The 288,358-nt window shown below is 41.9% G+C and overlaps 1 protein-coding gene across 1 annotated transcript; it reads left to right on the top strand.

Annotated features, from left to right (window-relative positions):
* Nucleotides 1–91,538: 91,538 nt before the first annotated feature.
* HS6ST1 (heparan sulfate 6-O-sulfotransferase 1) lies at nucleotides 91,539–281,588 on the top strand. Its single transcript, XM_054282752.1, has 2 exons — nucleotides 91,539–92,198; nucleotides 280,780–281,588. The coding sequence occupies exons 1-2, from the start codon at nucleotides 91,681–91,683 to the stop codon at nucleotides 281,486–281,488; spliced, it is 1,227 nt and encodes a 408-aa protein (XP_054138727.1). The 5' UTR covers nucleotides 91,539–91,680; the 3' UTR covers nucleotides 281,489–281,588.
* The last annotated feature ends 6,770 nt before the right edge of the window (nucleotides 281,589–288,358 follow it).

Here is a 288,358-nt window from a genome sequence, read left to right as displayed (position 1 = left end):
TAACACTCCCCACCCTGTCACCTATGCCAAACAATGACATAACACTATAAACCTTTATGTAGTCATTCTGCATTATGTCAGATATCTTGGCTAAAACAACTGTGAAAAAAAAGGCATAACTCTGCCAAAGGAAGAAAACAAACTTTATTGGGATTTTTTAGGGAGTAGGACAGCTGTGGACAGGGGTGAAAGGAAACTCAACTTTTCAAAGAGCTTTGTCAAGATATCTTAAAGAAGTATAGCTGTTAGAAATAAAAGGCAGCAGCCTTCAAGCATTATTAACCCACTAAAAGTAAACAACAAAGTAGGAAGGAAAGCATCTTTTCATGATAAAAGAAGTTCACTGGTGTAGTCCCAGATGGACCTGTGTTGGAGCATGCATTATTCAAAGTATTCCGAAGTGATCTGAGAAATGCTGTGAGGAATAAAGAACTACTAAGAATAGTGTGTTATATTTTCTGTATAAATTCATGGAGCAAATCTTATCTTGAGCCTCTCCAGTTCTCCTTGTTACAAAATGAGTGTAATGGAACTAAGCCAGCACAGGAAAGGCAACAAGAATGAAAGATATGTATCAATTCCTGTATGAGGCTAGATTATAGACTAGAAACATATCATCCAGAGAGAAAAGGATATGAGAATTTTACACCATCAACAGCTTTGACACGGCACAACTAGTTTTTTCTGATTTTACTCTGTGCATTTTATCTATTACCACAGAAGGCTTAGAAATTCAGAAAGTGCTTTTTGATACTATTTATAACTTCACCAAAATGTGTTGTCATAAAAGGTTGTGAATATCAAAGACTTACACTTTTTTCCCTCTTCCATGACTGCCTAAGTTCCATCTCTGCATATTCAGTCCTGACAAGCAGATTAAAGAAATCAGTCTTTTACCATGGTCCTATGCAGCTTGTTCTAAATCACCAAAATCACCAGAGTTAACATCCATGAATTGATATTGCTGGAAGGTTTCTGCATTAAATCAAGCAGGGAAAACTGAGGTTCACAAAGAACCTCCCTAAGATGACAAATACACCAGAGCCTTCCCTTTGTGTGTTTCTGCAGGAGGTGGATGGGGGTGGCTGCTTGCAAAGTCACCTGGGCTCTGACTTGGACACTACACACAATTTTCAAAGGACACTGAACAATAGAGAGGCCTACCTCTAACAGTTATTTCTCATTTTTTCTCCCTAATCTTTAGCAAGTACTTCAGCATCTAGCTGCAATTAGATGAGAGATTATTTGAGGAGGAAATGTGGGTGATTACTTTGGAAAAGAAGGTACTTAACCTCACAACAACTTCACCTAAAATCCTGCAGGAACTCTACACAGTTCCAAGATGCACTTGCTTCTGCTGCTGTAAATATTAATAAACTAGGAATCAAATGTATTGTCTCTCCTTCATTCATGGAGAATGGTAGAGGTGTGATAAATGGAACAGGAAGAAGAGTGCTTTTGTCTTTTTCAGCTGAGCAGGATACAGTATTTCTATTCAGCCTAATAGAAAACCCATGGGATTGATGCAGATGAGGCTCTTATCTCAAGAGCTTTTCTCCAGAAGTGAGATAGCCCAAGCAGAAAAGACTCCTCTATTCTGTGCTCAAAGACAGAAGGAAAGAGGTAAAAAAGTCACAGTGTCTAGGTCAACAACAAGATACTTGAATATCACCACTTACCTCCCAAATGAGAAACATTAAACATGATTTTTTAACTTCTTTCACTGCCCAAGTGGTTTGACACAAACATCTAGAAATATTTCAGTCCACCTGGGGACCACCTCTGCCCTTGACTCCTTATTGTTCAGATTATGTGAATATTTCCTCTTTCTTCAGCAATAAATCCACTGGCCTTGGTGCAATGTAGAGCTTGGTAAAACATTGCATAGTCCCATATCCTTTTCAGCAGAAAGTGTGTTGAGAAAGCTTCACAAATTTGACCTGCTACCTTCAGAACACTGCCAGCCAGCCTTTGAGGGTTGGTATATCTAGTTCCTTATCAGACTTGCCACACAGATCATATCTTTATATTTTTGGCATAATGCACCATTTCCCTGGAGATTCCAAAAGTTTACTCTGTCCTTGTCTGCTTAGAGTTGGATAAGTCTTGTTTTCTGGTCAGATTCTTACTGATGTTTATCCTGATTTCCACACCACCTTCAGATCCTGAGTCTGATCATTCTTCCCTAAGAGCCAGCCACTAACACAACTAAATAGCAAATGTAATTTCTATAGTGGGTAAGAAGTCACTTGTCTAGAATTTGTCATTCTTCTCACTGCCATTTTTCAAGCTGCTTTTCTCCAAGTTTTATTTTTTTTATATGTACACACACTCAGTCTTTCACCCAATTTCAAACAAGCTCCATGGGTTATTTGTGCAGAATTCCAAGAGGGATGTTTTGCCTCATTTCCAAGGTCCTTCCTGTTACTAGTCCTGTACAGTCAGAGAAAGCTTGTTCACAGATTTGTTACTAAATTATAGTAGGATTAATTTGTTGGATTAAGTTTTTTTTTGACTTAGAGATGAGGTAACTGAGAAGTGTTTTAAAAACTTTTATTTTATTCTTAGTTTTATGTGAAGGGTGAGACAATACAGATGCTATAATTCATGCTATCACAATCAGAAGCCAACTATTTCCTAATTACAATACATTATATTTGCTTTTTAGCCTATCAGTTTTTTGTCACACCATGCTGTAAATGCCTTAAAGCTAATCATCTAAAATTAGCCCTGTTGGGTCCCACTACAATGCATCTTTCACAGTTCTATTTCTCCAAATTATCCAGTCTTATTTGCAAGGCCATCCTTCGAAACTTGTTCCTGTTCCAATTCTCTCCCAGCAATGTCTGTCCTATTCCATTGCATTGCTAAATCAGCATTTCCTATCTCAAGGTTTGAATACAGATGCAAAATATTTGAATCTTCTTTCAAGTTCTGAGAGTTTTCTACAAGTTAACTTCCCACACAAATTAACTTATGGAACACACGTACATATAACCCTCCCTCACGCAAAACCCCTCCCATGAAATCTAAAGCAGCACAACGCAGAAGATATGGGTTGCAAGCTGGTTGGTCTGGTCATGGCTTGGTATGACCACACCAAACCTGACACAAGGCACACCAAACCACACTGACAGAGGAACATTTCTCCTCCCAGCTGGCACAAAGCAAGTGCAGCTGTGCCCTCTTTTACCCAAATGTGTCCTGACCAAAGGAGCTCAGCTCGCGTTGGGCACAGGGAGTGACTGCTGGAAACAGTGATCTTCCAGGTTTGGCTAGATCTAGACAAGACTTTACCATTGTCACCACTTTTAATGAAGGGATGGGACCACTGTCAGGCTAAAAATGATTTATTGCTCAGGTGAAACATCAGTCTCAGAGGCTGTGAGGTTTATGAGAGCAAGCACTCAGCCCCAGCTCAAAGTGGCTACAAGTTTCTTCATTGCAATGCAATATAGAACTTTACAATCTAATAGACAGTTGTTACAAGGTTTATTTTGCTTTTCTGACCTATTAGTTTTACTTAATTTTGCTGCACTGTGGATACTTTTATTCAATGGGCTTCTAACTCACACGCACACATTTTTTTTTATTATAACTTCTAAAATCAGCTTCCTCCATACTATTACATTACCACACTATAAACCCTTCACCATCTTATCAATACAGTTTCTCACTTAAGGCATATTCTTTCTTGCAACTGTAGAAACGTAAGTTTATTATTTTTCTGCCTAATGCCTTTTATTTTTACATCAATCCAAGCTTCTTCTAAGACTGTAAATCAAACTCTTCAGTGTTGTGGAAGTTTCTGTTTTTCCAATCCCCACAAAGACTGTCTCCTGTTGAGTTATGGGCTACATGACCACTCTGAACAGTCTTTTATCTACTATGATGGAAAAGGTACATCACACCTTCCCTCCTTGAGCTGAAAGCATCAATATCTACACCTAAGGCAGTGTTGGCATTCTCTACAGCACTCGCACAGTTGTAAATACCACAAAATATAACTTCAGGAAAAGACCATTAATTTTAAAGCCTTTTTTTTCAACTGAATAAAGGTGTTTTCCCTTTAAATAGATAAAGAAAATCAGGAATGATGCTAGAGAAATGTTATACTACATTCTGTAGTATAACAGCAACTTACCCATCTAGTTAACAGTGTTGTACCAACAAGAAATTGAACAGCACGGTCACCTCTGGAGCTTAGAGCTGTGCTGCCAGCAAATCTAGCTGTAAGCCTGCCTTCATATCATTATTTCATTGAATGACTAACCCAGGAACTTCTATAGGATTTACCTGCAATCAGCCACCTAATAGCAACAATGAAAAAAAAATCTTAATTTTTGCTTCTTACATCTAATACAGTATCAGAAAAGCCTGTAACCCCAGCAAAGCAGCAGAATCTTTCTAATTGCCTTGAGTAGCTACTCAAGTTATAAACATAACCTTAGGAAATGCATCTTTTCCTTGCCTGAATTTGCCCCTCCAGGCTGGACAGAGCCCCCTCACAGCTCCCCTTTAATCAAGAGGGGAGCACAAGCTCTTTAACCAAATAATCAAAACAAAGTTGCTAACTCACCAGTTACTCTCTTTCCTGCCCTAATCGGTTTTCATGTGTCTGACGCTTGGGAAGATGATTCTTCCCTCTGTAAATACCTTCCTGTGGCCTCTAAAGGGACGAAAGGAGCCCTGCAGAAACGTGTCACAAAGTGCTGGCTCCTAATTCCTGCCACCAGCTCAGCACAGCTGATATGATTCATTGCCTTGTTCTTTCAAACACCGCAGTTTCAGGTTGAAGCCATGAAATCATATTTTCAAATTACAGCAGCAGCCACTCATGCTATGGAAACTATAAAATTTCCACTCAATGCATGTTAATTAGATTATTATTTTAAAGTCATGCTCGCCTTCCCCAGATTAATAACAAATGAGCTCCCTCTAATTATTATTAGAATAACTCACATGCAAATTAATGATTAGGCCATTAACACCATGCAGTTGAATTGCCATTAATTCTCACATTTGAGCAAATCAGCTAATAAAGTGACAATAAAAAAGGGGAATTCCTTTATGCATTACTGTATTCCTTCATTCACACCAAAGGCATACAACAAAGGACTCTTAAGCACTTTTTCCTTTTATGAAATGTTAAACTGAATTTATTCATCATTATCTAGTAAAAAATTACTACAAAAAGCTGCATTTGTAAGTCTTGTATGTTTATAGGTAGTGCTAAAGTGCAATCTTTTAACCACTGCTCATAGGGTACAGTGTAACACAGGCAGTCCCAGACATAACATATCAGAATAACTCAACATTTTAGAAATAGTTGTTCTACAAGCAACAGCACCAAATAATAGCTGTCACCTGATAACCACTGCAGGATTTTTTACATGTGTAGGACAAACTATGCTTTTCAAAGGGATGTAAGCTAATCACTCTTAATGAAAACTGATACTATACTACTGCACATTTATGAGCAGAGGAATTGAGTTTCTAAAATTGTATGAATATATTACAATAAAAGTAGAGAACCTCTTCCTAGCTAGCCCCCCCCCCCCCCAACCTTTCTGACACATTTACCAATCATCTACCCATTCTGTAGTCATTCAGTAATTCAATAAAACCAAAGCATAGCTCATAGCCATCTTATAAACCTTTGAGCTTCTCAAACTTGCTTTGGGCTGAGCTTTCCTACCTTCCAAATCACAGTCATTCAAAAATCTAATGCACTCTTAGATAAGGGAGACCTTTCCCTCCACCCTCACCTTCAACCCATTTTTTTCTAATCTCAGATTTAGGTCATAACTTTTGTATTCTGAATATAGTAGCTTTCATTACAGAACACACAATATTATCTGTATATTTCTACATTATGAAAATTGGAATTTGCTGGAAAATGCAAGTGGCACTGCAGAAACCAATATCCATTAGTTTCCCAGGCAGAATACCCATGAACAAGAACATATAAAAGATGCATAGCAATGGATATGATTATGATGCTCTTCGGTGCAGAAGGAATAATAGAGCTCCCTAACTAACTTAAATGATCATATTGCTCACAGTAGCAAAACTGCATCATTTGATATTAATACCCTTGATGCTGATATTAAAATCACCCAACTGATGTCACTGGAAATGTTCAGGACCTCCCTCAGGAATGATGAGTAGCAGTGGTCAACATTTGCCACAGATTTGCTAAGAGCTGTGTTTCTGTGTGGATTAGCCAGTTCTGCAATTTCAGTTCAGCACTCTACAAATGCACACAGAACTGTGGCCAGATGGGTAAATCAGTGAACTCTGCTCATGCTTTATTAGATTCAGCATTCTCAGCAGTTTGCAAGAGCAGCAATAAAACATGAACACCGCCTTCCTAACTAGTCACCACACCAGCAGATTAATAGAAATGCTCTCCATCTGGGTACAAAAAAATAGCATGAAAACTACCCCCACAACATTATAAATGTCTTATTTGTGTGACAGACTGGAATACATTCAAACCATACAGTTGCAACTGTGGTTTAGTCCATTTATCCCATGTTTAATAAAGGCACTTCAGAAGACTGTCCAGCTTACCTTCAGCCCTCAAGAGGTTTAGAGTGGTGCCAAATAAAAACCTCCTTGTTATCTGGTTTGTGTGTAATTGCTCATCTAAGCTTTTATTTCTTCCCTTTCCAGAGGGTATTGCCTGAAATACACTGCAAGTACCACACCCTTTTAATCACACAGCTGCAACAGTGTCTTCTGCTCTTCTTCATTATCTGAGCGAAACAAACTTAGGAACTTTGGTCCAAACACAACTTGAATGCTCAAACCGGCAAATCAATCAGAACAATGGCAGCTTTTCATCACTGTAACCCCCTTTTTCCACCTGGGAAGAAGTTCTAGTCACTTTGACATTAAGTGTCTTCTGGGAAGAAGATGATGTGGGGCAAAGAAGGGCTCAAAGCTACTCTAAGGAAAACTTTTTGGTTTTCCATTCATTAAAAAGGAAACAGAGGAAGATTCTCTTGTCTTCTTAAGCCTGAACTCTAAGTTAGCACCAAGAGTTTAAGATCACTCTTTCATAATCCCTTCTTCAATACAGGCTTGTATTTGGTATACTTGTTATATATTTGTGGTAAATTGTTCGTTTCCTTCTCACCCCCACCAAATCAAAGTCAGCATCCAGTTACAACACAGCTGAGGAAATAATCAAAAGCTTCTGTAAGTCAGGAAGAGTTGGGCCCCTGCTATTAAAATCTGCAACAAGAACTTTTGCAGTATTTCTTCTGGTTTTCTTGATAGAGAATTTCATAATCTGATGGTATTTTTTCTATCTCTTGTTATATTACCATGCCTCAGGTGCCCCTAAAAGAAGGAAAAATGAAAAACCCATCAGTGAGGACAGAAGTGAAGGACTTCAAGAAGTAAATAGTTCTGTAAAAAACAGTAAATATACTTTATTTTGGATTTATTTTGGGTTTCAGAAAGCCAGCATGGTGGGACCATAGCAAGGAGAGCTAGAGATTTATGCCTCACCCAGAATGTTTCCCCAAAGCTTTGGAATTCAGAGTAGAAGGCTGAATGGAGTGGTCCCACTAAAAGACAGAAGTTTGATGTACTCTACTCCAATGCTACTTTTTCCAAAGCTTAAATTTCCACCTGTTTTGCTGATCAATTAAGTGATTCATAGGTAGAAAAAAAAAAATAGAACAGGAAACAACAGCAAAAAAACCTGATTTCATCTTTTGATAGGTAGATCTAGCTTGAAAATTCATTGCTATTGAAACATTAATTCAGCTGAAACTACAGCATTTTAGAATGAGCTTGTCTTAAGTAAATGCTTTGCTTTGTTAAGGTATTTTTCAAAAGGAATTCTCTAGGACTTTTTAAAAAGGCTAAAAATGGGTTTGGTGAATCCATACTTAGCTGCATTTCATCTTTTTAAAACAGTTGTCTCAGTTAAAGAACATGTCTTTTACTGTGCTAACATGTGGTATGATTATTTTAAACTCAGACAAAAAGTATTAGGAATAGGAGCCTGATTTCTTATCCCTAATGGGATCTGAATTTCTGAATCACTTGTCTTCAGACTGCACTTTCCCTGGTGTATAACCCAGTGAGCATTTCATCTTCCTTGTAAAACTTCTAGATACTGTAAAACACACCTCTTGTTCAACTTTTCTTACTAAGAACGTTTCATGCTTGAAAAGACATGTGTAAAGCCTTGTTTTTAACCATTTACATGGGAAAGTTCAAGGAAAAATATCCCATATTTTAGAAGTAGCATGGTCTTAATAGTGATTTTTCCATAATAGATTCATGGGAGGAGGTTTTAGTACAGCATTCTAATATGGAGAAACTTGTATTAAGGACAAATAAAATCATAGTTTTTATGATTTTATTAGTAGTTGAGAGTTATCAATAATCAAGGCAAATTTTTACTTGAACTCGTGTCCAAATCCAATCAGCTTCACAGTCAAATGGTTATCTGTGGCTAGAAAAGTCAAACAGATGCTGAAGCAGCTTTGTGGATGGATGCTGCCTTCTCTGGGCTTTGGCTTACAGAAACCTTGGCCAAATTTTAAGCCTTATAATAGAGATTGTTTGGAGGCTGGGGTATGGCAGAGCTAGGTTCAGTGCTCCCAAACTGAATACAATAAAACCCCTTTTAAATATATTTCTTAGCTGCTCATTAAATATTGGGCAAGGGTGTTTGTACTCAGTATAAATAAGATGTAACTTGACTGGCACCTTTATTTGCAAGTATCATGTAAGTATTACCAAACCTATTTTTCTGGTCCAAAAGTAAAAATTGAAAATAAATTATAAAAAAAAAAATGCGAGAAGCAGACATCTTAAAGAATGATACAATTGAAAAATAGGGGAATGGGATTATTTTGAGCTGAGGAGTAGAACATGAAATATGAGCTGCCTTTAATCTGTGAACTGCATTAAAACCTGGTCTGCCTTTGCATCCAATGCCCCTGAGCTGCTGCACTCCTGGAATTTTTCAGAGATCAGAATTTTCAAGTTGTCTTATGCTCCTTGCATGGCTTTGTTATATTGGTGAGAAAAGAAGATGATTCTGGAGAAAGGAGTGTTCAGGAGGTTCATTTGCAACAGTATTAACTGAGCCTTTGCCAGTGCCAGAGCACAAATTAAAAATAAATTCTGTTAAACTGCCTTGTAGTGTTCTGGATTATAAAAGTCATAGCTTTATTCTAAGTGTACAAGCAAATGTTTTATTTAAGACAGGTGTTTCTGTAAAGAGAGCTTTTTTGAGAAACAGGGGATAGCATTGTTTGGGGGGAAAAAAGGTCAGCTAAAAAGACTTCAGAATGCCAGGAATGGGATATTGGGTTGTTTTTTTTCCTATGTAAAATTAGTCCTAATGTGTTCCTTCCAACCAGTTACAAGGCTTATTGTAATCACTGTCTGAAGAAAATGAATGTGAGGCTACCAAAAATCTGTAATATGGAAAAAAAATTCTTCCTTCAGGGAAGAAAAGGTTTTGATTGTGGTTAAAGGTGCTTTTACTGACTGACTGTTCAAGTAGGTGTAATTTCTAATTAATTATCTCATCAGTGTTATAAAGCTGGAGGTATTTTAATTATGTGTATAACTGTTAAAATTATTTTTAAGATTCATTATTAAGCTTATATCCAGAAGTATAAACCTATAGTTCTTCTTTAGAACTATGTATTTAGTGATCTTTTTGACATTAAACTTCATTGACTCTGTAAGGAACACTGAAAACACAAGCTCATCAGGCGAAGAAGTCTTATGGGTTTTTCTTTTTTTTACTTTATGTGTGTGATTTATGGTCCTTTAAGGCCATAATAAGCCATTCTCATTTTGCTATCACAGTGCTGCCATTCCCCCAGTGCCTCCTGACCCAAACAAGCACTATCTGATCTTGGGCTTTGCAGCAATTTGGGTTAATTATTTTAAAAACCTACAGCCAGGATCGAGCCTTTATGTAACTGAGAATATTCCAGTCATACTGGATGTTCTCTAGGAGAACACGGACCATTTATGTGCATAATTAAAGGATTCATCACGATTAACAGCACTTCCATGAAGAGCAGCCAGTTCCATGGGTTAGACCAAACCACTCTTGGGCTGCAAGAGTAATTATTGGGGTTTTGCCACATCTGACTAGGTCTGGAGCACCCTGATGAAGAAAAACATGAATCCCCATTTTCATGGAATCCAGGAAGTTGCCAGAACCCCGATGAATTATGTTTGCAAGGAGAGGAAATGAATGAAATTCACTGAGAATGTTCTATTGATTCCAGGGCTGGCACATAGAATCTATACAACTTCTCAGGAGGTAGGGAAATCCACATTGCAAATGAAGATTTAATAATTGTTATGGAGCTATCTAAGTGAATCAAGCTGCTCCTAAAAAGCTTTTCATTCTCAATTGATTTCTGCTTTCTCCATAGCAGGGTTCATGCTACATAGTACTCCAAATACCAATTTATGCCCCCCCCTTATTACAGATGGTTCATATCCATTAGAAATTTGCCAAATATTTCTTTAAATTGTTTTCATGAATATCTGTGGATTTGGGAAGGAAAGAAATTTGCAATTACTTGATAAAACAAAGGCAAATAGTTAAATATCCACTGTAAAATGATGTTTTTAAATGGCCACAAAACTTGAACAGTCAGTGCTTCTCTACATTTCTGTAGCCACACTGTGGCTTCTTGAAACAATCAGATAAAATCTTAAAAAAGAAATGGAAAAAGTATACTCAAAAAAATGTGGAAGTGGTTGATGGAGCATAAATAGATATTAGAAGTCATTCCTTGTATGACCTTAGAGACAATGGGATCTTTCTACACCATTCTTTCTTGCAAATTAAACAGAGGTAGGATAATTCATTGGTTTCTTACATTACATCTTTAGAGGTGAAATATCAAGAGATGCAGAATTTTTTCTGCTGACAGGGTCATGGGGTTTGAACCTGAGTCACCTTTGTTATGTAATATGAATGATATTAAAGGTTTAGGTGAACCAGTTTGAAGATGCCAATAACACCCAAAAACCATTTCTTTCTAAGGGTAGCAGAGTAGAGTTTTCTATGCCTTTGTAAATACATTTTCTGTATCTTATTTTGGTACTAAATAAGATTTATTCCAGTAAATATAAATACTATGCTTAATACTGTGCATTCTACTAACTATAAAGTCAGAGAATTACTCATTTTTTCAAATCTGCTGATTTCCTCTTTCTACTTTGTCACTCTTTCATAACAGAAGCCCTCTAACTGTGCATGTTTATAGACTGCATATTTTAGTCAATAAATGTTTTTATTGACTTGCAGGGAGTTCAATATTTGGTTAACGTTAAAATGACTGGCTTGTGGGAGAGCTCTGAGAAGTGACTGAACCCTATAAAATGGGCAGATAAATGTTTACAAAGCCAGAAATGTTGAGAGAACAACACAGTAAAAAGTTTACTCTGCTATGTCGTGACTCTCCTTGTGTAAGACATTTCCCTACCCTGCTCTTTTATCAAATGGAGGATTTCCAATTCACTATTTTCCTGTCATTTACTCCTCTGCAGTGACTTTAGGTGTGACAGTTTGTGTAGTTCAAGCATTAAGCTGTAAAGGTGTTCATCTGGGTTACTTTAGGAACCTGCAATATGAGCTCTCTCAAATGAGACTTCTCTAGGAACAGCAATGATCTGGGAATTAAGCTCAGGGCCAACTACTTAAGCAACTGAGACAGCAGTGAAAACCTTGTTAAGTTCTTCCTGCAGAGTATGGTATTTTCAGAAAGCACAAGAAACTCAACTAGAATTTCTAGTTCATGATAATACATTTTCCAGCTTAAATTTCTGAAGATAATGGTCTGGTTAAAAAACAGTTTATGAAAATGTAGAGCAGATTTGGAAAACAAAATTTTAATTTTTTTTTCCTATCTTGCTTTTGTTCAGTATGGTGGCATGGTCAAAAATATCCTGTTAAATATTTGCATTTGGAACCCATGAAGAAAAAAATGCTACTTCATGGAATTCATGCCCTGGAATGCTTGAGTTGGCTTTCAATTTACAAATTTTCCTTGAACCTAATAGGTCAGGTACATTCTTTGACTTTCTGTATAATCCCCAGTGCACCCTGGGCCTAGGCCTCTGCCATTTGGTGAAGTATTAATAGGCCAAATTCAGCATTTACCATTTTATTAAAGTACAACTAATCTGAAAACCCTGTGCATCATTCTGAACGTTCTTAATAGGATATTTTTCCTCATAGGATTTGCAGTGCTTATAAAATAGTTTTATTTGTGAGTCATGAGTTGTTGTTTGGAATTCTCTGTCAGGGTGCTTTTTTGCTGAATCTTCAGAACAAAATAGCTGAAGAAAATTACTTCATTTCTAGACCTCATTTTTAAAAAATGTTGAAAGTAAGCCAGCAGGAGAAATGAACCCCACACAAATAATTTGAGAGAACATCTCACATTGTGCTAAGCCTCTCTAAACACAACAGGGCTAAAGGCCTTCAATTACAATATTTTCTAGCCATTATTCTAATTAGTTGTTTTATGGGGGGGTTTCAATGGAGTGTACCACGTAGAGCGGAAGGTTTCCTACCTGGCTGCTTTAGGGGTTGTTTGGAAGGGGTTTTTTTAGTGGAGAGGAAGGTTTCTTACCTGGCTGCTTTACATTTGCACTCCTCAGCTGATAAAAATGGGAATTTGCCAGCTGGAAGGACACACCTGAGGTTTGCTCACCAATCTGCCTGCAGTCTGGCTTGTTAGGGAAGGAATGTCTTTAGATGATTTCGGTTAAAGCAGCTGTTGATGGTTCTTTCTTGTTGATTTTTTTTTTTTTTAAGTCAGGCCCCAAAGGTATAAAATTATCATTACAATCTGGTTGATACTGATGAACAAAACTTTCACTTCTGTGTTTTGTAAAAGCAAGCATTCTTGCACTGGGTGTTAGCAGAGTTAAGTTTTCCCATGATACATGGTCCTCCTGTGATGTCTGATTTTTAAATATACTGTAAAAGTGAGCAACATCCTTAACTAAAGATGGATTTTTCCTGGTATAATTAAATTTGACACAACAGGTCATGTACATACAGCCCAGGATCTCTCACTCTTGAGGGAGGTGAGGAACAAGTCTTCCTCCTGCAAGCTGGCTTGTTAGGGAAGGAATGTCTTTAGATGCTGTAAGTTAAAGAAGGTGTTGATGGTTCTTGCAGAATCAATACTCAAATAAGGACAATTGTTTATAAACATCATGGAATTCTCTCAATTCCCAAAGGACAAACCTAAAAAATCTTATCTGCATGAAGGCTTCTCTTCCATTACCTAACTTCTGTTCCATTATCCAACAAAGCAGCTGCCTGAGTCTGAGCAGAGAAAGCTGATTTGCAGGGAGCTGGGGTGGTGTCACAGACATGGAAAAGAAAATTGCCATGCCACAAGCCACTGTACCAGGAGTGGTCACACTGTGCTTGAAATAAGGATTTAATTTAAACTTAATGAGTTTTCTCATGCTGGTTACAACTAAACTGATTAGAAATATGTGTTTTGGTTTTACAACTGTGTTGCAGGAGAAGCATTTATTACATAGCTGTTGAAGTGGCTGTTTTCTTGATCATTTGATATTTCATGTCCAATAATAAAAATGGATGTAATCTAAATGCAGAATCCATCCTATTTAGGGCTCATAATTAAATGCTTTCCAAAAATGTTTATCATAACTTCCCAGTGTGGCTTGTGGCTAATTTAATGAAATGGTAAGATCCTTCTCCTCCCACCTGTGTCTGCAGCAGATAAAATTGTGAGAGGGATATGTTGCTTAATTAACCCTGTAATTCTTACATTTGGGTTAATTAGCATCTAAATTAAGGTTTCTTGTGTATCATATGCTTGATGCTGTAGTCTATTCTGCACAATTTATTCCTCTGCAGCTAAGATATTTCTGCTTGCTTACATAGTTTGATTGCTTTCATATTAAAGTTTTGCATTTTTCTTATGTGCACCTCCTGGGGTACTAGTTACAAAACACATCACCTGATAACTAAAATAACTGACTGCTCAAAGAATGGACAAGATCCTGGCTGTGAAAGATTTTGGAATCCTGACATGGTTACCACCTACATTTGGGTGAATGTGACCACATTCGGGTGCAGTTGGTAGGATTGTACGTGTTCAAATGTTGTAATAATTTGAATGCCTTTGCTGAATACATTCAGCTGTTCAAACCTGCTATCTCTACTTACTCATGAGGTATCAGTTTATTTAGGATTTGCTAACTGGAAAATGGCTGAGTTATTCAGGAACATCTGTATTCATAACAGAGATGACAAGAAATGAAGACAATCAAAAAATAAAGTTGGGGCTTTCCCATCACAATACAGTAGGAAAGCTACAGATTGCAGTTTCTTACTCTGAGACCATCATAAACATCATAACACAGTGTAGCCTCTGTCATCCTTCATTCATTTAGTCTGAGCTCCTATCTCCCCTCTGAGGGACAGTCTGGGGAAGTCTGAGCTAAAATGGTTAAACATAAACCAGAGTGAGCTATAGAACATTATTGTATTCTGTGGTTCGAATTTCCATGAAGGAATTTTGCGCTGGAGGAAAACAGCTCTTTGCAAGGCTCTGCCTTGTGAATGTGGGGCCCAAGCACCTCAGACTCTGTTGCTTGTGGGATGGCTGCAAAGAATTCAGTTGTTCATGGAAACACAGAAAGTCTCTGGCTGGTCCAGAGCCAGTCTGGATAAACTACTTTACTCAGAGAACGTGCAAATCAAATGCTCATTATGACTCCAAGGAGTGCCTTTAAAAATGGCCAGCCCACATACCTTGCAACCTCTAGCTCTCCATAACTAGATACAAAAAAGAGTAGAAATTAAAACATATTTTTAATATTAAAACATTAAGCATAAGCTGAGAAATGTGGGGTTTAATCTTTTTTCATTTTGAACAATGCATCGCTTTCAGGTCAAACCTAAAAGTGATGAACAGTTTGCCTGTAAAGGAAAAACCCTTATCAGAAAGGCTACTTAAAACAGCTTATGAATTATTTCTTAGGGAAAATAGCTCTTTTCAGATCATGTTTCAGAACCAGGAAGGCCAAATACGTGCCCTGGGTTTGCAGCAGTAACAAGGCACAGCCGTGCCTTGCATGAGTACAGTGATTTCATGAGTTACAGGATTTCATGCACAGAGTCCATGACTTGAACCCTCCACCCTCAATTCTTAGGAGCATACCAGGAGTGTACAGCTTTCAATCCACAAACTTTTAGACTGATTAAATTGAGCTCAGTGTATTGTCATCTCACAACACAGATTTTTTTTCTTTTGGCTTGTTCTTGCCGTAATAGCACAAAAGAAAAAAAAATCCCAAACAACCAACAATATAAAAAGTTTACTCTGAAATTATACTGAAAATTCTGAAACAGTGCTGATATGGAGTTAAAATTACTTCCTTATTTTATCTGTGAAAAATACTCTTTTTTAATGCATTATTCATTGTGGACACAAATACTCTGGATGACATCAGACCAATTGAGAAGCAATTTGAAGAAAATATTTTCTAGGAAAGTGTATGCTATTCCCCTTAACCACTGAAATGAAATAAGCCAGCAAATAAATATTCAACACTGGTATTTTATCCACTTTTCCTTAACTTATCAAAACCAAGCTGTGAAGCATGGGAAAATTGATATTAGTCTATTGTGCAGGAAATCTGTGCACAGTATGAAAACAGATGAGAATGTGTGCATATGCACAGCACTAATGTTGCCCTTACTGTTACTGAGCTTGACGGAATTGCTTATTACTGCTGAAACCTCCTATTGTGAACAATTAAAGAGAAGGTCTTTGCCAAATGTAACTGAACTGGGTTTTCCACACCTGAGAATCTGCTGGAGTCTGTGGGTTTGGTTTGTTTGGGTTTTTTTTTGTTGTTGTTTCTGAGGCTGAACTTGGTAACCTTACAGTTCTTGTGGCATTGAGGAGGGAGGGGAGATGCAGGTGAAAAAGGACAGAAGAGGAAGGGAGAGTTAATTGAGCAGTGTCTAGATGAAGTCACTGATTGTCACATTCATATTTTCTGAAAAATCCCTTCACTCAGGATTTCTCTCCTGGGAAGCTGAAAAGCCTCAGAGAAAAGGAAAACAATTCTGATCTCATTTGCTTCTCCTGTGTTATGCTCATGTGGAATGTGTTTGGAGATTGTTTGCCCACAGGTGATTGTTCCATTGGATTCTGCTGGGAGTTGTTTTCACTCTTTGGCCAATCAGGGCCAAGCTGTGTCAGGGCTCTGGAGAGAGTCAGGAGTTTTCATTATTATCTTTGTAGCATTCAGTAAGTATCCTTTCTGTACTTTTTAGTATAGTATAGTGTTCTTTAATATAATGTAGTATCATAAAATTAGTATAATAAATTAGCCTTGTGAGAACATGGAGTCAGATTCATCATTCCTTCCTGCCATGGGGCACCCACAAATACAATAACTGATCTCCTCATCCAGACTTGGAGGAGCAAGCTGTGGATCCAGAATGTGACAGGTCTGTCCTGACTTCTGCCACTCAGTTCTGTCTCAGCTTGTGTGAGCGTGCTCAGAGGGTTACAAAGCACCTGAAACACAGAGCTAAGAGCTCCTGCCAATGAGAGGGGAGTCCCAGATGGTGAACAGCTGGCTGCGATGATGCCCCAGGTTTCACTTCCTTTCCTGAGAGGAAAAGAGCTAAAGGGTTGTAACCAGCTGTTGTTACTGGGAGCAGCTGACAAAGTGTTTTTTCAATGCACATTTTTAGTTTTGCCCTGAATATAGCTTGGATGCAAGAATCAGGCTGAACACCTCTCTCAGCATTTTTCTGTGAACGTGAATCACAAGATATTACATTCATTACAGAGCAAGAGAACACACATTGTTGGTTCCTGCTACAGAAGTGACTGTGTCAGAGCATTAGCAGGGATAAATTTCTGTGGCACCAGTGAGCCAGGCTGCATCAGCACATGCACATAACTGCTGGAGTCAGATGAATTATCCCAAGTGAAGGATAGCGGGATGCAGAGAGCATATTGAGCGTTTCTGCGCAAAGCCAGCTTTTGCACACTGTGATCCACCACATTTTGGTGTAGCTCCAGTGCAAGTAGCCAAGACTGTTGTAAGTTACCAGCATAATTAGCTCATCTGTCTTATGCACCTGGAAATCAGAGTGTGGTGATAAATTATTCCCTTAAGCAGATTGAACCTGCAGTCAATAATGACGAGCCAAAAAAATTATCTTGTGCCTGAAGCTTGAATTAGAAAAGCAGGTTTTTCTGCAGGGGAGCTCCTGTAAGGCTGAACCACAGGCAATGCTACATATTTGGTATTGAATGTCAGGAAAGCTAAGAAGTATAATGCTTTTTAAGGTTAATTCTGGGTACCGTGGTTTCTAGGAACACAGAATTTCCTGAAGAGCAAAGGGCAATAACAAAAAGAGGCTGATAAGTAGTGTTAAAATGTTCAATAAACACTTGAGTCCTGCAGTATTTGGTTGCATTTATGTTTATAATGTTAATGCAAAGTTGAATTAAGTATGAAAATTACAGTGAGTGTTACAAAAAAGCATGGATCAATACAGTGGTAAAGCACAGAATAACACAGCAGAGCTGGAATGAAAATGGTCACAAAAACCTGACACTGTGCAAAGCTTGCCCACAGGTAATAAGAAAACTGAAATCTCTATTACTATGCAGAGAGTTGCCTTATCTCATAAAGCAGCAGATAAAATTGATTGTCAGACTTCACATATCTTGTTTCCAATATGAGTTTGGTCATTCAGACCAGGCAGCATTAAATGGCAACTTAGTTTTCTACTGAGGGAGAATATTCCCCTCAGAGCATGAGTTTAGACCTAGGACTTTCCCAGAGTGTATAATCAAAGGCATGCCAGGAACTGACCTATTTTTGTTTTGTTTAGAGTGTCTGGTTATTGTCATAGATCAATCAAATGGACACAGACTTTCTCCCCATACATTCCTTATTATAACTTCTACAGAGTCTTGAGCATCCTGGGAGGATTCCTACCTGAAAATGCTTAAACACTGTTAAAAATATGGCTACCACACTAAATAGGATACATTTCCACTGTAAGTGGACATGGGGAATTTCTCAGTCACCAACTGTATGGTACAAAAGCCACAGATTTGGCAGCAGGGCTCTCATTTTGAAATATTTTTTGTGAATCCTCATCCAGTGAACGAACGTTAACGTTCATGTTCATTCAGATTTCTAAATCCAGCTGTCAGTATTACAGTAACTCAGTAAGAGTGATTAAAAGTGGTATTTTCTAGTAAAAACAGAACTTTTTGAATACATTTAGTCCAATTCTTGTCCAGTAGCCAATTTGCCCTTAGTGCAAAAGCAAATTAATTCTTGTCATTCTTAGGGTTTGATTGTTTGGGGTTTTCTGGTTTTGTAGATTTGTGTGTGTGTGTGTGTGTGTGTGTGTGTGTGTGTGGTTTTGGGGATCTTTTTACTGTGTGTCTCAGTTTACAAGACTATAGAACTGATTCTTTTATCTTATGAATGACTTTGTTCTGCTAGGTTGTTCCAGATCATGCTGTGCAACACTTATGTCCTCTTTCCTCTAAATCCAGAGTAAAACCTGAAGAAGACTGAAGAGGATTGAAATGTTTTTACCAAGAACTTGGAAGGAAGACAACAGAGCTGCCTAGTTTATTTGAAACCCTGTCTGTTTGGAAAACAAATGTACTAGTGCATTACAAATATTCCTGCTGTAAAATGAAAATATTTTCTGAATTAGATGGGTCTATAAACTGAGTTACCTGGGGGTTATTCAACTGTGTATATGCCATCAGAGAATGCACCAGAAATCCCTTGACCAGTTTCTTCTGTAGCTCTAAGTCCTTTAAAAATATTCACTTATAAAGCTGCCCCCCAACAGAGCTTCCTCCATGTACTGCAAACCAAGGCTGAATTGTGAACCTGTTTGGCATTTGATTGATGGTCTTAGAATTACTTAAGTAATAATTAAAACCTAAAATGCTTACCTTTTTATTCATTCTGCTGAATACACATATCTGGAACTTGCTATTTTATTAATAACTTCAGTTTTCATTTGCTTCTACACTATAATGGAGAATAATAGAAATAAATATTCTTCATTTGAACTCCCATTGAGTAATTACTGTTTGGAATTGACAGAGATCTGCCATATAACTCCAGAATCTGTGGTTTTCCTAATTGTTGGCCTAAAATCTCTGACAGAGAAAATGCACCCCACCAAATTGCCTGGCCAGCAGTAGCGTGCTCTCAAGCTGTGCATATAGCACATTCTGAACTGCTGCTGCCCCGTGGGAGCTGTAACAATTTTCTCATTGTTCTGGGCTCAGATATGGAATTGCTCTCCATTCCCGGGCTCTGAGGTGCAGGGCTGGGCAGCAGGGGTGGTGCAGCTGTGGCAGGGACAGCAGCCAGCCCTCCTTCCCCCTGGGCTGTGCTAACCAAATCTGCTGCCCCAGAGCACTCACACCCCAGCTCTGAGACCTGTTGGTCCAAGCGGCTGCTCCTGAGACCTTTAAAGGCCTTTTAGTCACATGCATGGAGAAGAAGCATTAGGAAATTAATGTATGAGAACAGCTGGAAGGTAACCAGCTGTTGGAGTGAGCCTCCTTTGGTCCTGGCACTTCTCCTCCACAAGCAAAGCAAGAAGCTGCTCCTTGGCAGTGCCCTGTGAGTGCCACCAGTGAGGGTTTCACAGAGAGAGGGGTAGTCTAGCAAATAACCTGGTGAAGCAGCATCAGGCCCCAGAACTGTGGCATTCACATTCTCTAATGAAATCCCTTCACCCAGGATTCCTCTCCTGGGAAGCTGAGAACCCTCAGAGAAAAGGAAAACAATTCTGATCTCATTTGCTTCTCCTGTGTTGTGCTCATGTGGAATGTGTTTGGAGATTGTTTACCCACAGGTCATTGTTCCATTGGATTCTGCGGTGAGTTGTTTTCACTCTTTGGCCAATCAGGGGCAAGCTGTGTTGGGACTCTGGAAAGAGGAGTTTTCATCATTATCTTTTTAGCATTCAGTAAGTATCCTTTCTGTATTCTATAGTCTTGTATTGTATTCTTTAATATAATATAGTATTATAAAGTAATAAATTAGCCTTCTGAGAACATGGAGTCAGATGCATAATTCCTGCCTTTGTCAGGGCATCCCTGCAACTACAATACACAACTATCTTAATGTTTTCTTCCATGGTATTCAGCTGTGCAGGAAAACCTCCCTCTGTACAAAAACACTGAGCTGTCATGAAGATGCTAGTTATGTTTTTAAAAATTAAAAATGTAGGCTATATGAGGCAGAGAGAATGAACATTTCTGTGCTATGTGACTCCTGTTTGGCTCAAAAACATATGGCACATTTCTCTAAAGATGGTTGCATTGGTTTTTTTCTCCACATCAAGCACACAGATATTAACGTGCTAAAATAGACTGGTGTCCAGGTGGGATGTGAGGCTGTACAGTAAAAGCAAGACGACCCCTGACAAAGGGAGGAGTGATGCATCTGACTCCATTGATATCAGAAGGGTAATTAATTACTTTATTATACTATATTACACTATACTATACTACATCTAAACTGAATCTGCCAAGCACCCAACTCAACTGCCCAGGATCTCGTGGCTGTCAGCCCACAGTCCCCACATACATCTGGATTCAATTGGTCAGTGAATCACAACACTCACACCAGAATCCAATCACCAATTCCCTTCAGGTAAACAATCTTCATCAATGCATTCCACTTGTGAACAACAAGAGGCGCAGCAATTGACATAAGAATTGGGGTTTTTTTCTCTGAGGTTCCTCACTGTGATTCCCAGAAAATCCTTGGGAAGCTGTGCATTGTTTTTCTCTGTGAAAAGAAATGAGGCCACAAAGCTGTATGTAAATGCAGTAAGATACCTAATTGCTGAGCTTTTTTCCCTACTGAGATCACTATCCTAAAAAGAGAGGAAGAAAAACCTGGTGTTGTGCCCTTCAGGGGTCCTGGAGCAGAAACCCAGTGATACACCCAGATCCCACCACCACTGGGATCAAATAGAGATGCAACAGACAGCTTTGGGTAGGGCCATCTCAAAAATGCCGAATTTGTGCATGGGGGCAGTTCTAAACCTTGTAAAGCTTCTGCTGATTGGAGACCTCGACTGCAAGTGCAGCTGTGGGCTGATTTGGCCTGTGCAAACAAAGTTGTGCATGCATTCTGCAATCAAGTGAGCACATGTGCACAGCTGTGTTTATCTGACACTTTGCAAATCAGGATTTTATTTCTAAATAGCATGCTGACAAGAACAAGGTCATGGAAATCTTCCTATTAGCATTCAGAAATAAATATATATTTTTAGAATGTTACCTTAAGAGCTTAGAAATTATGATTCCTAATTTCTCACAAAAGACTCTGGGGTTTTTTACTGTTTTAACCTTCACTTAAATACACCCAGCTACAGGATCTCCAAAATATAGCTAGGAAAAAGTTTTATTTAGTTAATGAACTGGTGAATAAAAGCTTGCCTAACACTCACCTTATACTTTCAAAGCAAAATGTTAACAGGAAAACATATTGGATTGACTATGACATATGCAATTTGTTGAGATGGACTTCTATTTTCCAGTGACTTGACTGGAATTGAAAAACTGCAGTTGAAAACCTTCAACCATGGATTTCCTTAATGGCAATGAAGGGTATGTAAGGGTGTCTTAAGGCTTCTGTTATTAAGTCAGTTCTTAATTGACTTTTCCTAATATACTTTGGAAAAAAAGAGGGACTATGAGTTTTCGAAAGTTGATTTTAAAAATTGCAGCTCCTCTTGCTGACAGCATATCAGCAGTACAGCTGCTGGGTGACAGATATGAGGACTTCTGGCAGCCTGAAAAACTGGGATATTCCTGACTACAAAGGTGCCTCCATAACTGTTCACACGGGACACACCCGCAAATAATCAGGAAACTTTGGAAAAGCAGTGTACCATGTGCTAAATGCTACCCTTAAATGCTTTTTCAGAGAACCACAGGATATTTAGGGATATTTGAAGGGATCTCGGCACATCTCCTGGTCCAACCACCTGCCAAGGCAGGGTCACCTGGAGCCCAGGAAGTGCCAGGTGCTGTTGAATGCCTCCAAAGAGGAGACTCCATGAGCTCCCTGGGCAGCCTGTAAGGAATTGTTATAGGACTATATTAACTGAAGAAGTTGTTTGTAAAGCATCTAGGAAATGCTTGCCTAAATATTTATTGTAGTTTTGGGGAACTTGGCTGTCGAGACCACCCAGAAGAATGAGGCAGGCTGAGCTGAGCAGACCAAAACTAATACACTGGACAATCATAACTGCTTTATATAGATCTAAAAGAAAAAACAAGGACTCTTAAAATAAAAACAAAATTTCTGTATAGCTCTTAAATTCTTCTCCCTCCCTTACACATATTAGTCATATTGTAGTTTCATATCTGTGCTATAAAAAGTTCTATTTCTGCTCTTTTAGATGGTCACATGTAGGAGAGAGAAGGTCCTTTAGACTGAAGGGGATGAAAACCATATGGAATGGCTGGTTGCCACTTCCACTGCATAGCACAATCCCCGAAAGACTGAAAGATTACCCAGGCTCATGGAGTTGCAGAGAAATGAGTTACCAAGCAGGAAAAAAGGAGGTGATGTTATTGAGAAAACACAGCCCATGAATACTCATTTCTTAAAACAGCATTCTTTTAGCCTGGAGGCATTGAAAATTATGCATTATGTAAAGATTCCAATGTAATAAACAAATGTTTGCATCTGTCTCTCCTGGGCAACTAACTGTGAAAAAAGATGGTTTTATTCTATCAAGCAGAAAATCTTTCATAGAGAACTATCCCAGGTAACTACATTTACCTCCTGCCTATACTTGAGAAAAGGTGAACATTTGTTTCCTATTTCAGTGTACTGTTGTGCTACAAATGAGCTTCCCAGCCTCTCCCTTTCTCCAAAATACCTTCCAACTGAATTACAATTTAAGAAAAGTGCTAAGAAAAGGTATTTACTGCTTTTAATCACAGCTGTAAATCCCCAGCTCAATCCTAGCTGGGCAGCAGCTGATTTAGTACATTCCCTGCCTATTAGGGACCACATCATCCAGGAGGTCTGGTCTGTGCTGAAATTAAGGTTCTATTCTTTCTCCCAGTCCCTGCCCCAGCCCGTAGAACCCAATGTCATTTCAAAGGGTGAAGCACTGAGCCAAGTCTGTCTGAGGAGCATTTTATGGAAGTTACAGCTGCTCTTTGCTGAGAATGTTTTACCCACCCTATTACATTTAAAGGATGTAACCCCACAAAGAAAATTTAATACTTCAAGGCCCCGTACTTTAAAAGCAATACCTTTATGCAGGTTCCAGTGTTTGTGTTCAGTGTAAGGACTTTGCTAATAATTTGAGATAAGTTAGAGGACTTGAGAACAAGCTGAAAAACATTCTGAATTAAAGTTTTGTTAAGTTCCCCACATGAAATGGGTTTACAGACATTTTAGAGCACTTCTTTAGCTCATTTCTGCCTCTGTGTCTGCAATGCTACAGCTGATGTAGGTTGGAGCCTGAGATGGTGCAATTTACCCTTTTTCATCAGGATGGTGTGAGATCATACAAAATGAACATTGACTTCCATCTGTCCTGGGCTTACAGGAAGAAAAGTATATTAACATAAGGACTAGAAATATTAATGATTGCATTTGCCCTTGTGAGGGTAACTATTGTAACTATTTTGGATTACTTTTTAAAAGCTCAGTTTCTCATTCTTTGCACATTGAGTGGCCTTTTTGGCAACTCTTGATGAGGAACTGTGAATCTTCCCACTTTTTGATAGTGAAGTGTGCAGCTCCACAGGTTGCAAACTACTGAAAATTAAATTGGAATTTAAAATATATGTCCCACATGCATATTTTCAGTTTGATTAAGTATTTCAACTTAAAATAGTAATTCTCTCAGTAACTGCATGAGAGGGCTACTCACTGTGTCAGTCTGGATTCCTGCAAGTGAAGTTGGCCCTGGAATGTCAGCACAATGCCAAATTGTGAAGAGTGGAGAACTGAAACTCCTGGCTTTTGAGCTATTTCTGTGAACACAGTGATATTCTTTTACACTGAATAAAAACTTTCTGCAAGACAGGAATGCATTGTGGGACCTCTAGCTCTAAGCCTGAGAAAGCTCTTGTGATCTTTGTACCTCTTATTTCCATGTCCTTTGCCAAACTTTCATTATTTGGACCCAGCTTCTCTGCCATTTCTCCCTCCCACACTTTTTGCAGTCATGGTGGAGGCCAGCCACACCAAAAACTGCTGCAAAGCAGCTGCAGCTCAGCCTGGTTTTTCAGCTGATTTACAGGATTGAATCATCTCTCCCACTCCCAGTATGTAGAGAACACCGTGTTGGTTCTGTGCTGCTGTGGCTGAGCTTTAACCCCTCTGGGCCCTCACCCTGACCAGCAGGAAATAGTAAAGGTAAGGAGACTTTGAGAAAGCTGGGAGAGCAGGATAGGAACAGAAAGAGCAGATGATTTAGAGTCAGCTGCAGCTGCAAAGTCGCAAAGTAGAAAAGTTACAATAGTAGTGGCCCTGCTTTTGCCCCCATTTCCGCTGCTGACCTTGAAAGAGGGGAATGTGTGAAATTTTCAGATTTCTGACATTTCATACCTGCTTTGACTGGCCCCTGGATAAGAGTTTGGCAGTCTCAGGGCTATAAAGGAGGCCCTTCAGACTGCAGGGTCTGGGGAAAAAGAGTCTGGGAAAAAAAGGGGAGGAAGATCCCTTTGGTTCAGAGCCCCCACCATAAGAGAAAGCTCTATTGCCTTCTTGGGGAAGGATAGTAAAGTATTTAAAACTAGATAAATATTGTTATCAAATATAATACTAAACATTAAATACTAGTATTTAATCCTAGATTTCAAGTACCAGCTTGGTCCTGAAAACAGCACAACCCCATTTTTTAAATAATTCAGTACTAATAATCGAGAGGACTGGGGGAAAATAGCAAGAAAACTTCCTTTGTGCTGTTTGAAGTCCAGGTAAATTTGTTAAGGAAGGTGATAGCTCATCAGTGAAAACATTGGAGCAAAATCATTTTTAGTGTCTTTTACATAACACAAAAATCCCTGCTGGAAACTTAAAATCCCTTAACTTAAAAAACTTTTCCCACGTAGAAATTGAAGGTACTGTGGTTTGTATCTTCTCTGTTTCACAGCTGTGCTCTAGACCTGTCAGTACTCTAATTGCAGTTACATAATTAATGCCTGAGCTGCAGGCTGCTGCTGCTTTTGGGGTGAATACACTAAAGCAGGAGGCAAAGAAATGTTTGCATCAGGTTGGGCAAGAGCTTCATGCCCACTGCACGCACAGGCAGGGGGAACCAGGCTGGTCTAGAGTGAATTTTAGCTGTAGAAACACAGGAAAATGTTTTGTGTAGGCCACTTATATATCAGAACCCAGGACATTCCTCTGGCTTCCCTGGGTGATTCCAGACCCTGGCAGGGGCTCAGAGACCTTGGCACCGAGTCACAAACAGCTGTGCCTTTGATTTTAGCCCATAGAAACAATCACCAACTTTGTGTGAAGAGTTAAAAGCCACAAGGGTTTGAGTAGAATGATAGTGAATTTGTCACAGGTGGAAAAGTAGAATTTTAGGGATTTAGAATGTGGGTTCAAGAGGCAAGATGGAGGAATCTGGGCATGTCCTGTCCTTCTCCTCCTCCTCCTTCTCCTCCTCCTTCTCCTCCTCCTCCTTCTTTCTTCTTTCTTCTTCTTTCTTCTTCTTCTTCTTGTCCTCCATCTTCTGCTGGGATGGTGGCACTTCTGGACTGGTTTAGAGACAGACTGTCTGTAGAGAGCATTTTGAGCAGACAGGATAGAAGCAAGCTGCACAACCCTGCATCGTGCCTGATAGCAGAGACATGCTGCCCTTGGGCAAACAATGTAAAGAAGTTTGCCAAGATGTACCCAAGGAAAAGGGATGTGAAACAAGATGTTCTGAGGATGTGAACAGAAGATATGGGGCAAGGTGTGCCAAACTATGCTATGTGCCCAAAGATATGTTAGCTCTTTGTCTTATACATAGTACTTTGTAACCAACCCTGCATTAGGATATAAAATGTACCCTCAGATTTGCAATGAATGAGCACTGATCATTACCTCCATGAGGACTGATCTCTGATGTGGTGCTGTTTGCAGGGGTCCCAGGACAAGAGAGGAGACGAGGATTTGACTCCATGTTTCAAAAAGCTTGATTTATTATTTTATGATATATATTATATCAAAACTGTACTAAAAGAATAGAAGAAAAGGTTTCATCAGAGTCTTGAAAGGAAAGGAAAAAGAATGGAATGATAATAAAATCTTGTGACAGAGAATCTGAGACAGCTGGACTGTGATTGGCCATTAATTAGAAACAACCACGTGAGACCAATCACAGATGCACCTGTTGCATTCCACAGCAGCAGATAATCGATGTTTACATTTTGTTCCTGAGGCCTCTCAGCTTCTCAGGAGAAAAAATCCCAAGGAAAGGATTTTTCATAAAAGGTCTCTGTGACACTCTGGCTCTGGGGGCTCCTCTCTAGCCCTCTCTCCCCCCATCCCCTCCCTCATACTCTCTATCTTTAACTGTCTAACATGGGTGATAGGTATTGGAAAATTATTGTCAATAAAGTACACTTAGGTTTTAGTATAAAATGCCAACACCACCCCAAGGGCAGGGACTGTGCCACAACCCGACCTGCTGGACAGACCTCAGCAGGTCAGAGAAAGAATGTAATGGAAATAGAAAATAAACAACCTTGAAAAGCAGAACCGATGAATCTCAGTTTCCTCTTCAGTCTTGGGGCTGGGAAAAAGAGATTTTCTGACACCTTGGGGGCCATTTCAGCACAGAAAACAAAGACCTATATTCCTTTAAGCTAGCTGTGTCACACTGGGTGAATGCTCTAGAGATTGAATATCTGCAGCCCTGCTTTGGGTGAGAATTCAGGATTTTCATACTTCTCCCATGAACTTTGTGCCTCCTTCCCTGACCCTATATTGCCATGTATATGAGAAATGCCAGGGTGAACTTTGAAGGTACATAGTTAATAGAAAAAAGGATTACTATAGTCCACAAAGGCCTCTCTAACATATACTGTAAAAACACTGAAAATATCACAAGTTGCCCTTATTCAATATTTAAAAAAAAAAATAAAATTCAAAGCTTAAGTGCTTTGAGTAACCTTCTCTGTTCCCTTATAGCTAATTAACAATACTGAATTTCAGTAAATCAAGTATTTTTGGCAAACATGTAGAAATACATGTCAAACATAGAATGAAATATCAGCTACAAAAATAAAAAAAAATTAAATGCCATTTTCCCCTTATATTTATTCTGCAGCTGTGCCTGTATTTAGCAGTAATCCAGTGCAACTTGCATATGGGGAATGACATTTTGATCCAGGATATTTCTGATTTAGAGACCAATGAGCCATTCCCATGTACCCCATTGTGATGCTTCCAGCACCTGTATTACCGATATTGTTTTATGGTAAATTAATTAACTTTTCAATTTAGAACTATTTGCATCTCTGTATTTCTTATGAGGAGCAGCAAGTGGAAAAATATGCCTGGTGGTTTAATAAGAATTTCATTTTCATGCCTTTCCAAATATGTTTTGAGAAACCAAGTCAGGAATCTCAGTGGAACTGAACCACAGATAATTCACATCTACCAAACCTTTCTGCTTCTTCAGAACCCCACAACTTCATACTGCAAAAACTCAACCCAAAGTATTATTAAAAAAAAAAAACAACAAAAAACAAACCACCAAAACAAACCAAACAAAAAAAAAGCCAAACAAAAAATCAACCAAAAAAACCAAACCAAAACAAAACAAAACAAAAAAAAACCCACCAAACCAAGGATCTATCAAAGTCTATATATATCTCTGAAGCAGATGATTTTTAAACAATGCCCAGGAAATTAGGCTTAACTGCCAAGTGAAGGTAACTTCATTTTTTGATCTATTGTCTCTTGTACTGCTTTAGAGGCTGAACTACTTATGAGAAACTAATTTGGGGACATGTCAAAACAAGGAGGACAATTCAGGAGAGTCCAAAGGAGGAGCCTGGAAGTTTGGGCAGATAAATGTGTGTTCTATAATTTCTGTAGGAAACAGAAAGGCAAATACTAGCACATTATTGGTGGAGTTCCCCTCCAAAGGGTAGAGGGTCAGAAACAATTGGAGCCATGAGCTCAGCAAGAGGAGCAGGAGTTTGAGTGACCAGAGGTTTAGGATGAGCAGAGAATCTTCTAGAGAACGTACCTCAGAGTACTTCAGAAGTACTTCAGAGTACTTCTTCTAGAGGAAGTACTTCAGTACTTGTCTTCAGCTTTTCCTCCTACTTTCAGAAAAATAGTGTCACATTTTGTATAAAATTTGACTAAAACTTTGACTGACCTACACAATAAATATTGCACAAGTTAGTGAAAGTAAGTGGGTGTTGTAGTTGAGACGGATACAATACAGAGCAACACACGCTGTTTTCTGAAGGCTTCAAACTGGTTTTATTCTAGCATGCATGCTTTTTCTGCATTCTTAAAAAGCTCATAAGTTTACACTTTACTCATTGGCCAGGAGAGACAAACAAAGTGCTCATTGGAACAGACAGCTGCAGGTTTCTCTTATTTGTCCTTCTCTCTTTCTTGGTTTCTATGTCAATGACCTTGGTAGAGAATTCTTTCAGGGGTAAACGTGGATCCTCTTCTCAAACTTCTCTCTGGCTCACAGAAGCCACTGTAAAACCTCTTCTACAATTCAATCACCATTGACAATACCTGGATTGATGAAGAGCTTTCAAAAGCTGTTTCAATTCAGTTTTTCTTTCCCTTCAGTTCAGCTCACCTGGGGCTTCCTATGCTCTAAAGATCACATTAAAATCTAGGGGAGTGGAAGAAGAACCCTGTAAAATTTTCCAAGCAAAAAGCAGAACAATGAAAAATAAATCACTCATGGAGGCAGATGTTGAAACAATTTGCAAACAATTTCCAGAGTTCAAGGAGCACTTGGACAATGTTCTCAGGTACATGGTGAGGATCTGGGGGGTGTCCTGTGCCAGGGTAGAACTGGATTAGATGATCCTTGTGGGTCCCTTCCAGCCTGGGATATTCCATTATGCTACAGGCATTTCCTTATGTCCTCCTCATGTCAGTGCATTCGCACAGTTGTGTAGGACTGGAGATTGATTAAGAAGCAGAACTGTAACACTGATCACTGTTTTTTTTTCTGTAGGAATAATGACACATCAGTTTAGCGCAGCACATGAAGAATTCAGAATTCACAAACAAAAAAACTATGAAAAATGCCCAATTTTTCTCATCTATAAATCCCAGAATACAATAAAAAAGTGACTCCCATGGGATTTAGAATCAAAAATCCCCATGAAAATCAGGCAGATGGGAGAGGAAAGATTATACCAGACTGTCATGGGGCACTGAAGGATGTCTGGGACCAGCAGTAATATTTGGCAGCTCATCCTCAACTCCATATTCTCTTCTAAACCAGAGCAATGGTTTATTACAATTACAGAAATGTAATTGGTGCCACAAACTGTGGAAGCAGCTGAAACAAGAATACTGATATGTAAAACCTATCAGGAAGAAATAAATGAAACTTTAAGTCAAATTTCTAGTCAATTATTAACTTTCTTGGTACTAGGCCTTGTTAAAAAATAAAGGAAAAATGTTCTTCAGGAAGCTTTGGGGAAGAACAGTGAAGAGAGGGAATTAAATAGGAGTTGGGTACTTGAATTCTTCTTCCCAAAGCCTCAGGTGCCACAGATAAGTAATAAGAAGTTAGCATGAGTAATCAAAGTTTGGGTGGTTTTGCCAGTACCTGCTTGACTGCATGTTCCCATCATGCAGTGAAAAATAATCCATTAAAATGTTACAGTAGGTACATAAGGGTAATGAAGCTCTGCTGTGGGTTATGGGTTTTCTTTTTCATGGTCTAGAACCTAAATATTTAATAACGAAAGTGGTTTTTTGAGTATTGCTAGGGTTTCTTAGATGCACATTGCTTGCACTTTCCCTTGTAGGATAAAGCACTTGTTGAACCCATCGCTCTTCTCATCAAGGCAGAAAAACATCCCAGAAGAACAGCACGTTTCATAATAATACTCTGTAATGGACAGAGTATTTTATTTAGTGCTCTCAGCTGTGTATTGAATAATTGTTCTCATTTTTTTTGCATTTTATTATGTTAATACTGCTTATAAATACTTGGTTTTGTTTTAATTTAATTTCTGATTAAAAGCAGAAGGGGCACCTTTGTGTTCTGTCATGGGCATCAGTGCCTTAATTTGTATCTAATGTAGGAACTCCTCAAATAACAGGGTTAGAAAAAGCTTTGTTTGGATGATGAAGTCTGGAGGAGACTGCATATTGCTTTTTGCTGCAAGCTTCTCCTCCAGCAGCTTCTATCGCCAAAGTGCTTGAGAAAATGGCCTGAACTTCTTTTCTGGGTTCTGTCAGAGAACATGAGGAAGGTTTTTAATTAAAAATCCATTTTCTCTAATGCTAGTGGCCTAAAGAAACAAGGCATTCCATAAAGAGTTTTGTTTCTTACAAATGGGAGAAGGGAAAAAACAATGTTGCTGATTAACACTAAACACTCTTCTGACCATAAACAGTGCTGATCTTTCTTTGGCCTGTCATTTATTCTGTGTCTGAGCAGTGGAAGTGCCAACCACCAGCAGGGATTTGTGAGCTCTGAAATAGCTTTTGAAGCCTGAGGATGAAAGAAGATATTTCCTTGAGCCTGTTTCCACAATCAGTACCGATGTCAGTGCTGTCCTACCCTGATTCTTTTCATTTTAGCATAACTTTCATTTCCTAATAAGAAAGGTAAAGATAGCAATGCAGGTTTTGCCTTAATCCCTTGTTCAGTGCCATTCTTCAGCATGTTAAAATATTCCTTGCTTTGGGAAAAACATGTCAGCACCATCCTGCAGCCAGCCAAAGATTTTTGTGCTGGATTTATCTAGATTTTATCTAACATAGTCTCACCAGACTGTTCACTGGCACTCAAATAAGGTGAATTTTACAGCACACAGCACGACAGCATCAGAGCAGTGGGCTACCTTTCCCCTTCCAGTGGTAAATTTTCAGTGTAAGAGCAGTCCCTAAATCACAGTTTAGCTCCACAGTCAAAATGCTGGTTTTGCCAGACACATTCTGTCTCCTCTGGGGGCACTGCCAGTGTAACCACACTGGTTTTTGCTCTGAGACATGCAGTTGGCTTTTTCCCAGGTAAAGCACCCAGGCAGACCTTTAACATTTTGATAGCATGGAATGCATAAAAGGTAAATCTGCTCAGACATCATTTTGGGCTTTCCTTCCCTCCTCAGTACTTTCTGCTCCTGCACAGTGGAAAGTGAATTTTGTATGATATTGTTGTCTTGTTTGGCCATTTCCTCATGAGTAAAGCCAGTATTAGTGAGTCAAGGAATCCAAGAGCTTCATCCCATCTGCTTAGAGAGCTGGAATTACCATGAAGCAGTGTGGGATTAGGGAGGAACATGCAGGCTCCTGTGAATTTGACCCCTCTGTTGTCATTAATGGGTGGGATAGAGGTCAAAGACCTGGTTGTTTACAGGCAGAGCATCAGCAAATGTCTCAACCACAGGGGTTTCTGTGAGAAATTCAGCTTTGAATTTTTTTGGACCTAAGTGTTTGTCATTTTGGAAGCCACTTTAATAGTACAAAATTACGCTTTGGCGCATTTGTGTAGCTGAGGTGGGCAACAAGAAAAATCAGTCCACAGATGGGAAGTGCCAGCTTGAAGGAGTGATGCTGGACAATGCAAGTCACACAGTTCTCCATTTCCACAGTCACTCTGCTGGGAAAAAGGAGGATCCTGATCCTGGGGGTGCTGAGACTCCTGTGGGATATCAGCCAAATTGGGTGGGATAAGGAATCTCAAGCACACAGCCCACCTATAGAGGAAACTTCAGAAATGTGCTAAATTATGGTTTTAGGTTTTGAGTAGAGGACTTCTTATGTTGTGCTCTTGTTTTGACTTTAGAAAGAGCTAACTGAGACCTAGCAGCAGAAGGAACAGCTTTCAGTGAGCTTTATTCTTTACAAGGACCACAGTAGTGAAAAAACCCTGCAGTGCTTACTCTCCTGCCAAAATTCCCTGTGCAATATGGTAAATTCCTGAAAGAATGATTGTTTACATGGAGGTTCTGCATGCTAGTGATGTGATTAAGAAGAATATTTTAGATGGGTGGGATTTGCTAACAAGGCCCAACATGTCAAACTTAAAATCCATTAATAGCATTCACATCATCTTTGTATTTCTACCAAATGGAAGATAGAACCCAATTCAGACACTTTTATGCTGGATTTTTTTTTTTTTTAATTCATAAAAACTGGAGTCCTGCCATTATTCATAAACAAAGCTGGAAAAATCAGAGTAAACTGCTAAATACCGTCAAATACTTGGCTGAAATTCATTTTGGAGAATAAACAGCTCCAACTCAACTGCCTGACAAACTAAAATCCCGCTTTGTTCTTAGCTGAAAACATGAAGTTGATCCATCTGAATTAGTAGTCAGCCTCCTTGCACATCATTTCTCACACCATTTCAGCTCCTGGTCCGTGCACACCTGCTAGCAGAAAAGCCTCTGTCATTTAGGTTTGCTCTGAGGAGGAGTGATAGCAGAACCACAGCTCAGCAAATTTTCCTGGTTTTCTCTGTTTCGCAAACTTTCCTGTTTTTCCAGTGGAAAGTTGAAAATGTGAAGGTGATTTTACTGCACCTGTACTGAATGGGTCAAACTTAAGTACAAATGTGATAAACTGATAAAGAATAAATAGTTTAATTAATTACATCTTGCCAGAATGTACTCACTATCTCAGACTAATCAATAATGTTCTGATATTACTAAATATTTTCACAGGTTTATAGGATCAGACTGTTTGTACACTTGCTTGCATAGAAATATAACTCTGGGTAGGATTTCTCTTTTCGGGCTCTAATCAGGCTATTCCAAGGTTTTTTCAAATGCAATATTGGAGATTATAATTGTTATTTATGTGCCCATTGCACAGGTGACTCTGTGAGCAATGCTCAGCTGGGGTGTCGTGTCCACATTGCATGCAAGATAAAAGATGCAAATCAAATAAACCCAATATTCAATAATAATATTGAATTATTATTGAGTAATAACTATTAAATAATTATTTTATATATTATTATAATTTATATTGATATATTAATAATTAATATAATTATAGATTATATATAACTTATTATATTATATATATAATTTCAATTTAAATACTAACAATTTTCTATTTATATATTATTATAATAATAATTATTCAATAATGATTTTAATATTATTGAAATCAATATAATAGTAGAACAATAGTCAATAATAGTATAACAACAGTCAATAAAGGATCAGCTTCTCCAAAGAACAAGGCAGCAGCATATCAAAGGTAAGTGTTGAAGGTTTATTCAGTGTATTGCCATTACCAGACCTGGTTTGGGGTGGGAGGGTGAAGAGGATTTGTAACAGCCCACAGGCAGTGCTGTAACATCACTTGTGCATTTAATTATTTCCTGTTAACCATCAAGCTGTTTGCATTTTTGATTCTGCAAAGTGCCTCCAGCATTCCAAAAACAGCTTTGAAGATTTCTCCCTGGCTAGTAATCCATCAGTTTAATTAGTACACAGGATAGCTGACAAGATGAGCGAATACCTTCCCAAATAACTGATGTGCCAGTTTTGCAGCAATAAAATCCTCCCAATGATCCTCCTCCCCTCTATTTACTGTAAATCAGAACATCTGAAATTTGTTTCTCAATCAAAAGGAAGAGGGAAAAGCAAACAAAACTAGTAAGTTATTTTACTACAAGGCTTAAGAATGTAATGAAACAAGACATAGTAATTTAGAACTTGATAGAAGGTTGATCTTGCCCATATATGACCAATTTATTACCTAAATATCTTTAGAAATCCTGGCCTCAGCTTTCAGTGCTCTGGTCATTTTTCATGTCTTGCATTTGCAACAATCATTTTTTATTTTCCTTTCCTCAAAATGTGATTTTGCACAGGCAGAGCACTGACTACACCTTAGTTGTGTGTCTTTCAGCATCTCTCTTGCCAAACAACTGTGCAGTAATTAAATCACTTTGCAAACTGCACACATATTGCTTTTGCCTTTGGTAGAATTTCAACATTTTTCATGCCTAGGGGAGAGCTCAAAAGCAACATCTGAAGTGTAAACAAAGCAAGATGGCTAAGTAGAATTCAACAATATGTATGATTCTCCAGGTATTTGAGATGCCTTTTAGAAAAAGCTCCTGGCAATAAACTTTAAGCATGTAGGACACCTCATTCTCATGATAAAATTGCTTCTCTTTTTTCACTTTCTATGTTCAATTTTACATAATTTATGTCTCAGAATTGATCTTAACTGTGGAACATTCCAAATCTCTTAGTACTCCACTTAGTGATGAACTGCAGAACTGAGTTAGGACATGGAAGATTTATAGTACCTTTATCAGAAGTGACAGATTTTGATAATACACATCAAAGTATTAATATATATGATATGATAATAGTATATCATAATATATAATATATTAAACATTATATAACTGTAATTATAGAATCATTAATAATTATATATAATATTCCTTATTAATATAGAATAATTAACAATATGTAATAATTAATTTAAATTTATTATTATATTTATAATTTTATTATAGTATTATGCTATTATAATATCATGTCATTATATTATAAATTTAATATTTTAATAATAATATAATTGTATTATTTATAATGATTCTATTTCATTATTTAATATTGTATGTTATCTATATGAGTAATAATTATTAAATTATAGTATCTGTAATGATTATTAATTATTATATTATTATATGATATTATATATTATACCATGTGTTAGACATGCAAATGTAATGATATCATGTCTGCAATGTCACTTTTTTGAACTGACTGTGAATGAGAGTATTGAAAAAATCAGATGAATGTTATGATGAGGCAGACTTGTTTCCTCGTCCCTTATGAAAATCTGTATATTTAAATCAGGAAAATCTGATGGCTTCCACTAGTTTAAGCACTGCAATATTTCTTGTTGCAGATTAGGTGTAGCAGCTTTGCACCTGTTTGGGCCTGGAAGAGCCATAGTTAAATAAATATATTCCTCTGTGCCCTTTTTCACTGTTTGTGCTTCTCTCAGAGACACTGGCAGCCTTTCTGGTTTTAACCATGCTCATCTGTGAAACTGCAAAATTTTTGCTTGTAGGAAATCTCCTGTCTAAGGTAAAGGTGATAGCTTAAGGAATTGATACAAAAGAGCAACTTTAAAAGGGAAATAAAACCTGCTGTAGTCATGTCCCAGGCTCAGTTACTGCAGAATTGCATTTTAGGGCACTCACTACTTTGTCAGATTAAGCCTTTCCAGAGGTACCCTAATCCAGGAGCTGGTTTTTATCACAGCTTTTATCTGCTCTGGAGTATAAAAATGGAATACCAGTATAAAATAGCATCAAGAACATTTTCAACTACTCCCTGAAATGGTTTTGTAAGGCAAACATCCCTCGGCCACTATTTATCTGCAGCCATTGCTCAGTTTCTTAAGAGTTTGGGGAGATTTTTACCACAGAGGATGCTGTTTCAGGTACCTGGAACAGAAATCTCGTTCTGATTCAAATACTCTCTTATTCAGGCACTGCATCAGCCTGAAAGAGATTGCCACAGAAAGCCACTTATTGCCCTCTCGGCCTTCTCTTGGCCCTCTGCTTACTGCTCCCTCATCTCCCTTCCAATACAATAAAAAAAAAAAGAAAGTTTGGATAATTGAGAGTTGAAGTTCACCTGCCATTTCCTTGGTTGGGTGTTGTATTATCTGAGACCCCCAATGAAGGCAGGAACGATGAATCTGACTCCGTGTTCTTAGACGGCTAATTTATTGTTTTATGATACTATATTATATTAAAGAATACTATACTAAACTATGCTAAAGAATACAGGAAGGATACAGACAGAAGGCTAAAAAGATAATAATGGAAACTCCTGACTCTCTCCAGAGTCCAAGCACAGCTTGGCCCTGATTGGCCAAAGAGTGAAAACAACTCACAGCAGAATCCAATGGAACAATCACCTGTGGGTGAACAATCTCCAAACACATTCCACACGAGCACAACACAGGAGAAGCAAATCATATAATTATTGTTTTCATTTTTCTCTGAGGCTTTTCAGCTTCCCAGGAGAAGAATCCTGGGCAAGAAGATTTTTAAAAAAATTTTGACAGTAGCAGTTGGGGTGATAACTCTCCAGAAGTTCCAAAAAACAGTTGTGGCACAGCAGTAACAAAAGAAAACAGCACACAATGGAATTGATTGCAAGTCCATAAGCAGAAAAAAAAAAGGAATTCTCAAGGGCATGGGCCAGTTTTCCTGCCTCAGTCTGTCAGGAGCAAGTGCAGCAGCATCAGACCTGTCAATTCAGAAATTCTGGGCAAACAAGATCACTCATCAGTGTCAGTGGTGAGATTCTGAATTTGACAGCAAAGCAACAAGAAGAATGAGGATGGGTTGATAATGGAAGCACATAAGCAGCACTTGTGGTGATGGGAAAAGCACTTGGGAATGACAATGAGCTGCTGTCAGCACCTCTCCTCCGTGGGGATGGGAGGGAGTGAGACTTGGAGTTTTATAATGACAGATTAGGAAATGTTCCAGGCTGTGAGCTGCAGAGTGTCAAATCCCCTGGAAACACAAACACCATTAAATCACCTTCATGGTACCTGCATATCCAAAAAATAGTTGGAACACTTCCTCCAAGAAGAGGAATGCATGAACCACAGGCCACCCCATAAGCAGCAACATGGACTTTCATGTGCACCAATCTTTTAAATTCCAGCAGCAAACTCACCAACTTTTATAGGTCATACCTTTAATATTGATCTTACCTGGCCAACGAATACATAAATGTAATAAACTCATTTTAACATCAGAGAATTTTATTAAAGTGAAGAGAAATCAATTTAAAGGCCTACAGTTCAGTGCAATACATTCAGCTAAACAAATTCAGCAGTGATGATGGTGTCCCATCAAAATGAAAACCTCCTCCACAGAATATTTTTAAAAGAAATTGTGGTAGTATTTTTATTATTTGAAGAGCCTATATAAAACCCCCTGATTTAAGAGCTGTTTCAATCACAACCTAATAGACAGCAAACTCTAGTCCTGAGCAGAGACTCAAATATTTTTTTTAATTTTCTTTAGGATATGGATAAAGTTAATTTCCACAAAACACAAAACTAAACCTCTCTATAGGTAAACATACCACAACAACAACAAAATTCACGTTTCAAGATCAGAGCACTCAGAATGAACAAGTTCATTACAACCCAGGAGTCCATAGGGAAAAATTGATTTACTGATGGATTACAAACATTTGCTGTCAACATGTTTTTCATCAGTTTGTGGAAAAACCATTTTGGAACACAAGGCCACACCCTGTGTATAAATTTTTCTGTAGGCTCAAGACTCCAGTAACTTCTTTACTTTGCAACTGCAGACTGGAAGAGGCATGGCTCAATGTTAACTTGTTAGAGATCTTTATATTTCTTGCCATGACAGTATCTTTATACCATTTAATTGTGAGTTGTATAACATTGTATTCAGTGACATTTTTGACAATGTGTCTGTCCAGCGTCCTGGATATAGGAGCCAGGATTCATTACTTTATCTTTAAAGAGATAATTCAGTTACAGAGAAAGTGTTTGTGCATGTAGATTAACAACCAAAAATCCCTGAAAGCTGATGGACAGGAGGAGCTGATGCTGCTGGGAAATGCTCAAGGAATAGGGACAAAACCCAACATTAATTCTTGCATTTAATTCAGAGGTCAAGTGAATTTGTATAACTTCTGAGCAGTTGTGTTTTGTGGCCTTGAATGTTGAGTTTTACATGGGACAGTGCAGATGGGATCGTTTGCATATCAATCCCAGTTCTAAAAGAGGTTGGAATGAAGATGAGGACTGATGTTTGATTACAGAGTCCACTCCTGGCAGATTACCCAGCTCATGCTATGCTGCTGCCAATGAGACTTGGTCAGAACATTTATTGCTAAAAAGACAATTTGGTCCATGAATTGCATATTTTTCTAACCAATTACAAAGCAGAGTTAGGTTAAAAATTGTGTTATTACCTTAACCAACTGTGGATTGGCATTAGAAGTTTCAAGGCTTCTGCTTATGGGTAAGAATCTTGACTTCTTGCATCCATGATCTTTTTACCATGGTTAAATTGATATCCTGGGTTCAAAGTCACCACTGGTATTTGCTAGAATTTGAAATCCACAGGGTTCAGGATTGTTTGATGCTCCAGAGCAATGTCTGAGCTGGCTGACTCTGCCTTACTCTGACATGAGGTGATGTATGGGCACCACAACTGCCCCAAGGGACAAAACCTTGGGCTGGCTATTAGTGAGTCACCTCCAGCCTTCTTCTTCCTTCTCTTCTGGAATGAGACACGGTGCTTGAAGCCCTCCAGTGTGTCTGTCATCTGGGCTCTGGTGCTCAGAGGAAATTTTAATGGATGAAGAAAGGAATGGTGTCTACTGACATCATTAAGAAAAATTGTCAATTTTCTTTCTACAGAGCTGTACTGTCTTCTGCCATCATCATCTTCCTTTCATCATCACCTTTTCCTTTCCATTGAAGTTGATGATGGCAGAAGACAGCACAGCTTTGTGGAGAGAAAACTGACAATTTTTCTTAATAGCAGTTTTACCAAAGAGTGATAAAGGACTTTGGACAAGGTGAGAAAAGAAAATGATAAGAAGCCAGAAGTGAGGCATGGTTAACAGAAACTCTGCCTTTCAGTCTCTACTGCATTCCTTTAACACAGGAAATTAGAAATAAATGACTTGCATCTATCTCTTGTGGACTAATGATGTACCTGCATAGCTGCCAGGGGCTCCCTGCAGTGATAGGTAAGACCTGGACAGGTGTGGCATTCACATTCTTTGAAAAAATTCCTTCACCCAAGATTTTGCTCCTGGGAAACTGAAAAGCCTCAGAGAAAAGGAAAACAATTCTTATCTCATTTGCTTCTCCTGTGTTGTGCTCATGTGGAATGTGTTTGGAGATTGTTTGCCCATAGGTGATTGTTCCATTGGATTCTGCTGTGAGTTGTTTTCACTCTTTGGCCAATCAGGGTCAAGCTGTGTCAGGGCTCTGGAAAGAGTCAGGAGTTTTCATTATTATCTTTTTAGCCTTTCTGTATCCTTTAGCATAGTTTAGTATAGTATTCTTTAATATAATATAGTATCATAAATTAATAAATTAGTCTTCTGAGATCATGGAGTCAGATTCATCATTCCTGCCTTCATCTGGGCTTCCCTGCAAATACAACAGACAGGCTGATAGTGACATCTTAAAAGATGAACATGAAAAAGTGGCTGAGACATCAAACAGGCTGTTGGAAGGGAAGGAGGAATTGCCATGAACCTTTCCAAGGTGCCAAAAAGTCCCATCCTTGTGGTGTGTTTGTACTAGGACTGAGTCTGAGCTCAGCTTAATGACAAAGCTGCCACTTGTGGAATCTGTAGGTAGGAAGTAAATGCCAGAGAATTGTAATTAATGTTTGTCTGAGTTGACTATATGATGCTTTTATCCCCAGTCGTCTCGTTCTGTTATGCTGAATAATAAGTTTTACACCTTTAGACTTGGTGCAGAGAGTGAAGGGGGGAGAGAAATGCACAGGTTTTTTTCCCAGACACTGCTCTCACTCCTCCACATTCCTGCTCCTGTACTGTGCTGCCTGTGGATGGACAGACAGCGGGACAGAGCTCTTTTTTGTCTTTAGTTAGTTCAGCTAGCTGAGGCAAAGAAGTTCCCTGGACTGTTTTTTTTCCTTTTCTTTGGACCTGTTGAACCTGCTCTGGCCTGAACACCCAGCAGAGCACCGGCAGCTGCACCTGTGGCCGCCGGGCCTGGGCTGCGACATTTCCAGCACTGAGGGACTGACCAGAGACTGAGTGAGCTGAGCTGCAACCCGGGGAAGGACTTTCTCAGTTTGTCATCTCTTTTGGAGGGGCAAGGGGTTTTATTGTTAAATATTGTTTAGGTTTTATTGTTTAATAAACAGGTTTTTTCCACTTTTCTCCAAGGAGGTATTTTCTCCCAGACCAGTTGGGGGGAGAGGCCAATAGAATCTGCTTTCCTAAAAGGGCCCCTTTGGGGAATCTCTCCCAAATTTACTCTAAACCAGGACAATGTGTGGCCAATGCAATGCAAGAGGGAGGTGGGTGAACTCAAAACAACATTTGTGCCATAGTTTCTTCCCATTCCCTTTTCAGTGTAGTTATGAAACACCTGCTGTGTTTTCAGTGCCTGAAATGGAAAGGTTGTTTTGTGGGCATTATCTGTGTGTCTTGTTTCTGCCTTGGATGCTACTGAAAAATCTGTGCTCAGATTTTATGTGATTTCATAAAAATCAGTACTATTCCAAATATGTCATAAATAAACATCTTTTACTGTAAAAAGTGTTTGCTAACAAGTGAAAGTACCACAGAAAGAGCAGAAAGAGAGCTTTGCTGTGACAGCTCTGTGATCCAGTGGAGCTGCATAGAGCACGAGCTCTCCTGCAGACACCTGAGACATCTCTGCCTACCTCCTAAATCTTGCCTGGAGTGGTTGCTGCTTTGGCAATGAGATCATCTTCTCTGTTCCTCAGCTTCTGGTGCCTTGCTGGTTCTTCAGTTCAACTCTCTTTCAGCAGTTAATGCTTGTGCTGTTTTCAGAGTTTTGTTTCATTTCCTGGGTCTTCTGTTTCCTACTTTCCAAACTGTAAATGTGCATTTCTTTATTTAAAGTAACTCATTAAACTCTTCTGAAAAAAATGGGAGTCGGTGTATAAAGTTTAAAAATGGTGCCATGAGAATTATAAAGATCAATTACCTTATTCTACAATTCATTCATGAATAGACTAGAAGTATTCTTGTTATTGATGCCTCTGAACAGCAGCTGTTCCAGGTATGATGGAGTGTCCCTCAGAAAAAGCATCCAGCATCCAGCCCAGAGATGACAGAGTGGTGCTGTCACTGCAGGCAGCACAGCTAACTTGGCAAGAGGGCTCTTTTTTGGCACAGGTCCTCTGTTGGCACCTGGAGTTTTGTTCACCACTGCAGTTCCTGCTAGAGGTGTAATTTTCATGTTAGGCCACTCCTGTTGGGCTGGCCAGACATTGCAGCCCTGACCTGTGGCAGAGCAGTGCCGTTACTGATGTGGTTAATTATCTGCCACTGTGTTATTGGTGATTTTCAAAAGCAGAACATTTGGTAATTCAGTGGGTCTGGAAACCCTCTGGCCACTTCTTACCTTCTGTCCTGTATAAATATTTGAGCTATAGTTGACATAAAGCACCATGGCTCACCTCTGCTGGAAAAGAAAATTTCTGAGAGTAAGTAAATGAACAACACATAAATTTAAATATAACCCATTTTTCCACCATAGCTTTGTTTCAGAAAGCACATTAAGTTACTGTCAAGGGAATAACACATGGAGAACCAGTTTTATTTAGTTAGATTAATTCCATTTTAGTATTTCCATTAGCCATTTTAAACTTGGCACTGCAAAGTAATAAAATCCTCCAAATATTGACAGATAGAAAAGTAAATGCCACCCAACCATGACAAGCCATTTTTCACCCAACCTCCTGGAGACAGAAAGGCTGCTATCATAATTTATTTATATATTAATAAGGCACATGATTTTTATCACTGGTTATTCCCTTCTAGCAATTAAGGCAAAGCTGATAAAATCTTTGCTAAGTCAACATTTTTGACAACTTTAAAGAATTTGTAGCTAAGAATCTTTCTGGGCAGCACATTGGGAAGAAAAGGATAAAGCTTCTCTGGTGGAGTGTGCCATTGACTCAGCCATGAAGGAAAGTGAAGAATCACAGGGGTTTATAGGCACAAGGACTGGCACTGCAGCCCCCTGAATCTGCAGATTTAAAATACTTCAATAATCAATATTCATGGGGTTTATACCCTAAGGAAACATTTTATACCCTAAGGGAATATACATTTATACACTAAAGAAATATTTTCTGATTTGTAAATATTGGAAAAGTAGAACACACCTGTATAAAGTCATTTCCTGTTCTTCCACATCTGTCTCTCTCTCTTGATTCAACTTCAGCTGATGACAACACAGCTCCAAAGTGTCCACATCAGCTGAGAATTTACTCTCTATAGTTCTGGTGTTTGCCTCAGAAGCATGATAATTAGCATTTATTGGGAAGTATAACCAATTTCCACTATATTATTTCAAGGAGAAAAAAACTAATCCTTGGAGAAATCACCCTTGGGAAAAGGATTTATACAGCCCAAATGGGGAGAACACAGCTCCAGAACAACACTGGCCTTTGGACAGTGACAATCACTTCTTCAGCAATATTAGGGCAGTAGCAAGTAATCTCAGTTTTGTAAAGTGTGTGTAAAGTGTGCACAGTGGTTTGCCACATGTCAGTGGGACACATTTTCTAGAAACTTGTCATTCTCTTAATAAGATTACCCAGGCACAAAACCAAAAATACCTTTGTATCAACAAAATATTTTAGAAAATGGATTTACTTTCTCACTATCCAAAGAATATAAACCCATTTATTGGAGTGTCTGTAAAGTTATAACTTTGTCCCTTGAACACAAAACTTGTGACTCAAATAAGGTGAGGTGTCTAAATAGAAATGAAAATTTTGGAGTACCCCTTGCTGTGTATTACACTATAAAATATAGATATAGGTATAGATAGATATAGATATAGATATAGATATAGATATAGATAGATATATCACTAGATTATATTTTACACTATGTATTTAAAAACATATAGAAATATATAAAAAATTAAAATATTAAAATATATGTATATAAATATATGTATATATGTATAATAAGTATAACATTACCTATACATTTTACATATATATAAAAATATAAAATATTTCCAGCTAAGGAGGGCCCCCAGCAGCAGCTAGGAGATTTGGTGTGATAGGGACAAAAAGGATGCCTTCATTAAATGTGTCATGATTACAAGTCCAAGAATTTCATAGTAGAACTGAGATATGCTACTAAAACCTGTTGTTTCAGTCATAGAGAATTTTAAAACTGTTGCTGGTTTTAACCTGATAATTCAGCTTTTCCAGCTGTATGTCTTAGTTCAAAAGCAGGAGTACCAAATGCAATTTTGTTAATGTATTTAGCAATATTAGGTTTCCCAATGATGATTATCATTCCTAATTTTAATGAGTTTTTGTTTGGAATTTTGTATTTGATTCTGCTATGCACTGTATTTTTAGTTTTTAATCAATTTTTAGGTTTTAATCCATTTTAAAGTTTGCTGTAAAGGATCCAATGGTTTCATGTATAAAGGGAAAGAAAAGCTTAAGAGTTCTGTCTCACTGCCCTAGAAACAATTTTTTTCTTTAGTTCTCTACACACTGAATCCCTAAATTATCTCAACAACCATGCTGGCTTTGTACACTGAACTAATGAAACTCTGCTTAACCTGCAAATCCTATAACTGGCAAAACCAGGTTATATTTTCTTAGCCAACACAAAATTACATTAAACCACTGTTCCTTAATTTACTCTTAAGCCACAGTAGCTCAAGGCCTGTGGAACATTAAAATATGGCATGACTGAAGTTCAATAAAACCAAGTGAATGAAGTGTTAATTTGATAATTGTGTGGTTCATTTGAGCACCAAAGCATGCTTTGTGCCATCATACCAGCCTACTTCAGGGGGATTCTGAGGCTCTCATGCCTCCCACAGCCCAGCAGCATCACAACTTCCACCAAAAGTGTGCCGAAAATGCTTCACTGCAGCTGCAGGGCAGGTTTCTAACAGCTGCTTTCATCTTGAGAGATGGACCATGCTTTGAAAAGCATTTTCAGTAGACACAGGTCTAATTTAATATAGCTGTGTGTAAGGACAGAGCACACATGGTCGAAGTAGAAATTACCCTGGGTATTGTTTATGTGGGGAAGCCCCGTGGCAGGAAGGAATGATGAATTCATGTTCCTGAAGGCTAATTTATTGTTTCATGATACTATATTATATTAAAGAATACTATACTAAACTATACTAAAGGATACAGAAAGGATATGTACAGAATGCTAAAAAGATAATAATGAAAACTCCTGACTCTTTCCAGAGCCCTGACACAGTTTGGCCCTGATTGGCCAAAGAGTCAAAACAACTCCCAGCAGAATCCAATGGAACAATCACCTGTGGGTGAACAATCTCCAAACACATTCACATGTGAGCACAACACAGGAGAAGCAAATGAGATCAGAATTGTTTTCCTTTTCTCTGAGGCTTTTCAGCTTCCCAGGAGAAAAGCCCTGGGTGAAGGCATTTTTCCAGGAAATATGAATATGACTACTGGGTTTTTGTTTGGCATTCTTTCTTAAGGTTCTGACTTTGTTCTGATATAAAGGAAAAAGAGAACAGGGGTTCAGGAATAAGGCCTTAGGTTCTCCAATGAATCAGGGAAAGGTGGGTAATACAGGGATGATAGCATTTCTTTCTCTTTGTGCCAGTGTCCTCCTTGGGATTAGAAGATGCAGGTCCAGTATTATCAGGTGACACTCTTATTGCACAGAGAAAGAGAAAGGTGGATCCAACAGAACCTGCAACTATTTGGAATTCAGCCATATACAGCTCCTGCTGTAAATGAGTCTTTGGCCTCAAAACCAAGCTGGAGTCTGAAACATGCAGAAACATTTCAAGACCTCTGTCTTCTTCACCCACTCCAGCTGCTGCTGCTGCCAGCTGACCAAAGGCCTTTTTTAATTACTTTAATAATTGTGAAGCCTGGTCTATCATGTTCTAACAATGAGAGTACTCAGCCATAATTACAGCACTGTTATCATCAGCCTTGCTCCTCAGGGTTTGAAATGGCATCTTCTAATTTAATAGCAAGGCTCAACAAGGCAAAGTATGTGCTGGCAAACTGTAAAAGCTCTGATCTCATGGTGGCTACAGTCCCAAGATGAATCCTCCTCTTTGAGATTGCTTTGATGCTGTTGTTGAAATACATAACCCTGAGAAAGCTGGCAAGAAGAGTTTAGTTTATGTTGCTAAGCAATGAAAGCAACCTTCAGGTGATGAATTTAGACTCTTGAAGGAGCTTTTCCCTCTCAATATTTTGTGGAGGGTACTAGTGTCCTTTGTAAGACAGGTAACTTGTCCTAAGGCTCCCCTCAGTCACAGAACTGCTCCAAAATCCAGAATTAACTCAGTTATCAGAAGATTGTTAATCCCAGTATGTGATGTCTTCAACCACACTTTTGGCCGAATTAGAATCTGATTTTGCAGCTGCTTTTATACTAATGGATCTCTACTGTTCCTGAAATTGCATTGACTCCTAACATTTATTTTACTGCAATATCTAGAATCACCACTGTGGACAGACTATTTGCAGGCAGAATAAAAAGATAGTTTGGGCTCCCAATTGTTCACTTTGGCTCTTATGCAACAAAACCCTTTGGAAGATGCACAGACCCAACTCTGTGGCCATTTTAAACTACTGAAGTAGTTTGAATGCTTCATTGCTGCCAAAGGCTGAAAGGGCCTTTCTTGGCTGTGAAAAGGTGAAGACGACCCAGGGTGAATAATGTGTTTGAACTGGAAAGAATTGGTTTTGCATACCCAACAGCAGGCAGTGAAAACACAAACACTTTGTGTGGTTTCCAGCATTTATAGGAGGCTGTGCACCTACACAGAAAATTATTTCCTTAGTGATGAGACCCTTGGAAGCCAAACACCACCTACATACTATTGTATTAAAGTGACTGGTATGAAACTGTATTTGCAGAACAAGGAATTGATTTGCTTGTCACATGTCCATCTCTTCACCTAGAGGTTTCCTGGTGCAATGAATTGCCCCCAGGGCTGAAACTGTCACCAAGAATTCTAGCTGCAAGTAATTTTGGAAACAAGTGTTTAAGCTTTAAAATCCCAAGAGGCAACAAGATCTGTGGTTTAGTCATTAAAGCTTCTACCAGTCACTGAAGCACCCAAACCATCTGTACTGTGATATACAGCACAGTGGCCATCAGATAATGTCTGTAACAAATTTTGTGTCAAAACCAGTCTGAGGCACTGACCAGATTGAGGGCAATGGGAGAAACAAAAAAGAAGGCACCAGTTTGGTTTTAAAAGGAAATAACCCGGTTCCTGAAGATGCTGGACAAAGAAAAGAGACCTAAATGAACTGGAAATTATTTCCAGCTCAAGAGAACTAAGGTGTTTCTGCTCTCACTGATGAGTCCTCTGCACTAACCTGGAGTAGGATTTCTTTCCAGGGATGTTTTAGGACCCTGCTGATGCCTTGTGCAGGCTGACCTAGAGCAGAGGCTGGACAGAGCTAAAGAATAAAGCAGGGATTTATTAAAAGGATCTCTTCAATGGCTCCACCTTGGGCAGCACAAGAGCCCAGCCAGGGCTGCACCCAAGATGAACCAAAATGGCCCCAAAATGCATGACCAGGCACAGGATCTGTCACTGTGATCAGTTCTGCTCCATTTGCACCTTGCAGTTCATTGTCCCATTCCAGCTTTAGCCCATCCAGTCCCACCCTGCTTGTTTTTCTCTCTCCAGCCCACGGTGTTTGTGCTCTTGGCCTGAGATTGGGATCATTTGTCCTTGGTGCCCAGCTGGAGCAGGAATTGTTTTGTCTCCCTGCTCTGTGCACAGAGCTCACCATCCCCTCATGTGAAGCTCAGAAGTACACATCAAAGCAGCACAGAACCTAAAAATACAAAATCTGAAACCTGAGGCATCCATGGCAGAGTGAGGCAGGGATGGCAGTCACAGCACACCACGGGTGCACACCAGCTGTGTCTGAAGTCTGTGGCTGTTCTGGGTAGGTGTGAGTTGAACCTGACCTTCTTTATTTGTGTTGAAAGCTTTTTTCCTGATTCTTGGTGGTTGACACACATCTGTATCAGGTGTGGTTAGGAAATAGCTCTGAGGAATGTTTTGGAATATGGGCATAGGATTTGTGCTTACAGATTGTGAGGGTTAGGGTTTTTTATTGTTTTTTATAATTGGATTATGTGATAGGGATTTTAAATGTTTTGTTTTAGTATTGTTTAGAATTGTAGTTTTGTTTTTAGTATTTTAAAGATGGATTATTAATTAATTATACATTTATTAGGTTGTTGAGTGTAATTTTTTTAGGTTGTGGAGGTTTTTTGGGAATAGGATTTAATAGCGAGTTTTGATTTTGTGTAGTTGTTTTCATTTTGATTCTTGTGTTAGTAATTGGTGTTGAGGGTGGTTTTTTATTATTATTGTTGGCTATTTGTTGATTGGTTTTGTTTGTGTGGGGTTTTTTGTGGTGATTGTTAGGAGTTTAGGGTTAGTGTTTGGTTTAGTTGTGAGTTTAGGTTTATTGTTTGGTTTAGTTAATTTGAGTAGTTGGGGTGTTGGTTGTAGTTTGAGTGATTAGGGTAGTTGTTTGTTTATTTCTTGGGGGTTTTTTGTTTTATTTGTTGTTTTATAGTATTTATTAGTGTGTGATAAGTATAGTTTAGTTTATTGCGGTGAGAATTAAGGTAAATTTGTTATTTGTTTTTAAGTCAGGAAAAAAAAGTATTCAAAAAGTTTTGTGTGTGAACACATTGTTTAACTGAGCCCTTCCAAAAGAGGAGGAAGCTGTACTTAAATTGTACGTCAAACACATGAAGAATAGAAGGAATGAGCTGCGTGTTGGCCAATCTATTTCCTATTACCAACATCCACTTTGCAGAGTCCTGCAAGAAGTGGGGCAGAGGCATGAAACACTCCTACTTTTGTTCTGTAAGGGAATTCTTCTCAACAAACAAGGTCAGGTTGCTCAGGCTGCAACCTCTTTGACATCTGAATTATGTCAGCAGATAAAATAATTTATAACAGAATTTCTCAAATGAAAAGGCTTTTTTCCAATGCCTATTCCAACGTGGAGTGTGTGGATTTGGTGCTGGGAACTCAATGAGATGTTTTCTTTAAAAGCATGTGTTTACAATTGCTTGAAACAAACAGGAACCCATGGCACTGATTTTTAAAACAGCTAAAAATTACTTGACATTTAACTTTAAAAATAGAGCAAAACCATAAGTTCTCTAATTGCTTTCTTGACATGATATGTTTGATATAAAGCTCATTGACATTAGTATGACTTTCTGTTAAAAAATGAGTTTCTGATTGGGAGTTAGAAGTGTTTAAGTGTAACTAAAATGGAATTAAATGACAAAAGAAAGTCAGGAAAGATTTAGATTCTGGTGTTTTATCACTTATAATGTGGGATGGAGGTGTTAAAAAAAATCAGCATAGCGAGTAATAACAGGAATACAGAATCAGCCAAAACAGAATTATGAAAGTAGATCTTTTTGTCATTTCCATTTTATATTTTGATAGCAAAAATGTTCTGTATAAAAAGATTCTAAGTATAATGAACAAAAAGGATGCTACAGAGCTAGGATATTACAAGTCATGCAAACTTGCAACAAATTTTATAAAAATCTTGTGAAATTGATTTTTGAATGTGAATTTGAAGGCAGTCAGCAGAATAATTTGTTATAGCATGTAATTTGTTGACCTCTTTGTGGTCAATGGGAGTCACAGTGGCAGAAAAGTAATCCACATCTTTGGACACTTATATCTCTTCCAAAACAAACTGAGGTGTAATTGTTGTGAGAAGAATCACTAGTTTTATAATGCATTTTAGAATTAATAGATCAAGTATTTCATTAGACAAGTTGAATGGTACTTGCTTGCAATTTGCCTTTTTTCCCCCCACAAATCTATAACAATATTCAATATTTTTAATTGAGATAGAAACCCAGGAAAGAAATTTTTGCATAGATGCAATATATTGTTTCTCACTTTGCTTGACTGCAACTTAAGCTGTCAAAGAGTGTGTCAGTGACAAGTCCCACTGCACAAAGAACTCAGTTTCTGCTGTAAAGTATCATTAACCTTTTAATACCTCCTAAGAAAACCTTTTTGAAGGAGATCAAAGCAGGTACATCTTGGATTCTCTCTACAGTTTCACTGTGAATATCTGCTGTGGAATCTCAGGAGTCACTTCAGATGCCATGGTCATTTCTCCTGCTGGTGCTGATTCACACATGTTTTTCTGTCTCTATATCTGCACTGTTTCTGGTACTTTTCCTGGCCCTTTCCATGTTGAAATGTGAAGTGTTCATCCTCCTTCCTACACAATTCAAGGGTAAAATGGTGAAAACCAACAATCCTGTTTAATCACAAGGTGTTTGTTCACTGCAGCATTGATGATGTGGCCTTAAGCTGGTCTGAGGTACTAGTTATAATTAAATATTCTGTTTTCTTTGTCAGAAGTGCTGCTTGTAATGAATTCCATATAGAGACAAACTTTTAATAACCTAAATTATTTGTAACAGCACTAGTTTACTAACAGCTTTACTCTGATATTCTATTATCTTTCCAAAGGAGCACCTGCTCTGGACTGCAAAATTTGAGATGGAGTATGTAATTGGACAACCTGGAAATGCATCCATATTACATTTTGAGCATTTGTAGAGTGTTGGTTTTTGGTTTTTAATATAAAACTCTATCAGTAGAGCACACCCATACCACACCAACAGGATTTTTCTCTGTGTTACTTCCCTGCTCGTCATGTTTAAGATCTGTGGCTCCAGCTTTGATGCTTTAGTGTTTGGATGAAATAACTGGATGAAAGAGGGCAAATGTCATTTCTTTATCAAAGGAGAGAATGTCAGCTTTAGACAAGACAGCAAGTGGAGATAAAATTCTCCTTCCAACATTGACATACACTGACATATTTCTGGGAAAGCATTTCGTGGTGTTTTTTGTGCTTCTTGTGTCATCTCCCCTCACATGAGAGAAATATCTGGCTGCCTAAACTTGTAAAACCTTCTCAGCATGCCAGGGAAGAGGCCTCAGCTCCCTGCTGCAAGGGGAGCATCACAATTTCCTCACCACACCCTGAGCCCTCTGGAAGACTGCATTAGACACAGCATTAGAAGAACCAAACTCGTCTCACTCCTCAGCTTTTAACAGGGCCAGCTTTCAGGGTATGCTGTATTTTCTGTCAGAATCAGTTAAAGCTGAATATTTTGTGATGAACCTAGATGAAATTAAACAGCTTTTCCTCAGTTCATCATTTTTTTAAAACATTATTCTGGTCAGAACTGTATGAGTGAATTGCTCATAGTATTTCCATTGGCAAACAGATAAGAGTGTTGATTATTCAAATTATGAAAATAATCTTTACAGCCTGTAGTATGGAATCTCCTGATAGTATTTCAAGACCTTGCTTTAAGGCTCTTTCCTCAAATAGCTGAAGAAAAATAATTTTAAAACAAAACACAGGCAGACAAGACATAATTCATGCAGAAGGGTGAATTATTGTCATATGAAAAAATAATTGTAAGTACTGTGAGATATGTAAATTTAATTTTAATTAGCATCACAAGCTGCTGATATAACAAAAATTAGAATAGATGGTCAAGTGAGTGACAGGTTTACAATGCAATGCTTGTGGTGAGAACTGAGTTTCAAGGTGGGCAGCACAGCCACTGCAAAAATCTGAAAGGGGCTTTTTTGCAGCAGAAAGAGATGAAACACGTGTAATTTTTGGGTATCATATGTTGACTTTGAAATAATTTTGGCAAAGCCCTATAATTTTTCCAAAGGCCATCTTTCACCTAAGGCCTTGTTGTACTTCTTGGAAAGTTCTTGGAAGAATCTTGAGATAAATTTAGAAGTCCAGGATTTCAAATAAGTAATTTATTTGCCTGACTTTTAAAGTATTGTGCATGTAAACTTCAACCTCTTTTCCAAAACTACAAATTCTGGAAACGTACAGAAAATAAAATGCAATGTGATTATGCCCTAGCTCTTAGCATCAAGGAATATTTCCCAAATAATTCAAGAATTGTTCCAGAACTGGGAAGTTACTGTTAATCTGATTAATTTTCTATCTCTATAATAATAGAAAGCCTGGATGAAGAGAAAAGATTTGGCAGTGTGTAGTGTAGACACAGGAAGAGCTGTGTAAGGATTCCTGCTTTTTTGGGCCACACTTCTGATTTTGTCAGGCACAGATGAGTGACATCAGCTGTATGGAGAGCTCAGGTGTGATTCTGAATGACATGTTTTTCCTCTGTGATGGTAAAGGACTAAAAAGATCCAGATCCAATTGGAATAATTTTGAAATAGTTATTCACTAAATAGTGAAATCAGTGCAATTTCTCGTGCAAGTGCTGGCTGACTACAAATACCTTGTTCTGAGTCACTCAATAGGAAGAAGACATTTATTATAGACAGTAATTGAATTATTTATAGAGTCTGCAGGCTGTGCATGAGGAACTGGGAATGCCTACACAAAATAGATGGGACAGGCTGGTAAGCAGAAAATTGAAATTAAACCACATACAGTAGATATTGTGGTTTCTGTCCTAAATGTTGCACATTATCCTGTGAATCCCAAGCTATTTTATCCAAGGGAAATAATAATAATAATTCTAAGCAAGCCTGGAAAGAGCCTCTAGAAACCAAAGTTTGAGTATAATTTGAACTCTCTGAAGAAACAAGATGGAAAGTGAATTTTGTGACCTGGTGCTACAAGCACTTAAATATAGTTCAACTCTTCAGTGTAATCCCTTTGAAAGTCACTCTGAAGTCACTGAGCTGGAATACAGCCTATTAAATCCCTCTTTTCAAGAGGATTAGAACATGCAAACTGGAACTTGTGCTCTAGGCTGGAAACTGTGGAGTGTCCAAGTTGTGATTTCATGGCTCCTGAATGTGCTAGAGAATTTTCAGTTCTAAATATGTTGTTATCCTTATTACAATTCAAACTCTCTTGCTAACTATCTTGCAGGTATTTTTTAGCTTTCCTATCAATGCTTTTCAGAATAAATCAAGAAGAGGTTTTCAGGAGAAAAGACTGCAAGCAAAGTCCTCTTGGACAATCCTTTGGACAAGGTAACATGTAGAAACCAGACTAAAATATTATATTTAACATCTTGAAAATTTGTGGAAGCGATTAGATCAAACAAAGACCATCCATTAAGAAGCAATGAGCTAGATAAGATGAACTAAAGGGAACTGTGAAAAATTGTGAGCTGCTTCTCCAGACGATTTTACTGCTCTGCTCCTTGTGCCTTTTTCAGTGATGCTTTCCTGGGTAGGAAGCATTAATTGGATTGTGTACAGACACCCCTCAGTGGATGTTTCCCTACAAGATGAGGTTTGTGGGGGTTTTATAACAAGAATTTTGTGTTTCTGGCTATCTCTAAGTTTCCAACTATTGCTATGTCTTGTTTTTCCAACTTTTCCCTGTCCAGTTACCAGGATCCCAAGGCAGCAGTGACACTCAGTCCCTTTTAGGGCTGTGGTGGCTGTCTGGGAGAGCCACATGAAGAAACAAATCCTATTTTGTGTTACCAGCAGCAGAACTAGAAGCACACCCTGCCTAGCCCCAGTGCAGCACGTTCCTCGGGGTGGGACTGCTCTCAGACAGACTGCAGTTACTGACAGAAAAAGCTTTATCTTCCCTTCCACAAGAACCTTTAAACCTCCTTTTCAATAAAAGCTTATCTGCTAATTGGTTTGACCCCCAATTCACATGTTCAATAAAGGAATTAATCGCTTTTGCCCAATCTGACGGTTAAAGGTATTGGTAACTCTCACCTGGGAGTGTGGATGAGGTTTGTTTTCTTTTTATTCCAGGCACCATGAACATTTATATACCATTTATATACCTACAATACCATTAAGAAAGACTTTTTTAAACCTCATAAATCAGTGACTTATGTAATACTTAATGGCAAGTCAAGGATATTAAAGTATCACTGAATATAGTCATTAAAAAAAATTACAAAACCAGCTGTGCTTGCTTAAAGACTTTCATAAAGGATTGATAATTATCCTGGCATTATAATGGGTTGATTTCTACAAGGTTTGCATCTCTTCACTTTATATTACTCTGCACATATGACTTTGAGGTATTAGTTTCAGGCTAATTTTTTTACTAGGTTTCAGAATCTCATACTTGATGACAAGACTGCACAAGCCTAAATAGTGTTGCAGTTCCCAAGGGTAGACTTGTTAAAAAAGAATTTATGAGGCACTATCTTAACTGGAATATTCACCTCATCTGCATCTTACAGAAACCTCTGGAGCCTGTCATCCACAAGCTGCACTCTTATCAATTCACAGGAATGATGCTTGAAATAATTAACCCTCTGGTGCTGGGTCTTCTCAAAAGAAGACAATTTATGTTGGCTGTGCCCCTATGTCAATAAATTCAGTAAACCTGCACTCAAAGGTCAGTGTCTTGCAACATTGGATGGTGACAGTTGGATAAAAAGAGAGAGATGGTGACCATGCATGTGTGTGAGGGTGTGTAGGTCACAAACGGAACCAAAATGAAAAATCAATTAAGTGGCCTGGAAACAAAATCCCAATTTTCTTTTAGTTTTCCATTATCCTGTAGAAGTTCAGCTCTGTGGAGAAAATACATACCTACACCATGCAGGGATGAACAGTGATGTTCACCTTACGTTACCCAAGTCAGGAGTGAAGACTAACACAGCTGGAAATGTTTTGTTTCTTCCAGAGAGGAAACAGCCTTCAATATCAAAGTTCTGACAGGTCTGGAGTGTCTTAGGTTGGAAATTGGTGTTCTACTACCATCCGTCACAGGTGGGGCAGTTCTCTGCTGTCCCTGGGGCAGTTTTTCCTTTATCTCTCCCACAGCCAACCCTCCCTCCAGGAGATCTCTGCTGTCCATGGCCACTGAGTGTCCCTGCAGGGCTGATCCAATCCCAGCATCCCATGGGGAGATGCCCCGCCCAGGGGAGGAGCCAAGCATTCCTCCCTGGATCCAATCTGAGCCTGGCCCAGCACAGCAGCCTTTGCCCCCTGCATTGCCAGAGGAGCAGCTTTCTGCTGCCCTGCATGGCCAGAGGGAGCCCAGGCCCATCTGCAGCAGCCCTGGAGCTGCAGAGGAAAACTCCCCCCTTGTGCAGGATCCCTGCTGCAGCAGAGCCACAGCTGGCACTGCAGGAGGGCTGAGCCCCCATGGCATGGGGCTGGGACACCACCCTGGCACACAGGGGGCAGGGACTGCTCTCACTCTGGCAGTGGGTTTTTATGGGTTTATTTTTTGTCATATTGAATTTGTATTTTTTGATTTTCCTAATAAAGAACTGTTATTCCTGCTCCCATCTCTTTGCCTGAGAGCCCCTTAATTTCAAAATTACAATGATTCAGAGGGAGGGGGTTTACATTTTCCATTTCAGGGGAGGCTCCTGCCTTTCCTGGCAGATACCTGTCTGTTCAAACCAAGACATTGGAGGAAATCAGTAGAGATTCAGAGAGTGGGACTTACCATCCTACAGAGCTTTTCAGATTAATGTTCATCTTGTCTGACCTTTGGTAAAGCTAAAAGTTCTTAAGACTCCACTGTTCTTTAGCACTCAGAGCTTTCCAGCCACTCCAAAATATATCTGGTCTCTTGCTAAGTTGGTCCCAACTCTTTGCCCTGCATTGTATCTATGGATAATGGCCAATCTAACTGACTGATGCATGACAATTTGTCAAATTACTCCTGAGCAATCTCCCTCATTAGAAGCCAACCACAGCAGTAAACAATCTTGGGAACCTTTTGTGTGAGATTTGGTGTAGAAACACAGAGCAGGGCTGGCATTCCAGACCAGGGCAGAAAAACTTAATTCTTTACCTGTTACATTAAATCCTACAATAAAGCATTCATGAGCACTGCTGCAAGTCCAGCTCTCAGAGCTCACACTAGTGACAGAAATCTCATGCTATTAATGCACAGCTCAGGCCTACAACCCTGTGTAAGGAAGTACAAGCCCTCACTTAACTGCAGCAAGGTTCCCAATGTCATCCACATCCTTTGGGATATCTTTCTGTACTATCAACTTTCTGTACTCCCAGAGCTCATGTAAGAAAAGCAGATTTCCCATAAACATGATTATTCAGGAGTTTGGAGACAACTCCTCGTGCAGCAGATGCTTTGTAAAATTCTTCCATCCTTGTGTCTTCATTTTGTGCTTTTTTGTGCTTTGGGAATGAAAGAATTTTTCCGAGTTTTCAAAGCATGGAGTGAACCCCAAAGCAGGTGGAAGACTGAACAAGTGACCTTTTCTAGTCTTCCACTACACACATGGACATGAGCCCTTTGTGAGCTGAGATGTGGGTGAGAACTGCACCTCCATGCTCTCCTCTACCAGTGGGTGTATGCCAGAGAGAGGAAACCCCCAAAGCCCAGGATTTGCTGTGTCAGGCCTTATCAGCTGCTGGGCAATCACAGCAAGGAAGGAATCATCTGACTTCCTCACCTGAGCAGGACAATGACCTGTTTTCATCAACAAAAAAACCATCAAGGAGCCAAAGCAGGGGAATGTGGAAGCTGCCTCAGTGCTCAGGGCACACCCTGGAGCTGTCCCTGCAGAGCTGGCAGTGACACTGGGGTCACAAACCTGCAGGGTGGCCCTTGCCGAGCTCAAGGAGCTTCATTCTGTCCAATTCCCTCTGCATGGCCAATTCCAGCTCTGGCATATGCTGGGGTAATTGTTGGACTTGATAATCTTAGAGGTCTTCATCAACCTAAACAATTCTATGATTCTTTTCAACAGCAATTGAACAGTTTTAAGTGAAGTCCCTCTGAAACTGGCAGAATTAGGTAGGACAGGAAATGTTGTACCTGGGAGAAGCTCAGCTTAATGGTGTCAGGACATTTCACTCCTGTCATTCCTACAATTCCTCTCTTCGCTGATTAAAAAAAAATTAATTCAGGAGAGAGAAGAGCTTTGGGCGCCTTGCAGGAGTGACTGCCGGTGTCTTTAGGAGCCAGGTAAGTTTTTTTCGGAGTATTTTGGGAAGGCGGCGGTGCCCGGGGCTGTGCCGGGGCTCTCTGCTGCCATCTCCTGCCGCTCCTGGCACCGCGATCGAGCCAGCCCCGGGAAAACCCTTCCCGGCCATGCTGAGCTACCGACATCCTTAGGACAACCAACACAGGCATGTTAATGGCGCTGAGCCAGAAGGCTGGCTTTTTAAAATTTAATTTATTTTAATTTATTTAAATTATTTTAAATTTAATTTTAAATATTTTACATTGTAATTATTTTAAATTAAATTTAATTTATTTAAATTATTATTAAATTAATGAATATTAAATTATTTTAATTTAAATTATTATTAATTTTAAAAATATCTCAATAATTATTTTTAATTTAAATTATTTTTAAATTAATAAATTTAAAATATAAAATTAATTTAATTAAAAAATAAATTAGATTCTAATTAATAAAATTAGATTAAATTTTAAAATTGTAATATTTTTAATTTAATTTAAATTATTTTACATTTAATTTAAATTTAATTTAAATTTATTTTACATTAAATAAATTAAATGTAAAATAAATTAAATTACATTAAAAATTATTTAAGTTTAATTTTTAATTTTTTTAACTTTAAATTTTTGATTTATTTTTCTATTTTAATTATTTGAAATCTAATTCAATTTTTATATTTAAAATTATATTCAAATTATTTTAATTATTGATTTATTATAATTGATCATTTAAATTAATTTTTCCAGTGCACTCTTAAATTACCCTGCTGGAAGAGTAATTTCCAGCTGTACTTGTAGGTCCGTGCAAGAGCACAAGGAGATGATGTAGTGGCAGATAGGGGAGAAGCTGCTGTGCTTCCACAGCTTTGAGTGGCACCTTGTTCCTGAGCCCTGGGCTCAGTAACCCCCAAGAAAACACTTCATTTAAACTAGAACCATTTTTAAAACTTCCAAAATTGAATAATACAACTAAAATTATGAATATATAATTTAAATAGAAGTGTATAATATCACATAGTAGAAAACTTAAATTTTAAAGTTTTAAAATGTAATAATATAAAACAAAATAAAAGTTTTAAGACAGAAACTAGTTCTTCTTCATAATTTTATGTAATATTGCAAAATTAAATTTAGAAGTCCACAATACAAACCAAAAGTAGTTAGCTATTAAGTTAAAAATAAAAATAATTAAGTAACATTTCTCAATTAAATAGTTTATCCTTTAAAGGCCTTATAAAAAAATACATCTCCACTTTTGGTTTGTTAAAGTACTGTAAAACTCCCAATTTGTGACAATGCAATATAAATAAAAATTTATGAACAACTAAATCCAAACAAAAAATACCACCTCACACATTTAATCCCAACAAAAAGAGGATATAAAACTCAATATTTAGTGGTGTTGGTGTGAGGAGGTGAATGGAGTTCCCTGCAGGTGGGGGCTGCCAGCCAGCCCTGGGTGCAGCGCACATGGAAAGTGTGGCACTGCCAGGCAAGTAAAAAACAGGCAAAGGATTTTGCCAAGGATATTGCAGGGTTATATAAACATACAGTATAAATGTTTTGCTATCATATTTACCCAGATTACCCAATAATACCCATGCTGTAACTCTGTAAATTGTGTTTATTTACACTTGCACGCTGAACCAGAAGCAGAGGCTGGCAGCATTGCTGCGGTTACTGAAGGAGGATATTATGTTTCCTATGTTATTGAGAAAAAAACCCAAAATCTTTCCTTTCTCCCTACACAGTGTAGAGTTTTGAGAGACTTGAGTCCTCTCTGTTGTTTACTATGACCAAATTTGTTGTATTCAGGAAAAAAAAAGTTGTGTTCCAGCTTTAGGAGGAAAACTCTTTTACCAAAAAACTACTCAGCAAAGCAGAGTTAAGCAGCAGAAAAACTGGAAAGCAGCAGCAAAGGAGTGCTGTGAGAAAGAGGTTAACAGCAAGGAGTGAGGAATGTCCAGCAGCACGAGAACCATGGAGCAAAATGAGAGTGGGTGTGGAGCAGCAGCGGAGCAAGCAGCAGAGAGGGGAGATGGGAGAAAAGATCAGGCTGCAAAACATAGTCTGTATATGGAAAAGGCAACAACTTTACCCTTGCCTAGTGTAGTTTTCTCTCTTTTTTCACTTTCTCTATCCTTCCTATTTCTTTTAATTGCCTTTCCTTTCCTACTGGCACATAAAATGACTCCAGTGACTCAATGAAGGAGTCCCAGGGCTACCAAACCCCTCTGCCAGGACACCAATCCCTGGCATTTTCTAAATCAGACAGCCTTTCAAGGTCTGGGCACATGTTTTCAATATTAAGTGGAAACTTGCTTCCACAAAAAAGACACAGCATTATTAGAAATACAGTAGTAGGTACCCTTTAATGGCTGCAGTATTGGACTTACAAATGAAAATGAGATTTGTGATGATTTATTGACTGAAGAAGTAGTGAAATAAAAGAAAAGCTGGCAAGAGCCTCAGGAAATACTCTGATGTAAAGTATAAGATAGGCACAGTTAGAAGGATATTTATATTTTCTTGATAGAAAAGCCTACTCCAGCATATGTTCAGCCACTTTTGTCTGGAAGAATACAGAAGTCCTTCCAAGGACATTCTGCCATTACTGTGATTTCAGCAAAGCTGACGGTGGGTTGCATCTTCTCAAAAAAAAAAAAAAAAAAAAAAAAAAGGCAGGAAACTGCATTCCATTACTGAGGCTAGGGCTATGTACAGAAATATGAATCTATGCAGGAAATCAGTAAGGAAGAGATAAAGAAAGATCTGAAGGAAAAAACCCCAACTTTTTCCCACCCTATTGGTGCCACGGTGATGTTCTCACCTCTACATCCACCATTCAGCGTCTCTGATGTTTTGAAAGGCTGTTGTGAATGTGGTGTTTGTTTTTTCTTGCTCCCCGAGGGTTCCCAGTGCCCCACAGCAGACACAGAAGGGTGCTCAGAAGAGCTCTCCACACCCACAGGGAAATCCCTCTCTTCTGAGGCCAAAGGAACAGGATGTTCCTCTGAGTACTTTGAAGACTTCAATACTTTCAGACCTCTTTTTCAAACTCTTAAAAACCTGTTTTGAAATGTTCTTTCCCCATGACCTTATGACAATTCATCATCCCCCAGTGATGCCAGGAGAGCCTTGTTCTCTGCTGAGCACAGTGCTGGAGCTCACACCAGCAGCAGAAAGCATGGCAAGGTGTCAGAAAGAGCAGGAGCCGAAGAGATGTGCTCTCAGGGAACAAAACAGAACCTTCACACAACCTCTATGCTGTCTGCAACCCCTGGCCAGAGCTACAACCTTCCTTTGCTTTTTTGAAGCCATTTGGTTGGAATAACAGTCCCCAGCTCTGGTCAGCTGACAAGTTTGGATTCGTGCCTGTGATGCAGAACTGTGCTGGTGGAGGAAGAGATAACACAAATCTACAAGTCAGCATGGAGAATCCATTTATTATCAATCCATTTATCATCAATACAGCACCACAGTAAAAATGTCCTTCTGTCTCTTCCTTGCTTGCCTCACCTCACTCTTTTTCTCCTTTATTTTCTTTCTTGCTCTGGCCTTAACCAAGCAAGAAGAAAGGTGGGTGCAGGCCCCAAATCCTTAGTGGGCTCTTGGAATAAGCATCTCTACCTTAAGGGATTGCTTCTTTGAAGTGCTGCAACACCAAAAGTTCCAGCAAAGCTACCCTTACACTCTAGGAAATAATTCATCCACGCCCTAGAATTCAAGGAAGAAGGAAAAAACAGTTCAGTTTCCCTTGACTGCACATTATTGCAGCAGAAATGAAGAAAAGGCTGGCTCCCACCATACATTCTGTCATATGGATTTACGGCTAATGCACTTCTTGCCTCTCCTCAGAGCTGGGATAAGACATTTGCAAACATGGCATGGTGAGTTAACAGGAATCTTTCCAAATTCCTGTAAAGAAAACCTTTTTTCCTCTCATAAACTTTATAACCCCACTCTAAGCTATCCTGTGTGAGAACTTGATGGCATCAATTCCTAACAAATTCAGATGCTGGGCTACAGACAGGTCAAGACAAAAGTAGATGGTACTCTAGGGTTATTTGTATTGCAGGTGAGGCTGCCAGTGAGTTTGAACCAGAACTTGAGAAATATGCTAAGAGCCATCAGGGTTTTCTATTGCTGTTTGCAACATTCCCCTGTGAAAGGTCCCCTTCAGTCTCTGAAGCTGGTATTGCAAGCCTCTGAGTGGGGCTGGGCTGAGAATTTTCCTGGTCTGTGCTGGGAGTCTCACAGAGAAGGTGGTGGATGCTTTTCAGCTTTTGGCAGCTAAAACCATTAGCCTGGATTAAGGGATTGTTTTTGTTGTGTACCTGCCAAATGTGGTAGCCAAGAGAAGTCAAAGGACACTAAGTTTAGGAATATCTTTAACCACACATCCATCACTGCTCTTTTTAATTGGATTCTTGTTTTTTTCATCACAAAACCTCTCAGAAATCACCTACCTCTTCCATAGGGTCGTGGTTTCACCTTTGTGTTGCAGCAGCATCAGGCTGAATGGTTGGCAGAAACACTGTGCTCTTTAGAGATGGAACAGATGATTTTATATAGGAAAAATGTGTGGGGCACAGTGTGGTCACTTCACTGCGGCAAAATTTGCTGGCTGCAAAGATTCTGCCCACAGTGGAAGGATTTTCTGTCAGCAGACTTCTCAAATAAATATTCATTGCTTTGCTGGAGGACCTTTGCTGTACATCCAGTCATTTGAAAATGAAAGAGCTATACTGCAAGTGCAGATGGTACCTTCCAGCACAGCTGCTTCCAATATGATATTTCTTGGGCAGCACACCATCCAACACTGTTGAAGTATTTTCATTTTGCTTCTCCTGCAAGACACTGCAAAGAGCATGCAGTGGGTGACAGCAGAGGCCGGGTGGTCTTGTGGCATTCACATTCTCTGAAAAAATCCCTTCACCCAGGATTTTCTCCTGGGAAGCTGGGAGGCCTCAGAGAAAAGGAAAACAATTCTTATCTCATTTGCTTCTCCTGTGTTGTGCTCACATGTGGAATGTGTTTGGAGATTGCCCACAGGTGATTGTTCCATTGGATCCTGCTGTGAGTTGTTTTCACTCTTTGGCCAATCAGGGCCAGGCTGTGTCAGGGCTCTGGAAAGAGTCAGGAGTTTTCATTATTATCTTTTTAGCATTTGATAAGTATCTTTTCTGTATTCTTTAGTATAGTCAGTGTTCTTTAATATAATATAGTATCATAGAATAATAAATTCGCCTTCTGAGAACATGGAGTCAGATTCATTATTCCTCCCTGCCATCCCTGCAAATACAATAGTGGTCCTTTCCAGAGTGCAATACCAGAGACCACTGTGCTCAGAGCCAAATGAGACTGGACAGGCTGTGGTGGAATGCACAGGTGTTCGAGGTTTTACAAGTCCCTGTCTTGAGCATCTCCTTTGCTCTGAGACTTCAGTCAGAGGGGTCTGGGAAAGGGGCAGCTCAAGCCTTTGAGATACTGCCCAGAAGAGTTTGTGCAGAGTAGATTTGATGATGTTCTCCTCAGAGGGAATGTAGACATTGGAATGAAGCTCTGCTGTGCTCTTCCCTTCTACCACTGGGAGGAGCTGGGAGAATGGGTTCCCCAAATGCCCCAGTGCCCTCAGGGCTGGTTCGGGATGCCTGAGAGACTCAGACCATGAGAGGCTGCAGAAGTTAATTTAAAGAGACCAGGTAAGCCACACATCCTGACATTTAGCAGGCATTTCACATATACTGTATCGTGTATGGTTAGCTGATGGACTGATATGATTTGGTGAGCACCTCTCAAGCACAAACACAAGAGCTATTTGAGTGAAACAAGAGCATGGAAGTAATTTGAATATTTTCTGTCTCAGATGCTGAATTTGGGACTTTTAGCTAATCATTTAAACTGCAGAGCCTCCAAAGTCCTTGAAAGCCTTTAAGATAAGGAGGAGAGGAAGAATAGGTAGCCATGAAGCATTTATTTTCTTGGCTCCTCACACATTGCCTCCTGCCAATTTTCATTGCTTGGCACACAAAAAGTCATTTGTCTCTTAATGCTAAATCCCACCCTGGGATTCACACACAGGTCTTCCGTGAGTCTGCAGGGATCAAACAGACATACAGAATTGCTATCAAAGAGGCTGAGTGCTTTGGAAGGAGAGAGAATGGGACCAAATGTTGAATGTTGCTATTCTGAGCTCAGCTGTGGAAGTAATCCCAGCATTAGGACAGAAGTAGATCTGCAAATGGAGTCTGCAGTTCAGCGCTGTGTCTGCCTAAGAAAGCTTCAAAATTCAGCAATGAGGCAATCTCATGGATGAGAATACCCTGAAGAGCTTGAAAACCCAAACCTCCTCCATAAGAAAGCAAGTCCTGCTCCATAGTTCCTGCACTGGAGATCCAAGGCTGCTGAATTCGGCCATGATAATTTTTTTCATATGTCAATCTAATTTTTCCCGTATGATATCTTATAGCAGCTCTTTGTAGTAGGGCTCACACCGTATCTCATAGAGCTGATCTCTTTGACAAATCAAAGGCATTTTCTCAAGAATAATGTAGGCAGAGTTGTAAACATCATCCAGGAATTCCTTGACACCTGTGGTCCTACACTTTGCTGTCCCTGGGAGGATTTGGAATAATGACTTTTGGTTCTGTTTGCACTAACTGATATGTTTTTTATTTGGGTTTCATTGCTAATTTTGTTTTCCATAAAGGAGTTGTATATTTCACTGCTACACGTGAAACTTGACCATATAGTAAAAATTACCAATCAGTATAATTTTTGAAAAATGGATGTTCATAAAGTGAAAGGATATGTAGATAGACCAAAGCAAGTCTTAGTTTCTCATATATTGAGAAATCCTTGTAAACAGTTCACATATGCATTCCTCTCTAGGGATTGCTAATAAGTAGAAATTAAGAAACAAGCTAAATTTGGCAAAATTGCAGGACATATTTAACATACCCAATCATTTGGAAGGAGAAACATCAGTTTTTGAAACTTCTTGCTCCCCTTGCTCATTCACACACTTGCAAAAATACTACCACTTCTGTATTCTGCTGCTGCTCCTACATCTCCAATAAATATCCAAAGTATGAACATGGAAATCTACCAGCAAGTGTTTAGGGGTGTAATATATGATAGAGATAATTCATGCTATTAATGTATAAAATATTGTAAGATCCAAACTATGTCTTTTGACCACCCCAGCTGGGAGCAGTGTCTTATTATTATTCATCCAGTTCCCAGACGATGGATGACTTAAGATAGCATCAGGTTGCTAAACGTAAGAATGGAACCTTCCTGGGTGATGATCACCAGCTTCCCTGGGATGCCAGGACCACTCAAGAGTGATTTTCACCTAGGAGATTGCATCTACCACAGTGATCACCGGCACCACCCTGTTACATGTGAATGCTGTCTTCTCCAGAGTTCTCTGACACCATCTAGACACCTGGATTGGACTTTTATCTAACTCTGCACATGAACAGCCCCAGTTCTGCATGTGAGGGAACACAAAGGAACATTCAGTCATCTCTGCCTCAGGTGGAGTAAACTGTACAAGAACTTACTGCACGAAGCAGCATTTGTGAACAGGGGAGACGCTGACATTCATGAGTCAGGTCTGTGTGTTCACCCAGCGCCGATCCCAGGTTGGACGCTGACCTTGGCTGCGGTGGTTTTTGATGATTGAAATTCGGTCCCGCAGACAAATTAATAAATCTTTGCTAAATTATCTTATAAGTTTGGCTCTCGATTTCATCATTTATAACAATTTGGTTACAACCCGACGTGATTTGATATTGGGGTTCGGGAGCCCTTTCCCACCTGGGGGGCGCCCCACTTATTTCAATGGCCCGAGTGGGATTGGAGTCCAAAAAACCAATCAAATTCACAAAGAACTGCAATCAGAGCCACAGCCAAGGGGGATAAAATGGGCCCAATTCTTGGGAAACTCGGAACAATCCAGAGACATCTCCGAGACCCAAGGTCTTTTTCACTCGGAAAAATCGACATGCACAAAGAAATCCACACGGGAAAAGGAACCGTAAGTATCGTGTGGTTGAGTGAAGCATGATCAGACGCGTGTGTGAGATGTGATTCTGTCACGAGGTGAGTGCGGACCCCACAATTGCATTTCCACCATCCCTCGAGGGATGTGGTCAGTCAAGGGGGAAGCGAGAGGCTTTGCTGGACATACACAAGACCCGAGGCTCAGGGGAGTCTAGGGGGAAAACCGGTCGCGGTTGGGATCAGGAGGGGGAAGAGATGAGCCTGGAAAATTCCAGGAACCCGTATGCCTTCTGATCCAGAGGAAACAGGTAAAAATCAGTCTAAAAAGTCAGCAGAACGGTTTGCTGCTCAACTGAGTCAGGCTGGTGGCTTTTTGCGAGCCGGAAAATCCGACAACGGAAAGAGAAACGGGACCTGAGACGGACGTCCCCGCGAAAGGAGAAAAGATAAGAAAAATCATAGCAATCCTTGAGAAAATGGGTTTAGGAAAGAGCAGACTCCAGAGGAAAGCTCAGGAAAAACCGTCCCAGGAAAATTCTACCACAAATCCCAAGAGATAGTCCCCTGGGATGGATGCTAGAACACTGGGATGAAAGCCCAAGGAGGGTGGGAAAGTCCAAGGAGAAAATGGTCCATTTTTGCATGAAAAAATGGGGAAGGGAGGGAGGTCAGAAAATATGTGGTTTGGCTGATTTTCAGCACATTTGAAGCATGGACTTGTGAGTCTTTGTATGACCACGTGGCCGATTTCCGCCCACAGGATCCTGAGGAGATTGAGTATGCTGAAATGTGGAGGCATGCTTGTTCGGGTCTATACCCGATACGAGCTCTCCGGCGCACAGCAAAAGCAGGGAAAGAATGGGAACCGTTGGAAAATCTTCCACCCCCTTACCTGCAACAGCCCGAACCCATGCAGGTACAAGCAGCGCCAGAGATGCCCCCCGAGGCAGGGATTCAGCAAGCTCAGGCAACAGCAGCACCACCACCACCAGAGCAGGCGGCGGCATCCGCTTTTCCACGTAGCTGTGCTGCCGCCATGGGCTTCTTCAAAAATCAAGGAGAGAAAGGTAAATGTCTCTAGGGACGTCTCTCCCCCAGCACATAGGATGAGGCAGCGGACAAGGAGGGCAACCACGGGGGACAGTGGGAATGAGGAGGAGAAACCCAGCATCTTCCCTTTACGGGAAGCGCCGACAGCTCCAGGGGTGATTGGATACGTACACACCCCAATCAACACAAGTGATGTAAGGACGTTCAAAGAGGAAATGGGAAAATAATGGATGATCCTTTGGGGGTGGTGGAGAGGTTGGATGAAATTTTGGGAACCAGCATATACACCTATGAGGATCTCCAAGCGATCTTAAGATCGCTGTTTAATTACGAGGAGAGAGACATGATCCGGCAAGCCGCAATCAAGGACTGGGAAAAACGAAATTCGAACAGGGGGTCCAGGGAAGAAAGGTGGCCAAACCAGAAGCCATCTTGGGAAGCCCAGACTGATGAGGGAAGGCAGAAAATGATAAATTTGAGAAATATGGTCATTCAGGGTATCCAGGAGGCAGTACCAAAGGGGCAAAACATGAGCAAGGTACTCAGAGAATGCCAGGGGAAAGATGAAACCCCCATGAAGTGGCTGGAAAGGCTCCGCAGAGGTCTGAGAATGTATTCAGGAACAGACCCTGATTCCCTGGTGGGAATGGTGCTGTGGAAAACACAGTTTGTGGAGAAATCTTGGGAAGATATTCGGAAAAAACTAGAGAAAATAGACAGGAGGCAAGAACAGGGGTTGCAGGAATTGCTGCGGGAAGCCCAGAAAGTCTACATGAGATGGGATGAGGAGAAACAAAAGATCCAAGCCAAGGTTTTGGTGACTGCAGTAAGGGAAGCACAGAAGCAGGAGCAAGGTAAGGACGTGGTGAAAAAGGCGCCGGCAAAGAAACAGGGTTCATCACAGGGGAAGGGCCCGAGCGAGCAAAGGTGGGATTTTGAGTACTTTTACTGCAAATAGAAGGGGCACATCCGACAGAATTGTCCCAACAAAGCCAAGGACCGGGCAATGTTTCAGGAGGATTAGGGTGTCAGGGGCTTTTCAGTTTGGGGTCCGGAACACGGAGGGAGCCCTTAATAAAACTAAAGGTGGGACACCAAAAGGAAGAAATCTGGTTTATGGTAGACTCGGGGGCAAAACGAACAACGGTGCAACAAATACCAAAGGGGTGCTCTCTGAGCAGTGACTCCATGATGGTAACTGAGGCAAAGGGGGAACCTTTCGAGGTTCCAATCATAACAAATGTAGAAATAGAAACAGGAAATAAAAAGCGCAGAGGAAATATATTATTGGCCAGGGACATGGACTTCCATTTGCTGGGGCGGGACATGATGGTTGCTCTGGAAATTGGGTTGGTAGTGGAAAAATCCTGGCTCAAGGTGAGAATTTACAGCCTCACCGTCCAAGATGAGGAAAAGATAGACCCAAGGGTGTGGTATGTTCGGAGGGAGGCCGGGAGGAGACAGAGAACGGATTCGGGTTGAGATTGAGAGACCAGAAAACTTGATCCGGGTCAAACAATATCCCCTCTCCATGGAAGGGAGGAGGGGTTTTAAGTCAGTAATTAATGAATTAATCAAGAAAGGCACACTGGAGCCGTGCATGTCCAGACACAACAACCCAGTTCTGGCAGTGAGAAAAACAGATGGCAGCTTCAGGCTGGTGCAGGACTTATGGGCTGTGAATCAGAGAACTAAGACTTTGTTCCCCATGGTTTCAAATCCTTACACTTTGCTGAACAGTATCTCTCCTGAGGACAGTTTGTACAGTGTAATTGACTTAAGAGACGCTTTCTGGACCTGTCCTCTAGCTGAGGACAGGCGTGATTATTTCGCGTTTCAGTGGGAAGACCCGGAGACGAACAGAAAGCAGCAGCTCAGGTGGACTTCATTGCCTCTGGGCTTCGTGGACTCTCCAAATTTATTTGGACAGGCACTTGAACAGGTTTTAAGTCATTTTGTACCAACTGAAGTGACAAAACTGCTACAGTATGTAGATGATTTGTTGGTCGCAGGTCAAAGGGAGGAGGCTGTAAGGACGAGCACAAGCGAGCTTTTGAACTTTTTGGGAGAAAGGGGGTTGAAAGTTTCAAAGTCAAAGTTGCAATTCACAGAGCCTGAGGCCAGGTACTTGGGATATTGGTTAACCAAGGGCGAAAAGAAACTGAATACAGAAAGGGTGGCAGGGATTATTGCCTTACCACTCCTGCAGACAAAAAGGGAGGTCAGACAGCTTTTGGGGTTGTTGGGATATCGCCAGCAGTGGATTGAAGGGTACAGCAAAAAGGTGAAGTTTCTATACGAGAAACTCACCACGGACTGGATCAAATGGACAAAGACAGATGAAGAAGAATTTAAGGGAGTCAAGGAGGCACTCACAGTGGCACCAGTGCTGAGTCTCCCTGACGTGAGAAAACCCTTTCAGTTGTTTGTGGACACAAGCAATCACACAGCACACAGGGTGTTGATGCAGGACTGGGCGGGGGTCAGGAAACCTGTGGGCTGCTTGTCCCGGCTCCTGGACCCAGTCAGCAGAGGCTGGCCCACCTGCTTGCAGGCGATTGTTGCTGTAGCATTGATGGTGGAGGAGGTCAAGAAGGTAACCTTTGGTTCACCTCTGGTAGTATTTGTACTGCACAACATGCAGGGCATATTGCAGCAGGAAGCAGACAAATGGCTCACGGATGCAAGGTTGCTAAAGTATGAAGCCATTTTGATTCACTCACAGAACTTGGAATTGAGAACTATGGCTGCACAGAACCCTGTGCAAGTTTTGTTTGGGGAAGCTTCAGAGGAATTGATTCACAATTGCGTGGAGGTGGTTGAGTTGCAAACAAAAATCAGGGAGGATTTAGAAGAGGAAGAATTGGATGAGGGAGAAAAGTGGTTTGTGGACCGGTCAAGCAGAGTAGTTGAGGGAAAAAGGAAATCAGAGTATGGGAGAACTGGAAAGGTGATTGAAGTGGGTCCCCTGAACGCGAGCTGGTCAGCGCAGGCATGCGAACTGTATGCAGTTCTGAGAGCACTGAAGGGGCTGAAAGGGAAATGAAATTATTTTTACAGACTCAAGGTATGCCTTTGGGGTAGTTCACAAGTTGGGGAAAATTTGGGAGGAGAGGGGACTGATCAACACAAGGGGAAAGGGACTGATGCATGGGGAATTAATCCGGCAAATCTTAGAAACTCTAAGGGGGCCAGAGGAAATTGCGGTGGTCCATGTGAAAGGACACCAGGCAGGAATTCAGTTCCGGACCCGGGGGAACAACTTGGCAGACCAGGAAGCCAAAACTGCGGCGTTGATGACAGTGAGTACCCCAGAGATCTAAGGGGCTGAGGTCCCTGATGATCCTCCTCAGCCCTCCCAAAAAGAGATGAAATATTATGAGAAGATCGGAGGAAAATTGAAAGAAGGTAAATGGAGATTACCTGATGGGAGAGAATTATTTTCCAGAGGTTTTACCAGAAGGATTTTGCAGAAATTGCACCAGCCAACACACTGGGGGGCACAAGCCCTGGCAGAACAATTTTTGAAATTTTTCGGGTGCAAGGGAATTTATGAATTGGCAAAACAAGAGGTGCAAGGGTGCCTGATTTGTCAAAGGGTAAACAAATCAAGAGCAAAACAGGCTGCCCTGGGGAGTTGCCCCGTTGCATACCGACCATTTGAAAGAATCCAAGTTGATTTCACAGAATTGCCAAAAGTGGGGAGGTTCAAATTTGTACTTGTAATTGTGGACAAATTGAGTCATTGGGTAGAGGCCTTTCCCAGCTCATGGGCAACGGCCCCGACAGTGGCCAGAAAATTACTGGAAGAAATTGTACCCCGTTATGGGGTAGTGAATTGCATTGATTCAGATCAAGGAACACATTTCACATCGAAGGTTATTAAGCAGATGGCTAATGCACTGGGCATCCAATGGGAATACCATGCTCCATGGCATCCCCAGAGTTCAGGACAAGTAGAGAGAATGAATCAAACTTTGAAGGCACAGCTATCTAAATTAATTTTAGAAACACGGATGTCCTGGTTGAAATGCCTGCCTTTGGCACTGCTTCATATCCGAACCATGCCTCACTCAGAGATGGGGTTCTCACCATTTGAAATGTTATATGGGATGCCATATAGACATGGAATGCAGGTTTGAGGATGTTCAGATTCAACCATATCTGGTTGCATTCAACAGGAATTTGCAGGAACTCAGAAAACAGGGAATAGTGGCCCAGAGTGCTCCTCTAGGATTCGCTATCCACAGAATCCAACTGGGAGACAGAGCACTTGTGAAAGTGTGCAAAGAGATGCTGCTCTCTCCTCACTGGGAAGGTCCCTTTCTTGTGCTCCTGACAACAGACACGGCCATTCGGACAGCGGAGAAAGGTTGGACACACGCGTCTAGGATGAAGAAAGTCAAACAGCAGGAGGAAGCAGATAAGTTGTATACTGTCAGATTGTGTATGCTATCTGTTTGTACACTTTAAGTGTGAATATTGTCAGGGGTTTTTTGTTATTCATTGTAGAGGGGGACAGAGGCCAAAGGGGCCATGTACCCAGGGTTTGGAGGAAGAGCTTGAGCTGACTGACCATATCTTGACCTTAGCCACCAATTTGGGAATCACTGAATTGGACTCACAGGAGTGGTTTCGCATTTTTCAAAACAGCATGCATGGGAAGCTTAGATCTCAAGCAGAAATTTTGGATGTGGAGTGCTGGAAATCCATCAGGGTACTGTGCAGTTCCGATGCAATCAGAGTGTCATGGTGGGGCGCCTTTAAGAGGAGGTGTGTGGCTAGCTCCGAGGGCATGTTCCCCGAGGAATACTCCTGCTACCGTGCCGCGAAGATGGTCTTCCTCGCCGCTGGTGGCACCCCAGAGGGCGGAGGCAAAGGCAGAGGAGCACGCCTGGTGGGAATCCTGATTGGCCTGAGCCTAGTCGTGTGCGGGACGCAGAGTCTCCACACTGAGGTCCCAAAGAAAGGCAGGAATGAAAGGTCTGCAAATGAGTGTGGAAATTGCACTCAGGTGGTGTCAGTCGCAGAGGATGGGATACTCCCAGCATACCGAGCCCCAAGGGAATGTCTCGGGGAACCTGGCAGGTACTCTTGGAAGAATGGCACTTGGGTCAAATTGTGTGAATTGAAAACGGGGGTTTGGTGTATCAATCCCGATGCAGGGCTAAGGAATGGGCAGTCAGATGAACACAAACAAATTTAGGGTTTTAGATTACATATACACTTTAGATCTAGGTTACAAGAGGACAAGTGATCTTTTCTTTCTATTCAGTGCTTGGTGGAAGGAGGAATGAAATGTCTCTGTTTAATTGGAGAACACTTTATTTATGGAGTGCATTGCAGTACTGCCATTATACTTAAGCGGAAATTCATTATGTGACCATGTTTTCTTTCAGTCAAAATAGCTTCCATTTTTCTCTGTGATCAGTGGAAAATTTAAATCTTCAAAGTGATGGTCTAATCGACCTAAACTGCAAAAATTTTAATATTTCCTGTCTCTTCCTTTTCCCACTGTATCTCTTTTCTCCTAATTTTCTGTGAGCTTCCATCCTAAGTTATTTGCTACAGCCAGGAATGCTGCTTTTTCTTGGTCATGTTCTTTCCCTTTCTTCAGGGCTGCGTGCCCTGGGAGAATTACAGCAGCATTAATCCAAAAAATGCTTGCCAATAGTGGCTTGGAGTCATGTAACTTCAACAAATCTTGGCCTTTCTTGTCCACATACTGTTTAGTATAATTTGAGTTTAATGCTCTCTCGCTTTTCTGCAATGCAAGAAAAGCAGGAAATTGTGGAGTGACCAAACTTTATTCTGCAAGGGACTCTCAGTAGTGATCAAGACTGTGGTTAGGAGATGTTTGTTTTAGGAAATAAAAATTAAAGGAAAACAAAGCAATGGCATACACAAAGAGATGATCTAGAAAGCCTGAGCTGGTGGCTTTAGGGACACATTACATGGAGGCAGAATAAATAAATATTAGTCAAAAGTGGTAAAGGGAATAAGGACCCTTGTCTGTGCCACAAAAAAATTCTGTCTTAAGAACTGTTCAAGTTTCCTAAGCGGCAGTTTGGTATTGATATCCTTCACAAAGCTTAGGAACATGAAAGTAAAGAAACAACCAAGGATATCACAAATCTGAGCTTCATATGCAACAAATGTTTCTTCAGTCAAATAGGAAGAAACATCTTTCATGACAGCATAAATATTAATGGTACACAACAAAAATAGTAATTTTAAAGTATTTTAAATCTTCAATCACTTCCATTGTCAAATGTGAAGCTTAAGAGCCCTCTCCCTTCACAGCAGAGGGGAATGTGTGACATGTGGAGGCACAGCCTGGCTTGTCCAGCTTCTTGAGGGTGCCAGTTTGAAGTGTGAGCTGTGCAGAAACTGCCAGCTTTCCATAGCATCTGAAAGCTGCTCTGAGCTTGTGGAGAAAATACAGGTTAAAAAGCTGATTCATGACCAGCAGAGAGTTGATGTAACAGATATTGAGATTTTAAATCCATAAGATAAAGAGGGTATTTTCTCCCCATAATCAAGGGACAAAGCAGTGGACTCTAAAACCTTTAGATTCTTGTGTCTGGTGAAGACCTTTCCTGGCATGCTAAATTTTCAATTTTTTTTTTAATTCTTCTGAACAAGAAAGAGAGATTACCCATCTTATGGCCCTCCGAGGTTATCCTATGAAAACCATCAGACTCACCTGTAATGAAATAACATGGAAATTATAGCAAAGGAAGGGAAAGGATGGTGAGCTGCTTGCTTTAGCTCCTTCATGCACCAACCTAAGGATTTCAGCTGCTTCCCCTCATCCAAGCTGCAGCTCTGTACCTTAGGGGTTCTTCAAGCAAAGGAAATATCAGTGCGAAACATCCAGGTAATGTCACAGAGCATTTGTGGCCCACGGTCTTGTTCCAGATGAGTTTGTGCAGATTTGTGTCTGTTTTGAGCCATACCTCAGAATAAATCACCTGTGCTACCTAAGCACCTCAAGCAGGGTTTTAACATTGTTAACCCATGGTTAAGCAGGGTGTTAACATTTTAACATTTTTGCCTCTGTTGCTGTCCTGTTAACTTTCAGGAATGAGCAATCTCAGGTTTCTGTGGTTGAGATGACTTTAGAGATATTAGAATTTTCTTTTTTCCCCAGCCCTGTGACCGAAGAAGTCGAGATTCCTTGGTTCTGCTTTTCAAGGTTGTTTATTTTTTCTTATTTATTACATTCTTTTTTTGATTGGCTGAGATCTGTCTGGCAGGTTGGGTTGTGACACAGTGACTGCCCTTGGGGTGGTGTTAACTTTTTATACTAAGAACTACGTGTACTTTATTGACAATAATTTTCCAATACCTATCACCTTTGTTACAGTCTGTCTCTACTCTAAACTAACCAAAAAGTGCCACCATCTTAGCAGAAGATGGAGGACAAGAAGAAGGAAGAAGAAGGACAGGACATGCTTAGATTCTTCTGTTTCTTGAACTCTTATTCTAAAATCCCAAAATTCTACTTTTTCACTTTGTGCCAAACTAACTATCATTTTACTCAAACTTTTGTGGTTTGTAAATTCTCACACAAAGTTGCTTATTTTTTTTATGGACTAAAATTGAAGGCACAGGTGTTTTTGACTCTGTGCCAAGGTCTCTGAGCTCTTTGCCAGGGTCTCAAATTACTTAGGGTAGCTAGAGGAATGTCCTGGGTCCCGACAGAGCAATATTTCCAAAAGCATGAAGTTCCCATGCTTTTTATTTTGAAAAATCCTCATGTATATATAGGAAAGAAACAGGCTGACAACTTCTGTGAGAAACCTGGGTGGGCTGAATTTTACTCTTCCAATATACAAAGATCCTTAAATAGGGTATTAAATATTCAGATAGCTACAGTTATATATGGATATTCACACACATATTCTTATCTATTCTGATATATTTAGTAGCTAGAGAAAATGAATCACCCCTGGGATAGTTTGAGTGTTGTATAACTGCAGATCCAGGATGTGGGGGAGGCAGTGAGCATTGGGAGTGTGGTAAAAACATGGGAGTTTTGCAGAGCAGGGGGTGAACTCGGGAACACAGTGTACAAATCTGTACAGACTCAGACTTTAGTAGTTTTGCTACTCACAGTACAAAAACGCTGTTATTTCTCCAGGGAAATTTTCATGTGGCATAGGAGTACATGCAAACTGTGAGTGAAATAGCACTAACCATTAGTTCCTGGTGACAAATTTAAAAGCAAAACTTTTCTTCTAGCCTTCATCATTATTGGACTCTTTTTCAGGTCAGGTATTTACTCTGAATCCATGGCAACTTTTCCTTTAGACTGTTCCATTAGTATTTAAGTGAGCAGCTAAAGGGACCAACAAGAGACATTATTATCAGCACAGCTTCACCAGGACTGTACAAAGGTCAGAGGTAAGAAGGGAATATTTCCTTAAGAAGCCATACATGGGTTTTTCTTACTCCTTTGTAAAGCCATTAAACATGGCAGAGGTTCTCAGCCTTGAGGAATAGCATGAATAAAGCCTTTTATTTTCACAGTTCAGGGTTGAATCAGCAATGATAATTTATGTTCTTGTTGCCTGCCTTTAGCCCGCCAGTAGCAAAGTAAGAGTCAGATTGACATCAAGATGGCTGGCCAGGAAGAAAGAAGAGGAAAAAACCCTGTTCCTATAGATTTACTCCTAATTGCTTTCTAATCAGTTTACATTCCATTTGTAATCAGTGAAGCCAAATCAATATCCAGCTAGGCAGGTGTGCTATGGGGGCAATCTTCCCTGGTGCCAAATATGAAAATAATGCCAGCTTGCAGTGTTGTGACCTTTCTAATCTCACTGCATGAACAATGCTGAATCTTCAATTTCACAACTGCCAGGTTATCACAGCACCCCTGGCTGTGGGGCTGGTTTGCTATAAACTGACAGGACCTTACCTACCTCAGTAATTCTGATAACATTTCTGCTTCATAATGCTTGCAAATTTTTTTTTTTTTTTAAGTAAACAATTCCTATTTTACTAATAGGAAAACCAAGACGTGAGAGAGAGGTTAAATTAGTTGCTCATGGAAAAAATGTATCCAAGTTGCAGAATTCCAGTGCCTTTGCTGTACTCAGAATTACTGTGTGCTCTTCTTTTTTTACTAAATTTATTTATTGATTCAGGGACAGTGTGACAATTTCCCAGACTTTTTCCCAGTTTACTTTTTCATAAATGTGCTCAACTAAAGACAAGTCTTAGAAACCTTTGTTAATATTTTGGTTTTAATCATATTTATGATTATCTTTATTAATATGTCTTAAGCCAAAATAATAATTGTCACAGTATTGATATATATGTGTATATATATGATATACAATTTGTAATTCTTTAAGATTCATGATGTATTAAAGTATCCTAATTATCCAAAGTTTCCCTACTATAAGTATGTCTAAAGTCTCAGAAGTTATGAGCTCCAGGTGCAAAAATGTGTATTCTTCAACTGCATTTTTGATTTAACAAATTTCTGTGTTATATCTTTGGGCCTGGAATCTGTATTATTTCTGGCATTTTTGATCAGTTGTGTAATATTTATAGTTGGTAAACTTGCAAACCAAGAGCAAGGGGACGTAAAACTCACCTGGTGCATATTTACAACTATTTACATGCATATTTATGGTGCCATTAAGTCCAGAAACAAATGGAAGATATTTGGGACAGGAGGCTGACAGCTGTAAACAACTGCATGAACCTACTCAACCATTGCATGATTTAATTTCATTTTTCTGCTTAGGCCCTTGGGGCTAGAAATGTTCCATTTTAAAGTAAAAAATAAACAAGTGTAATGATGTAAATCAATATTGGATCCTCCACAGCAAAAAAGGGGCAAATTGAAATTATAAAGGCAAATTTATTCTGGTACTTTGAAGTTTCAAGGGGAAGGGGAAGGGGAAGGGGAAGGGGAAGGGGAAGGGGAAGGGGAAGGGGAAGGGGAAGGGGAAGGGGAAGGGGAAGGGGAAGAGTTCCCTTTATTGATAAAAAGATGCAAAGCACTTTTCCAGCAGGGCCCTGGCTGTTCAAAGCCAGGAATGCTGAGGAGCAGGAAGGAAGTAGCTGTGTGTAAATAAATGCAAGCAACAAGTGACAAGTAGGTGCACAGATTTATATAAGTGAATGTGGTGGTATTTTGGAGCCCTCTCAAATCTTGAGTGCCCTTTTGCTTTGCTGGCCACATGTTCCTGAAGAGGCTGACATAAAACCCTGGGTGCTCACAGGGCTGCAGCCTCAGGAAATGGATTTTGAAGCTACTTCAGAGCACCCTCTTGGCAGCAGGGTCCTACTTCAGTGAGGGTGAGGAAAAGAGTGGTGCCCAGGATGCTCAGCAGGGTTTGTGGAAGAGCCTCATGGCACAACTTCTAGCAAATGAAGAAAGTTCAAGGGCCCCAAAATCCAGTGAGATGAGTCCCAAAAGCAGCTTGTTAAGAGCTCAGCCTTCTCAACAATACATCATATTTTGAAACAATTAAGTTGACACTTCTAGTATCAGCATAACATCTTTATCTGAGGTCTGTGACAGGAGGACTCAAAGCTTTAATGAAACACAAAACACTAAAAGTAAGCAACATATAAAAACTTGATTCAGTGACTCACACCAGTGTCCAAAATCACATGAGCCTCTGAGAAAATGTTGAGAAAATTCAGATATCAACTGATTCATGAGATCAGCTTAATTATCAACAGGATGCACTGTTAAAAATTAGTTGTGATACAAAGTCCAGATAACAAATGAAAACTCTGTGGTTTTAAGAGATAGAATTGAAAAGAATTTAGAACAAGACCAAAGGATGATGAGGTGTTAAGGAGTGAAACATTATTTCTTATAAAGAAAAAATAATAAAAACTATAAATAAATTTACCCTGGAACAACATGATTGCCAAGGAGCTTAATTTTCTGGGTTTTTTTTTCGGGGGGGAGGGGTGGCTGTAGTCACACTGGTCTGTTAACTTTGGATAGCTGTATTTCCCTTTCTTAGGGAAAAAAAAGATGGTTGTTGATCTTAAGAACTGAAGGGGGACACAAGATTTCTGCATCTTGAATTAGACACAGGAAAAATAATTTTGTCTTTAAGAACACCAGCTCAAAGAGCATTTGCCTCTAATTGTTTAGCTTAGAATACTGTAAAGATCAGGGCAATTTATAGCACACTGATCTGCCTTGTTATTGCCTAAATTTCATGTGTGCTCAGTTTAGGCTCTGGTACAGATATAACTCCATTTTGACCAGATTTAATCATCTTCAAAAGATGCCTGAGACCCCACCACTGCCTCCATCTTCAGCGAATTACATTGTTGTCAACTCAAAAGATGGGATGAACTCAAATTTGAACACACTGGATTGTCTTACATATTTTTACTACAATGAAAGATTTGTGTCTTTAGAGGTAGTTGTTTGCAAGGAAGCAATAAATACTAATTAACCTTTCCCTTTTTCTCTCCCATTATAGTCTCTGTAAGCAGACAAAAGTAAATTTGACTAGAGTATTGTCAAGATTGGATATTCAAGTGCCTAAAGCTAAGCCACATTTGTGCATCTGCATCTTCCATCCACACAGTGCAGGGAGCACAGGATTGTGCTTTGCGCAGAACTAGGATGGCACAAATTCTGGGAGTTGTTTGGACTAAATATTGTAAGTAAAGTTCATGGCTCATGGCCTGAATTTCATAAAATTTACCAAGCTAATAAACTTCAGAGTACAAGGTCTGGCGATTATCAAACCTACCACAGTGCAAAAAAGTCACACAGGAGGTGGCAGTACTCTGAGATATGGCTTTAGCTCAAATGTTTTTCTGACTTACTTCTACAAACTCCCCTGTCACTGTGATTATCATTCTTTATCCAAAGTCACAAGGCACTGATGAAAAGATCTCTGTGCTCAGGAACCTAGATTTTTGATCTGGGAGATCAAAAGATCTTAAAGAGAGTGGTTGCACACTCTCCTATCAACACCTTCAATATGTTCCTGTACCCACATGACTCAAGCTGTAGATTTTTTAAAAGCATGCAATGCAGTTTACTGCTGAGAATTGTTTGCAATGAGAATCTACAGCAAGATCTTTTCTATGGTTTAATGTACAGCTATCTCCCTCAGCAGGACTGGACAAAGGGAAATGTGCTGCAGAGCATCAAAACCCTCACCCTGGTCTGGGGAGAGATAAAGTGGCACAGAACAGGCACAAGTTGTTCTTCTCACAGAGGTTAATGTCCAGAACTAAGACCCTGTTATTTCTTCTCTCCAGATTATCTCAAGAGGGAGGACAGTGCTCATTTTTCTTTCCACCACTTTTCTCCTGCATGCCACAAAAGTTGTCTCAATTCTTTTTCCTAGAGACAAATCACTGCACTTTTTGGCCTTTTTTTGAGGCTATAATTCCTAGGGTTAGCCTATATAAGGGAGGTCTGATAATTTCTACTCTCAGCTTGCCCACATTATCTTTTCCACTGAGGTGCCTGCTCCACTCCAGTGCAGGAATGCCCAATTACCTGAAGAGCTCCCAAATCATTGTAAATTATAGCTGACATGATAGGGAAAGCTAAAATCAATGCCAGTTTACCAGTCTGTAAGTTCTTACAGGTCAGCCCCTATCCATGAAAATCTCAGGGAGCAGTGAGCCAGCTGTGCATGGAAACCAAAACTGCAACTCCTCCCACTCAGCTGTGTGTGTTTCCTGCACAGACCCTTTCCCAAAATGACAGTGATTTGTACAAAGAAATATTGAGGAACCTAAGCAGGGAGATAATGAAAGAGTATTTTGCCTTTCCCATTTTGATCTTGCCCTGAGAGCATTGTGCAGTTCAGCAGTGTGAAACAGCACCACAGAACAGCACATCTTTGGCATTCACATTCTCTGAAAAATCCCTACACCCAGGGTTTTTCTCCTGGGAAGCCGAAAAGTCTCAGAGAAAAGGAAAACAATTCTTATCTCATTTGCTTCTCCTGTGTTGTGTTCACATGTGAATGTGTTTGGAGATTGTTTGCCCACAGGTGATTGTTCCATTGGATTCTGCTGTGAGTTGTTTTCACTCTTTGGCCAATCAGGGCCAAGCTGTGTCAGGCCTCTGGAAAGAGTCAGGAGTTTTCATAATTATCTTTTTAGCGTTCTGTAAGTATGCTTTCTGTATTCTTTAGTATAATATAGTATTCTTTAATATAATATAGTATCATAGAATAATAAATTAGCTTTCTGAGAACATGGAGTCAGATTCATCATTCCTCCCTGCCATGGGGGTCCCTGCAAATATAACACACATCCTGCTGCAGTGGCTGCTGCCAGGGAGCACTCTGGGCAGTGTGCACCCAAGCCCACTCTGACTGCTGCTCAGAGCTGCCCTTCCACAGCTCTTTGCAGTGCAGTTGCCATAAAAGCTGCTCTGAGCTCAAGCCAGAGGCACTCCATTTGTCAGGCTCCCACTGTGCCTGCATGATTGCCACTGAAGGTGGCATTTTTGTGGGAAAACTGATATTCTTAGCAAAGAAACCACACCCATTTTTGTTCCCACAGCTTTTGCTGGTTATTGTCTAACGCAATAACCTGCTGATTTCCACTTACTGGTGTACTTTTAGTACCTTTTCTAGAGCTGAGCATCTTTTTCAGAGGTTGTATTGGCAAAGCCAACAGTCATTGGCAGTCCAGGGCTTACAGCTGTTGTATTAGACAATAACCAGCAAAAGCTGTGGGAACAAAAACTTTCAATCTCTGCAGATCAGAATATCCAAACAAACACAGTCTGCTGATAAATATTCATTTGCTGTATTGTTTCTACAATTCTGCAGGTGCAATTGTTCACTCTCTTGAAGCTATTTAAAGGAATTCTTGCCAGTCCAGTGGCAATAAATGCTAGACAGAGGCTTGACCTTATCAGCAGGCAGCTGTTTGCTCCTTGAAGCTATGAAGAGGAAAGTCTAACCCCATTTTACTTGAGTTTCTGCAAAATCAGCACAAAATGCTCTCCAGGATTGTCTCAAGTTGTAAGATGTGGTTTGGGTGTTTGTGTTCTATCCCCATCTGTCAGAGCTGGGGCAGTTCTCTGCTGTCCATGGGGCAGTTCTTTCTTTATCTCTCCCACAGTCAATCCTCCCTCCAGGAGATCTCTGCTGTCCATGGCCACTGAGTGTCCCTGCAGGGCTGATCCAATCCCAGCATCCCATGGGGAGATGCTCCGCCCAGGGGAGGAGCCAAGCATTCCTACCTGGATCCAATCTGAGCCTGGCCCAGCACAGCAGCCTTTGCCCCCTGCATTGCCAGAGGAGCAGCTTTCTGCTGCCCTGCATGGCCAGAGGGAGCCCAGGCCCATCTGCAGCAGCCCTGGAGCTGCAGAGGAAAACTCCCCCCTTGTGCAGGATCCCTGCTGCAGCAGAGCCACAGCTGGCACTGCAGGAGGGCTGAGCCCCCATGGCATGGGGCTGGGACATCCCCCTGACACACAGGGGGCAGGGACTGCTCTGACTCTGGCAGTGGGTTTTCTATTACTGCATTGTTTATTTTCTTCCCTAATAAAAAACTGTTATTCCTGCTCCCATATCTTTGTCTGAGAGCCCCTTAATTTCAAAATTATAATAATTCAGAGGTAAGGAGTTTACATTTTCCATTTCAAGGGAGACTCCTGACTTCCTTAGCAGACATCTGTCTTTTCAAAGTGAGACAAGGATTTATCTCCAGGAATGGTGGGGAATTTTTTCTAGTATATTTGGCTAGATTGTCAGAAGAACAATGATGAAGTGCCCATAACTTTTATTGGTTTCTGCTTTACTTGGGATATTCAGATTCCTTTCATAAGTGGGAGTAAGGGATGCTGTAGTGTCCAGCAGAATTTGTGCATTCCTGCAAGGGATGCCCTGGATTTGTACTCCCTTGTTACTGCTTTTGTTTCAATATAACATACATTTTTCCAATTTCCATTTCTGTATCACCCACAAATCTTCAACACCTTCCTTCCTACACCTTTTTCTCTGAAGAAAATGCCCCCTCTTAACCTAGCAGCAGGAGCAGAGGAAACTCTGAATTAAAATTCTCCAATTACTCAACTTGGCTTTTGCTTTTCAACAGTAATTTTCCTGTTTAATAATGTAAGTATTTACATACAGGACAGAACGGTCCTGAAATGATGCAATAGTTTAGCATTGATACAAAGCCCCAAATTCTGGTCTGTATTTCTTACAACAGAAGCTGTGTGTCACTCACACAGTGAGGTTCTCCCCCAAAAGAAAGCACTTCCACAATCCCTTCCACAAGCTTACAGCATGTCTCCATTAGGTAGTAAACGACCACAGTAAGAATTTCAGAACAGTGCTTTGTGTGGACACTGCTCTAGAAAATAGCTCTACGTGTGTGTTGTACTAAAAGAACCTACATTACATTTGGAGCAAACTTATTATTCCAAAATAAATAATTTTCATTATAGAGCAGTGTCCACCCTGGGAACTATTATACATTTCACTATATTGTGAGGCATAAACTAGAAAGAATAATAGCTTTATTTTAAACGATATCCAGCCTGTGTGAACTCATCCTTTTTCAGGCTATTTCCATTGTAAAAATAGTATTAAACAGTCTGTTTCTGTACAGAGATTCTTATCTTAGTGTTCTCAAAAGCTGTTTTTCAAAAGGTTACCAACATGACAGATATGTGGATTTGTTTAATATTCTGGCTAGAGAGAGAAATTTTTCCTTTTCCATTTCCTAGACAGTAGAGCTTTCCCTGGAGTTTGTTCTGTGAAACAAACACTTGTGTCTGAGCCAGGGAACATGACCTCTCACCTCTGGCTTCAGTAAGCAGCCTTGTCATGAGACTTCTCATCAAACCTAGGAAACTAAGTCTGAGATGATCATTATTCTTATCAACAATGTCCCGTGCGCCCACAAATTCAGCCTTTTAACTAAAATCCACTAAAATCCACTTTTAACTAAGAATATTCCTCTGACAGTTTTCCAAGCAAGAAGAAATTACAAAATATTTTTTCAGTTAGGGATAGCAACATTAGGGCCAGGTTTCATTCAGAACAGGCACATCAGCTCCATCTGAGGAGAGGGCAGAGACAAGGATTTTGTATTTTTTTCAAAAAATACAAAATACTTGTGACAAAGCTTCAGCAAGGTAGCTAACTGCTGATAAATAAAACTTTGCCAACTTGGAGGAAAAAAGAAGACAAAAAAATAATCTAATTAAAAGAAAAGAGCACAGTGATACTAAAACTTCAAGTGTTTTAACTGTGTAATAAATATATCAGAGGGAGAGATTAAAACTTCTGAAATTAAGGGAAAGGGAATAATTTATTAATTATTGATTATTAACAACTATTAATGACTATAATAATTATAATGCTTTATTCTATATTCTATATTTTATACAATAAAATATGTTGTTATTATTATAATTAGCTATTAATTATTATTATTACTAAAGGAGTTGCTGTCTATTAATTTAGCTTCTTTCATTTTCTGTGATACACATTTTAAGGGAAATAGGTTGCTGGGCTTCCTACAGCAGTGTGTGTGTTCTGTGTTGATTTTTTAGAACATGCAAAATCTGTCAGGGCTGGCTGGTCTTCCTTAGGTCCTATTTTATTATCAGTGATAAAGAATCTTTGGAATTCCTCCTGTTTCCACTCAGCATCATCCAGTGGTTAGAATGTGGTACAGTGAAGAAGGTAACACTGCATCCTCCCAGGGAATGATGTGGAATTCTGGCTGTGAACAGTTTTTGACCAAAACCTCTCTGACAGAGGAGAACAAGGCAGGGGGTATTTTATTGCAGCAGACATAAATGGAAGTACCATCTGGGTGAAGTGTAGTGACAGAGAGAAGGAATTAGCTGAAATTGTCCGTGCCTAGGAATGAAATCTAGGAAAAAATCAGCACAAGTTCAAACTTCTGTTGTTTTTGAACCATAGAGATTTTTATGCTTACCTGGCTTGTGAGACTTGGTGACAAGGTATATGGGACTTCTGTGTTTACACTAAATTAAATAATACATTTCAGTGGGTTTTTTTTAAAGTTTAATTCTCTATTTCTGCTATGTACGGACTAGTAGGCTCAAATTTATTTGGTTTTTCCTCTTATTGTTCTTATGAGTCCTTAATCCCAACTGGCTGTAATACCAGTGTACTTCATCTGTACATATTCAGCCAATTTCTAGGACTTCATATCAAAATTGAAGAGGCAGGCAAAGTCTGTGCCCCAACTATCACTGATGCTCAGGATAGAAATCAAGAAAAAGAATTAAGAGATTCACATACTATGGATAATGCCTTAAGTAGATCAAGCTTAAAATGCATAAGCTCTCAGAGCAGAAACTGCTGGGTCCACATTTATTTTCCCTGTGTGTCCCCATATCAGGCTTAGCTGATGATCCCCTCTGGAGCTGGTCACTCCTTCATCTGATGCAATTTTAAGTCAGCGCTAGGTATTGTTTGGGTCTTATCTCCCTGCCAAGTCACCCTGTGGCAAGGGTCAAAAAGGGACAGAAGTGCCACCCTGACAGAAGAGGCCAGAAAAAAAGGTGAAATTCAGTGTGGGAGAGCAGCCTGAGTGCTCTTGCACGGGCCCCTCTGCTTTCATTTCACGATCAAGAACGTGTTTGCCTCGTGCCATTTCAGCCTTTTCTCCCAATTTTCTTGTTGCCGTGGCCTAAAAATGAGCTCCTTTTGCAGTATTTTTCCCTTACTTATAAATGTTGTGGATTTCATTTTAGCCTTGTGATCTCCATGAGATTCCTTTTCCTTTTGCTCTCAAGTATTGATTTGTAAGGACTGTTTTGATAAGATGCTGGTAATCACAACCCCTGTGATAAAAGCAACTGTGGAAAATCCCTTTTGCTCACATCATCAACAGATCTGGGAGTGCCCAGATCCATGGCTGGTGGATGGGCAGCACTGCAGGAAAATTCCCCATCTCTTGGTTCTGGCAGCTCCTACTACACAGAGGCAGCTGGAATGTGAACTCCTTCCTCTTGCTTTGCCTCTGAAATAATTTCACAGTGCTTCAAATATTGCAAAAATGAAGGGGAGAAGAGAGAAGGGGGCATTTTTTTCACTCTAAGGGATTTTTAAACTTGACTTTTATTTGGGGAGAAAGTATTCAAACACTCACTGGTCAACCCTACAGCTCCTCTGCTCCATTGCTTGTAGAAGCAACAGAATTGAAAGAGCTGATGCTGTGAACAAAAGGCAGAAGCTGTGATAATTCACAGTTTGGCTTTGCCAGTGCACTTCTTTTTAAAAAATACATTAAAGAGTGCACTTCAAATTTCCTGCACTTTTCAGTTGATTGACTTCTGTCTAAAAGCCTCCTAAGAACTGAATCGTGCACATTTCCAGTTTAACTGCTCATTGCTAAGCATAATTGCTATATAGCCAGTTTATTTTATAGCTTCCAGCTTATTCACTTTGTTACATAACTTCTTAATTTGAGGATTAAATGAGGAAGCGATTAGTCACTTTTTCCATGTAACTCCTTTCTCATGAACTTCAGCATCCCTGCTTTGTCTGTTCACTATTTATCAGCATGGAAGGATAAATGCAGGTTCTAATTATTTTTTTTCCCCAGAGAATCACACAGATATGGAAAGTCAAAATTCTGTAAGCACATATGCATTAGAATTCAATTTCCTGCAGTTTTTTACAAAAAGGTTTTTTGACAAAAGGATTTTTTTTACAAAGATCAAGGAAATGATGGTATAGAACATTAAAATACAGTGCATGTGCTAACACGGCATCTATATGTTTATGGAAGTCCCAATGGCAAAGAGACAAGGATCTTCCTTGTGCATTGCAGCATTTACTGAAAAGTGTAAAGATTAAACAATTTTATTTCCAAAAATATTTCAATTAATATGTTTTATTAATTAGAACTTATTCTACATATTAATTAGAAATTTTCTAATATATAGATTATATAGAAATATAAGCTATATATAGAAACATATAGAAATATTCTATATATTAATTGGAAATTATTAATTTATTAATTTAGATCAATACGACACAAAAAAACCCATGACAGCCAGCTTGGGCACAAGCCAGTCTTAAGCTTCAAGTCACTGCAGAAAGTTATTAAGTTGTCATACAGAAACTATTCCAGACAAAAGAAAAAGAAATGTTGAGTTTTTTTTTTTTAGGGAAAGAGATGTTGAGAATTTTTTTTTTATTTTAAGGTTTAAAATTATTTTTGTAGTTTGGTTTATGTTGATTGATTGATTTTTTTTATTTTTATGTTTTATTTTCATAGTGGGTGTTACTAGAATAAGTTTTTTTATGTTAGATCATTTATTTTTGATGTGTGTTGAGATAGTAGGTTAAATTTTACTTTTATGAATGAAAAACATTTTTGTGGTTATTGAAAAGATATTATTAAATGTAGATTGAACTAAAGAAGTACTGTTATACTAAAATGTTTGATTTTTGTATACAGCATGATAATGAGAAATATTTTTAATTAAAACCTGTTTTTCTGACTGTAGAGATATAGCTTACACATGTGGAGAGAGCCAAAATCTTTGCAGTCTGCCTTCCACGATGGGAGCATCTTGGTGTTTCTAAACACATCCCACTGGTGTCCCTGGCAGGAGCCAAGGATTTGTGTTCTGGGGAGTTTTACAGAGCCAGGCTGAAAGGGCCCCACTTGTTCCCTGTTAACAGGCATGTCCCAGTGGACAGCTGCTGCACGAGGGAGACTCAGGGGAAGTGAAACCTTGCAGGAGCCAAGCTCCCTTTACATTTATTTAATACCCATGAAGGAATGGGGAATAATGCTAATAATACGCCACTGCCAAACAGGTCTGTCCTTTCCATCAAGCCCAGGCAGCAGCATCCTGCAGCTGTTGTGGTACAAGCAGGAAAAAAAGGAGTTTGAATGGGGAACAGCTGGCACCTTGTGCCTCCTCTGCGGAGCCACAACCTCCTTCCTTACAAGGATTAGTACCTTAGAAACTATATATTCTTCAGCTGCAGTCGCAGCTTCCTGCTTGTACTTGTAGGCATATGTGTGTCACTGTCACATTTTCTGGAAAAATCCTCTTTGCCCAGGATTTTGCTTCTTGGAAGCTGAGAAGCCACAGAGAAAAATGAAAACAATAATTATCTGATTGCTTCTCCTGTGTTTGCTGCTTTGGAAAGTGTTTGGAGATTGTTTACCAACAGGTGAATGTTTCATTGGTTTCATGTGAACTGTTTTAACTTAATGACCAATCAGGGCCAAGCTGTGTTGGGACTCTGGAAGGAGTCACAAGTTTTTCATTAGTATCCTTCTAGCCTTCTGTCTGTGTCCTTTCTGTATTCTCTAGTATAGTTCAGTATACTATTTTTAATATAATACAGTATCTTAAAATAATAAATTAGCCTTCTAAGAACATGGAGTCAGATGCATCATTTCCTTCCAACGATGGGGGACACAGAAAATACAACATTAGTGCATTTGAGAGATCAGTTCAGGACTTTCAAACGTCATACAGGCAAGCCTGGCATCTGCAGGCACTGCATGCAACAAATGTACTTGTTGTGGCTTTGAGAAGCTCCACTGTTGCTCATCACACGAGCACTGATCTGCACATGAAGGCTTTTGCAGTGGGTCTGTTTGAATCAATTCCCTTTGCAAGAGAGAAAATACAATTATTAACTAACTGGCTTTGTCTTAGCAGTCATACGCTGACATCCTGGAAAGTGACTGTCTTGGTTTGAACAGACAGGTGTCTGCTAAGGAAGGCAGGAGCCTCCCCTGAAATGGAAAATGTAAAACCCTTCCCTCTGAATTATTATAATTTTGAAATTAAGGTGCTCTCAGACAAAGATATGGCAGCAGGAATAACAGTTCTTTATTAGGAAAATCAAAAAATACAAATTCAATAGGACAAAAAAAAAAACCACCATAAAAACCCACTGCCAGAGTGAGAGCAGTCCCTGCCCCCTGTGTGCCAGGGCGGTGTCCCAGCCCCATGCCATGGGGGCTCAGCCCTCCTGCAGTGCCAGCTGTGGCTCTGCTGCAGCAGGGATCCTGCACAAGGGGGGAGTTTTCCTCTGCAGCTCCAGGGCTGCTGCAGATGGGCCTGGGCTCCCTCTGGCCATGCAGGGCAGCAGAAAGCTGCTCCTCTGGCAATGCAGGGGGCAAAGGCTGCTGTGCTGTGCCAGGCTCAGATTGGATCCAGGGAGGAATGCTTGGCTCCTCCCCTGGGCGGGGCATCTCCCCATGGGATGCTGGGATTGGATCAGCCCTGCAGGGACACTCAGTGGCCATGGACAGCAGAGATCTCCTGGAGGGAGGGTTGGCTGTGGGAGAGATAAAGGAAAAACTGCCCCATGGACAGCAGAGAACTGCCCCAGCTCTGACAGATGACAATGGAATACACACTTATCTTACAGCCCAGTACAGTGACGTGTATAGATCCGTGGCAGCCATGTGAGAGGAGCGAGGAGGATTAGATCGTAAATACTGTGAAGGTAGTTTGAAAACACAGATTTGATCTCTGTAGCTGATGAAGTTCCTTCTTTTAGGACAGCTGCCAGTGCCTTCACTGCTTTGGCTTCTGCCAGGTTTTCCAAGACTGTCTTTGGTACCTCTCAAACAGCAAAACTTTCCAGTGGTCCCCAAAAGCAGTACAAAAGCTTGAAATCACAACCAGGTTTGCTGAGACTAACAGATTGTGGCATCATTCAATACCTCCTTCCCTTAATTAAGTGGAGCCGTGCTGTACTCAGGGATCAGTGATCCCCTCGCTGGCTGTGAAGAATCTCTGGGGTTGTGGCTAGCCTAGCAGTGGAATATTTATAGTGGAGTTTACAAACTGCGCCAGGTGTCCCACTAGGAGTACAATTATCACAGGAAAATGATGTGTGAGTGCTGCCACTCTGTGCAAATGTGCAGGGCTGGTAAGTGCTACTGACGCTGCAGCAGCAGTGGACAAGAAAACCAGTTTATATCAGAAGAACAAGGGTTGTGCACTTTGCTGGGGGTCTGAATGTTGATATTACAGGTGAAGGGCTACAGCCTGTGGTTTGTGACCCCTCACCATTCAGTCAGTATATTGTGTACATACATCAGCAGAGCAAATGAGTATCACATGCCCACTCTTCCTAAAGGAGCTGGCTTATAAACCCAAACAGCTAAATTGAGGTAACAAGTGGTTTGTTTCGACCTGTTTGGGGTAATTGACAGTTTATACTCCGGAAACAAAGTAAACACAAACTTTTTTTTTTTTCCTTTAGAGTGAGTAGTAGAACTTTATTTAAGGGTAATACATTTCTTGAGGTATTTCTTAGGGTTTGCAAATGTTAAAAGAGGACTTTTTTGCTATGTTTTGATTAACTAAGTTATACTAGTTCACAGGAAACTATTGTATCTTCTGAGTCAAGAAGGTGTTAGATTTTCCTTGCCTACTAAAGCCACTATTTATTTATCAAGCTTTGAGATGAGTATTTCATTGAGGTTGTGGTGGCAGAGGTGGTGTGTGGTTCACACGTTTCTTACTGTTGTTTGCTCATGGCAGGTTTCCTGTGATAAGCCATACTCCAAAAATACCCGAGTTTGTCCTCCCCTCAGTGTTAACTCACATTTAAATATTTTAATGGATTAGATTAGAATATTTTAGTAGATTTAACATAAATATTTAGGCATCCTATAGCCAGCAGCAAGAAATGATAAAATACTTTTCAACTGCCTGTTCAAAATTTGTGTCTATTTATTGTTATCTCTAAGATCTCTAATCCTTGTGCCTGACTCCTAGCAAGGTCCTACCATGAATAAATCATGAGTGCTGGCTTACCTAGCTAGGAAAGCCAGGAAAGGGGCTGAGTGTAGACCAAGCTTAGGGAACTTAGGTAGTTACCTAAGCCTGACCTCATTCTGAATTAATTTGTAGTGAGAATTCAAAGTTAGTTCCTTCACAAACACAGGTAAGTGTGTACAAAAATACCTTTCAAATCTACCTGAAGGAACTCAGTCATGTGAAATTCACTGAAAATCAATGTAGCTTATCCTCCAAGATCAACTGGATTCCTACAAAAGTGTCAAACATAATATTTCACTTTGCTTGTGCAAGAGGGTTCTGCTCAGTGTGGCACAGTTCTGGAGTGGAAGGATGCAAAGGATTAGATGGACACTAAAATGACAGAGAACTTTTTCAGTGGGCCATGGTGGGGGATCTTCTCTTTGCATTTGCCTAGGAGAATGTGGAGAGAAAATCTGAAATGCAGCTCCTCTAGTCCACCGGTTAGAGATAAAAATACAGCTTTCCCCCCAAAATGCATTTTCCATAAAAATTTAGATTGTAGGGATCTTGATGATTGCAGATTGTCAGTCTCACTGCTTCACCGGAAACTGAGCTTTGCTTCAGAGCTACTCAGACCTAGGGTGGTGAATTCCAGAGAAGATGTAGGAAAGCCTAGGGAGGTCTGGCCTGAGAGTGGAAGATTCAGCTTGGAAAGATGGACAAATCATTAAATTCATGGTGGAGGTAAATTCAGAGGACAAACAGGGAGTTAGAATATGGAACAGGAGGCAGCAGGAACAACTTGCCTTTGTCAGATTTCTCATCTCTTTACATTGTTGTTTTCAATGCAGGAGCCAGGGAAAGTGTCAGCCTTCTTATTCTAACTTTACTCGGATCTTCTCTAAATTCTGCTAATCTAAATTAGCACTGATCTAAACCAGCACTGCCACGGTACCTGATGTGTAACTCCTCATGCAGTGAAAAACTATTCTATCATTGTCTTCAGTGGAATTTTGAGTATAAGCAGAGATTAAGTATTTGCTTAAGTGATCATTTCAGGTGAGTCACACCTGTAAGATCTTTTAAAACACCAGCATTTCAGAGCAGCATATAGAATTATCAGGGAAGGATTCCAAAACACTTCATAAAAATAAAAGCATTAGTAATTGTGTAAGTGTAAATCAGAAGGGTACAGGCCTTCCCTATTTTTCCAGCATGTTCTCCAACCCCCTACTTTTAGATGAAAGTGCTGCAGTAAAGAATACAGCACATTTTCAGCCATGACTCTGTATTTTCCTTTGTGGTCTGTTTATCTTAGATGGATTGAGTTTTAGTATGTTTTAGTATGTTATGTCACAAACTAACAGGCACTATATTTACCACAAATATAAATCTGTAATGAAATATCCCCATCTTTATAATTAACAAAAAGGTAAAAATATTGTATATATTAAGAGTTTAAAACAATTCATTAACAATTGCTCATGTAACTGGAAATTAATGGCTGATTTCACCACAGTTCTGGCATTTTTAAATACTTACATGTTTAGAACTGTAGGCAAACACATTGCAATCAAAAAATCTGCTATGTGACTTTTATGCTGCAATGTATAATGCAACCATGTATGTAAACATATTGTATTTCCCAAATCACAATATAAATTTCAAACCTGTAAATTAGGTTTCTGCTCTGCTTCTCGATGTAGCTGAACTCTGTGCTTAAGAATGACATCATTGTTTTTGGAGCAACTAACCTACAAGAGAAGAGGAGAATCAGAAGCAGACTTTTAAGAGGAAAATATCAAACAGAATGAATGGTTTGAACACAACATATGATGCTTTTGGGTCCTATAAACATTTTATTGTTACTTGTTTGGGAAGAACTGCATAACTCACTGGGGCTCCATAACTTGTAAGTAATGCAGCCATCTCAAAATGTAGCAGATTTATCTGTCAGGGTGTTCAAATGAAAACGCAGGATCTCATTTCCTCCTTGGCCATTATAAAATTGACCCAGTGTTTAACAATGACCCCTCGGCATGAATTCCTTTACATTTACATAAAGCATTTGGATTAAAATGTAACCTGATTTGGATTAAAATGTAACCTAAAACTTGCATTTAAAAAATGTAACCTGATGGAATATTTCAGTGCCAGAGAACGAAAATCTAACTGCAACTTCTATTTTTAAAAAGCACCAGAAATTTAAGGAAACTTTCTCCAACAGCAGTAATGACAGGAGAACAGCCCATTTCAGTCAGACTTTTTTTTTTTTTTCCCTAGAAATTAACAATTGCCGTATAATTTATTCTGCACAGACAATAACTCGGGTCTCGATGAGGTGGCAGCATGACTGCCACTACATTTTAACCTCACTCTTTGCCATAGGGCCATGCTTCATCCTCCCTTTACCCTCAGAGAGGCCCCAAATGGTGCTTTCCAGGGGTTCCCTGGGCACTTGGTGGAAGTGCCTTTGGTGGGCGGGGGGGTCCTGCCCGCCCCTGGCCGCTCCGGTAAGGGATGCCTGGCTGCGGGCAGACCGTGCGGGCTCTGCGGGTCCCCACCGCTCCGATCCCGCAGCATCTTCAGCATCTTCCCCTGCCAAGAAGGGGATCGCTCTAAGCCGGCTCCGTGCCGGGCACTTCTGGCGTTCCCAAGGCTTTGCTGCGTTTTGGGGGACTGAAGATGACAAACCAACCCTGCAGCAGCCCCGCTGCCGGATGGAGTCCGCCTGACCGAGCGGCACAAAGCATTTCACTGGGAAAGTTTGCTATAAATAACACCCCCGCCGATATTCGCCTCAGCTTCACCTAGTAGTATATTCTTATTATTCACACGTTCTGTGGCTGATTGTGTGCCCAGGCTTCTTCCAGCTCACAGCCATCATCACCCCGTGTGTGGCCGGAGCATTTTCCTCTCCCATCCAGTCGCGACATCGCAACCAGCGGCTTGCGGTGGCCCTTGTGGCGGGAGCAGACCCGCGGCAAGCCCCACTCCTACTCCCATGCAAATTGCCTCAAAGCGGGAGCACAAACCTAGCCCCGAGGAGCGCCAGCTCCGCTTCTCGGGATTCATTTTAAGGCGGCACATAAAGAGCCGAGTGCTTCGGGGAGGCGCAGCCCAATGGGTCCGCAGTGCTGGGGATTTCGGGCGCGGGGAGGGTGCCCGGAGCGGAGCCGGGGAGCGGGGCCGGGGAGCGGAGCGGGCCGGGGCCGGGGCCGGGGCCGGGGAGCGGAGCGGGCTGGGGCCGGGGCCGGGGCCGGGGCCGGGGCCGGGGCTCGGGCGGGGCCGCCGCCGGTCGGAGCGTGGCCGCGGGCGCGGGGCGGCGCGGGCGGCGCTGTGCATGCCGGGCGGGGCGGCGCGGCCAGGAAGCGCTCGCTGCCGGCCCAGCCGAGCTGAGAGGAGCCGAACCGAGCCGAGCCGAGCCGAGCCGGGCGCAGGCGGCGGCGGAGGCGGGCACAGCCGCGCCGGTGCCGCGGGGGCTGGGGCACGGCGGAGGCAGCGCCGGAATGGGGGTGGCTTCCTGAAGCGCGGGGAAGGGAGGGCGGGCGGGACGAGGCTGGTTCTTGCCTTTCGGTGCCTCTCCGCCCCCCTCCTGCCCCTCTCTCTGTCTCTCTCTCTCTCGCAAGTTTGCCGCTGTGCCGCGGCGCCTCCGGAGCGGCTGGCTGCGGGCTGCCCCTGCCCCGCTCCCGGCGCTGCCCGCGGCGGGGCGGGCGGGCACGGCGGCGAGCCGAGGCGACCCAGGCAGCGGCCCCGCCGCCCCCGGGGAAGGCTCTGCTCCGGGGAGCAGCGGGGGGAGGCGGCTGGCACAGACGCTGAAGCTCCGCCGCCCACCCCCCGGCAGCGCCGCAGTCTGCCCAGCGCCGGCAGCCCCGGGAGATGGTGACACATGAAGCGTGCGGGAAGGACCATGGTTGAGAGGACCAGCAAGTTCTTGCTGATCGTGGCCGTCTCGGTGTGCTTCATGCTTATCCTGTACCAGTACGTGGGGCCGGGGCTGAGCCTGGGTTCCCCCAGCGGCCGCTCCTACTCGGAGGAGCTGGACCTCTTTCCCACGCCGGACCCGCACTACGTGAAGAAGTATTACTTCCCCGTGCGGGAGCTGGAACGGGAGCTCGCGTTCGACATGAAGGGCGAGGACGTGATCGTCTTTCTGCACATCCAGAAGACCGGCGGCACCACCTTCGGCCGCCACCTGGTGCAGAACGTGCGGCTGGAGGTGCCGTGCGACTGCCGGCCCGGGCAGAAGAAGTGCACCTGCTACCGGCCCAACCGCAGGGAGACCTGGCTCTTCTCTCGCTTCTCCACGGGCTGGAGCTGCGGGCTGCATGCCGACTGGACCGAGCTCACCAACTGCGTGCCCGGGGTGCTGGACCGCCGGGAGAGCGCCGCAGCCAAGACGCCCAGGTAGGCACCGGCCCTGGGCCGAGCCCTGCCCGCCGCGCTGCCCCCGCTCCCGCCGCCTCAGCCGCCCGGCCCTGCCCCTGCCGAGCCCCCTGCCGTGCGCTGCCGGCGTGCTGTGCCTCAACCTGCCCCGAGCCTTTCCTCGGCTGCTTCACCTGTCCTCCCCTCCCGTCCTCCAGGCTGTGCCCTGCGCCTTCCTCCTGCAAATTTCCTGCTCTTTGCCTCCCACGCACCTCGCACGCTGCGCCCTCAAGCCCGTGGTCTGCTCCGGCAGCCTCTGTGCACCCTTTACCGGGAGCATCTTTGTGCTGGTTACTCTCTCTTTTAAACGTTTAGCCTTTACCTCAGACATCACTTGCCACCTTTCATGAACCCTTTATACCCCACCCTTAGTCTCAAGCTTGTCTTTGTAACCAGCTTTGCTCCGACCCTTTTCCTCCAGCTGAAATTGTTCTCCAGTGCAGCCGAGGAGAGGCACGCTCGCCCAGCAGTGCTCATGCTTCCCTCCTCGGTTTACTCCCCACAGTCTGCACACAGTTTTTTGCACATTGCAGAAAACACTCATAAAACCCCCTTTTTATGTTCCTTGCTGTTGATCTCCATGGCAGAGTGAGTTGGGGAAAGCAGCTACCCTGTACTTGTTCCTTGAATGTCCTTCCTATGTGCCCTAGGAGAGAGGGAGAGCCATCCTGAAGCACCCTCGGTGCATCCGTGTGGAGCACCCGGTCTGTTTCTGCTCTGTTAGCTCATTATTCCTCTGCCTTGGTCTCGTCATGAATTATAAGCTTATAAGAGGAATTTTCTATTTGAAGCACTGTAGTAAAGACGGTGGTGTATATGAAGATCTCCAAAAGATTGTGTTATTTTAGCTCAACATACTGCTGCCTTTCATTTCATAGACAGTTTTTAAAATTATCACTGTTTTAAAAATTATCACTATTTTAGGAACTATGCACGTTCCTCTGACGTATTTGTCGTTCTGCTACAACACTTTGTAATCTGTTTGCCTTAAAGTTTCATTCAAGATCTTATGCTAATATTTGTTTATGCCATATACTTTATTTATAGATGTGTTGTTAATATCATACATAATCCCTTTAATGAAAAGTGGCCTTTTAGGAAGCACGTTTGGGCATCATATCTATGTTTGCCCTGCGTTTTTTTAAAGCGATTCTTAATGATATTTCTTCCCTTGGAGCTGTGTGCAGTTGCTGGGTTCTTTATTGTCTCTGTCATGATTGCTGCTGTTTTCAGCCCGTTTCAGTGTTAGTCATCCAAGTATGCTCAGACTGCTGTGTGCTGCCTGACCCAGCAAAATGAAGTATATAACTGAAGGGTTGAGGCTTTCCTGTACTCTCTTATTAATAAGGTGTTTGAGAACACCTCGGAGTAAAATATCCTTTGCCCATATAGGTTGCTGCTGAGATTTTTGTGAAGTGTGGCTAGGAAAAATGTGCAAAGTTCAAACCTGATTTTAAAAAAAGAAACAAAAATTACCCGTTTTGTGAACCTTGGCACTTGCCTAGCAAACCATTAACCTTATATAAAGACCTGTGTGGGATTATGAATTGTCTCAGAGCCTTGTGCGCTTCCATTGGCAGTTTTGTATGAAAATCTGTTACGTGTTCGGTATTCAGCTTTATTCAGCAGCTGGATTTTTTGTACAGGTACTTGAGAAAAGGGCACGTCAGGTTGTGAGGTAGCAATTAAATTCCTTACAGCAACTTGTAGGAAGTTGAGAATCAAAAGTCTGTTGCTTTATCTCACATGCTTGTAAATAAGATTTTCCTTGCCATTTGCTTTGGGACATCAGGAACTGTATGCTTCTACATGCTTCTTAATTGTCTTGAATTTTGGATGTGCAGGAACAATCATTAATCCTGTCCCATTCCCTCATGTCTCTGCAAATCAAGAAATAGTTGTGCCCAGTGTTGTTTCTTGACTTCCTTTAAATCTGAGTTAGAACTTCTTTTCCAGGAGTTCAAGGACTGTGATGTGGAAGCTTTAGATAATCTATGGTTTATCACCTTGGACTGTTAAATGAAACAAAATTTATGGTCATTGTATCCTGGGGATGGTTTTAGTGCAGCCAGCTGCTGGCTATTTTAATAATACTGTCCTAGGATCTACAGTCCAGTTCAGCTGGCACCTTATCCAAAACGTGGTTCATTTCATGCTTAAGAAAATTGCAAATAAGAGACAGGCAGTGCTTGTTTAAAATAAACATTTGATGGGTTTTCTTTATTAAAATACAGATAGTCTTGTATTATGTCCACTACAGTAAGAGCAGTATCACTTTGTTTGTCCATTGTGAGTGTTGGATCTCTTATGTTGAAATGGGACATCTTTTTAGGAAAGGTGTATGCTCAAGAGTCTCCTGTTTTCTAATGGAACTGAACTATGAACATATCTCTCTCAAAGGAAACAGAAAAAGGAGCAGCAAACAACCATTCTCTCAGATTCTAATATTATCCAGTCTGGATTTTGGAGTGTAGTCTTCAAATTCAGCTTTTAAAGCTAATGTATTGGCTTCTGCATTTGCTGCGTAATGCAGAGTTTAAACCTTTGCTCTTCCAAATATATGTTTGTCCCCAAAAACAAAACAGCTGACTTGTGATTACAAATAAATCTGCCTTCTAGTGAATTCTGGAAAGCATGAAGGTCACTCAGTATTGCCCACATGCACAAATCGTAAGGTTCAAGCTGTTCCCTCTGTAAGGAATGCAGTTTTGTTGCTGCCCAGTGCCCTATTGCACTGCATTCCATAACCTGGGCATGGAACATAAATTTGCAATGCAATTCAACTTTCTTCATTGTTCAGTTGTTCTGTGTCAGACTTAATGATTAGGAGCCCTAGATTGCCAAAGGCTGCATTTTTTTCTCTCTTTCTTTCTTTATTCTGCATTGTTGCAGTGTCAGGGATGGGTGTGTTAGCTCTAATGGGTCAGCACTCCAAAAAAGTGCTGGTTCTCACCCCCTTCCCACCCCCTCCTGGTGACTTGCCTGGTTTGTATTCAAAAGGCTTCTGGACTTGTTGAAGCAAATGTTATGTTTTATACACAGCCAGCAAAAGAAAGATTGATTTGTTTGGGGGTTGTAAAACTTGGGACTCCAAGGAACTCTGAAGTTGGCGGTGCTTATCAGTTAAGTCACTTAGCTGCAGTTCTCTTCATGGCTTTAGCAGAGGGCAAATTCCATGATTTGGGGAATGGAGGCCTCATTATTCCTTGTGCTGCTGGGCATAAATAACAGTTGCAAAAGACTCTTTTTAAAAAGAAGCAAAACTAGGATGCGTGCCTTGAGTCACCATGCTGATATTGCTGCAAGCAGAAACTCTGAACTGCTCCCTCCAGTTTGTTTCACTGAAAACTTTGGAGATCAAATTGCTTCAGTTGATTCTGGGGAAAAAAAAAAACCAACAAAAAACAAACTCATTTCTTTAATTTGACTTCCAGAATTAGAAAAATCTGTGAACTGACCCGCTAGTGCCTTGTTTGCTCCCAAAACAGGAGCACAGCCCTGGGGTGTTCTGAACTTGTGCTTGGAGGACACTTCAGTGAACTTGACTCTAATGTGCTGCAGAAGCAATAAAACAAATATATTACACCAAAGGAATTCTTTGTGTTTCCCCTCCTTCCTATTCCCCCAAAAAAACCCTGAACAAACCCCAGACAACCCCCCAAAAAAACCCTGAACAAACCCCAGACAACCCAGGTTTTGTTGCTGTCCTGTTGGTTTCTGCTGCCTGGTGAAAACAAGAGCATCGGAGCTGGTGTTTTCCTGGAGCTGCATTATTCACATGGAAAGGATTCAAGGCACACAGCTCCTCTAAAACTGCATCTCTGGAAGCTCCCTGTTGCTGGGGAGAGCCCATGGAGCTGGTGGAGTGTTGGTTGGGCATGGCTGGCTCTGTGCTCCCCCAGCTCATTTTTTAATTTATTATTTTTTTAATGAGCTGCCTCAAGGAAACGAGCTTAGCCTTGGCTTTTTGTATGGGTTTCTGTGCTCGTCTGTCATAGGAGTTTGGTTTCTGAGTTCATCTGTGGACAAAAATGACTAAAGTGTGTGCATGCTTCTGATTTCAGTATTTTTTTTCACAAGGTTTCATATGAGTAGGAAGAAAAAAAAATTGTAATCCACAGACTTTTATGTAAGAAATGCATGGCAGGTCAGTAAAACCTGCTGTTATGCAAATCAGTCTCTGATTAGCTATTTACAGCTTATGTTTTGGGTTGATTTTTTTTTTTTTAAGAAACAATTAACAGGGCTCAGCAGTTTGTTAGTTTGATTTTTCTGAAGTGTGAACTTTCACAGCTTCCAACTACATATCTGTCCCATTGCAGGGATCTGTTCTTGATGAGGTTTTTATTATATGTGTGCTTGTGAGCTGCAAAAACACATTGTCAAGAAACCAACTGTTTGAGAGTGAAAAGCCTTACCAAATCATTTTTATAATATTAGTACTTTTTAAAAGCTTGGGCTTGTCATTCTTTTAGGATCTGTGTGTGTTGGGAGTTGAGTAATACCTGTCTGCAGGGAGCAAGGGGCATTTTTCTTCACTCACCAGTTCAACTCAGACTTGTCATAAAGACCAGTGGAGAAATATCAATATAAAGCTATTTTCAGCAGCCTGGTTCATTTCTCAAACCTCTTATCACGTAGAATATTTTAAATCCTCCTGCTCTGATAGGAAACTTTTTGCACCTGGTTGTGCTCACCCAAAAAGCCAGGCTGGTCTTTCACAGCCAAACAATTCTAAAGGGCCAAGTAGTTTTGTAGTGAAAATCTTTAAATTTGACACAGTTACCAAAAAATTGGAACTCTTTAAATAACTGCTTTGGGTTTGAAGTACTGTATTTATCTAAGCTTGAGACTTCTGGCTGGTATGTCAGGTTTAATTACTCTTACTGGGTTTTTGTTGCTATTGTTGACAAAGCAAAAGGATGTGTGTGTTTGTCCTGACCTGATTTTTCAAAATGAGACATTTGGCAGTTTTTCATTAATCTTTCAACAAAAGTTGCATCATAACATAGTAATTTTGTTTTTCTTGTTTAGAAGTTTGCAAACATTCTTTGCCTAAACATCAGATTTTGCCTTTTTCTGGTTATCATTTCCTGCTCTCTAAATAAAAATGTACAGTATTTGGAAGCAGCCCTTGGATAATTTTTTCTGTTGTTTTTCTCTTTTTTTTTTTTTTTTTTTACAATTTTGAAATAATTACTTTAGAAGAGCTGGCTTGAATTTTATTAACAACTGAACTGGATGGTTTACTAGATACTCTCATTATGAGGAGAGTCATTATGGACTGTAGATGCACATGGGTTCCACCATGCTAGCACAGGCATTTTTGGGGGGTTAATTACTTAGCTATTGGAGTTTGTATCATTTTGTGTGACCCTTCTTGGCCGCAGCAATGCCAAGCCCAGTTTTCCGGGCTCTGCAGAAGGCTCCCGGTTTCTCAGTGTGAGATGGAGGACACTCATCAAGAAATAAAAACCCAGTATGATCTCCAGCAACGCCCTTGTGTCAGCTTTATGCTTCACAGGAAGAAATCTGTGATGGAGGGAATTTGGATTTCACTAGTGCTGTAGGAGCTTTAGGTAAAAAACAGCATGAAGAATTTGATGTTGCCTGGTGGAACAGCTGCAGAATTACCTGGCGTGACTGGGGAGGGCAGTGTGGTGAGGACTCTTCCCTGCAGGAGGCTGGGGTTGGATATCTTGAGTTGGATATGAGAATGTGAGCTGGAGGAGGTCATGTTAGCCCTGGAGAAAGCACTGCTAGAGAGGATGAAGTTACAGCGGGAGGTGATTGCAATGCTGCCCTCTCCCTGGGCCTCTGCTCCTTCTAGGAAGGAGAGTAATTCAGGACAGTAATTCAGGATATGCAGGGCTGGAGTTGTTTAAGAAAACTTCCTCATGAGTTCATTTCATAGGTGAGACTGATGTGCCTTACCTGAGTCATGTTTGTGCACCGTGCCCACACTTCTGGCTGGCTCCAGAGCCCTTGATGACTCCTTGCCAGGGTGTTCCTACCCCAGTTGTTACTCACAACAAGGAACAGCAGAGCTCCAGAAAAATCAAGATAAAGCTAATCAAGAGGGGTTGTGGCTGTGCTCTTCTAGTGACTTTGACCCAGAAGCAAAGAGTAATGAGAGAACACACCTGATTTTAAATTTGCTTAGAAACACCTGTCTAACCAAACCCATGACATCCATTCAGAGTCTCCCTGCTGTCTTGTAGAGATTATGCCTTTTGTAAATCTTGGGAAGTGGGAAAGCAGCATGGACAATTGCCTTCAGCCAGTCAGAGAACCAAAATCTCTGGTTTATGTCTCTTTTATTTTAAACTTCCAGTTATTTGGAAGCAATTTTACAAAATTTGTGGTAGTAATGCTTTAAATAGGTAATATTTTGTCAGTGAACACTTGGGATTGTGCTTGCTTTAGAAAGCCAGAGTGACATAGTCTAACTCCACAAAGCTTGTTTATACTTTTATTTCCACCAAGTTCAAGAACAGAGAGGAATTTTCTGTTATTGACTGAAACTGTGCTTTGCCAAGCAAAGATGAAGCATTGTTGCAGTGTGTGCAGTTTATTTCCAATAAAGCATGGTCTTTAATTCCTAATATTCACAATTGTGATAGCTACCAAGTCAAGATTTTTTGATGAAATTTTACTTGCTGTGGACAGAAGGGAATGATATGTATACATCAGAAGCAAAGACCTTCATAAACTGAAATGTTACTGTCTTTGGAGAATAAACAAAGTACTGCAGGAAGAACACAGAGCTGAAGTAGCCCATTAGAAATTTACTTGTTTTGCCAGTGATGGTTGACCTTAAAAGCAAATAAACAAGCAAAAACCCCCCCACCCTCTGCTTGTTGCAAAGGAATTGAAATAGAATGATGAGGAAATATACCCACTTAAGGCCACAGAGCTTCTGTAATCACTGTTTGATGTAGTTCTGTTCCCCCTTCTGTTTCCGTAACAGCACTCTGCAGGAAATGCAGACTTGAGAATGTCTCTGAAGAGTCCTTTGGAGATGATTGTCACAAAGGCACAAAGAGCCTTCTCCGCCCCTGTGCTGTAGCATTCAGGTCTGAGATGTGAGGAGGATGCTCCACAAGGTCCTGTGTGCTGCTGCCAAAGGAGGAGCCATTTCCCTGTGCATGTCTGCTGGAGCCTGGCGTCTCTTGGGGGTGGGAAAAGGGTTTGCAGGAAAGGTCCACACAGAGAGAGCTCATCAGGTGAAAAACATAATAGGGTTTAGTTAAATTTCTGTATTTATTAAATGGTGTCAGTCTGTGTCATTTCCGTGCTTAGTAGTACAGAAGTACAGGACGCTATTCTGGATTGTGAGAAATGGATTTGTAAAGTCATAGTAGTACTGTGTAGTAAAAGCTAATAAGCTGGAAAACATTTATAAGGTATTGTAACCAAGAAATAAGTTAGCTTCTGATAGTATGGCTCTCCTTATAATGGGAGTATCTAGCAAACCATCTCTTATGTCTCACTCTTCATCGAGACAGATAATAGAATAAGATCTTTTATAACACCTCTCAGTTACCCTGTCTCTATAAAAACTAAGAAAACCAACACTGGGTGTCTTTCATCCCTACAAACTGCTGAATAAGGCTAAGGATATGAGATATTCTATGGCATCTCTTTTTCAGTAGTGTGTCCAGAAAGGGTTAAGAAGGTCCCCCTTGTCCACCTTTAGCTGTAACCTGAACTTTTTAGCAGTACTAATTATATCCTAGCAGTTCTAATTATAGCATTCTTTCACCTGTGTATCTCAAAGCCTCTTAAAAATTTATAGTAAATAGCACCTGGTGTTATATTAATTTTAGACTTCAGGTCTGTGCCTTCATTTCAACCTAAAGACTCTTCAGGGGTCTGTCTTAAAGCTGGCCTTGGCCATAAATCTCAGATTTTCGTGTTAGTGTACAGACTTTCCTGCTCAGTCACTTGGGGTCACTTTGCTTCACTTGTTGTTACTGCTTGGCTCTGTTTTTACCTTCCTTCCAGCTTTTAGTGGTAAATTCTACACTGTAACTCACCTATGTTTTTCTAGAGGAAATATTTCAGAATTTCCTGCCAATTTAAACAAGAAAACAGTTATTTGCAATTAACTTTTTATGGTCTGACTTGTGTTTTATTTCATAACTAATCTCCATCCTATTAAGCAGAGATTCTTTGATTACACCTCACTGCAGATTGAAATACTGTGATCACTTTTATGGAGCTGTTCTACATGAGGGGGAAACCTCAGAGCTTCCTGAGCAGCCTTTGCATTTTTGTTTTTAAAACAGACCAAATTTCCTTTTGCTTAATGTTAATCTTAAGTACTAACAAGGTGATTTGAGATTTTTCTGCCAAATAGAATCACTTAGAGTTTGAAAATGCATGGTGACTTCACGCTAATTTCAGATCTATTGAAAGGGACCTTGCTTCTGGACAGGTGCTAAAGATTTTAAAAGTGCTGCTTCTTCCATATGTTGGAGTTACTCTACATGTTAGCCTTAGTTCTAGTTTTAATTACACACACATATAAGATACCTGATAACAGTGAAATATTCAGCAACTTTTGAAGATTTTGTGAAAATCATTGCACTGGTCATTCTTTTTTTTTTTTTTTTAATAGAAAAGTGTGGCTCGTATTTTTTCCTCTCAACTGTCTGAGAAAATTTAAACATCCAAGCAAATACTGTAAGAACAGAATCGACTTTTTTTGTTTAAACTAACAGCTCTTGCTGCCGTGACCCTCTTGCTCTCAGTAAAGATTTTAGTTCGGATACCTGTGACCCTATATCAAAGCATCAGGATAAAAATCAATGCCTCACAGCTAAGACAAACAGCAGCAGCATGCTGACTCACCAATTTCCTGACAGGTTTTGCTTTCCTGCTGGAGCTAGACAAAAGTACAAGCAGAACAGGAATCACTGAGTATAACCATAATCAGTAAACCATCCTTCTGTTAACATGGCTTAAATCACAAAAGGCAGGATTACCTTCTTCTCTTCTCTGCCTCTTTCTCTTCTCTTGGCACCTGTGCCTTTTTTTAGGCCTTTGAAAGAGAAAAGACAGATGTGAAGTGCGTAGCTGTGCAAGGAGGAGGATGGAACAGATTTATTCTGGCTGTTGAAGGGAGTGCAGGAGGGGTCATTTAGATTAAACCCCCCCATTAAGGAGAATACTTCATCCACGGTGTACTGCACAGAAAAGAGATACACAAATGCAATATGACACGAAATGAACGATACTCACACGCTGAGATGTTTAAGGTAAAAAAAGTACATTTCTTTTTGGACTTCGATATTTACAGAATTTTAAAAGTGATTATAAATTAAAAAATAAAATTGCTACTTCTCTAATTACCCTAGTTAAACTAATAGTTCATCAATTCTCATTTAAAAAGAAATACAAAACAATCATTATTTACATTAAAAACGCATTAAAAATTCCCTTACAAAATGTGAACATCAAAAAGCTTAGAAAAACTTTAAAAGAACTGGGTGACAATATACAAATGCAAAAGGAGCCCTTTCAGGTAAGGAAATGCCTTGGCATCTCCTCTAGAAGGGTAAAACTGGAACTTCTTGTTCTGAGCACCTGAGAGAAGATTCCCTCATTGGTTATACTCCTCTGGCTGGTGTTATTATTTGCACCATTTCCAAAATAAATAATCTGAAGTATTTTTTTTCTCCACTGAAGTTTGCTTTGGTTTGTTTGGCTGGGTTCACAAATGTGTTTAAAAAGGACACCGTCTTTCTGTGTGTGCATAACCTGACTCCAGTGGGGCCTCAGACCTGGCCAAAGGCACTGTGGTGTGGTCCTGTATTTTTAACAACCAGATTGTGTTACACATATCATGTCTCTGGCTGCTGCTACCGGTGGCTTTGATTTTGAAATGTAATATTACGCTGAATGCTAATGACTCAATATTGCCCTTCATTATTAAAGCCATTATTTGGGCCCAGCATTTAATCCTGCACTTTTTCTTCTACTTTGCAAATTGGCTTTTTCTGAGCAATGTGTTATTTCTTTATAATACCTGAGTAATTTTATTTTCCATTCCTTGAACTAATGCTTTCTTTCAGGTTGCCATCATCTTGTACCTTGATTGCTTCAATCTATGTTTCTGAGCTTGATAAATTAAGTTTCTTTCCCTTTAGAGATCTCTTACTGCTTAACCCTTCTCACTCTCATAAGTTACCAGATTTTTCCTGCGGGGGCTCTTTTTGTTCTGATTTTTGAAGAGCCCCTTTTGTAATAGGGCAGAAAATTTTTGTCATACAAAATATAACTGTGCCAACATCAGAAACAACTGTTGATCAGTCAAATTCAATGCAAATTCAATACACTAAAATTTTTTTGGTGAGATACTACTGCATTCTAACACTACTCAGAAGGGGTTGTTTTCAGGACTTTGACTAAATTGGATGAAGCTGACACCTGTTTATGGAGGCAGTCATACATAGCACACACATACCTTGTAGAAACTCCAAAGTAGCCAATTGCTATTTTCAGCAGTTCCACTCCACAGTTCCCAGTTTTCAACCCTGACTCTTCAGAATTCACTCAGGCTCCAGGCAGACAGTGTGCCAGCAGTTTATATGAGCTTCATTTTCTGTTTTTGAGAAAAAATGACACTCCAAATATTGAAATGGTGACACAAAAATCACTGAATGATACATGAGTTGGAATTTTAAAAATAACCCTGTTGTTGACTGTTTCTATTAACACAGGGCTGGCTATAGGTGATCCTCTGTGTGTGACTTGGGGGTGCTAAGAAGGGACTGAAAAACAGCTGCCACAATTGTCTGAACTCTGGTTTGATTGTATGTCACAAGAACTAATGTGACTCCCACCAAAAAGGGATTTTCAGGGAGTTGTTCAATGGCAGGAGGACCTGTAGTTAACTTTTGGGTGTAAAAGGGGAATTTGAGGTTTGCCCTACAACAAAAAAAAGAAGTCATAAGGGAATAAGAAGGAATCATACATAATTTGTGTTGACTAGGATTTTCAGGTTGTAGATCGTTTGTTAGTTTCAATGAACCTTTTTTTAAAATAACTATGAAGTTCTTTGTGAAGACAGTTTCAATTTCTTGCCTTTCATTCCACCTAATTTCTTCGCTTTGGGATTTGCTGCCAAAACTGTGTCCAGTTCATTAAAGAAATAATATTGGACTACAGCATGCAAGAAGAATACTTGAAAGTCTATTGTGAATCAATACATTTTGTGAGACAACTAGCTTAGAGAATTTTCAAGACATTTGTCCTCCCTCACTTCTAAAACATATTTAGTTTTTTTAGCTGCTACCTGCAAATAATGTATTTTTTATTATAATGTAGACAGCTCCTCAGAAGAATAATTTGGCAGTTCCTGGCTTTTTTTCTTAGTGTTAGCTGCCGTGAGATGACTGAAGAGGTCATGGATTTGCCTTCAGCTATTCTGAAGGTTTGCCATGCTGTGGCATGCTGTTTGTAGCAGCTGCTCTTAACAGCAGTGCATGAAAAAGAGAGGTGTCTTTCCCTGAAAATGCAGTCAAAAATCAAGATTAGTGCCTGGAAATGGATGAACTTGTGGTGGCTGTGATGCAGAAGTTTTCCATCTTCCTTTGGGAAGGAATTTTGTTTGGAACTTCTGGGAAGCAGGTTCCTGTGTGATCAGCAGTGTGGTCTTCCTTGGACATCCCTTTCTCAGAAACATTGCTGAAGGGTTTTCTGCACTATGCTTAAGCCACAGCAGTTCTTATCTAGGTGTTAACCTGCCTAAGACAGCAGCTTCTGGGAAGAAATATTCCCCTAGTTGGCTGAAGTGTTTGCACAGTGCTGTAACAGAAGCTGTCAGCAGCAGCAATGCAATTGTTTTGTCTGAACGTTTGAAACGGGCTGATGGAAACAGTTGTGCTTAATAAGATTGCGCTGGCTGGAAAGCAAACAGGAAATCATCCATCCCATTTCCATCCCAGCAGAAGGCCCAGCCAGGGCTGTGGAAGCTGGACATTACAGAAGCTGGATGCCTGCCCAGGTTAATTTGTTCTTCAGGGAAGTGAGCAGAGACTGTTCTTAGCCTGGCTGGCTGTCCCAGCCTGCCCAGGCAAGTCTGAGGTTTGTTTGCCAGTTCCAGGGCTGGGTTCTGCACACTGTTTGCACAGCCAGCTCTCAGGTGCTGAGCTCTGAGGTGATCCTGCCTGTGAGGGGCTGCTGGGCATGTTCAGCACAGGTTTTGCGCTCACAAGTGCAGGTGTACGGGGGGATCAGGCACTGCTCCCACCTCCTGTCCCCAGAGCTTTTCAGGGAATGTCTCCCCTGTCACTGAGCCAGCCAGGGAAGCAGCACGACCAGCAAACTCCTTTGTTACACAAGGGAAGATTCTTGCCATACCTGTGAGTCTGTGAACAGCCCAGGTATCATCCCTGAAAGGCAGCAAAGAACTATGCCTGATATTCATACTCAGGGAAACTGCTCCTTGCCATCTGACCTGAAGTACTTCAACAGTGGTTATTTTTTATTGTCTGTTTACTGGGGTCACCTTGGAGCTCTGTTGAAATATGTTGTCTGCATGAGAAATGGGGAAACGTTTCTATCCCACTCTTGAAACCACAGGTATGAAAAGCCTTTACCTGGCAAAGCTGTGTAAGGGCTGTTTTTCTTGAGGACAGTATTGACAGGATGTGAAGGTGGACATACTCTGCTTCTTCAAATTCCTCTACAGTGTAAGCGGTAATCCATGTGCCATTCTGAATGGGATATTATTTGTACTTTTTATAAATGCAGAAACAGAGGCAAAGGCTCGATTGTTCACCATGGGACACCAAATCTATGACAATATGTGTTTGCTGAGTGCTCATCCATGTGCTTACAGCAGTGGATTGTGCCTTGCCACAACTGTGTTGTACAGCATGAAGGAATTTTGGGATCTGCTGAGGGCAAGAGCTTGCATTGGACTGTGTAACCTGGTTACTGAGGTAACCATAAGATTTTCAGTCAGACACTAGGAGTAAAGATCTTCTAAATCAGTTTTCTAAACATCTTGAAACAAATGCAGAAGTAAATCTTCCTGCAGGCTGGCCATAGTATGACTGCTTCCATTTGGAAATAACTTTCCGCTAAGGCTTTCAGTCAGAATGCCTTCTTGGGGAGAGCATTTTCTCCTTCTGCTCTAGCTGGTGTTTGAGGGGGATGACTTAACACTTGAGGCGTAGTTGGCCTGTAATGACAATATAAATCACAGTAGGAGGGGTGCAGCTGCAATTTGTAAAATGTGCTGGATGATCAGCAGTCTGTCCTGCCTGCTGCATGGATTGTGGTTAGCTGTGATGAAGCACTGCTTGTCAGGGTATCACTCAGCTGGAAACCTCACAGAAATTGAAGGATGGATTCTCCGAATGTTCTGGAGATGTGGGATGCTTGGTCTGCCAAATACTTCAGGCAGGATGAATTGACCCCTTTCGTAATTAGGATATTTCCTCATTCTCGTGAATTTCTGAAGTTATTTGGGGGTTGTCATGAAGAGTCTTGTTGTCTGAATTGAAGCCCAGCCAATCCCAAATCTGGAAATAACTGCTCATGAGAGCAAAAAGAACAGTTATATTTGTCAGCTCTACTATTGTGGGTAAGTGAGATTTAGAGACTCTTGCCTAGGGCAGACAGGATGTGAGAAGAGTTTTCTCTTATGGAAATAAGTAGAATTACTTGCACACCAAGGAATTTATGTGGCCCTTGACTCCTTTTCATGGGAATTTGCACTCCTGTTGGGATGTTTGTGAAAGTTTAAACTAAACCAAGTTGAAATAGATGCATTAAACCAAAGCTGGATGCTCTATCTGTATGAACCATGACATGCTGAATTATTCTGAAAATCACCATGTAGTATGTGCAAAAACACCCAAAACAGTATCGACAGGAAGCAGTGCTGGCAAATTCAAAAGGTGTCAAGTTATAAAGTTCTTGGATGCTTCAGGATTTACTGCTGGAATATTCCTGTCTTGAGAAAAACACTTTTTCATGTGAAGTGGTCTCTCTGGGGTCAGCGAGGGGAGAATATGTGGAGGAAACCACTGGGCGTTAACAGCTTCCCACAGGATAAAGCACAAACAGTCCTTCCTTCCAAACATCCAGTTACTGGGTGTGAGCAGGAACTCAGAACCTTATTCTTAATTAAGAGTACTGGCCTCTTGCTCCAGAAAAATAGTTAAGCAGCTGTTTATAGCACTGAGGGAGCTCAGAGGAGGAGCTGGTTATACTGATTAATTGTGGTTATTGGCTTTTCTTCCCACTTCCTAGTTCTAAGTCATTTAACTAGGACTAACAGCTAAAGCTGGGACTATCCTGCATGTCAGATAATCCTTTCTTATTTTCCATTCTGCTTGATGATGCAAATTGAAACAAAGGCCTGGTTGTTTAAACTCTGTAAAAAAATTCATGTGCTTCTAAGCCTGGCTTTTAAATCACACCTTCCAAGCCTGTATGGAAAAGCTACAGGCAAGTTTTGAGCAATTCATTCTTCACTCTGTTCAGCACACAGCTGATGGCATCACAAGAGGGGCAGGAGGAGAACTGGCATGCAGATGGTTTTTTAAGTGCTCTGGTTAGAGATGGAGCTGGGACCGGGGCTTTGTGTCAGGTAAGGAGATACCTGGAGCTGTCACCCTAGGGTCACAGGATGAATGCTGAATGTGCTAAAAGCTCACATCCTCCTGGGCAGTATTTTCAGAGCTGCTCTTGGGTAGCAGATGTTCTCTCTAAAATGTGACTGTCCATATGGCACCAGGCATATAAATAGGGCAGACCCCTGTTTCTTTTGAAGCCTTACTTGAGCTAGAAGATAGCTCAAGGTAAGATAGCTCAAGCTTAAGATTCTATCTTAAGATAGAATGAAATGGAGGATCTGAGCTATGCAAGTGGTTAAGTCATTTGTGATGTTCTAACACTTCCACTGATGGTTTCTGCCTTCTCCAGGCAGCTTCTGTGGCATGCCAGAGTGCTCCTCTGCTCTTTGGAAATAGAGGAGTGGTGGTAGAATGGAACACAGGTACGGAGGTGTCACTGCTCTTGAAGCACATTTGGATACTGCTCTGTGTCCAAACTGTGATCCTGACATCCCTGAATCACCTCACTGCACTTCTGTGATTCAAGGACCATCCAAACTTACATCCAAGGGCTCCTTGGACACAAGGACTAAAAATGTTCCACTTGATCAAGTTAGAAAAGTTGTTTCAAAGGCTACAATGTGGAATATAGGAGAAACCTGGCCTTTAAAATGAGACTTTTGGAGATGGTCACAGTGGCCATCACTTCAGTACCTGGGGCAGGTACTGGGTGTTCTTGTTCTTCCTTTCGTTTCAATGGCACTGTAACAGCTCTGAAGAAGTTTTTATAAAGACAGTGAGTTGTAAGCTGGCCCCGGAGACAGGAGCAGTTTTCCCACATTGTCTGAAGGCAGAAAGAGACACAGTGTTAGTACCAGAAATAAACATGGATCTGGGCTTTAAATATGGAGTTCAGCTTTCTCAGCATTTGTGTAGTTCAGTAGTTTTGATTCCTCCTTTAGCTTATCATAGTTCTCTTTGCTTGGCAGAAGTGAAGTGTCTCAAGAAGGAGCTGTTTGGGATATTGCTCCATCCTCAGTGCATTAACTCTTTTTCCCACACAGGAGCAATGACAATTTTTCAATTTTTTTTCTTTCTTTTTGCCATTTGGTGGCACCATCCCTTACCTCTTTATGTCTGTTCCCCTACATGAGGAAAAAAAAGAACTGTAGATGTGGGGGGATAGAATATAAGAAAATAAAGATAGTGCAGAAGGTAATTTTACCCCTGAGGAGTTGCAGCTGTACTAATTAGCAAAGATTAGGAACAGGCCTGCCCTTAACAGGCCACAGCTGTGTCCAATGAGGATGAGTGCTATAGAAAGTGGGTTAGCTGGGCGAGGAGAGGTTGGACTTTGTTGGCTGTGCTGTGAGGAGGAAGGAGTCGGTGCTCCAAGGAGCTGCCCATGAGATGTCACTGAGAAGTTATGGGAGCTTTGCAGTAAGGTGACAGCATGTAGATGCTAGCACTTACTAACTCTCAGTCTGAGAAAGAGAATTCATTCTGAAAGCCACAAAATTAAGTGACCCTGTCACAGGATTCTGAGCCACTTCTGAAAAAAGGCTGGATTTAGTTTCAACACTCTAGTAATGAAATTCATTCATGAGTAGCAGTCTCAGGAGAGGAGCACTAACTAAAGGTCTTCATTTGCAGCTGTCTCCTGAGAGCTCTCGTGGCAGTGGGAGAGCTCAGGGCTGAAATGGGGATACGGTGTCACACTGAAGATGTTTTTGTGTTATTGATCTAACCTGTGGTGGACAAAAAAGGACTCATGTCTGACAGAAAGAAGGACTGGGCTGTCCATGCATACTTGTGGCTCAGCACAGTTGGTTTCAGTGGCAACAAGACAGAGTCTTTGGTGCTATTAATCCTTCTATGGCCTTGCATGGCAGCACTGCTTGGGTTTATGTGCTGTATCCAGTGCACCTTGCTAGAAAAGGAAGGCATCAAGAGGACCCTGGAAGGTGCTTTAGCTCACTGGCCAACAATTCCATTTGCCTTCAAGCCTTTTCTGGCATCATCCTTTCTGCCCTGCCTCCAGTGGGAGTGTAGTTATTCAATTAATTTACAGGGTGCAGCCTCAGCCAGGTTGTTTTTTAAGTTGGAGTAGCCCACATCCAACTTTCGGTGTCCACAAGCAGAGAGATGTGAGAGGTTTAGGTTTTGGGAAGATTTGGCAGGTACCACGCACATGCCAGAGGTTCTGCAAAAGCAGGTTTGGATCAATGGTTTGAGGACAAGCATTGCCACTGCTTGATCTTTGAGAGCTGCTGTGTCTGAGCAGACTGCTTTCCAATTTGTAAGGTTTTCAGCCCTGTGATTTTTATGGTATACAGGCAAAAGGTGTGATGTGATCAGCTTCAGCAGCTCTTGCATGTCTATACCTGTGCAGTAAGTCTTTGGCAAGAAGCAACAAAGGCGTCCATCAGAATTTAGGAGTTTGGTTTTCTGTCAGTTGGATTTTTGACTAAAAGAAGAGATAGTGATGCCCTCAGTAGCAAGAAGGATTCCTGCCTTTTAATTTTTTTTTTTTTTTTAACTGAGGAAATATAAAGGGATGGAATACAACAGCATGGTTTATTCTTTTCTTTTGTTTTCTCCTCCTTCAGGGAACAGATGTTGGAGTTATGCTTGGTCATTCCAACACTTGCCTTAAGCAGCAGCATCACAGAAAACAAATAAAAATAAGAGAATGAAAAGTTGTATGCTGTGCCACAAAGCATATATGAATGTGGACTTGCATTTCTGAATTTTGACAGGAAGCAAAGTGGCAAATGCTTTATTGGAAACCTTGTCTGAAGACTCTATAATGGCGCAATTTAATTGTGTTGGCAAGTAACTCTGGCAAGGTGCTTGAGCTTCCATTACGTGTGGACATCTGTGGGGTTTGCCTGTTGTTGTCTCATGCCCTGCACACTGATGTTTTAAGAGAACAGTGTTTGCTGAATGCGAGCAGGGAGGTGGAAGCTAAATAGAGAACATTTTCGACTCCAGCAGAGTCTACTCTGGCGTGCAGCATGCTGCCTTTTCCACAGGGATTTGTGTGCTCTGTGGAGTGTACCCCTGTTATCTCTGTGGATATGTGTGTAATCATGCGGTTCTGAAGATTTTTCACATGCTCTCCTCTAAGCTCAGCTCAAACTCATGCAGAAGGCATCACCAGTGCTGTGAGAAAGCTCTTGAGGTTCTGCAGAGCTCCCTTCCCATGCCAGCTGTCCTTCAGGGCTACCTCAAATTAAACTGGCAGTAACCTCAGAACTTCTGAGTGTCTATTGTATTTGCAGGGTGCCCCATGGCAGGAAGAAATGATGAATCTGATTCCATGTTCTCAGAAGGCTAATTTATTATTTTATTATACAATATTATTTAAAAGACTACTAAACTAAACTATACTAAAGAATAGAGAAAGGATACTTACAGAATGCTAAAGAGATAACAAGAAAAACTCCTGATTCCTTCCAGAGTCTCAACACAGCTTGGCACTGATTGGCCATTGAGTAAAAACAATTCACATGAAACCAATCAACCAACCACCTGTTGGATAAAAAAAATCTCCAAACACATTCCAAAGCAGCAAAACACAGGAGAAGCAAATGAGATAATATTGTTTTCCTTTTTCTCTGGGGCTTCTCAGCTTCCCAGGAGCAAAATCCTGGGCAAAGGGATTTTTCAGAAAATACAACAGTGGCAAGTGTCCTCCTGACTACTCTGTTATGAGCATTTCTTTCTGTTAAGAAGTGCCAGACGTGGGATTGAGTTTGGTAAGGACAATTTGAACCCTGCAGGCAAACAGGACAGATACACCCGCCGAGCTCAGCAGAAAACTCTTATGGTGCCAGATCCCCTGGTGTGACACTTGTCACAGCTCAGAGCTGAGCCTTCCTTCCTGTCTTCTCTTGAAGGTTGTTCCTCTCCTTACCTGTGTTACAAAATTTCAGGTTCCAGTGCTGCTGTCCCACGTGCAAACATTTCTCCTGCTGCTGGTTGTAGCTTCACTCTCAAAAATGCGTTTCTGCAAGACTGGAGGGGCATTGCTCCAGCACCCGGAAGGATAATGTCACTCCTGGTTTTTCTCACTATTTCAACTCTCCATTTTTGATACTTATTTTGAAGATAACTTTCAATTTTTGCAAACCTGGCCAACCAGCACTGGTGGCTGAGGAGCTGCTCCACTCACAAGTGTTGTACTGAGATATAGTTTGTAAGAATTGCAAAACATTTGGCTGGCACCTGCCAAGCCACTATTTTTCCAAAGCTGTGCCTACTAAAGTATTTTATGACATCCAGAAATCAGTACTAGTATACAGTTAAAATCTACTATGTTTATTTCTTAATAGTAAAACAGGCACATTATATTCTATGCATACATATATATAAAATTGTTTTTTAATGGGAAATGAGCACCTTCCTCATCTTTTGTAGTGTGTTACAGATGTTCACTGACAGAGGCTCAGACAGATCTTTAATCTTAGAGGGATTAAGTTTGGTGCTATCTCTTTCTGAAACTTTGCATTTAATATTAAAATATAATGTGTTTCATCTTGGTTTCTTAAGAAGTACGCAAATCTAATTTCTAAAAAGAAACTGGTAGAGCTCAAAGTACCATTTTGTAATGGCAATAAAGCAAAGATTTCTGTAAAAGAACCTTAAGGAGGACTATTGCTTACTGGCCCTTTTTTCAATATAATAATTAGGAACAGTGGGTTAAAATTCTCTTGAATTTCCTGTGTGCTTACTTTTCTGAGCATCCTGAACTATCTGCAGTTTGAAAATAGATGCATTCATTAGTGCTGTGTTACAAGGAACAATTTAATTTGTATTTTTCCTACATTTTCCTTGCTGTTCATAGAATAGAATTAAATCTGCTCTTTAACTTGGTGGTGGTGTTTTTCAGCATTATTACTACTGAGAATAGGTTTAGACTTATACCACTAAAATCACAGTAAACTCAGATTTTTTCTTCTTGCCTTGAAAAACCTGCTGAGCATCTCAGAGGGCCAAGCCCTTAATAACTAAATATTCCAGATACATTGGTCTTTTTTTTTTTTCCTCTTTATCCTTGCCTTAAGTTCCTCTTCATTTCTGCAATCTGCAATTCTTGCCATTTCTTATTTTCTGGTATCTTTTGTCATTAAAGTTTCACATAAAAGCATAAATTACTTATTTTTCTGTAGAATACTCAGAAGGGAACAGGACCAGTGCCTTTGCTGTTAACCCTTGAAGTTTTTTGGCAGGTGCTGTCTATGCAGTGAGCCATGCTGATAGGAAGGACTGGGGGCTCGCCTGTGAAATGCCAGGGGAAGGAACTCACGGGTTCTTCCTTGCCTGCTGCATCTTCCCTGCAGGACTTTGTTCTTAGGACATTTGGTTTTTCTGTAGCAAAAGCATCAAGGAGATAAATGCTTTCTGGCTTTTTCATTTGAGTTCCCAGACTGCTGGGGAAGATGGGAAGAAGAGAGGTAGGTAGGCATTATTGCTGCTTTATAATTCGGTCTGTGACTTCAGTTTGTACCTAAAGGGTTTGAGCTGTAGCTGAGTCAGTGGTGGATCTGCAAAGGCAATTTTATTTTGCCTAATTTTGTTGTCCTGACAGATACATTAGCTGCTAAGGAGAGAAAAACACTTTGAAATGAAGCTGCTGTGCATTTCTGTGATCTTGGCCCTGTGTGTCTCTATCAAAGTCTTTATGCTTGACGTTGTTGAATGTTTTGGTTTTTTTTAAAGATCTGATTTTTGGATGGATTCTTACAGATTGGCAATGGTCAGTGTAAGGCAGTGAGTAGAGACTGTGAACTGGGACTGTCCTTTTGGAATAAGAGTTTTAAGAATTAAATATGAAATGAGTTGAGGTGAAAAGTGGGAGGATGTGCAGAGAAAAGGGCTGGCAGAGAAAATAGAACCATTGAAAACAGGTGCTTTACAGCTCACCCCCCCAAAAATGGCATTTCTCCATCTGTCCTGTGCCCTTTTACCCCTCTGTACCTGTGGGCACTGGGGAACTCTTTGCACTGAAGGGAAGTCACCCAGGAACTCTAAAGCAAATTATTTTAAAGGAACAGATGAAGAGTGTGTGTACTGATCAGGTGAGGACATTTCTATCTATGGTTATTTCTAAGGGAGGTGGGAGAAGAGGAGGTTTGCAAGGGAGATGTTCTTTATTTCCCTCTGATTGACCACCTAAAAAACCTGCAAAATGTGAGTGTGCCTTATAACTGCACTGGGAAGGAAAGGCTCAGTGATTCATTTTGTTTGTTTTAATTGAAGAGTCACTAGAAAAACAACTTCTTATCTTAATAAGCCTGTTCGATGTTGTATAGTAAAACCCTTTACAACTACCATTATGTTTCCTCATACCAGAGGTATAAAACCTATTTTTTTGCATCTGTGAAGCACTGGCAATCACCCTTTCATGGATTTTCAGGTTGGTATGTGAAAAATAAGAAGCATTTAATAATTCTTGCTAAATATATTTTTGGGTTAGTATGTTGAAAATGTGATGTCTGCAGTTTGAATTGGATTAGCAGTTGTGTGTCCAGGATGGCACCTCAGGAGTGCAGGGAGAAGGCAGAGAAGCAGGGTAGTTTGAAGGCTTTGGAGGTTTTATTTCATCAGAAAGAAATTCCATTGTTATTTTGTTGTCTGTGTCCTTTTCTGTGCTGAAAACATGTGTAGAGGAAGTGGAAATTTCATATTTGGCTCTCCTCGCTTTTCAGTCCCTGACTGTTGAGTCAGCTTCCTTTGAAAGCCTCTGATGGCATGAGAAGCTGTGTGATATAATTGCTGCTGCTTGGGTGGGAGTTTTAAAGGCATTCTGCTGCAGGTTATTGCTCCAGTGCTGGGTGGTTTGTATGGTTCAATTTGTTACATGTTTTGAAGTTATTTTTGAGTGGATTTTTTTCAGCTGGATCACTGCATGTTAGGTATGAGCAGAAGTAAATGATGATATATTTGGGGTCAGAACTCAAGTAGGGGATAGAGCTCTGTGTTAGATGGTGGATTCTTTAATGAAAAATGAGGTCTAAAATTAAATCACCTAACAAGAAATACGAAGCTGAAATAACGTGCAGACACCTGAAAAGCACAAGATGATCTTTTCTTTCTGGCAGTTATTTTGAAAAGAAATAAAAGAGTTGGTGTGATTTAGTGGCAGGTCAACACAGAATATAGTATTATCGCAATTGTCAGTGCCTTTTCAAAGGTGTTGGTGTTTTTCAGAACTCCTGCCTGTGAAGGGTTGCATTTGTGGTAGTTGTATTAGACTGCCATGAGGTATATTACTACAGCACAGTAATTTCCAGTTGTTCCTGCAGCAACAGCTGTTCTATATAAAGGTTTCAGATTAAAGGTGGGAGAATAGAATAGTTATATAAATATACTCTGCTTCTGTTCCTGCAGAAAAAAACAAACTATAGTGGAGACACATAAATCAAAGGAAAAGGGAGCATGCCTTGTGTATGTTAAGTCAGTTATGTGGCCTGAGCTTGTCAGTCAAACATAATGAAATTCATTTTTCTGCTGAAATTACTGTTTTCCGCCTCAGAAAGAAACACAGAAGAGCTCACAAGTTCATGAAATGCCATGAGTTATAAATATATGGGAATTCTGTGCCTGCAAAAAAAAATGTACTGAGGCAGTACAGACTAAAGTTAATAACATTCTTTTAATGCAAGGGGAATAGCATCATGGAACCTGGCAGACACAAGCATGGTATTTTTCTAACATTTGATGTGCCACACAGTAATAATCCAGGTGTGAGAGAGAATCACAATGGCATGGGAGGAGATGTATTGTTGTTTTGGCATGTCATGATGATAAAAAATAATTGCTGCCAATTTTGGTGAAGGGAAGGGACAGTTCTTTGTAGTCTTTTTGTTGTCTTGGGGGTGAAAAATGAAAAGCAAAACTTGGAGGGATGAGAGGGTGATGAAGCACAGTAACAATGGTTGAGACTTGCTGCTAAAACACCTCTCTGCCAAGTTATTAATACTGACAGCTACTCTAATAAAGAAATGATTGTGTGATTCCTGAGGCGATGAAAGATACCTTTGTTGGTTTAGCCAAACTGCTAACAAAACACACTTGGTGCGTTATTTTTCTTGTTACCTTCAGCAGATGATGTTAAGCCAGTTTGTAGACATGTCTGAGCAGGCAAATGTGCATTTTTGCTGTGTTACTCAGCATTATAACAGTTTGCCAAGACTCAGCCACATTTATATCAGTTTTTCAGTTGTGGAATTGTCTTTCTGACTGACCAAAAATAGGTGCCCTTTGTACCCATAAGTGTTTTGTGGCCTTAAAAACACTTGTAACAAACATTGGCACTTGGCACCCATGAGGTTACTCATTCAGGACCATGAGCTGCCTGCCTGGAGAGTTCACTGTGCTTTGGGGTGTGCATCATCCCTGTGCATAACCCTCAGCTTCCTCTGTGGCATTTTCCAGCTGTGCAGGGGCAGTTACACCCTCACAGAGGGTACAGAGTATGGTACAGAAACACCCTGGGCTGGTATTTTTTTTCTTCTCATTAAGGCTAGGACTTGGCCAGGGTCCAGGTCTTGCCCAGAAGAGTTGCCCTAATATATTTCTTTTAAAAATCTTTCAATAATGGTAATATTAAAAAGACATTAAACCATTAATAACTAATAAGAATCATAATATAGAGTTATTACTCATTAAATCAACCTCATAAGAACTTAACCTTACAAAAAACGTAGCATAAAATATACTTTGAGAAATCTAAAGTAAATATTTTAAAGTTTTAAGATACATTGGCAGTTAGAAAATAGAAAAAGAGGTTTTAAAATAGCACGTGTCATAGATAATTAGATAAAGATATGTTAAAGTTGATGAGAAGCTAAATATAAGTAAGGTAATAATATCTCATGAACAATATTTAGTGGATTCATTTTATAAAAAATAAATTGGTAGATGTTGCCTTAAAGAATGGAGACCTACAAAGAAGATGATGACAAAATAGCAACCAGCCAGACGCCACTCCAGTGTTCTCCTAGCCCCCCAAAGGGTGATTTTTGCTCCATAACCATGCCACAATGAACTCAGATGCTGGCCTGGGCCTTGGTACCTGGCTCCTGGTTTTGTGTTTTCACAGCAGGAAATTCAGTGTGGTGTTTCATTGTTGGCATGCCTGTGAGTTTCTTGACCAGCCATGTCTCTGACACAGCATGAGTGTTATTTTTTAGGTGGAACCTACAAGTTGTTGCTCATTTCCATTAAGCTGTGCTTTCTCTGTGTCTGCCCTGTGCTCCTGAAGTACCTGTCTGACCAGGCAGGGGTTGCAAGGCATTCTCAAAAGTACAAAGTTGTCAGTCAGGCAAAACCCATGGCACTTTTTTAGGTTGGGGTTTACAGGGACCCGCATCAAAACATGATTTCTCATTTCAATCTGACTGGTATTTCTGGAGACTTAAAGTTTTCAAGTCTAGACAGAGAAGAAATTGAAACTTTTTTGTAGTTACAGCAAAACCCAGTGGTCAGTGCTGAAAGCAGACACAGGGCTCATTCTCAGTGTGGTGGGCAAAAGGGGAGCTGTGCTGTAGGGCAGCATCCTGGTTTTGGAAATGAGAATTGGACCCTTAGACTTGTCTAAGCCATCTGCAGCGTGGCTGAAGGGCAAAAAATATTCAGCCTAAGCAGAAATGCAAACAAACCATCAGGCTTTTAATCACAGGGACAGTGTGGGAATCATAAATCAGGGAAAGGGCTAATGGAGTGCTTACAGGAAGCACAGGTGATTAGGAAAGGTTAGACTTTTCTTTTAAAATACTTTAGCTGCTCACTGACCCTACACAAACCCAATTTTTTCACAGCAGATATGATAAATAGAAAACAGGATTATAGAGGAAGAAACCAGCATTATGTAGATTTTCTCCTGCACCCCTTTCATTGCATTTTCTGGACTCTGGAGTAGGTGTGCTTCTCCTTGCTGCATATGGTAGCAACATTTCTGATATACAGCATAGAGTCATACAGTGTTCCTGTATTCCTTTTTCTTACCTCATGGTTTGTTTTTTTTTTTTTTTTTGTTTCAATTGCTGTCTCTTAGGATTGAAAAATAAAAAAAAATACCTTTATAATATGATGGGGTTCTTTTTCCAGAAAAGAAAACGAGTGAAGTTTGAAGAGACAGAAGAAAATTATAAAGTAGCTTTTATGTTCATGTAGATCTTGTTTGTGTACTGGGGCCAGCAAGGACAATACTTGGAAACCCATTGTTGTATTTCTGTGTCTTGGGCACAGCTTTGAGCCTGGAAACACAGCCATCAGAATTTTGTAGTCAAGGAATGTATCACAACAATATTTTGTATAGAGTAAGCTGAGAGTTTAGAAGTTGCAATAGAGCATATGTATGTACATGTGACAGGAGCCCACTGGATAAAAGTATATTCACTGCAGCAGAAGTAAGCAAAGTTGATAGGTTAGAAAAGCAAAATGACCTTTGTGGCAACTGTCCATTGGATTACAAAGTTCTATATTGTAAGGAAGAGGTTGTAACCACTTTGAGCTGTGGCTGAGTGCTTGCTCTCTTAAACCTCACAGCCTCTGAGACTGATATTTACCTGAGCAATAAATGATTTTTAAGCTGACTGTGGTCCCATCCCTTCAGTTAAAGCAGAGCTAATATCCTTGGTCCAGCCCAGCTGGGGAGCTCAGGGAGCAAGAGAGATGTGTTCTGCTCTTCTGTGCCAGGACAGTGGAGCAGAGGCCAGAGACAGGTGTAGGCAGGAGTTGTGGGCTGAATCAGCCCTGTATGCCCAGAGTGAGTGAAGAGGATCTCTCTCAGTCCCTGGGAACTGAAGAGTGAATTGCACCAGGTAACAACAGTATGGAAGAATGGGATTCCAGCCCTGCAAGCCCTGCAGCATCTTCTTGAACAGCTTGGCTTGCCTTGTGATTCAGCCGCATGGCTGCAGGCTGAGAGTTTAACTTTTGGAGGCTAACTAATATACACTGTGGAAGCTTGCTGATTAGCAGTTACAGCATGAGATTGTACTTTGGTGAAAACAGAGCTGCTGCTTCAAAGTTTCTTCAGGTTTCTCTTCTTGTATTTGCTGAGTTAGTGGTCTGCAAGTGATTTTTTTTTCCTTACTGTTTAGTTTGAGGCCTCTGCCTTACAGCTGCTGGGTGATCAGCTAATGTCCTGCAAAGTGGTGGTTTTTTAAAAAGGATTGATGCCTTCAACATGAAGAAAAAAATTCCTTTGCATTAGTCCATTTTAGCAGCCAAGGCAATTTTCCACATGGTGGCTTTATGGAAATGGGTTGCAGCTCTTGCCAACCATGACCAGAACATTACAGGAAATGTATTTTCATGGAAGATTTGCTGCAATTGCCAACTGGAGAAAGGGAGGGAGGCAGGGGTTTGTTCTGTTAATGGACAACTGCGTGCCATGCTAGGAATCCCTCCTGTTAAATTAAATTGGTTTGCACTTTCCACTGTTGCTTGTTCCATGCTGAGAGAAATAGTTAGTGATAAAGCATTTCCCCCTGTAAGAGCTGACGTGTTGGTGTAGCATGACACCTCATGCTGAAATGGGGTGTACAACAAACACATTTAGGTGTCTGACTGAGATAATTGAAGTGCTGCAAACAATTGGAATATTTCCATGGGGTGACTTGGTCAGAACCAGAACTAATGGAAATTGGCTTTGCAGCCTTAGTGCTTATAGCTGGTAGTATCTTACATGATTTACACAAAAGAGATTTTGAATCTGCAAATAGTACTGCACATGCCTGTCTTTAAGTATGTGAAAATGGTATTTTTCAAAAATAGTATTTTTAAGTTAAAAATTCAGCAATAAAGTCTAAAGGTTTGGGTGGATTTTGATGCACTGTATTTTTTTTTTTTCCATTGCTGGTAAAGTTCAATACTTTCCAAGTAGAAGCAGGAATGATGTGTGGCTTTATTTATGTATGAAAATGTTATCCATGCTGGGAATATATGATTGCTGGCAGGAAAAAGCACTGCATGACTGATTCCCCTTTGGTAAATATTTGAATTCCAGTAGGTCCGTTATCAATTCCATATGAGATATTTTCCAGTTCTTCCTGCATACACAGGAGATGAGAAACAGAAGAGAGAGAATAGGTACAACCCCTAAACTAAACTCCTTGTTTCTGTCAAAAACAGAAACAGTTTGGAGCTGTGGGGCAGGGAGACCTCTTAAATATTCATGTAGGGTGTTACTGGCTTATGTTCTCGTTTCATTTTTCTGCTGCTTGATTTCAGTCCTCTCTTTTAAGGAATTTAAACCTGAGTTCTCTTAAGTTTTTGCTGACCCTGACACTGGACGGGTAAGTCTGTTGAAACAGAGGTTAATAGAAATTTTACTTGAAATTATTGTGAAGAAGCACATGAGGTAGGTTTTGCTCTGTAAGGGGGGTGTCATGCATCCTAGGGTGGAGGTGCTAAGACCATCCAGACAGTAAAAATAGTGTTTGTAAAAATACTTTTGGACTGGTTGAGGTTTTTATAGTGACGTGTGGAATTTTCAGCAGTTGTGTTGGTTTTGCTTTGAATTTACTTCAGAAAGTTTTAGTGCCTACTGTGTGATGTTTGTAATTATACGAGTAGGCAAAGAGAAAACAGTGATGGAAGAGCAATTGGATAAAACTACCCTGCACATACAATAGATGTACTTCTTAACAAACTGCCAATCTGTTATAAAATTTTTAGTCCTTTCATTTCCCATTCCCAACAAGAAGGGATTGGCTTAGCTATGTTTGCTTGCAGAAAAACTGGAATGACCAATTAAAGTTCAGTTTTTGAGGAAGAGCAGGTCCTGGATGGATATAGTTGATATAGTTCATGTGGCATATGATACATTTAGAACCTGGTTTTAATTTTGAGTGTATCAGCAGCATTATAATTACATTGAACAGGTCATTCTGCTGTAGCTGTGCTTAAACTTCGTTACACAGAGTAAATTGGAAGAAATTTGGGATTGGGAGCATGGTGGAAAGGCCGAGGCCTTAAAGGAGGTGACACTGTGACTTTGTGACTGAATTTAGGAAATAAAAGATTGTTCTTTGTAAAGCTTGGTGATCATAAGGAGAGAGTGATAAGGGTGGATGGTCTCCAACCATTTCTTTACTATCTTGAGATGCGGAAAATATGCATGAAGCTCTTGAAACTGCAGAAGTAATTTAATCCAGAGCAGTTGTGCAGTGCTTTATTTTCCAGGGGAATGAGGCAGCCTTTTCCTGCTGCTGCTCCTCTGAGCAAAGGCATGTGCCATGAACCACCTCCCCTAAATATGACACTTTGGCACAGCCATGAAGGGCTGGAGCAAACTGAAAACAAAACGCTGAGTCCTGTCTGTACAGTAAATACAGAGAGTGAAGCTCACTGCATGATTCCTGCTTTTTCTTTGCCTGTTTTATTTTGTTGACGGATAGCTGGTCTTCCTTAGCCTGAGCTTCAACTCTCAGCTGTGAACTCCTTTCCCTTTCCTTGGAGAAAGGCTTGGGGTTTGATAAAGCAGTCAAATGAGGCAAAAAAATACTTCTACAAATCAGCAGTCCCCCAGCGAATGTTTCCACCTGAGTGGAGTGGCTTCTGTGGTACGCAGAGTATGACGTGCCATCTCCTGTGCCAAAGCCATTATTAAACCAACTACCATGCAAGATTTCTTAACACAGTGTCAGCAGAAGATTGTTAAATATTCACCAGGACAGGAAGAAATGCAGGCTTTGGAAGAAAATGAAGCTTTCACATGCCAACTGGCTGTTGAGAACTTGATGAAAAATTATGGTTCCTCACAATTGTGCTCTTGGAGAGCTCTCTGTAGCTTCTTCCCTCTCTGAATCCTGATAGCAAGGCAGCTCCTGGAAGAGAGGGGGCCTGTGCTGTGTGCCTGGATGAAGGAAAAGAGTTCTTTAATTGTATATGGTTCTTAGAAAAAAGTGATTTAATCATTTGTGTTGATTAAGCAGTGCTCAGCTGTTAGGAAGGGAGATAAATGTCACACGTGGTTGGTGCATGACAGCAAAACCAATATGTGCCAGTGATTTACCTGCTGTGTGTTACCAGGTACACAGTGCATGGGTGAAAACAGTAATGCTTTTTGGGGGAAGAAACTACATATCTTGCAATGTTTGTTTCAGGAGCAAGCATTAGATGTTTGCACCAGAAATGACATGAAAAGCTTGATGTTGGTTCATAAAAACTGAGAAATGCAGAGTTGTAACGTAAAGGTCCTTTTTGCCTTGGACATTATAACATCTGAAAATAAAATGAAAACAAATTAAAATGAAATAAAAGAAATCTGAATCACTTGCTTATGAGGAAGACTGAATGCACATAGCAGAAGCTGTGCAAATTACACGGTCCATCTTTGATTTCTTTGCTCATTTGCAGTATTTCAAATGATGGAGCAGTGTGATTTTGCTTATGCAGGAAATTTTCAGCAGCTGATGATTCCACTGATGTTTCTTTGTTTTTTTTTTCGTTTTTTTTCTCTTTGTTGTGTTTCATAGTAAAGAATGGTGCTGGACTTGTGACTTGAGATTTTCTGATTGCCTTGACTTTTTCTTGTTGCCAGTCCTTCCCCTCTTGGGTACCTGGCTGTGAGCACTGCATGAAAACATTTTGGTAGTTCACTGACTGCTGTAATTCTGTGATGAGTCTGCCTGGCTGGACTGGAAACAGATTTCTTTGGAAATATAATATGCTGAAGGCAGTTTTAGACATGGCTTCCCGTTTTCTAGCAGTATTTTGCAAGGAGGCTCAAGTTTGTAAGAGACCTACATTGATTTTAAAGAATCCCAACTGGCTCCTTGCCACTTTAATTAATTAATTAGAACTAGTTCCACAAGCAGAGGTTTTAGTTATGAGTCAGACAGCCATTATGATCAGTGACTATCTGCTCTGAAAAAATTGTGGCCTCAGACACACCTGAAATGGCTATTGTTTGTATGAGTGCCATTGGTTCTCTTTACAAGTTACAGAATACCTGAAAGGAAACAAATTTCAGCTCTCCTTGCAGTATGAGTCAAATTCTCCTCTTTTCTTGGGTATAGGGGAAGGTCCCAGAGGTTACAGTTGGGTGGCACTAGGAAAATACAGATTCTTCATCAGATTCTTTTGTGAAGGCACAAAAGAATTTAAACCCTTTGCTCCAATCTGAGTCATGGCTTGGTCACAGATTGTCTCCTGCTGTTCACGTGAAGAGGAAAGTTTGCTTTTATGGAACAGCTGGGGGGGAGCTGGATTTACATTGGGCTGTTTTGTAGATGGGTTGTTTTCTGCTTTCTCTTCAACACTCTGCCTACTGGATGTTTGTATCGGTAGTTGAACAGCTGATGCTTCAAAAAAGAAAATAGATAAGGAAGAAAAGAGAGCAACTGCTATTTCCTGAGCTGCTATAAATTGATGTGGATATCCCATTGTTAACCAAAGATTTTCCTAGTGCTGAGATGAAGATTGTGGCAGTGAGATCCTGTAGTCCCAAGTCTTGTATCCTCTCAGTTAATAGGAAGCACTTTTTCCTAAAGAAACATGTTTTAATCGTTATCCAGCAAAATACTGTATATTTACTGCTTTTTACTGTTATGTGCTAATTGTAGAGGCCGTTTAAAGCCATTTCTTTTGCTGTTGATTTCTATGTTGCTTAGGCAGGATCTGGGGCAGTCTAGTTCACAGTAAATAAAGGAGTTTCATCGATATCTAACCAGAGCTGGGCACCTCTTCAAAATGATGTAGGAAGATGCAAGGGTATCATTCATTCTTTCTGCAAACAGCAAATGCAATAAAAAGCTTCATTGGGTTTTGTTTTCCTTCCTTCACACAGCAGCCGAATTGCAATTATACTTAGATTTTTCCCCCACTGTTATTAGAAGGAGAAGAAAGCTATTATTCCACCATTTACCAATTCAGACATGAAAATGAAAATGTTTATTTACTTTTGTTACAGAGGTTGAGTGCACGATCCTACTTGCATTGCCATCAGTGGCAAAGCTCCTGTTAATTGCAGTGAGAACAGGGTTGTCCTCTTGTTGGGAACAGGAGATGCTATGATCAGCTTCATTTGTGACAGCTCTAAAAGTGTTCAGAGCCAAGGAATTGAAAAACAACCCACAAAAAGGAGGAAAAGTGTATCAAAAAAACATCCAGCTATCCTATCTGTGGGCCTGGTAATAATTTTAGGGGAAGTAAACAATGGCAATGGACTGTGAAAACATGCAGTGATCAAGTAAAAAAATACCAGATTGTTGGAAAAATTTTCCCTGAGGGAAGAAGTCTCTCTTTTGAAAATAGGAAGTTCAAAACAAATCCAGCAGACGTGCTCAGGTTAAGATTTCTGATGCATGAAATGGGAGGTGTGTGGATTTGGGTTAGTCCAGTTTAATTTACCTTTAGATAAGCTTTGTGGGTGTCCCAGCTTGGCAAGTCCTGTGGTCTTTATGTGTTCCCAGGCTTGCAGCAGGGTGGGGGAAAGGATGAAAGTATAAAAGGATGAAAGGATGCTCCTGCTTTTCTCTGCAGGTGTGGAGGTGCCCCAGCCTGAGCAATCCACCTGTGCTGCTCTGAGCCCCCTTTCAGTGGGGTGACACAGCTCCAGGCCTGCCTGTGTGGAGCAGGAAACAGAGTGAATAGTGCATTTTAAATCTATCTTTGCCTCTTCTGCTGGCAGGAGTGAAGCAGAGCTAATTTTGTTTGAGTTTTACAGTATCTGAGCCAAAATTTATGTAGTCTGTCTCTCTGCTGTTTGGTGAATAATCACCAAAACAAAAGTAGTCAGTCTGTGTCTTTCTTCTTAAAAAGCAGGAAAAAGTCATTACGGGAACCCTTGAAATAGAATGAGTTGAGAAGAGAACACAGATTTTTTTTTTTTTTTGTAATTGTTAATGCCTTGCTCTAAATAGAAAGCTTTTAAGTTTAAATAACAGTTTTAAAGTGATGAGAAAGGAGTGAAATGTGTCCTTCACCCTACAGCTTTTGATGCATTTGCTTTCTCTTGGGAATAAATTTGAGCAGAGAAGTGCTAATTCCTCAATGGATTCAACTTTTATTTCTCGTCTTTTATTTATATTTACTAACCCAAACCTTCAGTACTTACATGAGATTGGGTTCTGGGTTAATGCATTTTGTCAGTCCCTATTGTAAGCAGCTTGGTAACTATTCAAACATTCTGCCTTCTCCATGCTCATCCGATGCAGGTAGGAATGCCATTCGTGCCTACTTCTTGCACATTTGGAGGTGTTAAAAAAGGACATGAAGATGATGATGGCCAGAATGGGCAGAACTGGTTAATTTTGTGTGGTTTTTTTGCTTTGCTGAGATTTATTTTGGTTTTCTGTCCTCTTCCCCTGCATCCTCCACACCCAACACTGTGTGCATGTTCTGAAGAAATAGCATTTAACAGAGGGGAAAATGTCATTATTGCTGATTCCAGTCTGGGTAGCTTATTTGATTGCTAACCAGATGGCAAATCCCTGTCTTAAATAAATAAAGTATCCAGCTAGGATAAACATCATGTAATTTAAACTGGTTTTTGGGGGAAAAGGGGAGTCGGTTAGCAAACACTAAAATGAGGCTGTTCCTGGTCTTCCTTATCTCTAGTGCCTGTGGGAATCCAAGTGCTGCAATTTCAGATTCCTGCCCAGCTTTTTGGGTTTGTCAGTTTAAGTAGATTTGTGCAGCTGCACACATCCTGCAGGATTGGGCATTTGGGGTCTTAAAGACAAAGATTTGCTTCTGAAACTGTGTTTCACATTCTTAAATTAATTATTGAGCTTCTGGTGACTGAACTTCCCCTTCAGTTGCAAGGGTTTTCCCAGGCCCTGTATTTTATCAGCTCTTCTTTTTATTTGATGTTGGCTTGGCCATGCCTATCCCACAGTGAAGTTCTGCTGTCTGCCGGGTTTGGTTCTTCTCCTGATCACTTTTCCCCATCCAGGGGAAGGTGTAGGACAGGAATGTGCATAATCCTCTGCAATCTCAGTCTCAAAAAGTGGTGCCAGAAGATGAGGCAGTGAAATTCTGACTGCTTGGATGCATCATAGTGTGCTTCAGACTCCTTTGTGACTTTCCCTAGAAATAAGGTCAACCAAACCTGGCTGAAACTGGGTTTTTTTCCATCAATCCATGAACTTGTGGCATGGTGCTAGAAATCACTTTCTGTTCTGAAGCAGATCTAATTTGAGGAATTTGGAATAAACCCTTTTTGATAGGGAGTTTCTTTTGGAAGGCTTTTGTCTTGCAGCCCTGTTGTTTCCCAACTGATTTAAAGCTCTGCGAGAGGAGGAGGAACACTATGGTCTTTCAGCTTAGAAAACAAGTATTTGTGTTACTTAGTATGCTTTTCACTGTTTTTTTTTTTTCAAAAAAAAAAAATGGATCTCTAAAGATCTCAAAGTTTCTGAGACATCAGAACGAAGCTTGACATCTGTAACTGCGATCACAGAGCTCAAGAGATTTCAGGCCCCATGTCCCTCGAGGTGATGTTGATGTGGTTTTAAAATGTGTGTTATCCTTTTTAGTCCACTGAAATGGTGGACTAAATCTGTAACCAGGACTAGATTCATTTCTTTGTTTGCTTACTTTTTCTGTCTAATGATGCTCTCACATCAGTTCCAGGTAGGATGAGTTAGTACCAGGGTGTGTTAGTCTTTAGCATGCCAAGGATAGGCCATTTCTTCTGTGATAAAGGTGAGACAGTAGAAGTTGCAAAAATGCAAGTTCTGGGCTGGCATTCAGCATTCCTCCTCCTTATCTATGCTCTTGCCACTGACAGCCCTCCAGGTGAGCAGGGTGAATTGAAATGCTGTGGTCAAACACAGGATGCAGGTCTCAAAAATAAGGTAGAACCTTATTTTTGTATTTGTGATACCCCATGATGTCTGGCACAGCATCTGCATCTTGGCTCCTAGCCTGAGTAGGTTTTACAGCTCATACTGAGGTCTCTGCAGTTGGAATTACGCTGTTACCAAGAACTTCTGCTTTCCAGTTTGCTTTAACTGCAGACCAAGCAACACTGCACTTATTCATTAACTGATTTACTTTCTTCTTGCACTTTGTTTTTATCCCATGCCACATCACCAGTGTCCTCTTGCTGTACTTATGCACTTAATCAAGTTGTACTTATGTTGCACTTAATCAAGGTTTTGGAGGACCAGACTTTCAAACAATATCCCTGAAAGCAGTTGATTCCAATAGATTTTCTTTAATCCGAATAACTTTTGATTTCTGCACAAGGTCCCACAAGGGTCTGCCTCAACACAGCTGAGAAAGACGAAAGTATAATGTTGAAGTATGGATGGAATACAGATTTTGGGGGTTTTTCTCATCCTATATCCATGTTTTCAGGTGCTGTAGAGTTGGTATGTCATGAGACCACTAACACAACTGATTATTCAAAAACAGTACAAAGGAGTTAGTGCAAGGCCACGCCAGCATTTGGTTCTGCAAGAGCAGAGTGCACACAAGCCAAACAAACTCCTTGGATGTGCTCATTGCTTTTTTTTACCCAATAAAATTTTAGATTTTCCCAGAAAATCTATGGCATTTAAAGTTTGCTTTGCCTTTTTCACCTGCACCCAGTTACTTTCTCTAGCAAAACTGAACTGGCAAACCCAGCAATGTCTGTAAAGCTCTGGGCTTTGTCACACTTGGTTTTATTTTATATCCAAAGTACTGATACTATATTGATTGTTGTGTTCCACAGTTTAAATTCTGCAATTTTAGGTTGATAAATGGTATAAAAAATCTTTTTTGAGATAAGGTAATTTTTCTGCTGACTTTGTCATCGTTTTGGTCTTACACAGAGATTTTGTAGTATATGAGCCATTTCTTTGTAGTTTAGTATTTAAAATTCTGTGAATTTTGGCATGCAGAATTTTTCTTTTGGCGCTTTTATTTGTGTTATTTCCCAGATTATCTTTGTTGTTAATCTGTATATAAACATCTATTATAATGCTTAATCCATTGTTAAAGGAGACCTGAGAGCATCCACTGGGCTCTAAAAGAATAATTAGCTATTTTTTTCTTTGTTGCCATGAATTGAATTTTCGCTCTGTGTCGTATTGACTTTTAACAGTTTATTGAGAACCAGATTTGAGAAAGTCTGACTCCCACCCAACAGGCTAATCAGTCAATCTCTAATAGACCTGTGATGCTCCACAGCCACCAGCTAATAGATTTTCCAATGTTGTCCCTTCCTTGCTGATCAGATAATCTGTTGCAGTAGCTGAGCCATGGCATGCACAAATGGCACTTTGCAGAGCATGAAGACCCTACAATTCCCCTTATTCAAAGTTTCCATTCTTTCTGACTTCCAAATCTGCCGGCTTCTACCTGCTTTTTGTCCCATTCCTCTTCTGATTCTGTTAAAAACTGCTGCTTGTTGGATTTAGAGGTCCTGGAAGGTGAGAGACCGGTGGTTCTGCAACTTCTTTTTCTCTTAATCTCCATGGAGCTGCTGTCCTACAGAAACCAGGAGGTGAAATTTCAGAATTTCAGGATATTTTACCTTTGGTTTCGCTGTGGGATGTCAGCTCCTCCGTGGCTGCCCTCACATCACAGCTGCTCTTTCCTGCTTGAGACACACAGAGATGAGAAACAATTCCCCCGCTGCAGCTTCATCTGTCGTCAGGGCTCAAGGGGGACAGGGAGTGGGTGAAACTTTGCTCTGTGAGGGAGCTGATGTTTGGGGAGCCCTTTAAAAGCCTGTAATCTGCCATGAAATTTCTGAATATAAAAATGGACCATCGCAGATGAGCATTATTAACAAGTGAGTTCATGCCAGCGAAGCGTGAAAGGAAAGCAAAAACATAGAGAAACAATGATATTGTTTCTCCATAAGGATCAGACTCTAAGATTTTGAGTTGATCTTGCATGCTGCTTGCACTGCAGGTCCAGGTGGGAAGCAAGGTCTCCTTTCTTCTGCTAGAACTGCTCTTAAAATTACATCAGTGTGAAAGACAGAGCCCAAATCCTGCATAGAATAGTAGTTGGACTCTTAAGAAGCGTATCTGGGGTCTGTAGGTCTAATATGAGCAAGAGGAGAAGTTTGGAGTTCTGTCAGTAACTCTTCACCCAGCTTTGTTTCTGCACAGAACATTGAGAGCTGTTTTTAACCAGGACCAAAAGTTAGCAGTTCCTCCTTTCTTTATAGATAGGCTTAATGGGCCTCTATCCGTCCTCAGGGCAGGGGAAGAAGAGTAATTAGGAAAAAAATTCTATTTTTGACAGTGCACTGGGCATTGTTTTGTGTCTGCACATCCTTACCCACCTTCCTATCCTGACAATGGTAATTTTCAGAAATTTTAGCTTAGTGAATAGTAAATTGTGAGGATGGGGATGTGGATGGACACATTCATCCCAACCTCCTGCAGGGAATGCAGTTTTTCATAGTGGTTGGTTGATGCATGGACAAATTACTTACTTGTTCCTAGAAACAGCAAATATTTTTAAGGGTCATTCCCAGGGAATCTATTTAGAAGAGTAAAAATACCACCTTTGTAGTCAGTTTTCACTTCTCTACTACAGCTGTAGAAGTAAGTTTAACAAAGTGTTGCACATGGTAGACATGGAAGTTTTGATGTAGCAACACATTCAGCATTGAATGTAGCAATTAATTACTGAAAGGTGCTTGTGCCATGAAGGTGACTTTTAGGAACTCTGTAGATTCCAGATGTAGTTTCATATTGTTGCCATCTGTTTGTGACTTTGGGCCCCAAAAGTCAGGGTCTTTTAGACCTGTTAGGCTTTGACCTGGTTTTACAGTCTTCACTGTGTAGCCTTCATTGCAGTAATTTTTTCCCCTACTCCCGATTGGTGAGCTTTTAAAATTAAAGTGAAATGAGGATGGGGCTGATTTGGTTAAACTTTGTTTAAAATCAGGAGATGGAGTTCAACAGCTCAGTTCCAAGTTCTGAGCTTCAAGCACATGGTGAGGGGACAGCAGTACCATAAGCCAGTGTCTTGAGTCAAAAAGGGAAAGAAAATGACCTGATCCCAGTAGGTTTGCCAGGAGAAAGATGATAGATAAATGGAAAATAAGTAACAAAGGCTTCTAGGGATATTTGGGGGAAATAAGTTTTCTGCTTAACAGATAACTTAGGAAAGCTCACAAATGCTTTTTCTTTCCCCAAGTTCTCTGTTTCTGCTGACTTAAGCTGTAAGTGTTAATGAGACAAAGATCTTTAGCTGATAGTGTTTATCAGAGTGTTACACAGCCAGCCAGAACCTTTAAATTGTTCTGAAAGATGAAGAACTGGGCAACAGAAACCAGAAACTGCCCTGTGAAGGAAGGACCCTGACTTCACAATTTCTTTCATAACTCATTATCCCTTTTTAAAGTCACAGTTTTCATGATGTGCACTTCTAGAAGAACTCTTGGGCCTAAATTCTCTTGACTTTAGATTGTAATTTTGGTGCTTTGCTGGGGGGTTTAATGCCTTAAGCTCCTGCCCAGGTACACTCCATGGATGTGAGGTGTGTTCCCTGTGTAGTGCTTAAAGCTCTTACAGACCTTTTGGGAAAACAGGGTTCACTGTTTGGGGCAGAGGTTGTCAGCAGCCGTCTGGAGAAGGAACTTAGACTGTCTAGACCCAGTCTAACGTGCCATTTCAGGCTGTTGTGGAGCCCAGACAGCAGTGAGGGTATCTTTTAATAACTCAGGCCAGAATGATGGTGAAGCCTTCATCCTATGGTGTTTGCTGCTGAAGGAAGATTTCATTGTTCTTAACTGCAACTAAGAATTGGGTTTTTAACAATGCCTAAGATTCCATTCACAGTAAAAGAAATGCTACTTTGATATAAGTGCAAAAACATGAGGAGCAAGTCTGTCATGAAATATGTTAGCTGGAATTTCTTCAACCTCATTAATTAGGTGAAAGACTCCACAGTTCCTGAGGAGTGTGTGACATTCTTTGTTTGTACGTGGATCCATGCCTCTACCCAAAGAGTTTGGCCAGAGAGAGCAGTTGGCTTCCATGGGCTGAGCCCTTCCCTCTGCCTCTCTGAGGAGCTGAACTGCAGCACTTGCACTTGGTAGTCATCTAAAGAGAAAAAAATCAAACCCCTGATTGGATTGCAATTATCTGCACTCTGTCTTGGTGGGAAAGTGGATGTATGTGTGGAATAAAAATGGATTAGTGGTAACACTCTACAGAAGAAGATCATGGGTGAGCTGCTTGTGGCTCACTCCAGAGCTGCCCTACCCGTCTGGGGGGGGCAGGGGCAATCTGCCCCTCTTGCTTCAAGCTGGAAACAGTTGGCAGCTTCTAATGTAATTTCTGAGAGAATTCTTGGCTGTGTTGGTGTTGCACAGCCTGGATTTTGGTAGCCAGGGGGGCCATGGAGATGGCTTTTGTGAGAAGCTGCTGGAAGCTTCTACCATGTCCAGCAGAGCCGGTCCCTGATGGCCCTGAGGATGGAAATGCTGCTGGCCAGGGCTGGGGCAATGAGTGTGGTCAGAAACACCTCTGTGGTAACAGATTTAAGAAGAAAATCAAAACAAATTTTGTGGCAGTTTTAATCCCATCTAGAGAAGAGGAGGAGGTGAGAACATGTGAGGGAGACACTTGAGTCAGCGGGGAAGGAGGGACAGGAGGTGCTCCAGGGGCCAGAGCTGATGTTCCTCTGCAGCCATGGTGAGACAGCTGTGCCCCTACAGCCCTGGGGATCCAGGGGGGATAGAGATGGATCCACAGGGGATGCAGAGATCCACGCCCAGCCCCTGGGGATCCAGGGGGGATGCAGAGATCCAGGCCCAGCCCCGGATGCCTGGAGGAGGCTGTGATCCAGTGGCAGACCCAGTGCAGAGAGAAGAGGACCTTTGCTCCCAGGCTGGAGCAGCCTGTCCCTGGGGGCTGGCACCCCATGGAAGAGTGACCCACCTGGCAGCAGTTTTGGGAGGGCTGTGTGCCTGCGGGAGGGGCTCACATTGCAGCAGTTTGGGCAGGACTGCTGCTCATGAGAGTGGAGCCACGCTGGAGAAGCTCACAGAGAGCTGTGTCCCATGGGAGGGACCCCACGGTATCACAGGGGGAGGGCTCTTCTCTCTGAGCAGTGGGAGAAACCCACAGTGATGAACTGACCCAAACCACCACACCCTGTCCCCTGCACTGTCCACGGGAAGGAGAGAGGGCTGAGGAGGGGGGAAAAAGGTGTTTTTAAAGGCTTATTTTACTTCTCAGTTTTCCTGCTCTCATCCTGTTAGTAGTAAATTTACTTTATCTTCCTGAGGTGAGCCTGTTCTGCCCTTACAGTTGTGGTAAATAGGTATGATTCGTGCTGACAAAACTGAAACAGTAATCAATATTGATACAGTAATTAATATTTGGAAATAATAAACCAGTTAAAAGGTCCAATGCCAAGAAAGAAAGGGAGAGGAGGGGTTCCACCCCACCCCCCCTTCCTGCAGATGTTCAAGGCAGGAAAAAGCAAGAGATAACAGTTACTAAAAATTAACAGAAAGAAAGGAAAATCTGGTTGGATCCCAGGAAAATGTTAATTATATGAGATTTATTGCTTTGATGCTTAAATATTATATTATGTTAGTTTTGGCTTACATTATAATAGCTTAATGCGCATATGTAGCCCAAAAGTGAATTAAAGGACATCGAGGAAGAGGAGAGGCCTTCATCAGTGACGACCCCCAAAGAGTGGTGTGACCACCAAAGGAGTGGTGGAGCATCCACAGTAAAGGTGGTGATGAGGGTGGAGGTAGAAGTGTGATGAATCGAAAATGGGAGGAGATGGCATTGACACATGGCATATAAGGGGGGAATCTTCACTTGGCAAGCTGGTACGTGATGTGGCAAGGGTACAGAACCCTGCACTCCGTACCCCGCGGTTGTCATTTGCTTATGCGCTATTATTGGAACCAAATTATCCCTTATTTTAACCAAATTATATTGTCAATATTTCAAGTGTATCCGATTTTATATATGTTCTAAACTATTCAATTAAAATTGCTGCTACCTTTAATATTGTTTGGTTTTTTTGATGATGGGGTAATTGGGCAAATAAAACAGAGTGTTTTTTCCCAGTCCTTATCTCAGCTCATGAACTCTTTGTTAAATTTTCTCTCCTTTGTCCACCCAGAGGAAGGTGAGTGAGCAGCTGTGGGTGCCTGGTGTCTGGCCAGCCCCTAAACACTACACAGGTAAAAAACAAACAAAAGCTGGAAGGACTCCTGTATTTTGTGATAGCTTTCCCTGCAGAAAGCATATACTCTACCCATGTATTTTAAATACATTTCTTCACTTTTCTCACCTGATTTGATGATTTCTGAGCACCTTGGAACACCAGAATGGTTCAGTTCTTATTGAACTTAAGTTATTGAAAAGTAAATCAAAGCATGTTTTGTGGAACAACAGTATGGATTCTGAAAATGCTGAAAAAAGAATAATAAATAAAAAAAATTGAAACTTAGCAAGTGATTCCGAATAGAGTATGTTATCAATACAGGAGTCACACCAATGATGAGCTGTGCTTTATGAACACTTCTCAAAGTGCCAGGTTACAGGTTTTTGTTTTATTTTTGCTGGGCAATGTCCTAATATTCTCCTAATTGTATATTTTTCAAGCTGGCTGAAGTTGCTGGCTTACTCTTAGGAGCTTGATGCTTCAGAAACCACAATGGATTTTAAGGAATTGCTGTTGTCAAAATCTACCTGTGGTGAACTTCCATAAGAAACAGTCAAGGTAAACTGCAGAGGGAATATTCTTGGAGATCTCCATATATAACAGTGAAATGGGAAAGATTTATGTTCTCTAAACCACATTTAAGCAGCTTCTGCTGAAATCATCACTCTGCCTATGAGGTATTTAAAAGACACCTGGCTGCTGGCCCGGCACTCTGAAGGTCTCAGAGAGGGGCTGGGTGCTCCAGCTGAGATGGGATTGGCTCTTGAGCCCTGGGTTTAGATTTCATCTTTCAGGCTGCCAGATGAGGAGACTATTATTTCATTAATGATCTATCCAAACATGCCTACTTATTATATACACTCCTTTGTTTATAAAAGGAAATTATCCATTTAATGAGTAATAGCAAGAGAAGGGGAGAAGGGAGAGAAAACCACTCCTACATCCATTGGGACAAATTTACTTGCAGAGAAAAGCCTTCTGTTCCTCATAATGAATTCTTCTGCAAATACAAACATATCTTAGGTGCTCCTGCTGTGCTAATGTGTATACATTATGTATATGAACATAATTGTGCAATAGGTGTAGAATATGAGGAGATGTCAGTTGGATATAAATGCAAAAACGTGGGGGGCAAGTTTGTCATGAAATATGTTAGCTGGGATTTCTTCAACCTCATTAATTAGGTGAAAGACTCCACAATTCCTAAGGAGTGTGTGACATTCTTCCTCCTGTTTCTGCTACCGTTGTCTTTAATGTAATTATTTGTGAAATCTGTTCATGCAGATCTGTTTGTGAGCATGTAAAGTGAGCAAGCTGGGAAAACCCCAATCATTGGCAAGGTGTTGTGGCACCTTCCAGGGGAGAGGGGGTGTCAGGCTGTTGATGGGAGTGGTGGCTGCTGGTGACAGCAGGATTCCTGATTACTGTCCTAAGAAAGGACAGGAGTGCTAAGTGGACAGGCAAAAAGAAATTTGAGACCAGAGCACAGCACTTCAGCTCCCACAGACAAATGAAGTGCAGAAAAGGGAGCCCACCTTTTAGAGAGACAAGGTCACCAATTCAAACAGTAGTGGGACCACTGCAGAGACTCCTCCACAGGCTTTGAAGATGTAAAGCCAAAGCACCCAATGAATGCATCTGACTGATGCTGATCAGCAAAATACACTGTTTGCTTGCAGCCTGCATCTCGTACAATTCCCTTGAAAATTCACTGAGAGCTAGGTCCAAAATCCTTCTTGGAGAAAGATGGGACAGAGGAATAAAAGACAGAGAAAAGCAAGAAAGGTGGAACTGGTGTGGATGGCTCCATTTGTATCTGTGCAGGATTTGTCATCTTTCCAAAACTGTTCCATTGCATTTGCCTGTTTGCAGGGTACAAACTGTTCCCTTCCCAGGCCTGCCTGTGCAGAAGCCAAATATTGCCAGGAGCTCTCTGGAGATTTGGTAGAGCCTTCCAAGGCTTAGACTTCCTGCATGTTCACTTGGGGTGGAAAAAGAAATGGGATGAATTGGCACCTGCCAGGAGTGGCTTGAAAATTACTTATGTTCTGCCAACCTTATTTACCATTCGGTGTCCTTGTGAGCTCCACAGTTGTAAGAGTGTGAAAATGAGATGTTTTTGCATGGTCGGGGAATACATTTTCAAGGGACATAATTTGGTTTTTGACTTTTGTCCTTCCTTTCTTCAGTCCTGGATTCCTATTTCATTTGAATGTCTTTGGGAAACTTCATTGTTAGATGGACTTACACTTTCAGTCAGTTTTTAACCTAAAATTTGGTGCAGGGGCAAGGCAAATAGTAATTCCAGATAATAGAAATTCCATTTATTAATCTGTCTTATAATGTAGTGTGCTCTTTTTTCCACAATGATTTTGAAGCAGTTCCACTCAGCTGTGGCAATGGAGGGCGAAAAGAAGAGGAGGAGGAGGAAGAGGTGGTGACCTCTGTGCCTTCATAGGCACTTGGTGACCTCTGGACCAGTCTTGGTTAGGATTAAACAGGTTTAAATAAAACTTTGTTACTTCTCCTATGGTTCCATCAATTTCTACAAAAATATTATAGAAAAGTACAGATTTGTTTAGGGGAGAAATAAAGCAAGATACTCTAAACATCCTTCAGTTGAAACTGCAGGAGTTTAACTTTTTTAACTTCAGGCAAAAGAGGAGATGACAATTTGAAAACAAACATGGCTGTGGAAATGATCAAACAAGCATTTTTCTGCCTACTTTACTCTTTTCTAAGCATTTCTTGCAGTTGCTTTCAGTGCAGTTTGCTGCCATTTCCACACATGTGCTGTAACTTAACCTTGCAGTTCATTGACCAACAGCAATCATTGCAAGCACAACCCATTCTGACTTTTAAAAGAAAAATAAAAATACAGTGGTTTTTATAATCAGTGCACGCATTTTCTGAATAGTGGAAAAGCATCTGGAAGTCAGCATTCATTTCTCTTTGCTGAAGAAATTCTTTGGAATCTAAATTGCTTGGATTTTCCCAAATCCTTCTTTACCCAAAAATTCAGAAGTATTGAAATGATCAAATGCTGCAAAAATCTGCTACATTTGATCTGTGGGTGATTACAAGTATTAAAAAGTTTTATTTATTGTGTTGTAGATTTTTTAGGGGGAACTTTTTCTGCTGCATTCCCAAGGTTGTGACTAGGACTCCAGTTAAGGTTGATGGAAGTCACAGCACGAGTTCAGAATGATGCACATTGCATTTTATTCCTGACTTCTCACAGCACTGGGCAAGCAACTTCACCCTTTTTCTGTATTTTTCTTGCTAGCATGTGTTTGTTCACTCTCGCCTCCTGTATTTTTTGGGATTTTTATAAATATTGTAGGTGCCCTGGGCCAGGATGAGCCTTTGCTTTCTGTGTCCTAACATGGTAGAATGGCAGAACTTGCTTCAAAACCTCTAGGTTCTACTGTAATAGTAATGGCAATCCTAAATAACAACCCCATAAGCACCTTCTAGTTTACTGCGAACAGCTTTTGTTCATAATACATACCTTACTTATTTCTTTTTTTTTAACAAATTAGGACACGTGAAGTCAAAATAAAAACCCCAGAGTATTCAGGTTGAAAAAGTAATTAAATTAAAAGATAATTCAATTAAAAAATAAATTCAAAATTAAAATAAATTCAAAAATAAAATCAATTAAAAATAAGTTCAAATAAAATAAATGTAATTTAAAAAATATTTCAATTTAAAAATAAATTTCAGAAAGTGCACTTGTGTCACTTAGAAGAAGGAAAAAAGTGGATAGAAATGCTGTATTGCTGTCCAGATGGAAAACATGTCAAATATGCATGCAACTCTTGGCCCAGGTGGTGAGGAGGTTGAGAAATGGAATGCCTTTTTTTTTTTTTTAACAGTTAAGAGAGACCATTTGCTTTCAGCCTCACCTCTAATCCTGATAAAAGACTTCCTTGGACTCAAGGATGCTCTTCAAAGAGAATTGAAGGGCACGTTCTAATTTTATTTCTCAGAGAAAGCTGAAATGACAACTTTCTCTTCATATTCTCAGGGCTGCTTCAGAGCTGGGAAAAAAAAAAAACCAAGAAAAAAAGCAGAAAAATACTCAGTCTGTCTGCTCCCAGGGCTGGTGCCAGGGGGTTTTGTGAACATTTGCTTCCTTGCTCTCTAGTAAGAACTACGTGGAGCTCAGCACCAGGCATGAACCAAGGGGAGCTCACTCTGGAGCTGCCTCAGAACGTGGAAATCCAAGATTTCTGAAGGAAGGAACCACACTGGGGGCTCTGCAGTTTACCCTTGCATCTGCAGTGATGAAAATTTTGCCATAATTGCAAAGTTCATCCTTTGCTTTCTCAGCTCCTCTGTATATCCTGACGTGTTTCTCAGGTGGCTGTGAAAGGCCCAAGTCAATTAAATTTGACCAAACTTGCTTATATCTTAAAAAACATTTATACTCTACCATCCTGATGTACCATTTGGTGTCCCTGTGAGCTCCACAGTGTGAAAATAAGGGATTTTTACATGGTTGGGGAATGCATTTTCAACTGATATAATTTGGTTTTCAACTTTTGTCCTTCCTTTCTTCAGTCCTGGATTCCTAGATCATTTAAATGTCTTTGGAGACTTCATTGTTAGATGGAATTACACTTTCAATCAGTTTTTATCCTAAAATTTGGAAATTTGGTGGAGGGGCAGGATTCTTGTGTCCATTAGCAGCTGCTCAAGGAAATTGTGCAAACTGGAAAAGGTGAAATGCCACACCTGCTTCTTCACCTCGGCTGTCTAGAAAACCTAGGTAAAGTTCTAGGTTTTCATGGGGTTTTCTTGGGTTTCATGGGGTTTTCCAGGCTTCTTGGTTTTCCTGGTTTTTTTGTGGGGTTTCATGGGGTTTTTTTCCCCATGAAACCCTGGAATAGTTGAAATCTCCTTAGGAAAACGTGTGTGGTGCTGAAATGGTTGTTTTTAGGCAGTGTTGAAGGACATCAGGCTGTGTTTACACCGTGAAGAGGTTTTTTTGCATATATTATGGTCATGTGGGGATTTATGTCGTTGTAAGTCTTTGGCCTCTGCATTTTGGACCTCCACAATCAGCAGACAAAAGGAGTTTGGGATGTGAAGGTTGTCCTTTTTGTAGAGAAGGAGGAGGTTTTCCTTCCCTGGTTCTCAGCTTGCTAAAGGAAGGCAGGATAGCTTCACATCTGTTCTTTTTTCACGTGGTTGGCCTGTAACACAGCTTTATAGTCTGCAGGATACACTCCTGACATCTGCAACAGCCCCTGTTCTGTTTATTTTATTTATTTATTTTATTTATTTATCATTTTCTTATTTGCCGGAGTTAAAAAAGAAGAAGAAAAAAGCATTGCTTTTATACCTTCTTGTTATAAGACTGGAATTGTGCTGATAAAGAATGAGCAGAAATGACCAAACAGCCTCTCAGGGAGAGGAAAGAATGGTGTGAACACCTTTGTTTTTGCTTTTTGGCAGTTATTGGATCAGGTTTTGTTTCATTCTTTATTTGGAGGTAGAGAGCAGAGCCTGGTGATTGATCTGTTTTATGTTGTATTGAAGAATTGACGATTCTTCCATTGTATAAATTACTTGTAATTATTTTTTAGTTTCTCCTAATCACCTAATTAAGGTGTTGGGGGGGGAATTTTTCAGTTAAGTGCTGGTGGGAAAATGTTAATTTCATTAGCTTGATCGTTTATCAGCTAATAAATTGGAATAGGAAATGTCATTACTCTGTCCAGTGTATGCTGATTGCTCGTTCTGGTATTTGGTTCTTGTCCAATATTCATAACTTGTGAGCCATGTTTTTTGGTTTATTTTTCTAATGGGTTTTATGCCTCTTAGTTTATTTTGCCAGTGTGGTAAATTTGTCCTTTTATACAGCAACTCCTGTCCCTGTATTATGCATGAATCTTCCTTCTTTTCAAGGCTCCCAGGTCTCCAGGTCCATAAATATTCCATTATTAGAAAGCCCCTTATGTTTCCCCTCTGGACTGGAAGTGGTTTGGAAAGAGGAGAGCTTACAGAAGTAAGGGGGTAGGGCAAATGTAGAGCAATGATTCAGTTAATTCTTAAAAAAAAAAAAAAAATCTAAAAATCTTTGTGACTTTCTCCTTCTCAGTTCTACTTACAGCATGTTTGGGCTGCTTTTTACACTGGAGTGGGGCAAGAAACTATTTTATTATTTAGTTCTGCTGCTTCAAATGTCCTTGGAACGATTTCAGTGTCAAATATCAGAGAATGGGAGGAGAAGAGATAACAATGGTTTGAAGTCAACATGTTGTTAATAGGTTGCTATTTGTGAAATTAACCAGTGAGGATGTAATGATACAGAACAGAATGGAGCTGTGACATGCAGCATCAATAAGAATAGGGCTGAAATATTTATGGTTTTCTACTCCATGGAACAGTTGTAGTTTTAATTGTTCATTTTTCTGCACCCACATGATGTTTCTTTGTCTTTATGTGGCGCAGTTGTTTCTATGAAGCTTTTGTAACTCCTAACTTACTATTGCCAGAGCAGCACCTGCTGGCTAGAATTGATAGAAATGTCATCTGAAATTCTTTGCTAAGCTTCTTTTTTCCCTATTTATTCAGGCCATAACTATTTCCTTCCTTAGGTTTGAAGAGTTATGCCAGTTGTCAATGCAGAGAAGTCACCATCAACATCTTAAAAATAGTCTAATTTTCCCTCAGGAATTAAGAAGCAGAGTGCAGAGATGGGGTTAACGGCACTTTTGTACTCTTTTTTCCCCTAACACAAATTTTTGCTCCTGGACATACTATTTCAGTTCCTATCACAGTTCTCTTGCCAAAATAGAGTATCATTGAGCTCTGTCTCTTAAAATGTGTGAGCCAACTTTCAAAATGACCCCATGATCTGATGTTTCAATTTGTTCCGTAGATGCCCTTAGCTGGGAGAGCAGTGCTGCAGATACTGGAATGGAAAGCAGTGGCAAAGTCTGTGTAGGGAATTTCTGACCTTGCTGAAACAAGGGGAATATTGTGTTACCAGAGAAATTAATATGAATCCCTTAATGCATGCTAAGAAATAAAAAAGACCGTGAGGGATATGTTTCCTCTGCAATTCTCCCACTGTGTGTGATCTGCTTTTTCACTCATGTTGTGAGTCTCCGAGAAAATTGGTTTTAACTTTGAAAGTTATAAATAAATACACAGAATGAAATGTGTGGTGCTGTCCAATGTCCAGCTTGGATTTACATGAGGCATGAAGTGGCCTTTTTGTGACAGAGCTGAATTGGGCTTGCATGAGGACTTGTGAAACGCTGGTGAAAGATATTGTTGGAAAGTGATGCATTCTGGTACCTGTCAAAGAGAGAAAATGTGTCAGAGGAACGTTTTTATGAGGTTTTGCTTTAGTGAGTGTGATTCATGGTACCCACAGAAAGGGAGAAGGAGAAGGGAGACCTCTCTTAGAGACTGGGAACTCTCTCAGGCCAGGAAACAAAATCTTAATGAGGGAAAAACTTGAGTTGCCCAAGAGTCCTGCAGCACATCCCTCCCTCAGCCCCACCAGCAGTGGGTGAACTGGCTCAGGAGCTGTGGCATTAAAGTGTTTATTGTAAAGCAGTGGCTCACAAGGTGCATTTTTGGGGAGGTTGTTCCTGAGGTCGATGTGCAGTGGCAGTAGGGTCTTGCTGGATGCTGGGTAAATGCTGAGCTGTGGCACAAGCCCTGCAGACTTCCCAAATGACATGGTTTGCACAGTGCTGTGGAAGAAGCTGGTGGTTATCAAAGCCATGGTTTAGATCTGCATTCTGTCCACTTGCCCATGCTGCCTGTTTAAATCAAGGTACTGCTCTCAACAGCAATAGAAACAAATAAATCATTAGACCCACAAGAGCTAAATGTTCCCAACTGTAAGCACTGCTCATGGTCTTCATTTTGGTGTCTTTTGTAGAATTACAAAAAAAGTACCAAAAGGGTCTGGAAGAGACTCTTAACATTTAGAAACTCAAACTTTTCACTTTGTAATGGATTGCTGCTGGCTTCAGCTGTAGGTAACCACTTCCTGTTTTCTTCATTAGTGTGAAACCTCAGATGTGAAAAATGAACTTTTGAGTGTCTCTGCAGTGCGCACATCTCAGCACAGCCACCTGCTGCTCTCTGCTGTAGAAATGCATTTGCCATTTCATATGATTTTGGTGAATGATATGTTAACTATTTGAATATCTGGAATAAAAGCAAACAGAGCGAACAGATAATTTGTTATGCTCTTCAGAGTGGTATTAAAAAAGAAAAGCAGCTCACCAGAAAAGCAAAACCCTCCTCTTTATGCATTTAACATATTTCTGTTGCTTTGCTTGCATATGGGATGGCTTAGCTACACAGTATAGTCTGGGAACTGAACTGCCTAGTGCTTCTGCTCCCTGTCCTTTGTCACCTTGTGTTCCTGCTCCCAAAGGAAGTAGGAAAGGCCAGACTGGATTTTCCAAGAGCAGTTCTCATCACTGTCCAACTTCTAATTATTCCTCTGCTCCTGCAATACAGAGGTTTTTCAGTGCTGGGGGCCGGAAGGAGGAAGGGAAAGAGTATTCTTAGCCGGGAATGTGTAAACCTTTTTCTTCCCTGCTTTGCCTGGTGCTGCCCTGACCTCTCATAAACTCAAGGGAATTTCAGGGCTCATGTGGAATTTACTCACATTTTTCTTTGAAAGCTTCGTATTTTGAGCTGAGAATAATTTACTGAGCCAACTTCTGCCTGCCAGTGAATGACTACAGTGGTGAAATTAAAAGGGGGAAAAGAAGTTGTAGAGAGAATTTATAGGAGAGGAGGGGAGAAATTTAAAACAGTTCTGACATCCTTATTTACTTGGAAAATCCTATGTACAGGGCTCAGTCCTGATGTAGGTCTTGTGAGGAGAACAGAACCACCTGACCCGAGTAACTAAACTGTTAATTAAGTTGTCATAGGGGTCATGTGAGTGGAAGCCCTGGCATTACAGGAGTGGTTTTACTATAATCCCCAGTTGTTTTTTGAGCAGTTGCCCAAATAGATTTCAATTTGCAAAAAAAGTGAGCATGCCTGTGAGAATTAGTTTCTTTATTTGTATAAATAGCAGTTTGACAGCCTGCAGAGCCTCTGTGTGTGCTGGGCAGCTGGAGCAGAGAGGGTGCTCACACCTGGGCAGCTCAGGTGTGTGAGCTGCAGGAGAGTTGTTAGAATTTCCAGGACAAAAGGAAAGGTGTGTTCTGAGATCCTGATCTCTGCCCCTTCCAGCGCAGGATGCTGCTCCTCAACCCATCACCATGGGCTGCACTGGGGAGAGGAGAAGGAGCAGAGTGCAGTGTTTGTCCTCCAGAGCACCAGGGAACTCTGAGATAGGAGCAATCCCTCAGCATTCTTCCTGTGTTTCCAAGTTTGGCAAAGACTTTTTTTACTTTAGATGCTGGCTCCAGCAGCAGCAGTGTTATTGTGGCTGTGGGAAAGGAGAAGTAGGAAGTGTCAGTGAGGATTTCACGGTGTCTTTGACACGAGGCTCTTTGGTTGGAGAAGGGGGTGAAGAAAAGGGGAACTCCAAAGGCAAAATAACTTGAAGTAGACCCAGAGAATGTTTCTGTATGGAAAGAAGCAGGTTACTTTACTGTGCACCATGAATGAGGTAAAAAGATTCCAAGCAAATGCTTGAACAGAAAAACCCAAGCCCATGTGAACCAAAAGGAGGTTTACTGACATATATGTTATTTTTAAATGTCTTGTATCACAGTCTTTTCATAAACTCATTATCTTCTGGTTATTGTGTGTTTATTCCAAAATGAGTACTTGATTTTTGTGCCCAGTGAGCACAAGATTTATGAGTTTATAAATTGGTTCCCTTTACTTTGGAAAAAGGTCAGTTGGTTTCATAAGCAGCTGCAATTCCTCATCTCGCTTTGTAGGTGAGCTCAAGCACTTCGAAGACAACTAGAGAATCTTTCAGTCAGACATAAAAGAGCAAAAACTGAAATTCATCGCTTCATCTACAGTATTTTCTCTAAGAGTCCAAGGTAGAGCTGCAGGTGTTGTTGAAGTAAGCAGGTGTTGTCAGCTGGCAGTTACATATTAATGTGGTTTTTACAGAGAATTTATTTGAGGCAAGCTAGGCAAGTGCAGGTTAACAAGCTCTTTCTGTGCCCTGCTGTCTTCCTTCTGGTCGAGCTCTGCTCAGATGCTGCCCGTTGTGCCAAAAGGTGGAGTGATTTTGCAGCAACCAAGGAGCAGGACTGGACTTGCCAAATACTTGTGTGCTTGCAGCTGATGCCAGAACTAAAAAAACCCTGTGGCTTTGGCTGCTTTATTGAAAATGTTGCTTTTTATTTCCCCTTCTTTTTTTGTCCTGCTTTCTAACAACACTGCACAGTTGCAGTGGCAGTCTCCAGCTGTCCAAAATACCTGTGGGCTTTTTGAGGTGTGTGACTTGGAGCAGGGGAAAAATAAAACAACTGTGCAGAAATTGTGTCCTTTCCTGTGGGAAATGGACTTGTAGAAAATTCTCAACTCTTGACAGAAGGCTCACACAGTGTGCATCTGTATGCAAACCTTGAGATAAGAAACGCTGACTTAGAAATGCCATGGAATAGGACAGACATTGCTGAGAGAGAAATGGAACTAGAAACAAATTTCAAAGGATGGCCTTGCAAATAAGAGTGGATACTTTGGAGAAATAGAACTGTGAAAGATGCATTGTAGTGGGACTCATGAAGGGTAATTTTTAGATAATTAGCTTTAAGGTGTCTGCAGCATGGTGTGACAAAAAAGCTGACAGGCCAAGAAACAATTACAGTGTTTTTAAATTAAGAAATAGTTGACTTCTGATTGTGATGTCATGAATTATAACATTTGTATTGTCTCACCCTTCTCATGAGACTGGAAATAGAATAAAAATTTCTAAAACCCATCTCTGGGCCAGAAAAGGGCTTAATCCAGCACTTTCCCTGCGCCCATTCCCTTTTTCAGGAAAGGCAAGCTAGGCAGAATATTTAGCATTATTTATATCTGTAAATTTTAAGCTGCAAGTGGAAGGAACCTGCCTAAATAAGCCCGGTGGTCTCCTCTTTGTTCACCTTTTCTCTATTCCTGGTTTTGGCGCATCCTTTCCCACTGGATTTCTGTCAAGGAGCTCCTGCACAGTTCCCCTGCCTGCAGCCAGCTCTGTGGCTCCCAACCCAGAGCCATAAATCACCCCCTGCCCTGCTGTGGATGCTTTTAGCCAGCTCGGGGCTTGTGATGCAGATGAACATCTCAGGCTCTCCGGGGAGCAGAGCAGGAGAGGGGAGGGAGGGAGGCAGAGCTGCAGCTCTTTTCAGGGGCTGTTTGTGCCGTGCCTTTGTTGGGTCCCGGTCAGGTCACACATTTGCACTTGTTTAGATGAGGCAGAAGAGCCCTTGAGAGGCTGCATTGGCAGAGAGGGCTGGGGGAGAGCAGGGAATGCTCGGGGGCCTTGGGAAGGGAAAGGGAGGGAGAACTGAAGCTCCTTGAGCGCCGCAAATGAAGGTCAGAGGTCTCCTACGACCTTGCACTGCCTTTGTGACCTTTGCAAGGCTCTTGACTGGGATGATTCCGTGCCTGAGGGATTGCTGGCATCTGCAGGCGTTCCAGCAGCAGTTAAACACCTGTGTGTTTGCTGCTGACATTTCATTAGGACGAGTAATGAGCCTGGATATTAATTGTCTGCCTTTCTGGCTGGTCAGGAGGGAAAACAGGAGGGAAGCTGTGTTGTGTCTCAGGGCTTGTGAAATCCTCATTTTACAGCTAGGCTCTCTGCCCTCAGCCTTGCTGCTGAGCAGAGCATGGAGAGCAGACCCAGCATCACCCAAGATTTGGCCAGGACCTGGAAGCTTCTCCCATTTTTATAGCCATGGCATAGCTCCCCTGTGTCCATTTCACGTCTCTCCTAGAAAGACAAAAGAATTCAATCAAGATTGCCTAGGAAAAATGCCCCCACCTGGGAGAAAGTTTATTCTGTAGCCTCCAGTTGCAGATAACTTTCCTGTGGTGACGGGTTGTGTCCCAGCCTGGCACATGGACAGGGTGTGCAGGATGCCTGGGCTGGGGAAAGCATTGCTCCCCTCTGCCAGCGACCTGAAGGGCTGGGGAGCAAGGTCAAAACATGGGAGCCTCCTGCAGTTCAGTTGAGCCAGGGAGATCCCTGGGGGTGAAATGCCTCCCTGCTCATTTCAGTTGTCAAACAATTGTATGTGTTTTGAAGTTGCTTATACCACTGGTACACCTACACCACAAACACATTCTTTTTCAAACCTAATAAATGTCAGGTTTAAACAAACAAACAAAACCCCAAGAGTGGGTTAATGAAAATTTATTCTTTGCACAAAGATGTCTCTGCCTGCAGCCTGATCCTGCAGCAAACTGCACTGCCAAATCTAAATCTTTTTTTGTTTTTGCTTGTACAGGGGAGAGCGCCTTGCCTTCTCGTAACAGAACCTGAAAGGGCTGGATTGCTGAGAAGGAAATGGGTGCTGCGTACACTTACAGTGCCTGAAACCAAGGCATCATTTTTCTCTGGGAGTGCTTTTTCACAACAGAGATGGCAGCTGTCATTTTTTGCTGCTGCTGTGAGCCCTGCTGAAATAAGATCTAGTGACTTTTACCGATGTTCAGAAAAAATTGATGTCTCTTTGTTTATGCAGTAACTTAAAGATGTGCTGCTCTTTACAGACAGTTGGCAAGCTTCTGTACTGAACAGCTGGGCCTGGGATGGTTTAGGCAGGCTGGTGGAAGTGCCTTTGTAAATTTTAGGAGGTGTTAAAATTGTACTCCAACAGGCAAAGATGGGCTTCCATAAGCATTGCTGTCTTCTGCTAAAAGCTGACTGAAATAAGTGAGCTGAGATACAGATGGGGACCTCTGTGTCTCCTATTTGTCACTGTTGGCTGAAGGATAAGAGAGGTGTCCCTTAAGCTTGGAGTGAGTTTAATTGGAGGCATGTTATGTTTCACTCTATCAAAATGAATCAAAATGAGTTTACCATGGTGCAGAGAACAGTTAGCTGGGTTTGTTGTTTTGGTTTTTTTTCCCAGCCCTAGGGAAATTATCATAAGATTGTTTTATTCCTTTTGTTGCTGATGCACAGGACAATACCTTCATGAGCAGCATTTTCATTTCTTGACAGTAGCTGGCCTATATATCACTTTGGCATAAAAGTATTGTTTGGAAGCTGAAAACCACATGTACCTTACATAACTGTGCTGCTCCTGCCACCCAGGCAGGAATGTATTCACAGAAAATCTGAGGGCTGCTTAGACTCCTTTATATCCACATGAAAGAAACAGTGGGGTTTTTTCTTGTTCCCAGGTGTCCATGTGTTGGTTTGGTTATGTGTCTGTTTTCTTGCCTTCATTGTGCTGCAGGTACTGGTGTCTTTGTGGGTTATTCATGAAGGGCTGTGTGTTTCCCCTTTCCCCAGAGCTGTGCCTCACCCCACGAGGGCTCTGTGGTGGTTTAACCCCAGCACAGCCGAGCCCCACACGGGTGCTCACTCACTGCCCACTGATGGGGGAGAGAATCAGAAGTGAGAAGCTCGGGGAGGAGGTGAACACAGTTCAATAGCTGAGGCAAATGCAAAACAAAGAAGAAAAAGCAGCAAAGCAAACCAAGGAATACACTCCCCCCTATCAGCAGGCAGGAGTTCAGCCATCTCCAGGAGAGCAGGGCTTCATCACATGTGACAGTGACTTGGGAAGACAAATGCCATCACACTGCACTTCTCCATGCTGAGCAGGTGCCATAGGGTGTGCAACAGCCCCTGGGTCAGCAGCTGTCCTGGCTGTGTCCTCTCCTGTGCCCCCCAGCCTCCTCACTGGTGGGGCAGGGAACAGAAAAGGCCTTGATTCTGTGCAAGCACTGCTCAGCAATTACAAAAACACCCCTGGATTGTCAGCACTGTTTGCTGCACAAAGGCAGAACACAGTGCCATACAAACCACTGTGGAAAAACTGACTCAAAACCAGCACAGATCCTGAGTGGTTTCATCCTTGCTTGAGGGTTCCTGTTTCTGCTGTCCCTTTGCTGTCCTTCTCCCTTGGCAGAGCTGACAGACACACCAGATTGCTTCAGGGCTGTGCTCAGTCTGAGCAGAGAACTTCCTTGAGACTGCAGTTCAGTCATTTTTGCAGACAGCCCCTGTGGACCATCAGATCCTGACTCCAGCTGAACTGTCCTCCCTGTTCCTTCAGCATGTTGTGGTCTCTGGTCCCTCAAGCTTCCAGCTTCTCCTGGCTCTTCCAGCAGTGATGCCTCCTGTGAGCTGAGTGATGCCCAAGAGGATTTTGGTTTTTAACTCCCTCTCTCCTTTCCTGACATCCTGGTGTCTGGAGTGAAGCAGCCATGCTCCTAACAGTGCAGATGTCTGGTGGGATGTGAGACACAAGAGCAGTGAGCTTTTTTGGCATGCTCCAACTTGGGATGGTGTCATTTGGCCACTAGACCCTTCTCTGCAGCAGGATCAAGGGAACAGTATAATCATGACACAGCAGTCCTGTGGATTTTTGGTTTTTCCAGAAAGTGTGTCCTGGGCAAAAGCTTCTCATATGTCAGGCTGGAGTACTTTATTGAGGGAAGCAGTGGAAAGGGAAGGGGGCAGAATGTTTACTTTTTTAATACAAGGGATAAAATTCCTGGTTCTCACTCTGATAGGATGCCAGGGGACTTGTGACAATCTAGTATTTCTCTAATTGCTGAGCACAAATGAGAGTGCAGCCTAGGAGAACCTGAGGAAGTTGTGTGCTGACAATGTCAGGTCTCTTCCCCCTCTCTAAGATTTACACCTGAGTGCAAGTATCAGAATCTGGGAGTTCCGATTTCTATGTTTAGATTTCTCTATGTACTGATCTCTAAACATTCCATGCTTCTTTATCTCTGATTGTCTGTGTCTGATTACAGATTTCATAACCCAAAGAGTTTGTACTGTGAAGATCAAGAAAAACTCAAGCAGACTTTTTGAAAGGCTCTAGAAATATAAGACTTTGGAAATGCTTTTGTAATCACAGGGAAAACACTTTTCAGGATCTGACACCCCTTTGTTAATTAAGATTTTTATTTCCTTTTGAAGTCGTCAGAAAAAAAAGTTATTTTAATGCAGTTCATAGGGTTGGGGAAGAAGCCAAGCTGGGGTTCAAGCTGCCACAAAGAAAGTGAGAGCTGTGAGTACCTGGCCAAGCCATTGGTGAGGGAGTCACTCAGCACAGATTTCTGTGTTCTGACAGTTGTGCCCAGATGCCACACAGGTGTACTTGGTGTGCAGGTGATTTTTAAGCCTGTAGCACCATGGAGCAGGGAAGAGCAAGCAGACTCAGATAATCTTTTCTTAAGCAGGTTAATTGGGGTTTTTGCCCTCCCACTGGGTTTCGTTTCAGTTATTCATCAGCAGGTGTGGCACAGGCAGGGATGGGCATGTGGCTGGCAGGAGGAGTGGCCGTGTTTAAAAGTGGCCTTTTTTAAAAGTGGCCTTTTTAAAAGTGGCCTTTTTAAAAGTGGCCTTTTGAGCTGCTGGTGACAGCAGGTGAGGTGGTGTGAGCAGACAGCCCAGACAGGGCTGCTGAACCTCTGCTGAGAGCTCAGTTTCATCCATTCCCATCAGCAGCAGCATTTGGAAACTAGAAAAGAGCATGTATAACACACAGCTTCACTTGCCCTTGAGCCAAGATTGTGATTTCATGGGCAGTGGCAAATTCTCTGAAACAAGGCAGATTTTGGTTTCTAAAGTGCTTGTTCACTCTGGCTCTGCCAAATCAAGTCAGAGAGATACTGAGAATAAATACTGAGGGAAGGCCGCAAAATCACTGTAATTTGGTGGAACAAAGTGGCATAAGTATGAGTGGGTTTTTTTCTGTTGAGCATCATATGGTAAGAGCCAGTTCCTGTTTTCTGATTCCTGCAATCAAAGATGAGAAGAGGCCCAGGAGGTGAAATGGGGCTGTAGCTGACAGGGGTCTGGGAACCCTTGTGCTTCATGATCCAGCACATCCTCATCTTCTCAGAGTTGGATTTTCCTCTCTGTGCCACTTTCCAGTCAAAGCAAACCTTTGGGTATCCCTTTCTTATTTAAAAAAACCCAAACTATTTCCTTAATACAAATATATAGCTGAAGGGAAGAAAAACACTTTACAGGAAAAGTTGGTAAAAATAGCATTTAATCCTTTTTTTTTTTTTGTTCGTAAAAATCTCTGTAATGAGGTAACCCTTTCAGAGCCATTCTCTGTTCTGCTTCTCAGAACAGTGCTTCACTGAATGCAGGTGGGATCCCAAAAAGCACAGGGTGTTGATCTAATTCTGCTGCCACTGAAGTCAGAGCTGCTGATTTCAGTAAGAGTCAAGATTTATATCCATGCTTGCTTTGTTTGAGGAAAACAAATTCAATTCCAGTGCCCCAAAACCGTCTGTTGGTTTCAAAGTCTGTAAGGAATGGCTGATGTGACACTTAGTTGGAATGAATCCTTAGATTTTCTTCTCAGTTCTGAAAAAGACTATTCAGTGTTTAGTAAAATAAATATTCCAGCCTAAAGGTATCATTTTTACTGCCTGAAAAGCTAACTTTTTTGGAGACATCTTATCACTGTTGTTCAGTTCACTCAATAGGGGAGCTCCTAAGGTGGAATACTGAATGCTTTTAAAACATGTTTTAGGGGAGAAAACTATAGTTTCATCAATGCTTAATATAAAGTCAGCCCACTTCATACAGAAACAGAAAAATATTTAGTGACAATTAAGAGGAATCAGTCTAATTTCATTCCACACAAACCTTTTTATGACTAATCTGAAAAAAAACCTCATAGCATTTAGCTTGTTTTTATTTATTGGAATGCTAGCTTATTCTAGAGACCATCAAGGCTTTTGAAAAATGTGTTTTGAGTGGAATTGGTTTTTCATCTTCTTTTCAGCTTGCACAGGGGTTGCTGGGATGAAGTCTCAGCAGGTCCCTCTGCCAGCTGGCTTTGCCCTGAGTTGTGCAGGCCATGTGAGATCTCACCCAGAGCCTTTCCTGTCCTGCTTTGTTCATCCCTGCCCTTGCGGCTTCCTGGATGTCTCCAAAAAAGAGGGGACACTTAACAGAAATGCCAAGTGATGATATCATTTGAGTCTGAGCTACAAAATTATTGGAGCTGTTTCTCTCTGTCACTCTGTGCCCAAGGCTTTGAATTAAACCATGCTTAAATGCTGAAACAAGGAGTTCTGCTGTCTTGGCACAGCCAGCCAAGGCCCAGGTATGCAGAAAACCTTGCCTTTTTATTTATTTCCCATAGGAAATTCCTTGTTGTGGAGGATGCTAACTGGGTTTTATTCCCTTATGGTGTAGTTGGCTGATACTTGATCTGTGTGTGAGGACTCATTTGTCCTCATGGAAGTGGGAATTTGCATTTTAAAAATGCAATAAGAGAGTGATTCAAATGGAGTTTAAATCACATTGTGCTAGTTTTGTGCTGTGCTGGAAATATTAGTCTGATCCTAATCTAGGGAGAAGTTCCCATTGTAGGTGTTTAATTTTGTTATTTCTTCATCTTACCTGTGGTATTTGCAGGGGTCCCCAGGATGAGGTGAGAGATGAGTGAATCTGACTCCATGTTCTTAGAAGGCTGATTTATTATTTTATGATATGATAATATATATTATATATGATATATTATATATGATATGGTGCTATACCAAAACTATACTAAAGAATAGGGAAAGGATACAGACAGAAGGTTTAACAAGAATGATAATGAAAACTCGTGACTGCTTCCAGAGTCCCAACACAGCTGATGGTGATTGGTCATTACGTAAAAACAATTCACATGAAACCAATCAAACATGCACCTCTTGGATAAACAATCTCCAACCACATTCCAAAGCAGCAAAAAAAAGGGAGAAGCAAATATATAATACTGATTTTTCTCTAAGACTTCTAATCTTCCCAGGAGAAGAAATCCTGGTGAAGGGATTTTTCAGGAAATATGACAGTGACATTACCAATAGCTTTGTCTCCTTGTTGCTCCCTTGCTGCTCCTGCTGCATCTGTCAGCCTTGGAGAGCTGGAATGATTTCCCTGGCAGTGCCACACCAGTCCAGTCTCAATTCCTGTTACTGCCTGGCTGTGGGATGGTGTGTAGGTGTCTCTGACACACTGCACAAGGCAGCCAGCAACAGTTCTTCCTCTCTGTATCCCTGCAGCTCAAATCCTGCAGCAGCCCTCCCTTGTAAAGATAAAGGTACATTTGTCCTCATTAACCAGGCAGTGGAGCCCTGAATCAGGGCTGAGTTGTGGCAGCAGAACCATACAGAGACTAAAATGTTATTGCTAATAAAGATCAGGCAGTGCTGGAGGAGCAGCTGCACTTTGCCTGGCCTGGCCTGCCATGAAGAGTTGCTCGTGTTCATTTGTGAATTGTGTTAAAATTAGGAAAAATGCAGAGAAAACACTGGTTTAGCTAACACAGAGTGACTTGGAATGATGTTTGCTGGTGATGAAGGGAGGAAGCCCTTCATATTGGGGAGTAAAGGGTCATAATGTGCTTGATTGATTTTAAACCTCTGGCCCCTCTGTGTTATGCAGAAATGCTGTTTTGGGAAGGCAGTGCCCCTCCCTGGCAGTGCTGGGGCTGTGGGATGGAGCACTGAGGTTTTACAGGCTGAGTTCAACTTGACCCATGGCTCCAGTCCTCATTGTTGTGGTGACTAAAGGAAGCTTCCTGCTTTGGGTTCTGGATTATCTCTCCTTCAAAATTCAGGTATTACTGATTAAGCCAAACATGCAGAGAGTTTATTTAGTTGCTTTTGGATTGGTTGGCTACACTTTTTTTTTCTTCCTGATTAATCTTACGGAGTAAGGGGAGCTGTTCAGCTCTCCTCCTTAATCTTTTTTTTTTCTCCCATTTTCTCTTCCTTGGCACCTTTTGTCCTGATGAGCCCCTGCCCTGATTTCTAGCCACAGAGAGCCTGGAGAAGAGCCAGGCTTCAACCTTTGAGTGCCAGAATGTCACTGTCCTGGGTCAGATTAAAGGCTCATCTTAACATAAAGAGAGCTGCAGATAACTGAAGCAAGGCAAGGGTGGATGCTCCTTCCCCTGAGTAAAGACAAGAACTTTCCTGCCCTAGCTATGCAGTTCCTACTGTATTTAGTAATTCCCAGTGGATTTTTCTTTGAATTTGCCCAGTGTGCCATCAGTGTGCCCATCCAGGCAGAGCTTTCTGTCTGTGACTGTTTCTGCACTGCAAATGATTTATTTACTGTTGTTTGTTTTGGATTTTGCTCATAATTCCATCAGCTGCTGTCCCAGCTCTGAAAATGGGCAAAATAGAAAACTGGTGATCTTCCTCTGCTCACAGAAGGGGCTGGAAGAAAGGCCTGAGAGGCGTTGGCCATTTTAAAAATGAGGATAAATTAGTTTGATCTAACAGAGAGGTTACAAGGAAGTTTTGTACAAAACCAATGGCAGGCCTCAAGATAAAATCACAGTAAGCTTTGGCAGGAATCAGAAGACAAAAATTAAAGACTCTGGGAAGGAAGGCATTGGGGAACAATGGTATGGTCATTTTTTGTTGGAAATGTCCATCCCTGATTGAAGGAAAGAAAGCAGAACGTGAAATGTGTTGTTAAATGTTCATAGTCAAGGTTAATAAAGCATATCCTACTGCCTGTTGACGTCATTTGCAGCAGAAATGTAGGTTGTGAGTTACTGTAACCAGTGGAAGTGAGAGCTGACTGCTCTCATACAAAATCTTTGTTAAGAATTAAGACTTCTGTCATGCAGTGGAGTGAAAGAATAAAGTTATATTGTATCAAATAAATATCATTGTAACAGGAGCCTCAATAGGGAAAAAAAACCCAACAGTGGAAAAGAAAGGTTGTTTTGAAAATTACTCATATTCCTGTCTTTTATTCTCCTTTTCTCCTAAAGCAGTTTTTTTCCCTGGTGATTGTCTGCTCTTGCAATTTGCTTCAGACTTAGCACAGCAAAGAATTAATGGACTCAATGGGAATCCAGTTGCTAAAAGTGCTGACCCAGAGTCAGTGAGATGCGAAGGGAGAGGCAGTGTTTGTGCGGCCAGGCCACCTGTGTTGAGTCCCAGGCAGCTGTGGGTGGGAAGCCTTTGAGAGCCCTGCAGGTGGAGCTGTGTGTTGGAGCCCTGCTTACTGAGAATTTTAGAATTTTTGTGCCCTCAGGAGAAACTGCATTTGACCTGAGACTGTGGAGAAGGCTTCCAAAATTAAATGACAGAACTGGGATTATGGGTGTGGAGTTTGAATAGAAGTGTGTGGTATCACAGGGTGGAAAACTTAGGAGTTTAAAGATAAAATAAAAGTTTTAAGGCAGAGGCTAGTTCTTCTTCACCTTCTTCATAAGAAGAGAGCACAAGTAGTTAGTTATTGAGTTAAAAATAAAAATAATTTAAGTGTAATTTCTTAAGTAAACATTTTATCCTTAAAAAACCTTGTAGAGAGAGATGGCTCAATTTTTAACTTATTGGTAAACTCCTATAAAACTCATAATTTGTGAGACTATAATATAAATAAAAACTAATAAGCATCTAAGTCCAGACAAAAAATACCATCTTGCAATTTTATCCCAATCCTAACAAAAGTAATAAACAGAACTCAACAGTTGTGTTCCATCCATAGTGCACTAAGGATTAGGTTTGAATTCTCTACTTTTTCATCTGCATGCATCACACTACTGCTAAACTAACACACAGCAAAAAGGGAGCACTGGAGTAGAATTATCTTGTTACACTTTTTCACTCTAATAAAGGTTGAGTCTGATTTTGTGGGGTGCTCTTAGCTCCTGCCATCAAGCCAATGGGATTTGCAACTAATGTGCTCCCTCTTTTTTTTTCTTTTTCATGTTTCCTTGATGTCTTCTGACCTGCACGTGTTTGCTGTTTGCCATGGTTTAGGTAAGTGTGTGCTCTAAAGGAATGTTGGTTTTTGTTGTGGGATTTTTTATCTTCTCCCCTTCTGTGCAGGGGCCAGGGCAGTCTCCAGGTAAAACGCTCAGGGTGAAATGAGTGTTGCCACTCAGGGCTGGCACACCCAGAGCTGATGAGAAAAGCTTTGTGGTGTTACCTAAGGGACTGCTGAGTCACAGCCACCTTCTCTTACCTAAAACCCCACTTTTGTAATTTTCCCCTTTTTTTGGCCCACAAGTCAAAGATGCAGTTCTTTCCTAGGGCACCTTCATGTGTATTAAGCTCCAAGCTCAATAAGAGCTGGAGATTTTTAAAACTTCTCCAAAATTTTCAGTGTTTAACAGTGGTTCACAAAGCCTTCTTTGAAGGACTGCTTGGAAAATCTCACCTTTTAGGAAATGTATTTGTATACTTTTGAAATGATAAATGCAGACAGAAATCATTTCCCTATTGAGCAGTAGGGCTGCTACTGTGTGATATTGACTCTAAACCATTATTAGACATAGCCATTATGTTTTAAATTCAAAATCAAGTGTTTTTTTAAAATATTTTCAATGTGTCTAGACATAGAGACTATGCTGGCATCTATTGAGAGTGTTAATATAGCCATGTGGCTGAGACAAGGGAAGCACTTCCCATGGCTGGGGAGCTGACTTGTGTCCTTGTAGTAGAAGCTTTAATTGTCATCAGTGACTTTTTAATGGATTCCTTTTGTTAGAAAAATAGAGAATGTAGAGATACTGATATTCCAGGGCAGCATTTTATTCCTGCATGATGTAATGGAGTAGCTGCTGCCTTCACTAAACCACAGTAGATTTCCACTGATAAAAATGAGGCATAATTTGAATTGCAGAATAAAGATGCGTGGACTGTCTCTCCTTCATGAGTATTTATGTGTGAGAAACATGCAGCTATACAAAGCCTGCATGCATAATGTGGGAGCCATATGCTTGACAAAGGAGAAAGCACAGAGGGCAGCCTCCTTGTTAGATTTGCTGTGTAGGAAACAGATATTTGGTGGATTTAACATTCAGAGTTTTTGTGCACAGCAGAGCTAGTTAGTTATCTTGCTAACTTCTGGGAGGCTGCAAGGAGGGGAAACAAGGACTGGAACAGAAAATAATCCCCAGGGGCAGGGCTCCTGAGTGTCTCCATGGGCAAAGCAGGACAGACAGGCTTAGAATTCCCATTCCAGAAATGCCAGCCCATCAGCAGGGTGGCTGCTCACAGGAACTGACGCTGACAAAGTGGGACATGGTGTGACAAGATGTGACAGGGTGTGACACCTTGGCTGATGCATCTTCAGGTGCCTGTGCTGGCGTGGCCAGGAGGGCAGAGGAGAGAAGCTCTGCCCTGGAGGCAGATGTGCCCCTGCCCAGTGTCTGGCAAGGGACAGATGGGATGCTCTGCCTCTGTACTGGTCCATCTGGGAAAGCAAACACGAGCTGGCTGTCTGCAGAGGAGCAGGTGACTTTCAGCAGCTCTGTGATCATTGCTGTGGTTCTTTTCAAAGATAGCTGTCCCAGGTAGAGAGCTTGGGGGTGGCACTAGCCACATCTGCCTTGCTGAGCAGAAGCAGCAAAGGCAGAAGAATTTTGTCTCCTGCGCATGAAGTTTGCCAGTTGGGCCCCAACACTGGCAACATGGAGAAATGAATCACCAGCCACAGAGGTTTGTACTTCTGCAGGGAACCCTGCTGGCTTCAGCAGAGCCAGGTGCTGTGTAACATGCCATCCTGGCATTTCCCACCTGTTGTAACTGAGAGCAACACACTCCGTTTTCAGAACGCTTCAAACTGGTTTTATTCTAGCATGCATGCTTTTTCTACATTCTTACAAAACTCATAAATTTACACTTTACTCATTGGTCAGGAGAGACAAAGAAAGTGCTCCTTGGAACAGCCAGTTGCAGGTTTCACTTACTTATCCTTCTCTCTTTCTTGGTTTCTATCTCAGTGACTTTGGTAGAAAATTCTTTCAGGGGTAACCATGGATCCTCTTATCAAACTTCTCTCTGGCTCACAGAAGTGGCTGTAACACCTCTTCCGCACCCACCCATGCATGGCAGCAGATTCAGCTCATTCTCTTCAGCAGTCCAAGTTCCACAGGCCCACATTCCCAGGGTGACACAGCATATTGAATTTGTGTCCCCACAAGTTCCTGCAGTGTTAAATGAGAAAGATTTCATTGCCTGGACTTTCTTGACAGCAGTGAGCATACCTGTGTTTTGTGCTCTTTAGGAAAGCCTCTTTGGAGGCCTTCTCTCACCAGCTGGGAGGAGTGGGGGTGGCTGTGGGCTGGCTCCTTGTGAGCACGGGGAGGGAAGAAGGGGAAGGGAGGAAATGTCAAATGACAGGAGGGAAGCACAGCCACCTCCTTTCATTTGACACACTCTGTGGCAGCTGTGTCCATGGTCTAGGAGGCATTGCCAGGGAGAAAGAGCTGTAACTCCTGTGAACAGGTATTGGATTTGCTGGGAAGTGCCCTGACAAAGACAGGAATGATAACTCTGACTCCATGTTCTCAGAAGACTATTTTATGATACTATATTATATTAAAGAATACTATACTAAACTATACTAAAGAATACAGAAAGGATACTTACAGAATGCTAAAAAGACAATAATGAAAACTCCTGACTCTTTCCAGAGCCCCGACACAGCTTGGCCCTGATTGGCCAAAGAGTGAAAACAACTCACAGCAGAATGCAATGGAACAATCACCTGTGGGTAAACAATCTCCAACCACATTCCACATGAGCACAACACAGGAGAAGCAAATGAGATAAGAATTTTTCCCTTTTCTCTGAGGCCTCTCAGCTTCCCAGGAGAAAATCCTGGGTGCAGGAATTTTTTCAGAGATTGTGAATCCTACAAACAGGGGGGTTAGGAAGAGCAGAAACTACTCCAGGTTATTGAAGATATTCCTTTCTAGGAGAGCTGAACCAGCCCATTGCTGCTTGTCCCTCATGTGGGGCAATTCTGAGGAGTTGGGCACCAGTCTGGTGAGGGACCACCAAAAAGAGGGCATCAGCCACACTGCCCAGTGTCACAGCTCTTGTGCCTATACCTGTCCTGGGCCATCCATACCGTGCTCAGGGTTGCAGAGACAAAGAGAAGCAGCATTTGAGCAGGAGACAGTTCTGAAGGGGGTTGTGCATCATTTGTGCTGTAGCAGTGCTGAAAAGTCTTGACTATTTTAGCTCCTGTGTTGAGCTAGCTTCAAACCAAACCATGTAATTAATGACTGCCCCTGTTTAAACTTGTCATCTCATTCAAAGAGGAGACAAACAGGCTGGGATTAGGGAGGAGAGGTAGCATGCAGACCATCCCCTGACAACAGCAGCTGTCAACTCAGCCTTTGCAGCTTTTGCTGCTGCTCTGAGGGGCTGGTGTTGCATGTTCTGGTTCTTAGGAAACATTAACTGCCCTCAATTTCAGCCAAGGAGCTCGTCTTATGTTAGAAGTTGAGAATTTATGCACTGGAATAGGTTACTAGAGCAGGCAGGGGGAAATTCGCTCACAGTCTGTGGACTGTCTGGAAAATAAAGTTTTGGGTGCAGTTGAATCTGTCTTGTTAGCAGGGACTCTTTGAACACAGTTCTGGTGAACTTAGTTGTGATTTGATTCCATCTCTTTCTTTTATTTTGTTCTTAATTTTTTCAGGTCAGGGGAAATGTCAGATACTTGCTTAGCAGAAAACACCTTTCGAGGGGCTCCAAGAATCCAGCTTACCTGACAGAATAGAAGCAGGATTATGATATTAGTGTGTTCCCTTTTCCTTAAAACCTTCTCACTGGATTTCCCCACTGTTGCATGACTCCTTCTGTGGATTATCCTGACACTTCACCAAGCTGATAAGTGATGCAAAGAAAACCAAGATTTCAGGACACTTCAGCTGCCACATAGTGTGATAGACATTTTTCTTTGCAATTAGGCAGCATGCTTATGTACTCTAATCTGTAGCAATTTTTGCTCTATTAATAACCTATTAGTTGCCTGGAGCATGTTCTCTATACATTACTGCTTCACAAATTATTGAATTTCCCCTCACAAGTTCATATTAAATTAAAAAAAATATAGCAAAAAGGAGAAAGATTGCTAAAAAAGTACAGCAAAACTAAACTGAATTTTAAAAAATATATAGGAAAAAGGAGAAAGAGTGCTTAAAATATAGAAGAACTAAACTGAACTAAAAAAGTATAGCAAAAAGGAGAAAGATTGCTTAAAAAAATACAGCCAAACTGAATTGAACTAAAAAAATATGGCAAAAAGGAGAAAGATTGCTTTCATGGAAGAGGTAAAATCTGACCTCAAGATCACAAATAATGACTCTTGAAAAATACAGATGCTGAATATGACCTGTTTGAGACCTTTGTACTTCCCACCTCCTGTGCAGTGAAGCAAAGTGCTCACACTCCAGTTTGGGTTGCTTGCCCAGTGCCAGCACAGAATCACAGAATCACTGGGTTGGAAGAGACCTTCAAGATCATCGAGTCCAACCCAGCCCCAACACCTGAACTAAACCCTGGCACCCAGTGCCACATCCAGGCTTTGTTTAAAGCAGCAGCCAGGTAAATCCCAGCCCCAGGCAGCCCTGCTTGTCACTCTAGTTTCACTGCACATCCTGTGGCCCCTTGAGCCCAGGAACCATTAAATGCCTTGCCCTGGATTTTATAAATGATGTGCAGAGCAGAGGCAGAGATGATGATGGCTCTGCAGTTTGTGTGGGTAATTAATCTCTGCCTGGCTCTGCTCTGAGCCTCCAGAGGAGCTCTCTGCCATTGCTCTGCAGCTGCCCAGCTGTGCCTACACATCTGCACCGTGGGGTTCAGGCTGGCCCTGCAAACCCTGCAGGGCTGGGGAGGCGAGGGGGCTGCAGGGCTGCTGGCAGCCATGGCAGGACAGGATCCATGAGTGCCTGCCCAGCTGTGGACATTCAGCTGCCTGGTGATGGTCCCGGGTGAGGGGTGTGCAGAGTGCCTGAGCATGATGAGCTGCTGTGGTGTTCAGCTGGGGCAGTCACCACTGATTTTGTGCTGTGGAAGAGACTCAGACTGATAGTCTGGGGCTTCAGTGCTCAGGCTGGGGCCTGGTCTGGGTGCACAGGAAATTCTCTTTGCTGGAGGCTGTGCGGTTACATCAGCTCTGCCTGAGCTGCTGTGGGCAGCAGTTTACTTCTAGTAGCCCATGGTCCCTGGATTGTGCTTCTCGCCCTTCTTTCTGTGCAGAAACTCATTTTTCTTGCTTACTGTTTGGAACTTTCTTTTTTCCTGCTTTCTGTTTGCTGGGAAAGGAGCAATCCTCCTCCTCTTCACACCTAGAGATGGTTTGCACTGGGGATTCCTGCACACAGCTGATCCCAGAGCCTGCTCATCTTTTGGGGAGCATTTAGATTTTAGTTTTAATGTTTCTAAGTCTCACAGACATTGAATTTTTTTTTTTTTTTTTCCTGCAAGTTGGCTCTTTCTGCTGGCAGACTCTATGGATGGGTTATCCCACAGTCTGGGCGTGTTGTAGGCACAGGTTCCATGAGCTGATGGCGTTGCTTGCAGCCTGTGGGCTGTTTGCTGGGCAGTGCAGCCCCAGAGACGTTTTGCAGTGACACTGCCGGGTGTCTGCAGGATGTGTGGCCTGAGCAGGGAGGAGTGGAGGCTTTCCCTGCAGGCTCTGTTTGGAGACAGCCGCAGAGGGAAGTTTGTGCAGTCCCCACTTCTCCAGCACACCTGGAGAGCCCTTGGTGGGTGCTGCCTCTCCCACAGGGCTGGGAGTGTGCCAGGGTACTCCCAGGATGGATTCCCATGTTGGCTGAGCTGGGTATTCCCATGGGAAACAACCAGGGTAGGGCTGGTGAGTGCATCCCCAGCAGAACTGACTGTGGGGACAGAGAGATTGTTCCTTGGAACGGATTCAACTGAAAATTTGAGCCAATGTCTCTTTTCTGGAGCTCATTCTCTGTTTCAGTATCAATACTTTTTTTTAATTCTGAGTATTTTGCTTTTTTTATAGTGTTTTTCCCTGTTTTTAGATAAAGCCCTCAATTTATTTGGAAGATTCGAAATACTATTTGTTCACTTACTGTTACTTCTAGCGCCAGATTTGTCCTTCCTACATTCCCACCTATTTTTTTTTCCTGTAGAGAGATGGCCTGAGTGTTTGAGGCAGGTCCAAATGTAAAATCAATAAAAGCTCATTGCTGTACATGTCGTGGTATTAGAGCTCAGCAAGTGAGACCTGCTGGGCCAGGAGTTTGCCTCCAGCCCCTTATCAGACACTCACCATGCTCTGAGCTGTGCAGCCCCAGCACAGAGGGAGGAGCGATGTCCTGCTGGTCCTGAGCAGCAACGAAATTAGCACTGCTCTGTCATCTAGGCGTTTTACCAGCAAGTCACTGTCCTAATCTTCCTCTTTTCCTTCTGAAAATTCAACAAACCAGACTTTGGAAACCTTTTCGTGAAGGGGTTTGCTCATTGGCTATGAGACAGGATACCTAACAAGATTATTCATTAATCATTATTGTTAATGCAAATGCATGTTACCTCTTGACAGTTCCTCAGTACTGAGTGCCTGAGGTTTGTAGGGGTTTTTTCCTCTATTTAGTTTTCCACTTTCTTTTGGAAAATTAACGTAAAAGAGAGACTTCCTCATGTTTGGATTGTTCTTCTCCATTCCTTAATTCTGCAGCTTTATTTTTGAGTCATTTTTGAGTATAAGAGATGAATTTTGAAGATTGTGAACTTTGCAGCTTCCTAGAAAATCCTCTTCTATAGCCAGCAGAGTCATGATTAATTTTCTTTCCTGCAGTTCTTTCTGAAAGGGGAAAATACAGACATTGGGTGGGGAAACTGGATCTGGGCAATGAGAATAGGAAGTTTAAAAATTAATACAGTCACAGGCACTGTGTATTAAGATGAAATACTTCCTGTCTTTTATTTCATTTCGAATTCCCCAAATATTAGTGAGGTTTTTACATATATTCAAAGAGACTTTTGCACTTGGAGTGTGGGTTTTGACTTTTGGGACATTCTTCCCAAGAAACAGGCCAGCAGCAGCAGCTTCGAATAAACACATAGTGACCAAGGCACTCCCCATGCCCAGGATTTCAGGTACCCCCAGCCCCAGGTCTGTGGGGATGGCTGGTGCCCAGAAAATGGTGCATAAATAATGAATGTCAGCTACAGAACAGAAGTTGGATAAACAGGGTAGGGGGAGGTGGGTTTTTATGGCACCATCTGGAGCCTCAGTGTAAAACCGTGGCTTGAGCTCTGTACCAAGGGTTGACAAAAGCCTTTAAATAGGGTAACTAATGGGTCAAACATATCTTCACTTGTTAGGTTAAGACCCGCAAGTCATCGTTTGTAAGAAGGTGGGGGGTGGATTGGTCATTGGAGAGGAAAGACATTAAATTAAATGTGCTGGAGCAGCCACATGGGACCCCTTAATAGTTTCTGAGTATTTTCTTAATGAAATGTAGCTTAATGCAATCCCACCCTCCCGGCCTGACAATTCAGCTCTGGCCTGCTGAAGGCTCTCATGTCACTGCTACCTTTTAAATGATTCTGTGCACTCTCCACTCTCTGCTGCTTTCTGTCACTTACAGCCCCTGGTTTTTGACATAAACAAGGGAATATGTCAGTGGGAAGCTGGGACTGTCAGGCCTCTCAGTTTTGCTTCTCACCTTGTTGCTTGCTTACAGCAAAAAGTGAGATATATTTAATTGGGGGGTTGTACAGAGAGCAGTGGTGCATTAAAACCAGGCAGTGAAAGTGGGGGGAAAAATATCTGCAGAATATGAAATATGAATGGGGATGTGAGCTCTGGAGGTCATGCTTGAGTAGAGACAGTGTTGTACAGGGTGGGTCCATGGAGCCTCAGCACTGGGTTCATCCCCTGGTCAGAGCTCAGAGACAGCATTGCTCTGTTGGGAACACTGAGTACAGCTGGGTCAAATGCAGGCAGCTGGTGCTCTTTAAGAGCCATTTCAGAAAAAAACGTGCATCTTCGGCATGTCTTTTTAGCAAGGTGAAAGGCCACAAACCCTGCTAATAAGTTTTATGAGTGTGTGTTAAAACATGGCTAAAGCAGCATTGCAACTGACCACTCCTCATCAGGGGCATCCTCTCTGGTGAAATGCTGGACTCTCCTCTAACAGCTCAGGCCTGGTTTTTGTTAGGAAGGGGCTTTAGTAGGTACTTCTGAAACCTCCCCCAGAAGAGTTTGTCCCTCAGCCCTTCTCACTTGCTGTGCAGGGCCTCTCATTTTTCCTGTTTTCTGTTTGGAACTTTATTTTTTTCCTGCTTTCTGTTTGGAACTGTCATTTTTCCTGCTTTCTGTTTGGCGGGGAAGGAGCAATCCTCCTCCTCTTCACACCTAGAGATGGATTGCTCTGGGAATTCCTGCACACAGCTGATCCCAGAGCCTGCTCATCATTTGGGGAACAACTTAGATGTCAGTTTTAATGCTTCTGGGTCTCATGGACATTGAAAAATATTTTTCTACAAGTTGGCTCTTTCTGCAGGTGCCTTCAGCTCCTGTTAACTGTGTGCTATGGGGATGTATCACCTGGGCTAAATGCTGAAAGATCCCAACACTTAGATCTCCTCATATTTTCTCCCTTCACACCAGTGAAGCGCCCATGCTTCTGGAGTCTCTCTGTTATTTCTGGTGCCCAAGGCAGTGTTGGATGGCAGCATTGCTCTGCTTTGTGGGGCTGCCCATCAGTGCAGAGGAATTGCAGAGTTCTTTGGGCAGAGCAGTCTGCTGTGGGTAGCACAGACTGAGCTCCCTGTTTAACAGGCAAGGAGCAGGGTGGATTATCACCATGCTTTGTTTCTGGCTGTTGAGGAGCAGAATTTCAATGGCTGCAGCACTGAGGTGTTGAGTTTGGGAGGGTCCCCAAGATGGGGTCAGAGATGAGAATCTGACTCCATGTTCTCAGAAGGCTGATTAATTATTTTATGATGTTATATCATATTAAAGAATACTATACCAAAACTATGCTAACAAACAGAGAAAGGATACAGACAGAAGGCTTAACAAGAATGATAATAAAAAACTCATGACTGACTCCTCAGTCTGACACAGCTGATGGTGATTGGCCATTAATTAAAAACAATTCACATGGAACCAATCAAACAACCACCTGTTGATAAGCAATCTCTAGCCACATTCCAGAGCAGCAAAACAGAGAGACACAAATGAGATAATTTGTGAGGCTTTTTTTCTGAGGCTTCTCAGCTTCCCAGGAGAAGAAATCCTGGCGAAGGGATTTTTCAGAAAATATGACAGTGACATTGAGGTAGTAGATTTTCTGCCTTTCTCTGTAGTCAGTCTTTTCTTTCACTGAATTCTAACTGTTTTAGGGTAAATATGCTTTTGGTTCTGGCCAACAGGTTTTTAGGAATGAGAAGCTTTTGAGTTTCTCTTAGAAGTGTTTGGGAAGGGGACAGAATCTGATAGTGTTACTGAAGTAGGAGCTGAGATCCATAGGAGTGTAAGGGAAGCTGGTAGGAATTGAGGTGTGACAGGAAAAGTGGAGGTGACAAACAGAGCCTCTAGTAGCTCTCATTATCATATTAGTACATGTGGAAGAAGGTAAAAAAATTTGTTACCTAAAACTGTATGGGACTGGAAGGGAATCTAACAGATGTGTCCCACTGCATCAGTCTTTACAGCTCCCCTCATGCTATTGCTTTCCTCATCTACTTTGGTTTTATGTTATTGTGCATGTGCAAAATGAATGTATTTACCTAGGTGAGTTCCTTTCTGTAAGCTAATCCTTGCTAACACTGATAAGGATTGTCCAGCAAAGCCTGCTGAGTCCTCTGACAATAACAGAGAGCACTTGCAAACCTATGAAATGGATGGGGAGATTTAAAATAACTCTCCTGCCCTTCTGTGTGCTTCTGCTATTGTCTGACTTTAATTCTGGAGAGAACTGCTCAAAACCATCCCTTAAGGGCTCTGCTAATCAACATAATCTGCTTTATGAAACAGGACTGCTAGTCTGAAAGATGTGTCTGTATGAAGAAAAACTCTGAAAGTGGCAGAGAATTCCCTACCCTAATTGGAATCTCAGCAAAGAGGTGTGAGAGTGACTTGGTGTGGTATCAAAGGTTGCCTTTTGTATCCTGTGATGGTGGTTCTGTCCAGCAGAGCTGTCCAAGCTGGCACCATTTCAGGGTAAAAACACTCTGTCCAGACACAGAGGATGCCGTGGTCCAGCAGAATTCCTGTGAATACTTTTCAGAAAGCTAAATGCTACTTGTTGAAAGACTTGGAATCCACTGCAGTGGAAAAGATGTGTGTCAGTGTGATGCCTTGTGCAGGCTGCCCTAGAGCCGAGGCTGGACAGAGCTAAACAATAAAGCAGGGATTTATTGAAAGGCCTCAATGGATGCACTTTGGGCAGCACAAGAGCCCAGCCAGGGCTGCACCCAAGATGAACCAAAATGGCCCCAAAATGCACAACTGGGCACAGGGTCTGTCACTGTGATCAGTTCTGCTCCATTTGCACCTTGCAGTTCATTGTCCCATTCCAGCTTTAGCCCAGGCAGTCCCACCCTGCTTGTTTTTCTCTCTCCAGCCCACGGTGTTTGTGCTCCTGGGCTGAGATTGGGATCATTTGTCCTTGGTGCCCAGCTGGAGCAGGAATTGTTTTGTCTCCCTGCTCTGTGCACAGAGCTCACCATCCCCTAATGTGAAGCTCAGATCCACACACTAAAGCAGCACAGAATCTGAAAAATGGAAAAATTAAGACCTGAGGCATCAGTGCCTGGGCACTTTGACAGCCCAGTGTGAGTGTGCAGCACAGGTTGCAGATGTAGCAGAAGCCTGTCTCCAGGAGCAAAGAGGAGCAGAATTAGTTCAGTTTCTTGTAAAGGCAGTTCCTAGGGTGGAGATTCCCCCTGTGCTGCTGCTTTTAGGCTTTTGTCTCTTCTCCCACTTGTGAGAGTCTCTGCAACAGCTGCAGAATGTGGATTTCCATATCCTAGCATCAGACTCATGTCCTGGAAAGATCCATCTCTGCATTTTCCCTCAGGGGAAGCTGGTTCTTTGATTGCATGTGCTGTGCCACCCAGCTGGGGACATGAGTGATAAATAATGTCTCTAGAGGGGCCGTTCAAGCCGGGACCCCTCTGCTTGGTCCTGTTTGGGTAATGGAAAGGTGAAAGGCCAAGGAATTCATCCATTTAAGGGTTATCTTAGGAAAGATAATACATCAGGTAATTAAATAACTGCCCCCAAAAGGTTTTCATGGGTGACAAGCACTGCTCAAAGCTGATGTTTCAGTAAAAATTATATTCAGGTCTGCTGCCCTCATAACCTGCTTAGGGCAGGTACAAGCCCTTGAGGTTATGATATTGTAATTCTTTTTTTTTCTTCTTCTTTTCTTCATAAGTGTGGGTAGAAGTCATAGGTTGTGCAGTCATAACTGGGTACATGTGCAAACCCCATCCTAAACCCTTGAGCTTGTTTTAAAGCTAATCCATTTGTGTTTAATTTACAAACAGCTGGTTGATTTAAAAGGATTTTCCTTCTGGAGTAAACAAGAAGAACATTTACACAGGGAGTAAACTATCACACTGTAAATTCTCTTTGCAATTGTTGGAGCTATTTGTTTGTATTAGATCTTAACTTCCTCAGTGCAGAGCTAATCCTTCTTGATCCCATAGTGAAGTCATGATCCTGTGTTTGATGTCACCATCTGTTGCCATAGAAGCAACTGTGATGTTGCAAATTAAACTTTGTGACTTCATGGCAAAATAAAAGCACATCTTCAGCTGCTTGCAGAAGAGGTTAGGAATATTTCCATGAAGTGTATGGAAAATGTGCCAGTTCAGCTTTTGTCTAAATACAGTTCTTGTGAAGTTTATGAACAGGGAGAGGTTGGAGTTATATACTGTATGAAAGCAGGAGAAAAAGAATCCAGGGTTTAAATCAGATTTGATCTTTTGGAAAAAAAAAAAAAAAATTCTGTCAAGTAATTCATCCTTGGCAGGAGCCCTGCTGTTAAAAGGTTAGTATGGTTACAAACAGGATTGAAATAGAAACAGTTTGAAATTTAAAGCACTGTACAAATATCTCCTGTCTGTAGAGAACAGCTCTCATGATCTCACCTGGCTGTGTGCAACACTGAAGTCACTGTCACATAAATATCCAGTCAAGGGTTACAAAAGCTTGAACAAGAACATGATTTTTTTTAAAACTGTTTAGGAAGTTAAGCCTTGATTACTTCTAAGTATCTGACTCAATTTGAGGAAAATCTCCCTTTTCCTGAATTAGAAGAATGGGGATTTTTTGCCTAAGTGGCAAAAAGGAGAGGAAAAAAAGGAGGGTTCATTGGTGCAGGGACAGCAACAAAGTGCCATGTCCTCCTCAGGGCCCTGCTCTGCTCTTCTGCCAGCAAGAGGCTTCAGAGAACGCAAGGCTAAATGCAGAAATTTTGTTTTCCGTTTTATGTAAAGAAGAGAGAGCGATAGTATATATTTTTTTTCACTTTCTGCTGAGGGAAGAGAGCTGCCAAGTCCTGAATTAGGAACGCATTTATTTTTAATTGGAGCTTTCTCTTTCCTGCCATCAGTCCTTTTCTTTAAATTACCTAGTTATTTCTCTCTTAGAAATGGACAGCCAGCTTAAGTTTCTTTCAATTCTATATCTTTGAGCGATATAGTATTCACTATCACTATATATTTACTATATTCATGATTTACATGCTTCATGATTTAGTGGTGGACTAAATATTGCTTGAATAATTTCTTTAGGGGAAGGCACTAATTTTGGTTCTCCTGCTGTGTCTCTCTCCATCTCTGAATATCTCCAAGGGACATGAAAGTAAAAAGTAACATCCAGGGATCCCCAGAAGAATTAGGTTCACTTTAAACATGACACATGCTCTATATCCCTGGGGCAGGCACTTCATTTTGTAGTGTTTCAGACTTTTATGACATGATGATGGATTTTGTAGAGGTGAAGTTGCTTAAGTCATTAGTTAAAAAGCCTGATAAAGCTGCACAAAGATATTAAGTTGTTATCAATCATCAGCCTCTCTTTGTTCTCCCCCAGCTTTACCCCACATTTCAAAGTGAGGGAGGAGACAGGCAGGAGGCTGCCTCACTTGGAGTCTGTCAGGGTTTTATGAGATCCTGGCTCTCCTGTCAGGCTCTCTGCTGAAGGCGAGGTCTGCACCAGATGATGGATGGTGAGCAGAGTGCTCCAGCTGCCAGCTCCTGCTCCCCAGCTGGCAGCCTGAGCCTGCAGCAGCCAGCCTGGCCTTGCTGGAGCCCTCCTGTCCCCTTTCCCTGCCCTGTCCCCTTTCCTTGTGGCTCTGTTTGAACAGACAGGTAAGGAAAGGCAGGATCCTCCCCTGAAATGGAAAATGTAAACCCCCTCCCTCTGAATTATTATAATTTTGAAGTTAAGGGGCTCTCAGGCAAAGATACGGGAGCAGGAATGACAGTTCTTTATTAGAAATGATGCCTCAGGTTTCAGCTTTTATATTTTTCAGATCTGGGCTGCTTTAGTGTGTGGGTCTGGGTTCATATCAGGGGATAGTGAGCTCTGTGCACAGAGCAGGGAGACAAAACAATTCCTGCTCCAGCTGGGCACCAAGGACAAATGATCCAAATCTCAGGCCAAGAGCACAAACACTGTGGGCTGGAGAGAGAAAAACAAGCAGGGTGGGACTGGATGGACTAAAGCTGGAATGGGACAATGAACTGCAAGGTGCAAATGGAGCAGAACTGATCAAAGTGAGAGACCCCGTGCCCAGTTGTGCATTTTGGGGCCATTTTAGGTTGTGCTGCCCAAGGTAAATCTATTGAGGCCTCTTAATAAATACCTACTTTATTCTTTATCTCTGTCTATTTTCTATTATAAGTCAGCCTTCGAATTGAAAAAAATAAAACATGCAGTAATGCAAACCAACCCTGCCAGAGTCAGACCATGCCCTGCCCCCTGTGTGTCAGGGCGGTGTCCCAGCCCCATCCCATGGGGGCTCAGCCCTCCTGCAGTGCCAGCTGTGGCTCTGCTGCAGCAGGGATCCTGCACAAGGGGGGAGTTTTCCTCTGCAGCTCCAGGGCTGCTGCAGATGGGCCTGGGCTCCCTCTGGCCATGCAGGGCAGCAGAAAGCTGCTCCTCTGGCAATGCAGGGGGCAAAGGCTGCTGTGCTGTGCCAGGCTCAGATTGGATCCAGGGAGGAATGCTTGGCTCCTCCCCTGGGCGGGGCATCTCCCCATGGGATGCTGGGATTGGATCAGCCCTGCAGGGACACTCAGTGGCCATGGGCAGCAGAGATCTCCTGGAGGGAGGGTTGGCTGGGGGAGAGAGAAAGAAAAAACTGCCCCATGAACAGCAGAGAACTGCCCCAGCTCTGACAGGTGGGATAGAATGCACATCCCCAGCCACAATTGCATTTCCAACCTAAGACACTTTGCCCTGTTCCCTCTGCCTGTCTTGTCCCCTTCCCCTGCCCTGTCCCCTGTCCCTGCCAACCTGCCATTGGAAACTGGAAGAGTTTCAGGGTGTTCCTTTCCTTTTCTCCCTCTCTGTGTTCCGCTCCCTCCAGTGGGGTTTAATTAGTTCTTGGAAATCTCTTCAGAGTATGAATGGCAGCTCAAATCCTCTGGCGAACTCAGAGCTACCCAGTGCACACACAATTCATTCTTGCCCTTGATTGTATGGGGTTCTCCCAGATTTTTTAAATTCTGTATTTTCTGTGAATCACAGAGGTATTTTTCCTGATTTCTAGTATTTGATTTCCTCTGTCATTTCTATCACCCGTGTCCCCAGGGGTTGTCTTTTTCATTCTGAATTCCCTTTTTTCCCATTGCCATGTGTACTTGCAGGCTAGGGGAAATCCTTCCATTACAAGCTTCATGTTGGATTGTGCTTGGGAGTATTGTTCAGGTTATCATCATAAGAACAGAAGTGTGTTGTGTGGACAGGATTTTCCAGCCCAAATAAGCTTGTGTCCTGCTGGTATGGCTAATGAAGGAATAGTGCAAGGTGGATAACAGCTTTTGGGAAATTGTCATCAGCTCACAGAGTTGAGGACAGTAAAACTGTGCTTGATGTCTTCTATACTTATTAGGATGCCTGATTTTAAGCCAGCCAACCAAAGCTGCTAAATGCTTCAGACAGCTTACTCTGGCAATACTACTGCAGTGGACTTAATTTAGAGTGTGGGGGAGTAGATTTTTATTTTTTTCTCTAGGCTTATGTTGTGATTTTCCTTACTTTTCATAATGTAAGAGCATTCTGAAAGTAAGGTCCTTTCTGTACACAACACAACAGTTATAGAAGCATGTTGGAAGGACCTGTCATAATTTTTTCTTCTAGAGGCTTTTTCCTACATCAGCTCCACTGAATGGATTCTTCAGTGGTACACAAATACTGTACTAAAACCCAATTTAAATCTGTTTTGACTAAGTTCTGTTTACTTTGTTGGGGTGGTTATTTTTTATTTTAAAGAATGATGTGTCATGTCAGACCACAAGAGTTCACCTAGCCCCCATATCCAACTGCAGTTAAACTGAAATTCTGCAAAATAGCACCAGGAGAGGGCACGAGTATAATTATCACAGTTATGTTCCATCCTCAAGGACTTCCCTGAGCCAGAGGTGACACCTTCAGCTGTTACTTCCATTCATTTTTTCCAGTTTTTTTCTGAACCTGTGTTCCTCTTAGCATTTACACCTTTCTGTGAAGATGTATTTCACAGTCTTAACTAAATCCTGAGTGAAGAACCTTTTCCTTGGCCACTTGTGGATTGGCCACCTGCCAGTTTCATGTGCTGCCCCCAGTCCTGTCCCAGAAGGCACAGTGGACACTGGGTCTCCAGGAATCTGCTCTGTGTCACAGCAGTCCATAGCCTTTGTCTGTGGTCTGCTTAATAATTTTTATTTCAGGCTGAAGGTTCTTTTCTACTTCAGCTGCATCCTTATTCACATGGTAGGAAAACACAATCTGGTTCTGTCTGTACACCCATCATACTTATCAATATCATATTTGCTGTTCTGTTCTTAATTCTTGTCACTCTCTTTGCTTTTAGACAGTCAGGGAGCAGTGAGCTGGCATTTTTATCCAGCATTCCCTTTGACTCCCAAAGCTGGATTCTGAAATGACCAATTCATAGCCCATCACTGCATGTGTTCAGTTAGGATTACACTCTGGGTGCCTGATTTAATATTTTTCTACCTAGGTTTCACCTGCCTTTTTATTCCTTACAGGTGCAGCAAGGTCTTTCTTCAACACTTTGAAATACTCTGTCTTTTCTGTCTTGATACACTGATACCTTTGAATTTTATGTTTGCTTATTATAGATTTTCATATTGGCTGGGAATGTGTTGCTGGGGAGAGACCCCAACACAGCTCTGTGTGCAGTTTCCTTGTGCCTTTGTGCCCCTAAGGAAAGCAACCATTTGTTACATGTGTTTTATCCTTCCTCCTCTCCACCCACTGAAACCTCTTTTTTGAGACAAATTTTCTTCTGGATCTGCACTTTTTGCTCAGAAAACAGAGTTGTCCAATGGCACAGGTGAGACTCAGAATTCATTGAATCGTTTGGCTTGGAAGGGACCTTAAAGATGATCTTATTCCGCCTTCCTCCCTCCTAGGGACACCTCCTGCTATCCCAGGTTGTTCCAAGCCCCTCCAGCCTGGCCTTGGACACTTCCAGGGATCCAGGGGCAGCCACAGCTGCTCTGGGCACCCTGTGCCAGGGCCTCAGCACCCTCACAGGGTATAATTTCTTCCCTATCTACCTCTTTTCAGCTCCAGAATGAGTTATAAGATTATTTTCCAGGCATGGAGGCAGGGAAAAGATTAACTTTGTTGCTCAAATGCTATTTTCAAGTAGGGAAGTTTTGAGTTTATCAAGCATAAAATCAAGCTTAAAGAAGAGGTGAAAAATATCTGTTTGTCTTGCTGATGCTTTACAGGTTGCCTGTGCTTTATCTGCTGTTTGTATGTCACATAAATCCATTTGCCAAATAAGTAGATTGGAGAATGCCAACTTGGGTGAAAATACTCCACAAAATTTAATTTAAACTCCTTGAGATGGATAATGTTTACTAAAGGTGCAGTAAAGAAGCAGATACTTAGAGCTAAAAGTGTTGAGGTTTTCTCAGGCTTCTCAGGGAGTTTCTGATCCCGTTGATTTCACCCCCAGTACCCACACGTGTGCTGCCTGGTTGTGCAGAGCTGCTCAGAAATAAAGCTGATCAGTAGCTTATGGTTAAAAAATAATGCCAGTGTTCACTGTGGACAGAGCTGTTTTCCAAACCATTTTACTTCTGATTTCAGCAAACATGGCGTTGATTCACAGGGTAGTTTGGATAAACAGTTATTTAAAAATAGCCTATTTGAATTATTTTCTCTTTGGAATTGGGAGTGTCTTACAAGTCAGGTGGTGGTGGTGCTCTGTTCTGATTGCATGATTTAAATTTCTAAAGGAAGGAAATGACCAACTGAGAATAATGACCATCAAGGTAATAATGGGGATTCTTGTTCTTACACAAACACCCTTTCACCTCTGGAGAAAGGAGCCATTTCCCTAACATTTGTGGAAACAAAAAAAAAAATGGTTCAGTTGAACATTCATGAATAATAATAAGGCATGAATATTGTGTGTAACAGCTGCTGGGTGAGCGCTGACATGTAAAACAGCGTTTGGAAGAGTTCACTTCTTTGTTCAAGAGCATGAAGTTTTTTGTAAAAATACAGTCAGTGAAATAATAAGGCTGTGGTGTCCAGCAGCAAAGACCAAAAGCTGGGCAGCGTTGGAGGGTTTGGATATTTCCTTCATTTCTGCACTGCCTGGGACGCACCTGCACACATGCATGGCTGATGTCTGCAGCACACAGAGCTCTGCAGGGATTCCTGGTGTGAAAAACACATTTGTTCTCCCGTGCAAATGTAAAAACTTCATTAAAGGACAATAGGAAACAAGGAACATAGACCAAAGGTTATTACAGGTGCATCTTGGCACTCAGCCAAGCGCACACTGTTAGCATGAGGATTACCCTTAAACACTTTTTAATTACATCAGCCTGTTATATGTTCATAAATAATTATGCGCAGTAAACTTTTCCCCCAGACTAGTTTACATATTCCGGGAACTGTTTAGCATGGCTCCTCCTCGGGTCTGCCTTTTTAGAGCATACAGGTTCCTTGCTTGTGGATTTAGTCCACTCTTATCACCTCCAATTTCTGGGCCTTGGTGCACACTGAATGGGTGAATGTGAACACAGTGGGTGCTGATGGTTGGCAGATCTGTACAGGCGTCCTCATCCTGTGTCCATGGGATGTTATCCCACCCAAGCAGGCAGTTTAACACAAGCATCCTTATATCAGCTATTTCACTAAGCTTAATCAACAACAGAAATAAAAACTATATCTTTATAACAAAGTGTGAGAAACAACTGCTCACTTAGAAAGTGTAAAGAGGTTTATTAAACCTTGACAAAAATACAGCAAAGGACTACATAAGGAAAAAGCTGCAGCGCTGGGAACTGCCCCTCATGCACACCATGTGCCAATTCCCTGCAAGATGGATGCTGGATGCTCAGTGTTTTACACCCCTGGGGTTGCATCAGCCAGCCCTGGCCCCTCCCAAAGTCTGTCAGGCAGCTCTCCTTTGCCATTTATCAGTGCAAACTGCTTTCTTGTCACTGGATTGGAGCTCAGGTGTTGCCATGCCCACCCCCTGAGCACCCCCAAGCTTTTCCATTCCCAGCTGCCCCATGCAAGGGACAGCTGTGCAGCTTCTTTGTACCTGTCCCAGACAGCCCAGGCTGTGTGATGGCAACAATACAGGGGGAAAGGGAACTGTGGGGAGAGCAGAGGGCATCTAAAGCACAATAACATAACTGTACATCACTAAAGCTTTTCTTAATATTCACACAATAGTTACCTTTTGCTATAAATTATCAAATCGGGAGCCAAATTTATAAGAAAATTTAGCAATGATTTATTAGATTGTCAGCAAAACAGAATTTCTATCAGGAAAAAAAAAACCGATCACAGCCAAGGCAGCGTCAACCCCGGCATCAGCGCTGGGTGAACCTGGATCAGACCGCCAAAATGTCAGAGTCTGCCCCTCGGTTCACACTGACTGCTTTGCGCAGCGAGCATTTACACAGTTTATTCTGCCTGGGGCAGAAATGACCGAATGTTCCTTTGTGTCCCTCCACATGCAGAACCGGGGCCATACATGTGCAGAGTTAGACAAAAGTCCAATCCAGGTGTCTAGATGTTGTCAGAGAACTCTGGAGAAGTCGGCATTCACATGTAACAGGGTGGCGCCGGTGATCACTGTGGTAGATGCGATCTTCGAGGTGCAGATCACTCTTGGTGCTCACTGTAGTAGATTCGATCTTCGAGGTGCAGATCACTCTTGGTGCTCAGTGTAGTAGATTCGATCTTCGAGGTGTGGATCACTCTTGCATTCCAGGGAAGTCGGTGATCACCGTTCAGGAAGGTTCCATTCATACGCTAACAAACTCGAGATTATCTTAACGTTGTCCGGGAACTAATTGAATAAAAATAAGACTCTGCTCCCGGCTGGGGTGGTCAAAAGACATAGCTTGGATCTTACAATATTTTATACATTAATAGCATGAATTATCTCTGCCATATACTACATCTTTTAATTGCGAGAGCCAATCATCTCATTATCCATCTATAACAAAAGTTACTTTAAGATCACACACATAAAATCCATTTTAATATTTGCCAAAAGCCAATATTGCAATATGTATGTGTAACACTGTCAGTGAAGCTCTAACAGCAAGGAGGAAGCTTTGTAAAATGTTTGCAGTTCCCAGCTGGGAGCTCATTCTCAAGAGAACTCACAGAACAGCAGAGACTGCTTGGGTTGGAGCGCTGGTAAAGCCACGAGGTCAGGAAGTTCTTAACCACTTCTGGATGAGGTGTGAGGAATTATACAAATCTGTGAATCATCAGTGGTCTTTTCCTTGTTGGATTTTGGTTTAGTTTCACAGGAGTGAGTAGCACAAGGGCAAACAAACAGGGCTTAGTGCCAGTTCCATTTAAGATCAGCTCGTACATGGAAAGCTCTGCTAGTGTATGTAATCAGTATAATTGCATGTGCACTTCAGTGCCCATCTACTCCCTTTAAATTCTGTTTCCTGGATGGCCAAGTGAGCGCCCAGAGGATACTCAAGAGCCTCTTGGTCCGAGGAGGCCGCAGAACCTGCAGGCCCCCAGCTGTTCCATCTGAGCTCCATTCCTGGAGCACAAAGCTGATTTTGTGAAGTTGAGGGAAGCTGAGAACTTGCAAATGGTTTATTTTGTGTAAGACAAGGCACAGGAGTTTACCTCTTACAGCCACCACCTTAATTTCAGAGTAATGTGTGGAGGGGTAACTTCTCTTGCCAGAATATTTACTCAAAGGATTGGTACAAAACAAATAATCTGGGAGCACAAAGGGAGGCTGATTTCTCCCCTCCACCCCACCATTCATGACATGGTGCAGTTCAAGCTTGTTACCTCCCCATGTAATCTGCTCATTTTCCCTTGTCAGGGAGGCTCTCAGCACTGTATTTACAGCCAGAGGATTAGGCTGGCAGCTCTCCAGGAATGCTGGAAACTGCTCCATGAGCCCTGATTCGGCTGAGGTTGTCAGCACTGATTGATTTTCATGGTTGACAGCCTTTGAAATGCTTTCAGATTGGGATTTCTCACCGGGCCTGATGTGGGGGAGGGATTTTTATTATCAGTATCAATAGTAGAAATAGTATTATCTGGATATTTGTGCAAGTAGAGATTTGGGGCACAGGCTGGCATGAGCAGTTGGTGTCAAGCTTCATGTTGGCAAGGAATAATCTCATCACGACTTGCACTGCAAAATGGAGCTAGCTCATGGTCTTTCCAAGGTAAATGGAAATTCACCATAAATTTTCATATTTTTACTATTTTTGCCATTGTGGCTTAATAATAAACATGCTGGGATGTGGGTTCTCTGGGGTTTGTAACTTTTAAAATTTTTTGTCTTCAGTTTGATGTGTCACTGGAAGCTGCAGGAAAATCAAAAGCTCTCCAACATCTTTTCAGTGTTAGGGAATTAAGGCATGGCTTTATTCTGGCCAGGATGTGCAACAGAAATCATTTAATCCACACATTGCCTGGGTTGTGCAGTGAAAATCATTCCATCACACATGAACCTTGACTAGATTTTTTACATATTTATACAGAGAAACCCCAAAGAAATTCTCGAGGTCATTGGTCTTAAATTACACAATTCTTAGTATTTGATCTCCTATTGGCTATTGATCCCGTCACCTTAGATGCTCATTTAGTCCTCATTCTTCAGTTCTCTTATCAGTCTTTTCTCAGACCAGGCAAGCCAGGGGATGATGTTTGGGGTTGATATTTGGGGTTGATGTCCATTAATGTTTGTTAGTGTCCCTTTTCTGCTCTGTTTCTTCTGGCTACTCCCAGCCTGTTGATGTTGAGGTCATCAGGCCTTGACTGGTGAAGCAGTCTTTTGGAAAGAAAGTTTAATTCCTTTTCCCCTGGGCAAAGATGAACAAAGCCTTGACCAAAGTTAGTTAAAAACATTTTAAAAGTTGTATCATTTCCAGATGATGGAACAAAATTCCTTAGGTTTAAAAGGTGGTGAGTGTTTTAGATTTTGGAAGAGCAGTTTTTTGAACTGCTCCTGGTGAAGAAAAGATTTTCAGGCTAACAAAAACTGCAGGGTAGCTTTTATTGGGAGGCACAGCATGTTTGTGTTTGTTTTCTGCCGGTGAGCATCACAGAACCACAGACTGGCCTGGGTTGGAAGGGATCTTAAAGAATAGCCATTCCCACCCTCCTCCCATGGCCTGGGACACCTTCCATCCATCACCCATCACATCTTCAGGCCTACAGTGCAGCTTTTTCATTTGCCTTGCTTTTTCTCAGCTTTCAGAGCAAGCAGGTGTTTGTTACTGTCAAGTCACTCTGGATGTCCCTTCATGTGACACCTGTCTGTCCAGCTCCTTTTTCAGTCACTTGCAGCAATCCCAGCTCAGGAGCACTCAGATTGTCATGGACATATTTTCTGAAAAAACTACTTTTGCTAGGATTTTTCAACTGAGAAGCTGAGCAGCCTCAGAGGAAAAGAAAAACAATAATTATCTGTGTCTGTGGAATGCAACAGGTGCATCTGTGATTGGCCCATGCGAGTTGTTTCTACTTGATGGCCAATCACAGTCCAGCTGTCTTGGACTCTGGTAAGTCACAAGACTTTATTATCACTCCATTCCTTTTCTTTGATAGCCCTTTGATGAAATCTTTTCTTCTATTCTTTAGTGTAGTTTTAATATATAATTTTCTTTTAATATAATATATATCATAAAATAATAAATCAACCTTCTGAAACATGGAGTCAAGATTATCATCTCTTCCCTCATCCTGGGACCCCTGCAAACACCACTACATCAGATAAACTTTGTAGAGACTGCAGAAAATACACAACTCTGCTGAATCCTCCAAACCTGCACCTCAAGCCTGTATTCTCCCCTGCTATGAAAAATAAAAGCCAAAACTCATTGAAGGCAACACAGGAATATCACTGAGGTTTATTTCTAACACATGAAACATCTGTCAGTTTTGTGCTATGAAGACAACATACTCTAGTGCTTTCAAATTAGCTTTGTTACTGTTCAGGATAGCAAAATAAATAAAAGCACCCACGCAAAAACTGAGCAAAAGGATGTCTGTTAATAGCATTGCTCTGATAAACACTCTCATCTTTGTGGGAAATGCATTACTCATGAAAATAGGAAATCACAGTGGCTGGTGAGAGGAGATTTCAGAGTTGGATCACTCTGCTCATCTTTGTTTGAAGGGATACCCCTATAGCCAGAGATAAAGGTCTTTTTAAGTTCAGGCCTAAAATATGCTACTGTTCATGCAATATTTCTTTTTCCCTACAGTAAAAACATTAAGGAAAAATAATTCCAGCTGACCATTGTAGTTTAGGGCTGAGTCTATAGTCCTGAGGATTTACATGTAATGTGTGCCCTGGATCACCCCCTGAGGCACACTAATGTTAAACCTATGACCTTACTTCAATAGATGTTTCCCAGAGAGCCTGTGGACTAAAACTCCCTTCTGTAAATATGTGTAAATACATCCCAAAGACCAGCAGCCCCTTGCTCCAAGCTTTTACTGCTCCCTGGGCACTGCACTCGGCAGCAAGATCCTACCCATGGCTCAAAAACCTTGAACAGGGCAAGGCAGGCAGAGTCCTTGGCAGCTGCTGACTCCTTTACAACCAAGGACATGAGCTGTGCCCTGGAATTTCTCCCTTTTTCTCATGCTGTCTGGAAGCATATTTAGTAATAGTTTGGCTACATTTATGCAGCCAGTATTTCTGTTAACATCACAGTACTTTTACAGGACATTTCTTGCATGTAGAGAATCACATTTTGGCTGCAGGTAGTTCCTTAATTTAGATACTAATCAATTACAGTTAGTATAATTACACTATTACATTTATTTGCTTATTTATTTTAATTTTACTAATATAATGTATTACATACTATATATATTATATATTATAATAATGTGTAATATATAATATAATGTAATGTAAGCCAATAATATAAATATAAATATAAATATAAATATAAATATAAATATAAATATAATTATAAATATAAATATAAATATAAATGCTGTTAGTTAGAATGTAACTAATAAATATCAAGTCCATCTTCCTCCACCTGATGGCTTTGAGTGGCAGCCCAGTGGTAGAGCAAGGTGCTGTCATCATCAGTGCCTGCCTGTCAGGGACCAGTAGAAGCTACAATCTCAAGACTGTGTATTTCTTTAAAAAAGAAAAGTGCTTGTCTGTAGTGTGACATATGGTTAGAATCTGGCCACTTCTTCCAAATATCTGTGATAACAGATGCTCAGTCAAATATGAGCTGGGCCAGGTTCTGCTCTTGCACACTGAGGAACTTCCCTGCACCAGGTACAAAATTTGGTTAAGATATTGTTTTGACAATTTATGGTCATGCCTGTGATGGTGTCGTTCATTTACTGTTCTGTGATTTTCTCGGTAGTTCATTTCTTGAGATTTCAGAGAGGATGCCTGTCTCTTCTCTGAACTGGATTTTTCTGCTTTGTAGAAGCAGTACTGCTTAAATAGTCAAATCCCTCCTCTGTCCTAGTATTCTGAGACAGCAAATTAATTATTACTCTTTGTGTCTTTTATTGATTGAAATAAATGCTTCCTTCAAAAAAAGCTTTCTAGCACATAATTTTTGTAATAACTCCACACAAAACAGATCCATTTTACCCTGCCTGTGCAATAAATAACAGAGAGGGTGTGTGTAAACTCTTCTTAATCTCAGTTTAATTTCACATCCTTTTCCCTGAACTGTATGCTTGCACATGAAAAGGCACAGCCTGCTCTGCTTTGTTGCTGTAGAATCACAGAATCATTAGGTAGGAAAAGATTGCTCTGATCATCCAGTGCAGCCAGCAGTGCCAAGGCCACCTCTCAGCCATGTCCCCAAGTGCCACATCGGAGAGCTTTTAAATCCCTGCAGGGAAGGTGACTCCACCGCTGCCCTGGATGGCCGAGCCCCTGCTGGGACAGCCCTTCTGGGCAGAGATTTTGTGCTGTATTGTTGACAGCATTTGTTTGTATAGGTTGCAGGACTTCACTAAAATCAATTTTGTCTTTCTCATTGGTCTTTTCTAGACATTTTGAGTTTTTAGATGAGAAGATGCCATCAGTAATCATCTAGAGGACTGATTTAGCCAGTGGAGCAATTTCAGTTTCCATTGCTATCAAGTGGAGTTGTGTTCACCCTGTCTGTGCAAACTGAGCACAGTGCTGCCCATCATGTTGTCCAGATCTTGTTTCTGGAAGGCTGATCCATCACAGCAGAACTCAGGGGTCACAGGTCCTTGTGGGCATTGCAGTGCTTGGCTGTACTCCTGTGGTTTTGGGACGTCAGGTCTTGGGCAGTTTTGTTTAGCCAGCTCTTTTTCCTGGAGCTCCCTGTTTAATTTTTCGGCTGGGAGGTTTTCTGTGCTGGTTGGTTGAAAGTGAAGGTGTGCTGCTGTATTCCCCCTCACTTCCAGATCCTCAAATGCCAGGCAGAGTGCTCATGAACCCCATGGGAGTTACATACCCAGGAGAACACAGGAGTTGAGCCCAGTATAATGTCTGTGCTGTGGAAAGATAATTTGAAGTTTTTTTCTCTTCTGTTTATGCTTTTTGTTGCTTTTTTGAGGACAGTATCTTCTCAGTTGTAGTTCTGTGTTATTTTAATAGACTAATACCAGGGACTTCATGAACCTTTCATTGAAATTGTAGATAAATTTTCTCTTCTCATGTTTATTCATCTGCCATGCAACTCATATTGTTTTAAGTAAAATATTGTGGGTTAAAGCCCAAAGAATACATATGACTTGCAGCTGTAAAATAGATTTAGATGGTGATATATACATTTATCTACTATCTAAAATCTGTCATACAGTTTATTTGTTAAGATTATCACAAAAATACTCTGCATTCACCAGTTTTAAGAATCACGAACAGGAAGCAAGAAACAAAAGAGAATTTTATCTTTGGACTCCACCTAAACTGCCTCACAAATACAGAAGTGTCAAGGTCAGTTGGACTGACATGACAAAAGTGCTTGAAATCCAAAGCTTCAAATGAAAACCAAATGAAATTCAGTTTGTCTGCTTTGTCCTTGTGTGAGTGGCTAATAAAGCATATGTGTGCATTTCTGATTCCTCCAAAGAACACTTTTGGCAGCAGTAATGCCTATCAAGGACCATTTGTGTTTCTCTGCTGGCTCAAGGGATATAAAGGGGAATGGTGAGAAATAAGCTCCTGCAGTGATCTTCCCTGTCAGAGCCCTTTGTATTTCAGGGGCAATGCCAGATCTTTTGCAGGAGAGTTTCTCCCACTTGTGCATCTGCCCCAGTCAGGGAACACATCCTGAGCTGGGGGTGGTCGAGTGGAGTTTGTCCCTGGAACAAGATCTGCTGTCTGCTGGCCTTCTGCAGGTCTCCATCCTGGAATATCTTTCATTAATTTAACCAGCTCTACCTTCTGCAGAGAATCCTCTCAGATATAGTCACACTTCACAGGTTGCCACAGAGCTCAAATGGTTCTTCAGGAAAGCAGTATCTATCCCACAGTGGACTGAAATTTGGCTATTTTATTCAACAATCAAAAGACTATTTCACCTGCATGGCCAGGCATGTTGCAGAAGAATTTCTTTGTGCAGGTTGCTGGATCTCCACAGGTTTGGCCTCTAGTTAGTCACACAAAGGATGTATTTTTTGGTTTGAGGAACCTGGAAGATGCCACTGCTCTGATTTTGAGGGAAAGAACACATAGAGCTGAATGTTATGCAGTCTGGTTCTAAATGAACAGAACAACCACAGTCAACAGCCAGGGTTTATGTAGAGTAACTCTTGCCAGAGAAATCCTATGGTTTTGCTGCTAATATAAAAATTAGTGGCTGAGAGGAATGCAGTTTCAAGGCAAAGATAGAAGGAGAGTGATTTATAGAGCTAGAACAGGAAATGAAGGAAGATGTAAGCTTGAGAGAATAGGAGGAGGAAGGAAGTGAAACAGCTTGACAATGAAATGGATTAATTTCTTAATAGTTCACCCACTGGATGCATAAAGCCCAACTGATACAAATAATACTATACTGTACTGTAGGGACAGGTTTGTAATGGGAGAGACACAATATAAACTCAGCCTGTTTAATGTGTAACCTAGTTTTTTACACTGGTTTGGGAGTATTTTTCCCAAAAATGTTTTGCTGGCTAACTGTTAAGCTGTGAAAGCCCAGTTACTGATCAGAAATTGGGAGCTGATTTCCTTTTTTGAATCATTGCCAGTTCAGTCTGCCCTGCCAAAACAAGCACCCACTTAACTTGATGGGGTGACAATTTTCACATGTTATATTTCGCGTTACTCTGTCTGTCCAGCTGCAGAAGAACATGAAAAACTCAGGATGGTTACCCAGAGCAGTAGGCACATTTTTCATGCAGGATGATGCTCTGGTCATGGCCATGTATCACTCCTGATTGAATCTTAGAAGGAATTGCTTACAGAAGGAACAAAACCAGCAGCTGCCTGGACTAGCTTGGAACTTTAAAGTCCAAACCTTACATTCCCAACAATTCCAGCCAGGTGCACAGCTGAGCTGCCTCGGGATGCTCTCTGCTGCAACATGAAAATAGGGCTGCAAGGGCTGTGCTGAGAAGTGCGTCTTTATTTCTTTCATGACAGGGCGTGCCTTTGAGAGGAGCACTTGCATTACTGGATAGGCAGGATGGATGTTGTATTTTAAAAGTCTGGGAGAAACTTGCTAATATGCCCTTTTCTTTTGGAAATGCAGCTCTTCAGTTTCTAAGTAGACAGGTGTGATAAAATACTCTGCTTCACTGCTCTGCTGCTCTGTTATTTTGCTTCATGTTTTCCAAAAATTGAAACTATTCAAAATCTTAAACTTTGTTATATTAGCTTTTGTTACTTATTTTTCCCAGAGTGACTTATGTCAGCTGTAAGTTAATAATCAAATGCAAGTTTGAGTTCTGTATGAAAACCATGAGTGTTTAAAATATGAGGTAATGAACTTCACATAAATTGACATACTTTTCTTACGGTAAAGATCCATTATATATGTGAGGGAGAGGACAAAGAAGATGATCAGAAGCAAAGTATATTAAATCCACACTTGGATTTAGTTAGAAAAACAAAATATCATCTTTTAGAACTATTCAAGAGCTTTCAGCTACTGTCTTGGTTGGAAGACCTAGCCCTATTTTGGTTCATTTTTTTAAAAATCACCCATTTTATATATTCTAAGTAGTTAAATGCTCCCTCTTTTCCGAGAATTAGATGAACTGGTGTTTGTGAGGAGGATGGAGCATATTCTCCATTCCTGCTCTTGGTCAGGGCACAATAAATAGCCACACTGCAGACTTGGTAACTCAGCTTCTAAGCTAATGTTGCACTGAATTTTTTTTTACAACTGAAAAACAGACAGATGACATATTAGATTAGTCTGCGTTCACTCAAATGCCTTTTTTTAGGCAACTGGAAGACAATATATTGAAACAGCAGCTGTGATGAAAGTCTAGGGGTATAATAGTTTCACAGACAGATGATACCTTTTGTTGCCCTGACTGATCTGCATGGGAAAGCAGGACAAGCTTTTGATGACAGTTATTTAATCAGCTGAAATATCAAAGCACATTCTCTTATCTGTACATTGTGGAGATCATGTTTTCTAAGATTTTCATGACGATTCAGAAGTTCTTTAAGTGCTCATGTTTAAATCAGCCAGTGAGAATGAAGAATTACTTTTCCTGCTACAGAAAGGTGAGTGTTAAGAACAGACTCACCAAGTCTGCTTGGGAGATGTCGGAAAGGTCTCTTTGGTGTGGTGTTTTTTTTTTTTTTTTGAGCATTTCCAGAGGAACTAGCTGAAATTCAGCCACTCTTCATATGCTGGGCACTGCAGTGAGGCGCTCATTTGAAGCTGATTAATGGATTCAATGACAGCAAAGTAATTCTGGCATCATGAACAGGGGGAAGAAATTGCTCACTCCAGGAAGAGCTCTCCTGCCTGCTTTTGGATGTTTGGCCTTTTTTTTAATGGCAAGCTGTAGCAGTCAGCTGCCAAATGCATTTTCCTGGTGTGGCAAGAGGATATATAGTGTATTCCCATCTCAGAAATTCAGTCAGGCTGTATTTTTGTATTATTACAAGAGCTCCCTGCTGTTAGATCTGTGGCAAAAAAAAGAGGCAGTGTCCAGGCAGGAATGTGTAGCACTTGATAAAATGATGGCACAATTAGCAGCAATTTTTAATGTGTCTTTTCTTGTTTTCAAATTTAGCTACTCCTAGGAGCAAACACTGAATGTTTAAGATCTCTGAAGTATGTATATATGTGTGTAGATGTATATAAAAACATATAATATTTAAGTTGTCCTATATTTCACTGCATGCATTCATTTTTCATTTAGTTCCTATGTTTGAAGGGCATATAAACACTGGATCCCATAAAGTGCTGTTTTAGCTAAGAAATTGAGTTGACTTACTATCACTGAGATGAGAACTACAACAGGAAATTTTTTTATTAGCTCAGAGCAGGACAGTCTAATTTTGCTAAAATCCCAAAGCTCCTTATCCTTCCCACCAATATCTGAAAGGAACAACAGCCACTTGGAACAGGTCTGTCTCAGATCTCTTGTACACCTTCTGTTTGTTAGTGTTTATGGGTTTGTTCTTGTTTTCCCATCTTAAAACCTGTTTCCCTGGTGCATAAACACCTGTACAAGCAGCAAAGTGGATAGGCTGTAAAAACCAGCAATTGCTCAATGCACAATACCCAGAATTACCTGGTGTGTCATGAGCCAGCTTCTGTGTAAGCTCCTTTTCCAGTCTCTGACTGGTGCTGCAGTGGAACTTTGCTGGTTCTCAGCTACATCTCTGCAATTTTACTTTATTTAATGAATGGGGGAAGAATATATGAGTTTTTCTCTTATCTTTCATTCACAATAATCCAAGGGAGCTGGAGTGACTTTTTTAATAAATGAAAAGACCATAATTCTATCCAAATTAATGTGTGCTTTCATCTAAATGCTGTTTCACCGGATGGTTGCATTGTTGTGGTCCTTCTTTGTCTTTTTGCCCTCAATGTTATTTTACATCCTCCCCCTCCAAAAAATATAGGATCTGTGTCCATCCCTGCTTGTTTGCCTGTAGTAGAGACAGAAAGGCAGGAGAAAGCCTTGCCATGAAACTAAACTGTGAAAAATAGAGGCTGGAGGGAACTGCTGAGCTGTTCCCAGTGTGTGATAACAGTGATGGTCACGTCAAACGAAACCTAAAATGCTCTAGTGAGCACTTTTCATCTCACTCACACAGAAGTCACTTTGGCCTGGTGAAGTGGGTTTTGGAAACTGAAGTGAAAAAGAAGCCCCAAAGGGTTTTTCTCAAGACCTATCTCTCATGATTCTGGCAGATGAGGAGGGGACTTCATTTAAAGCCTTTGGCTTTGAGTCTGGGCTGTAACGGGAGCTCTTGCAGCACCTGTGCACATCACCCAGCTCTGAAACAGGGGCTCTGAGTGGATGTCAAGAAAAACATCAGGAAAAAAAAAAAAACCATCAGAAAAAATATCAATAACTCTCATCTTGACAGAGCTGCATTTCTTAAACCAAACCGGCACATGCAAAATGGATTGCATCAGATAAAAATCCTTGAGTTAGGATGCCTGAGCCAGACTTACCAGAAGCTGATGGAGTGTGATTTCCTGGACAGAATCCATCTTCTCCAGCCTGGTGTCAAAGTAGTTCCTCTTCTTCCTCAGTTCTTTTAAATCTTGTATGTGGCAGCTTTTACTGTCTTCTTCAAAGTGGGCTCTTTCAGTTAAATTGCATCATTTAATTCCTGGTGTGCTGGTCAGGAAGCTTTCTGCAAATACAATTTATTTCTTAGTTTTCCAACGTGGAAAAGGAATTTCATAAAGCTTGGAAGAATGAAGTATGTAGAAAAATCATTAAAAACAGGCATATCAAACATTCTCTGTATTTCCTTTTAGCGTTAATCATGCCTAAAGACTTTTTTAATATTGTCCCAGCAAGCAGAACTGATAGAATTGGATTTCTATCATACAAGTGGTAGGAAATTAGTTGGAGTAGTTGAGTGCTGGGTGAGAGAACCAAAATCAAGTTTTGTAGTCACCTTTGTGACCAGGTGCAGCATTGTTCTGTCTGTGCAGTGCCTGCTCCAGTGCACTGAGCTGAGCTGAGCTCCATCCAGGTGAACTGGAGAACTTTGTCCTGCCTGTCCCTGGTAGGAGATGTTCACTGCACAGGCTCTGAGTGTGGTCCTCAGAACCGGATTGATGCCTCCCAGAATGGGCTTCAGGTATCCAGCAAGTTTCCAAGTCAGTCATCTCAGGTAGATGTCTAAAACAGGAGTAAAAGAATTCTGGACTCTTTTCTCTTTCTTTCTCTCTGTGAGAAATGCTCTTTTATATATTTGCTTTGGTTTGCTCATACAAGGAATTTAATTACATACTTTGTTTTCCTTTCAGTAAAAAAAATAAATGTAGAAATAAGAAAGAATTTAAAGGGCACAGCTCTGATGTAAACAACACTTTTAGATTAGGAAACTGTCCCAGATTAAATTCATTTTCCAAAAAGTGGACCTACTATATTTTCCTTCCCTTTGCCCTTCTGTTTGGTTATTCTTTTCCAAATTGTTCCCTGCTTTCCTGGAATAAGAGTAATAATTTTGATGTCAGCAACAATTAATGTTATTTCCCTTTTTTAATGCTAAGAATGACCCTATCTTTCACATTCACAGTTTCCACAAAAAAGAATATGGAATTGGAACCAGTTTGTGTTATAGAGTGGGGAGGGAGATTTTCCCTTGTGCAACTCCTATGCTTTTTCTAAATTAAATTTAATCCTATCCAATTAATTAAGGACAGTTTCTCTTAAACATGAGCTGATCCAGCTGCTTAATGGAAAGGCAAGTTAGTTTTGTTAGACTAAAGGAAAGCAAACTATTCTTTCCTGGCCCTGTGCCATGAAATGAACACCACTACTGTCCTGGCTTGTAAGACATGAAAAGGGGGACGCTGGATCTTTTGCACTACAGTGCTCAGAAATAAAATTTGTGACATTTTGTACATTTTAGACATTCAGGACATGAACAAGATAGGCTAACCTGTCAGATATTGCCATATGTTTCAATTTACTGCCAGGTACAGCAGGGACAGTCACTGGTGGATGGGCACCAGTGCTCAGCAGTCTCAGTAAAAGAAGGATCTCCACAACACAAAATTTATCATGGCACTTGGGACAGACATATGTTCTCAAGCATTAAATATGGTTGAGTTTCAGGATTGCTTTGGGAAGTAGTGATGGCTCACTGGTGCAAAATGGAAGCCCTGGTTTAGGGCACTGTGATTCAGTTTTGCTGCTTCTGTGCTATGGCATGCTCTTCCTCCTTACTTTCTAGTCCTCCTTCCTTACAAGGTGGGGAAAAGGTTTTCCCCCTTACCTTAGTGACAGGGTAAGGAGCAAAGGAGGAGTAGGACAGCTATCAGACTGTTCTGTAAAATCATCCTTTAATCTCACGGCTGTTAGCCCTTGAGGTTTAAAAGGAAGTTTATCCGATAGCCTTTAGGCAGGATTTCGCATGTGATTCATCCACGCCTCTGGAGCATCCTCCTGCCCAGACCTGCCAGAAAGGCAGCAATTGTTATCAGAGATATCTGAAGCCGCCTTGTGGTCCCCCATGGCTGGACAGTGTTGTCATCCTGAGCTGTGATTCCCTCAGTGCTGTTTTTAACTGATTATCCAGGAAAGCGAGATTTAAGTCATTGTGCTGTATTCTTGTTGAATCCCTGACCAAAAGTATCTGGAGCAGAGAAATCTGGCAAATTCCAGCCAAAGAGGAGCAGTCATTTAAAGAGAGGAAGGTCTACAACATTTAATGAAATCAGGCAACAGTGTTAAAACAGGGGCAAAAATCTTACTAGGATAGAGGCTATGGTGTGTTACTATATAATAAAAAATCAACACCACATTTATTTATGTAAATAAATAGAGAAAAATTATATTTAATAATATAAATTTTATATTATTTAGAAATTTACAGTTTCCAAGAGGAGGAGTAACTTATGATCAATGCAATTACGATCAATAAAATAATGCAAGAAGGATGAAGTGTGAGAATTATTTTATCAAGAAAAATTACCTGCAGTCTTTTTGTAGCTTTACCATTGAACTTAATGGAAGTCACACAAGAAGCTTAGTCCTAGACCATCATGGATTGCACTGTTATTTAATTCACCATTCTCCTTTTTGCTCAGCATTTCTCCCTTGCTTTAAAATATAGAAAAGATGGAAGATTGCTATGGGCTTTTTCATGGATTTGTGAGTTTTTTACAACTATTCTCAGTTTTAGAAGCAATATCTGAATTAGCTGTCTCGTTAAAATCATTGCTGATGATTTCAAAATAGGGGTGGGTTGCTTGCTGGAGAGAGGAGAAAGGAAGACACTGGCATCTGGTGCCTGTTAAGTCCATTAATTGAAAAGAAAATACTGCTGGTGCCAGAATGTAGAGCCCTGCTTCTAATTAAGCCTAGGGAAGCAATGGGCTGGTTTTAATTGAGAACAGCATCTCCCCTAATGGTGCCAGCAGCTAAAACACACAAATGGATTCCAAGCATGCAGCACATGCAAGGCAGTGGTGACTCTTTATTTGTAGGGTCAGTCCTTGTGCCACACTTGGAAACCTTCAGCACAGCACAGTACTTGGAGGAATAATTGGGTCCCAGTTAGGGGCAGAATCATGTAGACTTTCCTAGGTCTGGGAGAGGCTGTTGGCATTACAAATTAGCAGCAGTCATTAGTAGTGTCCTTTTACAAACAGCCAAGAGGCAAGAATTTGCTGGTGGCTTTAGTGGCAGGGGGAGGAGCTGCCATGCCTGGCTTTGCCCACGGCAGTGTGGGTCCAGGTAGTGGGGTTTTCATACTTGGAATGTTTTGTGCCTGGGTCACCCACAGGCCCAGGCATCCACTGCCTGCACCCCATTTCAGTCCCTGCTCCCTTAGGTATTACTATTTAGCATCACAGTGCAGAAAAACATAATAAAAATCTTCATCTGAAATGGTCAGCCATTAGAGGTTCTGTGCTGAAAAATGTCCTAAATTACTTTTAACCTGCTTTCTGTGTATGATTGTATCATCTAATTTCATGCTTGTCACTCCTGTTGTAAAAGCTTTTGAATTCACTAGGCAATTTCAGCTGGGAAGTTCAGTGAAAATAGGTGGCCAGGCAAAGCAGAGAGACACACACAAATTAATTCCCTGCTTGAGGGGAGGTTTAGGGGTAAGCTCAGCTGCATTATTAGACATTAATGAACCCACACGGGACACATGTCTCTGCTTCCAGAGAAGCTCTGAGTAGAGCTCCCATTTTTGTTAGACATGGGATAATCAAACCCCAAGCCCTGGGAAATCAGCCTCTGTAAGTTCTGCTGCTCACTTGCTTTCTTTGATAGATAAATTTGCCTGATCAGCTCTGAAAAATCTTCCTTTCTCCAGAGCAGAAGGCTCATCCTTTCCTCAGACACCTCTTCCCCCCACACCATGGAAAACCTGCAGCAGGCTTATCCCCCTTTTCAAAGCAGCTTTTTGATCCAAATTCACTGCCTCAAAGCCCTGATGCCTGTGTCCCTTGCAGTGCATGTATTAGATGTATGTTGTGCCTTTTTTTTCAGAATCTGGCTCTTTATCTCCAACTGCAGATAAACCCAAGGCTCATGGCTCCAGAAGCAGCCGCCTCTGTCCATTCTGTCAGCTAAAATGTTCCTCCATTGTTATATTGCACTAAATAGTTTATTTAGTTGTTTTGCACTGGGTGATTAGAGTTATTGCACTGAGTGGTCCTTACATTACACTGAATAGTTGTTGTTATATCACATGGTTTGTGGTCTTACACTCCATCACATCAAACTGCAGACATTTAACAGAAGCAAAGTTGGGGACATAGAAATATCTCAGGTCCATCTGTTGCCTCATGGACGCTGGGCTAGTTTCTGTGTGTTACTATATATTGAGTAGCACACAGAAATCTGAGCTGCTTCTGGAGCTCCAGATCTGATGAGAATGGTTCCCTTGAGTGATGGGTGGCACTCTGTGAAGGGAAAACCACTGACCTCCCAATCCTACCTGGCATAAATGTTCTCTCAGGGTGCCAGCTGCTAACACCTGAGTTCTTGAAACCAGCGTTTTAGTAACAAAATGAAGTAAAATTTTGTAAATTCCCAGCCAACACCAAAGTACCTTTCAGCAGGAGGGGTTTTGGATAGGACTTGCATCACTGTACTTTTAAAAGTGCAGTCTGGAAGGGGGCTGAATCATTTCTACTTGATCTGGAAGGTAGGAAAAAGTCAAGAGAGACTTTACTGTCAGTCTGTTACTTCTGTCTGTTAAGCTTAAGGACTCATTTTGCTTTGGCATTAGTCCAGGCCATGTAGTACCCTGTCTCATCTGATTCAGGCTGTAATGACCTGGTTATGTTTTAAGCCTAATTGTGGATTTAAACATAGCTTTTGTTTTCATGGTAGTGGTCACTAAGTCCCATCAGCATGTTGTAAGCCTGTTGTCACTGTACCTGCTGGATTTTTCTCTTGATTGAACTTTCAGTTGTATTTCTTCTTACATCTTTTTCCTGTAGAATTCCAGCCTGTGATTTTGTTTTTGAGGTGTATATTTTCACTTTGATACCTGCCATAGAGTGAGCTTCTACATTCTGTTCATAAACAGATGGCAGCAAAATAATCAGTGACCAGTAAATTGGCCAAGAAATATGATTAAGGGTGGGGGGACTCAATATTACTTACAAATAGGTTGCATGGAGAAAATAGTTTCAGTCAAAAAAATTAAAGGGTTTTTCTTTTTTTTTTTTCCCCTATGTATATGGGGGAAAGGTCTAAGACCCAGAAAATGAAACTGGTTTGGTGTAAGCAAAAATGAAACCTCTACATTAATTTGGTCGCTGACCTCTCCGATGAGCTGGGGGTTTTTCAGCCTGGAGAAGAGAAGGCTCCAGGGAGACCTCAGAGCCCTTTCCAGTGCCTAAAGGAGGTCCAAGAGAGCTGGAGAGGGACTTTGGACAGGGGTCTGGAGTGACAGGACAAGGAGGAATGGCTTTAAACTTACAGAGGGTAGGGTTAGATTGGGTATTAGCAAGAAATCCTTCCCTGTGAAGGTGCTGAGGCCCTGGCACAGGGTGCCCAGAGCAGCTGTGGCTGCCCCTGGATCCCTGGAGGTGCCCAAGGCCAGGCTGGACATGGCTTAGAGCAACCTGGGATAGTGGAAGGTGTCCCTGCCCATGGCAGGGTGTAGAATAAGATCATCTTTAGGTCTCTTCCAACCTAAAGCACTTGATGATTCTTTGACTTAAAATGTTTTGTGTAGCTCAGAGTTTAAGTGTTCTCTGAGTTCAGGCTGAACTCTGCAGATACTCCCCACAGCCAAGACCTAGATTGCCTCATGGTTTCTGTATTTCTCAAGGTCCAGGCTGCAATGTTCTCTTACACTTTGACATCTCCAGCAATGTCTCTTGAGATTTTGTGGTTTCTGTGGTTGTGCTGTTGCAATTTGTGCTTGGGCAATGACCTCTAAGCACAGTTTCAGTTTTTGAAATAATGTCTTTGACCTTCCAGGCAGAACAGTAGACTGAACTTTATAAACTGACCTGTGTTCATGACTCAGTAATTTTTAACTCTTCTGGGACCACCACCTGGGAGGCTGGAACACAGTCTGGGGCCTGCTGGCACTTTTTGTAAAGACAATCAGGAGGCAGATTGTCTGGCATTCACAAACCTTGTTGTTTGTGCCAGAGGATGCAGCTCCCGCCGCTGAACCCTTGCACAGCCTGAGCAAGGCCCTGCCTCATGTTTTATTTGCCCTTCACAGAATGGAAGTCACCTGGCATGTGACATTTGATGGGTTAGACACTGAGCTGAGGTTAGGACATCTTGGGAGTGTCACAAGTTCTGCCCCTGGTCTGCTTTTGAGCCTTTGGGCAGCCCCCGTGGCTCAGTTTGCCATTCATCCTTTGTCTCAGACATTTCAGTTGGAAGCTCTGGAATTGCCTCTCCCCCTGTGACTGTGTCCTACCTGCCTGCAGCCAGCCCTGCTGGGAGCCTGGCTGCTGCTGCTGTCACACACAGCGACAACCTGGAACTGATGAATAGCTTTTGTTCCTCTTGATTGAGGTTTGGCCCCATCCCATGTGCCCCTAGCACTGTTCCTGGCATATGTTGGGACTTTCCTGTGCTTTGTGACCCTGGGTGGAAGATCAGCCTGGTGGTTTGAAGGGTCATTCTTAAATAAAAATGCCCAAATAATTTTTTTTTTTCACTGATTTGGAGAACAAAGGAATATTCTTAGCTAAGTGGTTTGGAATTTCTAATGGAACTGTCTTGACATTGAAAAATAAAATGAGGGGGAAATCACAAGTTTGCCTAAGAAGCAGAGTAATTGGTTAAATAGTGAAACAATTCAAAATTAAATTAATACCTCCAGTAATACTGACTTTTCATTTTCACTGTTGTTCCCTAAGCACAAATTCAGACAATCTTCATAGGAAGAAAACAAGTGTGGCCAGCAGTTATAGAGAAACTTTTCCTCAGTGATGTTCCTTTAGAAGTGAAAGAATTTTGCAACTGGGAGAACAAGTGAGCAGCACTGAGGGGAATGTCTGTACTAGTTCTTTCCAGGTTACCTGCCAGGCTTGTTTCTAATTGCTGCTTTTTCCCCCCTGTTTCTGTCCTGCCAACTTTTCTTGGTCTTTTGGGGACCCTCACCTTGGCTGTGGGGTGCCTGGCAGGCAGCACAGTGCTTTGGGGAGCTTTTAGCTCTGCTGAAATAGTTGCAAAAGGTGCTGTTTAAAAATATGGCCTGAATTCATTGTGGGTTGTGACTTGGGTCTGAAAAACAAGCATGGCTAGCATCTCTTCCATTTGTGGTCTGTTGGACTGGACAACATAATCCCTTTCAATTCCTTCCTATTGTGAAAAACAAAGTTCACTCTTTAGAAATTTTTTTATAAAAGTTTAATAAAGGATAAAAGGGATAAAATCCAGCACTGGAATGCTTGGCTATCTGCCAAAAGCTCATCCTTAACTTAAAGCCATATTTTTTATGTACTGTTACTTTACAGGGGGTACCTGCATATTCATAAGAGTTTATACATTATTCCTTTCAGTTCAGATGTTCTTTTGCTTGCTTTTAACTTTTGACTTGTCTTCATGCCATCTTGTAGATTAAACCAATATATTTTATTTCTTTTTGTGGTTCCATTCTGTTGTTTTTACACTCCCTTATAACAAGGCGTCAGTAAATTGAGTTCTGGGTTTTGTCACTATTATCTTATCACTCAGTCTACAAATGCAAGGAACCACCTAATTATCTTATACCATTCTCTGTTACATAAAGTTAGTTACATAAAGCATTTTAACATCACATAGTCTCTATTTTAATATTATGCTAAGGCCTAAGATACATTAACCAAATTACTATTTCCTATTTATATAAGCTATATGATGCATACATAAACTGATAGATTATACTATACTAAAAAGCAGATTAAAAGGAATAACAAATTGTAATTGTACTATATCAGGATCTTTGTCATCAATAATAACATGCAAAACACGAGTTAATACATAAATGCAAAAGCCAATAACTATATTTGTCATTTATAACACTGTGTATTACTAGCTGATTCAAGCAGTGCTCTCTCTCTCAGGACAGGCCATGATGCTGAATTGAAAATCTGCTGCCCTGAATTGATGAGTGTTGCAGATACATATTATAATATTGGCTTTTGGCAAATATTGAAATGGATTTTATATGTGTAGTGTTAAAGTCACTTTGTTATAAAGATATAGTTTTTATTTCTGCTGTTAATTAAGTGAAATAGCTGATATAAGGATGCTTGTATTAAACTGCCTGCTTGGATGGGATAACATCCCACGGACACAGGATGAGGACACCTGTACAGATCTGCCAACCATCACCTTCCCTGTCTGAAGACAGTGAGGACCAAGGCCCAAAACTGGAGGTGATAAAAAAGAACTAAAAACACAAGCAAGGAATCTGCATGCTCTAAAAAGGCAGACCCAAGGAGGAGCCATGCTAAACAGTTATTGGAATATGCAAACTAGTTTGGGGAAAAGTTAACTATGCATAATTGTTTACATTTATGTAAGAGGCTGATGTGATAGAAATGGGATCTAAAGGTTGTTTCTCAAATAGCAGGTGTGCCCTTGACTGAGTGCCAAGATGCACCCAGCCATAATCTTTGCTCTATGGTTCTTGTCTCCCATTGTCCTTTATTAAACTTGCTACATTTTCACAGGAGAGTGAACGTGTTTTTCGCACTGTATACTGCAGGGAGAGTGAGGCAGCGGCTTCCTCATCTGTTCTGCTTCTCCTCCTGTTGCCCAGGGCTGAGCCACACCTGTGCTCCTCCTTGCTCTCCCCAGTGAACACACCTGAGCCCTTGGCTGGCATGGCTGTTAGCCCATTAACAGAATGCCAAATCTCCCAGGTCTCCACTGGCCTTTTTAATGGAGCCCTCTGAAAGCAAAAGCTTTATTTTGGGGGCTCTGCTAGACAATGGGCTCTCTGGATTCTCCTCCAGGGTACAAGCTTGTCAATCAAATTGTCTCAGACAATAATTACCCCCTGCTTTATTTGCTCTGTCTGTCTTTAGAGCAGTCAATTAGAGCTATTGATACAGACAAGCCATTCTCACCAAGTTAGTTTTCAGGCTAATTAAAAGGAACCTGTCAGTGCCTTTCCCTGTAAGCCTGGGGCTCCTGATGGCTTCTCTTTGTGCGCAGGGCAGGAGCTGAAGCTCAGCCTCCCTCCTCCACACAGAGCCTTCCTTACGGCGCAGCCTTTCATCTCGGCCTTTGCCTCGCTTCTGGGGAGAGGGCGGGATGGAGGAGGGAAAGGAGGGTTTTCTAGAAAAGACAGTCCTGTCTGCCTGGTTATGTTCAATGTTTTTCAAATTCATCATGTGGAAAGAGAAGAAATGCTCTGAACTTGAGAAGCCTTGAAAGAACTCTGGTGGTAAATAAGTGCTAATTCTCTCTGAGCGTAGAGACCTTTAAACAGAGGAGTAAGGGCCCTCTTCAGGGATGAAAAACAGCGCTTTTTCCTGCCGAAGTGTTTTGTTCTGCCCTTTTTTTTTTTCCTTAAAATAACTAGAACACACAAAAAGACACACCAAAAATCCCATAATCTTCAGGACACTGCTGATCTGAAGTGTATTCAGGAAAGTAAATACTTAGACCAGGCTTTCATTGTGCTGTAAGAAAGAAACTGCCACACTCCATGATTTAAGCTTGTTTCAAAAAATTGTGTCCTCAGCCATAAAATAAACTCACTGTTCCAACTCTGAAGGGGGATTCTGCCATGAATTTACACCTCTGAGACCCAGTGTATGTGACTGGGTTTGTGGAGAGACAGCGGGCAAGGTCTTCAGGCCTCTGCTCTTACAGCACCAAGCTGTCTGTGTTATATAAACTTCATTTTCTGAATTAACAGTGTATTTTTTTTTTCTCTTCCATATTTTCACTGTTGTTGGATCTTCTCTTCATTTATGAACTGTATAATACAGGTAAGTGTAAAATCTTTTTTTATAAAGAAGTTTAATATTTCTTTCTTCTTTGCCTTTCTCCCCCATTGTATGCTCTATTACAAGTGACTTTTGTGTAGTGTTTTGAACAGAGGAGAAATAGTCATGCTATGACCCCCAATGCTCTATAAATACATGTCCCAAAAAATGAGCCATTTCACAAAAAGGAAAGAATTTCCCAACCCAAGTTTCCCATTTAACCCAGAAACACTATGAAGTGAGGCAACACAAGTCTCTTGCCAGTGAAATTGCTCCCACTTTGTGCCAGTGTTGCAATGAAAAGCACTGGAATTCAGAGCTCTGTATGAGGAAACTCTTTGCTTTCCCTCAGCAAGGCAGATCTCCACAGGAAGTCACAAAATAATTTCAAAATTAGAGTAGGATTTTCAAGGAAATAAAACTTACCAATACATTTAATCACTATAGCTTTGAGCTCAAAAACTCTCTGCTCACTCCCACAAAGTGTTTGCTGAGCAGTTTGCTGTAATGTTTCAAGTCTGTTGAAACACAAAACTTGTCCCAAATCCTTTCCCCCAGCTCTCCTCTAATTATCAACTAAATAACAGAGAATAGGAAATATTTAATTTCTGGAATCTTGGAAAACTTCCTCCCATCTTTGAAGATGCCTGGAGGGTCAAAAGGGTTTGTGAGATGTGAAAAAGGAGCTTTTAGAGAGGTGCCTGAAGCCTGGACTATTGCCCCTGAGGTCAGTAGCACAGGACAGCCCAAACTTCTCCCACCATCCGTGTGCCCTGAGATCCTCATGGAGCTTTGGAACTTGCTCTGGAGCTCCCTGCTGGTGACTGCATTATCTGGAGGGTGTTGCAGGTACCTCCCACACACTGCTCTTGCCAGTGCTATAATTTTCATAGCAATTTGTAGGAAACTGCTGATAATTCAGTCCTGTTTCCTGCCTCTTTCCTCCCCATAATATCTGTGACTTTGCTGATGCTGCTGAGGCAGAGTAGCTGTCTTTGTACTGCTACTCATTCACCAGTCCTTTTTTTTTTTTAATCGGATTAAATCTTGTTTTAAATGTGTTTGGTTAATGCAGTACTGTGAAATGATGCTGCAACAGCCAAAACACCAGAAATTGCCATTTTTTGAGAAGCTGTTTCACTGCGTAGGTGAACTCCAAAGCAGAGGGCAATTGCAACTGTAAAAGCACTCATGTAAACTGCATGCTTTAAAAGCTGTGTGTTACAGCTTTAACATTTGAAATGTAACAAAATACCATCAATATTGCATGTAGCACAACATGGAGCTGTAGGCATGAGCTGTGTCTGTGTAAGCAGAGTTTGAAGCCATCGAGCTTTGGAAGCTCATGTGCACACATGCATGTGTAATCTTGGTACACTTCCACAAGTATTGACTTTAAATTGTGATCATATGGCATGTTACCCTTTCTGAAAGAAAAGAGAATAAGAACAGCTGTACTGGAGCAGGAGAAAAATCCATCTAGTCCGATAGCCCCAGGAAGACTAAAACAGGGCAAGCATATGTGATACTTCCCCTTAATAGTTCTCCAGCTTCCAATTATTTTCAGTTTAGTGATTTCCTGAGCATTGCAGAAGTAGGACATGGAGGGTGAAAATTGAACTTACCAGAGAAATATGGGACAGAATATGTTTCTGACCTAAGTGTTTGAACACTGCTCACAGCAATGTATTTATTACTTTCTTCCCCAAGTCCCACATTCCTTAAAGTTCCCAGCACTGCACTCCCCGTGCTCACCCACCAACGCTGGCTTTCTCCCAGAGGGCAAATAAATATTGTACACTGCTGTACAGGTTCCTTTGATGTAGCTGTCTTAAAACTATTTCACTGTAAGTGATAGTTACCCAGGGAAATTGTAGTTGGTGCTGGAAAATTCAAAGCAGTGGTGGTTCCTCCTCTGGGGAAAAGGGAGATTTGTGTCCTCTCCTCCCAAAGGCACCACTCGGAGCTGTGAGATATCTTTCCTTTCCTTCTCTGTGGTTTTCACATGCTCTTTTCCAGGCTTGCAGGCAATAAATGATTTTACTGAGTTTGTTTAGTTACATAGAACAGTTGGAATCTGTGTCTGTGCCAAAGTCTTTGTGACTGTAAGTGGCTTACACAGCATAAGAATTAAATCTCTTAGGAGCATCTACCTGCTGTCCTTTCCAGTGCATAAGGGATATTGTGAGCCATTGAGTTTAATCCTCCAGTGCCAGGGATTTTCTTGAGCACAAATAGCTGGCCTTTGTTTTCCTTGCAGAAAAACTGTCATTAGTCATCATTTTGAAATTACTTATTTCAAAAATAATGTCTGTCCTTTACTGAGAATGTTTAGTTTGCTTGCAAAAAGGGGTATTTTGAAATGTAGGTAGAGATAGGTAACATGCACATGTTGGAGGAGTGGCTCTGGATGTGTTTGTGGTGTTACAGAAAAACTGGGAAATGAAACCACTGGATTTGCACTCAAAAGGAGGCTCCTCTCACATGCAGCTTTGCCTGCTGTGTACCAAGTCACAATGGCAATATGGTAGGTTTTTGTTGTGGGTTTAGGTTTTTCTCCAAATTCTTCTCGCAAATAAAAGACGAGGCTTTGAATGCTGTAGTTGAGAGGTGTATCCTTGAAAAAACTGTGTTCAGTAAAGTCTTCTTCAGAGAAATGGTGAAGATAACACTTCTTAAAGTGCAGGAAAGAGAAAGCAGCAGAATTACCAACCATGTCATTATTCTTTTTACAAAATATGTGTGTATTTGTATGCACAGGAATTTGTGAAGGTAGCATATTTGAAAGGAACAACACTTTTGGTTGATATCAGAGTAGGAATTCATTCCTGGGGGTTGAATGGGACATGCACTGTCAATTTGCCAGTTGTACATGCGGAAGATTTCCAGACATTTTGTCTACCATTTTTGGCAAACTGTGCCCTTGGGGTGTTGTCAGCTGTGATGAGGAGGTTTAAATACATGTAAGTCCTGTTTAGAAGGAACAGCCCCTATTCACAACAACATTTTCCATTAAGAAATCCAAACAGGTTTCCTTTATGCCTCACTAGGAATCCACGAGCTCTCAAATAGATTAATGGCCTTGAAATTTTTCCTGTCCTCCTTTTCTTCAGTTCCTGAACCCTCCTCAGTCTCTGGAGTTGTAACACACCTTATATTGAGACAAACCAAACCAAACCATTTCACAGCTTAGCAGTGAGTAAGGAGCTGGGGATCCTGAGATAAGCAGAAATCTCGTGGTGGACAAAATCAAGTCAGATTTTGGCAGGATGAAGACAGCATATGTGAATCCTGCAGATTTGAGTGAAATTTAGAATAAAAGAATTGAAATGTATCAAAGGTGTTTTCCACCTCATAAAGAGCAGTGCTGTGTCACCAGCTGGGGTTACCAACTCCTCTTTGAAGTGAAATATTAGCCTTGCTGCTGTAGACACTAAACTTTGATATACTCATGGTGATTGAGTGTGAGGGCTCACATAAATGTTAAATAGTCCTGCAGAGCTACTGCACAGCATTTCAGAGGGAAATTCAGCCAGAATTTGTAGTTTACTAAACCTGGACATGTCTGAAAGCTCAACTGAAGATTGCATGCATTCTCAAGTGAATTAAGTGTAGTTGGCTTAAGTTTCTGGAATGATGTGAGGAGTGAAGAGAAAGCATATAGCCAGTACAGAGAATGCTGGATTTTCTTGTGTATGCTTCAAAGTGGCATGTGAATGAATTCCTGCCTTCACTGTAGCTATGGTACAGCTGTATCAGCAGCAAGTCCTCTCGGTTAACGTTGTTTTATTTTGCATTAGTATTATTTTTATATTATTTTTTGCATTATTTTCCTTTTTTTTTCTGTTGCTTGCAGTATTCTGAAAATATCCCCGAGGTTAAGGCATTCCTGCTCAAAGCTGGCCTGTGTGGGAGGGAGGGTTGCCACGGTTCATCAGTTTGGGTGCAAGTCTGAAGTGGAAGGGAATTGACATTCTGTTGAGATAACTGGAAAACAATTCTTGCAATTTCTTTTGATATATTACCATGTTGTTCAGCCCAATAATACACATGCATCACGTCTAGCAGAAGATAGGTTGTAATAGATGTTTGAGAAATGCAAGCATGTAATTAAATATTGTACCATAACATACTCAAGTGGGAATGCAGTTAACGTCATCCTCTAACATCAATATTTTTCTTCTTTGGAACATTAATTATACAACAGTAACTCTTTCTTAATATGTTTTGGTTTATAGCTTTGCACTCAAAATACCAACATAACCAAAAAGATTTACTTCTGTAAATTGAATTGCCTTATCCTTAACATGAAATTGTCGGAAAATTTATTGGCAGAGTTACTCCTGTTTTTTTTCATGTCTTGTAGCATTGTTGGAAACAGATACAGAGCGATGATTTTGATCACAAGGAGATAAGAATGACTAAACTGGCTTCATGCTGTTGTATCCCCACTGCAGTTACTGTTCTCTGCTTTTATTTTGGCATTTAACTTGACTGCACACAGCAGAAATAAAAGAACTCTTAGGAGGTAGAAGCATGAGGGCTTTTAAAGCTGCTGATGATATAGGGTAAAGGGACAAAGAAATGGGATGTTAAGATGCTATAGTTGAGACAGAGACAATACAGAGCAACACTCAATTTTCAGAAGGCTTCAGACTGGTTTTGTTCTAGCATGCATGCTTTTTATACATTCTTACAAAACTCTTAAGTTTACTCATTGGTCAGGAGAGACAAACAAAGTGCTCATTGGAACAGACAGCTGCAGGTTTCTCTTATTTATCCTTCTTTCTTTCTTGGGTACTATGTCAATTACCTTGGTAGAGAATTCTTCCAGGGCTAAACATGGATCTTCTTATCAAACTTCTGTCTGGCTCACAGAAGTCACTGTGAAACCTCTTCCACATATAGAAGATGTCTGAAAGTCAGAGGAGGTTTTTTTGCTTTGCTGGAGACCCCTGTGGTTTGGTGTGTGCCTGTGAGTGGCCGTCTCTATGCAGCCTGTAGAGCAACATGCCTTGCTCCCAATTTGCTTTGGTCCTTTTATCCTCCCAGCATCACCATTGATTTTCACATTGCTCAATGGCACCTGTAAATCATTATGTCAACCTAAGATATTTCTCTAGTACCCAGAAAATGCTGTATCTTTACATTTTTGGTGATGTGGGGAGGAAAAGGAGTTGCAAACAGGTCTTCCCTGGGCAAGTGACCAATGTCTGTGCACTGCTCAGGTACACCTTGCACATTTTGGTACCCTAGGAATCAAGCTGATATGAAATGGCTCTCCTATTGGGAAGGATACAGATGTCACAGTTGACTTATTTGTAGGTATTTGCTTTTACAGGTGGACAACCCAAAAGCCAAAATGAGTCTCAGTGAAGCTGAACCTGATGATGAAGAGGTTTGCTGTATCTTATCCCATTGTTTCTCAGTTCTTCTGAATTAAAACTACGTGGAGATACAGTTTCACCTCTTTTTTCCCTGCCATTTTTGTTTTGAATCCAAAGCGATTGATGGTTTTAATTAAATTTTGGAAAGACCTGAGCTGGCCTTGGGTCTAGGGAGACTGAAGATTTTAAGAGAATAAAGCAAGAATTCTTCAGATTGCATCAATGAATGGGGCACAGACATATGTGTGTCTCTCAGAAATGCACAATGTAATTTTTCCTTCATCCTGTGGGCTTTGTGTCCTGAAGATAGTTACTGAGGTTGGGAAGTGCCTGGCAGTTCATTGGCTGAAAGAAGGCATTCACATCTGGCATTGTTTAAATCTCCTACATCCCATTTGAGTGCATTTTTGCAAGTCATTATTTCCCAAGCAAAACCATGGCAATTATTCTGATTGAAATTTAAAAAAAAATTCATTAGCCAGGCTCAGAAAAGTATTTATGGCTTTCCCCTCCAAATATCAGTGGCTGACAGCATCACACTGATAACAGGCTAAACAAATTCAGCTGGGTTCCCAAGCAAAAATATTACATGAATATATAAAGTTTATTAATACCAACACATGTCCTCCTGCAATATCAGCAGATGGTCCAGTCAGACCAGCAAAAAAGTAATCCATCTTTCCAAAGATCAAAGGAAAGGAAGAAAATAACAACTCAAAATCTAGAATTTCTTAGTAGATGTGTTGGGAATTCAGAAGTCCAGAGAGAACAAGTGAGCAATGTGAGCCCTCAGAATAAAACAGAGAACTCAGCATCTCACCCTTTTTCACCAGAAAAACTCCCCTTACAGCATAGATAAACTGTACTAACTTACAGAAAATAACACCCATTACTTTAAATTCTCAAATTCTCTTAAACAATTCTGATAGTGCATCTCCAGCCCTTGTATTCTTTCCCTGGAGAGAGTGTCTCTGAGGAGATGGCAGACAAGTCAGGAGATGAAAGACCCCTCTGGCCCTGGGGTGTTAGAGGGGTGGAAGGCTGTCAAAATGTTTAACAATGGCCAGGCCAAGTACTGACCCACTCTCAAAATTAGTGCACAGAGCTGATTTTACCAATCTACACCTATATCTCATTTTATTTCCTAGTTCCCTGTAAAACCTCTCTTTTTTTTTCTTGTTACAACCATCATTATCAGTAAAATTGTCCCCAGCTACAGTGCTGCAATTTTCTCAGGCTCTGATAGCCAGAGGTGACAGGAATGTGACTGGTTTGTCTTGCTTCAGTCCCAGATACATTTTTCTCTTCTTTTCCTGCTTCTTCCATATTTTCCTACCTTGGGGAGTTATTTCATGTTTCTAACCTAATACAAGTAATTAATTTGATGAAGAAAGGAACTGAATTAGTAAATATAAACTAGCAAACACTTTATGTGTTTAAGGATGGTGAAACCAATCTCACTATGATTAAGAAGAAATGTGACTGTCAGTGCAGCTGTGTCTCTATTACTTAGCTTAATTGCTTTTAATGTTTGAATCCATTGATGAAGAATGAAAATTATTAAAAAAAAATTAAAGCCACCCAATGAGTTTACCTTGTTTGAATTTTGCTGCATGGTTGTTCTGTAAAGACTGATAATTGCACATTTTTCAAGATGAAAAAAGTAAAGATACAGCATGTCTGGGTACTGCAGAAATATCTTGGGTTCACATAATGATTTACAGGTGCCATTGACCAACACGAAAATTAATTTGTTGGACTTTCTGATTTTCAGTTTCATTTGTTTCCTGAGAAGTATCTTAACTGGTAAAAAATATAGCTGTGTGAGTTAATTTTTTAAAAAGCTTTTAGGAAAGATGGAATTTGGTGGGTCTACTTGACAGGGAGTTTTTTCCATAAGAGTTTCTCTAGTTTGATCGTGGGCACAGTAGCCTTTGTCTGAACCTATCAGACCTGTTGTTTTCTTGTAATCTTCCAGTGAACCCTTGACCTTATTGATAAGGTCAAATACTTTCTTGTGTAGGGCCCGTTCAGTTCTTTAAGGGACTCCAGACTTAAGCTCCTTACAGAAATGTCCTAACCAAGCACAAGCTGCCTTTGTTTCTCTCAGCACTTACCTGCTGGAGGGCAAAAAAAAAGGCAGCTCATGGAATATTTAGATGGGTTTGTGTTGCAAAGGCTAAATAAAATTGTTTTCATTAAGTATTTGCAACAGAATTGTAATTAACTCAAGTAACTTCCAGGAAAATTTTGCTGCTGATAGCAGGAGGAAGTCCCATGCAAGGCTTTATATCTTTATGTCCCACAATATCAAGGAGAAAGTGTGATACAAAATCAAACTAGTGGCAAATAGAGTAAGATATCCTGCATGGAGAATTACTTGTAACTGTTAAAGCTGAGTATGAAATCACAGTTCAATTTCAGCTTAGATTGTCTGATTTGGCATTTCTTATACCAGTCACGAGGCACCTGCATTCCACAGCCTTTATTGCCATTAGGAGGGGACACAAACTAATAGTCAGCTGCATGTATAGTAAGTACATGAAATAAGGAAATACAAGTTTCTAGTCACAGGTTTCAATTAATGGGATGAAAATCCACTTAGGAAGGGGAAAAAAGTGAACTTTGGGGTTTCTGAGCTGTACCCTTAGTTTTGAACTGTGTTGGATTGTGAGCCTCTGCTTGCCAAGTCACTGTGGCTTTGGGATGTATCTTGCACGAATGGTCTTTTGGGGCTTTGTCCTGTGGATTCCTTGCTAGATTTATTGCTAGGACTAAAAGGATTAACAAACTGGGGTTTGAAAATACCACAGCATTTCCTCTGTGGCCATCCTAAGAGAGTTGGCAACCTTCTCTTTAATAAAGTATGCTTGATTAGGGAAGGGTACATGGAATTGCTTCTAGTTCCTTGATTTATTTATTTTTAATCATATTGGTCTGACAGCCGTTTCTGAGAGAAGCTTTGTGCCAGTTTCACAGCCTTGCCAGCTGCATCAATCACACGGCTCATCCCAGGTCACAGCAGCCAGCTTTAAAATCAAGAACTTTCCACAATAAGCACATTCACCTGTATTTGAGAACAGATGGCAGGATTAACCCAGTGGGGTTGATGGCAGTGAGTGTGCTGAGTCACCTCAGCAGGCTCTGTGCTCTCTGCCATCACTGCAGCACAGGTACAGCTACTGCCAGCCCCACCGCAGCCTTCCAGGGACACAGCTCAGGGCTTCCTTGAGAGGAAATTAGGAACTCACTGCAATGAACGAGTTGTTTCCATCAAGTGGATTCTTGAGCTTTTTTCCCAGCTTTCCCTGCCTGTGACATGCTGCTGAAGTCAAACAGTGCATTAAAGGCAGAAGATAAGCAGCATGGTGCTCTGGTGGGAGGGAAAATGGTGTATTGATCTGCTTGTAAACTGCCCAGCAGAGTAAACTTTCAGTGGTAATAATATTGGTAATAGCATATGGGAAGAGCTGTCTGCAAGGAAGCAAAAGGTGCAGTGTGAAGGGCCCTACTATGGAGGGGTAGCTTCAGGTGGTTTGGGGAACACACCCCAAAAATGTTCTTATTATTGTGGACTCAGTGCACCTGCTGATCTTGGAAAACAAATTGTCTCAGGCTCATCCAACACAGGGGTGAGAGGCTGCTTGGCAAGTTTGGGTGTTGTAGGCAAGAAGTCCAGACTGAAGAGCTGCTGCATGTTAAACACTAGAAAGCAAATTAACTCCAGTAATTAATTCACTCCTTTCCGCACTGCTAAGCTGCAACTCGTGCAAAAGAAGATATTTCAGAGTTCTTTGTCCTGCTACCTTGTGAAGTTTTTTAAAACCTTTCCATCTGTTACCTGGTGCCTACATTCCTGTCTAAGACACCTGACTGGATTTGCTCCATAGTCCTGCACCTTCTGCCTGGTGTTTCTGCTGTTACACTGAGACTGGCAGGAGCAACCATAGTCCAGGTGAGAGGTGGTCCTGGTCGGGAGATTCCTCTGCAGAACCAACCTCCAGTGCAAACAAAAAAAAAAAAAAAAAAATAGACCAGAGGCAGAAGGAGAAACACAGAGCTGGAGAGTGAGGGGTGTGCTTTGCACATAGCAGGTCAGTAAAGCATTTGGGGAAATCTGATATTCTGATTCCAGGTTCCAGGGAGGCAATAAACCATTTGAGCCTGCTGCTGGAGCTCCTGACTGGCTGTTTGGACTTGAATCAGACATCTTCATTTTGAGTCCAGCAGGCAGAGCACTGGCTTTTTTACAGGTTTTGAAGCAAAGGAGACTGCTGGAACATGCACTTATTTGCTTAAGGTGACAGACATGCCTGGGTCCTAAAGGATAGTAGTAGTTGAAAACTGGCAGCCACCGACCTGTTCTTGTTATGTAGAGGCATCTCCCTGGGGTGATGGAACCAGGAAAAGCTGTGTGAGGCTTTGGAATAGTGCCTGTCCTCTCTGCCAGCACATCTCTCCACAATGCTGCTGACGTGGCATCTCGTGGCTGTTCCAAACAGAAACACTGACTGGTGGTCTTGGAGCTTGATAACAGAAGGCAGATGTGCTTTGGTCTCATCTCTAGCAGAGATAATATTGAGGACAGGATTGCTGAATTTTTATCCACGTCTGCTTAGGGAGAAGTCCAGTGGTTCTAGTTTTCCTTGGCCAGTGACATTTTTGGAGCTGGTTTCTGAGACAGCCTTTCTCTTTACAGGATATTTTCTCTTCAAAATTACAAGTGGTAATAGGTAATATTCTGCAGGAGCACAGGCTATATGTGATGGAAACTGCTGAACTTCTGATAACCTTGCCATCTGATTTGATTACTCAGTGCACCTTTAAAATAAAGTCTGATTCAGAGATAGGAACTGATCTAGTTTTTTGTAAACTAGATTCATTTTCTACACAATTTTCCTGTATCTTTATGAGCTAATCGTTTTAACCTTTTTCATGTGGGTTCTTTGAATTTATCACAGAGTGCTGTAGCTGCCCTTTTGTTTTTCTGTTTCTCTAAGCCAGAAGTGCTGCTCTGCTGATCCTTCTGATTTCCTAAAAGTAGTCAAAAACCTAAAATCCAACAGATAAAACTTTTTTGAAGTTGTGAAAGCCTGTGTACATACTCCCTCCTCCCTCTCTTGCCCCATCTCTCTGTCTTTTACTATGCTCTGCCCTTTCCTTTTTGACTGTCAAGTAGTAAATTCAGCATCAAGAGTATCTGGGATGTAGAGAATTGACCCCTGTTGGCATGGGACGGGTCTGTTGGGGTGGGCAGACAGCCTGCTCCTGACCCCTTTGCAGCATCTTCCAGGTAGCTGTGAGGGCAGAGGGGAGAGAAATTATGCACAGTGGAACTGCAGCACCTTGTCCTGCAGAACAAGAGCCTGCAGAACTCTGAGTCCTTGATGTACTGAGGGAAGGTGTGTGTATTGTTCCAGTGCCCCAGGCAAAATGTTTACCTGTCTTCTCTTCACCAAGATTCTGATTTTTAATTAAACATTCCAGTCTGCTTTCCCCTGTGCTGTGCATCTTACTCCGGCTCTGGCATTTAGGTGTCTACAGGTAGGGAAAGTGATCATGGGGTAGAGTGATGTGTGCTGGGTGCAGCCCTGTGCTAGTTCTGAATAAATGCCTCTTGTTCCTAATGTTTTGTGAGAATGAGAAGAAAAAAATACAGGGAACTTGCACGTGATTTGGGCTGTAACTCTTAAGTCCTTAAAACAGTCTGTAAGAACAAGATAAAGGAGGTACCAGAGGTTTAAAAAGTCTTGCTTGATGCCCTTCCACTTGGAAATGTAGCGTGCCATCTCCTTCCTTTCCTGGTGGTTACAGCCATGAAGTGGGACCACTCAAAGACTCTGAGATCATACTTTTTTTTATACACATGTGCTTTCCTGAGTGTCACTTATTTGGGATGCTATGTAAAATATTTTGATTTAACTTAATTTCATCTGATTTTATTGGATTGTGGAGAGCTGTTAGTTTCTCATTCAAACTGCCACATAGCATTTAAATTCATTAATTGATAATTAGCTAACAAGCAACAGGAATAGCTCTCTTGCTGGGCTGAAGCCTGAAAAGCCCATTTGAACCTTTACAAATGCTAGCACACTTAATGAGCTAACAGTGAATTTGAGTTTGTGCAGGTTCAGTGCAGGTTAGGAACTCTTCCTAATTGATGGCCAATTGGATTTTTCCCTTCAATCCGGGAGAGGTAATGAGACAGGGACAGTGTTCAGAGCAGTCCACAGAGAGTCTGTCTTCAGAAGTTGTTCCTTCTGTCTCTGTCCTGAGGCTGGTCTGAAGACTGCCTCCCATTTCAAAGGGTTAGCAGCTGATACACATTATTTAGAGTTCCTGTAATTTTATATACAGGGAAATTGGGGGGTTAGTATATTTCATTTCAGTGTCAACTGTAATACATTCTGTCACCTAAACTGCCTTCTTTTATGGTGGGGAAATAGAAGTGTGATTATAATTAGCACTGGCCAAGGCAGCACAGTGGTGGAGTCCAGATACTCTCCTCTGGAAAGGAGGTTTGATGTCTTGACAGCAGTCCAGCTTTTACCATATTTATTTGCCTTTGGTACATAGATGGTACAGATACTCATGGGTTCAGGTTTTAGTTTGTCACTCTGTGTGTGTGAACACTGAGTGCTAATTACATCACACAACTGCTGAACATCAGCATCACACATCGAAGGTACAGAGCTCGACCTGAAGGCAGAATTGGCTGAGATGGTTTGTTTCAAAGGAGCTTTTTCTACCTTTACAAATTCAAGTTTAAAGTGCTGGGTGAAAGCTGGAGTCACTGCTGAGGTTAAGCTAAGAATTGCTGGGAGAACTATACTGAAAGTGCTTTTTCAAGGGAAAAGCCACCATACAGATGAACTGTTCTTGCTGTGGAATCAGCTGTGCTGGCAGAGCTGCTCATTGAACTGTTTTAGTAACATTTCTCCCTGGAGTGGAGCACACACATGAAATGAGCTTTCCAGTCAAAAGTATGTGCTGCCAGTACAAACATGTCTGCCCAGAGGGGCTTCAGCTGTCCTGTCCTGCAGAGCCACCCACACCTTCTCCCACCTTCACACAGGCCTCTGCCAGCAGATGCCTGGCACACGTGCATGGCCTGATTTTAGGCTGAATTGCTTATTCATCCACGTCTCTGAAGGTCCTTGTGTCATTGAGGGTAGGGTGGCACAGTGCTGTTCACATACCCCAGCCTCTCAATGTCAGTCTGTCTATTAATCCTTGCTAAACCTGTTAATTTCTGCCTTTTAGTGCACTTCCCACCTGCTTCACTCCACAGAGCATGTTCCTCTGGGCACTGTGAGGACATAGGTATCAGTAGATGAAATTTTCACAAGTGTCTGAAGTGACCTTTGTGACTTAGGCTCTTGAGGGCCTTACTTTCTGTTGCTTTTAGCCTCATTTAAGGTCTGCAGTCTTGTATTTATATTGACTGATCACTTCTACAGGTAGATAATCCTCCTTAGCTTGCAGACAGAATAAAGCCAGATCATTGCTGTTGTGAATCAACATCACCCCTTAAGTTTTGATGAAGGAAGCTCATTTACACCACAGTGAGGATTTGGTGCTTTATGACTGTGCTCATCATGGAAAAGGTTTCTGTGGGGCATCTGAGCCCCTAAATGCTGTTCAGAGAATCTGCCACACTGCCCCATACCAGAAACTGCAGCCTCAGGCAGCTTCCCCTCTTACAGCTTAAGCGTATGTCATATATTTGCAATACCAAATATGTGTGGACAATGAAGAGCAGCCTAATTTTATGTGTTTTCAAAGCAGCTGTAACACTGCTTGTAATTTGTTATTGGAAGTTACTTGCTTTTCAGTCAGCTCCAAAGTGTGAGACAGAAAATAGATTGTTGTTATTGCATGTTCTGACAGGGAGTATACAGATTCTCACACAGGTTCCTTCTTCCACCTCCATAACAGCACAAAATAAATTTTCCCAGTTTTCTCTGAGTAATTACAGATCTTCCCATTTTTTTGTCAGTCTTGTTCTGTGTGCAAGAAATGTTACAAATGGCTGTATTTTCAGAATAACATCCTTTTGCTCATCTCTGTCCTGAATACAGAGAGGTCTTAGACTTAAGCATCAGGTCTATTGAGCAAATCTAGTGCATTTCCAGCAGAGTCTCTCCTGTGCATCGAACAGCACTGTCAGTCAGTCCAAAGAAAGCTGCTCTGTGCCAGTGCAGAGTCATTCTCTCTGATCTGCATATTACATTTTTCATTTGTGTCGAGGAATATGCTGTGCTGGGGTTTTTGCAAATGTGTCTTGCTGGTGTCATGGGAACTTTGTCAAAACAGTAGTGCTGAGGAAGTAGAGAAATCCAATCTGGGATTTGCTTAGGACTTGTCAGAGTTGCTGGTGCTTTATGTCAGTGTCAGGCAGGCAGCTGGGCAGCAGGAGGGAAGGAGACAAATGACTTGGTTTCTTTTCCTGCTTGTTAGGAGTTACTTGTTAGCTAAAGTAAATCCTAAGGTGAGGTTGCGAGCATCTTTTCTGCTCTGCTGTACTCTCCAGCTTTGGAATGTGATGTTTAGTTGGGAAATCTGCTGCCATCGTTAATTCCATGCTCAAGGCCACTGTCACTTAAGAGGTCATGAAATCAGAGGTCTGACCCCCTGTGAGAGAGGGAAGATCAGGTCAGATGATCAGATGTTGGTGCTCTCCAGTTTTCAGAATTAAGTGGATCTGTCACTTATGTAACAACTCAAATGATTTTCATGCCTTGTAGAAAGGTTTTTTTCTTCACATGTATCTAATGTGAAGAAATAAGGCTTTTCCACGTAGGATGGAGCTTTTGCCCTTGAAGGGTCTGATGCCTTTGTGCTCGAGCCCTCCTGATCTCCCTCCATTGAAACTGAGGTGATCTGATTGGAGAGAAAATCTTCAAAAACAGGGCTGCCCTACCTCTGCTCTGCAATGACTTTCAGGAAGACTCTGCATCCTTAACATGCCGTTTTCCTTCCTGTCTTGTCTGTTTGGGAACCTAGAACTGAAAGTTCTCTCTTCAGCTGTAGCTGCAGGCAGCCATACCCTGCAGAGTGGGCCAGAGGCTGTAACACACCTCCCCCAGGTGTAGAGATATCCACAGGCTGCCATTGCCTTCCAGTTCCCTGAGGAACGGAACCTGGAACTGTGGGGATCACTGATGGTTTAGGTCCTGGAACAAGCACAGGTTTGTCCAGTAAAACCTGAGGTCACTGTAAAGGACACTGTGCCCTGCTCTAGACAGGACAAAGGAAGAAGCCTCATCTCAGCCATGGAGCAGCTTTGTCCCTGCCCCTGTCAGGGACCGGTGGGATGGGCATTATATATTCCATTTGTGCCAGGGTTTTGTCTGTCTTGGTGCTAGCCTGCTACAAATAAATGCTAATAGTTGCAGACAAAGGGAATACAGGACTTTTCTTAATGATGAACTTGTATCTGGTTCTTCAGGGGTGCTGAGCCCAGACAGCAGCTCTCATTAATTTCATGTATTTGGTGCTTTAAAAGTTATTGGACCTTCAATATTCTCTAGGCAGCATTGGTGCGAAAATAAAGTAAAGTAAGTTAATAATTCTCAAGAAAATTACTTTTTCATCTTCCTTTCCATTCAGTGCAGCATGAGGTGAGAGAAAAGTAGAAAAACTGAATTTTGAAGATGTTCAAATGCAATGATAACATTAATGTTTTGGTTTTGTGGGCATTGCCACGCTGTCCCAAGGCAGCCTGACACACTGAGGGCTCGATAGGAAACATAAGGGAGAGCTTTTAAATAAATAATGTGTGAAAAGAGCTCCTCCAACCCAGTTTTTATTCAGTAGGAGGGTTGATGTGAAGGAGAGGGGGGAGGGCCTGTTTCTGAGCTGAGCGATGATGAAAATACAATCATTCAAATGTGAAAAATTTTTAACTGGGGGAAAGGGAGGCTGGGACTGGAGCAGGGGCGGGAGCACGGAGGCGGCAGAGCAGAGGAGTGATAGAATGACAATTCTTAAAAGATGCATTAAATTGCAGGGAGCCTAAAGCAGGCTTAGAGATGAGCCTAACTGGGACAAAGTCTGCTCAGAAGCCACAGATGGGCCTTGGCTTTCTCTATTATCTGCTTGAACTCACAAAGGGAAGGAGAGGTAGAGGAGGGGGTGAGGCTAAGGTGCTGCCTCGCATTTGCGTCGAGAGAAAAGTATCGTTCATTTCCACTTGCGGAGAGCCGGGCAGAGAGGACAGACTGAGGGGGGAGAGAGCAGCGGCTCCGGGCAGCTCAGGGGATCATGCAGGCTCGGTGTGAATGCGGCGTGAAGGCGGTGTGAGGGCCTGGCTCCCTCCCTCAGGCAGCAGGCCGTCCCGCAGGTCACCGGCCCCGGTGGGTGGCTGTCAGGGGCAGCTCGGTCCGCTAGGCAGAAATTGATTACTGTTATATTTCCCTCCGTTCTCTTTCACTGTGCTCGGCAGGTCGGGTGTGAATGCGGCGTCAGGGCGGTGTGAGGGCCGGGCGTCCCTCCCTCAGGCAGCGGGGCGTCCCGCAGGCTGCGGGCCCCAGTGGGTGGCTGGCTGGCTGTCAGGGGCAGCTCGGTCCGTTAGGCAGAAATTTATTACTATTATATTTCCCCCCGGTTTTTTGTTAGAGCAGTGGGGGGAAAGTGGCAGCTGTATTAGGGGCTGAAATACCTCCAGAGGGATCAGAAGACATCTGCAGGGAGGGCTTCTGACAAAAACCCTTTTCAGTATGCCTTAGCAGTGGCCTCCAAAGATACCGCAGAAAAGAAGGGAAGGTTTAGTGCTTCTGGAGGGCTCAGGTTCCTGCTTTTTCATTTCTCTGTTTGTTTTCTCTGGTTCTTGATTCCTTTCCAGCCTTTCACAAGGCAGGCATCCTTCCCTGGGAGAATAAGTGCTCGGTGCCCTCCCCTGGCACGCTCCTCTCTTCTCTTTGTCTCATTCCCAAATAATGAAAAGTGGAGGCTTTGAGGGGAAAGCTTGTCTGGGAGTCACATCTGAAGCAGGTGCTCCCCCCTGAAGGCTGCTCCTCCCTCAACTGGTGCTACCAGGGTTGCCAGAAATATTTTTAAGTGGTCAAAATGGCTTTGTACTTTTTAATCTCTCTGTCCCTAACCATCCTTCCCCTTTTCGCATCCCATCCTGCTCAGCTGCTGAGCTTGGGAGGGGAAAAAAAAAAAAAAAAAAGCCAGCAATGGCTTTTATCATTAACCCATTCATCTGCAAATCCCCCTCCCCAAAGAAAATGCACATGCTGATTTGCGTATGCAATCAGCTGTATTCTTCATTTCTATAGCGGCTTTCTCATTAACCACCTCTCTCAAAGGAACTCTTCAGGAAATAAAATAGGTTGGAGATTAACCACGAAAAGTCAGCCTTCCATGTTAAAATAGTGCCATTTTTGTGAGGGAGGCAGCATTAGCTGGTCTTATCATTCCACTTTTCCATCTGCTGCCCCTTGGAGATGGCATTGACACAGCACAGTGGGGCTGTGCCAAGGAGCTGGGGGCAGCCTGCCTGTATTAGTGGGCTTAATCCTTCATTACCTTAACAGATTTTACTGCCTGGGATTCTAGTTTATTTCTTCCCCAGGCTTTGAAACACTCTAGAGACTAAAACACAACCCTGTTTTTTATTGACATTCCAGAACGTTTCATTCAAACCTTCCCGAGTTCTGTTTGTTTCAGCTTATCTCACCTTTCCCGGGAGTGGAGAGAGCTGCAGCAGGAGGAGCAGGACCCTCCTGCTGGGGTTCAGGAACCTAAAATAGCTACTGGGGCTGCCGGGTTTGGCAGCTCTCCTGGGTTTTATCCCCCCAGCTTTGGCTAAATTGCCTGTTACTGTGATTGCTGGCAGTACAAATGTGACTTCTGCTGCTTTTTTCCCCCCCATTTAAAATAATACAAAACCTTTTTGTGGATTAAAAGACTAAATGACAAGAATAGTATCTTGAAATTTTTAAAAAAGAGAAGGTTGATATTACTTTGTAACATGTATAGAAAATACAGATATAAAATGCAGAGGAAGGTGTAACATCATCTATAGCACCTTTCTTTCTGATTGCAAATAAGCTACTGCTGAGCATCAAAAGAAATTCAACAAGGAAGCATTTTCATGTTCATTAATCCTGTATGTTGTTGTTTCAACTATGTTTCTTCATTTTATGAGTTCCTATTTTAAATCCATGCTTATTAAAGCAGTGTTTGAAGCTGGAAGTGAAAATTTGTATTATAGGATTTCCCAGCTGGAGGCTTCTGTGTCAGTTACAGCTGGACTGACGCTGAGTGCTTTACTGAGTACAAGCACAAAAGGCCAATTTTCCCATAAGGAGTCATGAGAGTAGAAGAAATTACTTTTCAGATTCTATCATCTGTAATGAGCAGTACCCAATACTGTCATTTGGTTAAAAAAATCTCAAACAGGTAATTTTGAGTAGTCTCATTTACTGTAAGAAAGATAAGAAATTCCAAAGCGCTTGCCAGGAGGTTACTGAAAAACATCAGTATTGTTTAACAATTTTGCGTTCAAACTCCAAAACAAAACTGAAATGGATGTCATTGTGTGCATAATCAGTATCCAGGGACATCTCATTCCTTCATGATAGTTTGTTTTCTGTTAACTGTCATGACAAGAAGAAATTTTGCACTAGCGATTGTTCAGTCTTTTTATAAATGGAGAATAAATCCACATTATAGTAACAGCAGTGCTCCCCAAGGCAAAGTGTTCACACTCCAGAAGGTGCTGGAGTTTCATGGAATCTCGCCTGCCTGTTTCTGTGCTTTCTTTAGTTATGTTTTAATAATTGAAAACTCTTGAAAACACAAAAGTTTTTGGTAATTTACAAATCTGAGGTAAAGCAACGCTGAAGATGGATGGAAAAAGACATTGAGAGCTGGTCTGCTGGGCATTTGGCAAGTTTTCTTTTAATAATGCATAACTCACCTGGCAGATCCCTATCCTAAGAACAAACTGAGGCTGCAGCTGGAGCCCATGTGGAAGGTGCAACCACCTTATTTCTGCTGTTTATAGTGGAACTTGGTGTTCCTGGGTTTGAGTTACTTAACAAAAGTGCCAGACTGGAAGTGGAGCTTTAAGAGAAAAGCAGATACCTGCCTGCATCAGAGAAAGTTGAAACATCATGTGTTTTAAGTCTTTGTAAAGGGTATTGTTTGCATTTTAATTAATGCAGAAAATTATGAAAATCCCAATTGAGTTGCAGTAGTACAGTGGAAATTGAGTCAGGAGGGATACATAGGTAGTGAAGCTATTCCCTTGTTTATCCCAATGTCCTAGTGCTTTACATACCTTTAAAACCCTTCATTCATTCACTGTTCTCACAAAGGCTCCTGGTTCTTGGGTGGCCCTTTAGCTGACCAAGGTCCTGCTCCCTCACTGCTCAGGTTGGGTTTGTTTTGCCCTGGGCTTGTGATGCTGTTTGTGGTGATTTCTAAGGTCCCTGGATGTACTGGGAAGCTGGGGACAGGGGAACAGCACTCATCCAGGATGGAATGATTAGAGGAAACAGCTTCTAAAGATGTTTGGATGCAGCTGCTTTTGTTGGAATGCTAAAGCTGGAGCAGCACCTAGTAAACTAAAAGCTTAGCAACCTGTGAGTGTCAGCAGAATCTTTGTTCAGAAGTGTAAATTCCCCAGAGCAAAATAATGAGTGTTCTGCTTCCAGTTTTTCTCACCCAGCAATTGAATAACTCATGCCTAAGGGTCAGAACCACAACAATGGTGTCCCTGCCCTGGTTTTCTCTGTAATCCTCAAATGCAGGCAGTCCTGGCCCAGAAACTCAAACCACATATGGAGAATATGACTGCAAGGAAGAATCTTTGATTTTGAAAACAGGAGAATAAAGAGAAAAAACACAGAGAATCTCACTGCACACAGCCAGCCTCGCTCCTGGATGATTCATTAAAAACCCAGGGATGAAGAAGTGCTCCATTTTGTAACAAATGGGGGAATCACATGCAACTCCCTTGCCACCTGCCACGCTCTTGACTGCTGCTTTCCTTCAGAGATCAAGGAGCGAACAAATAAAGAATACAATCACTTTTCCCTTGGTGAGACAGGAGCTCTGATGGTGCAGGATCAGTTGTAACAGAATATTATGGCCATAATGATCAAAAGATTTTAAGGAAGAAAGGATTGTGGGGATAGTATGTTTTGTTGGACTAATACAGCTGCAAAGAATGGGCAGGCTCTCAGCAGCTCAGGTGGAGTTGGGGGATGATCCTGTGCTGCTGTTGTCTTTGCTGTTCCTGTTCCTACGTGAAGGAGGAGCACACACTGCAGTTGTCAATCAGGGGTGTGGAATGAGTCCCTCAAAACGCCTCTGCCCTAAAACACACCTGAATACACACTAGTGCCATGGAGGCACCTGCACCTTCTCCCCAGACTGTGACAAGCAGCCATGGGGCTGGTTCTGCTCCAGGAGGGATATAAGAGAAGAGGGGGGCAAAGCCAAAACAAAAATGCACATGAACAGACTTGACACAAGTTAAGGGTGAATATCACTAGTTTAGCACGTTTTTGTTGGTCTTGTGTAATACCTACCATTTCTTAAAGTAGGGAAACACAAACTTCATCTGTGTTTTAATGCCTTCCAAGAGAGATAATGATTGTGATTGTTGACAAGGGGTAGGAGGGAGGAGAAGCAGGGAATTGGCACGAGGATTTCTATAAATAGAACTTTGCTATAGCAATGCATTTAGTGGAGAGTGTTTCTTGCAGACAGACTTGTAATGAAGAGGCAGCAGATTTATTGTGCAGGACTGTCAGGCTTTCTCTGAAAGATTTGTTGATGCTGTGCCAGTATGTTCAGTCTAATTCTGTGCTTCTGTCTCAGAATTCCCCCTCTATGCTTTTTGCCTGAGATATTTTTTATTTTGTTCTGTAGTCTGAACAAAGACAAAGAAACAACAGTACTCTATTTTTTGGAGTTTTGATATAATTATTTAATGTATAATTATTTAATGATATAATTATTTCAGTCAATGTAATTGACTGAAACAATAATGAACCCTTCATTATTGTGTGTAATTTCAGGCTTATGTCTGAGAGGTTTCTTTTCCTCTCCTTCCCCACAAACACTCATTTTTTATTTCTGTGGATATGTTCTTTTCCTGGGAGGCAGCTGGACAATGCTCCTTGCTGCCAGAATCAGTGGAAATGTTCATGCAAGTCAGCCTCATTGGCTTTTGGCACTCACTCAAAAGCAGATATCAAACAGAAGTCGAGAATTTAATTTTATTTTAATTTTATTTATTTATTTAATAGATACAATAGATAAATTGTATCTACATCACTCCCTGAATCTTTCTGAATTTAATGATCATATTTTAATCTTCTTTTATCGGAAAGAACTTGAGCCGAGACATACTTGTGCCGCTGTTTCTTTGTTTTTTTCCAGTGGAAATAAAGTCTGAAAGTCTGCTCTGGACAGTGAGAAGCTGGGCAGAATATGCATGCTGACCTCCCCATCAGGCTCATCCCAGCAGTCAGAGCTGAGGAGAGCTAAGAGAGCAGAATCTCCTGGCACCTGGCAGATACATCCCAGAATCATCCCCGAGGGGCAACTCCTTTCCCTATTTTAATCATAAAATGGTTCGTTACTATATTTGTATTAGTTCGTTACTATATCGTACCCACTATATTAGCAGGAATTGGTGAGGCCATTTGTGTTCAGAAGGGTTTCCTATCACAAGCTGTCTCAAGTCACCAGGTATATCAAGACAATTGCATTTACAAATTGGGATGGATGGCAGCTGTTCAAATATTCCTTGAAAAAATGTTATTTTGTGGCTCAATTATAAATCTCCCAAACATCCTAATACACCCCATTGAGGAGATAGAGATATCCTGCACTTGATGGCTAGAACTCAGGGGTAACTGTTGCTGCCTTTGCAGTGGGCAGGGTTACTGGTGGTAAACCAGTAAACTGGTGGTTTACTAGTGCTGGCGATTCTTCTGTGGCCAGGCTTGTGTGGGTTGCTGAGGACCAGAGGAAGGTGCTCTCCAATGGGCACCAAGACCCATGTGAGAAGCGACACTAGAGTGTCAAATTCAGAAATGCCCATAAATAGGAAAATGGATGCGCAGGGCACGACCCTTTTTAGCAAAGTATTTTTATATGTTCAGGAGTAGCAGCTTCATTTCCTTATTTATTTTTCTTTTTTCCATCTAGCTTGTTTCTAAATGCAAAAGCCTGAAGGGATGTGAGTGGCTGTAATGCTGGCTGCATTAGGCTGATTGTCGTGGGAGGAGGCAGCTGTGTGCTATCTCAGGCTGTAGGGGAGGAAATCCAAAGTTCACCCCAGAGCAGACACTCCTGTCAGTCAGAATGCATCACTGAGCAGGGTGAACCTCCCCTCCTCCCTCCTGCTGGCAAACACCACAGAGGGGCCCATTGTTGCAAAAGCTGTGAGCAGGGCAGACATGCTGCAGTGGCACATTTAATCCACAGGAACTGCATGTATTGATCACAGCAGCTTCACTGAGGAGTGGCTGAGGAACATATGGGTAGCATGGAGAAGGAGGCTGCTGGTTAGAACTGGAAGCATATTTCGATCAGATTTGTAGGTCTGAGCTCATTACAGTTTCTCAGGCCTATGATAGGATGTCACAAATATAATTGTATTTGACAGATCATCGAAAGGGACAGAGGCTGCTCCTTGCCCTAATGTTGACTTGCCTTGACAGTCCAGTGGCCCATAACATCTGACCTGTAATCTCTGCAGAGTTGCAACATTAAGTGGGATCAAATCAAGTCAAGCCTTCTCAAGGCTGCTCCAGGAATGTACAGGAATGTCTCAAGAGAGGACAGTCTGTCTGTCCTTGAGTTCCCATTGCAGGAAGATGCTGACAGCAGCACTGTGTGGGTGCTTTGCAATTAGAAGCTCCTTTAGTTTGAGCCATGTCTTGGCTCTAAACACTCGTGACTTTGAAAGACTTTGACTTTTCTACTGTAGTCTGTAAAAAACAAAGAGTGGGTGTATTTAGAGATAGAAAATATGGCTGTAAAACCATTTTTGCCTGCCTATTGGGGACTGTAATAGGAGACTTCTTAAATAAAATTTTCTTCCACCTGCAGGGTGGGAAGGGAGGTAGGATGGGAAGAGAAGGAGGGATGAGGTGCCTTAATCCAGGTAAGCTCCTTTTTCAGGTTGCTCTGTACTGTAGTTGAGGCACAGAGCACTCCTTTTCCTCAGAGCTTTCAGTGCTCTGCAAGAGACAGCATTAGAGTTGCCATCTACACTACAGCAGGTCCATTATCACAGCTATATTTCCTCTCCCTTGCCTTTTTTTTTAGGAATACCATCTGTTTAGTCATTAGCCCCATCAGCTCTCATTAATTGAGTCATGTCTCATTTAGGTTTCTCTATTAGCTCTTCATTGTTCCCTAGACAAGGCTTTTTTTCCATATGCCTTGCTTCCTGTTGAGCTCTGTCCAAAGTCAGGTGTCAGCTGGAGAGCAAGGATGTGATCCAAACCCAGGCTGTCTTTCAAAACATCGTGCCAAACTGCCAGCCTGTTTCTTGAGGGCGCCAAGTGCCAACTTGTCTGTGCTGGCCCAGCTTTGGAGAGTCATGGGGGATATGGAACAGTCCTGGCTAAGGAAAGAAAGCCTTCTGTCCTTTCCCCTTTGATTTCTCTGTTTTTCATCATCTCTGGTACAGCTAATAAGATTTTTTCCTCCCTCCCAATGGTACAGTGGGTGCATCTAAGTATCAAAACCCTGATGCACAACAGATATTAAGAACAAATCACCTAGAAGGAAATGATGGGTTGCATTTCAATGAGCACACTCTGGTTACACAGAATTAGTCCTGTCACAGAACTTTATCAAGAAAGCCTTTAGAAAAGCAAGGAGGAAAAAGGAGCCCTCCTGTGTAGTTGGATTTCAGCACTGGAGGGCTGAGGGTTCATTATAAAATCTTCTGTTTAACTCAGCTGTCCCAGGCTTATGTTTTTTTACCATCAGTTTTATCGAGCTTGTTGATTTTTATTGTTCAAAGGGTATAGAAGGATTAGTTACAGCAAAGTCCTTTGAATGATTCTTTATCCTTAAAAAAGCCCATCTGGAGTGGGAGAATGTGTTAGAAACTACCCCGTTCACTGTGGAATGGATTCTTGTTGAGACTGCAAAATGTAGGTGTGAGTTTGCAAAAGATGCCTGAGAGCATGATTTAGGAAGGTGTTGAAGTAATCAAGGCTTCTCAGAGCAATGTACAAAGAAATAAATTAGAAAAAATTGTGAGTTCACAGTTTTCTTGAATGACCTGCCTGGCTTGTATGCTCTGCGACCTTCAGACCATACTCGATCAATCCCTAAACATTTTAAGCACTTCGCCAAAGGAGCAAGAACAAAACATGAAGCTGCTAAAAGAAAAGTGTTTATTCTGGCAGACATTTAGATGAAGGTCTAATATGTCTGTGTGTCCTTCCCAACCAGCTCAGCTATCAGGTAATTAAACATTAACAACAAATTCTTCTCCTGCTCCTGTTGCTCCCATGTACATCCACTTGCATTTTCATTTTGCTGCAATGAGGTGCCTGCAGTTTCTTCCTAGGGCTTCTCTTTACACCTGTCAAATGGAGGACACAGCTTCATCTAAAGCTATGGCTCTGTGTAGGTGTCATAGGTGCCAAATCTCCTAGAAACAGTGTCACGATGAACCAAATCTCCTAGATACAGTGTCATGATGAACCTTCCTCAGTGGGCAAAAATCTAGAAAACTCTTGACTCTAGAATTAAATGGCACATAGACTCCAAATGGAGTGTTAGATGGAGGTGATGCTGAGCCAAACTGTAACTTTCCACAGCAGACCTAAGTTACCTGTGCCTTTTAATTTCACCTTCCCTCCCAGAAATGCAGGGTTTGCTTTGACCTGTTTTACTATGCATTTGAAGCCAAAGCTGGAGGAAGATTTACTAAGACTTAGGAGGACATAACTCCTTGGCCATCTGTTCCAGCTGTACAGCCTTGGGGCCTGGTGAATGCATGGCAGGGCTGGACAAGTTATTTCTCCCTTCTGCATGACTATTTGTAGTTTCCACTGGCACCTCCTTTATATTGCTGCTCTAATTAGCCTCTTCTTAATGTGAAGTAGCCATAGACTATCACAAACTGTGCACTGCATATATGTTATTACCTGTCTTTCTCCAGCCGTTTTGATTCCAAGGGAAAATGAAATACTGAAAGACAATTTTCTTCCACCAGAAATTGTGCATATTATCCACATATGCAAGTTTGCTACTTTTACTAGCTCCCTGTAACAGCTTGAATATTTTATTATAAATACATAAAAATAAGCTTCATCATTGAAATGGTTTAAACTCTAAATAAGAACAAAAAAGCTGAAGTTTGTAGGATACAGCATAATTGCCTCAAAATGGAAAACTAAAAGGAAAGTAAAAGAATAACTGATAGCCAGTTCTTTATTAAATGGTGTGACAACTATGTTTCATATCTTTATTCACTCCTTTTCTTATCCTTGCCAAGACTAAACAAAATACTCAAGGTATGGCAAGATAAAGCTTCAAAGGTATTGATTTTTTTATAGGGGAAGTTTTAGCTGGTTCCTGACAAGCCGTCTAGCTTCAAACTTCAGTGTAAATATGAATTCTGGTTCACCAAGGTGCCAAGACATCCATAAACTCTCCAGATCTAGGTGTAATTTTGCAGCTCAGAAGAATGCATTAAGAGGATGGAACCACTGAAGTCAGGTGGAACAGCACCTGTGATTGTTGTGTCTGGGAGAAGGAAAGAGCTGAATGATCACTGCCCCTTCTATGGAGGCACCTGCCCTGCTGGGCTGTGCAGTGATCAGAGTTTGTGTAACCACCTTGATTAACCCTTCCACAGACCACAGAAAGAGAGATGGTAAAGTTGGAAAAGACCTCTGGGGCTGCCTTGTTCTTCCCCAGGCTGCCAGGCTAAAGCACAGGGCAAGCAGGGTTATCCCAGAGCCACCAAGCTTGTGTTCCTTCAAATCAGCTTGTCATAGTGAGCCAAATACAGACATTTTTCTGATTATCATCTGAGTGAGAGAATGAGTGGGGATAGTTGTTTGCCTGTAAGTATCGTTTCTAGGAGCTGAGAGGCTTAGTGGATTAATCTTGCTTCTGGGATGTGGATCAGGCTGAAGTGCAGGGCAGGATGATTATTAAGACTGAAATTCTCTGTCAATTTGTTGGCAGAGATAGTTTCTCTGCATCAGGGTGATGGTGGCAGAAGTGTCTCATCTCAGAGGCAGCACAGGGAAGGGCATATCTGAGCTGAGCCTGAGAACTGCAGGCAGCTTTCTGCAGGGGAGGGAGGCTGGGTTTGCCACACTGCATTTCTCTAAGTCTTTGTGCTGTAAGAATTACCTTCTTTTTCCTGCAGAGTTTTTTGTAAGAGCTGCAAGCATTGCAGAGAGCAGCACTCCTCAGTGGCCTGTCTCTGCTGTTGTTTTGGGGGCTGAACAGTCCTTTTTCTGTCCCACCAAGGCTGGAGGTGTTTCTTTGTTTTCCCCTCGAAGACCAGGAGGTTTTTCTCTGTCCCATTCAGAGTCAGAGTGGTGGTTGCACTCAAGCTGTGCTGAATGCTGCCTTGGTGCCATGCAGTTTCCCAGCAAGAAAACTCTGGGGGCTTCCTTCTTTCTCAGTCATTGCCTCCAGCTCCTCCTCCTCATTGAGGAATAATGGTTTGGTCTGGAGCATTCATTGTACATTCCTAATGTCACAAATGCAGAGAGCACATGACTTTTTTTTTTCCATTTTTTTTTCTTTTTCCCATATTCATTTTGCACTGTGGGAGGTTCTGGAGCAGGAACTGAGATGTGAGTGTACATGAGCTGTGTGTCTTCAACTGGCTTCAGTTCTGCTGCCAATGTTCCCATTGCAGTGCTGCACAGGAGCCCAGGGAGCAGAAGGCTCTGGCTGTGCTGGGGAGCTGGACAGCCACAGCAGAAAGACAATCCAGGATTTTTGGTCTGTCAGAGTTTCTGCTGTAAGATCAGCAGCTGCAGTTGCAGGCTGGCATGCAGGGACACAAGGAGCAATAGCAGTCAGTACTATATTCTTGTAGTGATTTTTCAATTTCTGAAGGCTGGTAAAAATAGAAGACAGGTAAAACTGGTACCTCTTTTGTTCTGTAACATTTAAACAGTGCCCTTTTGACTTTGTTTATTTTGTGTTGTAGTGCAAATTAAATTGGTTTTTAAGTAAGCAGTATGTCACATTCTCATTTAGAAATGAGCCTCTATCTGAAATACTCTGAAGAAATGTGAATTTGCACTGGACTCTACAGTAGAAAGAGTGGCAGGTTCCAGCTTTGATAGTCACAGGAGCTTGCAGGCAGGTGTGTTTGCAGCCTGAGGCAGAAAATAGCCTTGTGAATGCAAGTTTTTGTCATTATATTGGTGTTAAATGTCGCCCCAGGAATTAGTTTCTGGAAAGGTCTTCTCCAAATGGGGTATGTCTGAGCATGCTTCTCTCTTAGGGTGTTTTGGACTCAGGCTTCTCCTTTGAGCCAGTCTGAATTTAGATATTGAAGCACGTGGTCAATTGATTCCAAATGTCCAGAGGCATTTCTTTCCTGCTTGCATACTTTATTTTAACTTTAGTGCAAGTTTTGTTTTTAAAAGATTGAAAAAAGATAACAACAACCATGTTGTTGGCCATTCTCTTAATCTGCAGTTCATTTTTTTCCATTGGGCTTTGTGGGAAAGAGATGTGTGTGCCTGACCTTGGATCAGTCCTTCCTACAAAGCTTTCGAGTCAGGAGACTTAATCCTCCTTTTCATGCCTCACCTCAGCACAATCAGGGCCAACCTTTGAGCACAGCATAATTATGGAAGGTGGTAGGCTGGGCAGATGGCAGGGGAAAATGCATGTGAGGTATTTTGGGATTTCTGGGGAACAGCCTCCATCAGTTAAAAGATGATTGTTATAATTTGAGCCGTGCCTTCAGAGCTTAGAAGTGACACTAGCTGGGTATGTGTCCATGCCTCAAGGCTTTCCACAGTCTCTGTTGCCTTTTAAAAGGCACTTTTTGAAAACTCACTGGCACCAGAGCTTGGAAATGGCCAGATGGCAGTGAAAGGATCAAGTCAGGGCCTTGCCTGCAGCTCTAGGACATCCTGCTTAGGCTGTGGCTTGTGTTTCTGTGTGAACTGACAGGTTTTAATCCAAGCTACTTCTATTTTAATATCTTAATAAATGCTGGAGACACGAGCAGAGTCACCTAGGTGAGTAACTCTCAGAAACGCACCCCCCTGCCAGAGCTGAGGGTGGCTGTGCCTCGTTCCCCATCACCCCCTGCTCCTCTCACTCAAGGAGACTCTCAGAGCTCACACTCTGCTCAAGGACAGCTCCATCCCTGCCTGCCACACCAGCTGCAAGCAGATTAGGAAACACTCTTTAATTGGGAGTGCTGGGAATGGGAGCCAGCTCTTAAACTACTGCTCACCCAGCTTTTCCATGCAGGAAAAGCCGGCTCCAAGCAGGATGATGCAGCTCAAGGTGCAAGATTCGTGTCTGCTCATGCCCTTGAACAGAATGCACTGCCCCACTATAAATTTTGATTAAGCCCTCCTGAGGCAAAGAGTTGTTGAAACATATATCAGTATGCTGTAACCTGACAATCCCCTAGGGCAAAGTGTTGTACCTGAAGCACAGCATGATTAAAATATTAGGCTGACACATGTGTGATATCTGAAAAGTTTCCTGCCACAGCCATTAAGCCCCTTAACGCTATGCTTTGGAATGTGGCCATGAGCCATAAAAATGTCTGAACAGACAAGAGGGTTGGTAATGTCATAAATAATGGTGGCACAGCTCTCCAAACATGCATGAGCACAGAGAGAAAAGGAGGAACAAGGAGCAGAACGGGATGACACAGTGAGATTTATTAACCTTAGCAGATGTAAGATTTAAGACTGGAAATTTTCTGACAAAAAGCAAACAAAATGCTGTAAGTTCTCCTGAAGTAAAAAAGGGCAGACTCTGATTAGTGCTTGGTATGTCAGTAGCTGACATTTATTTTTAGGTTCAACTATTGTAAAAGATACAAAAAGAATTGAGCTGTGCTAGTTTAGTTTACTGCAGTTGACACACCATAGTGTCACTCTGCTTAATCTACAGTGTGTGCTAGGCAAAGGAAATTCAGATTCCAGGAACAGTGACTTCAGTGGAAGTTATTGTTTTTTCCTGTGTGATGAAGGAGATGCAATGAAACAGTGCCATTTTCAGCAGAAGCTGCCAGTGGCAGCATTTAGGGGATGTTGTATGAGAAAAAAAGCCTTGTTCCAGACTATTGCCCTTGCACAGAAGTCACTTTGTGAGCAGCAGAACTGATGAACCCTGATTTCCTTAAGAGCTGTGGCCTGTGGATTGATTTTTAGTGCATCAAGATTTGGAAAACTGAGATGAAATCATCATCTCCCCTCCTCTGGGCACTCTCTGTGTTGCACTGGGGGCCGTATCCAGCTTCCCAAGTCTCAGGTGGTTCTTTCATGGCTGCTTCAGTTTGCAGGGTTGGAAATAGCCATCCGCAGACCCAGAGAGGTTTGGACTTTGTGCTTATTCTTGTTTATTCAATGTGACCTCAATCTCTCTGTATCTTCCTATGCTCTGTTACACATATGGATGCAGCTTGGAGACCAATATCTCGCTGACAGAGTCAGCCTGCGCTAATATAATCCATTAATATAAAACAATGTGACAGGATAGTTCATGAAATCCCTTGCCCCAATATTGCTACTTCACATACTTGAAAATACTTTGACTGCCCTGCATGGTATGAAAAATAATGTTGACATTTAGCAACGAATTGTTACCTTCACTTTTGCACACAGGGATGGAGCCGGAGCCAGAGCCAACCTTCAGAGCCAGGAAGGCAGGTACAAGATCCAGAGAGCTTTTAGTAAATGCCAGTAAAGGCTGTAGGCCCTTTAGTAGGGTTTTGGATGCTTTATAAGGAAGTTACTTTTATACATTATAAATTGAACCCTTTAGGAGAAGTAGGTCAGAGAGAGTTGGAAGTGGTCACAGGAGAGAAGTTTTAGAAATGGTGAACTCTTCACCTCCAGATAAACTGGTTTAACTACATGGTACACCGTCAGGAGGGTGAACTTAGCCACAGAACCACAACACCAGGATGAGGGGAGGGCTGATCCTTCTGAAGACAAGGTAATAATGTTAGGAATGTCCCTTTGTTTTACCTCATGCAGCAGTTCTTTAGTCTTTCAGATGGCAATAGAGGATGTTTCTCTGACACAGAAATCTTTTTGGGGAAGGAGGTTCTCAGCTGCACCTGTAATAATGAGAGTCTTTCTGCCTGAGTGACTTATTTTCTTAAACTTAGCTTTTAATTATTTGTAACAGGCAAACCAATGGTTAACATTACTTAAATTTTGAGACCTTCAACATTTTTGATCTTGTTTCCTTTCTTTCTGCAAAGTTTACAAATACAGTGCTGCATATATTGCTCGATGCAGAGTTCCAAATTCATTATTAATTACTCATTTGCTGTATTTTCTGCAGAGATAATTTTGTTCTTCAAAATATTTGTTGTCACTGTTCCTGGCTCCTTGCACTTTCTTTGGCTCAAGTCAAGGTACAGCTTTAGAGGCTGAATAACAGGACTCAGTGTCAGATTAAAGCGTCCCCATTAAAGTGTACATTGGAAACCATTTTGGAATTTTTTAGATTTGAAATACCAGCAGACAAAGGCCAAGTGACAAAGAGAAGTAAGGCTGGACTTTAGAGAGATTACGAACTTCTTTTTGCATGGCAACATTGATAAAAGCCTCCTCCCCTCATCCCCATTGCTGAGGGGGAGCAAACAAAGCCCAGCTTTTTAGTTCTGTCTCTGCAGAACTAAATGGACATCAGAAGCTGCATGTAAAATAACCAAAGCAATATACAATTGCAAACTTGGATAATCTCTTTAGGCTGCTTTCCTGCAGTAAGCCTCGGCTCTGTGAATCGCCATTGAGAGGCTCAGAAAGCACCCCCGGGGCTGGGCGGCGGGAACTCCCTCCTCCTGACTTCCAGGCTGCTCCGCTTTTTTTTGTTTTTATTCTTTTCTCCCCATGCCTCCCAGCTTTGCCTCTTTCTCTATTTTTGTCCATGCAAACATTATAAAAGGCCTAAAAGTGGATAAGTGTCTGCTTTTAGTGTATTTAAGAGGGAGTACCATGCAGAGAATCCCCCAAGACAGCTGCTTTGGTTCCAGGCCAAGTCAGCATTAGTGCTAGAGGGATTTAATTATCATATATTAATAAACAAACATGGAATATATGATGCATTTATCTGTTGAAACGGACTTTATCTTTGTTTATAATTATTATTCTTTACATTTTTACACTTTCATCTGAGAATCTCAGTATATTTTGTCTGCCTTTAGGTATGTTCAAGATGCTGTGTGAGGACAGGGACCTTTAGAAAGCTCTGCTGTATATTTAAAACTTTGGGAAGAGACTGGTTGGTGTATGCACACAGTGTAGAACTCTGAGCTTGGGACAGAGTTCTGGGTATGGAATTACATTGCTGCATGAGAACAGCAAGGGAAGCTCTGGTGCTATGCAGGAGCAGCATCTTTTAATTTCAGAATGCAAGATAGAAGAGCTACTGAGTTGTCTTTAGAGATATAGTTTATGTAATGTCCTCATTCTTAATTGCAGATTTCCTCTTGGATTTATTACATTATCTGGGTGCTTCCATAGCATGCACTCCGAGTTCCTGTCTCTTTCTCTTTTCTCCTTATTGTTATCTAATTATGAACATTGATTTTAATGCAGCAGCTAGACAGTGAATTCTAAATACTAAGTGTATTTAGGGAATGCAAGTCATGGGAACAGTTTCTTACTCCCAGTACAAACTACTAGTGACCAGTTCTCTGAACTGCAAGTAGCTAGCAGAATCCTAGTTTTCCTTGCTTGCTACTGAGAATTTCCAGGATTTATTCCCTACAGTCAGCAGTGTGTACGGACCTCTCCCAGCCCAAGGGTGTATTAAAGGCCCATGAATCTCGCAGATGTTCACATATGGTAAGTGCTCTGCTGTCACCTACCCTGTGGCAACACATGGCTCATTCCCTGTGCTGTCAGCAGCCTCTCCAAAGTGCTGCCCTACAGCCATGAGGGGGAAGAAGGGGAAGGCTCCCTCAAGCCCTCCCTCCTCGAGCACTGTTCCTCTGCTGCACCATTTCCACATAGATCCTTAGGGAAAATTGAAGCTCACAACCACAGATTCAAAGACAAAATAATTTCTTGGGGCAAGGTGTGGGTGAGGTGGGCTGCCCTCCTTCCAGCAGGGTTACCAAAGTTGTTCTTCTTTTAGGAAAGAGAAACAAATTTTTAGCAATCAGATTTCACCAGGTGCAGTGAGTTAACTGATGTCTGGTACAGCAGCAGCCAAAAGAGGCAAATGATGCAAACTCCCTCATCTCCTCACTTCTTCCCTGGTCCGCCCCTTGTCAGAGCTGCAAGCATAGGGCAGGAGCAGTGTGTCCTGGCTGCTGGAAGGATGGGGGAGCAGGGGGAGCCAGGGACCACACAGGCCAGCCTTGATCATTTTATAAATGCATATTCTCACCTGCAGTTCCTGAGACTATATTTATGGCAAAGTTTTGGATGAGTCTGCTGTGGGCCAGATGCTTGGGACCAATTCCTGGGGGATTTGGTCACTTCAGAAAGTCTGAGCTGGAGTGACAATTAATGATTTGCTGTCCAAGGGGCAGACGTGGCTTTGTGTCTTCCATTCCCCACTCTGGGCATGCCTGTCCCTTTGCACTGACTCAGGGGCATGGTTGGCATCTCTGTGAGTGGCTTTGCCTCACTAAACTTGGGAAAAAACTCCGCTTTTGAAAAAACAGTGGGGGTGCAAATAGCTCCCTGACTTCTTGTGGGTTTGCACATAAAACTCAATGTGCTGGCATGGCTCAGGGGGACATCAGGTGTGTGCTGGTGCAGGAGGAGAGGGCAAGAGCTCATGTGCCAGGGTGGGGAGGAGAGGAGAGGGCAGTGTGGGTCCTGCTGGCAGCCATGGGCTCTTCAGGTGGCTCACCTCTTCCCATCAGACCATACTCAGGGTCCATGCTGCCATCCAGTGCTTCTCTGGAAAAATGTAATGAATCCCAGACTCTTGGCAGAATCCTTGCATCTCCCCAAGGCATTAGTAAGGGCAGTGCTGCCCTGGCTTGGGTCTGAGAGCTCTTGTGTTCACACCTGTGGGTCTGTGAGCATTCAGTACACTCAGCTCAGGCACCTTCAGCTGTTATTTAGGATTTGTGTGGGCTTTCAACAATAGCTGACTCTTCTCAAACTTCCTTAAGTGAAGTTTGTGTCAAACTTCAAAAGATGCAGCCATGCCTGCATCTGAGCAAGACTGACATTTTTTGAAAGTTTTGGTGTTTGCAAAGTCCAGCTTCAGCATTCAAGTTCCATCTTCTGAATGCTGTATTTTTGCAGTGTTAGGGAAACAAAAGCCAAAGTAGTTGAGAATTCAGCCCTGTGTTTTTCCCAGCTCCCGCTGGGAGAAAAACAGTTGTCCACACAGTATCATCTAGGGGGTCATGGTTGCAAATGGATGCATTATTATGGGACTCTTTTCATTAAAAGCCAAAAGGATGGGATCTCTCTCCATCACCACCCTAAAGCTCTGCTTTCCCTAAAGAAGAAAACCCAAGACCCCAGGCAAGTCAATTAAGCATTGTATAGACCTGTCAGACAGATAAGAAAGGGACTCTTTGGCCACAGTGAGGCCAGAAGAGGGAAATGCATCCCAGAAAGTCTCTGGAGCAGATAATAAATAGCCTTTATCTGGGAGGTGTGTCTGTGTGTGTTTTTTTGAGGAGATGAGATGTCAACCTCCCAGACTCGCCTGCTTTGTTGGGCAGACATTCGCTTTAATTAAAAACCTCCAAGGGAATGTTAATTGGCCTGGTTTGAGGGTGGGAATCATTACTTCATCCTCTCTCTCTGTCCAAGCCCATGCACACACACATGCAGGAACACACATGCTTTCTTTTACAGCACAGAGAAACGGCAGCAGATGGTTCCTGGCAAGGCCCCCTTCCCCAAAGTGCCCATTTGCGTGTCACAGATTGGGAAAGGAGCAACAAATACATGTGGGGCTTGGATCCCTTCTTCCTGAGAAGTGAGGGGAAGATCTGCCAGTTCCTTGTGTCCACATGAGAGTCCTGTGGAGCTGGTTTCCCCAGAATATGGCATTGTGTAAAGTGGAGCTGGACACACTTGGCTAATGAACATTCTTTGCCTTTGTTCCTTTGGGCATTGTTTTCCATTGGTTTATTTTTTTTTAATTAGGTCATTTTGTCCCATAGTTCAGAGTGGAAATCCTCAAGTGAGCTTGCAGAGACATGACAGGGTTCTTTATCCCATAAAACCTTTGCTAAGTTTTCATTCCTTTCAGTTTTTCCAAGATGAGCAAAACAATCTTACCCAACTTATATGCTGGATCTATACATTATCACAGTGTAGACTAACTTCTCCCCATTATTTGTTTTTTTCCTTTCCTGCTGTCACTCAGAGCAGTGAGGGCAGTTTCTTGGGAGTATCCTTTGGAAGCAGAAGTGGTAGATGTTCCTGCTGTCTGAAGTCTTGGACTAATGTGAATCACAGTTTCAAAGTCCTGTGCTTTTCTCTTTCTAAGCTGTCATCTGGTTAGTACCAGTTATCCTTGTGACTACAGCTTTTTCTAAAGCTGTTTAGTTTCAGAATACTGTGATTTTTTTCCCTCTGTGTCTCAAATATTACCTATTGTGACAGTTTGTAGAAATAAATTCCAAAATATAGATAATAACTGAAATTAAAAAAAAAAAAGGCAGCTCCTCCCAAACTCACTGTCATCTGCTTCCAACAAAAGATGTGTTTTTCTTTCCTTTCCATAAGTGTAGATCCAGAGGAGTAGAAAGTGCAGCAGTGAGTTGATCCCTTCCCATCAGCTCCATGCCCTGTGGTGCCTTGAAAAGTCCCATCCAACCTTTGGTTACACTGAGGAGCAAATGAAGGGGGAAAACTTTCAAAAACACACACACAGATGTACCTATGTATATATGAGCATAATGGATAAGAATGTACAATTTGTAAATCATAACTGATTTTTTTCTAGCATTGGGTTTTAAGGTGCTTAGGCACAGGGATGTATATTCATACTAATTCACTCTAAATCTGAGCTAATGGGCAACTTCAGTCCATCACAGCTATAACAGCAGCTCAGGATTGAACTTCAGGCTTTTTATATTGTTAACAGAGAGAGAGGCTCCTGTTTGACGTGCTTTTATCACCTTCCAGGGGAGGCCTTCTCTCCTTTGACTGGCCAGGAAGGCTGTACCTGTACTCCCAGCACAGATAATTAGAATAAATGTCAAAATTTGGGTACCATAAAACAGGAGTACCTGTGTTCCAAGGGCTAAGGTCTCTGCAAAGCTGAGGAGAAAAATGAAGCCTGTTCATTTCCCCAGAATTATGTTTAAAAGGACTGAAAACATGTCAGGCTCTTGGGGGAGGTAACACAGCTGCCTTGTATTGCACTCTGGAATGTCTTTTAAAAGTGACCTTTTCAAAGGATGTTCTTGTGCTTGTGGCTTGTACCCATTTTTGCTCCTAGGTATTCAAGCATGAGTGTGATTTTACTTGATAATTGAAAGAGTAGAGCTATTGAATTCCTAACAAGGACATCCCTTCTCAAAAATTGCTCATTAACTGTTGGAATTTTAAACTAAATACTAGAGCTTTTAAGGAGCCTAAATTGAAAGATCTTCTCTGTTACACAGCATTCATTCACTTCATTCACGTGCTGTGGTAGTTTTTGGCACTAGCACGACCTTTCAAAGTAAGCAAGGCATAAATCTGTATTACACATAAGAAGCAGGGGGAAAAACTTAGCAAAACAAGAAAATCTCAGAACTGCATAGCATTTAAGCTTTGTTTATTCATCCTACAAAGCACAAGCCCCATGTGGTCTCTTTGGAAAGTCTCAAGGTAAGAAAGAGAACACTTTAGTAAATTGTGCAGGATTTCTTCATGTTACTGGCTGATCTTAAAAGATGGGTGGCAAGGCTGAAAACCTTTCCAGACTCTAGAAGAGCTGCAGGTTTGAGCCTCCAGCAGCACAGCGGATTGCACAGATGTGCTCCTCATTCCATCACTGCTGAATGCATCTGCCCTGCTGCAAAATCTCCTCTTCCTGGGCCACCTTTTATCCCATCCCTTATTTTAGGTATGGTTTAGTCACTACTAGCAGCTGATATAAATTATAAAGCAAGGAGAAGTCTCAGTATACAGGTAATTTTCACCAAACACTGGAATTAAATGGTGACGTGGCTGTGGCTAAGGCTGCTCATGACAAATATACTTTGTTTGACACAGGTTTTTAGCCATTCTCTTGTAGTGCCTGTATGAGCTGCAATAAACAGTGCAGTCATAATGCAGCTGGGCCAACACCAGAAGAGTTAACATCTTTCTGTTTGCAGGAGAACTGTAAAATCTATGACGTCTTTCACCCTCATCTGGGCATAGAAAACATTCATATTCTTTTACAAAATTTGGGAAAAAAAAAGAAAAGATAAATCCTTTACATGGGCACAACAACAATTCAAACCATTTTTCAGGCTGACCAACAGAGTAAGGGAAAGGAAAAACACTGTGAGAAACTAGACTTGGGCCCAGTTCTCAACTCAGTCCCATATGTGCTGAAGTCAAGCAGGTGGCTCAAAATCAGGTTTTGCAGGATAAGACACTTTCATTCTGTTTATTTCTCAATATTTGTCAGTATTCTAGCAAAGAAGCAGCACTGAAGGCAAGTTAAAGGACATTTTTAAAGTATGAAACATAGGAGATCCGCATAAACGTAATTTTGAAAACTAATTACCTCAAAAATCACAAACTAATGCTTTATCTACTCTGTGTATGTCTTTTTCTTGTAGAACTGCCTTAGAAATTGCTGGTTTTCTTCTTCTTTGGACTACAAGGTTAACATAAGCATTTCTTTCCATGAACCTCACAAATCACTTCAGTCAATCAACAAATTGGTTCTGCTGATGCACAGTTAATGAAATGGGCTGGGGTGCTGATCTCCTGCCCAATAAAAACCTGAGATTAGGTCCTAGCTTGTAAATCAAGCTGCCTGGAATGTTTGTGGTTCTTTCCTAGGAGCAGCATCATCCAAACAAGGGATGTGTGGGGTGACAAGAGCAGGGAAGATTTGCTGGTTACTTTGGAGCTGCTGTGCTGACAGATGCCTGTGGGGAGGGTTTGCAGGCAGCCAGGAGATCTGTCCTGCATCTTGATTGAAGTCAGCCCACTTACAATACTGAAAAGAAGAAGGGAGCCAGCTTGGTTGTCTAAAATAGCTGATTTGCAGCTTTGGAGGAGTTGCTGAGTGTTCACGTGGCAGGACAGAACAAAGTTGTCTGTAAAATGGATCTTTCAGCCTATGGGATGTGTCAACAGGAGTGGGGAGGAACACTCGTGGAGTGCAGGTGGTTTGCCTGGAAAAATGTGCTCACAGAGAGTGCAGATGGCCAGGAATCATGCTAGGTGATAGGCAATTTGTCATCTATTTATGCTTTTTTAAGTATATTTTTGTAAAATACAGGAGTTAGCAGAAGATGATCCTAATGACTCCAGTCTGCAGTTTTCTCCCTCTGTTCCTTTTAGGAGAGACCATCAAACACCAATAATTCTAATCTTTTACAAGTACCTAATGGCTCCCTGCCAAGAAAGGTTTTAAGAAATAAATAGGAGCTCTTAATGCAGTGAATTTCAGTTTTGCCTAATCTGTGCAAATTGATGAATTAAATCCCTTTGCATCTCAAACCCACTTTGGTGATTTGCATGGTGATTATTTCAGTTTTCATAAATTTTCCCCAGTCATTTCCTGTCATTTCTCAAGAACAGACATCTAATCTCTGCAGAAATGTGCTTGTGCAGTGTGTGCTGTTTAAAAAAACTTGTCTGTAGGTATTCAGCTCTTGCCTGGCCACAGATAATATATGTAGATGCATGCAGGACACCAGAAAGCTCAGCTGGCCCCCATGAATGTGCCTGCAAAGTCTGTGTGTGCATCCTCTGCAAAGAGCAGAGGCAGATTTTGAGCTACAATCAGTGTGATTCAACAAGCAGCAGCTCACTTTGGCTGCCCTGTGTTTGTAGGAGTGCAGGCTGGTTGGTATGGATGAATCCTGTGCTGTGTTCATGTAGAATGGATTTAGTAAACTGCATTTGATGTCTAGGATGCAAAGCTGTGCAGCATAGTCCAGCTGCTGGCACACTGAAGTGAACTGAACAGATAAGCCAAGAAGGATTCTTCTGTCCTCTGTTCCTGTTCCTTGGAGTGCTCTAATGAAGTTTAAATGCCTGCTCTGCTCAGGCATTAATTGAAAAGGGTCCCTTAAAATGCAGCTTCTTTGCCTTCTGGGGCCTTCACATGGAAGTTTTGTCATGTAAGTCCGTGCCTCTCATCCAGCCTCTCAGCATCCATGGTGAGCTGGAGAATATTAATTTTTAAAAGACATTCCAAAATATTTATGCTAGAGCCTGTCTTGTCCTCATTTTGGCACACATTGGCACAAAAAGGAGTGTCCCTGATATGTGTAATGTGTTGGAATACACAGGTTCCAGTGTACCATGGCACTGGGTTATTTGTTTGTTTTTTTTTTGTTCTGCTGTCAGGAGTTCTAATAACTCACTTGTATCATCAGAAAACTTCTGCTACTCTGGGGTGGAGTCTCTCTACTGCAAAAATATCAGTTCTGAATACCAGCTATGGAATTATTGTTATTGTATCCTTGGCCTCCATGCTTTTCCATTTTCTTTCTCACCTACTGTTTTCCTGCTTCTCTGGAATGGCATTAGAGAAGCAGAGCATATAAGTGCTGTAGATAAATGGTTATAGATACAAATGGAGCTAGAAATACACATCTTGTATGTATTCCTGTCTGTGCACTTCACATGTTCATATGAACTAGGGAGTGCTTTAATCCCAGTTTTATGGCAAGGACAGCATTCTGAGGAGGTAATGGTGTAGTTGCAAGAATGAATGAAAAGCCAGTCTCAGAGACAGGATCAGGATCAGGCTTCTACTCTCTCTGCTTTCATCAGAATTCCAGAAGACCAACCTAGGAAGGATGGGAGACCTGCTCCATTCTGTTGCCCCCAGGCATGATCCATTCAAAATAAACTGCTCATGACAGATCTTCAGCTAACTTCTTCTTAAAGCCTCTGACAGGGGAGGTTCCCAGGGTCCTGCCAGCAGTCACTTTGGCTGCTAGCTGGATATTTGTCCTCAGCAGACTGTCCTGTCACGGGGTCCTGCCTTGCCAGGATTGCACAGCAAAAATACAGGGTCAAGTGGGAGCATGGTTGAGTAGATGACTGCCTTTGGTAACCCTGGGAGTTCAACAGACTCTTTCTGTGTTGAGATGCACTGTAGTACTCCATGTTGTGGTATTTCTGAGTCTTCTCTGTTTAACAGAGTATCTTGGGTATCTGTTTAAGAATTCTGAGACTGTTTCTTAATCTAGAAAAGGGACTGTAACACTGTAGCAGGTTGAGAGTGGTCTTGCTGGAAATTCTGCATTTTCTTGGTAAATGCTTACAATGTGATTGTCCCATATATTTGGTTGGACTCATGGAAAAACCATGTGTAGGGGAAGTACAGCTGAACTGCAAGGAGGAGAGAGACCCAGTTTATGTGACTCTGAAAACCCCAAAACCTAGTGGTAAGTAGGCTAGAGTTTCATATCATATTTTTGGAGTTATCTTCTGGTTAGTAACTAACTCATTCTTTTCTTAATACATAAAATGAGGCAAAAACCAGAGCAATTCCGCAAGGTTGGAGGACGTGAGGATCAAATTAGGGCACGGTTTGAAAATCTCATCATTGGTGGCTGTCATGGTTTTGGCCTGGCACAGAGCCAGTGCCCCCATGAGAATACCCTCTCCCTGGTGTCTGCTGTGAGATGTGACCAGGAATAAGCAAAGCAGGCTCCAGCTTAAACATAAAGAAAACTTTATTACCTAAACCACAAGAAAAGAAGGAAAACCTAAACTACAAGAAAAGAAGGAAAAACCTATAAGGGAAAAATTGAAAACCTTACAAAAAACCCACTTTCCTCCTCCCCACCACCAACAATTTCCCAATCTGATACATTCCCCCAAAATCACCAACTGCCCAGTCTGGCACCACCCTTTAGAATATTCAAACTTCAGTCCATGAAGAGGAGAGGAGAGGAGTCCTTCCTGCACCATAGGCTTCCCCTGGAAACACGCTGAAACCTCGTGTGCTTCCATGTCACTCAGCACCGCCCGTAAAGTCCTTCTGCCGCTTGTGACATCTTCCTTCCATGCCCAGTGCTCTCACCACTGTGCATGGACCAGAGCTGCTTTTAGGGTTGTCTTTTAAGGATGCCTTGTCTCACTCCAAAAAAGGCACAGTCTCTGCTTTGGGACATCTGTCCCCCCCATTTTTTTCCAAACCCCTGGGGCCGAGGGGTCCCCACAATGCACCCTCCTGGTTCTGAGGCACTGCCTCCCCCTAAATACAGTCTCTGTGTCACAGGAATAAAACTGGTTCAGTCTATGGCTACACAAGAAAAGTCCAGCCAAAAGGCCACTCCAGTCATCTCTTTACTCACTCAGCCAGTCTTCTCCACATCCTTCGGGCCTAGTTCTTGGTTATCTCATTTCCTATCTTTCTTCTTATTCAGCTCCGAGGAGGATCAGCATTTTTGCAAGGTCCGAATTATGTAAGAAAAAGGGTTAAACATTTCAGTCTCTGTCTGTCCCAGAGCTCCGGCACTCCCACACTCGCTGCTGCTCCGGCCGGCACCTCCTCGCCGCTTTCTCCCCCCTTTCTCCTCCTGGGCCGGCCGCTATCAAATTCAGACGCCGGCTCTCCTCTCTCTCTCTCCTGGGGGGGGAATGGCTGCCCGATGGCTGTCTCTTGGGGCTCCTCCACCCTTCCATCCTCAAGGGCCTCCTCACCCCCCATCTCTGTCCAGGCCCAGGCCTACCACATGGCTGCCCATCCGACCTCTTTGCCTCAAAGTCCCAAGAGAGCCTCCCAGGGCCGAAGCTCTGGTTTTAACCCCTGTGTGTTCTCGGAGGTGTGTCTAAACCCCACTGGCCACATCAGGTGCCAATATCAAAATCTGAGCACCCATTGGTTTGACCACAGCATCCCAGAATTCCCACTTCTTCCTGGTCAAACCACCACAGTGGCTTCGAGGGCTAACAGTTCCTTTGCGGGCCCCTCCTTTGTCCCTGTCTCCCGCAGCTGCTGGCTCCAGGGCTGCATGCTGCACTGGGCTGGGAGAGCGCTCAGGGCTCCCTTCCTTCCTTCCTTCCTTGCTGGGTTATTTTTAACTTGTCTCAGTTGCTTGATCAAGCCCAGCGTTTCATCCCCGTGAAGCAGTTGTTCTGACACTGCTGCAGTGAATGCTTTGGGGGTGCAGGGCAGAGATGGATGGCAGGAGCTGCTTCAGTTGACCTTGCTGCCAAAATAAATGTGGATCATTCTTCCCCTGGAATGCAGCAGAGCAGAGAAGTGCTGCCTTGAGAAGGTTGGTGCAGGGGCTCCCTCCTCACCATTTAGACTTATGATGGAGGGAAGAACAGTTTTCCCTGCAGTCCCCAAGCAGAGAGTTTCCTCTTTAGCCTGAAGAAACCCTTTTAAGAACATTAGCTGAGCTATTACAGTGATGAGGATGCATGTAGGTCAAAGTGGTCGTTAATTCACATGTCCTCATTCCTCTGCCTCTGACCTGCCTTTGGCAGTCACTGTTCACCAAGTTCTCAGGGTTTGTTTTTTAACATAGATATCTGTTGCCTAGGCACAGGATTAGGAGTGCCCCGGTTGATGTCAGGCCCTGAGCAGTCTCTAGGTAGGAAGATCCATCCAGGCTGAATGTGGGGCTGTAACCTTGGGAGGAGAGTGGCTGTTCATTGTCTTGCCCCTGAGCTCAGTCTCTTTCCTCACATGTGTAATCCTAGTTTTCCATACAAGAGATTCAAGTTGGCCTTTGATGTCACTCAAAAATATTTACAGAGGACAAGCCAGCTCTTTTATACAGTGACTGTTGCATGTACTGGGAATCAGTGTGAATTATGTCTTCCTAAATGCCTGCACTAATTCTTGACTATCAGAGCTGCTCTTAAAATACATACTGCTCATGAAGCTCTTTATTGCCATTATGAAGGAGCTAAATGTCAATTTAGAGTGAGATCTTGGTAAGCCTTACGTATGAAAAGGCTATTTGCACCTGTGATGTCTTTGCCAATGTTTATAATACCACAGTATCCAGCAATTATACTGCATGACTGGAGCCTACCTGTTATTAATTTGCAATGCTGAGTGTTGTTACACTGGTTGGTGAATGTTCCTAGGAAGGAGAATATTATGTAAAGGGGCATTTTAGACTGGACTTCTCAATTTGCAAGAAAGAAATGCAGTTACTGGAGCACATTAAATACAGTGAAGTATAACTAAGTTAACTGTACCTTTCCACTTCAAGTCTTTGCAGTATTTTAAAGCTCACCCTTCCTCATGGCTGCTACCCACCGGTCCAAGACAAAGACAAAAGAAGTTACAAAAATGTGGTTTTGGCAGTCTTGGTAAAGGATTTTGTGTCTGTGTTGATGAGATCCATCAGAGTGTTATGCATCCACCACGTGTTGTGTATTCCCAGCAAAGCAGGAAGCTTGTGGTCTGAACATGGAGTATTTACTTTTCATAGGCAATTATGTAAATGTGGCTTTTGAGGTGGCCCTTTTATTGGAACAGGCTGAATTTCCATCCTCATCCTGGTTTTTGGAGGTGAAAGCTTGTACCCCTGAACAGTGATTTGAGAGGGCGCAAGTTAGGGGTGAGCAGGCCACCAGAGGAGCACTAGCCCCAGAGCTGGGAATGAGGCTATTTGTATGCAGATCTGTGTGACTGCAGAGCTGCAGGTGGGCTGTTGTGCAGGATAAATGTTTTACAACTCTTGGGGGACATTCTCTCCCACTTTCTCTTACTATTATCTGGATTCATAATTAGCCTAGCACACTTTACCTTCATAGCAGAGTGGATTTTCTTATGGCTGAAACAGAGCTCTGTCCTTCTGTCAGAACATCTTGACTGCAAGATATTGCTTAGTTTCATCAAAGAAATTTCCCCAGTTTAGCTGCTTAAAAGCATTTCTTAGGAGGCTGCAGGATTTCACAGAGCCATTTGTCTGGCATTTCTCAAACAGTTTGCTTCCTGTTGATAGTAAACTGATGTAAAAATGCCAGAGTTGTAATAAACTGTGTCCACTCCTGCACTGCAGACCAGCTCTAGATTTGCTTAAAAGTCACTGGAGCTATGCACAAGTACATCTTTTTTCTTACTCTTTTTATTATTTTACAGAGCAAAGGGAAAAGCCAGGCTGAAAGTCATTTTACTTCTTCCTTCAGTAAGGTGCTGTGTCCTTTTTGTGTTTGCCAGTGTTTAATTAAGGGATAAACAGACATGAGAGCTGGCTTGCTCCAGAGGCCTGTGGAGCTGACCCAAAGGCATTCAGATCCTGCAGAACTATTTTGGCAAGAGGCTGGCCAGTAGGGACTGAAGCAGAAGCAGGCTTCTCCTGCTGGCATTTGCCTAGGACATGAACATGGGAAGTAATAAACTTGTCACAGGCACACATGCTAATGCATAATGCTGGAAAATGCAAAAGTGACACATGTGAGCATAGGTTAGAACTGTTCCCGACTTCTTTGGCCAAATGGTTTTATAAGGCCAGCAAGAAAGCCATAGAAAAAAATTGGCCTGGGAAAGTAGAGAGCACAGCCATGTGTGGTGCTGTGTCTGGAGGTGAGTGAGGGAGTGTGCTCCTTATATAAAAGCTTATCTCCACCCATTTCCTGTGAATTTCATGGATAGGGATGCAAAAGACAAGAAGAATACAAAATTAAAACAAACTTGTTCCAAGGATGTATAACCACAGGTCACTCAAACAATCTTTCCATGAAGTAAAGAGGGTGAAATATCAATGGTGAATAGACAGGTGAATAATTAGGCCCTCCTGGTAAAGTTTTAGCCACTAGAATTGTGCACCTTGAGGAGCTGTGAAGTGGAAGCTGCCCATTAAGTCAGAAGTAAAATAAAGCACTGATAAAGGGCTTCCTGGAGGGGCAGCAGAACCAGCTGCTCTGGGGACAGAAGCTTCTTTCTGACACCTGAAATGCTCTTGCTGTGCTGTGTGGTGTGTTAAGGTGAGATGTTCTCCAAGCAGAAACACCTGGGCATGGAGGTAGCCATGCAGTATTCTGCAATATTAGTGTATACATATAAAATACTAGTATCAGTATATATATTATTTTGCAGTATTAGTACTAAAATGTTCCACAGGGACATGGGTTACACTGCTGCATTCCCTTTTTTTCCTGGGGGGGAAAATATATATATATATTGCAGTGGTGGAAGATAAAATTAGCCCTCAGTCACAGACCTGGCAAGCATCTATATATATGATAAGCATTCTGTGTTGAGTGTAAGCAGTGAAGCCATTTAAATGCTCTTTTCTTGGTAACGATTTAAGCCCAGAAGATGCTGCCAACATTGCAGTCTGGCAAGGAAGGCCAAAGCTAAAGCTAAGTCCCAAATGTGTTCTGTGGCTGCTCCTTAGCTGGGCAGGGTCACTGTGTTTGAGATTTTCAGGTTCTCCTGAGCTCCTTCTGTGGAAGCAGCCATGAAGGACAGGGAGGGAGGAAACTGGAGAAGTTTGGTCCTGAGGAACACCAAGGCAGGGCTGCCTGGGACAGAGCTGGAGAAAGGGCGGTGTGGAGAAGGTGGAAGGTCACCGTGGGTCAGGCCACATCCATCTTTTCCCAGCTAGAGATGGTGCTCAGGGGTGCCAGGAGGATGTCAGGTGTGTAGGATGCCTGCCCTTACCACCCTCCCAGCCTCCAAGAGTAGTTCTAGTCCTTCTTTTTACCCCTTGTGAGTTCAGAGGGGGGAAAAAATACTTCTTGTAGATTCTTGTGCAGTCCTCCCTTATTTACAGAATGAATATTAGAGCCATACCAATTTTTCATGGACAGGAAGGCTTTGAATTTTGCATACTGGTTGGGCTAAAAGGGCAACAATATGATGCATTTTAATACATGCATTTTGAGTTTCTTTTAGTGAAAAATATCAAGTAAGCAAGATAAAAGGATGCCAGGGCTACTTCTGAAGCTTGCAACATAGTTAAAAGCAAATAATTTAAAACATTTCATTAAAAATGAACCCAGAAGTTTTTTGAAGCTCAACATTTTGTTCTGCAAGCTCAGCATATTCATTAACCTCCCAGTGAAGACTGCTGAACAGCTGGATCCAATTTTTGGAAAGATAATCATAAAGAAATTAGATTAATAGTCTGCAAGTGAAGCAGTTGGTGATGATCTCTTTTATATGTAGCATGTTGTTAGCTGGTTTCCATGTGAAGATGGTTCCTGCAGTCCCAAGGGGAATGAGGTGCAGATATCAGTTTTCTGGACTGGGAACACAGCAAGGCACAGATAAGCAAGATTGCTGCTGTCTCCCCTTTCTCCTTTCCTATCTCCCTGTCGCAGACATTTTTTCATAGAAATCCTTTCTTTGGGATTTGTGCATCTTCTGGGAAGCTGAGGCCCCAGAAAGAGAATGTAAACAATGATTATCAGCTGCTGTGGAATGCAATAGGATGCACCTGTGATTGGTTCATGTTCCATGTGTACAATTAAGGACCAATCACAGGACCAAGCTCGGGGACAGATTCTCTGGACACAGAACTTTGTGATTCATTCTTTTCTATTCTATTCTTAGCTTAGCAGCTCTGCAACTTCTCTCTTTATTCCTATTAGTATAGTTATAATGTATTATATATCATATATCAATAAATCCAGCCTTCTGATCATCAAACAAGATTCTCATCCTTCTCTCACCCCAGCGACGTCATCAGGTCGCTGTAATATCTCCCTATTCTTGACACTTGACCTCCATGAAATATTTGCTGCAAGGGAATCACTGCCCTGTCAGTATCAAAGGCAGGACATTTCTGACATACCAATTAGTGCAAAGGGGCTCCTGCTGGCCCCAGGGAAGATAAAGTGTTTCTGTCTGGTGCTTTGTTGTAATGCAGAGAGGTAAATGTAAAGGATTGCCTGTCCCTCCAAAGGCACAGCCACAAATGATGTCCCATTTAGTTAATGAGCTTTGCTGTCCCTTGATTTAGCTGATAAAACTCAGTAGAGGCTGAACTGGGCCAAGGCAGAGTTCCCCATCAGGCTGTCCTAGCACCTCTCTCATTTTTCACTTGCTTTCACTTTTTCACAAGAAAAGCTAAACATTTCCTTGTGTTCTCTCTGTCAGTGCCAGCCACCTTTGTGGAAACCCAGAAACCTCCCTGGACCTGGCTCCCACAGCATGTCCTTCCACCAAACTGCTCCAGCAGGGAAATTCCTGCAGGATTTCCCTGCACAGCCACTGCTGCCCTCCCATCCCTGTATTCAGTCCAAACAAGTGTCAGACAGCTTTGCCTTCTGCTCTCAGGCTCCAAATATTGCATCCTCACTGGAAATGATTGGTTTTGCTTGCATGCAGCAGCTTCATTCAAAGGAAGCAAGAACTGCTTTGAATGCAAATGTAGAGCTCCTGTCAGTGATGCCCCCACCCTGTTCATGTTCTAGGAGCTTTCTCTCAGGTATGGGACAACAAAAATGTAACAGTAAGGCAGGATTTAAAGCATTTCCACTTTTGCACATCCTGAAGCCACCTGGTTACTTTGTGATTTGCTTCTTAGCTCACTCATTCTCTGGCCTGGGAGTTTACTCCCATTCAAGCAAAGAGATGCAGAATAACCTGGCAAACCTTAGGGCTTGATTTCCCTGACTGGGTGACCAGAAACAGCTTGCAGTTGTTTGCAGTGTGATTCCCAGGCAGTTTACCAAATCCTCTCATCTCTCTGTGTTCTACAACCACCAAAATGATACACTAGTTATTACCCACTGATATCCTTTTTTTGTTGTGTCCCCCGCTGGTCCTATAGCAGAAGATCCCTCATTTTAAAGGAAATGTGGAGCAGAATCGGCCATGTCTGACTTCTGTCATGCTGGAAGGCAGCCAGATCTCTGAAAGTGTCAGTCTTTTTTCTTCATGACCTGAAAGAAGTATTTGAATTAAGTGACAGAGCTAGGTAAAGGAGCAGAAAGGGTTTTTGTTTCCCTTTTTACTCAGACTTTCAGTACGTGCTTCAAATGTGACATTCTTGTCTGGCATTTTCAGTTTAGACAGAAAGTAGTTTCTTCGGTTAAAAAACCAAATTCCAGAAAGAAATAATGCTTCTGGCAGAGCAGCCTGCATTCCAGGGCATGATTTCCTCTGGTAACTAGTCCAAGAGAGTCAATACTGGCTGATATGACCATCACTGCATGTATTTCTCATTACTTTTCATCAAAACTTGCCAGAAAATTCATGTTTTGGTGCCAGCAGATCACTCTTCCTTTCCATATATTTTTGCTGTCATCATTCACTAACCCCAGAAGTGTCTCTAAGGAAAAGAAAAAGATGTAATGCAGCACACTCATCTCCTCTCACTGCCCATTGCAGAGGGATACAAAGGGACAAATGGAAGGAAGCCCTATAGCAAAAAATTGTGAAGTTCTTCAGGAATGTGGGTTTGGGAGTCCCTTGCGGGATCAGTATTTTCTGGTGCATAAGAAAACATGATTCTAAATGAGGTCATAAAGTACAGGGTAGCTTTAACCTTTCCTTGCTGTTATTTCTTCCTGCTTCAGCTCTGAGCAGAGCCCTACTCATACATGGTCTAATTTTTATATTTATGCCCTAAATTACCTCAAAATGTCTTTTGCAAATCCTCAGGCCTTTCTCTCTCCTCTCCTGAGGTGTGTATTGGCCACTTTTGCTGCACTGCATGCCACAGCAGGACTGTAAACCTGCAGGTCCCACAACACATGGAGAGTGGAGTGTCTCTTTGCCTCTTTTGCCTGAAAGAGTCCTGAACTGGAATAAAGCATAATGTGACCATAATTCTGTCAAAGAGGGAAGAATGCAGCTGCAGATCCCAGAACAATCAGTGACAATAAATTCCAAATCCTTAATTCTCCAAGTCATTAAGAACTTTTCAGCACATCCCATCAAGAAGCTAAATGATTTCTGTGTCTTCTGTCTCTAAAAATTATTTAATTTTATCTTTCTGCATGAACTAGTTAGTTGTTGTAGTTGAGACAGAGATAATACAAAGCAACTCCATTTTCAGAAGGCTTCAAACTGGTTTTATTCTAGCATGCATGCTTTTTCTACGTGCTCTTTCTTAAAAAGCTCATAAGTTTACACTTTACTCATTAGTCAGGAGAGACAAACAAAGTGCTCCTTGGAACAGACAGCTGCAGGTTTCTCTTATTTATCTTTCTCTCTTTCTTGGTTTCTATGTCAATGACCTTGGTAGAGACTTCTTTCAGGGGTAAACATGTATCCTCTTATCAAACTTCTCTCTGGCTCACAGAAGTGGCTGTAAAACCTCCTCCACAGTTAGTGATGTAACTGCCAAAAAATTGACCTTTAAGGGTTTTTTTAAAATTCCACTTGGGTGTTTGTCACGCCATCAGGTGTCATTCCTAAGCACATTGTCAGGACATAACCCAAACTTTGCTTTGTTGCCTCAACTGGCCAATCTGTTCCCTGCCTTTTGGATTTTTCAGCTCAGAGTTTTTCATTCTGAGGAAGCTCCTGCCTTCTTTGGGGGAAAGAGAAGAAGCCCTGGGAGTGTAGGCTGAGGCTGGGCTGGAGCTCAGGAGATGGGCAAGAGTTTCAGCACTGGCAGCTGAACTGACTAAAGAAAGAATTTGAAGAAACCTTGGGCTGCAGGTCTCAGCTCTGTCACCTCGTCCTGCCAGGCAGGGTATTTCTTCTGTCTCCTTTCTTTTTCTGTGAATAAAACAGCTAGGAGTGATCCGTAAACCAAAATTTCATTCACAAGTATTTTACATGAGTGATGGGAGGTAAATATATAAAGATAAAAATATATATCAATATAAAAATTTTGAATGTAGAAATGTATATATTTGGTTAATTATTGACTACACTAAATTCACCTCTAGGAAGCAGTGCTTCTATTATTATATATTGTACACAGAGGGGAGTTACCTTGAGTTTCAGCAAACTGAGTTGGATTAGTCGAAATACACACAAGAATCAGCAACTAGTATGTGTGTTTATAGCAGCATTTCTAATTGGAGGCTTTTTAAATAGTACCACTGTAGAATTCTTCCTTAGATCTCAGCTGCTGAAATTGCACTTTCACCTTGGACTCCCCTTATGGAGTGGAAGGAACCTTTACAAAATTTGTGACTTTCTGTGCAATAAAAGCTAGGACTGTGTGCAGGTGTGTCTGTAAGGGGAGGCTCCTAACCCACTCCATGCTTGGCCGGGCACTGTTGTACATGAATGAGCAAAGGGAAGACAGTGGGGGAATCTGATCTGTTTAAATCCCCAATAAAATCTGTGCAGTTGAGTAATCTGAGGGAAAAAACCTCGAGTTGCTGCTCATGCACCACTGTCCCCAGTGGTATGGGTAGACCCATCCAGCTGATCAGATTTTATCTGTTCTACCTGTCAAATTAAGAGGTTTTGAGAACTAAGTGACAAAGCTCCTTAACTGCAAATCTGTTAGCAGAGCAGTGCAGTCATCAACTGCAGTGTGAGCTCATCTCTGCCCTGTGTGAGGCCCATGGGCAGTAGCAGCGGGGCAGGCAATGTGGGGGATGCTCTTCTGCCCCTCTCCCCTCCAGCTGCACACTTTGCTCTGTCTTTGGTAGCTTCCTCTCCTCTAACCACAATTTCACAGGCAGGGACATGGGAAGAGGGTAATGCCTTTGAGAATCATGGAGCTGCAAGTGTTGAAGAAAGACTCCCAAAGATAAGACTACATGCCACCCTGCAGACCTAGGCAGTTTGGATAGTGTTAACAAAACCAGCTTTATTTCTCCTCCATTTTCTCCCTAACATTTCCACTGAGGAACAGAAGAGAAAGTGAAGTGATTGGTTTGATTTATATGGCAGCTGGATGTTCTAGGTGCTTGCTTTACAGGGTATGTAAAGTACCAGTTCCAGCCCTGCCAGCCCAGGGAGACGCACAAGATGTGACAAGCTCTGCTGGCCCAGAGGATATGCTGCAGGGACATTCCAGGTGGGGGAAGGAGGAGAGCTGGAAAGTAGCTCATTGCTGAATTCCTGCCTGCCAGAAATGATTCCCTTGAGTGGGTGCTCACTGCAGCTGGAGTGCAGGTGAGACAACAGGAGCTTTAGATTGCAGGTGAGAAGAACAAAAGTAGGTGGAAGGCAGCTTCTTTTTCTCTCACTCAGGTGTGGGGCAGGATGGTTTGGCCTGACTCTCAGCAGTGATGCTGAGCCCAGAACATTACAGAGCTCTCAAACCCCCATCAATTTTTTTTTCAAAATACAGTTTCTTACCCTACTCCACGTTGGCAAAGCCACATCAATCCCACCATGCTCCAGCCCCAAATTCTTGTCAGAAACCTACTTATTTATTTCAGCTTTCCTTGAAACTCTGTTGTATGGCAGACCTGCCGGTGATGGTGGCTGCTGTCAGAGTTCTGACAGAAGGCAAAGGTCAGACACTGCAGTGAGTGAGGTTTGTGTTTGATCTTTGCTGCACTGGTGCTACCTTGGGCTGAAAGCTGCAGAATCCTCTTAAAGACAATATCGGTCTCTCTGTTTCTCAAAATATTAGAGGTTTGTAGTGTCAGGTTTGTTATGTGTAGATTGCTTTAGCTTTCATTTAGCTCAAATAATGATGTGCTTTGCTGAGCACCAAAATTCCATGAAATCTCAAGTGAACAGCCCATCCCCTCTCAGGAAGGGGCCAGAGCACGTGTGGAAGCCCTGCCAGAATCAGAGCACAGGAGGCTCAAGCTGAGCATTAGCCCTGTCAGCTCTGTATCTGGTAGTACTCTTTTTTATCCCATTTATTTATCATCATTCTGAAACTGATTTGGAAGGTAATGATTTAATACTGTCAGAAAGCATACAGAAGGGGAGGAAAGGCCTCCCTATGTGTTTTGACATTTTTTGACATCAGCAATTCTTTTGAAAGAAAGAGAAAGAAGAAACAAAACAAAATCTGTTCTGTCAAGATTTTTGTGCTTTTTGTTTTCTCTGGCTAAGAAAAATCAGGTTGCAGAGGAGCTGGTGCTGCAGAACCAAAGCTTGCCTCCCAAACAGTAGTTTTTCAGAACTCTGTTTTCATCTGAAGGCAATTTTACAGAAATTTTCCCTCCTGTAAAGTGAGTGTTCACTTTTGTAAGTGATGCAGCACTTCAGCTTTCCCAGCACCTCAGAGCTTTGTCTCAGTGACTTCATGGATGTGTTACTAAGGTTTGCTTAACACATGGGCCTGTCTAAACACATCAGGATGTCAGCTCTGTGCCCAGGGTAGATAATTTAGCAGTGGAATAGCACAGTTTGTAGGGCTAAAACCTGCCTGAAAGAGGCTGCAGGGTATGCTCTTGAGGAGAGCTGCACCAAAACTCAGATGGCATCTTCAGCATGGAAGGCTTGCTAGGGAGTTGTTTCTTTTATTAGCATTTCAGATAGGTTTCATTAATACTTTCAGGCCAAGCTGTAACAATAAGATCCCCAGCTGATGACAGAATTCATCAGGTGTATGGTCTCCCAGGCTTTGCAAGCGCTCCCTGGAGTTTAACAGTGACTTCACACAGGAGACACAGACGGCCAACACCTAAAGCAGGATTCATTCTTAAATCCCCCTGTCTTGGTCTTTTTGTTGTTTCTTTTTTAATTTTGAAAGGAAACTAGAGCATTTCCAACCTTTTTTTACAGTTATGTACCAAACCTTAGGAGCAGTACTGTATTCATGCCCTATAACAGAGGAAATCCCATTTTGCTAGCACAAGACAAAAAGTGACAGAAACGGTTAAATCCCAAATTTTTGTGAGGAGAACACTTTGTTCTCCTTCCTGCTGCTCTGCTGGAGTTGGTGGTCCAGTGTTGGAAGGATCCAAAGGCACAATCTCTCCTCTCTCTGTGTCAGTAGATACCTCTGAGCTCCTTACAGAGGAGCATTACAGAAACCTCTGAGTCTGTCATGGGGACTTTTGACAGATGCCACTACAAAGCCCATTCTTCTCATGTGCCTGTGGCATGCCTGAAAGGCTCTCACCACAGATTTCTCTCCTCTAGGTGTTCAGGATATTTTTTTCATCTGCCCTGGTAAGCTTTAGCACTACTTCTTTGTTGGGTTTGACAGGTAAATGAGAGCACAGGCATCCAAAGTGTTTCTCAGGAATTACGTTGAAATGTCTAAATTTTCAAAAGATCAGTAAAACCTGAAATCTCATGAGAGACCTTGGACTTCTTCCTGGGATTAGCCCCAGATGAAAAGGCCATTACTGTTTGTATATTTCCTAAGTGTGTTCTAGATGTCTTTTAAAATTTTGATTGAAAGTTAAGTGTACAAGTTGTTTTAAAGGGCCTTTCTGATCAGTTGTCAAGAAAGTGAGTTGAAAGGAATGAGTGATTGAATTTGAGCAAAATTGAAGGCTTGTGGGATTTCCCATATGTGGGTTCTGAAAGAAATCTGAGCTCCTCCTCACCTGTTCCTTGTGGGATGTGGTTATGGAAGTGACTCACAGAATGATATACAGACTGCACTGCTTCTGGTGCTGCTGCATGGCAAACAACACCCAGAGCCAAGCATCATTCCAAAGGGGAATGAGAAGAAAAACACAAGCGGTTTTTAATAAGCTGCCAGTAGTTTTCTGAACCCCAGGAAATACAGTCACACCCTATTTCCACCCCATGTCTATGGCAAGGCACCCCAATCCAGCCAGTCACAATGAAGGGGCACATTTTGCAGCATGAGCTTGCCAGTGAGTCACATTGTGTGAGTGAAGTTATTGAACCCCTTGGCTGTTCACAAAACACTGTCTGCATCTGCAAACTCCCCAGTTTCCAAATGTCCACAAAATGAAGTGCATAAATTATTCAAGTGGCTCAGATTTGTCCCTGCAACTGAGTTAAGAGTCCACCCTCTGAAAACCTGGATTAATATGCAACATGACACAATTTCTTAATAATTTTGTGGTTGCTTAAGAACAAAAGCATAAAGTACAGACAATACACTCTCAAGTCATTGTTCTGCTCTGGTTAAGGCAGAGCTTTAAAGCTGTATCCTGTCTCACTGTCATGAAACCTACTGAGAACTCTGTCACGAAACATACTGAAAACTCTGTCACTCATGGGAAAACTTCCTTCAGAAATCTGAATATCTTTGTTGTTTGTTTTTGGAGGTTGCTTTCTTGTTGCTGTTTTTGAATGGTAGTCCTTCCATTTCCCATGTGTTTAAGAAGCTGTACATCCCTGGTACCTTGCATACAGTCCCACCAGTCTGTGAGGAGCTCACTTCAGCCATGTGCAGCTTGCTCCTTGCTGGATCCAAACAAACAATCCCTCTGTGCATTGATGATGGAGGGGTGTTCCAGGAAAAGGGGCTGGGGCAGCCCTCTGGTATGCTGGTCAAGCAGGGAGCTGCTCTTGCTTTACTCTCCTGTTCAGACCTTAAAAACAGTTTTCCATTTGGAAGATTCCAGAAATTATTCTCCTGGGAGAGAGACAAAACTCTGGCTTGTTCAGCTGGCGTGCCAGGGCACATTTGGAGCAGTTTTGCCCCACAGGCACATTCTTCAGCATTCTCCTCTCCGTGCCCAAAGCCAAGAACCAGCATCCATCCTGCTGGAATTTCCAAGACCACTCTTTCATGCTTTTGACTCCAGCCCTGAATGAGATGTCTGGTGGAGCAATCCAGCCTTTGTAAGCTGGCATGCAGAAGCTTAGGAAGTGGTTCAGTTCTGCTTCCGTGCATGTCTTCACAAAATTAGGGGCTGCAAAAGGCATTGTGAGTCAGAGCTGTATTAGGAGCCAGATGTGGGAACTTTAAGGAAAGGCATTCTGCAAATTGATCACAGCAATGCTATTACCATCAGTGGTGTGTAAAGTGTCAACTGCAGCTGTGTCGAATTATTCATTATTTCATAAATACAGTGAGGCTTCCAAGGACAAGGTTTTTAAGATGCATTTGAAAAGTGAAATGAAGGCCCCTGTAATTAAAAATCATTACTGAACTTCATTTATTTAACTTCAACTGTTTCCTATTTGATTATTAAAGTTATTTTATTTATTGATTTTCCTACTCCCTTCCCTTTCTCTGCCAGCTAATGAGAAAAAAGTGGTTTTGAATTAAGCAAATAATCTTGCTCTCCCCAGACAATTGTTCTGTGTGCTCATGTTGACCTCCAGAAAGAGATTTAGTGGGTGATGCTCTTATTTTTCCTGGTAGGAGACACTGTGCCCATCAGGAGGAGATAAAAAGAAATAACTAAAAGGAAATCTGAGTTTTGATGCGCTTCCATCTTAGACCCTTAAAACTGTCTGGAGCTTTGGAATGACTGGAATCTGCCCTGGGCTCAGCAGGGAGTGAAGTGCAGCAGACAGAGAGCAATGCTTTCTTGTTTCAGAGCAAGGGCTGGAGACAGAGTGCATGTCCAATTCCATACAAACCACATTATTTTCAGCTCATCTCCTGTAACAGAACATATTTCCATCAGTACCATGCTATTTGAGTTAAATAAAGTTACAAATCCCTCTGATACCTCTGCGGTCTTTATGGCCGTGCTGGAGTGCTCTTGGGATCAAGGCTGGGGTATAAATAGCTGTGCTGGCTCGTGTAGCAGCATCAGAAGAACAGTGATGGTGCTTAAAATACAGCCTGAACTGAGCTCCATCATTATTGTAAAGGCAGGGCAACTCCAGCAAAGGGGAGAGGAATGATGCATCTGACTCCACTGATATCAGAAGGTAAATTAATTATTTTACTATATTATTCTGTGCTATATTACACTACATCTAAACTGAGTCTGCACAAGCACCCAACTGCCCAGAATCTCGTGACTTTCAGCTGGCAGTCCTCACACACACACCTGGATTCAATTGGTCAGTGAATCAAAGCATTCACACCAGAATCCAATCAAGCAAATGCCTTCAGGTAAACAATCTTCCTCAATGCATTCCACTTGTTCCAAAACACAGGAGCAGTAAATGAGATAAGAATTGTTTTTCTGTCTCTGAGGTTCAGAGAATGTGAATCCCAGAAAAGACTTGGGAAATTGTGCCTTGCTTTTCTCTGTGAAGAGAAGTGCGGCCATACATCATGGCAAGGATTATTTTTTCCTATTCCTTTGCAGCTGGTAGGGGGTGATGCAAACAGCAGCAAGGATTCACTGAGAGCAGCACACCTGCCTGTCCTAAGGGCTCCTGGCTCCCCAGCCTCTGCTAGCCATGGCCACAGAGGTGGGAGCAGCCAGAGGAAGCTGGATGTGCTGGGGACACAGGCAGCAGGGTGCTCACAGTGCCAGCTCTCAGCTGTCACCGTGTGTCCCCCTTCCCTCCTTCCCAAGCCCCCTGCCACAGCCTGACTGCCCTTCCCTGCCTGGCACGTGGCATCAGCAGCAGCTGGCCCAGGAGCCTGCTGAAGGCTTTGCTGCTGGATGTGCAGCCACCTCCTGCATATCTTTAATTACAGCTCTCCCAGGCTTCTTGCCTGCCTTCTTGAACTCTTGGTTATTGTAAATGCATGGGTGCCCTGATGAAGGAAGGAAATGACGAGGAGGACTCCATGTTTTCAGAAGGCTAATTTATTACTTTATTATACTATATTATATTAAAGAATACTATGCTATACTATACTATACTATACTATACTATACTATACTATACAGAAAGGATATTTACTGAATGCTAAGATGATAATAATGAAAACTCCTGACTCTTTCCAGAGTCCCAACACAGCTTGGCCCTGATTGGCCAAAGAGTGAAAACAACTCACAGCAGAATCCAATGGAACAATCACCTGTGGGTAAACAATCTCCAACCACATTCCACATGAGCACAACACAGGAGAAGCAAATGAGATCAGAATTGTTTTCCTTTTCTCTGAGGCTTCTCTTACTGCCTTTCATCTTCCCAGGAGAAAAATCCTGGGTGAAGGAATTTTTTCAGAGAATATGAATGCCACACTTAGTCTTTGACAGTTTCTCAATGATGCTGCAGGGTGTTTTTATGGATATTATATCAAGGTTCCTCTGACCCTTCAGCAGGAGATGCTCTGAAGTTTCAGGGTGTTGTCATGTATGTTGTTGCCATGTTTTTATATTTGCCCAATTATCCCATCATTAAAAAAAACCAAACAATATTAGAGGTAGCAGCAATTTTAATTGAACAGTTTAGAACATATATAAAATCAGATACACTTGAAATATTGACAATATAATTTGGTTAAAATAAGGGATAATTTGGTTCCAATAATAGCGCATAAGCAAATGACAACCGCGGGGTACGGAGTGCAGGGTTCTGTACCCTTGCCACATCACGTACCAGCTTGCCAAGTGAAGATTCCCCCCTTATATGCCATGTGTCAATGCCATCTCCTCCCATTTTCGTTTCATCACACTTCTACCTCCGCCCTCATTATCACCTTTACCGCACATGCTCCACCACTCGGTTTGGTGGTGGTACCACTCTTTGGAGGTTGTCACTGATGAAGGCCTCTCCTCTTCCTCGATGTTCTTCAACTGACCCGTGGGTTACACATGCGCAGCAAAGTAGTATAATGTAAGCCAAAACTAACATAATATTATATTTAAGCATCAAGCAATAAATCTCTTATAACTAGCATTTTCCTGGGACCTAACCAGATTTTCTCCTCCTTCTGTTAAATTTTAGTAACTGTTATCTCTTGCTTTTTCCTGCCTTGAACATCTGCAGGAAGGGGTGGGGGGTGGAACCCCTCCTCTCCCTTTCTTTCTTGGCATTGCACCTTTTAGCTGTTTTATTATTTCCAAATATTAATTACTGTATCAATATTGATTACTGTTTCAATTTTGTCAGTGTGAATCATACCTATTTACCACAATTAGAATCATCCATGTTCACTGAGCTCATTCAGTGCTTGACCTGGGAATAAAGACTAATAATTCCATTCTGCTTTTATGTGTAACCTTTCAATAGTGCAATATTTTCCACAATTGGAAGCAAAACTGGAGAAACACAAAACATAGCATGTTCACCTAGAAAATGAGATCTTTTTGTGGCGTTAGTTGGGTAGGACTCTTCTTCTGCCAGCTCTGTAGTGCAGCCTCAATATTGTACCTCCAAGCATCAGAGTGTCTTAGAGAGAGGGAATTTCCCTGATCCCTGTGCTGTGTTCCAGGCCCCTCAGCAGAGGACATGTGCTCCATAGTTTGTTCCAGCTCCTCATGGGGAAGTTGAGCCACAGGGCTCTGGTGAGACAGAAGGAGAGATAAATAATCTTGTGAAATAAGTTCTTACAAAACTCCCCATCCCATTCAGACTGGTTTTCCCCCAGGCTAGAGACAAGAAACCCCCTGGGGACAGATCTCAGTGGGAGGGAGGAGCTCTCAGACCAACTCTCTGCCCAAACTCCAGACCCTTTGGGTTCTCCTGCCTTGTACAAGGCTCACTCTAACAATTGCTGTGGGTTTTTTGAACCTCTTTCCTCCATTCTCACTGCATCCTTGTCAAAGATTGGACAATCCAAAGACTGAATTCCCTGAGTGAGTTCAGTACATGGATGAGTGTCAGGGCAGTAACAGACAGCCTGGGAAGGTTTTGGGGTGAAAGTCAGACACAGTTCATGTTCCCCCTCACTTCTGTGACTGTATGAAATGTATGTCTCATTGCTTATGCCCTTGCCCATTTCTCATTCCTCTTTGCTCAGTAGTTACTGAGGGGTGAGATCATAACTGGAATTCATTTGGAGCTCTGTTCTCTACCCCATTGGGTCCTTCAGCACAGAGACCTTAGCCAAGATTTCATTTCCTCCTGTCCTTTCTCATGAACAAAAAAAAAGGTGGATGGAAGAATACTCTGGCAGAATTGCTTTGGCAGAAGGCCCTGGTTCTCCTGATGGCCTCACACTGAGTGAGAGGGAGCATCATCTCTGAAACTCATCTGCTGCTCCCCACCCGTGTGCATGGCTGCAAGGTGCTCCCAGCATGAAGCACCTAAAATAAATAGTATTTATTTATTTTGAACTGCAGCCAGGCACAGCATGTTGGGCTGGGACACAGTCAGCAACCTGACCCAGCTGCACCAAGGGTCTCCTTACCTCCTGTCTTGGTTTGAACAGACAGGTGTCTGCTTAAGGAAGGCAGGAGCCTCCCCTGAAATGGAAAATGTAAACCCTCTCCCTCTGAATTATGATGATTTTGAAATTAGAAGGCTCTCAGGCAAAGGTATGGGAATAGGAAGAATAGTTCTTTACTAGGAAAATTAAAAATACAAATATAATAGTGCAAACAAACAACAACAACAACAAAATCCCCCCAAAAAATAAGAAAAAAACCCTGCTGCCAGAGTGAGAGCAGTCCCTGCCCCCTGTGTGCCAGGGCGGTGTCCCAGCCCCATGCCATGGGGGCTCAGCCCTCCTGCAGTGCCAGCTGTGGCTCTGCTGCAGCAGGGATCCTGCACAAGGGGGGAGTTTTCCTCTGCAGCTCCAGGGCTGCTGCAGATGGGCCTGGGCTCCCTCTGGCCATGCAGGGCAGCAGAAAGCTGCTCCTCTGGCAATGCAGGGGGCAAAGGCTGCTGTGCTGTGCCAGGCTCAGATTGGATCCAGGGAGGAATGCTTGGCTCCTCCCCTGGGCGGGGCATCTCCCCATGGGATGCTGGGATTGGATCAGCCCTGCAGGGACACTCAGTGGCCATGGACAGCAGAGATCTCCTGGAGGGAGGGTTGGCTGTGGGAGAGGTAAAGAAAAAAACGCCCAATGAACAGAAGTTAACTGCCTTTCCTATAACAGATAGGGATAGAATCCCCTTATTTCCAGCCTGAGACACCTCCTTTCAAGGCTGGCATGACCAGGGAATGCGTCTTCCTTCCTCCAGCCACCATGGCAGAGACATTTGCACCTTTTCAGTTGTTTTCTGTATTTGTCTTTAATCTTTTTTTTCTTACATTATGACCTTAATTTCTCTGGAACAGCAGCTCTTTCGTTGTGTGCCATTTAGGGTCAAGCATTGCAGCTCAAGCAGAAAAAAAAATAGAAACAATTAAAGATTTTTAATGTTCCAGCTTGATTTTGCTTTCCCAGAAATGGTTCCTTTTAGGATTAAAAAAAAAAAAAAAGCTTCTAATTTTTATCATCACTGAAAATGGAAAGAAATTATAAAAATAATTCAGACATGCTATGCCAAATTCATTACAGGCATTATCGGGAGGACAGAGGTGTTGTGAGAAAGAATTTCCCATTTGCTTGGGTTTTTTTCCTTTATTCACAGACACTCATGTCAAACCTTTTACCACAGTGTTGGAGCAATGATGATGAGGCAGTTAAAGGACTTGAGCTTCTTTCAGTAACACTGGAAACCTTTCAGTCTTATAAATTCCCCAGGAAATTCACAGATTTTCTGGCTTAAAACAGTCTTTGTTTCTTTTCTTGCATGTAATCCTTCCTCTCCCTTTTCTGCACCTTCATTGCACCAAAGTTGTATAGTTTTATGGATTTTTGTTTTAGTGTTAACAGGTCTCCAAAGCCTTTGCCTTTATTTCAGCTGGAAGCAGCCAGCTAATAGAGGGAGAATAGGCTGGATGTTAGAGCTCTGCCTGGGACTCTGGGAGAGCTGCAAATGCAGAGGGTTGGGCTGGTACCACTGGGAACTGGAGCTTTGCCAGGGGCTTGGTGCTGCTGAGTGTGTGCAGACAGATCTATTGATACCCCCCTTACTTCTCCCTCTCTCTGCACCCAGGACTTCTGGTGGAATGGTGTATATGTCTGGGTTAAATTTCATAGTACACAAAATCTCTTCCTGTTACTCATTTGCTGAGATGGTAGTGTCATGAAGGATGTTTTGCATAAATCTTTATCCACAGACAAAAGCCCTTTGTGTCACTCTATTTCATTTGCCCCATTGTTTTTACTTTATCAGAGAAAGCAAACTAAATTGAATTAAAGTGTCTTTTTTTTTCCTGCTTAGCTGGTGCGCTCATAGTGAAATACAAATGTGATTGTGTGCTTTTCTCTCTCTTTTTATTTTCCTTTTCCCATTCGACCTGGATTTGTCTTTTGGTGGCTTTGATACCTCTGTGTGATCCTGTCTGCTTCATTACTTTAAGGTAAGATTATGATTTCCTCAGTCATTATTATACATGTTTCAGAGGTACAGAAATAAAACTTGAAAGCTCTTTGGGGAGGAGGTTGGTTAGGAGGCTATTTGGAGTGCAAGAACTCCAGTTAAAAAGAACATTTTCTATTTTGTCTTCGCTAACCATTGTCTAAAGTGGGGATGCTCCCAACAGAGGAGTCTGGGATTTCCTAGGCACCTGGACATGGTGCCACTGTGCCAACTGGGCTTTGTGTCCTGCTGCCACCCAGCTCTGCCAGCTCAGAGGGGGCACCAGAGCAGCCAGAAACAGCAAATCTGCCCAGGACTGTCTGCAGGAGCAGGACACAGCCATCTGATGTTTCCCTTTCTGGTATTTTCTGGGGTCCCCTGTGGCAGGAAGGAATGAATCTGATTCCATGTTCTCAGAAGGCTTATATAATATTATATTATATTATATTATATTATATTATATTATATTATATTATATTATATTATAATCATATATCATATATCATATATCATATCATATTATGCTATACTAAAGAATAGAGAAAGGATACAGACAGAAAGCTAAAAGATAATAATGAAAAACTCATTACTCTCTCTTCAGAGTTTGACACAGCTTGACACTGATTGGTCATTAAGTTAAAACAATTCCCATGAAACCAGTGAAACAATGACCAGTTGGTAAACAATGTCCAAACCACATTCCAAAGCAGCAAAACACAGGAGAAGTAATCAGGTTTCATTTTTCTCTGAGGCTTCTCAGCCTCCCAGGAGAAGAAATCCCGGTGAAGGGATTTTTCAGAAAATATGATGGTGACACCCTTTTGCAGGAGTTCCAGAGAGCTGGGGCTGTCAGAGGTGGCTCAGTAATTTAAGGATCACATCTGTCAGCCTGTTTAAATGACTAAAGAGAGAGGGATGCCAGTCAAGAACAGAATAGAGACAGAGAGGTGTCCAGAGACAGGCAGGGACATTGTCTGGCCCTGAAAGCTGTCTGTGTTTTCTGTCTATTGCTCTGTTACAAGTATGTCTTTGGTTCACTCTGCATTTTCTGCCACTTGGGAGTCTGCCACAGTCTGAGGTGAAATATCTCCAAGCCTGTCCTTCCCAGAGCTTGCTGCCTTTTTATGCCTTTCCTCCAGAACCAGGACACTTAAGAAAAAGAATGTTTTGCAGGAGAAATTTAGCAATGTGCAGATGCTGGGAGACAGGACCCTGTATTTTCTGACAATTTCCAAGCACAGAATTCCACTGAAGACAAGAAACTGCAGTATGAAATTTTATTTTAATGAGCACTTTTATATGCAACCAGCAAGTGGCAAATGGTGAAGTCCTGATGCTTCTCAGCTTGTGCAGAGACAGTCCTGGTCTATGACAGATCTGGAAAAGACTATTATTTTCCAAACTTTATACTTCTCCCACTTCCCAGAGGTCCAGATTAACATGCTGTTGTGTGTGGGTCATCTCCACAACCCTGCAAAAGTCTGGCTGTGTTCCAGAGCCTGAGTGACAGAGGGTTGGACCCAGCAGACTTGTGCCTCTCTCAACAATGTTAGGTTGCCTTCATTTACATAGTGACAGTGGAGTCACAGAAGACTCAGTGAATTTAATTAGTATGAACTGGAAAATATGTGTACTCATTATGTAAAACATGTAAATTTAACCCTTGAAATGGAATTTTTAGTGACTCACCACTGTGGCTGGATGCCAGTGCCAGAGGCAAAATGACAGAAACTTTAAGTGTGTCACAAGAAATTAAATTAACTACATGAAGGTTCCTGGGTTTTGGTGAGGAGATGGTTGTTCATGCCCAGTAGAGACTAAAAACTTGTGAGGAATGTTGGGATTTCTCCATTAAAATGGGCTTTGAGATGGGATATGTGTTTATGAGAAAGTTAATTGATAGAAGACCAGAAAAATATGGTTTGGAGTAGAGGGATCATGTGCTGGATCTTTACCAAAGCCTGTGCACAGAATAAAAGACCACCATAAACATTACCCAGTGGTGGCTGCTGGAGATATGCTCAAGGCTCTGATGAGTGTTGCAGTGCCAAAAATGGCTGAAAGAAAACTTTTTCCTTCCCCAAATGTTAATTGACAGGCCCTCAGACAATTTGCATGTGGCTGGATTATCACTGTGGGATGCCCTGGGGTCTCTCTGGGCTCCATTGTAGAGGGTATGGAACAAGGAATTTCCTGGGGAGCTTTAGGCTGTTGTTGGCAGCAAGGAGGGAAGGGACTTAACCCTGGCAGTGTTGCTGACACTCCTAGTTGCCATCCAGGAGCGGGTGTGCATGCTTGCAGCTCGTAGGACTGTGCACAAAAAAGAATTTGTAAGGGTCTCCTTGATCTGAAAAGCAAGAGAAAGGTCTCTGAGCAGCTCTGAATGTTACACCTGTCATGTGGTAAATGACCCTCAAAGGCTCCAATGTTTCTATGCTGTCTTGGACTCAGCATGAGGATGAGGGAGGATGAAGGCACAAAGGGGTGTCCTGGAGTGTCTCTCTGAGGGTCCCTGGGGCTGTGCCCTGGGTCTGGCCTTGCCCAGCTTTCCCACTCAGTCCCTGTCTGACAGCAAGGCACATCCTCCCCAGGCTGGCAGGCTGAGGATGCTCTCAAAGGGCATTTTCATCTGCTGATGGTGTGTTTTGAAGGGGAAGAGTGCAATCAGGGAAATGTGCTCGTCACCAATAGGAAGTAGGACCAGTTGCCATGAATTCTTGTCTATCCTTGAGCATGGCCAGAGTTTATTTATAAATTTACTCCAAATTCCTCATTTTTGATTGTTTATTTCTGAGCTGCTGCTCTGAAGTTTTGCCGTGCTCTCTAGGGACCATGTGATGTGTGGCATCAGTCTGCTTTGGAGGCTCTTGCTTGTCCTGTACTTCTCTCCACGAGCATGCTGGCTTCCAGAAGGGCTGTGTGCTCCAAGACCTGCAGAGAACAACTTTTCCTTACCCCATTCCCAAATGTCACCATCCAAGGACTTCCTGTGCATACCCCAGAAAAGAATCCTCTACATTTTCCTCAGAACCAGGCTGTAGATGTGAATCCTAGCAGAGCCAGACTCCCACCTCCAGCAGAGCCGAGCTCACTGAGCAGGGGAGCACAGCTCACAGGGCAGGTGTGACACCCTGAAACAAGAGAGCAGGAATTGTTTTCATTCAGAGACAAACTGCCCCCTGGTTTGTCGGTTGCTGACCTGCCTATCCATACCCCCAGCTCTTCAGCCCTGCCTGTTTGACCTCGCAGCTCAAGGTGAGCAGGTTCTCAGCCAGGAATGACACAAGTAAGATTTTTTTTTTTTTGTACTGTGATGCTGCTTTATTTTCCAAGGTTTGCAGCCTGACAGCCTGAGGCAGTTATTAGACAAGGATGCTGACTAGATCAGAGTCCAGGATTATTCCAGTCTGGGGTTACCATGTCAAGTGCTGCTGCTTGCAACAGAAGTTTGAAGGATTTAACTTCTTAATATCCCCAGTTACTTAGGGAGTGGGCTGTACTTGTGGTGGAAATGCTTGCTCATGCAGAACTCTGTGTGATTTTATGTCTGTGATTTACACCACGCTCCAGACAGAGTGGAGGAGGTAATCAAGGGAAGTTTAACTAATGGGTATAGAGAAAAGGTTATGAGAATATTCTTACAACATTTTTGGTACCTAGAAAGAGTTCTGCTCCTCTTCCCAAACCTGTCCCTGTGCAAAGGGTATCTGTGGGAGTTGGGGAATTCTGTGTGGAAGCCCACAAGTCTTCTCCATAGCAGCAGTCTGCTTTGGCATGCAGGGGTTTGAGGTGTCTGGGTGTGACTCTGAGCCCAAAGAGCCTGCCTTAGCCAAGATGAGACATCTGAAAGTGAAATCAAACTGTGTGAAAAGCAGCACAACTGACAGCAGTGGAGATCAGGGACAAGGAAAATAATTTCATCAGCATTTTCTTTGAGTGTTCATTGACTTGAACACTCTAGGTCTGACAGTTGTCATCTTCTTCAATATTACTGGGCTTGCACTTCATATAGAAAAGAAAAAATAGCCAAAGAGGAGAATGCATTTAGGAGAAAAGAGTGAAAACCTCTCAGGCAGTGAACCGGGGGGGGGGGGGGGGGGGGGGCTTGGCCTGTGTCACAGCACTGCGGGAGCAGTCCACACTTGGAGGGACAATGGGCACACTCATTTGTGTCACAGAGCTTTGGAAAAAAGCATTTGTTTATGGAGTGAAAGTCCTCTCTAAAAGTGAGAGTGCAATTATCTTTATGAGATTGTAGCTTGGGGGACAGCTGCACACTGACCTTCCCTCCTCCCAGCCAGCCAAATTAAAATCATCAAAGCTGATCTTTGCAAATGCCTGTGGGCTACTGAGCTCCCTGACTTGGAGCGGTAGCAGGAGCTGTGCCCCAGGTTTCCTCAGGAGGTACCTCCCAGGTGACTCAGTGTGCCAGCTGGGCACATCTACCCCTCCATGGGTTTTGGGGAAAGGCTGATTGTGGCCTCCACACTAAGCGTTTGCCCTCTGGACTGGAGAGCAAATGATTTGAACCCAGACAACTAAGCATTGACTCCTTCCCTGTACTGTTTTTTTCTAGTCTGGTTTATAAACAAGTGACCTAAAAAAAAAGTTGCTGCCCCACACTTGCCATCTTGCAGGAATTTTGTACCCAAGGAATGCTTGGTTTCAGAATTTTGGCTCATTTTTCCAGACCTTCTCACAAACATAGCTCCTGCTAAATTAGGAGCTGCCACTGCTAGTCAGCAAAGTCCAGTATTCATCTAGTTCCTGACACACATTAGTGGCTGCTAGATGATAATGAGGTTTTGTTCATTACCCTCCTCCATCTGATTAGAATTCCTGATCCAGAAGCCAAATGCCGCAACATCTCATTTTCAGCCCTGAGCAATTTCAGGTCCTTGTTTCTCTGAGTAGCAGAATGTGAAATTTGTCCAGAATATCCCTGTCAGTATTTCCATCATTATGGTTGCTTCATTTGTACTCTTTTTGAGAAGGTCAACCTGTTTGCTGAGATGGGATCAGTTTATGAGCACTTTTTTTATACCCCAGCAGCAGCATGACACTTATCCTAACAGCATCTGAAGGGGGCCAAGGGGGATATTTAGTGGGATCTGGGGCCACCTCTTGAGAGGTACTATAGGTACACAACAAGTGTCCACCAGGAATTGTGACTGCATCCCCTGCAGCTCTAAGTGTAGCATTCACTCACCCTCTTCAGCTCTGGTACCCACAGCTGGAGAAGGCAGGAAATAAACAGGAGAGGATTCCTTGGGAAATTATGTGAAAGAAAAAGACTGGAAACCAGGCCTCCAGAAGAAGCTTAGAGAGCACAATTTGTTTGGTTCAAAGTCTAAAGGGCCTTTCATTGGCAGTCTGGAAGGAGAACAGCAGGCTGGCAGTGGACTAATACATTAAAGACAGATGAAGCTGGACAAATGTGGGCTGAAAATTGCAGAAAACTCACTGGTTTGTACTAGGCTGAGCAGTGCTGGCAGTTGTTCAATTGAAATAAGATGATTTCAAGAATACATGCTGAATTCAAGGAAAAGCAAAGTCTTAGGAACCCAATGGCCCCTGTATTCAGAAGTCAAAATTGCAATAATCTTTTGTGGTTTTTACTTTCTGTGAATGACAGTGCGATGGACAGGTTCCTGCTTTCACAGTGATTTGGTCAGAAAATGAAAATCAGTGTGTCACCACTTGATATTGAAGAGCTTTCTCCCCTGGTTTTCCATGGCAGAAGGACTTTTGCTTTGATTGGTGAGTTTCCTTCCCTGCCACACACATTTTATGAAAATATAAACCCAAAGCTTTTCATTGGAGTTCTACCCAAGCTGCTGGTGTTTGTTGGGTTTAGCAGTCAGGAGGATATGAGAAATTGGACATGCATTTACTGATTTCATGTCAGTGAGCTCTCAAAGAAAAAAGTAAACTAGTTGACAGAGTAAACATAAGCACTGAAGTATAAGTAGGCTAGTTAACATAAGAAAATTGTCTAAATTTTGATAGCTCCTCATTTACCTGATGAAAAAAGTGATGGGGCAGCTGATCATTTCAGCAGGGCAGTCTTGGCAAGGAAGGCAAGGAGATAAAAAGGCAAATAAATGACTCAGTGGGCTGGAACCCCAGAGGTGCAGGATCTTCAGCACAGGTTTGAGTCCTCTTGATTCACCACAACTCCTGCTGTTCACTCTTGTAACCAGCAGAAAGTGCTTCTGGAATCCCAACAGGAAGAGGAAAGGGAAGGAAAATCTAGGAATTACACAGTGGCAGCGTTTCAAAAAGCAGACAAGTAATTTGGGAGACCAAGCTGGTGTGAGTAACATTTTTCTCATAGATGGTTTTATGGTGTTGCCATCTTTCTATTCAAAAAATTGCCTTTCGTTCAACCTGGTGCTCTCTCTGTAACACCACCTCCTTCAGCTGCAAAATTGGCACAAAGAAGGGGATTGAAACCCCCAAGCAGGCCCTCAGTTTATCAGTGTAAAGGCTGGGAGATACTGCTGCATTATCTGAGCCAAAAAATACTTACTAGAGCGTTACACCAGTAATCTAAGGCTGTTCCTAATGTGCACCGTATCAAGGGTTAAATGAACTGGAAAGCTCATAGAAAAAAGCTCATACAGTGCAGGTTTTGTTTATACTGAAATGTTCCCATATGTTTCAGTTAATGCAGAACATAATTGGGTCTGCCTTGGGATGGAGACATTTTTCTTACACAATTTATCCATTAACCATGTGTGTGGGAGAGTCCACTTCACCAGAAATAGCTTCCTTTCCATTTTAGCCAAAATCCCACAATGCAAATCTCCTCCCTTCTCTCTTCTCCTTGTTTCACTCATCCTCCTCTCCCAAATGTTCTGCCTTGTTTCAGAGAAATAACCTTGTGGAACGGTTTCAAACATGAGGTAAAATAGGTCTGCCCTAAATTAGCTTTCAGTTAATGTATTTCCTGGCCCAATTTGCTGAGCAGCTCACATAGCACATGGACATTCCTAAATTAGAAAATCACACATACAAAAGTTTTCTTGTGTTCTTGCGTGTATGTTGTTTCAAGGTCAGGATTTCTGGTTTTGATTTTAGTACCTCAAAGTAACAGGAAAGAATTGTGCTTGACACTAATTACATCCTTCTGCCTGCTTTATTATTATTTGGATAAACAAGCTACTGATTTGAGGGAGAGAAAAGTCTAGAAGGTGTTTGAGGTCTTTATTTCCTTTTCCTTTGGTAAACTTCCAGTAATTTAGCTTGTCTAATTTTCTGCTGGAAACCTGCTTCAGGGAGTGTTCATACCTGAGAGAGAACAAAGTTAGCGAGCTGCAAGGAAAATTTCAGTAATTAGATGAGAAGCAGGGAAAAATTGTCTTTGTTTGCTTTTTGTATGTGAGAATGTGAAAAAAAAAAGCATAAGGAATATTGATTGCCTGAAAGCAATCAATGAATGGAGCTGTCTGTGGTGTGATCAGTGTGTTCTCCATCATGCCATGGTGGGCTGTAGGGTATTTTACCCTCCAGTGCCCTTCCAGGTGCAGAGACCAGGCTGGCGCTGCTCCCTGTGACTCTCACTGGTGCTGAGGCAGGGATTCACAGCAGAGCAGATCCCTGAATTGCCATCCCAGCAGAAGGGAGCCCTGTTCTGTCCTGGAGTTGGTGTTGTGGTGGTTTGAGGGAGCTGGAGTTGGTTTCTCTGCACACTGCCATTGATCCCCTGGTGCTTTATTGGCCCACAGGAGCCTGTAAACCTAAGCCAGGCTTTGTACTAGTGCCAGTTTCTACTGGCAGAAGGCAGACTTGGGTTCAGAGGCATTCAGGAGCTCCTCTAGCCCTTTCTGGACCTGTACCACACATTCCTTGCCTTAGTGCTTGGGGGCAGAGCAGGCTGGTGACGACTGAGTTTCAGGCATACCGCTGTTCTATACCAAAGGACAGTGCCCTGAGCAATTGTTTCTGTGACAGTTTGAGCCACTGGGTTATCAGGGCATGAAGACTTGTGCTGGTGGTGAGAAAAAGCCCCTGTTAGATTTGGAGGGAGATCAGTTTTCTTCCCTGGATCCAGCCTGAGAAAGCAGTTGCCCTGGAAGAGGCTCTCTGAGTTCCTTCTGATGCTCATGCGCACAGGTAAAAAGGTATTTTTTGGTTGAGCTGTTTATAGAAGAGCTCAGTCACTTCAGCTGACATGTAGAAATAACCTAGTCTCATTAGTTCCATGGTTTTGAAAAGCTTCCTCTAGTCCTGTACTAACTTTTCCTTTAGTCCTGTACTAAACTCCCCTTCCAGGTGCCTGTTCTTAGTTCCACATCATACTTGTAGTTAGCATTTGCTTATCTTTAAAAATACTTATCATGAGATGCATCTGCAAGTCAGCAGACATGACAGTGAATACTCTGAGTGAATTTATCACAAAATTGCTGCATTTTAAACTCGGTTTAAAGGGTCAGGGACCACAGGGAGCTCAGCTACTGCTGCAGGTGGGGGGGCTTCTGCTTGAGAATCTCTGCATTGTTGTTTGTAGATATTTACTATCCCTTTTCCTTCTAATTAGCACAATTCCCCCCTGCCTGGCAGTCCCAGTTAAATCTTTCCCTGCCAGTGTGCAGTCTGGTCCAATGCACCCAGGTGCTTACAAGCCCATAGGGTCATCCAAAATTCATACCATAGGAGAGAAATTGCCAGCTAAGAGACAGAGAACTGTAGCTGTGCAGGAGACAGAGTGATAAATGAGTTTTTAGAAGGAGGCAGTGAGTGGATATTAGTTTTTAACAGCTTCTGAAGTCCTAAAATAGAGCAGAACTGGGCCACAACTAACAGAAATGGAGAGTGCTCGCTGAGGAACAGAGGTACGGCTGTTGGAAGGAAGGAGCTTTGGCAGAGGAATCCTCCCACAGCTTTCCTGTAGTTCCTGGAGTGAATGATTGGATTCTGGGCTTCTTGGAAGTATCCTGGGCTCCCCTGCCAGAGTACTTGGAGTTAAGCAGAATGAGGTCAGCTTAATGTGCTGGAATTTTTCAACCAGTCCAGTGGTTTTCCAGGGGGCTGACTCTGGCAATTCATGGATTTTTTTTTTTGGCCTTTATAACCATCAGCCACAAACAGTGTTGAACCCACTTTGCATGTGCATGTGGACAGGTGGGAATCCCAGCCAGTAAATGCCATAAGAATGGACTGACAGACAGGTGTTTGCATGGGGGAGCACAGACTGAACTGAGAGAAGTTTCTGCTAAGGCTTTTATTTTCTACCTTCTAGCTTCTTAGTGAGTTAGCAAGGGAAAAACTTGGTATTCTTGGTGCTGCTGAACAGCTGGGAGACCCCAGTGCTTCTGCCAAAGGCAATGAGATCAGCAGAGTCCCAGGTGACAAACTGGGCACAGAAGGTTGACATTGTGATAATGGCAAATAAGACATCATTCTGGGGAGAAAACAGTGTTTGTCTCCCTAAACAAGGCTAGACAATATTTTTTCCCCTCAAATTGTCCTTCCAAAGGATGTTTGGTGCTGCTTCTGTCCAGGGGGTGAGATATGTGTGTTTTGTGCCAATTCCTTAAACTCTGATCCCTTTGTCCTGCTAACTGGTACTGCCTGGAGCAGCCCACAGGTCTCCTCCAACCCATTGAAAACACAGCCCAGGGTGGCTGGGGCACCTCTGAACAAACTGGTTATCCCACCTGGACTGGAGTTCCTGCATCTGCTGGTCCCTTAGATCTGCTGATCCCTTAGACACAGCCTAAGGGAACTGGGGGGGGATACAGAAGACAACGTAGCTCCTGCTGATTTTCAGAAGATTTCCTTGAACATGGATTGGGAAGGGTCCACAGTTGTTGGTTTTCAACCTGTTCAACTACTTTCAGCCTATTTGAACTTATCTCCTGGTTACAATACCTTATAAATGTTTTTCAGCCTATTAGCTGTTGCCACACAATATTATTTCTAACACAAATCACCTACATTTTTCCCCACATAGTCCTATTACAATGCATCTTTCACAACATTTCTAATTCTCTAAAATATCTAGTCTTTTTACAAGACCATATTTTAAAACTTGTTGAAGCTTATTTCTAATTCAATCTCTCTCTCAGCAATATTTTTATTCCATAGCCTTCCTAAATCAGCACACCTGATCTCAGTGTTTACATACACATATACAAGAGTGTGTGATCTTTCTGTCAGGTTTTAAGAATTCTTTACAAATCCATATCTCACACTCAGTTAAACATATCTGCCCTTTGTGCAGGAAGGTGGATCCTTCTGGGGTCCTAGCTGGCCCTTTCTGAGAAAGGCACTAAAACAACATGGAGATCCAAGTTCCTACTTTACCTAGAGATTATTCTTCTAAATAAGGCTTTGGGCATAAAATGCAGGATCAAATGGTACAATTATAGGATCAATTGTTGTAATGTGTAGTGGTGAAATCATTTTTGTCTGCCCCTCTTCCACAGATTTTACTAGTTTTCATTTTTACGCTGCCCTTGTCGCTGCTGCTCCCCAGCAAGGGTCAGCAGCAGGCTGCATTTCCTCACAGGCTGCTCCCCCATGTTTGTCCTCCCCTAGCAGTTGTCACTCTTTCCTAGGAGTACTCACACACAGCATTTGCTTTGTCTTCAAGGAGAGCCTTTGGCAGACAGGCAGGTGAAGTATGATCCAAAATCCCTGAGAGCCAGTGCAGATCTTTCCTCTGAGTTCAGTGAGCTTTGGATTGTGCCCTGATGGAATGAAAACTTGGCAGAGGAATCAACAGACTAGCTGTGACTTAAGTCAGGGAAAAAGATTTCTGCAAACCAATAGTGGCTGGAAAAGCTTGAGCTGAGTGCAGGAGGCCAAGCACAGGAAGGAACAGAGAGGTCAGCACTGGTGCCCAGAAAAACACTGGTAATGACAGGAGTTCTCTGTCAGAGTTATGGGCTTGTTCAGTCAATTAAAAGTGACAATCCAGCCCTGAGATGTTCAGCTTTCAGCCTGCAACAAGGCTGGGGGTGTTTATAATTCACCTCTCTTAATGGTGATCATTTGGAAAATTCATCGTCACACTTTCTCACCTTGGAATCAGTGCAGCTTTTAAGACCTATGAAAACCTTATCCACAGAAAGAAAAAGGTCAGATGATAATAAATACATTTTTAAAAATAAAGCTTTTGGATGATGATAAATGTAGCTAACCCCACCCAAATATTCACCCCAAAAAGAACCAATCATGTGATTTGGAACCTCACCTGTCCCCTCCTGCACAAACCAGTGTTAAAAGAGAAAAAGTCTATATTCTAATATGGACATATTAATATGTCTAATATTAATATTTTAGACATATTAATATGTCTATATTAAATTACAGACATTTTTAATTTCCCCTCTTCAAAAGAGAAGCCCTTTGTTTTACCACCAGATTGACCCGCTGTACTCGAGGCTAATATGTCTTAAGTAATTTTACAAATTTAATCTAACAAATCTAATCAAATTTAAACTTAACAAATGTAGTCACAATTAATCTCAACCTCCTCTTTGCTTGTCTTCCTTCCTTGTTCTCCCTGTCCTGTCATCTGGATCATTCTGAGCTTTTTCTCCCAAAATATTTGTTACTCCTAAAAGCTTAGACAGATGAGAGTTTGTGGTTAAAGAAATTTCATGTATTCACTGGGGATAGATGAAAGCTTATATGGAGCTATCAGTTGTCAAGGATAACTGGTAACATTCTTGTGAGGGGAAAGGGTAGAAAAAGGTATTAAGGATTCTTTAGGTTAAAAAAATTGGAATGTGATTCATAAATCTGCCATCCATCATCTTGAGTTCCCTGTCTCAAGGCTCCCAGCAGCTTTTAGAGGCTCCTTGATGATGAGGTTAGGACACAGTGCTGGTTATGTGACTTAGAGCCCAATTTCTGTCAGTACCATCAGAGGCCTCATCTGTAAACTTCTGTGTGCTCATGGTGATAAGGGGCACTTCGCTCTTTTATAGAAATAATCTCCATTTTCTCTGAGACTGAATGTTCTAGGAAGAGGAGAAAAATTTCATGATTTCATGTAAACTCCTCACAAAATAAAATATCATTATTTTCAAGGTTACATGCACAGCATGGGTATTGCATGAAATATCTTGAAGTTTTGCTATAAGTAACTTCAGCTCCTGGTTGAATTCCAGGTTCCTATTCAGGAAAGTAATCTCACATTTTAATGGACTTGAACCTGTACTTTTTGGACTTTTGGAGCAGTATGAAGACTTGTCCCAAAAATACAGCAATAAGGGGAATCTTCTTTTGCATATGAAACACAGTGTAATATATATGATGCATGTTCCCATAAATAACAAGAAAAAATGGAGTTCCTCTGAGTCAGAACAAAGATATGAGACTTAAGAGATAGAAACACATCCAGAATCACATGCCTGGAGTAGAATTACTAGAAACAGTTTTAGAATTTAAAGCTGAGTTTGAGTGTCTGCAATTTCCCATGCTTTTCTAATTTTTTTTCTCCACTATTTTCTTGGTTTTGGTTACAGTTAAACTTTCTTTGATCAGTCCTGTCCCTATATGCTTGCTCACCAGAGGGATGGGATCAGCCTTGGAGGATAGTCTTTCCCCAGCCCCTCAGGAGCTCTCCCCTCCATGCTCTCACCTGTGAGGTATTCCCAGGCTAGTGTTCAAAAGGGGAACATTCTGAAGTTCTGATTTTGAAACCTGAATCGTCCTTGGGTTCCAAGCTTTTTTCAAGACAGGTAAGCTGCCTTCTATTGGCTTTTGAAGCAAAACAAAACAGACCTCTCCAGTCCTTCAGTGGCAAAGGAGGACTAAAGTTGAGAGGGAAATTGCAGTGCTGGTGCAGCCACATCCTTTATTGGAATGAAGAGACACAGACAGCAGGAAAGTGTTCCTGCACCTGTGCACATGATCAGGACTGCCTTGGCCAGGTGGGAAGATGCTGGGCACTGCAACTGTGTTTACAGACAGTGAGGAACTGACTTTCACATGACAGCAAAGGCTGGAGTCTAAATCTGCTGGTTTCAATTTGAATTGCAGCTCTTCAGCACTTCCGCAACTTCCCAGGAGCAGTCCCTACGTCCCAGAGGAAGGGGAGCAGGCCCTTCCATAATGCAGAGGATTCTGCCATGGATCAGAACTTACTGCCAAGAGGAAAATCCAGAAGTGGGTCCTGAAAATGTCTGAACTGACAGCTGCAACTCAGGCAAAGCTGTCTTGTCTGAAAGAGCAATTTTGTCCTTTGATGTTCCTGGGCTTGATTACAGAGCACTGTGCAGGAAGGACAGCAGAGGCTCCAGCTGTCAGGAATATTTAAAGATCTTCTGAGAAGGAAGGGTCATTATCCAGAGGAGGTGAGCTTTGTAGGATGGAGGGGACCAAAACCAGGTGTAGCACCTGGAGGGAGACTGGAGGAGGACGGATACCTGTCGGATGCAGCAATAAAGAGAAATTCCCAGTTGTCTTTAATTATTCCTCTTCCTGTCCCATCAGAGGGAAATGGGTCCCATGGCAGTAACCGAAGGGAAGTAAGTCAGTGCCTCTGCTGTTAATTTAGTGTCCTCCTGGGACAGAGAGAGAATATCACTGTGCATGGTTTGACAATAGGCATCATCCCACAAGGAGGTTCTGGCTCTTCACAGTGTCTCTGAAAATGCCCTGAGCCTCATCCTGAGGCCCTGGAGCATCCCCTGAGCAGAGACCAGGACTTGAGAGGACAGGATCTAGAGAAGTACCTGCTCAGTCCCAGCTGGTACCTGCTACCAAAGGTCTGTCAAGCAGTGATGGAAAATCCATGCAGCATCTGATTTCCAGAGGAGAGCTGTGCTTGTGAGCCACAGTGTGCAAGGACTGGAATCTCTTGGTTAAAACATATGTTGTAAGAAGTGAGCAAAGCCTAAAGTAAACAGTTTACACAGAGGTAAAGCATCTGCTGATTGCTGCTATACGCAGGCAAAATGAGATTCTGTTTGAAAATGGCCTCATTTTGCCCTTGGTGCCTTTTTTTGTACAGTGGCATAACTGATGCCTCAACAGGCAGCGAGCTCCATTACTTATGTTTCCACTGTGCATTTTCTTTCCCAAACAATGTGTGCTGCCCCAAGAGCCTAATTATCACCTGAGAGATGTTAACAGCCAGATCATTGGAACTTGGAAAAGGTTTTGATCAAATACAAGCAAGATGTAGTTTGTATTTTGGTGCCCTATGTTCCAGGAGCAGCTGGTCTCCTGAGGTAGGAACGTGTGGAATAAGTTAATGAATTTAAATATGCTTCTGTTAGATCTTTTAATCATGAATGTAATTGCATCTGGTAGTCCTTTTAATTTTTAAATATAGAGGATGTGATTGGATTTCTTTTTCCTTTTTTTTATTAACAATTCTCAAATCTGTCACTACTGTTCCTCCCTTCGTGGAATTCTCCAGAAGGAGCACCTTCTTCCCAGAGTGAGCATTGTGAATCTTTACTGTATTCATTATTTCACTATCAATTTTCTGTCCTTCTCCACAGCTGCTTCTGCCTTTTTTGTGTCTGGCATAAGGAGCTCACACATATAGTAACAGGTACACCAAGCCTGAGCATGGAACGGGAGGGATTTACCTTTGGAATTCACCTCTGATGCATACATACCTTTCATGCCAGCTCTGCCACTTGTCTCCAGGCTGTCTGGAATAACAGGATGCACAAGCATCAGCCCAGCTTTCAGAAATATTAACAAGGGAAGTTTGAAGCCCAATATTCGTGTCCCACCAGTGACTGAGAGTGTTTCTAGTGTTCGAGCTAACTGGTAATAAAAAACATCACCAGGTTAAATGGAGCAGAGAAAAGAAGCTGTGCTGGCAGTTCTGTGATGCTGAAAGCTTTCTAGATCTCTTGCTTTTGCACAGATCCTCTCTTTAGGATGAAGAAAAAAAATGCAACACACCAAGCTGAGATCCCTAGAGTATCGAAAGAAACGGATTGTAATGACCCTGCTACCTTCCAGCTCCCATTGGCAAAATATTCAAAGAGAAGATAAATTATTATGTGAAGAGACAGGCAGGGGAATGAATGACTCAAAGCTGTGGGATATGGAGCCTCATATAACAAGATCACCAGCTCTTATTCACCCCAGGTTGGTGGTGCCTGAAAGCCTCTCCAAGGTCAGCAGTTTGCCAGAGTATCTGAAAGAGCTAATGGCCCCAGCCCAGAAGATGCCAATGGGCAGAGATTTAGTACAGCATGCTCCAGGGATGTGGATTACCACACACCTACTTCAAAATTTACCAAACACGAGAAAGTTTTTCTCCATGATAATTGTTTTTACAGGGAGACCAAGCACATGCCTGCACTCAAACTGTGGTTCTTTCAGTGGAGCTGTGCTGATAAAGCCCTTTTGGGAAGGAACTCATACTGGCAAGGATCCTCTGCTCCATAATTTAACCTATTTCCCCAGACAGAATAAGCCATACGCACCACCACAGAGATACTGCTACCCACAACTTCTTGCTGGCATTGCTATAATTCTTTTACTTCTCAGATTACAGCTATGCCAGCAAAACTCTTCCATGCTACTCAAGCTTATGAAGGAGAAAACACCTGTGTACATCTTTTAAAGGTGGTATTTCTCAGTCAAGCCTGAAGCAGAGACATAAGCAAAAGGCTCAGTAGGTGCAGAATTCCAACCTCCCGACGTAAACCCCGGTGCTGAGTGTTCTGGTGCCACATCCCCTACAGGCACAGGGCACTCGGGGGGCAGCAGGGAATGGCTGTGACAGAGTGTAAACACCTGCTCGGGCTGGCTCTGTCAGAGCCTCGGGAGGAAGGCTGGGCGAGCAGAGGGCTGCCGTGGGAGGATGCCGTGGGAGTGTATCTTGGGAGGATGCCGTGGGAGGATGCTCCGTGCCGCTCATCCCCGCAGAGGGGCAGGTGGTACCCGGCCGGTGACTTCACTGGACTCCAGGGTGGCATCACTGCCTCCAGTGGAGAGGGAAACAACCCCAATTACCAATTGCCAGCAATTAAATGGGATTTACAGTGTAAGACACGGGAAATCCCAGCAGAAGGGAGGAGATGCTGGCAAGAGGAGCTGTCCCTCCCTGCCGGAGCCAGTCCATGGCAGGCAGGTGCCATCTAGTGGGAACGGGGCACAGCCTTGTCCCCCTGGGCATTCCCAGGGGCATTCCCAGGCTGCAGCAGGAGCAGCACAGCCCCACCGAGCACTTTCTGTGGGTTCCTGTGGCCAAAGGCTTTTCCAAGTAGAAAGCAGCACTTTGGAAGATGCAGCATATGCTTTTAAGCACATAATTAGGGTTACCTGCAGAGGAATTTGGCAGCCTTTCTGCCAGCTGGAACACCTCTGGAGTCCTTCACATGAGAGGTGAGGGAATAATGTTGGCTTGTATTTACATTTTAAAAAGTCTTTCAAGGATCTTTTAATCAAAAATCAGATTTTTAAAATCACATTCAACATTTCTGCGTTTCTGGTATTCGCAAGTGCTCCTGCTAACCACAGGGCAAGGAATCTCATTAAGCATACTTAGAAGAACCCAAGGTTTGTCAGGGCAACATATCCCTTCTTCACAATAATACAGGGGTGCTGTCTGTGAAATACCCACTTGATATTTCATAACTTTCTCAGCTTCACAATGGACAGGTCTGAGTCATCACCCAGCAGAGAAGTCCTAAGGATGCTGAAGTTTTTTAGCCTCAAATGTCCATGTGAAGTCCCAAACCACGAGGCTGATTTGTGCTTCCAGTGAGTGCAACTGAGGGGAAACAAAGAGGGTTCCTGTGGTTAGAAATAGTTTTGCTGCTCCTTGCACCTCTCTGGGCAGAGCCAGGGACAGGTCACTGTCAGAGACAGGATGCTGCCTGGCCAGGACACATCAGTGGAGGATTTGGAGCGGCCCTTTCCAGCACTGCTCAGTTAATGAATTTTGCAGTCTTTGTTAGCTTCCTCAGCATGGTGATTCACTTAGGAGAGAAATTGTTTCTGTGAGCTAGACCATCACTCTGACAGCTCCTGCTGGGTCTATCTGTGTGCCTGCTCCAAATGAGCTGTGGCTGCTGAGGCTGGCGGGGAGCACTTGTGCTGTTTGGGATAAAATGCCCACACTTTGTGCTTCGGTTGTTGCATATTCTCGTTTTCTCTAGCAAGCAGTTTTAACCAAAGTGTTAATTGCAGGCCAGCTAGTGCTGCATTGTTTCCAGGCTCAAGCAAAAGGAGCTCAAAGCCAGAATCCATCCACTGTTTTCAGATCAATAATTTGTGAAAAATGAATAATGATGCCCGTGCAGTCTCCCGTGGTGCTGTGGGGTAGAGCTGGTGTTGGTTACAGAGAACATAAAGAGCAGCCTTCTCTCTCTTGGTGGGGCTGAGCCCTCCTGCCCAGCCTGGCTCTGGGGATGATTTTAAGAGCAAAATCTCAGCAATTGTTTCCTCTGGGCTTACTGGAGGCAGTGCCACCTGCAGAATTTGGGCTTCTTGATGCTGGCAAGCCTGAGATTGCACTGCACACCCTTTGATGGATTTTTGCATAGAGCTTTCAGTAATGTCTTGATTTCCCAGGAAATGATCTGTTTCAGATAGAAGCCAGGCAGCTTGTTACTCCTGCCAGCTGGCAGGGGGGTGGGTGTGTGCATATAGATATTTGGTGTTTAATAATTGAAACTGGATGTATCAAGCTTGGCAGCATGTCTTTCAGCTTTAAAGACAGAGTATTGTTAGAGGAAAATGGGATGTTTTCCTGTGCCCAAGACAAATTTTTCTTCCCCAGCTAATCTTGGTGTCTGCAGCTGCTTTGTCAGTATCTCCTCCTGAAAGGCTGGGAATGAACTTCTGAACATCTGTAACAGCTACATTAAGTGCTGTGGTTTATTGTAGAATTATGGATGATGATGGCTGGGTTACTAAACTGTAAATCAATCAAAGCATTTTGATGATATTCTATATCATAAGACAGAGACTCATGCAGCAAGTGACAGTGATTTATTGCACCAACTGGTGACACGTTCAGCCCCAATCATTTTTTTTATCATTACTTTGAAAAGATTCAACCCTTCATTAAAGCACATTTTAAAAGTCTGTAATGATGATAAAGTTTTGTTGTAATGAAAATTGACACTCCTGAACTGTGATTTCTGGTGATAGGAAAGTGAAGAATAAGGAACTTAGGATACACAAATGTCACGCTAAATTAGTTGAACAATCGTCTTTGTTTAATTGTGTTTTACCAGCAATGAAGGGAGCTTTTCCCTTTTCATCCTTAAATCTGTTCCTTTGAAAGCATCTCGCACTATCTGTAGTTTTGAGCCATGGAACCCAGGATTTTGGGTGCTTAGCAAGTCATCCATTTCCGAGGCATTAGCAACACAGACAGGATTTATTTCAATCTCTGCATATGATTCTTTGATCTGGGGCTTACTTAAGTGCATTCCAGTGTAATTAATTAGGAAAACAGTATAAGACAGTGGCAACTCCAAGTGATCTTAAATGTAAAAGTGACTGATTAGTAGCTCTGCTTTCTTGAGGATTATCTTTTGCTGCTTAACAACATCTGCTATTCCTGAGCAAGGGAGAGTCAGTTAATTGAGGAGAGGGAGCTTTGGTGCTCTTTGTAAGCCTCTAGTATGACTATTCACAAGAAAATCCATGTGGGAACTTCCCCCAGCACTGATGTTAAGAAGGAGCTGGGTGAATGGGATTAGGAGCAGTCCCCTAGGTGATGCTGTGAGGTGTGTGGCTGGATGCAGCTCACACTGATTACTTTGCATGGTAGCACTTGTTCCCTTTTCCTGGCAGCCCTGTGTGGCTTGCAGAGCTCCTTGGAATCCAGTCCTTGCACTGGGCCTGCTTTCAGGGGCGGGTTCTGCTGCTGTTTGTGTTTTCTTCCCTGGAATGTCTTGTTTCTGGATGTTGGCTGGCTGAAAGTTACAGTGTTTACTTTTATGTTCAGGACATGTCAGCGCAGTTTAAAAATCTTCTGCATCTCCATTCTGTTTCCAGAATCTGAGTCTTCCTACTCAGATCAATAAAAGTGGCTGTTCATCAGTTTTTGATTGGAGCAAGATTGATCAATGAGCAGCTCAGGGGTGCAGTGTTGCAGCTGAAGCTGCCTGACACAGATATTGCCTCCCTTTGCCAAAGAATTCAATTGTCCTGCACAAGCAATCAATATCTCTGACTACTCTTGCTCCCTTCATCTTCCTCTACAGTTTCATTATAATTTCATCTTCTTCAAGGAGCCATATTTCCTGTCTATCATGCTGTTGCATTTTCCATGAATCTTTTTTGAATCTCACAGCCAGTGGAGCTCTATGATTCACAGAAGAGAAGCTGACTTGTGATTCAAAAGAAAATGCAAATTCTAGCCTATCTGCTTTATTTACAGCTGCTTCAAATAAATACTTTTCCATGGTGCATAGTTACTTCAGCTTTTTCTTTGCTCTAGATCAACTTGCTTCTGGTTTTCTTTTTTCTGTTTGGCAATATCCTGGTCATTCTTTCTTCTGCATCCTGAGGTGTGCAGGCATCAGATGCAGAAATAATGCATTATTAGTTAAAGTATTCACTTGTTTTATTCATTGCATCCATCTTGACACTCAGGGAGGCTAAATCCCTGGCATTCTCTCTCTTCCCAGGACAAAGCATGAAGCTCCAGAGATTTCTGTGCAGAACCAGTGCAGCTCAGCCCCAATGACACAGACTTGGCAGCCTGCACTGGCAGTGTGTTAGGGGACAGCATTTATTTCCTGGAGCTGGAATGAGGCCCCAAATGCTTTCCACTTATCTCGTGGTGGGGTGAAAACCGCTGTCCAATGCTGCATGTGCAGTGGACATTGATATCTGGCACAGAGATTAAAAGTTCAGTGTCTCATTGCAAATGCATCATTACTCTTCAGGGATTGATTTTTTTACTTGCTTGGTTCTAATGTGGCCACACAGAGGAAGATAACAAAAAAAAAAAAGGTATGTAGAACCATTCTAGCAAATATTTTATTGTTAATATGGCTGTTATATGTCACTGATTTCTCTGTGTTTTGTAATGCCAAAGTCAATGTAACTGAAAGTCTCTGTGACAGAACCAGAAAACGAAGGGAGAGAAAATTTTTCTTTCATGTTTTTCCCTCCTGAAACTTCCTGCCTTGCTGACAGCAGGGGCAGTAATAGAAGCAAAGGAATGCAAAGAATAAGCACAGGTTGCAGTACACCTTTCTGCCATCTGTTCCCTGCCAGCGCTGATGTAATCCCTCTGGCACTGAAACTTCCCTCTGCCATCTGTCAGCATCCCGACCTGCTATCGATTAGGGGGGGTTGCTGAGGTCACTTAGGAATCACAACAACCCTCCCAAAACTCAGGAAAGGTACTGCATCAAAGGAATTTGATTTGTAACTTGCTGTCATTTCTCGTGCCTTACTGCAGTAGAAGACAGCAGTCAACACTTACTAAGCTGCTCCTCACATGAGGAAAGTTCCAGCAAAAGAAAGCGCTTGTTTTTAAATGGGGCAAGTAACATAAGCTTTTAATGGGTCCTAGAGGAGTCCAAGGCTCCAGAGGGTTCTGGAATGCCTTTCTCTCCACCCCCATTTGCTCGCCTCATCCTAACCCCCACGTTTTTTTCCAAGCCTTTGTCCAATTTTCATCATATCTGTCATTTTGAAAAATGAGCTGGCGGTTCACTCCTAAGGTTCATAGCATGAAATGTATCTTTTTTTAGATTAACTTGTTTGCAGAGAGACAATTCGACAGGAAATTCTTGTGCTTACACAGCGATGCAATTTTTATGAATAGCAGAGATGTTGTTAAAACTCATTATCTGTGTCTATTCTGCTAATTGGATATAAAAAAGTCATAAGACACGAGGGGGCTAGGACCACACTTGCTTCCTGGGGAAGAGCCTGTTAGTGCATGGCTAACAAATCTGAACTGGGGCTGAATGTGTAACAGTGTAGTATGAACACAGTGAGTACCAGCACTGCACAGCACTGAGATCTGAGGTAAAAGTACACCTCATTTCATTTATGAAGATAAATGGAGACAGTGGTCCTGAAAGTGTCCATTTCTGATGGTTTCAGAGAAATGAATGCCCAGCTATAGCTACCTTGATGTTCCATTTGATCCCAGACATAAAATGCTCCCTTGTGTTACCACACATATCAATCAGGGTGGAATAGCCTGTATCATTCTGCCACTCCCAGCATGGGTGTCAAGGCTCCATGTCCCCTCCCAACTTTGTGACAAACCAGACCTCAAACAAACCCTCTGCCCCTGGGGCTGACTTACATCCTGTGTGCCTCCACTCCAGCTCTGCTGCCTTTGCCAGTGTATTTCAGGAGGAATACCTAAGTTACAGGAACACAATACTGTTGTAACTATTGCTTTGCAGACCTACCTTTCATTGTAAATCAGCTTTAAACAGAGACATCTCACCCTGTGTGCGGGCACACAGCATTACTGCTCCTGCAGATCCCAAAATCGAGGCTGAGGTGCTGCATGTGGCTGGATCAAGCACACAGACTGACCTTTTCCTGGGTTTCATCTTTTCAGGTCTCTTCTCCACCAGTCTAGAGAAGCCTTGCAGTTGTGTTTGACTGCCTCTGGTGTTTTAAAGCCAGCCCATGCATGGCATGGAAAACCAGAAGGGAGCTTTTGTTCAAGATTGTGTTGAGTGGATGGAAGGATGGGCGTTTGTCCTGTGAAATGCCTGAGCTGCTGCTTGCTCTTTTGTCTCATTTCTTGCTGTCAGACTCTGTTCTGCTTGCACACAGCCATGGTGTTGGGTGCACAAAGGTCCAACACACTCTGCAGGTGGGATCATCACTCTGTGATGACAGGCTGCATCACCAGGACTGCAAACCATCCCAAATAGCCCACATTTTATAAAATGCATGGGTGCAAAGAGAGAGGTGTGGCTCTTTTCATCTGTCTCAGGCTCCTGGAGCAGCCTGAGCATTGTTTTGAGCTGGCTCTGAGTTGGCCCATGGTGAAATCAGCCCCCAGGATGATTTCAGCCTTCAGGATGATCCTCCCTGAGTGAGGATCTGGAGGGTGAGCAGAGCCCATGAGGGCTGGCTGTTACATTTCCAAGTGTCCTGTCTTTTAATACAGCCAAGTCCCAAGAGCAGAGACCATCAGGCAAAACAAACACAATTATGCTAAACAAACCTGGCTCCCAAAGCAAGCACTGGCAGCCCCTCCTTTCCTGGCAAAGGAAATCACTGCTGTAGGTGTTTACCCAAACTGAGAGCTGGAGGATTTGGTTTGCTATTCAGCTTCTTGGCTTTTGGGGTTTTTTGTTGAAATATTTATTTAAACATAGAAAAAATGTTTGTTTTGTTTGTTTGGGGTTTTCTTTCTGTTCCTATGACTTTTAAAGAATGAAGAGTTTATTGTGTGTGAAATGCAGGAACAGTCTAAATGAACAACAGATGAGAGGAAATAGACTGAGGAAAATTAGGGCTATTTGCTACCAAAGGAAGTAATCATTGTACATATATTAAATTCCAATCTCTAACTGAGAATGTGCTTGTTATGCAAGAGGAAAAACAGGGTAGAGGAAAACAGGGAAATATGTAGAACCTTTGCAAGGTTGGGCTTTAAAAGTGATAAGTATGGGTTGGGTAAATAAGGCAGGAGGCAGCTTTTACTGAAGTAAGAGGTGGCTGGAGAGTCAGCCAGAGTTTCCCATTGTAGCAGAAGGTTATTTTCTGTACAGAAGGGGGAAAGTGTTCTCCATACACCTCCTATTTGTAGGTAACATTTAGTGTGACTTTATAATGGAAAAATAAACTCTTTATGGACTTTCATCTGCCATATTCTCAGCTCATCCATCATCAGACACACCTGACTCACTTATGACTTACCTGTGAGTTCTTGCTGGGCTGTTCCTAAAGGCTCATTTCCAGTGGAGATAACCCTTACCTGTCAATCCCCTTGGGTGCTCCAGCCAAGAGAGGGTTTAGGTGATGGCAGGGGGGGTGCTGAGTGCTCTGCTGCTTCTTCCCTTGATTCTTGCAGACTAACAGCAGGGCACGAGTGCATTTCACTGCTGGGAGGCAAAATCAGTGGTGGTTTCAGTGAAAAAAACTACTTACAGTGAGAGCCAGTGGAAATGGAATAAGGACTCTTACCAAGGATTTGTGGAGTGTGTGCAATACATGGGCTTGACTTACAGGGATGCCTTAAATCAGCCACAAATTTGACATTACTGCATCTTTAAACAAAACACAGCATTTCTCATTACCACAAGATGGCAGCCCCCCTGCTCAGTTAATTCAGCAAAGATATAGAATGATTTTTTAATTTTTTTTTTCTTTTAGCAGTAGAAAAAGTGTAGCCTGGGGGAATGCTTTGACAGATTGGGGTTATATGGCTAAAGCTGACCTATGCAGCTTCCTTCCCCTTCCCCCTCCTGGCAGGCAGATGAAGCATTTATGATTGCAAGTGGCTAGCTGTATTTTGTTCTTTATCTGATGGAAGGCCACCACAGTAATCAAAAAGGACTTGTTACATACTTTGCTTTTCCTGGGAGGAATGCCTGAAAGCACAGTAAAGAACCTGTAAAAATTAAAAATAAAAATTAAAAAAAAAAAAAAGAAAAATGGCCAAGTGGGAGGAAGCATTTAAGCCCAGGAAATAATAGGGAATTGCACAGTCAAATAAGCAGTTCTTGGCAGAATTTAGAGACCAGCAGCAGTAAGAAGGATGCAGTGGCATGTAAAAAAGAGTGGAAATTAACTGAAGAGAAATGGTAGCATCATATTTAGAATCTGTCACCTTATCAGAATTATCTTGACTGATTATTAGCAAAAGAGAAGGAATTGAGTTTTTAGAGGAAGAAGGGTTTCATTTCCCCTTCCTTAGCTGAGGAACCTGCTGACAGGAATTAAGACAGAATATTGCTAAATGGCAGCTTCAGCCACGCAACAAAGGGTTATTTTTAACCCCAAGCTGCTCAGTGACTGCATTTGCAGCATGGCCCTGCTTAAAAAAAAAAAACCCCAAAACTCTGCTGGCAAAACTGACACTGCTTTGTGCTGCTATGTGAGAATTGAAAGGAGAGGTCTGGGTGGGAATCCTGTAGGGCAGTGGTGCCTCTGACACCCGTGTCATGAAAATATGCCTGCAGTTAACCATTGTCCTCTGACCTCAATCCATGCTGAAACAGGGGCTTTGCATAATCCTGCAAGGAGACAGCTCCTGCTCCAAAAAAATGTTATGTTTTGAATTTCCAAAACTGACAAAGGAGACATTGTCAGCCCTTCACACATGGGAAACAGAGGCAGGGGGAGAGAGCTTTGTCTGGGGCAAGCGGGCTAATTTTGACAGAATGAGCACTTCAGGTGAAGTTTCCTGAATTCATTTGTGTATTATGACCACAAGGTTGGCCTTCCTTTCTAATGCTGGATTTTGTTCTTCTTGAAACTTGAGTTCAGGTACAGGGTTGTTGATCAAAACCATTCTTTTTGTTCTGTTCTGTTTAATAAATATGCCAGGGATCTGTGCACCTTGCCTGCAGGTCTGAGGTGAACTCTGCAAATGCCTCAGAGGTGGATTTTCAGGTGGATTTCCATGTTGGGACTGCCAGGAGCAGCAATGCAAGGAATGGTAGAGGTGTGACTTTCTTCTGCTTGTCCTTGTGCCCCTGGGGATCACAGCCCCGTGGGTGTGGAGAAGGGAGCTCCAAGAGCAGTAATGCTACTCTGCTCAGCTTCATGTGAGAGGAAAAGTCTTACTAACTCCACTGTCCTTTTGTCTTGCTCAAGCTTGTTAACTCCCGAAAAACCAGTGAGATACGACCCCACATGACCAAACTGGAGCTTTTTTATGAGGCACTATTGAGTGGAACCATCTGGCCTAGGAGAATACCACGCTTCTGAAAGGAGCCTTTAGGAATAGTAAAGTTAAATGGCTGTCTGGGACACCATGCTGAATGAAGGGCACTCGCAGCTGCATGAGGTTTAGGGGTTTATTTTATCTCTGATGACAAAACAAAAAAGTACTAGTTATGTGGTTCCTCATGAATTCCAAGCCACTGTTAATAAGTGGCATTGCCTGTGTTCTCAGCCATGCTGGAACATAGTTCTCTCAGCTTGTTGACTGCTAATGGATGATGATTTACAATTACCTAATTTTTCTCTGATCTTAAAGGCGATCCCAAATTATACTTCACGAACAGAAATTTCAGTATCTGAAGTTCCTTGAGTGAACACTTGCACTGTCATCCCACTAATACCCAAGTGGCTCACCCCTGTGGCTCCTGAGGTCTCAGTCCCTTGGAAGGTGTGCTGTTCACTTGCCTGAAGGCTGAGGGAATCTGCTCCTCACAAACCAAGACCTTTCTAGAAAGCTAAATACAGATTTGGGAGCATAACTTTCACTATGTCAATGGTGCATCTCAACTTAGGCAGTTAAAACTTCTTTTGCTGTAAAGTCTCTGTTTAGTTTTGTTTGTTTGGCTTATTGTTTGTTTGGTTTGGGTTTCTTTTTTTTTTTTTTTTTTTTTTTTTGTTGGGGCATTTTGCTTGGGTTTTTTAAAAATTTTATTTTATTTTATTTATGCCCATTGGGGCAGCCTCCTTAAGTACTTCTGGGGGCCTGGTTCCAGTTTCCAAAGATAAATCTGATTTCTGTGTAGGAGGCAACTCTTTCCTTCAAGCACTTTTCTATGTGACAGACCCAGAAAGGGGCAAATTGAATTCAAAGTAGAATTTCTAAAATTGTAACCTATTTCCTGTGCTTTCCATTCATTGAGATGAATCTTTGAGAAAGATTCCTCATGGTAAAATATTTACCAGGGTATTACATTGACAAAGGCAATAGCTCTTAGAGTGCAGTGTGAAGAAAGAAGTTCCAGTTCTTTAAACTTTTTTCAATCCACATCCTGTTCAGTGCCTCTGTTTCAGTGGACTCCAGAAGCTTTGCACGATATTTATTCATCTGATTTACTAACAGTCTCCTAAAGTTTAAACAGAGACACAGAGAGAAGATAAGCTGGACTCAGCCTTGCAGGTATCCAATTCATGCCAACTCTGCCACTTCTATTTGACTTTATGCACATCATTTAATATTTGTGGTTCTCCTGTCTGCCAAATGCAGATACCAATTCCTCTTTTTTTTCCCTATCCGCACTTGTATAGGTGGCATGTTTGGACAGGAATCAGCTCCTCCTTTGTCTGTGGTTACCTCACACATAAATGAGTCCCTGATCTTAGGAATCAGGGAGAAGCAACCTTCTAGTTGCCTCTGTAGCCACAAAATAATAAATGGCTTTGACCTGTTCAGTGAAAAATGCAACTTTTGGATTACATCAGTGAAAATAAAAATCCACTGCAGTTCACAAGTCAAAAACTGCTGATAGCATTTAGCACCACTGTCTGTCATTGAACATGTGGCATTCATCACTGCTCTCCTTTTCTTCCCAGTGCTGTATTTTATCCCGTCTATTGGAGGTTTCTTGGCTCAGTCTGTATGAATTATGGCTGCCTCTCAGTCAGGGTAGTGGAATCACTGCAGGCTGCAAAGTAAAGGAAGGAAAAAGAGGTAGGCTTTTTAAAGTCTTCAAAAGAAAATATCTGCTCCCCTTTTTCTCACTGTCCCTGTATACAGACAGTACTGGACAGTATTACTAAACAGTGAGATACTCTTACCATTGAAGAGAGATGGAATGGTTTCCAAAACGAACAAATATCTGTACCAGCCCTCATTATGAAGGCAGAAGGCAGGAGAGGAATCGGAGCTGGGGTGGACACCCCCTGCCATTGTTGGAAAGACCAAAACTGACTGCTTTGAAACAGCCCTTCAGCAGGTTTATAATGAATTAGGAAAGCAAACATTACTTAATATGAGACTTCCTGGGCAATGGCTCTGATGTATTGTTTTAAAACTAAATTGCTTTTATTGCAGAAATTTAGGTTAGTAATAGGAGGAATAATACTGAAGTTGCTAGGAAAACAGGGATCTGTTAAAATTAGCCAAAACAGAATACTTTTACTATATTTTCTTCCAAAAACTGTTCACTGCCATCTCAGTGGCCATTCCATTTGGTGTTCCTGAACAGTGTTGGCAAGGCAGAGAGCCCTAGCAGCATTCTGAAGATGCATTTCTGATGGGGACATGGATCCTCCACCACCCTTGTGTGAAACACTCCCAGCTGCATGTGTGTGTTCCTGCCAAAGCCAGGTGCTCCCATGTGTGCTCAGTGTCACAGTCCCATGCCCTGAAAGCAGGTGCCAGATTTAGGAGGTAGAGAAGGCATTTCCTCCTTCTGGAAACACAAAGACACCTCAGTCCCATGCTGCTGGCAGTTAAGGAAGAAAAGCCCATTTCCCTCTGTGTGGAAAGGGCCATTGCAGACTGCCATCTCTGTCAGTCCCAGAACTCCATGGGCTGAAGCCAGAAGGTCTCTGCTAAGAGACAGCTGTCATGTTTTCAGTTCTAGGGACAGCTTCTATTGTTGAGGACTTCATTGTACTTACAACAGCAAGAACGCTCCATGTCATTATGTGTGCTCTTCCTGGTTGTCTTGCTTTTCCCTTCTATTTAGTCTCGTGTCAAAAGTGTGTCTGAAGTTTGTTTGATTTAATACCAGTTTGACTGAAATGGGAATAAATTATTGCTGATATTGCTGGTTGTCAGCTCAGCCTTCTCTTTCTGCAAAGCATATTGCATTCCTGATTTCCTGTTGTTTTTCATTTATGTTCCTGTGGTTTTATCCTGCTACTCACTGCAGACTCCCATATTTCAGCTCAGCAGCCTCATCAACCAAGCAGTGGGTGTCCTGGTCAGCATCTGCATGGAGTGGAGGTGATAGGCCCAGCTCACAGAGAGAGGCTGCTGGGCTATCCTTCAGAGCAGGTCCTGGCTGGCACTGCAGGCACCCAGTGCTTGGCGGGAAAGTCCAGGCAGTGCCAGGAGCCACAGTTGCTCTCTGAAGTCAAGGAACAGGTTTAGTCCTGGTGATTTGTTCTGACTTTGCAGTCTGTTGCTGGCAATGGACATCCTGGTGAAGGTGCTACTACTTGGCAAGGCTAAAATGAGAAACACGGGTCTAATGTGCACAAAGGGCTTTGCATGAGATATTGCAAGATAAAAACAACCCAGAAATACAGTTGGATGGATGATGTCACGTTGATTTACTCAGGTTTTTGCTGTCTGCACTAGCAGAATATTTATTCTGTTTTCTCTTCTCCTTGTAGAAAATTTTACTACATCACTCTGCTGAGAGACCCCGTTTCTCGTTACCTCAGCGAATGGCGTCACGTCCAACGAGGAGCTACTTGGAAGACCTCCTTGCACATGTGTGATGGCAGGACACCCACTCCTGAAGAGCTGCCCTCATGCTACGAGGGCACGGACTGGTCGGGCTGCACACTGCAGGAGTTCATGGACTGCCCCTACAACTTGGCCAACAACCGCCAGGTGAGGATGTTGGCTGACTTGAGCCTGGTGGGCTGCTACAACATGTCCTTCATCCCAGAGAACAAGCGAGCGCAGATCCTGCTGGAGAGCGCCAAAAAAAACCTCAAAGACATGGCCTTTTTCGGCCTGACAGAGTTCCAGAGAAAGACTCAGTACCTGTTTGAGAGGACTTTTAACCTGAAGTTCATCCGGCCCTTCATGCAGTACAACAGCACGCGGGCGGGTGGCGTGGAGGTGGACAACAACACCATCCGCAGGATCGAGGAGCTCAACGACCTGGACATGCAGCTCTATGACTATGCAAAGGACCTCTTCCAGCAGCGCTACCAGTACAAGAGGCAGCTGGAGAGGATGGAGCAGAGGATCAGGAACCGGGAGGAGAGGCTCCTGCACCGCTCCAACGAAGCGCTTCCCAAGGAAGAGACCGAGGAGCAAGGACGTTTGCCCACTGAGGACTACATGAGCCATATTATAGAGAAGTGGTAGCCTAGGCAGACTTTTATATTAATGATATTGTGGGGTTTCCATATGAGAGATGGTAGAAGTAAAAATAACAACAACAAAAAAAAACAAAACAAAAACAAAACATATTTTATTTAAAAAAAAGTCTGTAAAACAGAAGGTAGATTGCTTCCTTGAGTATAGGGTCTTTTTACTGTTTCTTACAAGACCGATGAGATTCTTAAAAAAATCAATAAATACATAAAAATAAAAAAAGGGTCAACATTCTAACGCAGAGATAAAAAAATGCACAAATGCAGTTACCCAAGCATATGGCCAAATACAGAAGAATGTTTCTTATCCTCATGATTTTAACACAAATGGCAGAAGTAGGATTTTTTTTAAATCTGTTTATCCCCTGAGCCTCATGCTCTAAACATGCATAATTAAAAAACAAGGAAACAGAGGTTTTCTTTTGTGGGGGAGGTGGGGTGGGAATTGCACTGTTTGTCAGTAACTGATGATGGTGACTGAGTTGTGGATGGGCCATCCTGTCAGGCTGGGATCTGAGCACACAGGCAGTCACAGCATTTCAGCTGGCAGCCACTGCCAGAAAGTAGAGCACCATAAAAAGAAAAAAAGAAGAACACCAGTCGGAGGATGAGAAACATTAAAGCAAATTGACTATGGCCTGGGAAATGTACTTAGCACAGTGGTTCTGATTCATTGCACTAGTATCACATATACATACACAGGTTCATCACAAAAATAATGGGGAATTCGTACACAAAACTCCCAGATTTGTTTCCCAGACAGGTCCCAAAACAAGTTAAGAGCCACCCATAGATTCAAACCTGCACTGACATGTTATCCTGTCAGCTTACACCACTACCACTCAAGTCACTATCAGTATTGTTTGCTAACAGCACACAAAAACCCTATCCTACATACTACCAAAAAAAAAAGGAAGAAAAATGTAATAATTCCTTCATAAATCCACAAAAAATTCAGACCCTGTAAATGATATGTCACTGATGGAAATGTGACAAGGGGGTGATTTTGTTTTGTTTGTTGCTATGAGAAATACTGACCCAGAATAAGCATATAGACCTTCCCTAGCTGTATTATTTCAGTTATTTTTACTTGCTTTTATCAAGACATAATTGGCATCAGCCTGCTTCCAGTAAAGTCACTAGAACTGATTTAAGTGGGGACAGGATGGGGCTCTTTTCCAGAGCTGTGAAAATTTCTGATTATGGGTCTAAATTAATTATGAGACAGTGCACATTGTCTTTTGGCAGGGTGCCTGTTCTGCAGCCCTTACTTTAAATGAACAAGCTATGTTCATAAAACTGGAAAGGGGAATCATGGACAGTGTTTTTTTAGTCTCAGACCACTCTCAAAGCAGAACTCTTTCAATGCTGTTTTTTAGGGCCTCATGGAAGTTTAATCCTCCAGTGTGGGGACAGTCTAACCAGGTTCTGCTTACTGACTTTTGAGACAGAACAACAATGACTTCTCTAATTCCTCTTTCCACTCACCAAATTAAAATATGGCTTATTTTTTTGCTGTTGCAAGCACTTCTTTGTTTGGCTGGAAGCATGGAAATGAAGCAGTTTTTTCCTGGTTCATGTCTCACTGTTAATACTCAGCCTGTAAGACCTGAACCAGCTATTGTTTAGGGTAAACTCTGAACCAAATGGAATAGGATTTCATGTTCAAAGGCCCCATTAACTGCAAATCAATATGGCATTGAAATTACTGGAGAAGAGGCAGAGAGCTGATGAACTCAACTTTAGCATGTCATTTTTACAGCATCCCTTTCCCATCACACAGGTCCACTGTGTGCTGCTTGGTTTGGATTTTAATTCCTTCTCTGCCTCTGTGCACTGTTTCCAGCAGTTTCAAGGTCAGACTGAGTTTTGCAAAGGAAGGGCTTCTGGGGGGGATACACCTTGCTTTTGAATACATTTTTTTCCTATAGAGAAAAGACAGCTAAAAAACTTGAGAAGGAAAAACAAAATTCTGTTACAGCCCTGAGCCAAAGTCCACCAGAGTCAGAGGATGTCTTTCCCATTGATTTCAGGTGGATTTTGGTCAGGTCCTGGTCTGATCCTGCTGCTGCAGAGTGCACAAGCACACACTCAGCTGCCTGCAGGGACAGCAGGACATTGTCAGCCACACATTTGGCTGGAACCAGTAGGTGCTGGTTCTGTCCGTGTCTTTAAGGTTGTGCCAGTGCTTCTGCCACTGGCACAACCAGAATGGCTCCTGTTCCCAGAAATGTGTAACTTGGCCATAAGCATTTCCTCCTGGATGAAAATTGGGGAGCAAAATGAAACAGTATTTGGTGGTTGGCTTGGGGGAAGAGAAGGTTATTACAAATCCATTGTTCATCTCTGAATCCCAAGACTGGCAGAAGCTATGTCTGCTACTTGCCAGCACTTTTACATTTTGCTGTAACTACAGAAAACATTTGTATTTTAAAAATGCAACTTTGCAGGCTGTTTACCCACAAGACCAGCACATGAGATATAAAAAGCAACTGTTGCTGCACATGCACAGTTTCCACCTTTCGCCAAAAGCTTTTCAGGGTGTGTCCTGTGTGGTGGATCCATAAGGCACGAGGGGTTCTTGCAGCTAATCCCTGTTTGTGTCTCACTGCTGGGACTGTGTGGGATTCAGAGCAGGATTGTGATTAGGCTGTGTATGCCCGAGCTGTTCTGTGTTACAGGCTCTGAGTAACCAGCTGGATGTTAATGAATCTGTCTGCTGGGTTGTCTAAATCAGAAGCAGCCTCTGACCTTAGAAACATGTCAGTAGAAGACCTTGCTCCAACATTTATTTATATGTTTTGTAATGATTGCAGGAACAAGCAAAAGAAATGAAATTATATTGAAAACTGTCTTTGGTTAACAGTTTCATTTCAAACACAAAAGGAGGGCTGACCTCAGTACTGAGGCAGAAGTTACAAGGTTTAAATCCTGCACCCATGCAAATGCCTCAGTTTTTCCTCTACAATGGAAGTAACAAATTTAGGGACTCTAAAAGAGTACTCCAAGGTATGAAAAGTACAAGGCACTTTGAAACAGATTATGGATAATGGGAATGAACAGAATCACCCAAAAGCCTTCCCTCACCCTGGCTGCTGTGCTGGTCTGCTTCTGGCTGTTAATTGATTTTAAGTGCTGTGTACCAGAACATGGGTTGCAGGACATACCTGGCACTGTCTTCTTCCTTTAGTGGGTACAAGGGAAGGGATTTTTAACATAATGTGAATGTAGTTTTTTGTGATTTATATGTACCACACTTTGAAGTGGTACTATTTCTTTTCTTTTTAGGACTGATATTTTGATGCTACAATAACATGAAAAGTGTGTGTGTGTAGTTTTAAAATGAATGGAGAAGAACAGCTTTAAGGCACTCTGGCAGAAGTAGTGGCCAGATAGTAGATTCTTGTTCAATATCTGCCTCTTCCTTTCAAAAGGTTTTTCCTGTGACTTCCAGACACACCAAAAGCTTCTTCAGGACATGAAGTGTTTCTTCAGGGGGTCTGTCAGTGTATCATGATCCAGGTCAGGTTAGGAGAGTGCTGGGAGCAGTGCAGGCAGGTGCAAGATTGGACTTGTCCCTTAGGGACTTTGTGACTTCTTGGGGCACAGAAGTCAATTTGCTTTTAGTCACGTAAACAGTGAAAACATCAATGCTTGGTGTGTGTTCTTGCTGAAGAAAACATTTTCTTGCTGGTTTGTCTCATCGTAGTTAGCTCTGTTGAAGGAGTTTGCCTCATCCAAGGTTTTCCAGACAGATGCCACCTTGTACCCTGTCCAGGTCACAAAATGCAGGATTGACCAGTAAGGTTGCCAGCCCAGGCTGTCACAGGGTTCAAAGTCATAAACAAACAAACAAACAAAAAAAAAAAAAAAAAAAGTCAGAAAAGGGTATTTTTGGCTTGTCTAAATTTCTCCCTTTATGCCCAACATTTTGGAATAATGAGGAGCACTTCAGTTGATGTTTTTGCACCCCACAGTCCCTTACTTGCTTATAGAAAAGGGATGACAATGGAAGCAGCATAAGAAAGATCCCAATAAGGTTTTGAATCCTCTCTCCCAGGGCTGTCCTGTTAGAGCAGAAAAGAGCAGTGCAGTTCTGAGAGTGTGACCAAGCAGGAGGAGTTCCCATGGCAGTACAATTAGGAAGTTTTCCCTCTGAGCCAGTCAGATCACTTCAGAGAGTAGTGGGTAGCTCCAGAAGGTGATGATAGCATCACAGCACAGGGCCTGGCCAAGGTTCATACCTTGGGGTTAAAAGCATCTCTGATGTTTGTCTCACTGGTGTTCAGAGTTACCCAGACCCCACAGACTTCTCCAGTCATCAGAAAAAAGGAGTGGCACTCCAGGAATTCATCCCCAACCTGTGCTTGGTGCTGTATTCCTGGAGCTGTAGCTTGGCATGCAGCTGACACTATCTGCTGGACTCAAATCCCAGGGCTGGCTGTGTTCTCTTCTTATTCTCCTTTTCACTTCCACTAATGCTAGCAGCTCATGTTCCTGAGGCAGAAGTGAGCATGGGATCCACTGCCTGATCTGGAGTGTTCCAAGCCATTGTAGCACAGGTCAGGGAGCAGCGGCTCAGGTGAGCAGGGCACACAATCCCAGCTATCCATGGCTGCTTGTTTTACCCCATCCACAGGAATTTTGCCAAGGTGAATGCGGCCCTGATGAGCACATGGGTGTTAAAGCCTGTGTTGTCCCAGCTCTGTAATTCTTAGCCATGCAAGATGAAAAAAGCCAGATTTGCAAATGAGTCTGTCTCCTGAGAGCCCTACAATTCCCCCTCCCTGTTCAGTTCCCTCACGTGTCAATTCTAGAGACCGGATTGAGAGAGTTGTACTATAATGAATAATTTTATATTCAAAAGGTTTACTGAGCATGATTTGTTTTGTACATATTGGAATATGATTTAACTTATTTTTATTGCCCCTTTTAATATTTTTTTTTCCATAAGGAGAAGACAAAAATCCCCATCCTCTCTCAATGTGAAGTTCCTGGTGCTTATGTGTAGTCTGCCAGTCAAACACACAAGAGGCAGAGGATTTCTCACCATCCCTACAGCTATCTGATTTTGGTTTGCATTGTCATTTCCATTCATCTGGGATCTTGCTTATATTGTCTCTTCTTTCCTCCTTGCTGCGCAGTCTGCACAGAGCAGGGAAAGGTGAATGCAGGCAGGATTTTCTTTTTCTTCCTCTCCCCTTTCTTGTGTGCTTTACTTACCAAGGAACTCAGTTCCTCTAGGAGTTGTGTGACTGAGGGTAAAAAAATACAACTGTCCCCCACCTGCCTTCCATCCTCCATGTTGTAGATCAAACAGATTCAGCTTCTCTGAAAGTGACTGTGGCTGGACTCATTCCATTGGGCTGAATGTGAATGGTTTGCACTTCCCCCCCCACTTCAGGAACTTAAAACCAACAAAAAATAAAAGGCAACTGTTTTAACTTGAGCTGAGTAACACTTAAAGCTTTATATATTTATTTATAGCATCTTACAAAAAGTGTTAAAAGGTTTTTTCTTCCACAAGAAAAATAAAATTTTAAAAAATCATCTAATTGTTTTTGTTTAGATCAAGGATGAATGTTAGCAGATGAAATAAACCCTAAAATTGAGCATCTGTGGTGCGTGTTGTCCTTCCATTGTCCTTTGATGGTGTTTCAGTGTGATAGGTCTTGCCTGTTTATTACAGAGAGATAAAGCTGCCAGTGCAGTTGATGGAGAATATTTGTTTTCTGCTACAAAAACAGACTCCTGGACAAGAAATATTCAAGCAGAAACTGCAGTCTCTTGGTTCCTATTGTTACATTTGAGCCAACATTGCAAAAAGCCCTTAAACCTCATGGAACCTGTCATCTTTTAAAAATTACCTTTGATACTGTACAGGCTTCTTACTTTTCTTTTTCAGAGACACTGCAATGAACACATTTGCAGGCAATAAATAGAGGTTGCTACACCAAGTACTGTGGAATAATTAACAGAATTTTTGTTTGTTTCATGCTCAGAAGTATTTTGTTGTGTGAAAACATTCTGCGGCTACTGGGCTGAGCCATGTCCTGTTTTGCACAGTGGAAGTGAGTTAGGGGTGAGAGGATGGTGATAAAAGTGTTTCACAGCATAGACATTTATGGAGGTGTAGTGAGTAACAAAGCTATGATTTTATCATAGCATCACCACAGCTCCCTCTTGGAGGGAGGGAGGGAGGGGCTGTGCAGGTGCTGCTGGAGGACTTAGGTAAGGGATGGTGTCAGAGTGAAGCACGGACAGATGATTCTTCAACTAATTAAAGTTGAAAAGAGGGTATATTTATTGCAGCACTGGATACATGGAGAGTAACCTCCTAAAGACCTGTGTAGCAAAGTCACAAACTCCTGCTCTCAGTTTATCCAAGAAGGTTTTACATATTCACATGGTTTTCCAGGATGGTTTCTATGATTCCTATTACACAAACATTAACTCTCACCAAGTGTTATAATTTAGCTGAATGTCCCTTATAGCTGCACAATTGTCCCCTTTAATTAGCCTGCTGTGCTTCTGGGGAGGAAGTAAGACCTCTTTCTCATGGTAAACTCCCCACCTGCATCAAGTTAGCCTGCTGATCCCAGTTCAGACCTCCTCTCAGCCTTAGAAGCCAGTAGTATTTATGGCTCCTGCACTCTTAATGCTTAATGTATCACCTATCATTCCCAGCCCTGTTTCAGTTATCCACTAATTGGTATCAGGTGATATTGATACCACCTGGTTTCAATTAGGTTCCTTGTTAAGCTCTAATCACAGTAGATGATCTTTGCTAACTACATTTCTAGCCCCTTGACTTAAAGGGAACACCTGAGATGCTAATGGGGCTCAGCTGTGAGGGGAGGAG

The sequence above is a fragment of the Melozone crissalis genome, unplaced genomic scaffold, assembly GCF_028551555.1.
Source record: "Melozone crissalis strain CALT ecotype California unplaced genomic scaffold, PUWL_Pcris_2 ptg000034l_1, whole genome shotgun sequence".
Classification (NCBI taxonomy): domain Eukaryota; kingdom Metazoa; phylum Chordata; class Aves; order Passeriformes; family Passerellidae; genus Melozone; species Melozone crissalis.
Note: the sequence above shows the minus strand (reverse complement) of the source record. Positions and strands in the feature narration are given on the sequence as shown.

What these genes read in the sequence shown, in the direction of transcription:
- HS6ST1 (XM_054282752.1), top strand. Translation starts at nt 91,681, where the DNA reads ATGAAGCGTGCGGGAAGGACCATGGTTGAGAGGACCAGCAAGTTCTTG. An exon ending in GCCGCAGCCAAGACGCCCAG is followed by an intron (nt 92,199 to 280,779) that starts GTAGGCACCGGC and finishes TTCTCCTTGTAG; the next exon opens with AAAATTTTACTACATCACTC.